Here is a 285,936-nt window from a genome sequence, read left to right on the forward strand (position 1 = left end):
ATGAACGTGCGAGGAATGGGGGACAAACAGGAGACAAACAGGGACGAACAGAGGACAAACAGGTGAGGAACAGGATGGATGTGGGACAAACGCGGGAGGAACCAGAGGGAGGAACAGAGGGAGCAGAGGGGAGGAACAGGGGATGAGTAGGGAGCAAATGTGATGAACGTGGGACAAGCGTGGGAGGAACAGGGGGAGAAACGGAGAGGAACAGGAGATGAACAGGAGAACAAGCGAGGAAAAGGTGAGGAACAGGGGACGAATTTGACACATTCGACACAGACCGGAAAGGGGAACCTGCACAATCTCCTCCCACCTTGTTGACCACGTTCATTCCACCGGAACCAGGACCACAACGAATAGTTCTGTCCCCTTATCTGAATACGTTAATGAAAAATATACTACAGTAAAACTGCCACCTGCTTTTGGAGCAGCAGAGTGCATTTAATCGGTAATTTGTGTTCACATTTATACTAGGGCAGAGCTAAATGTGGTAAAATAACTGAGTGTTTCACACGGGAAAACCCACTACGGCAAATTCTGGCTGTGCTGAAGCTGAAGCCTCACGCAAGCAGGTGCTCACAGGCGCTGAAGGTGCTGAGATGTCGAGCTCCGCAGCTGCTCTGCAGAACGTGCTCCTGCTGCAGCTGCGCCCGGCGGCTGTGTGGGCGGAGCTCGTGCAGGTGCTCCCGACAACGTTCGCTGCCCCGGGAGCGAGATCCACTCCAGGGTTCTGCGTGGGCCGTGTGATTCATGGGTTGAAATGTTCGCCTCTCCCTCACAGAATCACATCTTTGTGCAGCTGCTGTACAAACAGCACATTTCAGTCACTAGAGCTGCTTCCAGAGGACAGATTCACGCTGGGGCCTTTGTCCTGCTGCCCTGTGTGTGTGCGTGTGTGTGTGTGTGCGTGCGTGTGTGTTGCTGCAATGTGTCTTGAAAGGTTACAGCTGCTCCAGTAGCTCTGGTCGTCGGCGTCGCCGAGTCCCCGGGACATTGGCGTAACACCTGGCCACCTTGGAGGCGGAGCTCCGCCCTTCCACAGCTCCGCGTCCAACGGCAAACTGGTTTCGTTCCTGTCCTCTGTTCGCTTCTGCATGTATTCCTTCGCCGTCCGGCCTCGAGCAGCAGCCAAGAAGTTCAGGGAAGAGGTGAGGCCTTTGGCTCACTCAGCGTCCCAGACCGCAACCGGATGTTTTCCGAAATCCAACCCCCACCACCAGCACCACTGCACCGGTTGAACCGGGAACTGCATGTTTAAAACATAGCTTTAAAATACATACCAGGTGTACGTGATCATTCACACAAGGGCTCAGGCTCAACAGGTGCCTCTCCTGCGCCACACGTGTTACGGCCAGTTACTGTATGAGCGATACAGTGTGTTACAGCGCACGGAAACGGAAAAGCAAGGAGACATTGATGATTGAATGATTGATTGGAAAACATCCCCCCCCCCCCGCCGCCGCCTCCCTCTGTCGCGGCCACGTGGCGCCACGAGTGACTCCGAGAGTCTTTCTGCGGCGGGTCCCTTCGCTCCAGCTGCGCTACGGAGTTTCGCTCCCGTTCGTTCGGGCAGCGTGCGCGCGACGCGGGAGCGCGCGCCTCGGACTGAACGCCGCACCGCGAACCGGAGCCGAGACGCCCCGCCCTCGTCGCGCGCCGTCCTTTCTCGCTCACGCTGAAAATGCGGAGTAAAACATCGTCATCGTGACTGGACCGATACACTTGGTTATAAATATGACTTGTACGTATAAATATACACGTATACATATTCTATTAATTTATTTTTACAGAGAGCTCTTCTCACATATTATTATGCATGATTATACAGTATTTTATATGATGTTCTATTCCCACGAAGGTGACGGCAAGAATGAGAGGAAGATGACGATGATTAGTATAAAGATGACGATGATGGCTGTATAAGGATCATCATGACAGTGACCGCCAAACGGCCCCCAGCAGGAGGCAGCAGTGACGCCGCCCTCGTGCCGCGCGCCTTCATCGCGCCGTTCCTCCCGGAAGAAGAGGCCGAGGGGTTCGAAGCCCCGCGCGGTACGACGGCCGGACCCGGACTCGCACGGCGCCGCGCTGCCATAGCAACGACTCCGCGGAGGGCCGCGCTCACAGCGGCAGAACGCGCGTGACTCGCGGAAAGTGTGCGCGCGCGCGGCTGCCCGCGAGGAGAGAGCGCGCGTGCGCGCGGCGGCGGGTCCGAGATGCTCGTGCTGTTAGAAGGAGCGAAGGCGAAGAGGAGAGCGAAGTTCAGCTGGAGTGCCGGTGAGTGGAGCCGTGTAAATAACGGTGTGAAACCGCGTGTTAAATACTGCTGGTGGTGTAAATATCGCTGTGAAATACTGCACTGCTGCGTATGAATATTTAATCAGCGGGGGGTCTGTACAAGTTTCACAGCAGCCAAGAGTGGAAAACCGTCCTTGTGTCGAGCTGTGTTCGCAGCTCTCTACTCCTGTTACTTAGTTTCCCTGCGGGTTTCTGTCTTTGTCTTACTTACTGCTGTGTTATTACTGTGTTGTGAGTGTGTTAGTGTGTCATCGGTGTGTCAGACATCAGTGTGTCACAGTGTGTCATTAGTGTGTCAGTCAGTGTGCAATCCGCAGCTGCAGAGGATAAACATTTCATTTTGCTCGTAGGTTTTGTCAGATCATACCCTCAGTTAAACTGAGCTATATATATATTCAAATGTGTGTGTGTGTGTGTGTGTGTGTGTGTGTGTGTGTGCGCTACTGGCACTCTCCACCCATGATGCTTTGGGATGATAGACTTTACTGAGATACCGAAAGCGCACGACCGTGTTTGTACTGATTAAAATGTAAAATAAAAGTTGCCAAAAACGTGACAGTCTCAGGTTGTGAACACGTACGTATCTGGGGGAGTGTCACGTGTCAACGGCAAACTTGAGTCATTCAGTCAGTTTGGCATTCATTTGACCAAATTATTATTATTATTATTATTATTATTAGTATTAGTATTATCCCTGGTGTGTAGGAGCTGGTTGGACTCTTCATATTACGCCGCATACTATGAATCATACATGAATATCTAGGCCAGTCAGGAGAAATGATTGTGAGCGATTTCATTTATCCCATGTTCTGTGCAAATTTTCCATGGCTGGGTCTGGAGTGCAGAGCAGAAAAAAAATGAAGCCTTTGCACTTTTGTCATGTCGGGTCACAGTAACGATTATGATGTAAATATTCAAATTATTACATTGTAAATTCTGTAAATATGCAGTATCTCGATGTCTAATAACAGTCAGGTAGGTCTGTTAGTTTTGGTTGTGGAAAATGAAAAATGTCTCATACCTGTTATTTCTTCATTTCAACTCATAGCCTTAGTGAGAGCTTTTTGTCCATAGTCGTTTGGATAAATAGCAAAACTGGTGGCAGACAGATGATAACGTGTAATACGCATTTCTCAGAATTTTACTGCGGCACTCAAACATGACCAAGTGCCAAACCAGAGTTACTGCAGTGAATCCAAGTGTGCCGTCAGCAGACCTGCGGAAATTGGGTCTTACGTTTGGAGTTTAATCTCTGGAAGCAGTTATTTCACAGTGGCATTTTCAGCCTTTTAGTGGGGAAAAAAAAACAACAGAAAAGCAGCTCCTCAAAAAAAAGGTCTAAGAGGAAATGATCGACGTGCATTTCAGCACCACGGACAGGGACTGGATGCTCCTGGCGCAAATTCCGCACCTGGAACATCGGAACAATCGACCTTCCGGCGCGTATTCAGCTCTCTCCTGTTACGAGTCCAGCTGAGCCTCATCTGGAATATTCCGAATCACAGGGAATCCTTTGGCAAAAAATTCTACCTCACTTTACCGTGTCAGCGGTGTTTTATTTCAGGTAAACAAAGCAATCGTGTGGGGCCTCCCTGGGCCCCACTGCTAAGTTTCTCTGTGGCTCACAGTGTGGACCTCAAGTCCCCTCCCACAGCGGACAGCAACCCCCCCGCACACACACGTACTGACCCCACTCCTGCGTTTCAAGGACAGACATAAAAGTAGAGTATAACACTGTAAGAGTGTAGACTCAGCGCCTTCATTCTCTTTCGCTGTAGGGGGTGGGAGGAGGGGGATGTGCATCCGCAGTTATTTTTACGGTATAAGGAAAGCTGGCTGCAGTCCGCGCCACTCTCTCCGGGGGGGGTGTAACGCTTACCTTGCATCTCGAAGAGGAGATTCCGTATGGGCCGTGTTTATGATAATGAGAGACATTAATCAGCGTGCAGGACTCAGCTCAGTGCCCTTGGGGAGGAATGAGTGGTGCACCGACCGCTCTCTGCTCCATCCATAGCGCCCCTCGCCGGCCAGCGTTGCGTTGATGGAACGAGGCCAAAAAACGGGCAGATGACCGATTCGGTGCACAGGACGGGTCGTGTTGCACCGTCAAGTACCCGGCTGAGTAAAATATTTACGCCTTTATGAATTGTGGTAAAAACACAAGCTAAGTGATGTATGCACGGTTTATCAAGGCGTTAGAAATAAACGTCAAACTGCACACCAGGAAATGTATTTCTTATTAAAAAGCTGCATATACCATTATGCCCAAACCTGCGCCACTTCAGCAGAGTTATTAAAACCCGAGATGAGACATGGCTCTTCCCTCACATTAATTACGGAATGAACACAAATACATGGGTTTGAAAAAGTCTTCCGGAATATTATCTGCATGCACTTCCATACGGCGATGCATGTAGGCATCATACAGTGAGGCCATGTTGAAGTAATATAAATAAATCTGATTCGATGAGCAAATAATGGGATGCTGCCTTCTCCAGAGCTTCGCTGCCATCCGCCGCTCATCTCATCATGCTCACCGAGATGGATGACCAAGCGCGTGCGCGCGCGTTTGTGTGTGTGTGTGTGTGTGTGTGTGTCTGTGCTCATCGGAGCTCTCGTGTATCACATCCTGTTTGCACATCCATCACTGCCTGCCGTACTGACGCTCAGGTCACCCCACACGTGTCCCTCCTCTCCCCGCAGATCCTCCCCCAGTGTTACTGTACACTCTGAGCATGGTGCTGAATATTTGACGAGTTCATATTTCAGCGCAGCGATTTACCATACGTATTCGCGGTACTTATCGAGTACAGCGAGCGAAACCTAAAAGTGCAGGAAATACTTACGAGAGTTCCTGAGTCGCAGCTACGGCTGTCACAGCAGCAGGACGTCGGACTTGAAGGGGACACCGAGGCTGTGGGTCCAAGCACTCCTGACACACAACCGGAGTCCCATTTTCAGTGCTGCTCTCCAGCAGAATTACTTTACGTGTAATTTTATTAGATGTAATCTGTAACCTCATTATGTCATCTCACTAAATGTAACCTTGCAGAAAAGGTCATGTCAAAGACGATAACCCCCCCCCACCCCCGCCACCGGGTCAATCATTCCATTGACTGGCATTTTTATGACATGACATTTGTATTTTGGAGTGTCCGGCATGTTCACCAACTTTGTAACATCATTATGAAAGTGCGTGACGGACACACTCATCCCCAGCTTTCATTCCTCCTTCATTCCATCTCGCTGCGATGGTCCGGCGGGAGCAGCCGCCAAACCGTCTGAGCGGACACGCACCGCATTTGTGCGTCGCTGGACATTTTCCACGATGCCACAAATCTTGAAAAAGTAAAAAATAAGCAGAAAACATATTTTTGCTGATATAATTTTTTTCCGTGTAGTCAGTCACAGCTATTGACCGACTTACAGTGTAACTGCATTGCCTGCCCATCTTTAACATACACTAAAGAGCCCAAAGTGCTTCCAGCCATGAATTTCTGCATTAGTCTGGCTGATCTGCTGCACATTTTTCACACTCCACCATCTGCATGTTGCACCGGAGGTGGGACGCGCCGATGGCGCTGGGCGGAAACAGGAGCCGCTCATACTGGCATCGAACGATGCGCGGGAGCTTCGCTGGGCATCCGCTGCGTCGCTGTGTAACGCAGAGAACCTTCCTGAGGCTCCGAACAGCACGGCAGAGGCAGGGATGCTGGACGCGACGCATGAGACGGTATCAGTGGGAGAGAGCAGTGAGGGCCTTACTGTGCTTACAGATCCACTTTACCACAGTCCCCCTCCCTCAGCACCACCAGGGCAATCCTTCATGTCCCATTGGTGGGGATGTTTTAGATTGCGCAGCGCTACGAGTGTCATCACAAAGAAAAATGGGACCAATATCTCAGCAGCACCAGAGCATCGCTGTTTAAGGGCATACGGGGTGTCCCCCCCAGGACTCGTACCCACCCGGCTCCTCCGCTCTGATCAATGGCTGCAATATCCTGCGAACAAAGACAAGCACAATAAAGTGACAAGATGTTATTTAACGGTAGGGTTACTGAGGGAGCGCGTGTTGTCCTGGGGCTGCACCGCCATCTCCTTCAAAACAGACAGTGAACACCATCACAGGCAATCTACAGAATCTCAGGTCTATGCCCACGGGGCCTGACCGGGCGCAGCCCGAAGCCATGACGTGGAGCCGCTCTTCGGTGGGCTCATCACCTGCCGGAGAGACCGTAAGGGGCCGGTGCATTGCGATTTGGGCGGCGGTCGGGGCCGAGTGCCCGGCCGACCCAAACCTCGGGCGCCAACTCTGGTTTTTGGGACTTGGAATGTCACCTCGCTGGCGGGGAAGGAGCCTGAGCTGGTGCGGGAAGTTGAGAGATACCGTCTAGATATAGTCAGGCTCACTTCCACTCACAGCTTGGGTTCTGGGTTCTCCACTATTCTGGCGTTGCCCAGGGTGAGAGGCGGCGGGCAGGTGTGGGCTTATTAATAGCCCCCCAGTTTAGCCGCCATGTGTTGGAGTCTACCCCGGTGAATGAGAGGGTCATCTCCCTGCGCCTTCGGGTCAGGGAACGGTCTCTCACTGTCATTTGTGCTTATGCGCCTAGCAGCAGTGTAGCGTACCCGGCCTTTTTGGAGTCCCTGGAGGGCGTGCTGGAAAGCGCTCCCACCGGGGACTCTGTCGTTCTACTGGGGGACTTTAAAGCCCACGTGGGCAGCGACAGTGACACCTGGAGGGGCGTGATTGGGAGGAACGGCCTCCCTGATTTGAACCCGAGCGGTGAGTTGTTATTGGATTTCTGTGCTAGTCGCGGTTTATCCATAACAAACACCATGTTCATGCATAAGGGTGTCCATCAGTGCACTTGGCACCAGGACACCCTAGGTCGGAGGTCGATGATCGACTTTGTAGTTGTTTCTTCTGATCTTCGGCCATATGTCTTGGACACTCGGGTGAAGAGAGGGGCTGAGCTATCAACTGATCACCACCTGGTGGTGAGTTGGATTCGATGGCGGGGGAAAAAGCTGGACAGACCTGGCAGGCCCAAACGCATAGTGAGGGTCTGTTGGGAACGTTTGGCGGAGGCCCCTGTCAGAGAGGTCTTCAACTCCCACCTCCGACAGAGCTTCAACCAGGTCCCGAGGGAGGTGGGGGACATTGAGTCCGAATGGACTATGTTCCACGCCTCCATTGTCGGGGCGGCGGTTCGGAGCTGCGGCCATAAGGTCTCAGGTGCCTGTCGCGGCGGCAATCCCCGAACACGGTGGTGGACACCGGAGGTAAGGGATGCCGTCAAGCTGAAGGAGGAGTTCTATCGGGCCTGGCTGGCTCATGGGACTCCTGAAGCAGCTGACAGGTACCGACGGGCCAAACGAAACGCAGCTCTGGCAGTTGCCGCGGCAAAAACTCGGGCCTGGGAGGAGTTCGGTGAGGCCATGGAAGAAGACTTTCGGTCGGCCTCAAAGAGATTCTGGCAAACCGTCCGGCGACTCAGAGGGGGAAAGCGGTGTTCCACAAACACTGTTTACAGTGGAAGTGGTGCGCTGCTGACCTCAGCTGAAGATGTTCTCGGGCGGTGGAAGGAGTACTTTGAGGATCTCCTCAATCCCTCCGACACGCCTTCCATAGAGGAAGCTGAGGCTGGGGACTCGGAGGGGGACTCGTCCATTACCCTGGCTGAAGTTGCTGAGGTAGTCAAAAAACTCCTCGGTGGCAAGGCTCCGGGGGTGGATGAGATCCGCCCCGAGTTTCTCAAGTCTCTGGATGTTGTGGGGCTGTCTTTGCTGACACGCCCCTGCAGCATCGCATGGAGTTCGGGGATGGTGCCTCTGGACTGGCAGACCGGGGTGGTGGTCCCTCTTTTTAAGAAGGGGGACCGGAGATTGTGTTCCAACTACAGGGGGATCACACTCCTTAGCCTCCCTAGGAAAGTCTATGCCAGGGTACTGGAGAGGAGAATCCGACCGTTAGTCGAACCTCGGATACAGGAGGAGCAATGCGGTTTTCGCTCTGGCCGTGGAACACTGGACCAGCTCTATACCCTCACTAGGGTGTTGGAGGGTTCGTGGGAGTTTGCCCAACCAGTCCATATGTGTTTTGTGGACCTGAAGAAGGCATTCGACCGTGTCCCCCGTGGCATCCTGTGGGGGGTACTTCGGGATTATGGGGTTCGGGGCTCGTTGCTACGGGCTGTTTGTTCCCTGTATGACCGGAGCAGGAGCTTGGTTCGCATTGCCAGCAGTAAGTCAGACCTTTTCCCGGTGCATGTTGGACTCCGTCAGGGCTGCCCTTTGTCACCGATTCTGTTCATTATCTTTATGGACAGAATTTCTAGGCGCAGTCAGGGAACGGAGGGTGTCTGCTTTGGTGGCCGCGAGATCTCGTCTCTGCTTTTTGCGGACGATGTGGTCCTGTTGGCTTCATCGAATCAAGACTTGCAGCGTGCACTGGGGAGGTTTGCAGCCGAGTGGGAAGCAGCGGGGATGAGAATCAGCACCTCCAAATCCGAGGCCATGGTTCTCAGTCGGAAAAAGGTGGATTGCCCCCTCCGGGTTAGGGGGGAGTTGCTCCCTCAAGTGGAGGAGTTTAAGTATCTCGGGGTCTTGTTCACGAGTGAGGGAAAAATGGAGCGGCAGGTTGACGGACGGATCGGTGCGGCGTCCGCAGTAATGCGGTCATTGTACCGGTCTGTTGTGGTGAAGAGGGAGCTGAGCCGTAAGGCGAAGCTCTCAATTTACCGGTCAATCTACGTTCCTACCCTCACCTATGGTCATGAGCTCTGGATCATGACCGAAAGAATGAGATCGTGGATACAAGCGGCAGAAATGAGTTTCCTCCGCAGAGTGGCTGGGCGCACCCTTAGGGAAAGAGTGAGGAGCTCGGAGTAGAGCCGCTGCTCCTCCGCATCGAGAGGAGCCAGTTGAGGTGGCTTGGGCATCTGTTCCGGATGCCTCCTGGATGCCTCCCTGGGGAGGTGCTCCGGGCTTGTCCCACTGGGAGGAGGCCTCGGGGCAGACCCAGGACACGTTGGAGAGACTATGTCTCCCGGCTGGCCTGGGAACGCCTTGGGGTTCCCCCAGAGGAACTGGAGGAGGTGTGCGGGGAGAGGGAAGTCTGGAGGACTCTGCTCGGACTGCTGCCCCCGCGACCCGGCCCCGGATAGCGGAGGAAGATGGATGGATGGACGTCGAAGGTCATAAAAAAATCACTCTAGGCAAAACAAAGAAAAAGTGACTTTTACACACAAACATCACAAATACAGATTATTTCTTTTAATTGTGAAACGCAGGTGTCTGTTTGCCAGGAAAAGGCCCCACTAAGTGGGTACCATGTAAAATGTCACTTTGTTGTTGCTCTACAAAATGGAACTACGGTGTTCAGTAAATTCAATAAATCATATCTTTCAGCCATAATTAGCTACAAAATTAAATTCCTGATAGCTGAGTTATTTGGAAATGAATTGTGTCACAATCCTGTTCCAATTATTCTTATTAAAATCCAGCACACAGTGTAGTGAGGAAGTTCTGCACATACATATATATATATATATGTCTATATCATATGTAAATGCACACAGTTGCCTCACTGCATTTCAATGGTGTAAAATCCAATTACTATTTGAATCCACTATTGGTGGATCTTCCCAAAGCTTCAGAGCAGCACAGACAGTATGTCAGTGGTAACACCTTTATACGATTCACAGCCAACTGTCCGTTTCGCTGGCCGTGGGCAGGAAGCACGGTAAAGTTCCTTCCTGAACGATCCACCTCGAACGATCTGTGCCGGTTTAGTCACAATGTGCTGCGTTCGAAAGAAGAATGTTCCAATTTTCCCATAAATAATGAACGAACCAAGATGCTCGTTTGCACTTCAGAAAGATTTTCCCACCTGTCACCCCCCCGGAAGCAGCTGCTCTTCCGCTGGACGGTCTGTGCTCCGCAGCACTCATCGCAGTGTGTACATAGTGATTGTGACTATGGATTATGACTTGCATTGCTATTATGTGCACAAAGCGGTAAATAACAGATGCCAAAACAAATTAGCCTGAGGGACACATGGCAGAATCTCCTGGGAGGAGCCTGTGGGCAAAGATAGTAAGCGTTCGCGGTCGTGCAGAGATCACTGTCGATTAGTGAAACAACATTTACTAATTTAGCAGCCGCTTATCTCCAAAGCGACTTCCACTGAAATCTATGTAGCGTTATGAGCCTTATTTACCGCGGTGACTTACACTGCTAGATACACTACTTACACTGGGTCACTCATCCATACATCTGTGGAACACACACACTCTCTCTCTCACACACACTATGGGTGAACCTGAACAGCATGTCTTTGGAGTGTGGGAGGAAACCAGAGCACCAGGAGGAAACCCACACAGACACAGGGAGAGCATGCAAACTCCGCGTAGAATGAGCGGGCATCGAACCCATGTCCTCTCGCACCACCCAGGCACTGTGCCACCGTGCCACCCAACAAAAATTAATAAGTCAGTTTATGACCCATTAGAAAATGCGCCAGAATGAATACCTGAAAAACAAACACTGTGTCCTTTAAGCATTTAATGTTGCTGAACATCATTTTAATTCGCGAATCTCTGCTACGGTTCATCAGTGTGTTCCGGGAAACTCTAAACTGGAGCTCACTTTTCTACCGAGTGTTCGCTGTGGCGGGACGACGGTGGACTTGGTCCAAGAAACATGCACTTAAATTTCACTATAATAAATTGAATTAAATGCACTGACAGTAACAGAATGCAGATCTATTTCTCTTTTGGCTTTGGATCAATATCGTAGACAATATACACTGGTAGCTTACTTATTTCACTCTCTCACTTGCTATTAGAAACTGCTTGCCCAGGTCAGGGTCCCGGTGGTCCAGAGCCTATGCCAGAAGCACAGGGCTCTAGTCAGAGGGAGATGCCAGCCCTTCTTAGATTATTTATTTAATTAATTTTTTTATTCTGGACATTTAATGTTCAAGCAATATAGATCATTAGTTACTGGGTTTTAAATGCTAAATTATTTTTAATGTACAGCTAAGACAACAATTGCTATGTTGCAGTGGTATCAGTATAAAAAGGCTACCAGAGGAATATTTGCTGCTGTTTCTAAATTAGGATTTTTCAAAACATGGACAAAATCAGAATTTCTTGTCCAGCTGTTTGGCATCAGTGAATTTATTGTTTTAAAGTGAGTTTCTTAAAAAAAGAGATTGTTTTCTGTTCTCTGTTTCAGGCCAATAATGTCGAATGAGCCGACCTGCACCTTTCCTTCCCAGGATGAGTGAGCGCCCCGCGGTCCGGTCCCGGTCATGATAGCCACCGGGGGCCTGCTGCGCATCGCGGCCCGGCGCCAAGAGTCGCTGCGCTGCAAGAGCCGCACCGAGAGCCAGCAGCAGCGCAGGAAAGCCAAGAAGAAGAAGAGGAAGAAAAAGAAGAAGACTGACGTGGTGGTCGTGAGGGGGAAGCTCCAGCTGTGCTCCACCTCTGGACTGGTGGCGGTCGTGGGGCTACTGGTGCTCACGGCTGGAGTAGCCATGGCTGTGCTCGGCTACTGGCCCCAGGAGAGGCCGGCACGTCCGTTGATGCCGAGCCACAGCCTGCTGCCGAAGTCCACGGGGATCTATGACCAAGGGCTGTCGACGTGGAACCAAACGCAGGATAACGCGGCGCCGCAGCACGCGAATAAAGGTCTGCATGACCGCAACCAGTCCAGCAGCCCGGCCACAGGGACCCTGCCGGCTGCAGGTTTCTTTACCGCATTCATGGCCACGCACCTCAACTCGGAAAGGTTGAAGGTATTTGGGCCGCTGACCATAGGAATCGGCATCTTCATCTTCATTTGTGCCAACGCCGTGCTCCACGAGAACCGGGACCGGAAGACCAAAATCATCGACCTGCGGGACATCTACACCACGGTCATCGACCTGCATGGTGCCCGGACGAAGGAGCACACTCCTCTCAACGGCTTTTTGGGCCACGGGTCGAGCTCCCCGTACGGCACCGCCATGCCGACCCGAAGCTCTTGGCCGTCTACCCTGTGGGATCGGCAACCGGAAGCGTGGTATCGCAACCTGGCACACGGTCAGTCCTTTGGCATGCGGCACAGCCCCCCACCAGAGCGAGAGACACCCACCAGCACAGTTTACAGCATTTACCAGGAGCACAGCCAGATAGGCGGGAACACGCCAGAACGTGGGCTGCGGGAGGTCAGCACAGCCACGCCCCCTGTAGTCGGTCCGCTCACTCTGCCTGCCATCAAAGTGGACCGCTGCACTGGGGGACATGGTCCTCCAGGGAGGGCGCAAGGGGAGGACGACTGCGGGAACGATGGCACGACGCCCCAGATGGCAGGCGGCAAGGACTCTGCCCCCGCTGACCTCCCAAGGACCGTCTCCGTTCACCTGGCAGACAAAGTCCACAGCTACAAGAGCAGCAGCAGCCTGCAGGGGGCGCTGGAGGGCTCGCAGGTGCAGCTGCTACCGCCATCGCCGCACCAAAGACTGACCGGATCCCACGTGTCTCTGGGTGCCCTCTCGGACCGCTTTAGCTCCGGAGATCTGGCAGCGTGCCCATCGGCACCGAGCGGCCAGGGGTGCGAGAGGGTTCGGCGCTTCAGCTGCCCTCGCCTGGACTTGGGCAGCAGGGGCTACGTCAAACTGGAAGCATGTGAGAGAGACCCCCCCGTGTCCGGGGACGCGGACGACGCTCCGTAGCTTCGGACCTCTGACCCGCAGCGAGGCAGCGAACGACAGTCTGAGAGAGCCAGAGACTCGAACCCTTTCACACTCAGCATTTCTTACACCTTTAATAAAGGATTACACAGCATTTTGGTGGTTTTTGCAAAGCGCAGTATAAGAATAGCAGAACTGATCACAAGTGAAAAAATGACATCTTCACTGCAGGCACTTTGTCTTTATGATGAAGTCAAACGACACCTGTAGAGCAGAGCCTGTCCTGCTCGTCAATTTCAATTTCCAGATGCTTCTTTTAGAAACTGGTAGCTCTTCATTGTTGCGCTTGATTAATAATCTAACCCAAAGAATGTACAAATATACGTTTAGTAGTTTTATATCTACATAGAGCAGTGCTGTGCAGAAGGAAGGAAAACTATATCATCATGCATATTTATATATAAATATATTCTCATTATATAAAATTATAATTATACACTGATCAGCCAAAAAATTAAAACCACCTGCTTAATATTGTGTAGGTCCCCCTCGTGCCGCCAAAACAGCTCTGACCCGTTGAGACATGGACTCCACGCCATGCATCGGGGAGCCTTGGGCACCCATGACCCTGTCACTGGTTCACCGGTTGTCCTTCCTTGGACCACTTCTGCCAGGTACTAACCACTGCATACCAGGAATACGAGGGGGTGCGGTGGCGCAGTGGGTTGGACCACAGTCCTGCTGTCCGGTGGGTCTGGGGTTCAAGTCCCGCTTGGGGTGCCTTGCGACGGACTGGCGTCCCATCCTGGGTGTGTCCCCTTCCCCTCCGGCCTTACGCCCTGTGTTGCCGGGTAGGCTCCGGTTCCCCGCGACCCCGTATGGGACAAGCGGTTCTGAAAATGTGTGTGTGTGTGTGTGTGTGTGTGTGTGTGTGTGTACCAGGAACACCCCACAAGACTTGCCGTTTTGGAGATTCTGTGACCCAGTCATATAGCCATCACAATTTCGCCCTTGTCAAAGTTGCTCAGATCCTTGCGCTTGCCCATTTTTTTCTGCTTCCAACCCATAAACTTCAAGAACTAACTGTTCACTTGCTGCCTAATATATCCCACCCCTTGACAGGTGCCACTGTACCGAGATAATCAATGTTATTCACTTCACCTGTCAGTGCTTTTAATGTTGTGGCTGATCGGTGTATATAATAATAACTACTTCCCACTGCACTTATGACTTAATACATACAGTAACAAACCTAAACACGACTGTTCTCCAATTAAATAATTGAACTGATTAAAAAAAAATTAAATCGATAAATCGTAAACGGGGGCTGCTGTATTAATGATTTTTGCTTTGCTTTCTTTCAAATTTCAAAGGTATTTTGGCGATATTTTGTATTAACGGTTTTTAAGATGTTTGAGGTCCAGGTTTGCAATATTAGATATCAACGCAACTGTGTATGGCGTTACGTGTATTCCCCGTTTTGAACTTCTTATTTTATACGAGTATGCTTACCGTTACTTTGTCATGCCTGCAAAACTTGTCCTGGAATTTATATACTGGCATTTTGGCATGGTCTAAATACACCTTTGACATGTTCTGACCGTTCGGAATGTTTTCATTGTTCCAGCCCTTCATGATTTGAACTGTGTGCGACACTTTGCACCTCTTTAGTGCAATGCGCTCCAAAGTAGGGAAAAATCACAGTTCTGAACCAATCCGCTCCAAAGAAAAGAAAAAAAAAATGCATGCCTCGCAGTGTGGAAACAGTTCCTGGAAGAGCATCTCACATTGGCTGCACCGACTCTGTTAAATTAGTTCACAGTCAACATGGTGCGCAGAGTTTGTCACCGGATCCTGAAGCATCTTCTGCTCTTCATGGGAATGGCCCCTGATGTGCGCTCTCGTGCGTATTTTTTGGTTTCTCCGACGATAAGGGGGATTCACAAAGCGCCGATGCATTACAGTGTCCCCATCTTCTCTCGATGCCAAATGAAAATGGCGCATTTAATTAAACGGTCACGATAGCATGAGGCTGTGACCGGCGCTCTGGAAATATTTATTAGTGAGACAGCACTTGGGGTCGGCACCAGGCTGAATTGTTTAAGAAGAAACAGCTGAAACTTTGTGGCAAAAAAACTGAACCGAGTTTGAATGGAATCGGAGGATAAATGCACCATGGTACATAAAAAGAGACCTCCACAGTGGCATTTGTGTAAAATTCATCGTGTCCCAGGTGGGGACCAGTCCATTGTGAGGAGACTGAGGGAGACGCACTAGTCTGTGTTTCTGTCACTCGTGTACACAGTGGACCTCCAGCGAGGCTGTAAGCATCATATACTTAGGATTTGGGTCACCCTAACCCTAACCCCCCCATGGGTGACACAGAACCAAACCCCAACCCCAACTCCAACGTTCCTCCTAACCGTAAGCCTATTGCTACCCTTAATCCTAACTCCTAACCCCAACCCTAACCCTAATCCTGACCCAACACCAAACCCCAACTTTATTCAGCTCTATTTGTTTTCCAGGCTTTCAAAGTTAAGTAGTAAAATGTGTGCAATACTAGTCCATATGGACACCAGTCTATAGGGATACCAGTGCAGTCCTGCAGTCATGCACTGCACGTGTGCCTAGGGCATAACTGCAGGATTGTGGTCTTTGTGGGCTCTTTCCTCGGCACAGGCGTCTTCCAGCTAGTAGCCAAGTTAAGATGAATAAACAAGTATAGTGTGACAGTTGTGAGCACCAGAGGAATTTAAATACCCCGTTCTGCTGATGTCACATTTTCAAAAAGCTGTTCTTATGAAGAAAATTGTCAATGATATATTTCATGACTCCACTATTTCGGAGGTGTGACGAGATGCCACATGCATCAAAAGCGGACATAGCGGACGTGGTGTGGACAGAGCAGACGCACTTGCAGCCTCGAGGTGCGTGTAGCTGAGAAGAAATGAACGGGATTGCCGGACACCATCTGGCGCCGGCTCTCGAAAGCCGATGTGATGCTGTGGTGAACCTTCCTTTTCCCTTTGAACCCCATCATTAGGGCTGAGACACCTGGAGAGACAAGCCGTCCAGACTCCAGAAGCCTGTCTCACACACACACGCACACACACACACACACACTGGTCTGGAGATTATGGATGATGCACTGATTTCAGGACCATGCAGTATTTTATTTAAAGCGCACAGAATCAGCGCTGATTAACTCTCTCATCTAGATCAGCATATCCGACACAGAAATAGATTGAAACCTTCTGAAAGTTTCAGTTAGGTTTCAATGCACGTTTCCTGATCACACACATTTACAGTGAGATTCAGATTCAATCAACTTCTCAGTTGTGGTTTCATCTTGCAATGACCCCTCAGGGGTGACGAGATGAATTTTGGCATCGCTGTCAATCGCATCACGTCCTACTGCGTTGCAGCGGGGAGCAAAGGAGGCCGTGTGTGTTTGAAAAATCGCAGGGAAAAAGAGCATGACATCCATGCATCCTGAGGTCAAAGCTTATTAGACTGATATACTCAGTGACTTCAGAGTGGAACCAGGTTAAAACTGAATTTTTGTATCATGGTGCAGCAATTCCAAATTATGACGGCCAGAGATTCGACAAATTTGAAAAGCGCAAAACAAGGAGGTAATAAAATAATGCCCAAATAATGGGACAGCTTGAGTAAAGAAGGAATACAAACGATATTAAAAGCAGGTGCTTTATACAGATATGGCCCTTGAGATAATTAAACAATTACCATCCCATCAAGTGAATTATGGAATATGATTAACAGCCTCTAACACATCAGCATTATGGTTTCAGTGTTTGCGCATGGGGGAATAGGGGAAAAAAAATCTGTAAATTTCCTTGAACTGCCGTGATGACGAACAACTGACTAAAATGGCTGCAAATATTAGGCAACAGAAACTGGGAGTTCACAATTCATCAACATATATATTTCAAACAGAAAGAAGAAAAGAAAAGTGGCCTAACACTTTTATTGAAAGAAATGTAGATAAAAGAATGACTCAGCTATAAAAACTGCACTACTTTTTGAGCCACTCTCCCATTTGTTTCCTTCAGTAAGAATATGGGTCTGGGTTCGAGATGAGCCACTCCACTGAGCCCAAAGCTCTTCGGCGAGCTCTGCATTCTCCTTGACCTCTGCGTTGCATCTGACTCAGGACAGCAGGGGGCATAGTGGTTAGAGCTGCCAGGTTACACTCAAACGATCCAGGTTCACTTCCTGCTGTTATAATATTTTTATTTATTTGGACTGTATCTGAGATGGGGGCACGGTGGCACAGCAGGTTTGGCCTATGCCTGCTTTCTGGTGGGTCTGGGGTTCAAGTCCTGCTTGGGGTCCCTTGTAATGGACTGGTGTCCTATCCTGGGTGTGTCCCCTACACCCAGTGTTGCTGGGTTAGGCTCTGGCTTGCTGCAACCCTGCTCAAGACAAGTGGTTTCAGACAGTGTGTGTGTGCGTGTGTGTGTGTGTGTGTGTATCTGAGTTTTTCCTTGAATCTAACCCATGAGCCTACCCGGCAACACAGGGCGTAAGGCCGGAGGGGGAGGGGAGACACCCGGGACGGGACGCCAGTCCGTCGCAAGGCACCTCAAGCAGGACTCGAACCCCTGACCGACTGGAGAGCAGGACCTGGTCCAACCCACTGCGCCACCGCGCCCCCGCGCCCCCCCCCAACCAATGAGTAAGTTGGGGGAATTGGTAATATTGACCTTTTACTAATTAGGACTTAAATGTGACTTTGGATTTACAAAAGAATTGAGTTATTTTCCCATTTGCGTAAAAATTCTTTTGTTGTTTAACACGGACACTGTGAAACATCACACAGGAACTGTAAAACACCGTGGATGTGAGTTGAACGAAGCTCCTCCAACACCCAGGTTCTGTCTGGGGGCTCTTTACTGCCATCTAGCGGCTGCGCGCTTTGCTCTTGTAAAGGAGCTAAAAATACACACACACACACACACACACACACACACACACACACACACACACACACACTTTCAGAACCGCTTGTACCATACGGGGTCGCGGGGAACCGGAGCCTACCCAGTAACACAGGGCGTAAGGCCGGAGGGGGAGGGGACACACCCAGGACGGGACGCCAGTCCGTCGCAAGGCACCCCAAGCGGGACTCGAACCCCTGACCCACTAGAGAGCAGGACCTGGTCCAACCCACTGCGCCACCGCGCCCCTCCCGCTAAAAATACAATTAAAAGCAAGTACATTTTCTGGGAAAAAGAACCACTATTGCTATCGCTTTGCGTAACTTCTAACCCAAAACTGCATTCAGCACCTCTTAGTTAGACTTTTAATACGTTTGTATTCGTTTTGAAAAAGAGCGCAAAAACAGTTCCCCGCAGTCATGCGCAGTAGAGCGCATCGCGCGGCAAAAGTTAGAAAGCTGGGGTCGCGCGCTGCTCCCTCACTGTCTGAGCGCGAGGGCACGGAGTCGCGGGAACGTGTCCCGAGCGGCCTGAAGGTAGGCGGTGTTTCGCCGAGTGTGTGTGAGCAGTAACTGCCGCTTTTCCCGTCGCCAAGTTGTTTTTCTTCGTGCTAAGTGTCGCTAATGGCCCTGGCCTGGGCTGGCTGGAGGAGCGGATTGACGCCGCTTAGTTTAGTCACAGCGCTAATATCAAACGTTTAAACTGACATGCTTGTTTCCGTTGAAAAGTCTAGCACCTATGAGGAGCCGGTCACGGTGGTGAACAGTTCCTTTTTTATTATTTATTTATTTTATCGAACGCATTTAAGATTGGTTTTACATCTTACGGTGCTTTTGACATGAGAAATATGACCTAAATTTAGTTTTAAATACCAAAATAAACGTGTTTTATGCATGGCGTATAGCACACAACATGTAGGAAGTTTGAAAATTTGCCTCACTGAGGTGGAGAAGAAGCACAGATCGCTGCCGGTGTCTTTCACTCGGTGTAGTGCGTGTGCTCTGCCGCTAGAGGCGCTGTGCCGTTTCACTGATGATAACCTAAAGGCTTAATTTTCACACGCGATTGAGTTAGCAGATGCTTTTCTCCAAATTGATGTACATCATCTCATAGAAAATAGTGTGTTCATTATATTAGCAAGAAGATGCACTTGGATGCAGACGTGTGATTCTTAACTGCAGAGAGTCAGTTTCTTTCCACCATATCTGAACCAACGTTCATCACGTGAGTAGCTGCATAAAACTTTTAACCGAATAGTCACGATTTCTGATCGCCTTCCTAGTAATTTTTTTTTTTTTTTTTTTGGAGATAACATATAAACTTTGGATGAAAAGCATCTGCTTAATGAATTAATACTAACAAGAGTGTCATGTCCACTATTTCACTTGTGATTTAGGTTTACCTGCTTAATTATTGGTTGAGATTGTCACTGTATGCAACCCAGTTATTTGGGCTGAGTGCTTTATACACTAAGCTTCCTGTGTTTGTGTGACTGGACTTTGCTTGTGGTTGTTGCACAGCCATGGAAAATGTACGTGGGAAAGGAGCAGGCGAAGGACCTGATGGAAGATCCAGCAGAAAACGAACACCTGACACTGACGTCAGGAGTCCCTCGGACAGGTTAGGTGATGCTTGGAAATAGTGACTATTTGTATGTATACCTTCTCATTAGCGGCAACAAATTTATCTTGTTTAGAGTATGTAGAAAGATTGTGTTTTTTGTCCTTGTGCAATGAGATGAAACCCTGCTGCTGCTGCCATATTGCTGTTGGTATAATTTGTTTAATCACAGGAAGAGGACAAAGCATGGTACTGGAAAAATGCACAAGAAGTTGGAGAAAAGTGAGAAGCATAGTGGTTCAACCAAGGTAACAGTGCCAAACCAGTTTCACACCTGTTTGCTTTTACTTCATGCCCATTTATTACTTTTATTTGTGTATTAATCTATTATTCATTATTCCCCTTTCTCCAATTTTAATATTATAGATTAAGCACTTAAGCATAGGATCAAGAGGCAAGCCTCTGCAGGAACCTCAAATTACAAGGTAAACAAAACCCTAAGAACTAATTCTTATTTATTTTTTATTTTTATAGAGCACTCTTCTCGCACAGTGACACAGAGCACTTTAACACAGGCATACAGCAAGAAAAATTGATACAAACAAAGAAGACAGAGTTCTTATTTGTGTTTGGCATTTTTTTTATTCTGAATTTCTCAAACAGAAGTAGTTTCCAATGTGTATTCCCGAATGCTATAGATTTCATGACTGTGTCTTGGGTGTAATTTGTGCTGCTTTTTTTTTTTTTTTCCTTTTAGTGTTAAGTGCCATCAACTTGATGTCAACTCTTGTTGACCACATAAGTGTATCAGAAAGTTTTCGTCCATGCCATTGTCACTGTGATTGAGTCCATTCATCTGGGTGCTGCCCATCCTATTTTTTCTACAACTTTTCCACATATCACCATCTTTTCAAAAGAATCAAATTTTCTCATGATATGTCCAAAGTATGATGACCCCAGTCTCATCATTTGTGCTTCTAATCACAGTTCTGATTTGATTTGATCCAGCATCTATCCTGGCTAGCCATGGCTATCTGTGGCATCCCCACAGATCTCCTTCTGCACCACACCTAAAAGGGATCCATATATTTTTTTATTATTATTATTGTGAAAGTTCAAATTTTATATCCATGTAATGTTATGGAAAAAAATGGTGGTTTGTACAATTCTAATATTCCTTCTTCTAGACTCACCAGCACATTTGAGGACCTTCTCCAGATCTTTTATTCCCTCACTTCCAAGTTCTGGTATTCGGTGTCTCTCTTTGGTGTACTAGTGCAATTTAGTTATTTGATGGTTGAATGTCATGTACATATAATTCAACAAACACAATCTTGTAATGGGATATTGACCTATTGCAAAATTGCTGCAATACTTTTTAGGTGTGTATATATAATGTATTGAAGTTTTATGCTATTGAAGAAGAAAAGACATTCAACAGAGCTGCAATAACTAAATGTCAATGTCAACATATACTGTAGACATGATATAAGTTGACTCCGGGGTCAAAGATGTTAGATTGCTTTAGGAGTCAGCATCATATCACATTTCCCTATTTTTAATTACGTACATTGACAGCCCACAGGACCCTACCTGGACCACTTCACAAGTGATCCTGAGGTATCACAGGTCTGTAGTATGTCAGATCACTTGTTGTATTTGTCAGTTATCCGGTGGAATTGAGGTTCTGGAAAACTTCATTTGTTTTATACTTGTATAAGCTGAATACACAGGGTACGCTGCAAGGTGACAATCAGGTTAATTTTCATTTGGAGAATATTTTCATGTATGCCGTGAATAATAAACATAAAAGGCAATTGATGCCATTTTATTGACAGGAGCATGATGCACTCCTGTCTTCATTCCTGGTCTCTTTTCAGTTCAGAGGAGCTCACCTGCCGTATGGAGGCAGAGGCTGAAAACAGCGTTGGGGTTGCTGATCCTTATGCCAGTCACTTGGAAGAGGTAGGCCTCTACAGAACACTAATTATAAAACATTTGCTCCTTGATTGTTTAAAAAAAGATTGAAGAATGTAAGTTTTTCTTTTTTAACCCAGGGAATTTGGATGTTAGATGTGTAATATTTGTGCAATATGCATTTTTATATGTTAATATCTGCAATATTAAAATAATTGTTCTTACAGGATTCATATACATCTCACTCTAAGATGTAAGTAACATAATATCTTTAAATTCTCCTTAGTCTGGTTTGTTCAATATTTTAGACTTTTTAATAAAAAAAACTGAAACAAAGCAGTTAGTACTAAAAATTTTAAGCCTTTTTGTATTCATATTCACAGTTCTGTGGATTTGAACAGCAACTTATCAGCTTACGATGAATTGTACAAAAGCCGATTTATCAAGAAGGTAAATGGATCTGCTGCAGAGCAAGAACAAACATCTTCAGAGTCAGAAAGATGGTATGATACTCTCTGTGTAGCCTTTTCACTGTCATATCATCTGTCTGCATCATCTGCTTTGATAAATTTTAACTCTTTCGTTCTTCCTTTTTCTGATGTTATTTCTACTTGCATGGTCACAGTCTGTACATATTCTTAAATTTCATTGTCCTCAGTCACATCCACAGAAAAAAATTACCACATATGACAGCTGACAAAAGTTAATTTTATTGCAGACATTGTCTTTTCTATTTGATAAATGTTTCAAACCAAAACACATTTAATATGTCCTTTCCTGATTTCTCTTGTTTTTTACAGGTCTACAGATAAAACCATTAAAATTAAGCACAGAGGGTCCTCAGAAATGCTGGCGGGTGATAAGGTACATGTTTTGATATGCGGGAAGATCCCCTCCATTATAACATTATGTCAACAGGTTCACTCAAATAAATCCGTTTTGTCATCTTTTGTCATCATTGCAGGTAATCCAGCACTAAGAATTCTTTAATTTTTTTTAGAAGCAGCATAGGTTTACACAGAGAAGAAATACTGACCATGTTAAGAAAAAACATGGTTCAGACTCCACAGAGCATTCACTGGACACCCAGCTCACAACTGAGAGGTAAATCTAGATCACTGGTTTATATAAACTGCATCTGATTATTGGTTTTTCCAAAACTTTAAACTATTAACAGTATTGGTCTGGTTTTATAACATCAGTATTGTTGGTGTGGAAGATAATCCAATGAAATGTGCAGTCAAATGTGTAGGGGTGGGGTGGCGGGGGAAGTTATTTCCCCTTCACATTCAGTACCTGGTTATGTCACCTTTAGCTGCAATGACTGCAACTAAATGCTTCCTGTAGTTGTTGACCATGGTGTCTCATTCACTGTGGAGGCGTTTTGGCCCACACGTTCATGCAGAACTGCTTTATCTTAGCAACCTTTACAGATTTTCCAGCACAGTCAGCTCTTTTCAGATCCTGCCACAACATCTCGATAAGATTCAGGCTGAGACTTTGACGAGTCAATTTTATACTGCAGTTGTAGTTTTTAGGTCTTTATATTTGTCATCATTATCTTGCTGCATGACCCAGCTGTGCCTCATGGACTGGTGGCCTATATTAAGAGGAATTCATGGTTCCAGTGATGGTAAAATGCATGTGTGGTCTTTAAAAGTAGTATCTTTCTTTCACTTCTCATATTTGCAGTGCTGGGGTAGCTGATTAGTGTATTTCTCTCTATCTAATATCCTTTTTTTTAATAATAGATCCAAGACAAAAAGAAAATTGACTAAGAAATCTGAAAACACAAAAGGCAAAAGAAAAGAGGTAATGCCATTCTCGTTTCATGAGTTCCATCTCTGTTATATAGTTATGTCATAAAGTTTTCCATATGTACAGTCACCTAATTTGTTTTTGTGTTAAAATGAATTCACAAGCCCTACACTCACAACCATGTTATTTCAGACAAAAACCAAAAATGCCAAGCAAAGTTTTAAAAAGGAGGAGAAAGATGGCCCAGTGCAGGAGGATGATCAGGTCAAAGAAATACTTGAAGATAAAGCTATCAAAACTAAAGAGTTGAAAGGACATGGTAAGTCCTGCAAAGATGAAAATGATCAGGTGAATCCTAGAGGGAAGGATAAACACAGCAGAGATGGTGGGGACAAGTTAAAACCAAGAAAACGCAAAAAGGACCAAACTGAAGCCAATGACACAAAGAACAAAAGGAGAAAAAAGGAAGAGATCAAAACTGATACAGGACAGGAGAGAAAAGAAGAGGATGACAAGTGGAAGTGGTGAGTGGAGTTTCATTCTTTAGTATTTTGTGTTAATGCACACATTAACATCAAAATACTATTTTGAGTATCAAAATACTTGACAGCAGAGGAGCAAAATTAATGATTACTGTTAGTGAAGCCATAAACTATTAAGTTATATTATTCTTAGCCAGAAACTATTTCTGGAACTACTGCTTTAAACTTTTTTTAGTTTACAAACAAATAATAAAATGGGACCAAATGTATGCTTCTAACATGATTTTGTTTGTAAATCCAGAGTCACTTTTACCTGTATCATAATCATTATCATGATTTTGACCAGTTTCATGGTCAATAAAAGATTAGTAATACAGATGTTGGTGGCTAGATTCTGTAAAAACCTCAAATAAAGCTAGATTCAGTTTTTATTTTTTATTAACTTCCATCACCATTAAAATGTTAATGTAAAATGACTTCTACTTAATCCTGACATTTGAGCCATTCAGTCAATAAGCGTACACAGTATTTCTCAGTTTTTAGCTGTTTTTCTTTCTTTAGTATCTACACAATCACAAGGTCAGCTAGATTAGTTTACCTTGATTTATGTTGGTATTAGGAAAAGTCTAATTTATACGGGAGTGTGAGTATTGAACGTTTGAATTTTTAGTTTGTACAAAGAACATTGTTAAAACATTTAAAATGACTGAAGAAAGGAATGTTTTCTCCACAGACTCCTATTTAATGCCAGTTGTTGACTCATTCATCCTATAAACATACAGAGTCTATGTAATGATCACAGACAGATAAAGACCAAACACAAGCTGTAAACGCTTAACTCCTACACTGTTGGGTGTGTATTGCTGCTGGACCTGGGGACGTACATAGTTCACATAGCTCCACAGTAGATAAAATTTTCTAAAACTAGTAAAGTGAAGAAAACGCAAAAGTCTAGAAGATGTTTGTGCTGTATTGAACAATTTTTGTATTTGAAAAATGTGTAACTTTCCCGTGATCGAGGGTCGTGCTTAGTTGGGATTGTCCACGTGACCTGAAGTCGGCGGTGTATATACACAATCACAATGTATAATAGTTCGTTTGCAAGAAGCACGGTGTGTGTCAATCAGTGTGCCTTGCAAAATTAAGGGCATTGGAGGCAGTAAACAAACCAGCCAGTGTGTGTGTTGTGTGAAACGATAAGCCAGTTTTTCGGCAAAGGGTGTGTATAATTTTTGTGAGCCGTTGTACCAGTTTTGACTTGTGCGGGACCCTGTTATTTGAGGGCTCAGTGCATTGGTTCCTGTAGCGCTGAGAACTGGTTTCCACCCGGCCGCAAAAAAAGTGCGACACCCGGCGGGGCGGGCGGTACTTGCCCTACGTCGGCGAGTAAAACGTGCGGGAGATGATTGTGGAGCTGCTTTCGTGTGATGAGCGCGTGTTCCACGTGGCTCGTGCGCGGCAGCCTTTGGCTGAAAGTTCGCCGAGCCGGAGCCGCTTTGCTCTCGCTGCCGAAAGCCGGCGACGTGCGGGCACGCGCGCGGCGCGCACACGGCGCAGCTCTGGCGCAGGAGCCCAGGTATTTATTATAATATTACTATTAATAATAATAATAATAATAATAATAATAATAATAATAATAATAAGAACAGTTATAGAAATAACGTCCTGAATCGTGAATGAGCACAGAACAGCGCTATCACAGTCAGGTGGATGATAATGGTCCAGACAAGGGACAAAAAAGGCAATTTTTTACGGGCCGGCGATTGAATGGATAACAACAGAGCTTCAGAGGTCAAACCTGATTTAGGGAGAATTTCAAGCAATCTTTAGGGGTTTCACAGATGTGCTTTATCATACACAGTAAGTGTGTTAAGCATTGCTTGTGGGAGTACAACAGCAGGCATTTTGCTTCGGTATACACAACCTGGGCAGCAGGTGCACAAAATTTGTTTTGGCAGGTGGGAAGAAGGACGGTCTCAGGATGGCAAAAAATGGAAAACCCTGGAACACAAAGGTCCCCTTTTCCCACCAGAATACGAACCCCTACCCCAGGACGTGTCTTTCTATTACAATGGTGAGCAGCGCTGGAACGCTTTACTGTCCTCATGCTTCATTTTTATGATGACATGTCATAGAGATTCTCTGTCACAGGAAAGCCACTCAGGCTCAGCATAGTTGCAGAGGAGGTGGCCACCTTCTATGCCAAGATGCTGGACCATGAGTACACCAGTAAGGAGATATTTCAGAAGAACTTCTTTACAGATTGGCGTGAGGTGGGTAAATTCCTTATGAAGAAACTAAGTACAGGTCGATAATACATTTGATTATATTATGAGTAAAGAGAAGATATAATCTATGTAACTTTTATCCTGCATAAAATTATTATTTATTTATTTTTTTTTTCTTTTCTTTTCTTTTCTTTTCACAAAACGGGTCTTGAAGTTGAGAAGGTGTCCTAAAGTTACACCAGCTAAGACATGAAATATACATTTGTCTCAGTTTGGGTGGTGTAAAAATTCAGAACCTGTAACATTCTGTATCTCCAGGAAATGACAGCTGAGGAACGTGATCTTATCTGTGAGTTCTCCAAGTGTGACTTTGGCGAGATGCACAGATACTTTGTGGAGCAGTCTGAAAAGAAGAAAGACATGTCAAAGGAAGAAAAGGAGGTAATCAGAGAGCAGGATATTCTTCTGCTTTGTGCTTAAGTCCACGCTCAGCATAATACTGTACTTTCTCTTGTTTTAAGGTCTAAATCATGTCCAACAAACAGTTCTGTGTTAACTGTTGCACATTGTCAAGAAATGTACTTTACGTTAACTGTCACGGAAGCAGGGCATATTCTTTGGCTGTAGGAGTACTTCACAGTAAAGGCGTGGTGCAATTGTGGTAGGTGCTCAAAGAGGAGACAAAGAAGCTGACGGAGGAGTATGGTTACTGCCTTTTGGATGGCCACAAGGAGAAAATAGGAAACTTCCGGGTGGAACCACCAGGACTGTTTCGTGGACGAGGCGAACACCCTAAGATGGGCAAGCTGAAGAAAAGGATTCTTCCGGAGGATATCATCATCAACTGCAGCAAGTAAGGAGTCCAAGGATTTTAGCTGTAATACTGAACACGGTTACCTACGTTGATGATTAAACCAGAGAGCTTTCATGTTACATTTAAGTGATTAAGGACATGAACTTATAACACCCTGTGCTGAATAACCAGTTCAGTGTTACTCTTCTCAAAATTTTATTCTCTTCTGCCCAATAACATTTTTTTTTTTTTTATTTCAGTTAACTTCATAACATTTAAACCTATCTAACTTCAAATACAATGTAAGAAAATGGCAATATGAAGATTCTCTCAATTCAAAACTCTTTAGTTTTTTCTGACTACTAGAAACTCTTCTCATGTACTTATGGCTACCCAGTGACTGGTAATGCATCTAGAAAATTTTCTCCCTGCTGTGTAATTGATGGTTTTTGTGAAATTAATAGATCTTAACATTCTCTGCAGTGATTCAAAAACCCCAGAGCCCCCAAAGGGCCACAAGTGGAAGGAAGTCCGGCATGATGATACTGTAACCTGGTTGGCTTCCTGGGTGGAGAATGTGCAGGGAAGCATAAAGTACATAATGCTTAATCCCAGTTCCAAACTGAAGGTGAGGTTTTGTCCAGAAGAATGTTGTTATAGCATTGGAACTCACAGGGTGTAGTACTATTTATTGTGTACAGTGGCTTCAGTAGCAGATTCTTAAAGTGCTTTGCTGTTTTAAAAAAAAAAAAGTGCAATAGTAAGACAACAAAATAACCATAAAAGTAAGAACAATAAGATATTGGTAAAAGATACCTCTGTCCCAGGGAGAAAAAGACTGGCAAAAGTATGAAATCGCTCGTAAGCTCAAGCTTAAAGTGGAAACAATTAGAAAGGAGTATGAGAGAGACTGGAAGTCCAAGGAAATGAAGAAGAGACAAAAAGGGGTTGCTGTGTACTTCATAGACAAGGTAAGCTGTCTCTCTCAAGGAAGGATGTGCTACTACACTCATCCTGTTATCTGGTCTCCCGATAGGCGCTTTTTCATTCATTAATACAACTTGTCCTAATTGTCCAGATTTTCATTTTACTGGTCTGTGGCATGAAGTTCAGGATGGCAGCATTGAATCCAGTGCAGAAAACTGAGACTGCATTTTAAATATAAGAGAGGCTATGAGATGCACTGCATTGTGGGAACTGTATACCCACGCTGCATTGCGGTCGGCCATGCTATAAGTCTGACTTGTGCACTTGGGTGTGTGTTTGCATCCTCTGGTTTTCACCATTGTGCTTTAATTTTCTAATTGTTTAAATGTGACATGTAGTCATAGACTTTCTCAACAGTCCACACCACACTATCAGTAAGTTTACTATATTAAATCATTTTACATACTGTACATATTACATTAACTGATATTCATTCTACTTTGTTACAGAACTTTTAGTTATCATTTAGGGTGATTTATTTTTTATGGTGAACTCAGAACAAATTTCTTTGTAGTAAGGATAATTAAATGGTTTTTTGTTATCTGATATTAAGATATTTGGTCTATTTTCAGGAATAACTTAAAACCAGATAACAGGATACGTTTACTAGTTTTTTTTTTTTTTTTTTTTGTCTTCAGTTTTTTCTGTGAAAATGAAATGCATAAAAAATCCTTCTATTTTCCATCTTGTGGGGGCCCTTGTTCACTGCTACTTGGGGCTTAATGTCAGTATTTTTGTACTGCCAGCTGGCCCTGCGGGCGGGTAATGAGAAGGAGGAGGGCGAGACGGCCGACACAGTTGGCTGCTGCTCGCTGCGCGTGGAGCACATCACCTTGCACAAAGAACTGGATGGGCAGGAGTGTGTGGTGGAGTTTGACTTCCTGGGCAAGGACTCAATTCGTTACTACAACAAGGTCCCAGTGGATAAGAGGGTGAGCTCTTAGGAATCGAATGCCCCTGTTCCCCTCAAGGTCAAGCGGTGCAAATCTGTCCTTGATTATTCATCTATTTAAAGTTTACCTAAAATCTCCAAATGTTCTTCATACCAGACTTACTTCTGCTTTAAAGAAAAGTCATTTAATCCTTTTGTTTGTATTTAAACAACTTTATATGTGATTTTTGTGTGATAGGTTTTCAAAAATTTAAAGCTCTTCATGGAAAACAAGAACCCAGAAGATGACTTGTTTGACAGAATCAATGTAAGTATGTTTTTGCTTAATAATTACTGTTAGTGTTGGACATGCGTTGACCTCTTTTCAAAGAGGGAAACAAATTCTGTTTAAGGTTCTGCCTCTGTTGTATCAAAGGGATCGATTGTGTGCTGTAGATGTATTTGTTGTTCCGTAGACCACCTATTTAAACAAGACCTTGAATAACTCCATGACGGGCTTGACAGCCAAAGTGTTTCGGACCTACAACGCTTCCACAACGCTTCAGGAGCAGCTCAGCAAACTCACCTCACGTATGTGGCACGCAGTGTTCACAGCCTGGCGCTTGTGCTCAGTAAAAGCACTGAGAGTGAAAGTCATTTTTTGATCAGGAGGCACAGTGAGTAGGATGCTCGGTGCTCATCCGAGATGTTCATATCATCGCTTTTCAGCGCTTTTAACTTAATCATATGATGGAAGTAAATTGCTTGGAGTTTCATAAAGTTTAACTTTAAATGGCATCTCACGCCATATTTGCTTATGTTAATCCAATTATGAGTGTTGTTTTGTAATCAGCTTTTGCTCTTAAACATGTTTGCTTCACTCCTTTCAGCCAATATGACACTGGAGGAGAAACTGCTCTCTTACAATCGGGCAAACAGAGCTGTGGCCATTCTCTGTAACCATCAGAGGACAGCGCCAAAAACCTTTGAGAAGTCCATGCAGAACCTTCAGCAGAAGGTATCATGGCTGCTCTTGTGTTGACAGTAATAAGTGTTAGTCTTTCAAACCTTCCTGTGTACGTTCACTATGTGAATTCTCCACTCTGACAGTTATGCCTTGCATTAATGTTAAAGTTGTTTCATGTTCAACCTTGTAGGAAGTCTTCAGTAAATCCACAAAGCTTTCGTGTTATTGTCTTCTATTCTCTGGGACAACTTTTCAGATTGAACTGAAGCAGAAGCAGCTGGATGAAGCAAAGGCGGAGCTTAAGAAGGCAAAGAGTGATTACCGTGAATCTAAAACTGAAAAACTGAAAAGGTACAGGTGCTTTATGTGTTTACATCAAATTCGGTTTACCTTTATTATACAAGTAGCAATTTCTGCAACTCCTTTGGTATGATACAAAACATGTAGCATATCAAAAGACAAATCATAAAAATGCAGAATAAACACTGGAATGGCTGGAAAAAGTCTACAAAGGGGTTAAAAAGAGCATTGGACCATTAGTGAAAATGATGTAATAAAAGATGACTTATGGTTTTGCACATGTAGATAACATTTTTAGGGAAATATGAGGCAGTTGGGAAGCAGTCTACAGTGAATCAGTTAATGTGTGTAATTAATTTTTGTATTTTATTAAATGTTGATTATGTATTGTACTTTAACATTTAAACAAAGTAAAGGTGCCTTTGGGATATAGATAGCACTTGTGGAAAATTATTCACCCCAAGGGAGCACCCCCCATAACAGTTTATGTGTGAATAGAACTTTTACAGGCCAAAGAGAATTCAGAAAATGGCTAACACAATACAAAATAGACTGAAAGACCAATACAGTGTTTCCATAACTCGTAACAGCTAACTTCAGCCAAAATTAAGATTAATTCAAAATTTGTCCCATAAATGTGTGCAGTCTGTCAGCTTCTTGTCACTTTCAAATTTATGCACAGTGAAAAGGTTGTCATCCTTGATCTGTTTATGGGTTATGTTCTATAAAATTCTGTTGTTGAAATATAAAGCCAATCTTATTACATTAACTTCAGCTACATTAAAATTTTAAATGAATGCAAAAAGCAGTCTCCACACAATCATATTTAATGGCAGTTGTTGGCTGTCATCCCATAAACATGCAGCATTTACTATTTGGAAATGCAGATAAATGGGTACTGTGAAATTCAAATATAAATGAGTTTTATTGCTTGCCTTGTCTTTTTTTAGGTGAGTCTGAATGCATTGTTTTTTTTCACACAATAATGCAAAAGTTGTGGAACTACAACACATATCATGGGCCCTTCAATTTCACAAGTGTCGGAAATGGTTGTAGTGCCTTTATCTTGGGGGTGGGGGGCTGCAACTTATTGGTCCCAGGAGGTCACTGCACTCTTCCTTCTTCCAGACTTGTGGAGCAGAAGGAGAAGATGGTGAAGAGGTTGCAGGAGCAACTGAAGAAACTGCAGCTCCAGATGACAGACAGGGAGGAGAACAAGGTCATTGCTCTGGGCACCTCCAAACTCAACTACCTTGACCCCAGGATCTCTGTGGCCTGGTGAGTCTCATGCTCAACCTGTCCTAGCAAAGTTCTAGGGTTTTACTGAGTCATAAACGCTGCTGTTAAAGATCTGAACTGGTTTCTCTCGCTTCACTGGTGTTGGTTAAAACTAATGCACTAAGTAGCTCTTCACTTTTCTTCAATACAGGTGTAAAAAATTTGATGTTCCAATTGAGAAGATTTACAACAAAACCCAAAGGGACAAGTTTGCTTGGGCCATTGATATGACCAATGAGGATTTTGAGTTCTAGGTTCAAATTGTCAGTCTTGGATAAAGCAATTTCCTTGCTGCAAAGACTGTTCTAACACTGTGTTGCAGATGTGGCAATATGTTAATATAAAGTTTTGAATTAAACTTTATTAAACTCACTGTTCAGGGGTCTGTTTTGAAAAAACAATGTTTAGATTTAGGTTGAAAGTATAAAAATACAAGGTAGCAAAGATGGTTTTTTTCCCCCCCTCAGCATAGCTCTCAATTATAAATTGTTGGTCACATTTATATCTGAAATATTAAGTACCTACTAAACTAATGGATGTTTAAAGAAATCAATTTGCTGTGGAAATGGTTTCTTTGGGCTGGTAACTAATTACAGTATTAATTTAACAGCTGTTTCTGAAGTGATTTCCAATGAACATGATGTAGTTGAAGTATTTCTCCCATACCTTTTCAGCAAAGGTAACTTATGCTAGACTCCAATACCCTACCTCTAAGGAAGTATTCCTCTATACCTATGTAGAACACACTATAGATAATTTTAGTCACCAATTCACTTGAAACACTTCTTCGGACTGAGAGGAAGTGCTCGTGACGCTTGGCCTTTACAGGGCTCAAGTCCCACAGCTTCCTGCAGTGCTGCTGCACTTGCCCTGGTACAGTTTATCATTCTTTCCTTAAGGTATACTTTAAGCAACAAGGCTTTTTCTAGCCCTAGCAGCTTTAGATTTTAAGTACAAACATAGTGGTGTAACAAATAGCTTCATGCCAAAGTTGAGATTCTTAGTTTTGGGGGGTGCACTATATACAGACAGGGGCCACGTTTGTAGGTACAGCAGGTCAGTAGTATACAGTACATATAGATAAATGGTGTGAATAAATACACATCAAGGTGGTATTGTGGGGATGCAGCAGGTAGTGCTGGTGCCTCAACTTCTGGCCTGTACACTCAGCTATAGGTTTTAATCTATATCTATGGGTGGTGCTTTTTGGGGACAGCTGGTAGAATAGTAATCAGCACTCCAACCTTTAGATTCACTTAGTGGTGGTTCAAATCAAAACTCCCACTGTAGTATACTTAAGCAAGGTACTTACTCTAAACTGCTCCAATAAGTTAGCCAGCTGTATAAATGGGTAAAGTAGATTAACATTGTAAGTTGCTTTGGAGAAATGCATCAAATAAATGATTGCAGGTACTGTACAACACTGCATATCACCTGAGATGAGAAGTTCTCATCTAAATACTATAGAGGTACAATGAATACTGAGGTCAAAATCATTTAAAAAGTCACATCCCAAGGCTCCACTCTGTACAGAACCGTATGGGGAGATACTGCAGCAACAGCTACGTCCCATGGTCGACAGCAGCTCAGACCATTTAACATTACAGCACAAAGCTGTAATTCCTAAAATAAACTGACAGGAAACATGATCAACTGGATCAGTTCAGGTTGAGATGCAAAGAATCATGGGAGAACCCTATTTAGCCTTCTTTGGTAGATCTTGCCTGGGCTTGAAGCCCCATCATCCTTTAGTTCCATTTCCCCAGGCTTGGAGCCCCAGTCACCCTTCACTTTTATTTACTCAGAACCAACGGCTTTAAGGTCCAAGTTCCAAGCTAAACAGCTGGACTGGTGCAGGAAACATCTTGTGGAGCTTAAGGAGAGGAAAAGGAAAATCATGAATTTTAAGGTCTACCAGACATCACCCATGTACTGGAGAAAAGCAAAAAACAGAGGAGCCACTGCCCAGCTACACCACAGCAGCACTAGCGCATCACATTTGTCAAGAGCAAGTTCACCTGGTTCAAGTAGGATGTGGAGACCCAGAAGCCCAGTCCCTTGCAACCAAGTCTGTCCAACAGACTCAAAGGAGGATGAATGCAGGACAATAAATACCCTTGATTTACCCCCTCATGTCCAAGTGGGCACAGCTTATTCCCATCAGTGATTTGTTTAAATCAAGAGTCAGAAGTTATAACATCCAAAATAATGTGCTGTTAATTGTTTTAGGAGCATATTTGAATGAAAATAAACTCTGAAGGAGCCTGGAAGTAGCAAATAATGTGGTTCCATCTTAATATTGAACTAATTTCTTTCAAAATGGAATTTGCTGCTCCTTTAATAAATCCTAATTATGCAAAGTTACTCGCTCAGCCAGTCATATTTTTCCCATGACATTGCTGTTCAGTACGTGTAACAAACTTCATCTCAGCCAGGATCTCTTATTGTATTTTCAGTTTGTCTTTTTGTGTTCCGCTTCACAAATTTGTGAAAATTAAAAGAAAATTCTAGGTATTTATAACCTGCGCAAAGGCTGTGGTGATACTGGAAAGCAGTCTGGCACCTAGTGGGTGTTAAGTTTAAACACGTTTGGAGTGAATTGACTGTTGGGTTGGGGGTTCGAGTACAGTGTGGTCTAAGTGTAGTTTGCGTGTTCTCGTGTTCGTGGAGATTTTCTTTCCACAGTCCAAACGTGTTTCCAGCAAACTGGTGACCCTAAATGACACTTTCTTTGTGTGTGTGTGTGTTGCTCTGTTGTGATTTACTGGTCTTCCTTTTGGGTTGTACAAAAATAACAGCTTTACAGGCAGTCCCCGGGTTACGAACGTCCGACTTACTTACATCCTCTAGTTACGAATCACCTTCCCCCCATAAAGGCTACTATATTAAAAATTCAAGATACATACAATGATTTGAAATTAAAAACAGGCGCTGCTTTGTGATTCACATCAAAACATTGCGCATCTACAGCGGTTCGTACGACAAAGACTTTGTTCTTTTCAGTTGGACGACATTGCTGTTAAGTGTCCCGTGTGTTAATGTATTTGGCTTTAATTTTTTGGTTTCTACCCTCCTAGCCTTGGCACCAAAGCATAAATGTGATGCAAGTGATGGTGATGCATCAAAGAAAAGGAAAATGATCACGATTGAAATTAAAGTGGAAATAATACAGTCATCGGAAAAAGATGAAATGCCAATGAACACCGGAAAAGCAAACATTTAGTTTTAGTTTTTTTTTATACCTACACATATGCTCTCTTTCCTACATTTACATACATCCTCCTCTCTCTAGTATACTGTAGTAACATTCATTATCTCTTTGTCTCTTATAAATACTGTAGTTACATGTATTACTATCCTTATTACTGTATTATGTTAAAGATGTTTCAGTCTAGGGGGGCGCCGTGGGTTGAACCGGGTCCTGCTCTCCGGTGGGTCTGGGGTTCGAGTCCCGCTTGGGGTGCCTTGCGATGGACTGGCGTCCCGTCCTGGGTGTGTCCCCTCCCCCTCCAGCCTTGCGCCCTGAGTTGCTGGGTTAGGCTCCGGTTCCCCACGACCCCGTACAGGACAAGCGGTTCAGAAAATGTGTGTGTGTGTTTTAGTCTATCTGGAAGTGTGTTTTTTCTGCATAGAAAGGTACACAATATAAATGTATACAATAAACATTTGACTGACAGACACGAACCGTACTGAACTGTTCCGATTAACGTACAAATCCGACTTGGACTGAGGAACGAAACTCGTCCGTAATCCGGGGACTGCCTGTAATTATAACTTGTTTAAACTAACATGCAGATGCAAAGGTGTTATACAGGTGTTTGTACCCTGCTAGTGAAAGGGGTGCCACATGACAACAGGTGACAGCGAGTGCAGTAAAAGATTTCTGAATGTCACAGCTCAAAGAGCGGCTATGCGTCTCTAAATTATAGAACCTGGTGCACTAATGGCTTTTTACAATTTGCACAGTAAATTCCTCTGATAGCCAGGTATTTGGTGTAAAATCTTGAGCCAAATGATATTACTCTACGATGCTGAAATAATTCGAGGGCAAAAACTGACAGAAGACTGTGATAAAATGCTAAAGATTTTATTATTTTATCAACGTTAAATATCATGGAACAGTACTGTAAGAATGGAGACCTTATTTCAGTCAGCATTTGCCTTACAATGGACATAGAGAGAAACAAGTAATTTTATTAATACAAGTTGCAGTCAGCAAGGATAGGAAATCATTTCGAAAATATGCATAAAAGGAGGCACTGCATCCCTCGAGCTTCACACATTCTCACCCCCCCCCCCCCCAAAAGAAAACAATTAGGATTCCATTTAACACAATTCAGAGGTGATCCAGCAACATTATGAAGATTTGTTTGTAGTTTTTTCCTGCTTTAAAATGAATAAAATAACATTTACAATAACATGTATTCTTTCCAAACATTAGAACTATAAAGAGAAAGAACAAACAAATTTACTTGCTTTGGAATTTCAACCAAGGTGCCCATGTGGTGCCCTGACCTTCCCCACACCGATGCTCTGACAAATTGAGGATTTTGTTCTTCTTCTTCGTTCAGTCCGCAAACGCATCACATCGCCGAAGAAGTGAAAACAAAGCAAAAACAAATTACGGAGTATGTCCATGTTCTAGAGTGGATGGGAAATAACCGTGTGGGAGAGACCGTTAAAACGACTCGTGACAATGCCGTCTGAACGCGGACCTAGTCGGGGCTGCGCGGGCGCCTGCCAATACGCGGCAGGTACACGGAACACGTTTCCCTCCTCGGCCTTCCAGAAGACAAAGACACGGCTGCGGTGCTTCTCTTCTCCTACAAGACGAACTTCCCCAGGAAGAATCCGATGAAAATGGCAGCGATGACGACGAGCAGGGAGGGGAGAGAGCCGGAGCTGTGGTCTCTGCCTGCTGCGACACGTGTGTTCGATACAAAGCTTTCCATGGGTGGAGCGCTCCTCATGCTCAAGCCCCTGTCCTGCGGGGTTAACAGGAAAACATGGAACACAAGGGTCACACATTCAACCAGAACACAAAGCCTGAACTAAATCATCAAGATGCATACAAGTATACTGTAAGATACTTTAAATACAGACATGTGTCGCTTAACGATGGGGATACGTTCTGAGAAATGCGTCGTTGGGCGATTTCATCGTTGTACATCATAGTGTGTACTTGAACTTTTTCAGATCCATTATAATCTTACGGGACCACCATCGTATATGCGTTCAGTGATAAGCAGCACATGACTGTATCTGAACACGCTGGGCCCCTGTCTGATGACCATTCAAGTTACAAATCTTCACAGAGATGCAGATTTCTCTATTTTCTTTTACTGCCTACTTTTAAAAATCATTTGTAACATCTCAACTTCAATTTTTAGCACATTATAATTTACTATTAGAGCTCTGACAAAATAATTTAGTGAGTGTGCAAATACTGTGCCTAGAATGTGAAAAGAATGCTTTTCTTAAAGCGTTTGGATGTTTGAAGCACCTTCAGGGTTCGATTCTCATCGGCAAGTTTGGAAGCTTCGCACTGGAGCCTCTTGCACTCCTCCATGAGCTTCTTCACCTCTGTGTCATCCAGGGAGGAGCAGCTCGCCTTGGTGACTAAGGAACCATCTGCTTTTGCAGCATTAAGCACAGGGCTGGCAACATCATTCTGAAAGAATCAGGGAATCGGTAGGTTAAAAACGAAAAATAATGTCAGAATAATCTGCCAATTTTTTTTTTTTTTAAACAGAAAACACAGGAACTTCAACATCTTTGTGCAGGACTTCCTCCATCACACTGCAGAGATACGCTAATGACCTTGATCCCTCCGTACAGAAAACATGGGTCCTACTACCAACACACACCATGTCCACGCAAAGCTCTAGATGTGGTGTGATAATATCAAAATGTATATTTCAGGCCAACGAATGACTGCAAGACTAAGGATGGAAGAAGGACAAACCCATTATGTTTAAAGGAAGAACACAAGAGGAACTTCAAGCACGGGACACTGAGATGCCTCTCCGTCAACATCCACACAAAGTTGCTCCCATTTTGGTTGTGCCTGCAGTTGTTTCTATGTGTGTGGGTGCTGTTTCTGCGATCTTGGGTTCGGAGGGACAGGGTGCGAGTTTGAGCTCACCATCTTATCGTTATCAGATGGCAGCTCAAAGATGCACCTCAGCTTGGAATCCATCAGATCTTCAGGTTTTGCATCCTTCCACTGCACAGGCGACAGAGTGACAGTTACTGAATGTGTTCAGTTGCTATATTGGGCCAACAAGCATGTACATTGCAAAGGCACCGAGGACTTACACCAGCCGCTTAGCACAAACATGCATGTAGATAGTTACCTGTTACATAACCCAAGTTTAATTCATTAAATATTAGCCTTATTCTTACATGGGCCAGCCAATCATCAGGATGTACCATGATTTCCTTCAACTGATATCTGATGCCTCCCAACAGTTTCTTGACTATAGCACAACATCAAGGGTTCAGCACTCAATACATTTATATCTTTAAAGACACACACCATGCCATACCAATGGTCATATTCTCACTGCAAACAAGTTTATTTAAAGTTTATTTAAATAAACTTTTTATTTACAGTTTATTTAAATTCACATTTGTCCAAAATATTAAACATACCAATAAAAAAATAAAACTAAAAATAGGTGAAACTGCACAAAAGAACTTAATGGTCTGTGTAAAGTTTTTAATTTCTTACAGTAAGAAAACTCGTAACGGTCAGAAATTACAAAGTTTCTTGTAATGGAATTTCAACACTTGGACATATCTGAGGAGATCATTTCTGGAGTTAAGATAAAACACACACATTGTCTGAAACCGCTTGTCCTGAGCGGGGTCGCAGCAAACCAGAGCCTAACCCGGCAACACAGGATGCAAGGCTGGAGGGTTAGGGGTCACGCCCAGGACGGGACGGGAGTCTGTCGCAAGGCACCCCAAGCGGGACTTGAACCCCAGACCTGCCAGAGAGCAGGACCCGGCCAAACCCACTGCGCCCCCAATAGATAACAAACAGGAAATTGAAAATTAATTTGTTCAGCCAATGGAAAATGAAGAAAATGTTTTGCCGAAACAAGGTTTAAAAAGGTAATAATAAAAGGTACTTTACAAGGTCAGCAGAGGGATGAGGGTGGAAGAAGAGCACTTACCACGGCTTCCAAGTCCGAAACATTCGGCGGAGCAACGATGGTCTGTACCATAAACTTGTGTTTACTTTTCTCATTGGGATCGTAATCAAACGGCTGCAGCATCACTGAAGAGAAGGGATAGACACGTTCAGAAATAAGAGTTAATAAGGGTTCATGCAGTAATTTACCTGGTGGCTGAGTTCAAACATGTATGTTTCTTAAAGTCCATACAGCCACTGTAACTATAAATAACTGCCTATCAAATGCAGGGTCCTACAGGTGTGGAGCCGATCCTGGAAACAAAGAGTACGAGACAGGGCACACCCTGTATGGGGCACTAGGCCACACACATACGTGTACCAGAGCAGCCAGGGTACACACACACGGGGGGGGGGGGGATTCAAACTCAGCTGGACTTGTACCCACAGCAAAACAGGTTTGAGGCACCAGTGCTAGCTGCTGTGCCACTGCACCAGCCAACATCTTCATATTCACACATGAAAAACAGCACTGAATTGCACTCTGAATCACACTCAGCACAGAATCTGTCCCCTGCGAAGAGGTCAAAGGGCACAAAGTGTACAACTGTCACTAAGGCAGGCGACTTTTACCGGAGACTGTGACGCTGGTGCCGGGTTCGACGATGCCGCTGTTTGGCCGTACGCAGTACCTGCGAGGTGCTGTGGTCTTCACTTTGAAACATACTTTTTTATCTGAAGGGTTCCTCAACTTGAGATTTGTGGTCACTACGTCGGTAAAGGGTCCTGTGCAGGGAGAGCACAGCAAATCAAACATGGAACCACTGACTCTAACAGCACAGGGGTGCAGCCCTTATTTCTGCTTGGAAAAGAACAGAAATATTTACAACAAACAGTCCCAGTGACGTGCTGTTGCCTTCCCTCCGGGGAACTTTCTCACCGTTTCCTCAAGAATCAATCACATTTTATGGATCCATCTATGTAAACAGATGGCACAGTAATAAGGATCATAGACCCAGTTGTTGCCAATAGATGGAACGGACCCAGAGGTGACCTGTCATTAAAATACCCGGGGGTTGTAAACCAATGTGGAAGAAATACAGGAAATTCAGGCACATTCCATCAATGTGCCCCACAAATGGGATATTTAAATAAAATGAAAAATAAAAAATAAAAAAACCTCTGTGACAATATAGAGGAGTTTTGGAGAACAGTCTTAACTACAGTACTGCTTCAATTTATTTACAGCACCGGCCAAATCATCTTTAAGGGACAAAGGCCTTTGCGTGTTCTGGCCATGTACGCAAGGTCTTCCTTTTCAAAGTGATCAGGACGTAGTTCTCTAAAGCATGTGAGATACATGTGGTTTTTCGTATTCCAATTTCCAAGACAGAGCAGCGAGCAGCTCGCTGGAGCAGGAGGGGAATGGAGCACCAGCAGCCCTACCCACTTTCAGCTGTACCCCGGTAACTGAGCACAGGCTCCGTGTCACCATGCGTCCAAATGACACTGGCTTATGAGATCCTACTTTGCCGATTTATTCTGACACGAAGGCTGCTCAGAATGAACATCAACAAACCGGTAAACCTCTGAATGCTGACGATATATAGACAAATGAAAAAGATTTGTTCACACCAAAGGACTAATAAGGAATCTCACATCATGTTCCGTTCACCTGGTGATTCTGCAGCTTTTGGGTTCTGAACAGCATCAGTTTGTCAGTTACTCTACGAATGTGGCATGATGTGAGATTATAGCTTCCCGTTCCTTCCATGCAAATACAGTGGTACTTCTTAGTGGGGGGGTCTACAGGATAGAGCTGCCACATACCTATATGTTTATTCATTTATCTGATGCTTTTTCCAAAGCAATTTACAATGTTAAGCTACTTATAATTGTTTTACACATTTATACGGCTGATTAATTTTACTGAAGCAATTTAGAGTAAGTACCTTGCTCAAGGGTGCTAAACAGGAGGTGGGATTTGAACCAGCAACCTTTGAACCTCTAACCACTATGCTGCCAACTACCCCATACCTGTATTGGTGTGTGCACAATATACCTGGCAGAAATACCTTTTAATTAAACAAGTCACCTGTCAACTTTAAGTCCTTCATACTCGTGTATTCCTATGGGTCCAGCTCCATGTTTGCTGGGCAATATGCGACCACAAGGCTAAAAATACGCACCGTTTGAGTGGGAATGTTCCAGAAGCAAGCGGAGGAAAATTCGCACCCGTCTGAGACGATCACGGGAATGCCGAGGTGAGCCGACGTGCCCACAGAGATCTTCAGACACCCAGTCGAGGGGGTCGCTGCAGAAAAGGCAACGTGGGCAGCTGTTCTTGAACTCCTGCCATGGTCACTCTCACCAGGATAAGCACCATCAGAGCATGTGTGTTGTATTGATGATAACCATGTCAGTGGGCTGAGGTGTAACTGCCATCATCATCATCTTCATCATATCAGATAGTGAAAATGACAAAGAAGCCAGAGAGTGGAGTGGGGGGGTAGCACTGATGTGGAGTCTAAAACTTCCTGAATTCAATGTTCGGCCATGTTGGAGTTAGGGGAGCAGGTGGGTGGGTGGTCAGACCCCACTCCAACCAAACAAAAAAACAAAAAAACCCAAACAAACAGGATGGGGGGCGGACAAATTCACCTACAGTGTGACTCAGGTGCTCCATATGTTGGTACGTTTTATACAGCTTATATTTTATTATTATTATTCATTCCTAATTATCACCCTCACCTTCGAGATTGATTATTGTTGACTGTGTCCTTTATTGTACAATCGGCGTGGGGTTTCCATCATGATCTCCGTTCGATCACAGACGAGCGGACGAAGCGCTTCCGCGGAGCGCGCGCACCACCGGAAGCGCTCGGCTCGCGCCACTACACGGCGGACAGGTCGCAGCTCCCATAACGCGTTTTAAAGGTTCACCTCGTGCAGCGCCTGCTTCGCGTGGCCACGTGCGCCGAACTTCCCACGACAACACGACGCGTAAAAAAGGACGGACGAACGACGCGCACCGGCAGCCGGCAGCAGCACAGCCGCACCTGCTGCTGTACCGCGTACGCGGGCTGCGCAAGAGAGCCTGGAGAAACTCCGTGACACGGCTCCACCCAACACGGCCACGCAGAAACACGCGACAGCACGAAAGTCGCGGTGCTCCGGGTTCCCCCCGAGGGTCACTGGCACCGGAGAAACTCGCGGTGCGGCTTCGTCGCGGCTCGTCGTCAAAATGGCGACGGCCTTTGGCAGCGCGCGCGCCTCGGGGCTCAAGCCGCTGCCTGCGCCGGACGCCACGCTATGAAGCTGCGCTCGCGCTCCCGCAGGTGACCGTCGCCGTCTTACCTTTAAACTTGAGATCGCTCGGTGGATCGAGAATTAAAACTTGCTCCGACTTGGACATTTTCGCCAGTAACGTGCCACTGAAGGCAGTGCCAGAGCGGGGCCGCTGCAGCTCTGAGGCACCTAAACAGAGAGCGCAAGCACGCGGAAGTCGTCAGAGGAGCGCGTAGCCAATGAGCGCCGTTCGAACACAGACACCATGGTTCCGCGTGTGACGTCATTAACGCGCCCTGCGACGCGACTTCCGGTTGTTTGTCAGGTGGTCAAGTACGGTTCGGTGGCGTGCAGTTCAGCTTCTGTTCGCAAAGCTGGTACTCGCGTGTGTAAAGCATAAATACAGGCGCCTTTTCCATGTGCACCACATCTAGAGATTATCCTAAATCCGTATCCCTCCAGAAATGCAACGTCATTAATCAGTGTTATCTTACAAATGAGCACCAGCCACCACAGTCATACATACACAGTCACGTGTTCTTGTATTCTCATTGAGGAGTCATCTCCAGTGCAATTAAAAAGTGTGAAAATGTCATATTTTAAAGGAATGAAGCATGCCTCCAAGAATTTTGCTCTGTGCGATGGTTGGATTTGCGTTTATTACAAAACAGAACAAGAGGTACCGTATATATCGATCCGTTATCAATAATAATGGTTCACTGGGGGTCGTTGTGGTCCGGAATCTATCCTGGAGGGATAAGGTGTGAGATGGGGTACGTTCTGGACGGAGAAAGTTTGATAATTAAGGTCATGAGTGTTTAGGATGTAAATAAATTCAACTCAGGTCACAGCCCATGATTTTCATTCAGGATGTTTGAAGGACCCAGGTTTGAATCCACCCTCCTGCTGTATTGGTACACCCTCCTGAATTGGTACAGTAAAAATTACTTTGCTCTACAAACAGGTAAATCAGTAGCTTATCACTGTCAGTTGCTTTGGAGAAAAGCGTCAACTAAATGATGAAATGATAGCACCGAACGCGCCACTTCAGCTGTGACATGGGGCCTGTTACACTGGGGCTGCGTGTGCTGCACTGTTACCGTGCTCTGCTGTTGCATGGGGTCGCTTTGGGGACTTTTTACTGTGTTGAGCCTGGTGCCGTCACTGGGTTTTCACCTTTTGAAGTTTACAGCGTTCATTTGTTTTGAATCACTTCCAGTTCGCTTATGCAAATTACCAAGTCACTGAAATTCTTGAAGCCCTGCACATTTTAAATAGAGAAAACAATGTACCACTCTATGTGCCATACATCCAAAAGAGAGCCTCCTTGGTTGGGCTGCCAGCTCACAAAGACTTTAACAAACAAGGTTAAGGAAATCTGTTTTAAGATTATACACAAATTGTACCCTGTAAAGCATTTTCTGAAAAAAATTCAAGGATGGGATAGATGTAAATTGATTTTTTTTGTACAATGCACCTGGAGACTGTGCAATGGAGTGATGTCTCTCAGTTATAATTAATAATTATTGATAAACTATGCAAGGATTTTTCTTTTTTTTTCTGAATATATACTACTTGGATTCTTACATTTTGATAGAAGCATAGAGAAACAGGCATATAGTACTGTGCAAAAGTCTTGGGCACTTAGATGTTTCACAAAATACTTGTTTTAGATGATTAATGTCATCTGCATTAGTGTCAATAGGAAAGAGCATATTTTAGATTTCCAAGTTACAGTATTACAGTAAGGGTTTTGTATGTTGTTAAAGAAAGAAAGTACACACGCGCGCACAGACAGAGTCTGAAACCACTTATCCCAAGTAGGGTCACGGCAAACTGAAGCCTAACCTGGCAACGCAGGGCGCAAAGCTGGAGGGGGGAGGGGACACACCCAGGACGGGGCGCCAGTCCATCGCAAGACACTCCCAGGAAGACTCGAACCCCAGACCCACCAGAGAGGAGGACCCGGCCAAGCCCACCACAACCCCGCTCGGGACAAGCGGTTATTGACGATGGATGGTTACTAAGCTTTTTAGGAAGTTTATTAATTAAGAGCATTATTTTTGGAAGCATTCTCACTTTACTGCTTTTTCCCCAAGTGCCTAAAACTTTTGCACAGTACTGTATGTTATTGATTTAATAAATAGCTTAAGCAGATATATACACAGGGTCAAATTTGCTAGTAAAAAAATGTTTTCTTTTTCTTTTCAGAAGATCTTTTCTGTTTTTCTTAAAGAACTGAAACGGAATTTAAACAGTACATATTGAGGAGTGTAATAATAAGAATGTAGTTTAGGTGGTAAATTACTGTAATATTTAGGTTTCCATTCATGGTCATTGGGGACAATTGCTTGGGTTAAAGAAAAAATATTACCCAGCTATATAAATGGATAAATAGTTGTAAGTATCTTAACATTATAAGTTGCTTTGAAGAAAAGCATCAGCTAAATAAACAAGTTGCATGACAACTAACTTCAATCTGCATCACAGCTCCATTTATCAGTGACTCTACAGGTTTGATTCAAATATTTGCATGTGAACAGAGTCAGTGTTGGGGCAGAAGGAGTAGAAGTCATCTCATGCCCTCTGTCTGGCCTTCCAAATTCCCCATTTCCTACTCTGGGTCCTCATGTCACTCTATTTTAGAGGACAGTCTGTAGCACAGTGGTTAAAACAACTACCTTTGGACCCAAAGGTTGCAGGTTCAAGCCTCACCTCTGGCTGTAATACCCTTGAGCAAAGTAGTTACCCTCAATTTCTCCAGTGAAATTACCCAGCTGTATAAACTTAAGGGGTAAATAATTGTAACCTTAACATTGTAAGTAGCTTTAGAGAAAATTGTCTGCTAAATGGATGAATATTGGAGTGATTTCTGTAGGTGTCTATTTACTTACTTATTTCGCCCCGGCAAGGTGCGGTTGTTCTGTATTAGTGTTCTAGTATTAATCAAAATTGAGGGGTGAGCGCTTCCCCGCTGGGCCGCAGTATCATCGCCAGGCAGCAGATGGCGCTGTGCTTTGGGCCGAGAGCTCGGCCGCCGCCGCCGCCCCTCTCGCGCGCGCAGCCTCGCTCTCCTCGGTCCCACCCCGTCGTGGCACGAGCCCTCGGAGCGCTTTAAATGTAGCACCGGGACAACATGGCGGGTACGTACGGCGATCGGCGCTTTTAAGTCCCCCTCTCGCGGGTCCCCTTTTAACTGGTGTCTTTTTTTTATTTTATTTTAAAACACACACCCAGCGCGCGCTTGTAAAGTTCTGGGCGTCGCCGTAGGCATAGCAGCACCTCAAGACTGTTTTCGGTTTTTTTTTTTTTTTTTTTAATTTGCAGATTTGTCTTTGCTCCAAGAAGACTCGCAGGAGGACACAGACGGATGTAAGTTTGCTGCTGCTTGCTGTTGTTGTGCCTTTAATTTCCCCCCTTTTTTTCCTTTCTGCTCCGCTGTCCGGGTTCTTTCTTCTCGCCCTGTCCTCCTCCTCCTGCTCCTCTCCTCTCCTCTTCTTGCTTCCTTCTCTCAGTCTCTCTGTGTTTGTGTGTGAAAAGGGGAGATGCGCGCGGGGAGCTCGCGGCCGGTCCCGGCGCGGGCCTCAGGCGGCTGCCGCTGCGGCGGAAGTGCGCCTCGCGCCGCTCCGTGTCAGTGTCCCCCCCGGCGGCTCGTGCTGTGACTGGCGCTCGCTAGTCGTGTTAACTAGTTACCCGGTGGTGGTGGGAGGGGCTGTGGGGTGGTGGGGTGTGTGATTCGGAGTTCTGTCGAGGAGGGTCAGTCAATGTAAACACACACACACACAGAGCGTCTTTCTGTCCTCACTTCTTTTAAAGCTGTTCACTGTTTTCGTGTCTGTCTGTGCGCGCGCAGGCAGCCACGCGGTCCACACACACACGCAGTGTTCCTTCCTTGCGTCTGTTGTCCTCTGTGTCTGTGCATCACTGCAACACACACACACACCGAGTGTGTGACCGTGCTGTCGTCACTCACTCCCTGCAGCGCTGGACTTGGTGTCGCAGGACGAGCTGCTGTCGCCCCTCGCCAGGTTGGACAAATACGCTGCGAGTGAGAACGTCTTCAACAGGTGCGGTGGTTCCTCTTCTCCTGGAGCAGCACACACGGCTCCTGAATCATCATCATCATCATCATCATCATCATGTCTCTCTCTCTCTCACACACACACACACACGATAATGTATGATTGCAAGTTGAGTGTATTATAACTTGGGAGAGCTGGTGTGTGTGTGTGTGTGTGTGTGTGTGTACTGTTAACTTGTGTGTTTGACCTGCAGACAAATGGTGGCCCGAAGTTTGCTGGACACGTTGAAGGCCGTCAGCGAGGATGAGGGAGACTGCTTCGCCGTCCTCGAGAGAGTGAGCAGGCTGGCCGACGACTCCGGTAAGGGAGCTCGCCCTCGCCGCGGTAAAAACGGCCTCTTCGTTCGACTCGGTCGTTACGAGGGAAACGCGCACCTGCTGTTCGGAACCTGCTGCTGGTAATTACAGATGAGCGGAGATTGTCGTTGGTCACGCGAGTCTCCCTGTGGGGACAGCTGTGGTTAGAGCTGCTGCCTTTGGGCCCGAAGGTTGCGGGTTCGGATTCTTCCCCCCGCCGTAGTACCCGTGAGCAAGGTGCTTACCCCAAATTATTCTGGTAAAATTACCCAGCTCTATAAATGAGTAAATAAGTTGCTTATCATTGTAAGTCACTTTGGGGGAAGGTGCAGATAAATGAATAAATGTGATATGGTTACTGTTTATTATATAATACAAATAAAACTGCTCTTTCTGCTCCTTTATTAAATCCTGAGCTGTGTATGACTTGCCTCTGTGAAGTTTTGCTCAAGCAATGTATGTGTTACATTTTTACTCTCCTTTTCATGACGGTAGATCAGTGTTTCTCCTCTAGTACCAGCTGGTAGTGTAGTGGTTGGAGCTACTGCCTTTGGACCCAAAGGTCATAGGTTCAAATCCCACCTTCAGCTCTACATAGCTTTGAGCAAAGTACTTGCTGTAAATTGCTCCAGTAAAAATTACCCAGCTGTATCGATGGGTAAATAATTGTGATATAGTATAACTTTGGAGGAAAGCCTGAGTTAATAAATATAAATGTCATATAAACCCCCCCCAATGTTAATTGGATCTCACTGCTACCTCTAAATCTATGCGTACAACTTATTTGTCTACTTGTTTTTTTAATAGCTTTTATAACATTTATAGCTGTGTTTGATGGAAGGAGTGTGTTGTTGGAACCTTTTATTTGAAAAATGGAGGGGGAAAAAATTGTAACAATGTTTAGTTTTTGCCGCATTTCTCTCACTTCTTAAATGGCTATTTTTTTTTTGTCCAAAAAAAAAAGTAAGGACTGCAGATTAGGGTAGATGGTAAAAAGAGGCAGTTACGTGCGGCTGCAAAATATTACTGCTTCGTTATAATTCCAAGAAGAGTAAGCATTAGTCCCAGAAAAGCATAAAAGATGCCGCAGATGCCCCCCCCCACTGTTAATACTGCCTTCAGTAACTCCACAAACTGAACAATTAATTCGGTGAATTCACTTTCCCACTGAAAATTTCACTTAAAGTTAATATCACAATACTTAGGATTTTTATCATTTTTATTTCTCATCACATACAGGATACTGAATAGCACCGCATTCTGGATAACTGCAGTTTTTTCCTCCTGTATCACTGAACAGGATGTGTTGTATCTCAGTCAATGTGCCCATAAATGTCTAGATTGATCAAGTTCTTTGGGAACCCAGAGTTGTACATTATCTACAGAACCTATTTAGAGTTTATTGTTTACATTGCAGCCAAGGCAACTTCCACTTTCTACATTGGGACAAACTTCAGATCTTTGAAACGTTTTTCCACCGTCGTTCGAAGGGCTCGTCTTTGAGTTGGCGCTGAGAAATAATCTAATGGAGACAGTGGGGGAAAACGGTTCTGATTGTGGCGCGCAGACACTCGCGCTTCCTGTGTTTACTGCGGTTCAGGGCGAGAACCTGGCGTGCGCAAACATCTCGCCTTCGAGCAGCTGCTTCGGACTCTTTCTTTTGCCGAAACTTGCGAACGTGTGCTTGCTTGTCCAAGTCACCCACGTGGAGGGAAAGCCGCGCTCGTGGTCTGCGGGCGGTTCGAGAACGAGGCGCTGAGCGTGTGCCGATGTGCCAGCGCACACTCGCCGTTTCCTCGTCACTTCAGGGTCTTGTAGAGACCTCTGCTCTGGGGGAGCAGCAGTTCTCCTGTGAGATCCTCTGTATCCGTGGGGGGGGTGGGGGCAGCCTACGAATTTGTTTTCCCATCTGTCGTTTACCTCTCCGTTGATGCTGTTGCCTGTAAGAAGTGCTGCGATTCTCATCATAATAATACAGAGCAGTGCTTGAACACAGTGCTTTAAATCATATTTACGTACCTTAATCTGCTTACTGACTTACTCATTTGTACAGCTGATAAATTTTACTGGAGCAATTTAGGGTAAGTACCTTGCTCAAGGGTACTACAGCAGGAAGTGAGATTTGAACCTCCGACTTTTGGGTTCAAAGGCAGCAGCTGTAACCCTACTAAATTAAACTTAATGTAGCAGAGTAATTATATTCATGTAGACTTGTGAAAGGTTTAGCTGTGGCTGTATGTAAGGAGCTGTTTTTTTTTTTTTCTCATTTTGAAACTAGTGCTGAGCTGAATACTGTACATTCTTCTTCATGATGAGTGGGAGTAATTTGTCCACTGATTAAAATTGTTATTGTGTTTAACAAAATGATACAATTTTTGCCCCGTCACTAAAGATTTTTTTTTTTTTTAAATGAGACCAAACTATGGGAGGGAAAAAAAAAAATCTAGGATAAATTTGCAGAAAATTAATGGATTAACCTCAAACCCAATTGTGAGTAGGTTTAATAAAGGTTAATACTCTAACCCCTGGAGTGCTGAACATGAGCTCTAACGGGTATATAACAATGAACAGAATGCAATTGATACATGTGCAATAAATGATCAAACTCCTTTTAGAATCGCATTCCCTCTTCTCGGTTGTTGACATGTGAATCACTCGGGAAGAATGCTGACGATAGTGACGACCGTGAGTGAGTGAGTGAACCGCCCTGTTGATGTTCTACTTCCTGGCCCTGCACTGGTGACTTGGTCTTGCTCCTTGTGTGTTATGGAGCTTAAAATGTATCCCGGGACGCCAACTTGTAACGGAACACATTTTGTTCGTTTCAGCAGGTCGTGTTGCCGTGCAGCCGACGTCGACACAGCCGGGATCCCAGTGTTTATCTCGGCAGCGTAAAAAAACCCTTGAGATCACATCTGACCATTGGGCTGATGGTTGATCTTTATCACCGTTACCGCAAAAAGAAACTTGACAGCCCACCATTACTAATTGGTGTAAAAGTATTGTATTCTAATCTGGTCCATTTAGTTCCTTCCTGCTACTCGTGTGTGGTTAGTGCTCAATATCTGTTTTCTCGCTGAGTCGTTCAATTGTGGGCCGTTTGCTCCTCAGAAGCCGATTCGCTCACCGTTGATGTGATCTAAAGTCGCTGAACTACACGTGTCGTGTAGAGCGTCGTGTGAACACCTTCTTTCTCAAGGGCGTCCAAGTCAGCGGCTTGTTCCGGATGCAATGCTGAAGTGTTCCTGTGAAGAAATTGTGAAACTGGGTTTTATTTTGTTTGTGCTTTTATTTATTCACTCTGTTCTTTCCCTCTTCCAGAACCTACCGTTCGGGCTGAATTAATGGAACAAATTCCTCACATCGCCATTTTCTGTCAAGAGCACAGGCCTTCCGTTCCATCCGCTTTCTCAAAGTATCTTCTCCCAATAGTAGTGAGATACCTTGCTGACCAGAACAACCAGGTATGATGATTCCCTGTCCCCCCCGCAGAAAATACCAAAAACAAGTGTTTTTAAAAGAAAATATCTTTGACTGCAGCAGCGCAGAAAGACGTGCATTTCAGGTGAACCGGTGACCAAGTCGCTAGTGGTGAGTGCGCTCCTTTGCTGGGGTGCTCAGATGGGTGCATGACTCTGCTGCAAAGCTCCTAATGCTGTAACTCACCTTGGAACAATTAAAAAATAATAAATGCAAATGTAGGGGCAGCAAAGAAAATATATTTTTTTCCAAAAAAAAGTACAGAGGGGATGCTGTACTTGTGAGCGTTCAGCGCTGGGTCCACCTGAGATGTTCCTTTCGTTCTCGGAGAGCGAGCGTCACGCCCGGCCGATGTGTTGATGCGCGGCCCTGCGTGTGCCTCCACCATAGGTGCGCAAGACGAGTCAAGCCGCGCTACTCGTGCTGCTGGAGCAGGACCTCATCGAGAGGGCTGACGTAGAGAGCCAGATCTGCCCCGTCCTGGTGGACCTGACGGCACCCGATAGCAATGACGACGTAAAGACAGAGGCCATGGCTGTGAGTCGTACTCTCTGTGCACGGGTTTCGCAGTCTCTCTGTGTCTTGGGTGGTGTAACATGGACAACGGAGTGCTCTTACTGTGTTTGTCACACCTAAGAGGACAGCGCTGTTGTGGGGCTTTTCCCTCTCCCACTTCTATGAAATGACCCTCTTAGGTGGGCCATTGTTACACTCTGGTCATATTACTGTGATTATAGGGATTATTACACATTTCCTATGGGGGGGGGGGTGTCAAAGACCTATGATGTACATAAAAGTCACTAAAACTCTGCTGACATTCAAACAGTGATGTGATCGCAGGCACTGTTCTCCGAGTGCCGTAACGTGTCGAGTACTGTGGGGGGGGGGGGATGAGGCATAAAATGCCAGCAGTTCTGTGCCGAGCACTTTGTGGCATTCAGGAGCGGAGCAGCTGACCATAATGGAAGCAAACCACCAAACCTCTATAGAGCATGTCATTTGGGGGACCCTCAGCACTGCCCACTGATCTCGCTGAGTACAATAGAAACATTTATTTATTTGGTAGATGCTTTTGTCCAAAGCAACTTTCAATGGACTTTATGTAGTGTCACTAGCCCACACACCTTATTCACCCTGGTGACTTACACTGCTAGATACACTATTTACACTGGGTCACTCATCCATACATCAGTGGAACACACACACACTCTGTCACTCTGAAAGCAAACACTGTATCTTTGGACTGTGGGAGGAAACCAGAGTACATAGAAGAAACCCATGCAGACGCAGGGAGAACATGTAAACTCCACACAGGCTAAGCGGGGATCGAACCTACACCCTCTCTCACCACCCAGCTGCTGTGAAACAGCAGCGCTACTCGCTACTTGTGGGGGGCGTGGTGGCGCGGTGGCGCAGTGGGTTGGACCCGATCCTGCTCTGTGGTGGGTCTGGGGTTCGAGTCCCGCTTGGGGTGCCTTGCGGCAGACTGGCGTCCCGTCCTGGGTGTGTCCCCTCCCCCTCCGGCCTTACGCCCTGTGTTGCCGGGTAGGCTCCGGTTCCCCACGACCCCCTATGGGACAAGCGGTTCAGACTCGCTGTACCACCCATGTTTACATCTAATTTTCAACAACTCCTGCTACCTGAGTTACTGTTACACTGTCGATGTATGTTTTGCTATTGCCAGTGTTGGGAAGGATGTGGGTCAGGGAAGCATATGCAGAGGGACCCAAATTGGGAACTATGTTGCAGGCGTAGCTCAATTTGGAGGTGAAACGGTGTCCGAAAGCGGCTTCCGCACTGTCTCCTGTGAGCACTGTTCCGTTTTGCTTTTTAAACAATTTCAATGCCTTTTTTGGTTTGATCCCCGATCCCGTGCCCCCGATCCATCCTGTCTCGGTTTAGATAATCTGCAAGATGGCCCCGATGGTGGGGAAGGACATCACAGAGCGCCTCTTTCTCCCACGCTTCTGCGAGATGTGCTGCGACTGCAGGATGTTCCACGTGCGCAAGGTGGTTATAGCTCTTGCACCTTTTCGCCATGCGAAATGCAGAATGTCCTCGTTTCATGCCGTCGGTGCTTTTCTTTATCTTCCCCCGCCCCGGCAGGTCTGCGCAGCCAATTTTGGGGACATGTGCAGTGTGGTTGGTGGGGAGGCAACAGAGGAGCTCCTGGTATGTAGATGGTGTCCAAATCTATGGTACAAACCCCAACTCCCCACCCCCCCCCCCACCACTGTATTCCCAACAGGATGTTCAGGGTGTCAAGGTCAAAGGGTGATGCAGATAACAGACAATGAAATCCTCTCGCAGTGAAATTGTACACCCAAAATCGATAGAAACAATTCTGCAGTCTTTTTTGTTCGCTGCCAAAAAGGGTTTAAATATCACAAGATCTCCGCTATGTGGGAACGACTTAACCGGGGAAGTGGAGACCCCACCCGTCCTATTCCTGTGGTTGGGGGGGGTCAGGAAGGAAAGCGGAAACGAGTTTCCTGCCCTGATTGTGTGCTGTGCTCTTGTTGCCCAGCTGCCGCGCTTCTTTCAGCTTTGCTCCGACAATGTGTGGGGCGTGCGCAAGGCCTGTGCCGAGTGCTTCATGACCGTGTCCTCCGCCACCTCCCAGGAGGTGCGCCGGACCAAGCTGTCCTCCCTCTTCATCAGCCTCATCAGTGACCCCTCCCGCTGGGTAAGCGCTGCCCTGCAAGGTTTACCGTAGTAAAACCTACACTGTAACCGGTATAATGACAACAGTTGGTAGCGTAGTGGTTAGAGCTGCTGCTTTTGGACCCAAAGGTTGCAGGTTTGAATCCCACCTTTAGGTGTAGTACCCCTGAGCAAGTTACTTAACCTAAATTGCTCCAGTAAAAATTACCCAGCTGAATACATTGGTGAATAATTGTAATAGTATATATGTAAATGTGATCTAATGCACTGCATTCAAAAGAATTAATGTAAATGTAACCTGTGGTTTCCTACTTCCTGGCAGGTTTTAGTTACGCTATTTTCTTTATTTACAAACTTATGTCAGGGATTTGGTAAGATTTTTGTTCTAATCTTCTAGCTGGGAAAACATTTTGCTTTGTGTTTAGTTAACTAGGCCACTGAAGATATTGTCCAGCCTGGATGACAACTTCCGTTCTCCCCCTCCCTCCCGGCAGGTGCGCCAGGCAGCCTTCCAGTCCCTGGGCCAGTTCATCTCCACATTTGCAAGCCCCTCCAACGTGGGCCAGTGCTTCAGGGAGGAGCAGGTGGAAGACTACAGGTGCCCTTACCGCCCCAGCAGGTAATTGCTGTCCCAGGTCCCGTTGCACAACTCGCCTACGATAAGGGCTTCTCCCGTTGCTTATCGGCCACCCAAAGGCAAAATTGCTTGTTAAACCCAGGTGTTTTCTTGGATTCATTATTCATCCTTCTGTTGTGTCCCAAAGTGGGAACGTTTGACTTGTCACCATGATAAGATCCATCAAGATCGTTTCAGCGTTTAGGTTTCGGAAAGCCCTTGCACGTTCTCCCAGGGCGTACCTCTTCATTCAGCCTCTTCTGTGGAGCGTGCGGTCTCTTGAAGTCTTCAACAAATATTTAAATTGCAGGTTTTGAAGGTTCCACGTAACTGGAGGAAGGTGTGCAGTCTGGCCTCCTGTATTGTCATGGCACAGTGTCTTCTTTGTATTGTGTAGGACAGCTGGTAGCATAGTAATTAGAACTGCTCCCTTTGCACCTAAAGGTCGCAGGTTCAAATCTCACCTCCAGCTGTAGTACCCCTGAGTAAGGTACTTACCCTAAATTGTTCCAGTAAAATTACCCAGCTTCATAAATGGGTAAATAATTGTAAAGAAGCTTAAAGATCTAAGTTGCTTTGGAGAAGTTTCGACTAAACAAATAGGTGTCAATGTTTGTTGAGTGATTTTGTGCACCGACAGCAGGAAGGAGGCTCAACTGTGCACAGAGACGGCGGCGCCAGAGGCTGCGGTCAACGACGCTGCTAAGAGCGCCTCGTCAAGCTGCGAGGAGCTGCTTCTTCAGGATTCGTGTTCCAGGGCTCCGGAGCAGCGGCAGGAGGAGGAAGAGGGCAGCGTGGATTTGGGGGTGGAGGGTGGCGGGGAGCAGGTGGCTGAGGCCCTGACTTCAGATGTCTCCTGTGACTCAGAGGCTGCCTCTGAGTCTAGCAGGAACCCTGGGGACCACTGTTGCTCTACATCAGCAGCTGCTGTGGCAGAAGTGCCGGATGCAGGTCCTTTTGAAGAGCAGGTCTTACCCCCGCTACTACGCTGCGCCCCCCAGGAGGGCACTGTTCTTGAACAGGAGCTGTACAACTCCTTCCACTACTGGAGGACTCCCATACCTGCCATTGATCTGGATGTTGAGCTGCAGGGGGACAAGGCCCCCGCAGAGCACTGCAGCGGGTCTCCGGGTTCCAGTGCGGCCCCTGTGCTCGGCAGAAAGGAGCTCGAGGAGCTGATTGAGAACCTGGAGCCCCATATTGATGACCCCGACGTGAAAGGTAAACTGTTTTTGCTGACATTCCGCCTTTACTCGACTTTGCTGAAAAGCCATGTGGAAAGGAGTGTGTCAGTGTTATGGGACACCTGTCCTGCATGCTGCTCTCAGGATTATTGACTCATGTGGAAAGACACTTGGAGCCATGAGCTTCTAGCCTCCGCCTTCATATTACCAGCATTGCAGTGAAACAGAGACCCACTTGCTACGTGACACTGTTCTTTGTGTTAGTTCAGATGTTTTTAACCAAACGCTCAAAGTTAGATGGATGTTTCTAACTGGCACGATTAATGAGCTTTTACATTTATTCATTTATATAACGCTTTTTTCTAAAGTGACTTACAATGTTAAGCTATTTACAGTTGTTTACCCATTTATACAGATGGATAATTTTACTAGCGCAGTTTAGGGTAAGTAGCTTGCACAAGGGTACTACACCCGGAGAAGGGGACCAAACCTGCAACCTTTTGGGTCCAAAGCCAACAGCTCTAACCACTATGCTGTCAGCTGCCTTTTACCAATTTACCAGATTTCTTACTAATTTAATGTGATTCATTGACCAGTAGGTAATACCAAGGGAAACTTACTGTGTTGTGCATCTTATTCCCTGATCCTTTGAGCAAATTCATTAAGACTGTTGTAAAGTGGTGTCTGATCAGTTTACTCACATCTTCAATTGTGTGGCAGCTGCACTTTGTGTACGCCTGATAGGGAGGAACATGGGCCTTAGTGTGTTAGTGTGTCGGTATTTATTGCTGTTACTGGTTGCTCCGTAATCATAAAAGTTTAATATTGTGATTTTTCTCTTTGGAATATTGGTAAGTATTTTTTTCTCCCTGACAAGATACTGAGCTGAGTCCATATTCTTCAATGTGAATGAATGTCTTTTAAAACATTTGTTTGGATTTGGTCCTTATCTCCTGACTAGGACTGTTCTTCCTGATCCACTTTTTTTTTTTTTTTTAAATTTAAAGCAGATCTATAATTTACCCTGAAACAAGTAGGGTGCTGACAAATAGTCTGTGTAAATCCTGTCCTTGTATTAAACAAGGCAGAATGGCTCCTGTGGGAAGTCAGTAAAGTGACAGTAAATATGGGTGCCTGAATTTTTTTTTTTTTTTTTTAATGGAAACAATGGGGAAACATGGGACAGGAGCAGCACCAGTAATGCAACAAACCTTATGCTTCACATCCTGGTTCATCACCCAGTACATCCCAGTTGGGATGAATATTAAAATGGTAAATTGTATTGTACTAGGGGTGCGGTGGCGCAGTGGGTTGGACCGCAGTCCTACTCTCCGGTGGGTCTGGGGTTCGAGTCCCGCTTGGGGTGCCTTGTGACGGACTGGCGTCCCGTCCTGGGTGTGTCCCCTTCCCCCTCCGGCCTTACGCCCTGTGTTGCCGGGTAGGCTCCGGTTCCCCGTGACCCCGTAAGGGACAAGCGGTTCTGAAAATGTGTGTGTGTGTGTGTGTGTATTGTACTATACTGTACTGTACTGCACTGTATACTTCACAAACTACTCATAGTGCTCCATCCTGAAAACACTCAAAGTTGCAACTAAGACGACTGGAGCAGAGCCAGATGACTACATACTTCTGCGAATATATGTATTGTTGATGACATACTTCATGACAAGGAAGGGAGACGAATACCAGCTGGATGTGTGATTGGAAAAAATGACCCTCTGGAGATCCAACATGCAAGTTGGAGTGAGCTAGGCTGCCTGTTACCCCGCCACCCTGAACATCACCTGGCTGGTGATTGGGTTGTGACACCCAATCCTTCCTCTTCTAGGCTGAGATGTTTGGACACTCTTGGACTTTATCAATGTGAATGTGTGTAACATGTCACTGCCCCAACACTTTCTTGGTCCAGCCCAAGTGGATGTGTTGACCGCTGCCCTCCGGGCCACAGAACTGGATTGCCACGTGCCGGGTAGCGCTTTGGAGCTCCAGGATGCTGAGAGAGGACAGAGCAATTGCTTTGCAGTCCACAACCAACCCCTAATTGGCGACTCTTCTGACACTCAGGTGACCCCCTACTTCCTTAGTTTTTCTTTTCCAACTCCTGTACATCTGTAGACTTCATTTTTGTTCTTTCTCTGCTTGTGCCATCAGAACTGTGAATCGGTGCGGCACAGGCAGGACGAAGACTCTGATCTTGGCGATAACAACCTGAGCCCAGAGGAGAAGTCCAAACAACAGGTGAGTATGTATCCGGTGGCAGCAGTCAAGGTTTTGTCGTCTGTAATGAGATTCTGCGAAATGCATCGCTCCGCCTTATTGCTGAAATATTTTCTTCCTGTGGAAATTGTTTCCGGTTTTTTGAAATGCTTGCTAAACACTGTTACAGTTAAGACAAAAGTTACATGTTTGTGGAATGTTGGTTGCCATTTGTGATCGAACAGCAACTTACGGAGATGGTGTATTTTTAATTTCTAATGAATTTTAAATGTTAGAATTCTAATCCCAACTCTGTGTGTGGATAAGCCAGTGCGTACAGTATCTTTGTATATCAGGTCATAGTTACACATGTGGAACGTGCTCTGAGCGGGTAACTCACTTTCACCCTCCAGGACGTTGTACCCCAGGCTCTGCTTGACCAGTACCTCTCCATGACTGACCCGTCCCGTGCCCAGACTGTGGACATGGAGATCGCTAAACACTGTGCCTACAGCCTGCCTGGCGTAGCCCTGACGCTGGGCCGCCAGAACTGGCACTGCCTTCGCGACACCTACGAAACACTGGCCTCGGATATGCAGGTGCCGCTTTTCATGCAAGTTCTCCTTAGCTACCAGTCCCCTCGCAACACATCTACGTGGCGGAGCCGGAGCAGGCACGGCTGCTCCCCCCCGCATAGGGTTCAGATGCCAGGTGTGGACTACGCTGTCTCATTCTTTGTCCATTTCCTCGGCAGCTGGTTCTCAACTGTGCAGGTGATTATTCACAAAGAGCACATAGACTGGGTAATACAGCTGCTTTTTTATTAGTTTCTTGTCTGTAGAGCCCTTTGTGTTGGTTCCCTAGTGCTTGGGGTGGGAGGAGGCTACACTTCCAGTCCCCCAAGGCCGACATCATCTGGTTTCTCCTTTCCGATGCCCTTTCCCAAGAGTAACCTGCACTGCTTCTGGATTGCTTTCATGAAGTTGCACGTGTAACTTGACGCTGCTTCTTGGTTATTCCAAGCGTCCCGTGCATTCCACGGCCTTTACGAGCACATTTGCCGAGTTCTTGAATTCCCAACTTGCGTACAATCCTAGAATCCTTTAGTAGTATAAGGCTTTGTGGTCTGTGGACAGGTTCCAGCTTTTCTGCCTGCTAACTTGCAACTTTCCCTATTCTTTGCACCTGCAGTGGAAGGTGCGTCGGACCCTGGCCTTCTCTATCCATGAACTGGCTCTCATTCTTGGAGACCAGCTAACTGCTGCAGATCTTGTGCCCATCTTCAACAGTTTCCTCAAGGACCTGGATGAGGTGCGCATCGGGGTCCTCAAGCATCTCTACGACTTCCTAAAGGTAACTTGTCACCTTGTTCTTTCTCTTTATAGAATCACTATTTAAAATCTTTAATTTTTGTTTGAATCATAACAGGAAAGAAATGTTATCACAGGTTTTAAAGTTAATACAGCATAAATTCTAGGGATTGAACATGGACTAAACTGAGCAGCCTTTACACTTATATCTTGAAAATCTTGTATCTGGAAGATTTTTCCGTCTTATGGGAAAATGAAAATGGATTGCAGGCCAGCCTTTTACGCTTAGGTGATGGTATCGAGGGAGCAGCTAGTGGCTCTTCGTGAGAGCAAGAGGTTGTAGATGCACCTTCTCAAAGGGGTTGAAATGTAGAGTAAGAGGCTTTGCCTGGAGACTTGGCATGATTGGGGCAGGTGGGTGGCAAGAACCTGCTGGTGATGGAATTCACTTTGTCCTGGAAGAACAAGACAAAATTTTGAGCAGGCAGGGAAAAAGAGATTGTGCGCATTAGCAGCTGCGGGCTGTCATTTGGAAACTGCAGAGAGAAGGGACACGGGGAGTTTCTCCTATTCTCTTACACCTGCGGCTCTTGGATTCCTGCTACCAAGCGCATATGCTAACTGGGCTGGAGGCAGGACTCGCAGCACAAATGTTTGCTGTCATTTCGAATTCTATGTCGCTTACTCTGAGTTCACAAACACCATGACTGCACAACACTGTTGGGACGTGTGAGAACACGGGGCGGAAAATGGTCAGCGGCACTCCCACCTCTGGCCTCTGCACCTGAGGTCTGTGCTACACTTTCATGGCTGGAGAAGGAATCTCGCTGATGTCATGCAAGGCGTCGGCTGAGAACCAAACTGTTTGCTAATAACACCAGTGGGCGGTACACTTGTGCCACTACCCCGTCCGGGCAGAACTGTAGGAAGTTGGTAGGCTTTGCGCTAAAGCGGAAAAACTAGTTCTGAGCACAGCTGAACTGTAAAGTGACACCCCACTCCAGTGCAACTGCAACACCGACTTTCCTCCACAGTGTAACGTGCCCTTTGACCTGCGCCCTTTGACCTTCACCCTCCCTCGCAATCAATAGAAATGCTGGGGCTTACGTGCTCTGAAATTAGCTTTTCATCATCTGGGTTCAGTTTTGGATGAATAAGAAGGGACATAATTTAAAAAAAAAAAAAAAAAAAACTTGCTCACACTGAAATTTTTTTTTTTTTTTTTTCCCCCCCCCCTTCAGCTTGGTCTAATAGTTGGTTTTTGAGAGTGGGTTGGTTTGGTGCCTGTTTTTTTGTTGGGTTAGGATTGGTTTGGTTTTTGTTGCTAGCTTTGGCTTTGTTTGTTGGTTTGATTTTGTTAGTGAGTATGGTTTGATGGTTTTTTTTTCTGTTGGTGGGTTAGGTTTTGTTGGTTTGGTTTTCTGGTGGGATTAGTTTGGTTTGGTGGGTGGGTGGGTTGGAGAAGTAAGTTAAGCTTCTTGGTCTCAGGTCATGAAGGCGTTTGTTTGGCTATGCTGGGTCGCTTCATGTTGGTGGTCGGACTGCGTCCTTGTGTACAGCCATTGAAAAATACACATGGGGTATAACATCTTTTCCTGTATATCTTGAATGGCTGGTTTGGACTTGAACAGTGTTTTAATGATTGCACAAGATGTGGTAAAAGCAAAGTTCCTGTGCTGGGTGAAACTGGCCCCGTTCTTGACAAGGAGAGCCACCGCACCGAATCCTCATGCGAGTGGCCTCGCCGACCCTTTCCTTCTGCTCGTGTTCTCAGCTGCTGCACCAGGAGACCCGTCGCAAGTATCTGTACCAGCTCCAGGAGTTCCTGGTGACAGACAACAGCCGCAACTGGCGCTTCAGATCGGAGCTCGCAGAGTAGGCTTCCTCGATCCAGCCCGCGCTTGTCCATCTTTCTTTATTGATGCACCATTTACTCTTTGTGCCGCTACCTATGGAAATGAGTTCATGTGGGGCTGTTGCAGGCAGCTGGTCCTTCTGCTGGAGCTGTACAGCGCGCAGGATGTGTATGACTACTTGCGGCCCCTCGCCTTCAGCCTGTGCACCGACAGGGTCTCCTCCGTTAGATGGATTTCTTACAAACTGGTGCGTTGCCATGACAACAACCTGTCTGATTACTAGACCACTATATGGACAGCTGGTAGTGTAGCAGATAGAGCTGTTTTACCCTTGCGTAAGATACTTACCATATTTTACTCCAGTAAAATTATTCAGCTGTATAAATGGGTAAATGTATATGTACATAATCTTAATTTTGTTGCTTTGGAGAAAAGCATCAGCTAAATGAGTAAGTGTGTGTGTGTGTGTGTGTGTGTGTGTGTATATAATATACACATACACACTTACAAAATATATATATATTTTGTTATACATTAATTTTTCTGCTAGGTCGGGGGGCTTCAGGTTAAATCCTGCATTGCTGGATGTTCACATGTGAGCCTGGAGTGACGTTTACATCCTTAAAGCATTCCTTCGTTCTGCTAGTGCTTCAATACTGTCACTCTGCCTGTGTCCAAGGTGAGCGAGATGGTCAGGAAGCTGTCGTCCAACACTGCTCTGGTAACAGAGTTCCTGGTGGAGCTGGTGGATAAGTTCTGTCATTCCCCCAAGTGGTCTGGGCGCCAGGCCTTCGCCTTTGTTTGTCAGGTAAGGCAGCGTGTGCTCATCACTTCCTGGACTTGTGCTGGTGGGTTGCTTTGCTGTTCCCAACAAAACTCTGTCCTGCTGTCTCATTTTGACAACCCCTTCCTTCCTTCCTGTCTATGCTGCCAGCAACCTGATTTAATCAGAATTTCACCCATCATTGAAAGGTTCTTGTGATGTCTTCCATCGGTACATTTTTGGGCACTTTAAAAGATCCTCAAAGCCATGTGTTGGTGCTTTTCCCCCGGTGCATATGTGTTAAGCTTTCACTGTAACTCTCACCTTGCTGGATTTGGGCTTAGCCACCAAAGAAAGCCTCGGTCCTCATGGCTCGGCTTGCTGGCTGTCCCCTTCGTTTTCCCAGCAGTAGCAGCAAAATGCACGCGTTGCACATTTTAAGAAGGCGAGGGGAAACTCGTCAATGTGCCCCTGCTCTGACCCCAACCAAACCGTGTCGTGTTCAGCTGGTGGTTGAGGACGACTGCCTATCCCTGGAGCAGTTCTCCAAGCACCTGCTGGGCCCGCTGCTGCAGCTGGCATCTGACCCAGTGCCCAACGTCCGTGTGCTTTTGGCCAAGACCCTGCGACAGAGCCTGCTGGAGCGAGGTGAGGCCCCATGTGACCTGGTTTGTCTCAGCTCAGTTCTCTCATTTAAAAAAGTGTTTATCACTAGCAAAAGGATTAAAAGAATTAAAGATTTGGTCATGAAGTTGATCGCATCTTGTAACTTCCAGGGAGCAAACTGAATTGTGGGGGAAAGATTCCCCCCCGTCTTATATTGATGTTGTGAGCACCCGGTGACCATCCAGTTTTTACTAAAGGTTTATTCACAGATTCTCCTACATTCCAGTCACTTGGCCTTGATGTGTCCTTGGCCATACGGCCACTTTAAATTCAAGCGCGTTGCCCTTGTGTGTGTTTGGAGAAGAGTCGAATGGTGTCTCCTGCATCCTGCTGCATTTGTCCACATTTCTCCCAATTCAGAGTACTTCGTGCACTCCGGCAACTCGCACCAGGAAGCCCTGGAACAGACCCTGGTGGCCCTGCAGACTGACCTGGACAAGGACGTCAAGTACTTTGCTAGCGTGCACCCAGGCAGCACGCGCATCAGCGAGGACGCCCTGAGCACAGCGTCCTCCACATATTGAGCAGCTCTCGCTCAGCCCAGCTAGAGCAGCAGTTTACGGGTGGACCTCACCTTTCTTCACTCTTCCTTCCTCTCTTGCAAAAGATGTCTTTTGTGCTTTCATTCTGCCACAGAAGCCTTAAAAGCGTCTTCCTTTTTAAAAGAGGAAAATACTTGAATGTGCAGAGCCGGTTCGCGGGGGGGAGGCGGCGGTGGCCGGACGATGGCTGCTCGCACCTCGTCTTCAGTCTCTGAATGAACTCTTTACTCCGTGTAGCTGAAGCCAGTATCTGAGCTTTTCTGAAACACATAGCAGGACAACTCTAACGTTTATACTTTCCTTTTTTTTCTACTTTTTTAAAAATATTGAGTCATCGATTGACTATCATGCTGCATTAAAGGGTTCGGCGGTCGTTCGCGGGAGGCAGCGGGTGGCTGGAGAAGCTCTCAGTTGCCGTCTTTCCGTATTCAGCGCAGCACATTGTTGCACTGGAGACGACGCTGCTCTCGCTGTGGATGCGTCGTTGTCGAGGGGATCTCGCTACACTGTTAAATGGAGAGCTCCAGTGACATTGGTCAACACCCTTGAATATTTTATCTTCAAGATAAAACTCTGCACCTTCTCCCCCCTCCCCTCCCCATTCTCTCCCCACCTCACATCCTGTACATATTTTAGCTGCTTTTCATTTTGGTCTATAGTCTTATTGTGATAATGGTTTGTCTTCTACCTATCCAAAATAAAAGAAAATGCAAGCATTGTCAGTGCCCCCTGTGTGACGAGAGGCCGGTCGTCCAGCGGCGTGTTGTACTTGTGACATTGGGCGTCAGTGCCTTTCCACGATTCCTGTAGTCACTCCACTTAGCTCCTCGTTTTCGTCTTACCAATCTTTTAAATGACCCCTTGATGCTTCGGTGAAAGCACCGAATGTAAGCACTTGCTTATCTGTGTATGTTGTGACCATCAGTAGTCCAGCAGGAGTGTGTCCAAAGTTCTGTCCCCCTTTGCTTCTGCCATCAGCTCTGGATTTCAGACATTTAAACAGAAGCGGCCGAGGACGTTTGTCCCCGGAGCCCGTCCAGGTCGGGAACTCTTAAACGTCCAACACAAGTTGAATCTGTGGATGTGTAACTAACTTTTTTTTAGTCTGTTTTGGGCTTCTCTGAAAAAGCACTTCCACCCCATCTCAGACACTTCTCTAGCAAGAGTGTGAGGCTTCTTGTGTGAGATGGTGAACATTTGAGTGTAGTTTTGCTTTTACATTTAACCATTGCTCTTCCTGCAGTGAGTTGGTGTTAAAATACTTACACTGATTTACTCATGTATACACCACGGTCATTTTACTGTATTAGTGTAGGGAAGTACGTGGAGGAAAGGCTCGGCAGGTGGAGGTGGGATTTCAACCTGTGCCTCCGAAACAGAGGCAGCAGCTCACCACCACAGTACCTGCTGATTGTATCTCCTGTTGTACCTCACCCCTTGCCAAGAGCCCCATTTCAGTGAGGTTAAGGAAGCCCCAGCAACAGCAGCTGTGACGTTGCGGAAGAGGTGGGTCTGGGGTGTAGGTGTTGCTGTGAGGCAGAGTGGGGGCAGGGCTACAGGTGAGCACAAGGTACAGCTGCACCTTCAGGATCTTGCAAGAAAACTGAGCCACACGTACACAATTTACACACCCACATGTGTACAATTACAGTTCCTATAGTTCACTGTGAACAAAAAAGGAGACCAGAGAGATGTAACGGTAGCTTTCCAACCTTCGTAAAGCAGGACCAAAGAGATGTTCCAAGTACCAAGAGTAGCATTTATTGGGGAGAGAAGTATGCAAATGACCAGCTAGCAACCTTTTAAAAAAAAAAAAAAAAAAAAAAAAAAAAACAAATTTTAATTAAAACACCTCGATCCCATCACCTGTAATTTTATGTACCCAGCCATTGTTTTGTCCCATAGTTGTGGTAATCTGCAAATTTTCAGGGGAACCTGCAGCCCCTGGTGTCCGTGTCCAGAGGTGAGCTCCTCCCCCAGGAACAACAAAGTGCTCAACAGTGGGCAGGCATCTGGGAAGGGTTCAAGAGGTTGGAACCTGCATCAGAAACAAAGCACCACATTACCAGACAAAATGGAAACAGGGTGTGTCAACGTGGGGAAATTACCAGTCTGTTTAATTTCCTTGAGTGAATAGGAGGTCAGGAAAGTATTAAAGCGGAGGTATGATTATGTAACATTCTGTTAGGGTGGACTCTTGTGCTCCATAAAATGTCCCCAGTGTGACGAGTCCCCGCAGGTTGCCAAGCTCTGCTCATGGGGTACAGGACTTACAGCAGCGTTAGGGCCTCCAGGGAGCCAATCCTGCGACGACACGTGGCTGAACAGGCACCGGTGAAGGAAACAAGACACAGAAATTCAAGTGAATGTGAGGCAGAGGGAACAAGAGTGTTGCTGCAAGTGTGTGCCTATAGGAGGCGTCATCATGGAGCAGCCACTGACACACACACACACACACCGCCATAAATAAACACTCTTCTCCAAAAGGAATAAAGAGTCACAAGCAGTCAAATTGTACCTTTACACACATTTTCCCCCACATCCATGTTGCTCAGATGATGGGGTTCAATTGTTCCCCCATGTCAAAATTACCACTATTTCTTATGGGAAAATGAAGGAATTAAAATACTAAGAAGTCATGTTCATGCATGATAATGACAGCAGCAACATATTTCATAATTATTGCTTATGGAAACAGGTTATACCAGTATACTATATAAATTTGATGTATAAAATATAGTATATACTGTAGTATGCATGGATGGATGGATGTATTGATTTTAAAATAGTTCAGTTATTTGGCAAAAAATATATATAAAAAAGATAAACTTAATTCTATACAAAGTATTACATTTCATGAAAAACTCCAAGCATTACAGCCTATTCTTTTTTGTATTTTTTATAGTCTATGTGCAACAGGTGCAGAATGTAGCAGCTGTACTAATAAGCTTTTGTGGATTTAACTGGCTTTGGAACTTTGCTGTGTGTGTGTACGTGTGTGAGGTAAAGGGAAGGACCCCAGACCACTCATTCTGCAGGCAGGCTCTACCTCGCTGGTTCCTTGTTGACCCCTGGGCATCCGGTTCCTCCCACCCGTTCTACTCTTCTCCCTTCCATGTTTCTCCAGGACACCGGACGAGTCCTCACTGCGCTTTTGGTTCGGTTTCACACCCGTAACCTCCCTGCTCTCCTTCTCCCGCCTCTCGCTGAGGTGCTGGGCACTGGGGGGCCTTTCTGCAGCACTCCTGCCAGCTGTCCGTGTTCTACGGGACCCGGTGGCGGTGTGACGGGTGGTCGCCGGGCAGTCGACGACGCTGAAGAGGGAGGAGGGCCCGTCCCGGGGTGGGGCGTGAACCGGACTGTCCCTCGTGGTGGTGGAGCGCGCCCAGGCTGACCCGCCGGTGCCCCGCGAAGGCAGTACTGTGGTGGCGCGGCCATTGGTGGGCTCTCTGCACTGGAGGTGGGCGCCACAGTTCGGTTCCAAGTGATTCTGCGCAGCGGGGATGCACAGTCTCCCCTGCGTGTTGCGACAGGGAGAGGAGACAGGGGTGGCGCCCCCCCTGGGTGTGAGGCACTGCTTAGGGTTAGCGGCCGTGCGCCGCGACGGCTCCATCTGCAGGCCCAGGCGCACGGTTCGAGGGCTCAGTGTTTTCCTGTAGGCGTCGGTCTGACAGGCCTGGTCCTTACAGCTCCGCTTCCTCGGTCGCGTTCCGAGACCTTCATGGACCTCTGGACGCTCGGGAACCCCATCTGCGCTAGACTTCCAGACAGGATGTCTTCCGCACTCCTGCATGATGCTGTTACCATGGTTACTGCCAGCGGCGCAGCAACCAGATGCAGGCTGGGACGGTTCCGCAGGGTTCGACACGGTCTCCGGTGCCCCACGGGATTCTGAACCCCGAGCGCCGGCCAAGTCCCCGCCCCTTGTCTCAAACTCGTCCAGGTAGTCGAGGTCGTCTGGAGACAGCGGTGGCGTTTCACCCCCGTCTCGACCCACAGTCACACCCGCGTCCGCCAGGAAGGGAGAGCTGTCCATGAGGCGCTGGAAGTCACTCAGGGAGCAAACGGTCTTCACCCTGGAAAATGATATGCACCGCTCAATACAGTAAACTAAAGTACAGTGCAGTACAGGCACTGTGTGAAATGTAGACACGTGGACGAGTTGAAAAGAGAATTCCAGAAAACAGAGACAACAAATGCAAACGTGGTGAAGAATGTGGTGAAAAAAGTGAAACGCAGTACTTCTGCAGCACTTTGGATAAATCGTTATAACTATATATACGGACAGCTGGTAACGCAGTTAGAGTTACTGCCTTTGGACCCAAAGGTTGCAGGTTTGAATCCCACCTCCAGTTGTACTGCCCTTGAGCAAGGTACTTACCCTCAATTGCTCTGGTAAAATTTACCCAGCTGTATAAATGGGTAAATAATTGTAAGTAGCTTAACACTATGTTGCTTTGGAGAAAAATGAATAAATGTCAATAGTCTGTGCTGTACAGACATACAGTAACTATTATTTCTCATTCTAGCATAAAACAAAAAAAGATTTTAAAATAATCATAACAGGACCTTTATAGTAATTTAATGCTGATGAAATGTTGAGAAAAAGAGAACTAAATGTTTACTGATCAATATGTAAATTGACTTCCTAGACCCTCTGGTGACACCACCTGGTTACCGTGGTTACTGTTTGGACAGCTGTTGGACACACACCTGAGGAGGTTTCCAGCGCGCGTTTTCTCCCTCTGGAGTCCTGACTGACTCCTCCTACTCTCTGTGTCCCCAGAGCCCTGAAACAGAGCCACATTTCACACACACACACACACACACACAGGACCGATATCGCTTCTACCAAGTTAGTAGGGGTGGTACTAACTAGTACCCACTGTCCTTCACACTGCTGCCACACACTCACCTGTTTATGGGATCAGCACTAGGCAGTAACACACACCCCACCTCTGAGTATGAAAAGTACCCCAAAGCCGCCGCACCTCAACCCCCCGGGGGGGCCCATTTCTGCCCGCTGGCCGTGCCGGTGAAGACATCCTGTCCCGTCCAAGGGGGTCCAGGCAGAGGGCCTCCAGGAACAGATTCTCCGAGGTTCGAGGGTGCCGGCCGGTCCCGCGGCGCCATCCCGAGGGTCGATCTCCCGTGGCGGGAGCCCGGGTTCCGGAACCAGACCTGCCCGAGGGAGAGGAGCGGCTGGAGTCTCCATCCTTCTTCTGCGTGCTCAGCGCCCCCTGCAGCTGAGAAATCGTCAGTGTGTCCTTCTGTCAAAGGCAGCCCTGTCCCCGCGCCGCTTGCGAACATCGTCACGTGACTGGAGGCGGAAAACAGCCGTTCTCTTCAGATCATCGGCATCGATCTGCTCTCGTAACCCTCTACCGCCCCCTGCAGCTCACTTTACTGCCCCTCCCTGTTTCTTCGGCGCGTTTCCCTCAATGGGGCATGGAAAGGATGGTTATTATTAGGGGAGTAGAATCACTTTCCCTTATTTGTTCCAACATCATTTTGCACTTTTACATTAATCTGTCGCTTTTCTCTGAAACAACTTATAATGTTACACCTGCAGCTAGAGGTGGGATTTAAACCTATGACTTTTAGTTTCTGAAGGCAGCAGCTCGAACCTGTACGCTACCAGACAAGAGACTCGGAATAGGTGCCAGTCGAATTACCAACACTCTCTCATCTTTACAAAGAACTATAAATATAAGTGGAAGATTTCCTGTTGTTTTGGGTGTGACGTGAGGATTCACCGTGGCAAAAACACAGTATTCCACTCTTTGGTGTTAAACCCACAGAGCAACAGCAGCTCACGTGTTAGTGTGTTTCAGAAGGACCGCTGACCACATACAGACGTGACCGGGTTACCGACCGTGCTGGAGGCCGCAGCTCTGCCGGTGACCGCACTGCTACAGTTTCGGTCAAACGGTTGGGAAATGGAAAAATATCATTATTTCGGCGCAAATTGGTCGGAACAACATATTTTGGCTTAAAAAGTTGGGTGTTTAATGGCAGCGCTGTGATGAGCACGGTCCCTAAAGGAAGCGTTATTGAACAAGGCCCCACAACGGCACGGTCGTTGAAGCATGATGCCTTAACCGTGTGCCATCAACTGGCCAATGGGGGTGTGTTAAGGGACCGATGCACAAGCCCAATGAGCAAACCCCCCTCCAAAAGGCTGAGGGGGGAGGGGGCGAGGCAGCAGGGTGCCAATGGGCACTGACCTCTGCACTGGGACCACTCGCGCTGCTCCATTCCCCGCTTCCGTCACCTCTGCTGCTGTCCGCCAGGGGGCGCTCCTCTGCCTGAGGCCCGTGTGGCTCCGCCCTCAGACCACACTGTGGGTCGTGGCGCAAGGCCCCGCGAATCGTCGGACAGAAACAGAAACGAAGGGAACAAAAAAACGGGTGAAGCGAGGGATGTTTAAAACAACGGAGCAAAGCGAAGGGAGGAGCAAAATGAGGAGGGAATAAAATAAAGAAAAAGCATGATGGTGGGGAGCACGACAACGGGGGGGCATCTGCACATCTGGATGGAACAAGAACCAGAAGAGAAGAGAAGGAACGCAGAAACACTAGTTACGATGCCCATGGAGCCACGAGGAGGGGCGCACGGCAGGCGCAGCCAGCAGGGGGCGCCGTGACGAGGCGAGCCGCACCCGTTTCCCCTCGCATGACCCTACCTATTGTGGCGCAACATAAACCCTTTAATCTCCCCTGCTTGGGGTGTGTTGCGTAAGCCTGACCGCGGTGCGCCAAGGCGGAGCTGCTGGAGGAAGTCCAATGGACACGAGCGAGCGCTTGTGCCACAGGGTGGGGGAGACACTTACGTGGAAGTGGCTCGTATCGTCCCGCTCAAGGACAGGCAGGGACGGTCCGTCGGGCAGGGCGGCGCCGGATGGATGATGGACAGTCCCCACGCAGTTCGGTGGGACTATGGTGCCGAGGTCCTGGAGCTTCTTCACGAAGCTCAGCAGCTCTGACCCGAGATCTCTCAAACGGGCATTGACGGTGTTCAGGCCGCGAGACTCGGACTCGCCGTCGGCCGACAGCCGGTCCGTCGGCACGTCCCCCCCGGGCCCCCGTCCCGCCGTCGCCCCCCGCTGGCCGTTGCGAAGCAGGCGGTCGCTGTGCGCAATGAGCAAGTCCGCTACCGTCTCCAGGCACCGCACCTCCTGCTTCAAGCTGCTTAGTGTCTCCGCATCGTCGTCTCCGTCCACAGCAGACGCCCCCCAGGATGGCGTCCCCTTGAAATCGCTCTCCCCGCCGACGGGCCCCTCCCTCTGACCTCGGAGCACATCTTCTCCTGCTTCTTCCTGTCCGGAGTGCTCCATCTCTCCAGGGTGCGAGGAGAGGCTGCACCGCCCCACGCTGGAACCGAGGACCCTGTCCTCACTCAGCTGCTCCCGCGGCGCCCCCCCCAGGTCCGCACAGCACCAGCTGCCTCCGGATCCAGGGGTCCCGTCTTCCCAGGGAGGAGCCGCCGTGACGGAGCCCCCTTCTCTGTCCCCTGGCAGCGCCGCTTCTTCCTCCGCGAAGTACAGGTGGTGGCGCGATTCGGCCGTGCGCTCAAGGCCGTCTCCATAGGGGGCGCCGGAGGACACCGTCCTGGGGAAGCCACGCTCGTGGCGCCGGCAAAGGTCTTCGTTCTCGACCCGTGCGGCCCGGTTCTCCGCCTCGAGCTCCACCACCTTCCTGGCCAGCATGTCGGCCTCCTCCTCCACCAGCTGGAGTCGCAGCCGCAGCTCCGCTTCTCGGGTCGAGAGGGGAGCCCCGGCGGCCGTGACCCCCGGCGGCACGGCGCCGTCCGCGTCCCCAAAGACGCACCTGTACCTGCGCAGCTCCTGCTCCAGCTCGTCCTTCTGGCGGGCGAGGAGGGCGACCCTGCGCAGCAGCACCACGCTCTCCTCCCGGGTCGAGAGCAGCCGGGCCCTGAGCTCAGCGCTGTCCTCCTGGGGGGGACAAAGAGCCCATGAGTCCGTGGGCCTGGGCTGCCGGACGCGGCCACGCGCTTTTCGTAACACGGATGCACCGCATCGTGGGAAATGTGTACCGACATTTTTAACGTTTAATTTAAATTTTACCTACGCTGAACCCACAGCTCACTGTTACCCTAGAGAGCCAGTAAAAGTAGCAACTGCAAAATTACAAATCTTTAATTTATACATTTATTTGTAAAAAGTAGAAGAAAAGCGTAACGCAAAATACAGTGAAACAAGAAGAAAACTCATTGCTCGTTGTTAAGTTCGTTCCAAATGTAGAGGTTAATAAAAATGAAGCGGTACACCTGTAGGAAACAGGTGCATGTTGAATGAATGAATGAATGAATGATGTATGTTTGTATGGTGTGGCTCAAGAACACTTGGAGTGATGGGTGAAAAAAAGGGTTAAAAAAGAACACAATGTAACAACACTTTTACTAAATCTTTTTTTTTTTTTTTTTGCATTTTCCATTCAGTTTTGTTACATTAATCATCCTTTTGCCGTCAGTTTATACTATATGTCCGTTTTCAGGAAAATGTTCCGCGTTCTTGAAATGAGAAAATTTTGGCGAATTTTGGCGCTGAGTTCCAAGCACAGAATATTCCGGTACCTTCTAGGATCTGATGCTTTCTAGAATCTTCCACTGGCTGTAAAGTACCAAAGTAAAACTGACACTCTGGAAGAACTAGAGGTATTTTTGTAACCGGTAAATAATTAATCTGAATCAATGCAAAAATCGACATAACTTAGAAGTTTGAAAAATTTTGTTATATTGTGTTGTTTTCCGTGGTCAAAACATGAAAAAGTAAAACGATGTTCAGTTTCAGTGTATTTCACCAGTTTCTCCTTATGAAATTAGGCATCATTTAGGGTGAATTTGGAATGCGCTTACAACACATAGGAGTTTTTTCCCATGAAAAATACAGGAATAAGTGACTTAATGATCCAGCTTTCTGCTATTTGTTTGGTTCTCAGGAACAAACTGGGAGCAGTTAGTGTAAAAGTGTCACCGACAGTAAAGTGGCGCTGCAGGTGAGGATGTGGTATCATGGGGTATAACAGGGTTACCTGTTACCTGCTGAAGCCCAACTGCGGCTCCCCGACCCCCAAAAGGGAACAGAAAAACGACCTCTTTACACACCAGTTTTCTCACAGTCCCTTATTTATACCTGCCTTCAATGTCATCTTCATAAACATTATTATTATTGTTGTTGTTGTTGCTTTGATTGTCACGTCCCATTAGATTCATATGCTGAAATAATCACAGTCATAAGGACACCTGGTAGTGTAGTGGTTACAGCTGCTGTCTTTAGCTCTAAAGGTCACAGGTTCAAATCACACCTCCAGCCGTAGTACCCCTGAGCAAGGTACTTACCCTAAATTGCGCCAGTAAAATTACCCAGCAGTGTAAATGGTAAATAACAATGTAAGGTACTTTGGTAAAAGCATCATCTATAAACGAAAGTGGTTTTCGGGTTTATGCTCCATGTCTGGGTCTTGACGAGATGAGACTCCACTGGACTTTTACTCCGGTCAGAGCACATGGCTGTAAAAAGTGGTATAAACTGGTGTTATCAACCAGTCGGCTAAGCACATCCACATTAATGTGACTCTTTTCTCTCAAGCCACTTACAATTGTGGACTCATTTATACAGCTGGGCAATTTTACTGCAGTAATTTGGGAAAAGTACCTTTCGCTGGTGTCCAACATTTGGTGTGATGGACTTAGATAGGTGACAATATAAATAATATCACCATAGCACTTCCCAAAGTTGTGTTTTGGAGTGACGTGTTCAGTGGAAATTAATATTATTGCACTCCTTTCATAATGTTATACTACTTTCGGTCATTACAAAGAAGTCCATAGCAACAATTAAGTAACAATTAAGCTTCATTCCACCAAAAATGAAATCTATGAAGTTCAAGAAACAAACTACGTTTACTTAAAAATCACACGTCTGCATCTAAGTGTCTCTTCCTGCTAATGTAATGAACACATTGTATTTTCTACGAGATGTACGTTGCTTTGGAGAAACATGTCTGCTAAATGAATACATGTAAATGTAAGTGTAAAGTTCCTTCAACGCAGTAATGCTGAATGAACATTACCTGATCTACGCATTTCTGCTCTTTGTCGATTTCTACACTTCCTTCTCTCTTCACGTCACTCTGCGATACAGAAAACATAAACAGAAACAGAAAAACAAAGAAATAATGTGGTTAAAAAAAAAAATCAAGTCACTTGAAAAATGACACACAACAAATTTCGAGTTTTGTTTGCACGTATGTGTTGAGTAACACAAGTCACTCTTTTCTGGGTACAGTTCCAGACATACTCTTGGGATAATAATATAATATATATACACACACACACACACATACATTTCCAGAGCCGCTTGTCCCATATGGGGTCGTGGGGAACCGGAGCCTACCTGGTAACACAGGGCGTAAGGCCAGAGGGGGAGGGGACGGGACGCCAGTCCGTCACAAGGCACCCCAAGCGGGACTCGAACCCCAGACCCACCGGCGAGGAGGACCCGGTCCAACCCACTGCGCCACCACGCCCCCCAATAATAATAATAATAATAATAACAATAATAATAATAATAATAATGATAATAATGATGATGATGATGAAACCTTTCAATATTAACACCCACGGGACTCCATCTCAACAATGGATGTGTGTGGGGGAATGTGTTTGTCCAACCCAACAGTTCATCTATCTGTCTGTCTGTCAATAAATAAATAAAGAAGTAAATAAGTAACTAAGTAAACAAGTAAGTATGTAAATTAGTAAGTATGTAAATAAGTAAATAAAAGTAGGTACATAAGTAAAGAAGTATGTAAATAAACATGTTAGTAAATAAATACATAAATAAGTATGTAAATAATAAATAAACAAGTAAGTAAAGAAGTAAGTATGTAAATAAATAAATACATAAATAAATAAGTAAGTACGGTTCCTCAGCACCAGTCACAGCGCACTGTGTGCAGGTCATGCTGCTTTATCACGGCCGTTTAGCACAGTGACATTCAGAACATTATTTATGGGCACCTGGGAAAAGGCAGTTTTTTATTTTTATGTTTGGCATCTCTGCTTTTATCTCTATGATGTCGTTTACATCTCATGCCCAAAAGGACAGCACGTGGTAGACGTAAGGCGGTAAATATGGTATACTGCACTGCGGTAACAACTAGTCAGGTGTCGGGGAGCTACAGCTGATTGTTCATTATTACTAACGATGATTTTGAGCACGAAGAAGAGCTGCAAAGTGCAAAGAGCTGCAAAATGAATAAACCCAGTGATCCGATCCCATCATCACTCCTTCAGAACATTTCCCCGCAACTCTCCTCCTTCATTTCTTCTATCAACTCCTCACTCTCCTCTGGCTGTTTCCCAGCTGCTTCAAAACTGCTCTAATTTCACCTCTGTTAAAAAAAAAATCCTCCCTGGACCCCAATCTGGTTGAAAATTACAGACCGGTCTCTCTCCTCTCCTTCCTGTCCAAAACCCTTGAGCGGGCAGCCTGTGATCTCAACTGTCCAATTTCCTCACCCAGAACCATCTCCTTGATGGTTATCAGTCTGGTTTCAAAGTTGGTCACTCCACTGAGACCGCCCTTCTGGCACTATCTGACGCTCTCCAAGCTGCTAGAGCTGCCTCCCTCTCCTCGGTCCTCATCCTCCTCGATCTGTCTGCAGCATTCGACACTGTAAATCACCGGATTCTACTCTCCTCTCTTAACCAGTTTGGGATCAAAGGTGCGGCACTAAGATGGTTTAAGTCCTACCTCTCTGACAGATCCTATCAAGTGGTCTGGCGTAGCTCTCGTTCTTCTCCTCTGCTTCTCTCAACAGGTGTTCCGCAGGGCTCGGTATTGGGTCCTCTTCTTTTCTCCATCTATACCTCCTCCCTCGGTCTGGTCATAGCCTCCCATGGATTCAAATACCACTGCTATGCTGATGATACCCAGCTCTTTCTCTCCTTTCCACCTGGTGCGTCAGACATCTCCGCATGCACTGCTGCCTGCCTGTCGGACATCTCTTCATGGATGTCTGATCACCACCTCCAACTCAACCTCTCCAAAACGGAGATTCTTTACCTCCCAGCTGGCCTGTTTTCCTGTCACGACCTCTCGATCAAACTGGACAACTCACTCATCTCCCCTACCTCCTTTGCTAAGAGTCTGGGAGTTACAATTGACGCGAGTCTGCCATTCTCTCAACATATCGAAGCCACAACCCGGTCCTGCAGATACATCCTGCATAATATTCGTAGGATCCGTCCCTACCTCGCTACTGACTCCGCCCAACTACTTGTCCAGGCCATGGTGACTTCCCGTCTGGACTACTGCAACTCTCTCCTGTGTGGCCTTCCTGCTACTGCCATCTAACCTCTGCAGCGTCTACAGAATGCTGCTGCACGAGTTGTGTTTGATTTGCCAAAGAGTTCCCACGTATCCCTTCAACTCATCTCTCTGCACTGGCTTCCAACAGCTGCCTGAATCAAACTCAAAACCCTGGTTACTGTGTACAAATGCATCAATAGAACTGCTCCCAGCTATTTACAAGACTTGATCAACTGCTACACCCCAGTCAGGCCCCTACGCTCATCTACTTCTGCTCGCTTGGTGGTCCTGCGTGGAGGTTCTCGGTTTTGGGTCCGTTGTGCTGGAATGACCTTCCCGTCACTCAGGACTGCGGAAACTCTGTCTGTTTTCATGAAGGGTCTGAAAACTCACCTTTTCCAGATCCACTTTGCCCAAGATCTCTTCAGATCATCAATGGCATAACCGTTCATGCATTGTAACTCCAGAAGCATCCCCAGATACAACCTTTATTCAGCCATTACTCTGGTATTGTACTACTCATTTGCGTATCTTATAATATTTTTTAAAAAAATTAAAAATTTGGTGTGGGCATCGGGATTTGTCTATCCTGTGTCTTATGCACCTACTTGAACGATGAACCTCGGTGTAGCAAGTGGTCGGTAACAAACTAGGTTTACTTGAGTCACATGTCTGCAGCCATGTCTCCTTCTCTCAATGTAATGCATAAATCGTACTTTTGCTGAGATGTACGTCTCTTTGGACAAAAGCGTCTGCTAAATGAATAAATGTAAATGAAATGAACAAAACCACTGAGGAGACTCCCTCCCTCCTCAAGTAGGACAGTGTCCATGTCCAGTGTCTGTTACACAATGTATGGTAAAAATGGAGTGAAGCTCATGAATTCTTAGGTACCAAGTGCCTTATGGGCTCAGAGAGAAGCGGTTAACCAACACAACAAGAGCATTTATAGAAGCGCCGGGGGGAACTTTGCCCAGGCCAGAAAGGAGAGGGTCGCTAACGGCACAGCTCTGACACTCTGACGCCATGTTCCAAGTGCGCTCATGTACCATGGTAACAAGTCTATGCAAAACAATGTGGAATAACAGGGTCTACGACCCAGCTGAAATACTCCGAGCTCTTGCCGTTCCACAGGTCAAAATCTGCCAAAGCCCGTTTGAGACATTTTGGGGAACGATTCCTGCAAACATATGAAACTGTCAATACTGTAGATAAAGTCCCTTTTAATGGTCACCATGGTTACCGTTGTTTACACTGAGACCAGGAAACTCAGTTTTCCATTCAGGTCTAAATCATTGAGTCTGGGGACAAAAAAGACACAGATTTATAGAGCTGCCCGACTAAGTGAACGATAAAATATATGTGTGTGTGTGTGTGTGTGTGTGTGTGTGTCTGTGTGTGTCTGTGGGGGGGATCATTATTCAGATGCATTTCCACTTTCTGTATGGTAAGAACCAAGAGGCACCAAATCTATCAAACTATGAAGCATAAAATCATCCTTTGGCAAATGACCTCAGTCAGAAATGTTGTTGCTGTCTTTTTGGAACTGCCCCCACCCCCCACACACACACAAAAGGTGAAATACCTGTGTGTGATGACTCATAAGAACAAAGCTCTGTCATGTGAATCACTTGTCTTTTCTACACAGTTCAGCGAGTTAGACGGGAAGAGGTGGCATTTTTCACATGCCGTGGCAAAAGGAAAGAACAGTAAAACAAGATAATAACTTGAGATGATTGAAAAAGCCAAGGTGCTGAAAAAACAGATCTTCTACAGGCTCTTGTCCCCCACTAGGAGCACAGTGACAATGAAGATGTGCTGGATCGCCTCCGCTGCGCACTTCTCAGCACATTGGTCACACCTCCTAGCAGGCAATTTGGCCCATTCTGTGTATAACACAGACATCACTGTTTTCGTTGCCATGGTTACAGGGAAACATAAACTAGCGTTGACCGGAGATGTGCAGCTCAGGACGGTCGCGCAGCTATGGGTACAGGGAGAAGGTGGAGGAGCATTCTGAGCTGCACTTTGAGAGGTGAACTGAACGCCACAATAAAACACATCGAAAAACATGTTGTTAGAAAGAATAAATCAAACCCTAACCCAAACTCTAACTCTAACCATAGCCGTAAACCCAACCCGACCCTAACAAAATCCTAACTCTAACCTTAAGTCTAACCCTAACCCAAACCCTAACTCCAACCCCGGCCCTAACTCTGTTAACTCTAACCCTAACCCTAACTCTAACCCCAACCCTAAATCTAACCCCAACCTAAACCCCAACCCCGGCCCTAACTCTAATGCTAACCCTAACTCTAACCCTAACCGTAAGTCTAACCCTAACCCTAACTCTAATGCTAACCCTAACTCTAACCCTAATTCTAACCCTAACCCAAACCCTAACCCCAGCCCTAACTTTAACCCTAATCCTAACTCTAACCATAAGTCTAACCCTAACCCAAACCCTAACCCCAACCCTGGCCCTAACTCTAATGTTAACTCTAACCCTAACCCTAATCCTAACCTTAATTCTAACCCTAACTCTAACCGTAAGTCTAACCCTAACCCTAACACCAGCTCTAACAGAAACTGGCTACCATGAGATGTGGTCCACAGACATTTCACTGACATTTTACTTACTGTGTTTGTTCCACTAATGCGGGACCAGACACGGAGACAAGATTCATGAGACTCCCAAGTTCTGTCTTCGCATCATAACACACCCGAGTGTTATGTGTTCCTGATGCTCTACAAACGTTCTGACCTCCAACTAGGACCCAAAAGGTCACCCCAACTGAGCTCCTTCCCTGTCATTCCTCTACACGGAAAATCCTGCGCATAAAATTCTAAAATAAAAATTTTAAATACAAATTGAGAGTTTACACAGCAAAACTTAAAAGCTGAAAATGGATGTGGGGGAAAAAACTGCTGTGCTGGACAGCCATCACTGTCACTGTGCAGCAGATGAATGAGTGAAGCAGGACTGATCAGTTGCCCCACACACGCGCACACACACACACACACACACACACACACACACACGCTCTCCGGCCACCCTTTCGGCCCAGTGAGTGGTGCATTGTGGGAACTGCAGCCGGAGGGCAATGCGGTCACTGGAGCGAGACGAGAGCTCAGCCCTCACTGTGAGGAGCTGCGGCTCAGATCTCCAGTCCCACTAAGTAGTTACAGTGAACATGTGTCCCTGCTGTACCGCACTGTACCGCACTTGACCGCACTGCACCGCCATCTGCATCCTGTATATACTGCACACTGCAGTGTGACCGAGTTAAAGCACAGGTTGACAGCACCAACGGAAACGATGTCATTTAACCGTTCACTTCCTCTCCGTCTCTGCATGGTGCTTCTCCTCAGACACAATAAGGTTTTCGGGGTAAAACATTTTAATGAAGCAGCATAAATTCTAATCTCTGATTTATAGCAGGTCACTTTTTTCCCTGTGTCTGCAATGCCAGGCACTCCCCCACCCCCACTGTGTGTGCGTGTGTGTGAGAGAGCGAGAGAGAGACCCGCGGTGTGTGTGAGCCCTGCTATGGACTGCAGGTTGGTGTGTGAATCAGAGAGCGCCGCCCTGCAGGCCTATTGGTGCAAACATTTCCTCCACCTTGGACCAGGGGAGATGAGGACCCTTTTCGTGACACCTTTCTCGAAAACAGCACACACACCCAGGGTGCCTCAGGCTACACAGCGGGACTTTGGGACAGTGGTGAGTGAGCGCAGCCACGGACTATTAATTAGCAGATGATTAGCACAATTAATTACTGCTCTACCAATTACTGCAGTATCAATTACTACAATATCATGCACTGAATTATTAATTACTGCTTTAATAATTACTGCTCTGTTATGTGCTGAACTGTTAATTACTGCTTGATCAATTACTATCAATCACTGCTCTATCAAACACCAAACTATTAATTACTGCTCTAGTAATTACGATTCAATTACTGCTCTATCAATTACTGAACTGTTCATTACTGCTGTATCAATTACTGCTCTATTAATCATTGAACTGTTCATTACTGCTGCATCAATCAGACACACATACATTGGCTGAAGCCACCTGTCCCGAGTTGGGTCGCGGCGAACCAGAGCCTAACCCGGCAACACGGGGGAAGGGACACACTCAGGGCGGGACGCCAGTCCATCGCAAGGCACCCCAAGCAGGACTCGAACCCCAGACCCACCAGAGAGGAGGACCTGGCCAAACCGCTGCACCACCGCGCCCCCCCAATCTATCAATCACTGAACCATTAATTATTGCTCTATCACACACCAAACTGTTAATTACTGCTCTTAATTACTGATCTTACATACTGAACGACGAATTGCTGCTCTATTAATTACTGCTTTATTAATTACCATCATTAATACAAGAATTCAAAACCCCACTTGTCAAGAACCGCCAGCTTTCCCATTTTTCTCAGCTCTTGGACTGACATGTTGCAGCCTGAAGGACAATTTTCTCCACTGTACAGTGTGATGTGGACAATATGTGTATTTTCACTCTGTGATGATGATGATGATGATGATGATGCAATTCCTTATTGAACTGTGACTTAGAGATGCCCATTTCTGACAGGAAAGACTGTATATTTGCTCTTTTCCACTCTGCTGGGGGTCCCTAACCAGGCCAACAGGACTTGTCAATCCCCAAGGCGGCGAGAGGAGCAGTGAGTCCACAGCCTCTGGATGTGGATTCTGAAGAGCATTGTGTGTGTGAAGCGTGCAGAACGTAACCCATCACAGAGCGATGTGTGTAAAACCCAGTGATACAACCAGGGGTTCAACCCAAACACATTCAGGGATGGAACCCCACACACACACACACACCCACCCACCTGCTGGGCTCGGCACAGCGCCTCCTGCAGGGCGGCTCTGGCCACCTCCTCCTCGAGCACCCTGTGCCGCAGCGCTTCGTTCTCGTCTTCCGCCCGGCAGCACCGCTCCTCGGCGCGCTCCAGCTCCTTGTGCAAACGCACACTCGTGTCCTTGGCAATCTGCGTCCGCGCACACACACACACACACACGCACACACACATACACAGAAGTGAGGTGCGTTCTGCCACACCGCGCTCCGGATGTCCCCCTCACCGCCCGGCTCACGCAAAGCCCCACCTGTAGCTCCTGCTCCAGCCAGCCGAGCCCCTGGGGGTCCCTGCGCTCAGCTTTGCGCAGCCGGTACTGCAGGACGCGGCAGCTCTTGTTGGCGAAGCTCAGCTGGCGCCGCAGCTCCTGGAGCTCGTGGGCCTCCTGCTTGACAAAGCTGTCCTTCACCTCGAGCATCTCGGCGCGCAGCTCCTCCACCTCGTCCTGGGAAGGTGCGCACGGGTAAGCAGGACACCGCACCTCATCAGCGCAGTACCTTGTTTCTGAATGGCACCGCGCTTTACCACGTACCACTGGTTTTAATCTCAAACTGGACATTAGCGCAAGTATCGAAGGTTCACACACACACACACACACACACACACACACACACACACACACACACACACACACACACGCACAGCAAAGTGGATGACAGACAGCAGCCACACCTGCTTCAGCGTCCCTGGTATTTCCAGCTCCTGTGTTATCGAGGCACAGTGAAGAACAAGGTAAAGGCACCACGCTACCAAAAATACCACAGCGAAGCTGCTTTGAAGTGACCACCTTTAAGGCCTGTTCAGAGTGAAAATATGAATCCAACACAAATTCTGACGACACATTCCTCGGCGTGCCGTGAGATCACCGCGGCGAAGCTGCGCACGTGCTGCCAGCTGCAGGGTGTTCAGGAAAGTTCCAGGTCGTGCTGTTAAAGTAAATAAAATGTTTCTCGCTGAAGGATGAACAATCAGGTATTTGTGAAACTTTACTGTCACCGGTTCACCAGGATTCCACAGAATATTCCAAACTAGTGTACTGGCCAACATGGGTGCTCATTCATGTCAGCATGAATATATTTCTGTGGCCCGATCACACGATGCACACAGAACAGTATCTCTATTATCATATTATCATATAAAATCACATTTACCTAATGCCTTTATCCAAAGTAATTTATAATTATTTACCCATTCATACAGCTGGGTAATTTAACGGGAGCAATTTAGGACAAGTACTTTGTTCAAGGGTACTACAGCTGGATTTGGGATTGAAACCTGTGACCTTTGGGCCCAGAAAGAGCATCTGTAACCACTACGCTACTAAAAATATTGTTATTAATATAGTATACTGTATACACACACACACAGTCTGAACCTCTTGTCCCATTCGGGGTCACGGGGAGCCGGAGCCTAACCCGGCAACACAGGGCGTAAGGCTGGAAGGGGAGGGAACACACCCAGGATGGGACGCCAGTCCATCGCAAGGCATCCCAAGCGGGACTCGAACCCCAGACCCACTGGAGAGCAGGACCCAGACCAACCCACTGCGCCACCGCGCCACCACGCCCCCCCTTGTATACTGTATAGTATAATATTATTATTACATGGGCAAAGCAGGTCTCAGCAGCACAGAGGCGAGAACAGCGGAGGGAGGAAGAAGAAATACTCAAACAAGTTCCACGATACTGAGAAGACATTGCAGAACTCATATGAATTATCAGTTCTGGTGTCGACCATAACGGTAAAAGACGTTTCGTCACTAAATGTATCAGAGTTCCGGAACGTTACGGAAACAGGACTAGGGTTGTGGTTTAACGGGAATACGGACGTAGGTGCATGATTCAAAGTTTGAGTTAAAGTAACTCAGTGGAGTAAACACTGCTGGAACATGGTAACATCGCCTGAAGGGATGCAGCAAAGAGGCCGCACGGGGCCTCGCGGTTAAAACACAGCGGAGACGCGCTGAGGTCCTGCGGAGACGCACTGCAGGGAGGGACATTCTGGGATTGAGCTTGAGAGAGATGAGGCACAGATGGGAAATAAGTCAAGGTCCTGATCCCACATCCCCCTCAGCGTGTGATGAGAACAGGCACCAGCTCTTCTCAAAACACTTGTGCGATGGGGAGTTTTACTAGCTTCACCACTCTTCAGCCAAGACAGTTTACTATGTTTGTACACCAAGACACTTACAATTAGCTCACTCATTTATGCAGAAAGGTGTCAGCTCCCGTGGAAGTACCTTGATCAAGGGCACTACAGCACGGTGAACCTGGGACCGTGAACCACTGCGCCACCTGCTGGCGGCCTCACCTTCAGAAAGTCATTTTCAGAACGGAGCTCTTCGATCTCTCTCAGCAGGTCCTCTCGGACCGCCGCGTCCCCATCCGGTGCGGATCCCGCAGGTCCACCCGAGTGTCCAGGTGAGCGTCTCCCTTCCAGAGACCCCCCTCGGTCGCACTGCCCCAGGGCCAGGGTGCACGTGTCCGTCGGGGTACCAGGCGCCCATGAGGCACTGCCGTCGGAGGGACAGTCGGACAGGTCGGAACTGCTGTCCGAGCGGCTGCCGATGGCGAGACACACACCCGCGCGCCTGCGCGTGACCACCTGTCCGTCCTCCTCACCTGGCCGCCTGGTCACCGGGCCCGACGACGGTTCGCTCCAGAGCCTCGGTGGCGCGTCCAGCGACCGGCTGCGCTGTTTGACAGCAGCGCGACATTCAGCCCAGCCGTCCATCAGCGGCGGCGCGAGACGGCGGCGGCACGTGCCACACGGTCTTGCGGCCAGAGAGCCGGAGTCATCACACCTAGCCCGCGCGGGACTCCACCCGTCACCTGTCACGTCCCACGGGCACCGCCACCGTATCCGCCCACTGCCGTGAAAACGCCGCTTTGGCTTTGCGCGTGTTTTCCTCGCGCCCCAAACAAACAACAAGCGTGACCCGTGACAAGTGCAATATCGACCCTACACGTCATACTACAGTGGATTTGTTTGTCCCCCCCTCGAATATTCAGAGCTGTGCCCCCCCCTCGCAGAGGCACGCTGTCCCGTCCGATCGCCGCACATCTGTCACGCAGAAGCTGTACTCTGTGCGGGCTCCGCTCGACACCCGTGGCCGCGCACTGCGCATGCGCACGCCTCGCCGCCGCGCTCCGCTGCCACACGGAGCGACTTGGACTTTTCTAGTCGCTTAACGATATGAACCGGGTTTATCTTTCAAACTTTGTACTCTCTGCAGCTGGCCGTTTTCAGCCCTCTGTCTGCACTCCTCTTCTCATTCGCTATTCCGCCAACTTCTCTTGTGTTTCCGTCTCCCGACGCGTTTAAATACGCGTCTTTTGTCAGACCCCCCCTCCCCACCCCCTTGGACGATGGCAGCTGCTACTGTACAAGTCAAGTGCACTGTACAGAATTCAGCTCAGGTGTAATTTACCCTTGCTACATTCTCACCGATTTTCTTTTTCATTCGATCACGTGATTTTTCTGCCCAAGGTGGAAACAGTCGGTGGGAAAACTTTGGCCCTAAACAAGCGTATATATACAGACTAACTTCTTCAAAGTGTGTGAACTCCACAGGGATGGTCATTCTTCTTGTATAAAGTATTAAAATACACTTATAAAATCTACATCGTATATCTTAAGCTTATAAAATAAATAAAATATTATGATTTACACACCTAATTCTTCTCACCCACTTGGTTTAACCAGTTCGACTTGGGCTTCGTTTATTTTTACACCTGCCCTACTTGTGTGTTTCTACTACAAACATGATTTCCCCTAAAGCAACTCATGGTCACTATACACCTATTAAAAAATCTTAAATAAACTGCTTCTTATTAAATAACCACTTCATGGTAAAACTAATGGATACAAGGGCTTTACATGTAGCACTGTTTGTAGATATGTCTGTTGTTTTATATACTTAGTATAAAATAACCACGGGACCAACTCCCAGAATGAAACATTACATTTTTTATGCTTTTCTCCAAAGCAATATACAATGTTAAGGTTACAATTACTACAGTTGCAAGAATTTACCCATTTATACAGCTGGGTAATTTTACTGGAGCAACTTTTAGGGCAAGTATCTTACTCAAGGCTACTAAAGCTAGAGGTAGTGATCAAATCTGTGACCTTCGGACCAAAAATAATCAACACGAACCACTACGCTACCAGCTGTCCCCGCATGCTCTAGATGCATTAAAATTGTTTGTGTCTTGATTTCTGAATCTGTGAGCTTAAAGATAACTGACCATAATTGCTGAGTTCCACACAAATCATGCATAAATTGTTGACTAACCTGTCTTGACAAATGAACTGGCATAGACACATGTGCAGAAGTATTTACAGGAATTTCTAGTTCCTTTTTCCACATGATCCCACAGGTAACAAATATAAAACACAGGTAGAAGTGACCGGCAGTCACCTTTGCACCTGCTTGTTGATGGTTAGTGAAGATTTTCTATTTTCAGTCATTTTAAATTAGTTTTTACTTGAAAAGAGAATAAAGAAGAGACAGTCATTGAATACAACAAAGTAAACTTGGAATAAACACTCTGGTGAACATTTAATAATGGAAAACAGGTAGTTAATTTAAACACAAACAAAAACTTAATTACACTAGCGTGACCCAACAGGGGAGAACATATCATCATATTGCAATGACACCCAATCACAGAGATTACATTTAGATTACATTTTTCTCCAAAGCGACTTACATGGATACTATGTAGTGTTCAGCCCACACACCTTATTCACCAAGGTGACTCATACTACTAGATACACGACTTACAATTAAACTTACTTAAATTGACTGTCAGTCTATTTTCACAACTGACAATTATTTACCAATTTATATGGCTGGGTAATTTTTACTCTGTCTACTCTGTCTGAAAAGTGCCTTGATCAAGGGTAGAACAGCAGGAGGTGGGATTCTAACCCGAGCCCTTTTACTCCCAGAAATAAACATAATATGTAGCTATTTAAAAAATCATTGCACATAACTGTTGAAAAATTTACAACGGGAATTCGCCTAAGGGGGTGATTTCAGAGAAGAAATTAAGCCCATCAATCGAGGGATGTGAACGCAACTGGGACCGGAAGTGGGCTGCGAACGCGATGTGTTCGCAAATCCAAATCCCTCAAGTTATTTGCGAGAGATTGTGCTCTGTGAAAACCTCAGATAAAGCTGCAATAATAAAAATCATCTTAATATTTTCTTCGTTTCATCCTGTTCTCTGTCGGGTGAGTCAGTTAGAGGCGATTTTGTGGTTAAAAGATGTATTAATAATCCGTAAACCCGTCCCGCTGTGAATCACAGACGCGTTCTGACGATCTAGCTGTACGCAGTGACCCCGGAAGTGGAACAGTTACGGTTTTCCGGTTTTACGGCACCCACGTCCGCTTAACCGCAGATGCAGTAGTGAGGTGTTAGGCTGTCTGATGGAGCTCTTCTAAGTGCTTTTTACCTCAGCGGAACCGCGTTATTCATCTCCATAACTTAAAAACGCGTTGATATATATATTTATTGTCACGAGTGAAGCTGTGTTTGTTTTACGTCACTCTTGTCTTCGCGGGGATGCAGTAACGCGGCTGTGTCAGACAGTAACTGGGGGGGGCGAATCAATCGCCTGTGTCGAACCACCATCTCATCATTTTTCATACCGAGTATCTTTACATTTTAGAGAGAAATTAAACGCCTGTCATGGCGGCTCAGAAAATAAACGAAGCGCATGATCATATCGCAAAGGCTGAAAAACAGTAAGTAAACTCTAAGTTACATTCCTTCCCCCTGGCTTGTGTGTGTGCGCGCGCGCCCGCAGAGCTGGCTATGTGTCTGATGGTTACCTGTGTATTTGTAGCGCGCGACCAACGACAGGGAGGGAGCGCCCCCCCCCCCTCCTTCCTGCATCTTGTGACCATGGCATGGTTTTCCCGCGATCCTGCAGACACAGCACAATGCATCTCCACCGTTTCTCTTATGGAGCATTTTTTTGCTAAAAAAAGAAATTATACCTCAGTGCTGCTATTGACCTTTCGTATGATGATGATGATGAAACTTATGCATACCAGTATCATAATCAGGCACCTAATCTGAATGACCAGATGAGATGTTTTTGGATGTGGTGGTGTTTTTGTTTGATACGAGCAGGGGCTGTTCCATTGTGCTCCTCATGGTGACACAGTACAGGTGTGTATCCTCATGTGCTGCTGGGTGCCGGAGGTCACTCTTGCAGCTCTTTGCACTTTACATTTATTCATTTAGCAGACGCTTTTGTCCAAAGTGACGTACATCTCAGCAAAAGTACAATTTATGTATTACATTAGAGAAAGACACATGGCTGCAGACATGTGACTCAGGTAAACCTAGTTTGTTACCTACCACTTGCTGCACTGAGGTTCATCATTCAAGTAGGTGCATAAAACACAGGATAAACAAGTCCTGATACCCTCCTACCGTTTTTTTTTTTTTTTATATATATATAAATAATAATAAGATACACAAGCAAGCAAATACAATGCTGGAGTAGTAGCTGATAAAAGGCTTTATCTGGTGATGCTCATGAAGTTACGGTGCATGAACATTTACACCGTACATGAGCTGGAGAGATCTTGGGGGGAAATGGGTCTGGAAAAGGTGAGTTTCAGCAGTTCTGAGTGACGGTCATTCCACCACAACGGAGCCAGAACCGAGTACCTCCGAGTTTTACCTTTCGTGCACCGGACCACCAAGCAAGCAGAAGTAGACGAGTGAAGTTGTCTGGCTGGGGTGTAGCAGTTGATCAAGACCTGTAAATAGCTCGGGGCAGTTCTGTTGATGCATTCTTAGACAATAACCAGGGTCTTGAATCTTTGTCTCATATCCTGAAGCCTCGGCACTCCGGCCAAGGAGGTTGGTGTGATGTTCTACAACTGGGTATGGAATTATAATGGATCTGCAGGTAAGAGGTCATTCACAAGCTTGACCGCCTTCACTTGGACGTGACCGTGTATAAAGCACCATGGAGCAGCTTCAGGCCCGAGTCGCTCAGTGCCGAGACACACCTTTGTCGCTTGTCTTTCGGCGAAAATGGAACAAGAAGAAAAATGCCGTATAGTTTGGAACAAGTAAATTATACTATGTTCAGTACTCATTTAATGTTAAACCAAAGAAGAGTGTTAAAAATTATTTGATTAGCTGTTTTAAAATGAGATCTGGTCAATTCATTAAAACTTGTAGCCGTGATGGGTGGTAGCCTGTCTCCCACCTGAGTATTATTTGTCTTTAATAACTTTAATAAATAATGTTTCATATTTATGAGTGGGCATTACTGTGAAGCCTATTATGGTAGTAGATATACGTTGTAAGGTGGGGTTTCTGATTTCAGTTTACACTATTTAATCTTCAGCTATTTGGTACAGATACATTTGTTTATCATAAATGGAAACATTGAGAGAGCTGTTGACACTATGTTCTGCCACTTTTTCAAACACACTTAGCTTGTTGTCTTGGGTGGAACCCTAGTGAACCCAACATGTTCCTAAATTGCTTATTGTAATTCTGGGCACTGAAGGAGCTCAGTGTATTAATCTGATTTCCAGCTTTTGCTTCTATCTTGATTTGCTCCTCAATATTTACAGTTGATAAATTCCAGCAATTTCCTCACTATTTAAGCTTAGTAGTTCTTAGACTAATACATTTACATTTATTCATTTAGCAGACGCTTTTGTCCAAAGCGACGTACATCTCAGCAAAAGTACGATTTATGCATTAAATTGTAATAAACTCAGTAAATCCTTCAAATCTCTGGATTTAATGGCTTATCTGTTAGCATACAGTGCACTGTTACCTTGTTACAACGTTTACCACAAAAGTGTTAGCTAAATGAATAAATTTAATTATGAACATCCTGCTGTTCTGTACATGTTCATTGACCAGACAGTTGTGTTTTGTCTAACACTGTGGTTACTCTTATAGCTTAAAGACAAGTTTCATGAAGTGGAAACCCGACTATGACAGCGCTGCATCAGAATACGCCAAAGCAGGTGAGAAGTGCTGAGATTCACAGCTGGATACTGAACTTCGGAAACCAGAGAAGAGCAGTGTGAGCAAGGGATTAGAACAAATGTTCAGTTTAATTCAATTCAACTTACTTTTATAGAGCGCTCTTCTCACGCAGTGACACAGAGCGCTTTAGCACAGGCATAAAGCAAGAAAAACAGATAGAAACAAAGAAGACAGTCAACTAATGGCTACCATAATGAAGAACTTATTATAGAGCTATAAGTATACCTACTGGCCACCGGGGAAAGGAACAAAAACTCCCAACTGAAGGTTGAGGGAGAAAAAATCTCTGGGGGTTCACGGGCCAGTGGTTGCCCATCCCTCCTGGGCATTCTAGAAAGTAAGAATTTGTAAGCCAGTGTGTAACAAGTAATAATGATATTGTTGGTAAATGTTTTTTCTTCGGTGTTCATTGACTGGCCGTTTCTCCCTTACTCTTACACTCTTGCATCACAAGTACATGTTTGTTAATGAAATTTTTATAATAAACCCTTGAGGATCCTCTAAGGAAAGGTAGTTTAGCTAGTTTGAAGGTCAAGGAATAAGGCAGATATGTCTTGGGTAATGAGATGCGGTGTTTATTGACCTCTTTATTTTAGCATTTTATTCTTCAGACTTAGTCTTGTCCTAATATCTTCCTTAAAACTAACTTGGTGGACAAACCAGAGGACATGTCATTTTCAGGTTAAGGTAATGTATCATAATGCTTAAATGGAAAGGTAAATATCGTTGTTTTTCCTCTTAGCTGTTGCTTTCAAAAATGCCAAGCAGCTTGAACAGGCAAAGGATGCGTACCTGAAGGAGGCAGAGTGCCACACCAACAATCGAGCGTATCCTTGTGCTTTTTGGCCCTTCGCAAACGATCAATGAATGTGGAGCTTTTAGGTAGTTTTTCTGCATTACATCCTGTTGGGGTCATAATTTACCTTCCCACATGATCCTAAGATCTGCACAGTTTTTTTTTTTTTTTTTTTTTCTTCTTTCATGTGGGCTGAGTACTCCTTGTTATAATCATCTTATACTTAATTATATTAATTCTTTTCTAAGTTGTACTGAGAAATATATTCCTTTGTCACATTCAAATAAAAAGCAGCACAGAGGTATGTACATCATGTTGTGTGCTCAGGTATATGTTTGATCCCTGTTCAGTTTGTGTGGGGTTTGCATGGGTTTCCTCCAGCCACTCTGGTTTCTTCCCACACCTCAGATATTCAAGTTTCAGGCTAACCAGTGACTTCAAATTGCTCTGTGGATGGGGGGCTAACCTGTGTTGGATTGATGTCCCATTCAGGGTATGCCCTGCTTTGCTTAGCCCACTCTGCTTCCTGGATAGACTCCAGACCACCACCCCCCCACTACAGACAAGCAGTTATAGATGGGGAATGAGCATATGTGATTTTCAAATAAAATGTTATGTAACAAGAAATATTTTAAATTGTACAATAAACACTATTTAAAACTTGAAATGTATAAAACATGTCAAGATTTATTTCTCAGAAATGTTCATATTTGCCTTAACGATATTCACAGCCTCTTCCATGCTGCTAAGTAAGTATTAAAACACATATATATTCTTTTCAGTGATATCAGTATCCATGATAAATGCCTTCTGTATTGATTTTATGCTTAGAGATTTTATCAATGGCTCCTCCTTATCTGTAGTTTTATTTTTTAGGGCTCTTGAACAGGCCGGTATGATGCTGAAGGTGAGTTATTTCATTACCCTCGTAAGTGGTTTGTACATTTTACTGTGCCTATGGGTAATATTGTTCTCTTTTACACTTGTGTACATCCTGTCTGTTTTGTTGGTGTGTGTAATTACAAACACCCAGGTGTACTGTTGTCACAGTTTATGACTGCATGTGTGAGATTTTTGCTGAATGAACGCCTCACCCAACCAGTAACACCGAGCTACTAAGTGTTTTCCTTCCAAGCTCAAGATGCTTTCAGAAGAGTGTTCTGCAGCTTGAATCTGTGGCTGGACCCGCAAATCCAAGGTAGCTCAGTCTGTGTGGTTCCTCCCCAGGACATGCAGCGGATGCCTGAGGCGATCCAGTACATTGAGAAAGCTAGCACGATGTATGTGGAGAACGGCACCCCTGACACTGCTGCTATGGCGCTGGACAGGGCTGGAAAGTAAGCACTTACATTAGCGTTTGCTTTAACCTCACCGCTGTGTTTATTACAGCAAATTCACATGATAGAGCCACATATTTTCACTTCATGCACAGTATCTATCTGGCTTTCACTCAGAGGACTCAGGTTTCAATCCCTCAAAGGTACCTTCCCTGAATTAATTCAGTGAAAATGATCTTGCCATATAAATGGGAGAATAATTTAGCTTACACTATATGTAAATTTGGAGAAAAGTGTAAAAAAAAACTTTTTGCTAATCTCTTGCCTCTTTTTTACAGGCTAATTGAGCCTGTAGATCTAGACAAGGCAGTTCACCTTTACCAACAGGCAGCGTCAGTATTTGAGGTAAGGTAAAATAACATGAAGAGTGACTTCAAAAATGATTATTGCTGTACTGATTCTTTTAAAGGTTTTTAACATTTTACTTTTCGGTAATCTACATTTCATGCAAACTACTTAACCTGGCATAATACTGGTTTTCATATATCACCCCCATTGCGTGACATGATGATTTTGTACCTTACGTTGCATATTTTAGTTATGAATTTTCTGCTGGGGGTATGTTCTGTCTCACACCAAGTACATCTGGCATAAGCTGAAGATACAGCAACACTGTATTGCAAATGGTTTTTGAGAGTGGATTGATGGATAAAAAGAAAGTGTTAGAGTATCCGAAAAAAATACTATAGCTTCAAGCTCTTTACAGAACCTATTAAAAAGTGGACGAATGTGTGTATTTTAAAGCTTTTACTGATTGCCACACGCTAAACCTGACTTGTTACAGACTTCCACTTCCAATTGTGTTTGTAAGTTGAGGACCCAGTGTAATTTAACATTGTCATGGCTTTGTAGCTCTGTTTAGCAATATTTATCCTTTTTGAATATTAAATAATTTTCCCTTAGTGTTGCTGTAAACCTAAAAAGCAACCCGAAATGTTACTCTCTTCGCCAGTGCTAAACAGGTAATAGTTGGTTTATGCAGCATCTGAAAATAAAGTTGCCAAAATACACTTTTTACGGAACTCACGAGTACATAGAAATAAGAGGCTATTTTTGTTTTTATTTTCTAGAATGAAGATCGTCTAAGGCAGGCTGCTGAACTTCTAGGGAAAGCCTCAAGGCTTCTTGTCAGACTGCGCAGGTACAACGTCCACACTCCCCTGATTACCATGGTTCTATGGGTCTTTTTCCCTGTCCTTGTCTCATCTGGTTTTCCAATGACTATGTTTGTCAGGTTTGACGAAGCAGCCGTTTCCCTACAGAAAGAGAAGAACATGTACAAAGAAATAGAGAACTACCCTACCTGCTTCAAGGTATGTGTGACTGTGGAATAGAGAAAGTGAATATTTACCAGTTTAACTTGTAGATTTTGTTCTTTTCTTAGCGAATGAATATAGAATATGTGCTTATGATTATTGAAACTATTTATTTGCAGATTTTGTATGTGTTCAGTTACTAAGCTAAAACTGAACTGTGTAGAAATTTTCAAATTTTCACTGTAGAGATCATGAGCATTTAATCTTTTTTTTTTTCTCCCCTAGAAAACCATTGCCCAAGTGCTTGTTCAGCTTCACAGAAATGACTTTGTTGCTGCAGACAAATGCGTCCGTGAGAGTTACAGGTGAAAAGAATAATTTGATACATTCTGAATAAGGAAGGGTGGGCAATACTCGGATACCTGGAGGTTTATTTCTCTGCCTTTCTTTGGTTGGGAGTTTTTTCTTTTCCTCTCCTCGGTTGCTAGTTGGTTTATTTACATACTGAGTGCCAACCATACTGAGGGCACGGCCCATTTCCGCATCTCTCCCAGCATCCCAGGATTCAGTGGGAGCGAGGACTGTGTTGCCATGGAGCAGCTACTCCAGGCGTACGATGAACAAGATGAGGACCAAATGAGCCGTGTGTGCAACTCCCCCCTGCTCAAGTATATGGACAACGATGTAAGTACAGTGTGAATAAACAATTCTGCCAGAGAGTTTCTTTAACTCATTACACTTTTAACTTGTTTCCTTCTCTTGTTGCTGTGCAATTTGTTGTGTTCCTTATGTGAATCTTAACATTTCTTAGTACCTGTGGAAACTTAATAGTTCAATTTTAGAACAAGAATGAATTTGAATGTGTGTCAGTGCTGTTTGTTTTTTCCTTTCATCTGTAATGGAAATGCATCTTTGCCAAATATCTGAAGACATTTTCAGGTATGAAGTTCATATGTAAAGATTCCCAGCATTGGTACCTCTTTTTTTTTTTTTTTTTTTTTTGGTAGGTTGTTTAAGAAGAGATTTAACGTACTTTTTAAAGATTAGCCATAGCTAATTATACCAGTTTATATTGCAGCAATACACATGATAGTGATAAAAAAACAGTTCTGTGATAATCATTTCAATACTTCTATGGAAAATTTTTCCTCTCCTGGGTGTTTTTCATGTTTTTCCCCCAACTTTACATAGTTACACTTCAGTGTTGAGTCCCCTTCTCTCTCTTTCCTTTTAAGTGCAAAATCCTGTCTTTATGAGGTCCTCTTCTTCTGTGTGCCCTCAGATGGAACTGTCCTTGTCCAAAGAGCAAAACATGTATTTTTAATATGAGCAAATTCAATGGAACTCTAGATTGTTGTGAAACATACAAGTATTGAAACATTTAAATAGAAATATTTCAGTTTATTTTTAGGCTGACTTTTGTTGTTTCTTAGTTCCCGTCCCTCCTGTTGCTTTTGCTTATTGCTCAGTATCTTAGGTTGTTCTTTTTCAATAATTTAGTTTTCTTTTATTCAGAAGGCAATTAGATGTTTAAAAATGGGTCATTTCAATTATTAATTAAATAATTTGAAGAGAAAACTAATTACCATTCAGCTGTAAATTTTCACACAAATGTAACAAATGAATGAATTATTCATAGAACAGAGTGACTAGGTCCACTATGGAAGCAGCTTCTACTGTCTTAATGAACTGATTGGACCACATTTCAGTGGGGCAGCCTCAGTGTCCCTGCCTGGACAGCATCCATCACATTGTACACTTGCTCTTACAATGCGTCCTTTGCTCCTTGTGCATAGTATGCCAAGCTGGCAATCAGCCTGATGGTGCCAGGAGGTGGAAAAAAGAAGAAATCTCCCATCACCCCTGAAGGCGATGTTGGTGGGACACAGGCTGCCGAGGAGGAGGACGAGTATGCGGGGGGGCTGTGTTAGCCCCACATGTGTTACAGCGATCATCTGCCTTGCTGTGCTTCCCCATGGTGCGCTGTGGGGTTGCATCACATCTAGGCCTCTACCACCTTGCTTCCTTGGGCACATTCTGAATGTTTCTGAGGTGATTCTCCTCTGCTGCACAACTGTCCAGACACTATTATGCACTTGCACGGTTATGAAAGAAGCATGATAACAATAGAGTTACTTACGATATGGAATATTTTGTCCCTTTGGGTTTTTTTTATGTTTTGCATTATAGCAGAGTTTCCCCCAAAGAAGGTCCACAGCTGACATTTTTTTTGTATTGTTTCCCATTGTCTTCCTTTCTACATTGAATTTGTAGAGAAATTGTTGTCATCTTTGGAAACTTATCAGATTATATCTGTAAAAAAGCTTGTTTTTTTTTTTTTTTTTTTTCTCTTGGGTTCATTTGGTATGTTCACGTGAACAGGATTTTTTTTTTTCATGGTGTTCTGGGAGCTTTGTTGTTATCGATGTTCGCCCAGAAAACTGCTAATATTTTTTGTTTGTTTTTTTAAGAACCATTCAGATATATTTAAGATTAAACTGAAAGTAACAAACAGCTGTATAGCAGTGATACGTAACATCCAATGTAGAAAAAAAATGTAATCAAGACTTGCTGTTGCTTTTCATCCGTGTGTCGAGAGATTTCTAAGCAGTGTTTTTGGATGAAATATGCACAGGGAAAACAGTGATGTAGTAATTAATTAGTAATTAATTCATATAACACATTTGGGAGGACTGTGTCACTGAGTCATCTCGTTTCCAGATTCCTGAAGCAGCTGCCAAATTTTGCAAATATGAACCTTCCAGAGGCTGGATGCACGATAAACGCAGTTTGGTTTAGCAGTTTGCTGCAAAATCCATGAAACGTATAAAATGTGTAGACAATCTGCAGGTGTTCATTCTGAAATTCAAACGACTTTCCAAAAAGCATCCCACATTGTAAAGAGTGCAGATTTTATTTCCAATAAGTTTTATGTTGATATGCGTTTTATAGCTTTGTTTGTACATACTATGAATTAAATGGGGGGGGGGGGGGGGGGGAATCTATTTGCAAGGAGATTTAAATATTAATCTGTGTGAATACTAGGGTAAAACAGTGCAATACATCCATGTCTGCTTGTTATAATGTGACTAAAAGGGTTGATTTTGAAGCACGTGGTTATATTTTATTTGCCTTCTGATGTTTTTTTTTTTTTTTTTTTTTCCCCCAAGTAAAATTGTGCATATTTGCATCAAGTACAAATTCAACAATAAAGATTTGAAGCAAAAAAACGTGTGTGTGAAGTGCGCTTCTAATTATATCCAGTCAGTAGAGCTGAGCCGTTTACTGCGTTTTACTGCACTTGTAAGCACAAAGAAATGGTACAGTGAATACAAACACAATGTAAAGGTAAAGAATACTGAGGTGAGCAGTTTGGGATTAGTGAACCGTACAGGACTAGTTAAGTGACTAGTTAACTACCAGTTATTAACCCCCCCTCTAGTTAAGGGCGAGCCTGTGGTGTGGAAACAAAATGGTCCTCACACGACGGTTCGACTCGTCAGCATAGATATATCAGTCGTTTAAAATCATTGCAGAAATAATTTGTATTATACAAAGTGGGTTTTGGTATACCTAAATTTCATTTGTTTTTTTGTTGCTTTCGTGTTATTTCATTTCATTTCATTTGAATGTTGTTTTTCCCATTGGGAATAAAACTAATTTAATCGCCTCAAGACGGGAATTCGCCCAACGAGCGATTTCCCGGAACGAATTAACGCCGTTACGTTGGGGACGGGCGCACGGAACACGGACAGAGGCGGCCGGAAGTGGCGCTATGCGAGAGGCGGATTTCCGGCTCCCCGCCGGAAACCGCGCGAGCGCAGCGGTAAGGGCGGAGATAATGGCGGCCGCCGAGCTGCTCTTCTGTCGGCGCTCCAGCCCCGGAGAGACGGCGGAGCGCGCGCTGCTCATCGTGGGCCAGTCGGCGCACCTGCGCAGCTTGAGCTGGGAGGACGTGCGAGACGTGTTGCTGCCACGCGTGGACGAACAGGTGGGCGCGCCTGCTGCGGGTTCACCTCCCTCTGTCTGTGTGACTGACTCTGGTCCGGAGCCGTGACGGTACACGTACACGTACACGTACACGGATAGGTGCAGGTGCAGTCTGCGTGACGTCAGCAGGGTCTTAACCGGCTCACTGTCTGCACTCCGCCCTCTTTCCCTCTCTCTCAGTACCTTGTTCGTACCCTGTTTGCAACTTGTTCGCGGGCAACTTTTGTTTGCGACACTGACTGAACTCGCGGATCCGCTCGTCAAGCCCCGGGTGGGCGGGGCCGTAGGGGTCATGGGGTCACGGATCCACGCGGCGTGGAGCCCCTCCCACACTCAACAGCCGTGGCTGTACCCAACCCTTTCCTCCACAGTGACACACAGTGATTTGTTCAGCGGGGTAATTTTATCACTTTTTTTTTAATTTTTAATTTTTCAAACTGTAAGTACCTCGATCAGTGGTGCCACAGCAGGAGGGGATTCAAACCCAGGTGTGTAGAGTGTGAGGCAGCAGCTCTAACCAGTGCCTTACCTGTACAGTACAGGCCAGGGAGTGTTATTTATTGTACTGAGGTTTGTACACTAACTAAGCTAGTTACACTACCTTAACCCTTTAGCAAGGTAGTTTTTACTCTATCAGTCAGGACAAGTGAATGTCCCTATGGGGATTAATAAAGTTTTTTTCTTTGTTATTTATTTTAAAAGTACTGTGCTCAAGGGTACTACAGCAAGGTGTGGCTTTCAAACCCGTGGCTTTGAGTCCACGGCCAGTTTGCCAGGCGGCGGGGATACAAACGCCGCGGTAAGCGTGCGATGGGAGATGGCGTCGGTCGGTTTGGAGCAAATGCTGTGCTGTTCCGGCGCCGAAAGAGGCGGGGGTCCCACCTGCCGCACTTTTGTCTTGCAGACGTGGCGACGTGCGCTCCGGTGCCTGCAGGCCGACAGGACGGATGTCTGCCCGCTGTGGTTAAACATGGTAACGGTGGCCGCCCTGCCGCCCGCGGTGAGTCGCCACAACACGCCATCCAGCGCGCACGCGCTCGCGCGGCTCGTGGAGACACGGCTCGGTGCCCAGCACAGCGCCCACATCATGGTGAGTTTAGTGGGCCTCGCGCCTCCTGTAGCTCACCTGTTGTATGAACCTGTACAACTGGAGCTTCCACAGATTGAAAGTGCCAAGTTAATAATAAAAAAAATCATAATAATAATAATAATAGTAAAGGGTCTTCATTTATTTGCAGATTGGGTTCTCGAAAAAGAAATATAGCTACAATAAATAAAACTTAATCTCCAAGATTTTGTTTGAATTATTTTGATATTTTTACTCTTGTTAAAAATTAAAACTAGTTTAGACATAGTGAAAGTAACAATGTACCATGTCCACAAAATTACTTGGTCCACACCGTAGACCATGTGATCTTATGCTGGGTTCCATGGAGCTCTGGCTCATTTTGAAATTGGCATAAAATAAATAAAATAAAAATATTAGTACGCCCTTACTGTCTGTGGTGTAGTTCTAAAAAATGTAATCAAGTGTAACAAATTCACAGCGGTAGCACTGCTGACTCACACTATGTGAGTGGTGCAAGAGGATGTGGGTTCGATCCCCACTCAGCGTGTGTGTGGAGTGTGCATGTTTTCCCTTTGTCTTTGTAGGTTTCCTTTGGGTGCTCTGGTTTCCTCCCACACTCCAAAGACATGCTGTTCAGGTTCACCCATAGTGTGTGAGTGACAGAGAGAGTGTGTTCCAGTGGTGTATGGATGAGTGACCCAGTGTAAGTAGTGTATCTAGCTGTGTAGTTCAAGCAGTTTTTATTGTCATTCCTCTATATAGCTTGTATACAGTGGAACAAAATGTTGTTTCTCCGGAGACCATGGTGTAAGTCACCTTGGCGAATAAGGTGTGACACTAAACAGTGTTAATTGGAAGTCACTTTGGAGAAGAGCGTCTGCTAAATGAATAAATGTAAATGTGTCATTTCAGGAATGTTTGTATCTTTGACTGTTGGTAACTTGAACGTTGTAACTCGAGGATATGTATATATGTATTATAACTCCAGCGAGGGCAGAAACAACATATCAAACCCCAAGCAAGTTGTCTGTCCGTCGCAGGTAGTGTGTGAGAAGTCCTCTGTATTTGCGTCGGCCTGCGCCGTTGCCAGGGCCTTCCCTCTGTTCAGCCGCAAGTCCGAGCGCAGCTCGAGCAGAGAGGACCGCAGGGTCACGGTCGAGTTCTTCTGCGTGGAGCCGCGGGGGGAGCGGCTCAGTAACTCGGCTCTTGAGGCAAGTCCCCCTTCGGCCGCGTGACCCGGTGTCGCCCGCGCCGTTTACTGCTCTCTGCGCGGTACGCTTTACCGCACAGGCTCCGGGAGCTCTTGGTGAGTGTGTGTGATGTGTGCGCAGTGCTTGTCCCGCGCGGCGCAGAGCGTCCGGCTGGCGGCTCGAATCGTCGACTCTCCGTGCAGCGACATGGACACCGAACGCTTCCTCCAGGTAATCCTTCCGCAGTGTGGTATTACAGTACTAGTATGGTACTGCTCTCTTTTTAATTTGTATGCAAAAAAGTTACATTTTGTTATGTTTGTGCTGACGGATAAAATGAGACGTGTGGTTTACCGTAATAAAATACACCGTCTCGTGTCCATACACTGTATTTACCTGTTAAATACAAAAATAATTGGGACCAGATGTGTGTGTTCATAATTAATTTTGTTCGTAACTCCAAATTCATTGCACTGCTAAAACAGAAGTTTCCATGAAGGTTTTTTTTTTTTTTTTAATACAACATGCCTTCATTTATTTAACAGGTACCAAAGCAGAACATTCGACTCTAACTGTACACGTGGCAACCGGCAGCAGCAGATAATCTAAGCGCTATTTAGTGTTTGTTTAAAAAAAGTGTGGAGGCGCATAGGTAAAACTGTACCGCTGTGTCACAGGAGGTGCGGGCGGTGGCCGCGGAGCTCCGAATCTCTCCCGTGATCATCCGCGGCGAAGAGCTGCGCAAGAAGGGATTCGGAGGTAATCCTCTCATCTTGTTACATTTATATTTGTTATATCTACATGTATTCATTTATCTGACACTTTTCTCCAAAGCGACTTATTAGTGTGTAACAAAAGGAGGCCGAGATGGTCACGCGCGATGCTCGTGAGGAGGGGTTTATTAACGGGCAGGTGTGTCAGTGGACAGAGGGACAGGGGGGAAAAGGGGGCACAGGGAACTGGTGTCGAGGGGTGGCGCTCCGGGTGCGGGATCGGGGTCGGTGAGGTGCTCCGGCTTCGTCTCCGGCATCCAGGCTTCACGCTCTCTCTCTCTCTCTCTCTCTCTCTCTCTCTTACTCGTCCGCCCGAGGGAAGAAATAGAGGACCTGCTTAGATTCCGGTGTCGTTGCTCCGCCCCTCCCCGCTCTGCCTGGCCCTTAGCCTGCCCCGGCATGCTACATAGTGTTAATCTACTTACAATAATTTACCCATTCATACAGCTGGGTAATTTTACAGGAGCAATTTAGGGTTAGTACCTTGCTCAAGGTGGGATTCGAAACTGCGACCTTTGGCTCCAAAGGCAACAGCTTACATTTATTTAGCAGATGCTTTTCTCCAAAGCGACTTCAAATGAACTCTATGTGGTGTTATGAGCCCACACACCTTATTCACCGTGCTGACTTACACTGCTAGATACACTACTTACACTGGGTCACTCATCCATACATCAGTGGAACACACACACACTCAATGGGGGAACCTGAACAGCATGTCTTTGGAGTGTGGAGTGTGGGAGGAAACCAGAGCACCTGGTGGAAAATCATGCAGACTGAGTGGGGATCAAAGCCACATCCTCTCGCACCACCCAGGCGCTGTGCTTACTCGCTGTGCTACTGTGACACCCAACTCTGTTTCACCAGCTTTCAACTCTATTTCTGTTCATATCTGTGTTATGTCTGGTTAAAAACCACAGAAATGAATTTCCTCTTCAGTGAGGTCCCTTTGTCCACATAGCGCTGAGCCCTAGTGACAGGGACACGCTGAGGGACTTGCTGTCTTTCTCTGTCCCTCAGGCATCTACGGCGTTGGGAAGGGGGCAACGAGCCGCCCCGCGCTGGCTGTCCTCAGCCACACGCCCCCTGCGGCCACCCAGACCATCGCCTGGGTGGGCAAAGGCGTCGTGTATGACACGGGGGGGCTCATCCTCAAGGGCAAAGTAAGGTCCCTCTGAAAACGCAACACGCTTGCGCACATGGGCTTTGTTTATTAGAAAAATTTGTTTTACCAGGAACAGTTTTCTGTACCTTTTCTAATAATGTCATATGATGAGCAACATTGTCGAATTACACAATGTAGCAAATTTTAATTTTTTGCATTTTCCATTCAGCTTTGTTATATTACAGTTATCACACTTTTGATGTTAGTTTGTACTATATGTCAGTTTTTAGAAAAATATTCCACCTTCTTGAAATTTGCAAATTCTAGTACTGGGTTCTGAGCTGAAACTATTCCTGTACATTTTAGGATCTCATGCTTTCTAGAATGTTCTAGTGCTTCTAGAATCTTCCAATGGCTGTAAAGTACCAAAGTAAAACTGACACTCTAAAAGAACTAGAGGTATTTTTGTAATTTGTAAACTTTAATCATAATCAGCGCAAAAATCAACAGAAGAACTTTGAAAAATTTCGTTGCGTTATTGCACTTATTTCTAATCTATAATAAATCCTTACACATGGACAGAAAAATTAACGCACTTGAAACTGTGAATGTTTGCATCCATTTACAGTCCCTTCCGTATAATAAACCATCAGAAATGTAGATGTTTCAAGTATATTCACAAGCTAATACTCAATATGCGCAGCTTTTAACGTTTCACTTCTCTTACTGTGCAAATGTCGTATGTTTTATCTTTAATGTCAGAGTAAGTTGCACTTTCCCACAACGCTGACAGGTGTATGTAAAACTGAAATGAAATCATTCAGTCATTTGTTGATTGTCAAGAAAGCATCACATTCTAAGAAATGGTCTGGAAGCCAAATGACTGAATGATCTCATTTTGCTATTAGCGGAACTTGACCACGTTGAGACCTGCTTCACTGCGTTTTTTACCGACACCCACAAACACCGGCGGGAAATGGGGCCTTTAAGGAGACGGATCCGAATCATACTGGGGCCGAGTCCTTTTGTTGCCCTTTCCCCCCGAATCCATGTGCCGCTCCGTCCCCTGCTGTTTGCAGACTCAGCTTCCGGGTATGAAGAGGGACTGCGCAGGGGCTGCGGCTGTCCTTGGGGCCTTCAGCGCAGCGGTCAAACAGGTGGGTGTCGGGCGGGTGGGCGCGCCACCGGCATGGAGCGGGGCGTCAGGAGGCTTTTGGCTCAGCATCCACACCGCGCTCCCTCCTTGTTCTCTTGAGCAGGGTTTCAAAGAGAACCTTCATGCCATCCTCTGCTTAGCGGAGAACTGCACTGGGCCCAGAGCAACGAGGCCAGACGATATCCATCGGCTCTACTCAGGAAAGTAAGGAGGAGGTGTTTCCCTCCGGAAATATGAAAAAAAAAATGACTACTTCCTCTCGTTCTCGTGGCTGTGAAACGTTCTGGTGTTTCTCTCTACTGCAGAACGGTGGAAATCCGGAACACGGACGCGGAGGGGCGCCTACTACTGGCGGACGGCGCAGCGTACGCCCTCAGGGATCTGAAAGCAGACGTCATCTTGGACATGGCCACCCTCACGGGTGCTCAGGTAGACGTGGGGAGCGGGATGAGACGAGCCTCTCCTTTTGGACTGCGACACGCACGCAGTGGACCGACGCCTCGTTCGTCTGTCTCGGGAACTGCAGGGCGTGGCCACGGGCCGGTACCACGGCGCCCTGCTGACCAACGACGAGGACTGGGAGAAGGCGTGCGTGGCAGCGGGGCGCAGCAGCGGCGACCTCGTTCAGCCGCTCGTCTACACGCCCGAGCTACACTTCAGTGAGTTCTCCTCTGCTATGGCTGACGTGAAGAATTTCGTGAGTGTAACTTTTACCGCAGTCGCTCGCGGGCCAAGCCGTGCACCCTTGGCTTTTACAGATAGCACCCCACCCCACCCCTTCCCTTCCCCGCTGCTTGTCTGTATGCCGAATGGGCTGTTTTCAGAGGAGCTTCTGCTTACTCATTGCTCGAGCCCTGCGAAGCGCAGCGAGAGTCATGGCACTGTGTGTATGTGTGTGTGTTTACTGTGCCATGGTGCAGGACCGCAGTAATGCGCCGTGCTCCTGCGCCGGACTCTTCATCGGAGCGCAGCTGGGATTCAGCTGGTCGGGAGTGTGGATCCACGTGGACATGGCCTCCCCTGCATACAGTGTAAGTGCCCGGCGGTAGGTATGGAGCCAAGGAGCTGTAGCTGGAAGGTTGCTGGTTTGGTACTTGGCAGGGCCCTCCAGCTGTTAGCAGCGCTGTGCGTGGGGCACTGTCACACAGGTGTTCTCTCGCTCAGGGGGAGCGCGCCACAGGCTACGGGGTGGCTCTGCTCCTGGCGTTGTTCGGACGCTCCACGGACGACGCCCTCCTGCAGCTCATTTCCCCAGCCGGGCCGGAGAGACACGGTGGGGCGAGCGAGGTGGCGAAGGGTGCTCCCAAGAGGAGGAAGCTCATCTGACCGCACGGGTCATAACGCGGCGCTCGACAGGTTACAGGGGTGACACACCTTTCACGAGGAAATGCTGGAGCTGCACTTGCATCCAGTTGAAGAGCTTTAAAATGTTTTTTTTTTTTTTTTTTTTTTTAAAAGGTGATACTTGAATGTTAGTGTCTTTGTGGTTAATCTCCTGACCGCACACGGTTACTGAACAGGCTAGTGGTCGACCACGTTAAAATAAATACCATCCAGCCATCACATGTCCAATGTCTTTATTTGGAGACCATCGAACCACAATTACACCACGTAACCTTTAAACATAAAAGTACACAGTTAAATCTGTTTATATTTCCTTGCTTTAAAAAAAATTTAAATGGACACTTTCAATAGTGATTATTTTTTGCAGTACTTGTAATGCATAGTTTCACTTTCCCAGTTTCTTATGTATTACCTTATTTGTTCTGTTTCACTTTATATATTTTTTTTAGGAACATTAAAAACCGTCATATATAATCAAAATGCAGCTCTGTTCATTAATACAAGTTGACGTTATGCCTCTAGATGTTAGTCGGCACAGCCGGTGGAGGTGGGTTCAAATTCCGCTCTGTGTGGAGTGTGTGTGTATGTATAGATGTACGAAGGGGTGGAGCCAGTTTACAGGAATGTATCCAGCACTGTAAGTCACCTGGGTTTAGATAAATACCCATGTGTGTCGTTGTGTAACCGAGGCCTTTGTCACCGGTCACTAAGCGTGAAAGGTTTGCGCAATAAGTGCCTTTTATTGCCAAAATACTGTGATTGAGGGTAAGAACGTCAGGCTACCGCAGTGGGCTTTGAACAGGGTGCTTTCCGATTGCAGGGTAACGGTTCGACAGTCCCCAGCAGTGCTTTTTAGGAGTCACACTAGGATAAAAGGCAAAGCAGTAAAAACAGGGTGCACGAAACAGTAGAGGACAACTGGGACCTGCTGCTGAAGTCCTCCGGGGCTCAGATACAGTAGGGGGGGAGGGTGGGAAGGAAACAAAAAAAGGATCAAGTCTCTCCTTTGTGAGATGATTAACTTTTCCTGAGAAACATGTGTCCTCAATTTCAGCACCGTGGACAAAACACGGTGAAAGGGCGTCCTCGTCTGTCCACAGTGTTTACAACGCTTTGTGCACAGGAGGGACGCAACGTACGTACGTGTGTGTGTGTGTGTGTGTCGCTGTTCTCCCTCTCCAAGCGTCTCTGCCCCCGTGCAGTGCGACAGTTCAAGTTTACGGGCGAAGGTTTGCGGTTTCTTTCCCGAAAAGTTCCGCGCCGCGTGTCGCTGTGCTCAGCAACACACCCCCCGAAAGCCGCTGGAGGAAGGTGCTGTCGCGACAGCAGTTACCCGTCTCACCGCTTGACCGCTGGATTCTTGCGGGCCTTCACTTGGTCTTCTCGCGCGTCCACTTGATCATGGTCTCGGGCGAGCGGTACAGGAAGATGAGCTTGGCGTACAGGTCCTCCTCCAGCTCCAGCTCGCCCGTCTCGCGCACCAGGAAGATGTCGGTGCAGAGCTTGAGGATGCGGTCCACGCATGGAAGCTCCTCGAACATGATGGAGTGCGAGATGCCGCTGAAGAACTCGCGCACAAATTTCCCAATGACCAAGACGACCGAGGCGTAAAGACCCATAATCCTGGGGGTTAGAGGGAGAGAATGTGAGTGAGACATAGACTGACTTTTAGCCCAAAACAGACTTGAGTGTGTGGAGTTGACACTGTTCAGAGTTTGTCTCATTCTGCGTTAAGTTCTCACCCTCCATCAGCCCGTGTTTACTAGTTTCACCCTCATTTACCAGATGCTGTCCTCTAAAGTAACTTACACTGATTTACCCTAATGAAGGAAACTGGACTGTTATAACTATTGTTAATTGTTGATGTAACCGTCTGTTTTAATAGGATCCGGTGATATTTTAGGGTAAATAAGTGTCACTTTTGGGGGCTCAGGAGTGCAGTAAAACTTTTACCATTGACTGGTAACCATATGGTAAGGAGAATTCACCTGACGAAGGGTTTCTCAGGAACATGTTACCTTTTAAGTGCCAGTGACCAAGTATTTGCCTTTGCTCACATTTGCATTATTGCCCAAGAGTCATCCTGTAGATCACGTCTTCAATGAGCTACCAAAAAAACACCGAGCCCAACCAGACGGGACCACAGCAGCTCGTGCGCCTCCCCGCTTGGGTGCTCTGACCACCCGTCCAGGCAGGAAGAGAGCAGTTCTTACCCGTATCCGGCCAGGAAGCCCAGGCTCGGTGGGCTGACCTTGTCGCTGAAGACGTACAGCTCGAGACCAGCCTCCTTCTTCTTGTCCTGTTTCCTCACGCTCAGCTTCTCGCTCGAAGGCTGGTCGACGATCCACCACTCCTGGACCTCGCCCGTGCCGTTGCGGTTCCTCTCGAGAGCCAGCGTGATGTTCTTGTATCCGTTGTCTGAAGGAGACGGCGCCGGCAGCGTCACGTACCTCGGTAAAATCTTCCCGTTAAACCGCTCAAGCTTTCGTTACGATGAACGCAACGCCTTTCAGAAACGACTGGCCTAGGCCTGGGAGGGTCCCGGTCCTCTAGAACCAGAACCAAAACCAGAACCAGAACCAACCCCAGGTGGGGACCACCAATCGTGCAGCGGGGTGAAGCGCGCCACCCGCTACAGCTACGACCTTTTGGACTCATATTTAGCACGAGTACAAAGACTCCCTACCGTCATAGAGCTGGTCGACAGGCTTCGCGTTGGAGTCGCTGGGCGCTCTGATGAAGCAGGGGAACACGTTGGTGATGAGCCTGCGGAGACGAGAAGGAAAGGCGTCGGCGCGGCGCCGCGGTACCACAAGAGTCGTGCGCGATTCGTGGCCGACACTTACACCGCCTCCCTTCTCGTGCCGTTTAACAACTCGATCAGCTCCTGCCGGGTCTTCGTGTCCAGGTGGCTCACGTGTTTGTCGGAGGCGAGCTCGGCCTTGGCCCCGAGGCTCAGGTTCCTGGGAGAGAAACGCGCGTCACTTCCGGCTCCAGCTGCGCGGTAAAACTCTTCGTTTACCGCCGGCCGAGGAAAAGGGGTAACGTTCACTTTTACTGAGGAGTTACTCATGGTGTGCAATTACCACATGGCTTTTTAAATACTTCTGGATACTTGACATTTGATACAGCTCGGTGTTTCACGCGAGCGTACGGTTGAAAGGTTTGAGCCCACGGCAGGTGCGCGGCTTCGTCTTTACCACGGTGCTGTTCGCATCCCTGGGGCAAAACTGGAGACGCTTCAAAGTGCCCAGTTCTGCAAACTGGTGCAATCGAATATAAAAGATCCAAAAAAAGACTTAAGTTGTACTACGTGAGCCCGTGTGCTCCGGGGTCAGTAGGAGTCACCGGTGAGCAGCACCTCTGAATGGACCAGGTCATGGTGACCGGGAACTGGTCCTCCTTGCTGAGCACCTCCATGAGATTCCTCCTGCTGGGGGGGCTGATGGTCCACAGGGAGTTGGAGCTGCCCTCCAGCTCGGCCACGGTGACGTCGTCGGACGTGTACGCCTCCAGGAACTGCATGGCGCCCTAAGGAGCGCAAGGCATCGACGTTTTTACTGCGCGCCGACGACGAAGCGCGGAGTAAAATAAACAGTCAGAAAACGGAGAAGAAAAATCTGGAGCCGTTTCGAGCCAATATCCGTGCAGGAGCAATGCAGTGTTTTGTTCAGAAATATAGCTTTAAAAATGAATCATTTTGTTGCAGTGGAATAAACACTGCGGGGGAGACTGTACTGTCACTTGTACAGTGAATTTTACTGTGTTCTGTTGTTTGCAGTTTTTCTGGTCGGGACCAGGACATAAAATGCTTGTATAAATTTATCTACCAAACATTGTTTTACTTGTTGATCTGTCTTATCACTTTGTGTGTGTGTGTGTTACACACTGTATTCTGCTGCAGGATCAATATTCATTCATTCAGTAGGAGAGAAGGGTGAGAAAAGGGGCAGTGAAGCATCACCACGGCAAGAAGAACACAAGCTGAGAAGAGACAGATGCTCGTGACCCTGGGGGGTGGGGTGGAGGGGGGGCACTACAGCTGGACGTGTGTGTGTTTATCTTTCCTCCGGTACGTTTTAATTAGCGCTCCAGACAAAAATGAGCCAATTAATGAAGCTGTATTAACCCGAGTGGGAAATTCACTTTGACTGCAGCAGCGTCCAGCGTCTCTCTTTCTCACACACACACACACACACACACACACACACATTTACATATACAAGGAAAAGGGACACATCCATCACAGCTGGTGAGGTGCAGACCTTCCTCGCACCGCAGCCTTTCCCTTCACGCAGATGGACTCGAGTTCCAAGTTTTCGTGAAGCCGTACGCCGATTATATTTACCGGAGCGTACTTGTAAACGGCGGTTAACTCGGCAAACTCGGCATCGCTGATGTCCTTCAGCTGATTCTGCTGAGCGCTCATGGTGAAGATTGGCTGAGGAGATAATCATCATCATCCTCGTCATCATCATCATCCACAGAAAAATTCAGACATTACTTTTTTTGCCACCAGACGTACAGTAGGTTTAAGAAAAACAATCAAATTAGTCTATTTCATCGTAGCAGATAATATTTACATTAATTCGTTTATCAGCCACTTTTCTCCAAAGTGAGTTATTAGTGTTAATCTACTTACAATTATTTACACGTTCATACAGCTGGGTAATTTTACTGGAGCAATTTAGGGTAAGTACCTTGTTCAAGGGTACTACAGCTGGAGGTAAAACCTAAACCTGCAACCTCTGGGTCCGACGGCAGCAGCTCTAACCATTAAGCTACCAGCTGTCCCCATATATAGGTGTGTGCGTGTCTCACATACCTACATACATACATACGCACACAAACAGTCCGAAACCGCTTGTCCCAAGCGGGGTCACGGTGAACCGGAGCCTAACCCGGCAACACAGGGTGAAGGGCTGGGGGGGGAGGGGACGCACCCAGGACGGGACGCCAGTCCATCGCAAGGCATCCCAAGCGGGACTCGAACCCCTGACCCGCCGGAGACCGGGACCCGGTCAAACCCACCGCACTACCGCACCACCCTTATATATACAGAAATATATTTCTGTGGACTGTGCCTAAAAGTAATTTATTATCAATTTAAGAAATGTTGCGCTACAGTAATGATCATATCGATCACACGCTATACGTACATATGGTGCCAGGACCCGACTGACAGTTGGCACCACGGCTGAAGACGACCGACAACATGAATACTAAAAGGAGACGCGGTGTCTGCGACGTGGCGGACCCGGACCCCGCGAGGCGACGGACGCACCTGGAAGCCCCCCAGGGTGATCTTGACAGAGACGTCCAGCGGTTTGTTGACCACTCCGGCCACAGACTTAACGAGGGACATGAAGAGCAGCGGGAACCACACGATGCAGATGAGCAGCATCACGATCATGCCGCCCATGCCGTACTTCACCACCTTCTTCTTCTTCTGCCCTCGGGGCTGGGGGTACCTCTGAGGAGAAGCGGTAAACGGTCACGGAACGTTTTCCTGGGCTCGGTCAGCTCAACAAAATTTGCAGCAAATTACTTTGGAAAATACCTACTATTATACTGAAGAAATTAAAGAATGACGAGCAGTAAGACAAAGCACTGCATGTGGAATTTTCTAGAAACACCGTTGGCAAAGACAGGTAGCTGTTCTGTCGAATTCCTGCTATACGAATGAACCGCGAAAGCTCAGCTCCTGGCATCTCACACCACATACCTACGGTACCGCCCACACGGCCATGGTACAGCACAGGTACGATATTGTAAAGATGTGGTAAAGTACAGCTACGGTACCGGAGAGCTGCGGAACCACGGTTCTCCTCACCTTCTCCGACTCCCTCCAGCACTTGAGCACGAACACGTGCGCGTAGATGTCCTCCACACAGATCCAGCTGGACAAGCTGAGCGTGGTGTCCGTCCAGACCCAGTCCATCACGGCGCGCAGCTCCGTCAGGAAGGGGACCAGTCGAAACCTGGCACGCGAAACACACCCCCCCCCCCGCACGTCCCGGCTCACTGCTGCACTCCTGTGATCGTGACTCCCCACACAGTTTTACCACGGTGCTGAGAAGTACACTGTAGTTTGTGGCAGTGAAGAGCACAAACCAAGATACAGTCACCCCCCCCCCCAAGATATGTCCACTGGGGTTCGAGAACCCTGCTTTACCACACATTTCACTCAGCAGCCCTACTTTGACTCACCACAAATTTTTTTGTATTTCTAAAAGGGAAACCGAGCACTGCTATGATAATTAATATTAACTATTAAATTATCTGGGGGTGCGGTGGTGCAGTGGGTTGGACCGGGTCCTATTCTCCAGTGGGTCGGGGGTTCGAGTCCCACTTGGGGGTGCCTTGCGATGGACTGGCGTCCCGTCCTGGGTGTGTCCCCTCCCCTCCATCCCTACGCCCTGAGTTAGGCTCCGGTTCCCCGCGACCCCATATGGGACAAGCAGTTCAGAAAGTGTGTGTGTGTGTGTATTAAATTATCTGAGTTCATTTTTCTGGGATTCAGTGATAATTTAGTGTAAATGGGTATCAGTTTGGGGCGCGGTGGGGCAGTGGGTTGGACCAGGTCCTGCTCTCCAGTGGGTCTGGGGTTCGGGTCCCGCTTGGGGTGCCTTGCGACGGACTGGCGTCCCGTCCTGGGTGTGTCCCCTCCACCTCCATCCTTACGCCCTGAGTTAGGCTCCGGTTCCCCGCGACCCCGTATGGGACAAGCGGTTCCGAAAATGTGTGTGTGGGTATCAGTTTTGGGACTCAGAAACACACTGATATTTTTACCTTCATAACGAGTGGTACTTACATCTTCCATTCATGAGAATTCATCTCCATTCACACTAACGAGCTCAGCAGAGGACAGCACGAGGTATGACGCACGCGCACGCGCACATACCCCTGGAAGAGGAAGAGGTTCACATAGTTGTAGCTCTTGGTCAGGAAGTTTCCGAGCACGCGGGTCGGGTAGCCGCAGCGGATCTGGTACGCCGACAGACCGAAGTAAATGCACTTCACGAAGTACCACAGCTGGGCCACCGTGTTCAGGCTGAACCGCCTGCGTGCGGATGGAGACACGCAAACACGCGCAATGTGACACACCTCCCGCCGGGAATAACGGGGAAGGGTTGCTCTCGAACCCGTGCGCGCGCACAGCCCTTGCGCCCTGTTTCCGCACCTTTCCGTGACTCCAGGCAAGATGAAGAACATCCAGAAGTGGATTCCAAAGACCAGGATCACCTGGAAGATGACTTTGCCCATGACCGTCTTCCTGAGGTACAGCGCTCGGTCCACAACCATGGTGCCAAACTGAATAAGGACCATGACCAGGAAGGCCTCGGGCACCTGGTCCTCTGACAGGGAGGACGTGATATCGGCAGCTGCTGAATGTTTCTGAACGTAGGCAAGAAAAAATGCACAATCAGACATTGCAAATGGCTTCTTCAAATAATTAACAGCAGTAAATATTATTACATTTCTTTATTTATCAGACACTTTTCTCCAAAGCGACTTCCAACGAACTCTATGTAGTGTTATCAGCCCACACACCTTATTCACCGTGGTGACTTACACTGCTAGATACACAACTTACAATGGGTCACTCATCTATACATCAGTGGAACACACACACTCTCTCTGTCACTCACACACTATGGGTGAACCTGAACAGCATGTCTTTGGAGTGTGGGAGGAAACCAGAGCGCCCAGAGGAAACCCACAAAGACACAAAGAGAACATGCAAACTCCACACAGACTGAGCGGGGATTGAACCAATGTCCTCTCGCACCACCCAGGCATTGTGAGACAGCAGCATCACTCGCTGTTCCACCCCATTTGATATTATGATAGTAAATCCAGTATGTTGCCAAATTAATATAACACTAAAAACCTGGAACAAATTCAAAAAAAGCTGAGGAAACTGGTAATGTTGTGGTATGAGCCAGTGCTGTTGGACTCAATGGCTCTGGGTTTGAGTCCCACCTCCTCCTATAATGCCCTTGATTAAGGTACTTCCCTTGAATTGATGCAGAAAAAATACAGAGCTGTATAAACAGGTAAATCACTGTAAGCAGCCTGATGCTAAGTAGCTTTGGAGAAAAGCATCACTTGAATAAACTTAGAAAAGAAACTAAGCAACAAATCTTAGCATGAGACTGTAGTAAAGACAGAGGAGGAAAGTACCCCAAAGGCCCAGAACCCAAAGACGATGATGATGAAGTCGACCGTGTCGGCCAGGAACATGAGCACATAGACGTCGGTGACGGCGCTGTACTCTGGATGGATGAGGCTGTAGAAGAACTGGCGGATGGGTGTGTAGATCTCCAGGGTTCTGGCGCAGAGAGAAGGATCCGGAACAATCAGCTCCGCGAAAGGCTCAGCCGATCGAGGGAAACCGGCATCGATTTAGGACTGAATTTGAACACCGGGATTAAGAAACGGAGCGCGAACTGTATGTCTGCATGCGAAACGGCAATATTAAGGTGCCCGGCCGCAGGTACGAGCGGTGCTGCTCCTACTGCCTGACGGTGAAGGCCTTGGCCCTCGCCAGCTGCTCCATCAGCTTGTCCAGCAGCAGCTCCCTGCGGCTCCTCCGGGTGGCGCCGTGAACGCCGGCGGCGCGTCTGCTGCTGGTGCTACTGCTCCTGCTGGACACGCTGGCGACGCCTGCGGGGAACACGCAGCGAAACACCCGACGCTCATGTACCGCGGTGCACCATGCGGTAAACGCACCATTCTCCGTGCACACGCAGACACGCACGCTCCGAACTTTGTCGACACCGTCTGCGGCGTCTGTTCCTCGGACTCCCTCCGCAGACACCGCGGAGGAGCCGGGGGCCTCCTTTACTGTGCCTGCCCTGCGGAGCAGCGTAAATCCCGCTGTGTTCTTTAATTATCAGTGTTCGCAGATAAATCAGAAAGTCCTGCGAACAGTGGTGCTGCTGAACAAATAAGAGCTGGGGGAAGGACACGTTGGAACGGCGGCGTTACTAAAGATGGATTCGGGACGCAGGACTCTGGGAACACACTTCTCATTCTACCGCGGTATTTCTCAGCGGAACGCCATCCTTACCTCTTCTGGAGCGGGCCCAGCGCGAGGAGCGGTAAGATGCCCGGGAGCCCGAGTTCCCACCGCAGTCAGGGAGCGAACCGAAGGCCCCCTCTGGCCCAGCGGACGCCACGGAGCTACGGGAGCCCCCCTGCCCCCCAGTGTCCTTAAGGTCTTTCTTGCCCGGCGCCGACTCCTTCCTCGACCCCCTGGGATCGTCCTCATCCCACAAGCCGTGGCACTGGAGTGCGAAGAAGATTAAAGCAAATTTAAGCACATTTTCCATTTACACTCCTTGCGCCTCATTGAAACGCTTAAACGTGTCATCGGACATCTGACAAAAGTCAACGTGATCAATGGGGACAGCAATGGGACGCCGGTGACCACGGCCTCTACAGGGTAAATAGCACGGTCAAATAGGTGAAATAGCACAACAGTGCAGCGATCGGTGTGAGACGGGAGCGGCCGAGTGCTACAAAGTGCCCTCGGAGCTGAAGGGACGTGAGCGGATGTCCACCCGCGAGTGAGAAATGAGGACGTGAGCGCTAAAGCCAAACAGTCAAAAGGACGCTGCCAGAGGACACTGTCCGCACCATCATCGCTACGCCTTCGCTACTTGAAGAAATGTACACCGAAAGGTTGAAGCGGACGAGGGGCGACACTCGGGGGAATCGCACACCTTGAGGATGGACCTGTGGAAGAAGAGGGCCAGCAGCTGGACCAAGTCATAATGCACATATCCGTCCTTCTTCTCCACACCGATGATGTTGGGCGGGTGGAAGGGCTTCGTTTTGTCCAGCTCGATGTTCTGGTTGAAGGGGAAGAAGCCAAACTGGAAGAAGTACTTTATCACAATGGTCACCTGCAGGTAAACAAGAGAAGAAAGAACAGTCCAGAAGAAATATAACAATCTTAATAAATAAGACTGTCAGATTTAGCGAAATCTCAGAAGCTTTTCATCCCGTCTTGATGCGAAAAGCAAAATATAGGACAGTGTGTGTGAAGCGCTAGTGCCTGTGGGTGAACTCCTTCCAGCACGTGCGAAGCAGGTGGATGAAGGTGCCGCACCTCCGTGTACACGATGGCCGTCATCCAGAAGCGCTTGCTGGGCCGGGGGACGGACAGCATGGCCCATAGGAAGATGAGGATCGGCAGCACCAGCGTGGCCACAGAGGCGGATATCATGTGGTTGACAACGATGACCAGGTAGCAGACCATCTCAGAGTGGGCCACGAGCATGTTGTACAGGGCGTAGGCCAGCTGTAGCACCGGGGGCTGCTCCTGGTAGAAACGCTCCGAGGCCTCGAGCTCCTCATCGTGGAACATCCTGGACACATTGACACAAACACAGGTTGCACAGTCAAACCGAAGGGGCTCGAAATGTAGATGTCAAAAAGACCAAGTCCTTGTTTGCAACTTGGTAAGAGGACGGTGGCAACAGAGATGGAAATCAAACTTTGCAAGATTATGTGAAATGAGTCTGGAAGTGGAGATGTCAAACTGTCCAACTCTGTCACAACTTTGACAAACAGACAAAGGCAAACAAAAATACCGCAAAAGAATGGACGGGAAGGAGGAGATGCGATCGACCGCCTCCACGTCTCACCTGTTGCGCAGGAGCTCACTGGCCGTCAGCTCATGAGTCAGGGAGGACAGCGGGCCGTCCACTCGGTCATCTGAACAGATGGACACGCGATCAAAACTGACTGCCTTGCTGTAGGAGGGCGGTGGTTCAGCACCAGAGCAGGAGCCCATATCTGGGGTACTGAGGCGGAGCTCCAAGGGGTGCAGGGAGTCTTGGCCAACGTCCACCCCGCTGCAGACACAGCACTCGTCCTGTGCCAGCTCCAGTACTGTGGAATCCCTGCGTCCACTGTCCGCCTCCACCCGAGAGGTGTGCACGTGTTCCCGCTCATCCTCCATCTTGTGAATGGTGCCAGCTGTGCCCTGTCGCTGGGTGGGCTCGCTGAGAGCAGAAAGGAAAGGCGACATGACGCAAGGTCCTCCCCAAAGGTCCAGAGCAGTTTCCAAACATTTCTCTACTGGAAATTTGGACTTTGCCATTATGTATTGCAAACAAACAAAGTGAAATAAGTAGGCTGCAAAGCTTGAAATGATATTTGGTGAAAACCAAGCACTGTCCTTGAACATAAGCATCTTCTACCAAGTATAAAAATGGTGGTGGGAGCATCATGCTCGGGGAAACTTGTTGTTATTGAGTCAGACATCAATTCCACAGTAAACAGAGAACTGACAGTGTTAAGATGAGCAGCTCTAAGTGCATCTTTTCCTCATGCAATGGAGGTCTATACAATGAAAAACTAAAACGACTTATGAAAACTTTTTTTTCCCCATACACATCTATGAAAAAAATACAAATACTAATGTTCATATTCAGCACTACAGCATTTGTGCCCCGATACAGTTATTTTACTACCACAAGTTATTTAATTGACTGCCTGCTATATTTTTCACTCTGTAAAATGTGTATGTATGTGCACCCCCCCACCCCCCCCACCCCCCCGACACACACACACACACACAGGGTTTGCTTCTTCCATAACAAAACCAACTACAGCATGAACTTCCTTCCTCAGCAATACTGACAGTCTCAATCAATCACAACAGAGTGAAGCATCTCTACCTCGCAACTTAATTAAACATTCAGTCGCAACTTTTAAAAATAAACTGCGTGAACACGGAAATGTTAACAGAATTATTTAAATCAGATAAGCAGCTTAACATGCAAAGTGTTATTGGAAACGAAGCCTCAGTGGCACGATCCTCCGGTGAAGATCACTACGCGCCGCCAAACATCACGCAGCGAACACAATCGGTTACCTTATCACAAACATCCATGAGCAAAATTAGAAAAATATCTCCTGAAATTTTAGAGAATTACATTTACCAGCGTTATCAATGTAGTTTTAAGTGACAGTTGTTTGTGTATGTTGACCGTCCGATACAATTTCATCGTCCATCAGTGACTGTTCCCAAACGTTTCCACATTTCTGAAGACGACGAGGTCGTCGAACCCTGGCGCTAGGGGGCAGCTTCCCTCAGGAAACGCAACAATCCCAGCGGGAACATCTGAAATAACCCGCGCTAAGTGCGCTCAGCTCAGGTGCTCGCGGTACGAAAGCAACCGTCGCAAGGATGCCGAGTGTCAAAAAAGACAAATTATAAACCAGGGACGTTGTTTTTACACTACAGTAAGGTTACATATCGGGTTTCATGATTGCATGCTGCATCCACCTCGATTTTATCTCACTTTTTTCCAGTATGTGTGTGTTGCACCCTTGTTTTCCTTCTGCTTTGCTTCAGTGACCGGAGTCCAAGAGGTGCTGAGGCGGCACCACCGTGGAAACTGCTGTCCGTCAACACCTGCACTGCAGGTACAATGGGGAGCAGCAGCCACCTTTTTCCACACCGGCTCTGCGCACTGCAGCCTCCACTGGGAACTTTCTCTTCCTCTCATAAACACTCTGCTCTTAAATATTATTATACTTATAATTCCTTACAGTTATCTGTTTGTCCAGCTCATACTTTTCTCCCAAGCAGCTTGTGATGTTAGGTTTTTACCCAAGGCTACTTACAACGATCCGACCCACTGAACCTGGGATCTTCCGAGTGCAAGGTGACCACTCAAACCAACGTTCTACCTTCTCTTTACAATAATATATTAAAAAAAGAAGTAATAATTTTGGACAAATCCTCATTCTGGATTCTCCCATTCAAGAAAACCATATTGCTGACTTCCAGGGCTCCGAAAGGTTTAACACCTGCTCTTTTTAATCATAACTCAGTTTGTACAAGACTAAATAAATACACCCTTTCACTACCTAGAATAAATAAATCTGCGGACCGCTCCAGAAACCACTAAAACACTCGCATCCATCCACGTTCGGTAAGCGCTTATTCAGTACAGGGTCCCAGTGGTCCGGAACCTGTCCTGGGAGGAATAGGACTAAAGCAAGGCTACACCTGGCCATCTCAGAGTACTCGAGCACACGCAGTAAGGGCAATTCAGAGTTCCAGTTCACCTGAAACACGTGTGTACGACTTCTGGGAGGAAACCAGAGCACCCAGGGAAACCCACGCAAACATGGGGACGACACGGCCAGCAGGTGGCACAGCGGTTTGAGCTTTCACCTTGTACTAGAAGGATCCAGGTTAGGATCTCCACCCCTGCTGTAGGGCCATTGAGTAAGATCATCTTTTAGCAAAAAAAAAAAAAATGTCCCAGCTGTATAAACGAGTAAGGAACCACGAGAAGCTTAACACTGAAAGCCACTTTGGAGAAAAGAATAAAGAACACCAAAATAATATCACAGAGACAGAAGCAGATTCAGTCCCAGATTCAAACCCAGACACCAGATGTGCTGCCATCACACATCACTGCTTTTAGCCCCATAGTGTCCATTCCCCCCCCCCTGCAGATATACCCACTGACGCCCTCTGTCTTCTGACTTATTTGTTTTTAACCATGTATCAGCTATCGTTACTTCTCATGTCATCTGTTACATATCTTTGGTTATTTATTGGGATTATCTGCATTATTCCTTGTTAAGTGCTCCGAGGCAACCTGTTCTGAAAGGCAACATTCAACAATAAACACAGATTGAATTACTCCACATCCACCGATACACTGCAGACAATCGATACCAATTTGCCTGAACAGCGATCGGGGCCTCGGAGCAGCTGAAAATTACGGCTATAAATTTATTTATCCACTAAGAGCAACGCGAATAAACAAAAGTACCTTTGTACGGAGATGCAAAAATGTGGAGGTGGGTGTGGCAATAAGGGGGAGGGACAGGTTGAGATGGGTGTGGGAATAAGGGGGAGGGACATGTGCAGACGGGTATGGCAATGAGTGGGAGGGACACAAGGAGATGGGTGTAACGATACGTGGGAGGGGCACACAGAGACAGGGCTGCGAACGCGCTGCCGTTCACCTGGACGCGATGCTGCTGCCGCCGCTGCTCCCGGATGGGGAGGAAAGGTCCACATTGTACATTCTGCGCAACTTAGGCCGGGCGCGTTCGCTGGTCTTGGGGACGCTCTCAGCAGCCCCTTCGCTCTCGTCCAGGGTGGACTGGCGAGAGAAGAGCGTGGTGGCCTCAGTGAAGGCACTGCCAGCACGCGCCGTGACAGATGGAGTGGGATTAGTGACAAAATGAAGGTGCAAATGGTGCTTCTTCACACACGCTGACACTGGACACACATGGTTGCGAGACGGATATCAAAGACACACTCAGGTCTGAAAAACATTGAGAAATCCTCAAATGTCACACGTTCATGCATTGCTCTTAAGATACATTGTGCCCGTCTTTAACCATGGTATTTGCACTTTTTTGTAGTGAATGCAAGGGGGGCGCAGCGGTGCGGCGGGTTTGATCGGGTCCCGCTCTCTGGCGGGTCTGGGGTTCGAGTCCCGCTTGGGGTGCCTCGCGACAGACCGGCATCCCGTCCTGGGTGCGTCCCCTCCCCCTCCGGCCCTACGCCCTGTGCTGCCGGGTTAGGCTCCGGTTCACCACGGCCCCACTTGGGACAAGCGGTTTCTGTAAATGTGTGTGTGTACTGAATACTTAAAAAAATATATATTTATTTTAAGCAAAGTTGGAGTGTTAACAGTGTATGTGAGAGTAAAACGGCAGATGTGAATTTCTCACATACAAACAGTTAATTTTTTCTGGCGCATAAGATTAGAAATGCTAGAAAACGGAGGGAAAATGACTTCGGGGAGTAAAAGAGGGGCGCGGGACAGGGAGCTGCCGTCTGCACACGGCTCAGTCTTCACACGTCCTTTACAAACGCTCCTCAGGGTTTTACGAGAGGAACCGACACAGACGGCCTCGTTAAAAACGGACAGGACCGGAGCATCAAAGCCGATCGCCCGACTGGCCGCGCGCAAAAGCGGCCGCTCGCGGGATTTAACGAGCGCTCGTGTTGCCGCTCACGTCTGACGCCGGGAACCTGAGGGTGGGTTAAAAAAAGGAAAGGTGGGAAAGGCTCGCGACGGCATTTCACCGCACCTGATGGTCAAGGAAACAGAGCACCTAGTTGCTCCTAACCCTAACTGCGCAGACAGGTGAGGGGGCGGAGTCGAGCGTAGCGATAGATGTAGATGCCGCTCATAGGTAATATGACATCACTAGTCCAGGGTGGGTGTATTTCCAACGGACTGTTGGGACGCAGCAAGAGGAGGGACAAATGACTGGAAGAGAACGGTTTCGGGATCAAGACGCTTTACGGAAACGTCGGGCTAAACGGAATTGTAACGTAACTCAATCATACTGAGGACGTCCAGTTCAGGGCAATGAAATTACTATAATGAGCTCGTTGTCGTGGATTTGGGACTCTTGGAACAGTAGGGTCCAGAGGAGGAGGAGGAGGAGGATGGACTGTGCTGTTGTTTCACACTGACACCCCCTCCCCCCCCACCCCCACCTTACCTAGATAGGCTTTCCCGGGACGCCGCAGAGTCCAGGCTCTGGACGCCCAGTTCAGTCTGCCCGTACTCCACCGGCTGGACGCTGGACATGGAGTAGTCCTCAGTCGTGCCGTCCAGTCCCGACTCTCGGGAGAGGTTCATGCGCATCTGCTGCTGGTAGTAAATATGAATGCTCTCCCGGGAAGGAACGTGGCCCTGTCGAAGAACCGGGAGCACAAAAGCTCTATTTGTATGTTCCCTGTGAATCGATGACCGTGCTCATTACGCACTGAGCGCATTCTCACCCAGTAGCTTAAAAATTAAGAGGATGATTCCATTTGTTAGCCTTTTCAATTCATATTTCACCATTTTTAGTTCACCTTCTAGTGATCCATCGTGATCACGGTGGGACTGCTACTTTCTTCACCGTCGTCATCGTGTAAAGGTTCCACACAAATAGTGACCATTGCGAGTGAACGCCAGGATTAAAGGAATGCAGTTTGTGTGTTCTTGCCATGTTTATGTGGGATTCTACAGGTGCTCTGGTTTCCTCCCACAGTGCAAACATGTTCGGTGAATATAAATAGGTCTTTTTGTGTGTGTGTGTGTGTGTGTGTGTGTGTGTGTGTGTGTGTGTGTGTGTGTGTGTGTGTGAGAGAGAGAGACAGTCAGGTATACCACACGCTGCACTCTGTGTTCCTGGAACCATCATGACTACGATGATGATGAAGATGAATCGGCACTTCGATATTATTCATGTTAAGGTTAGACCATTTATATTAATTTATTAACGGATGCATGCAAATACACTCATCCCCTATTATTCAGCCTTCTAATATCTGGGTTTTCGTGTATCCAGACAGATTATTAATACCAGTTATTGGCGATCAGTGCAGACACGGACACAGCCTGTCGCATGGAGTCCAGGCCACGAGTTAAAACTGTGCCAGGCAGCTGTGTGAGAGAGAGATGCAGTTTGCCTTCATTTTTTAATTGCTAATTTATTTAAATGTGACGCATATGCTTCGTCTTCCTTAAGTCAGTCCGCTCACAAGATCATGGTCAATTAAAATTAAAAAAATTACTAAAAAGAAGTATGAGTTAATTATATAGTTCACTATATAGAGCAATAGTGAAGAAAGCAACTAATACATTTTTCATTTCTGCATTTATTTATTTATAGAGCAGAAGAAAAACGCTAAATGTGAAATATAACGGACTGAAAAGGATTGTTAAATGAATGCAGAGCGGAAAAAAAACACTAAGCATAAAGGGTCTCGGTTCTGTCTCCGTTGTGGTGGAATGACCTCCCCCTGTCACTCAGAACTGCTGAATCTCTGTCCACATTTAAAAAGGTTCTTAAAACTCATCTCTTCCAGACTCACTTCACCCATCATCTCTGAAGTTCATGTAAGGTGTAAATATTCATGCTCTGTAACTTCGAGATGATGCCCAGATAAATCTTTACACAGGTACTCCTGTAATGTAATGTAAATGTTTATATATATGTATATCTCCAAAAAAAAATCATTACTAGGAAGGTGATCAGGAATCGTGGATATTCGGATAAAGTTTTATGTAAAAAAGCACTGAATTCAGGCACAAGATTAAAAAAAACCTTTGAATATGATACATTAATGTTACTGTCACCACTATTCATTCTGTTTTAATGTGTTACACAACTTATTCCTTCCAACACAGGACATCATTCAGGGCGATTTGGGGTTGAACTTCGACTCGGAACGAACTGGAATTTTTCCCAGTAAGAAATAATGGAATCAAAAATTTCATTATCCGGGTTTTCGATATTGAGTCTGTTTCCAGAAAGAAATTGGGACTGGTTAATGGGGGATGAGCGTAATGGCACATCATCTGATCATTCTAATTTGCGAGTGGCTGGAAGACAAGTTGACTGCGGGCGGCTCGAGGGCAGCAGCGAGGAAGAGGCGCCGTCACCTTTTTGATCTGGCGAGTGAGCATGCAGCGCTCGGTACGCAGCACGGTTGAAATGTCAATGTACTCGCGGCACATGGAGTTGAGCCAGTTGGTGAAGCTCTCCAGCACAGCCAGGAAGAGGATCCAGGAGAACTTCATGATGTTGAAAACTCGCCTGATGATGTTGTCTATTGGAGACAAATGTGGGACAAACTTGACCATGTGCATTATGTTTGCAGACCGACACTGAGCCAAACTCGTGTGTAAGGGCCAGTGATGGAGCTCAGCTTCACCAGTATAGGCCCAGCTGGTACTGTAGTAGGTAGAGCTGCTGCCTTTGGACTCAAAGGTCACAGGTCTGAATCCCACCTCCAGCTGTAGTACCTGTGAGCAAGGTACTTACCCTAAACTTCTCCAATAAAATAACCAGGCTGTATAAATGGGTACATAATTGTAAGTAGCTTAACATTTTAAATCTTTTTGGAGAAAAAAACTTCAGATACATGTAGATGTAGTAATGAACATGAGCAAACTGTAGCGTGCATGTCAACGACTGTACAGGACATGTCAACGACTGTAGAGGACATGTCAATGACTGTAAAGAAGTGGACATGTCAACAACTGAAGAGTACATTGCATGTCAATGACTGCAGAGTAGAGGACATGTCAAAGACTGTAGAGGACATGTCAACGACTGTAAAGAAGTGGACATGTCAACAACTGCAGAGTAGAGTACAGGTCAATGACTTTGGAGTAGAGGACACGTCAATAACTCCACATAGACAACAGTATTGGTGGACCAACCTGGCTCATCAGACTTGTCTTCTCCAGTGTCTTGATCATCCTCCCCCACCTCAATAGTCACCTGGGCTCCTGAACAAGACAAACACCCAAAAGGGACCTGTGCCATTATATGGCAGTGGTCCACAGACAGCGATCCTTTATGCTCACATGAACCATGTTCCCTGTTGGTGTTTCTGCAGCAAACACACACTCTGTTCTACAGGTTCCATCTTGGAGAAACACCACATTCTCACAGCAGCGGCATATTCTCCTGGATGTCAGAACTGTCACTGCTGCGTGAGACTGTGGCCTTCAGGCACATCGCTGTAAGGCCTTACGGTGGCGCGGTGCTAAAAGGGCTCCTGCCGCTGCGCTCCGACACACTCGCCCTTGTGGGGTGTGACGGAGGCCTGCCGTCCTCCCGGCCGGATGCTGCCCTGCTACAAGGGGATGCTGGGTCGGGGGCCGCCGGGCTCCGCTAAGTGGCGCGCACAGAAAAGCCCTTTGACGGCCAAGGTCCGCAGGGAACAGCCCTGACACGCGACACTTGGCGAAGGCTGAGCAGAGGACAGGAAACGTTTGCGGCGCCCGACACCGCATGGGAAGCGGTGGCCGAACCGCGTCCCTTCGGGGCAGAACAGACGGGCTCCGGAGGCCCTGCTGCTCCCTACCTTCCTTCTTGTCCTCGCTCGCTTTGCCCTTTGTTCCAGCGTACTTCTTCCAGAAGCTCCGCCCCTCCCCGCTCCTCTCTTTCAGGGCTGCGCCGGAGTCCGAGAGCCAAGCCTGGTAAACGAACTGAGGGTGCGGATCACCGGTGAGACCCCCGCCGGAGGGCAGCGGACTCGACACTTGACTGAACAACAGGGCATTTAAACACAACGAGGACTGCCTGCGGTCGACAGTCACCCACGGAGCACCGGTCACTCTGGGACTGGACACCAGGGAGTCACTTCTGTCCTGAAGCATCGCTGGGGGTCGCAAAACAGCCCACCACTGTGTGGGCACCGAACCCACCTCTCATGGTTCAGAAGCAGCATCTTGATAAATGTTACAGGCTAAGAAGTGACTACCTGTGTGTGTGTGTGTGTGTGTGTGTGTGTGTGTGTGTGTGTGTGTCTACATGACCGTCCAGGTTGCTCTGTAAAGGAGCATCTAGAGGGTAAATTAATGGAACTGAATAATGGGTTTGTTAAATGTATTAAAAATGTGGCTGTCAAAGGTAGGCAGTCCCACTGTGACACGATGGACAGTAACGATTTAAAGCAGCCTACACTAGAACGAACACACACACACACACGCACGCACGCACAGAAGGGACAGTAGATCCAAAGAAAACACATTAAAACGATTTTTATACTGAAGCGCAGAACAAGTGATGTGGTTGGACACTCTGGCGGAAGGAGGACAAGGGGACAGGGGCTCGGCACAGGCAGGACACCATGCGCAATATGAGGAGGCAACGATGAGCACGTGTGCGCGCGCACGCACACGGAGAGCACATGCCGCCGCATGCCTCAGCACTATTTGTTGCAACACTGAGAAAAACACGGTGCACAACGGGGGCCGTGCGTGCGAGTGTGTGTGTGTGTGTGTGTGTGTGTGTGTGTGGGAAAATACCTTGAGAGCCCTGAAAACACACTGCAGTACAGTTTTGGGCAGGGTAATTAGAGACTTGGGCAAAGCCAGTAAAGCAGAGGCAAACCGTCCCACGGCGTTCTACAGAAGGAGCGCAGAGCGAGCGTGTCGAGCGGCGTCCCGTGAGCGCGGGGAGAGCGGAGAGAGACACGGCGAGGAAACGGTCAGAAACCCGAGAGACGGGGAACGACGCCCGGTCGCCTCGAACATCTAGCAAACAAACGCCGAGGAAACCGAAGGACACGCACATCGTATGCATAAAGCACAAATATAAAGTTGCGACCCAGGAGTGCGAGCGGCACGCTCGAGTTCAGCGCCGTTTTGTCCCACAGGGACGAGGAGCCTCTGCGTTTGTACCTCACCTGAAAAGCGGACTTTTTTGGTGGCTCTTCCTCTTTCCTCTCCTCCTCCTCCTCCTCCTCCTCGCTGTCCGTTTCAAACAGGTAATAGTCTCCGCTGCGGACCACTGGGGGGGCCGAACGGTCACACCACGTTAGCTCGCACCTCAGCGGTCACCTTCACGTCCATCAGTCACAGTAACACCATTGGGTGTGGACAGTTACACACACACACACACACACACACACACACACACACACACACACACACCACCATCGACACTCTGCAGCTTTCTGACCGGGGCCGAACAGGAACGTACTAGAAGCATGGTCCACCCATGGGCGCCACCACTGCTTTCTCCTGCTCTGGATCCTTCCCTTGTCTGCTGCTGCTTCTAAAACAACAAACGTTTATGAATATCATATGTATCAGATCATATCCATTATAACACATACACACAATATTTGACACACAGTGCCGCTTGGAAGTATGCGAAGCCCTTGCGTCCCTTAGTTTTACCGCAAAATGGGTATTTAATGAGATCCTGTGTTTCTCATGGGACAATAGACGTGTAATGACAGCTGGTAGTGCAGTGGTTAGAGCTGCTGCCTTTGGACCCACAGGTTCAAATCCCACCTCCAGCTATAGTACTGTTGAGCAAGGTACTTACCCTAAAATTACCCAGCTGTATAAATGGGTAAATAATAGTAAGTCACTTTGGAGAAAAGTGTCATGTAAATGTAACGACCAATGCCATATGTTGCTTTAGAGGAAATGGTGTGTGTAGTACAAATACACAAGTAGCGCAGGTGTAAAAATAAGTGAACCCCAAGTTATACTGGTTAAACCAAGCAAGTAAGTAGTCAGATGCGTAAATCAGTCATTCATTTATGGGCAGATGCTTTTCTCCAAAGCGCTTTCCAATCAACTCTATGTAGTGTTACCAGCCCACATACACTCTCTGCCACTCACACACTACGGGTGACTTACAGTCCCCAGTTCTCCAGAACAGCATGTCTTTGGACTGTGGGAGGAAACCAGAGCACCCGGAGGAAACCCACACAGCCACGTGGAGAACATGCAAACTCCACACAGACCGAGCGGGGATCAAACCCACGTCTTCTCGCACCACCCAGGCGCTGTGAGACCGCAGCGCTACTCGCTGTAGCGCCCATGCTCATATTTTAACATTTTCTGCAAGAACAATGACCCTCCCTATAGAGTTCACACACTTCCAGCAGCACCGTATAACTCAACACGGTACTACTGGACTAAATCACACCACGACAATGTTGCACCACGGCAGTGAGGAACCCACTTCCAAATATACAATGCTTTTTATTTAGACGCGTTTATTTTTAGACACGTTTCATTAGTTCAGACTCTAAGTGTTCCTCAAACCCACATCAATTTCGTTGCCCAATGGCGTCTTTCAGTCTCTAACCATAATGCCACATCATACACGTCATCTATTCCAGGAGTCTGTTGCTGGCTTGGAAATACGCTCGGGACGTTTTTGCGAGAGCCTCACGCCCAGCAGTCGCTGTCCTCGTACAGCAGTCAACGGGGACACGTCAGGACAAGAACCAGGGGCCGAAGTGAAGCAGGCTGAAGCAGGTCCAACAATAAAAAGTCTCGACGTGTCAAAATTTAATGGAAAGTAAGACAAAGGCCGTGAAGTCCATCATAAACCGTGCTCAATTCTTGCATCAAACACAGAGATTTATGGTTTCTGTTAATCCCCATTGACACTGGTCATCTAGACACACACCTTCTATAATAAATAAATGATAAAATAATCATAAATGAATACATAGATAAAATAAATAATGAATGAAATGAATGGTGTTTTACCATCGCCATCTTCCTCTCTCTTCGCAGCCAGTCCCTCCACTGACTCCTGGGCCAAGCTCATCATCCTCTCCTTACCCTTCTTAAACTTCTGCTGGCGGGTCTTAATGCGGTCCATTCTAAGCAGACACGAGAAAAGACAAACGTCATCTTCTTTGACGCGGATGCTGTTAAAACCCTAAAATAAGGCCTGGATGGCGGATCTCACGGTTGCAAACTCGCAGCATCGCGAGACTGTCATCGTGAAGCAGCGGGCACCAGCTTGGCCACGCCCACTCCCAGGGAAATCGAGTACCGGGTGCAGGCGATCAATCGACGGGGGGAATTTAAACGTTTCGAAAGAGCCTGAAGGTGAGGAAGGGATGTTTGGTGGCTCTGATGGCGACACCATGTGCGCATCGGTGAAGTTTAGATGCTGCGTTAGAGCTACGGCGCTCTGCTGGCTGGGTGGGTGGAGACTCCGGGACTACGGGTGGGGAAGTAAAGTACCTGTCATGTCCAGGGAACCACCAGGAGACGACGTGCACTTTGTGACTCGGTTACTGATTGAATACAAGAAGAAGTGGAGCCTCACTGTCTCTTGAGCTGGTCCATGGACTTTTTCTCTTGTTCGATACGCGCCTTGACAGCTTTCACGATGGTGGCCTGGAAGAGCTCAGCCCCTCTGAAAGAGAGCCAGCAGTTCCCATGATGTACCATGATTTACACTGTTTCTTCATGCATGCATGAATGTGATAATTCAAAGAGTACAAGAGCAAGGGTAATTAAAGCTTTATCATGATTTTACATTTATTTATTTAGCAGATGCTGTTCTCCAAAACGACTTACAATGGATACTATGTAGTGTTACCAGCCCACACACCTTCTTCACCGCGGTGACTTACACTGCTAGATACACTACTTACACTGGGTCACTCATCCATACACCACTGGAACACACTCTCTCTGTCACTCACACACTATGGGTGGACCTGAACAGGATGTCTTTGGAGTGTGGGAGGAAACCAGAGCACCCATGCAGACACAGGGAGAACATGCAAACTCCACACAGACTGAGCGGGGATTGAACCCATCCCCTCTTGCACCACCCAGGTGCTGCGAGACAGTACTGCCCCACGATTTTGTGTACTTTTGCTTGATACCTCAATACATTGTTAAAATTACACTACGGTTACAGTAGCATAATTTTAGCAAGTAATATTTTGGCCCTTTTTAAAGTCCAGTCAAGACCACAAAAAGTATCAGGCACAAAGGACCAAAAGTCGTGTTCGGTTCACCACAATGCAACGTTTTGGTAAAATGGGAGTTGGTTTCTCAGTAAAAATGGGAAAACGCTGAGCAATTTGCATGGCCGTGCTGCACAAGATATGACGATCAAACAGGCTTTTCTCAGGAAGGGTCCGAAGTTGCTCCTCGACGCTCCTCACCTGGATGCTAAGACCTGGGAGGAGCGGATGTCAGCCACCACGTGCAGGAAGTAGTAACTCATGAAGACGCGACGCTGCAGCAGCAGGAAGGCGAAGCAGATGCTGTCCCAGATGATTCCGGCCTCGTCGCTGGGCAGCTCGCACTGCTTGTTGGGCTCCGCTGGGGTGCGACACACACACATTTACATTGATTCATTTAGCTGACACTTTCCTCCAGAGAGACTTACAATTTACTCATTTACACAGCTGGGTAATTTTACTGGAGCAATTTAGGGTAAATACCTTGGTCAAGGGTACTACGGCTGAAGGTAAAATTCAAACCTGCAACCTTTGGGGCCAAAGGCAGCAGCGTTAGCCAAGAAAAGATATACAGTAGTCCCCCGCCATCCGCAGTTTGCTTTCCACGGTTTCAGTTACCCGCAGTCAACCGAGGTGTGAAAATATTAAATGGAAAATTCCAGAAATAAACAATTCTTACGTTTTTTTTCTCTTCTCTATAGGAAAAAACATAGTACGTATAGGGTTCGGTCCTATCCGTGGTTTCAGGCATCCGCTGCGGGTCTTGGAACGTATCCCCCACGGACAAGGGGGGGCAACTGTGCTATGTATGTAATATATCTCAAGGGCAAAGACCTCACCTGCCAACCTTCATTAACAATTTTACCCTGGATGAGTTTTTGTGAAGCATCAATGGCCACATACATTAAGCACAGTTTGCCCGGGGGGGTGTATAACGCACAGCATTTGATCGGGCAAAGGACCCATGAAATGATTCAGTGGTATGTAGTGTGGGCTGGTAACACTACACAGAGTTCATTGGAAGTCGCTTTGGAGAAAAGATAAATAAACAAATAAATAGATGTAAGTGTAAATGTTATCGAAATCATCGCAGGTCACGTCGGATACGACAAGCAGGTGTCGGCTGAGCTCGGAGGGAAGGGTCACTCACGACGCGAGTAGCCCTTGATGGTGCAGGCCAGACTGAAGAGCTGAATGAGCCAACAGCTGTTGGCAACCAGGGCCTTGATGTAGCCGCAGGCCACGATCTGCGGAGCAGGACGGGAGAGACGGCGTCACCTGTCAGAGACGTCAATTTCCCGGGAAGTTCCACGCTGGTCAAAAATACGTCACGCTTTCCGAAGTCCAGCAGGTGGACATCGACACTTACGGTAAAGCCGGCGCATGCAGACAACGTTAAAACGATACGCGTGATTCGTTCATTCGAGCCCTTATTGTAATCTTAGCGTTTGTTGAGGCAAAGACTGAATTTGACAAATCGTGTCTTTTCCACCTTTAATAAGATCCCACAGCCAAAAAGATCAGCTGTTGGTTTTCCCAAAATGCAGAAATATTCCTGGTCCAAAAGGACCCATCAAAACATCTCGGTCATCATCATCATCATCATCAGCAGCGTTGATTTGTCAGGTATGTCACTTACAGAAAGTATGTTCTTCATGGTAATGACAAACACGTTGTAGGCAATGAGGAAGTCCCAGAAGTGCAAGATGCTCTTGATGGGCTTGAGCAGCAGGTTCCCGCCAAAGAGCAGGAAGTAGAAGCAGGCCACCAGGTAACCCATGCAGAAGATGCTGATGCGGGTGGTGCCCGTGATGAAGATGATGGTGAGAACAAACCAGAAGAGGTAGCTGAATATGATTACCTTCAGCATGTCCAGGTACGACCTGCGGGTTGAGGCCAGAGCAGGACAGAAGCATGAGCGTCCGTGTTTATTCAGCGACGCGTCTTCGGCGTCGAAGAGGTGCTGTTAACTACACGTTAAGAACGCGTTTCCAGGCCTGAGCGCCGACCGATGAGACGACCCAAGAGAACACGAGGCTGCAAGCGGCCACGGATAACAAAACGGTCAGAATAAACCTTTTTCTGGACGCCGGAGCAAACCCGATGGAAGAGCGAGAACATAAACGGTTCACAAGGTCTCAAACTGTACTGCGGACAAAACATTGAATATTTCATACGCGGCAAGACGAGACCTTCTTCACGAACATTAGCGTCGGGCTCTTCTCCACAAATTTAGTTAATATTGCATTTAAATTTTCATTTGGAATATTCCATTCATGTATGAGGGAGAATTCAAGGCTTGAATCATAAAACCTCGTCTCATCACCACTATCTATTGTCTCTTATTTAAAAAGAAAAAAAAGGAAGGGAGAACTGGAGCGGATCTTACCGCTGGAATGTCGGACGACAAGAGAGAGTATTATAAGACGAAGCGCAGACTTCACCGGCTGAAACTCAATTTTTCCCTGCTTGGCCAAGCCCAATTATGTCAAATCAATCCTTTTTCCATATTTAAGAGCTACGTATTAAATTACACAGAACAGTTCCTAAGTCCAAGGATGATGTTACGGTAAGCAAGGAGCGGCAGCACATAATAGATTTTCCCTTTCATATGTCATCCGATATGACAGCGGAGAACATTGAAAAGGAAAGGCACGATCTTTCCTTGCTTGGTGACGGACGTTCCGACGACGTCGTTTCGCCGTCCGTACGCGCGGATGCGTTTCTGCCGCTCGTTCGATGGGTGCCTACGCGTTCAAAAACGAGAATACTCGACGATAAACTGACGCACGACTCACGCGTGCAGGAATCCTGCAAATATCGTGTCATTTTCATCGATGCACGATTTACCTACAGTGGCCACAGTCTGACATGATGCAAATGCTCCGAAGTTGATTACAGCTGCGATGGTCCGACTTACGATTTTTCGACTTTACGATGGTGCGATACACATTCCACGGAAACTGTACTTCGAATTTTGAAATCTAGATTTTTTCCTGGGTAAACGATGTACGATACGATACTTTCTCGTGATGCTGGGCAGCGGCAGCGATCCGCATCTCCCAGTCTGCCATGCGGTCCCTAGTGTATACAACCGATGCTCTACAGTGTTCTGTGTTTCCAGAGTTTTTTGGATACCCCCCCCCCCCGATATCTACGTTGTGTTTTGTGCATCCATCATGTCTACGAAACCCCCATCTGCGTCTCCTGTTACTGGTGAGAAGAAGAAGAGGAAGGCGATGGCTCTTGAGGAGAAACTCAAGATAATTGCCCAGCATGAAGACAGCAAGCCCGTAATGGCCATCGCACGCGAACTTGGACTTTCGCAATCAACAATCTCGACCATCTTAAAGGATAAGAAGCGATGATGTTCGGCAGGTGAGGTGTATTAAATGCATTTTCGACTTGCCATATTTTCGACTTACGATGGGTTCATCGGAACATAACCCCATCGTAAATCGGGGACGTCAATATTTTTGCCACGTCAGAGAACCCCCAGAGAAACGGGAAGGATTTATATGCACGTTGTGAGCGGCGGCGCCGGAGATTCAGCACCTGCAGTAGATGAAGTCCGGCACGGGGTTGTGCTGGCTGAACGAGGCAGCGTCCAGGTCCCGGCAAATTTCCACGTTGTCTCCGGCCACCGCGGCCACCGCCTCCTGGTTCTCGTCCTCGAAGACTCGCCTCTGCAAGGAGGCGCTTAGGAGCAGCATGAAGTCGTCTGGTGCGAGAAGGCGAGGAAGGAGAGCACAAACACCTCTGTTCACACCACCTACAGGGAAGCGCTTGAAAAGCACCGTGTTCGGAGGGGGACCTCCATCCGCGTCCTCCACGAGATCATCATCTTAAAAGCTACCGCTGTGAAGAACAGGCAGTCGTAACCAGTCACTTGTTCAAATCCCAGAAGGGACCCTTCGGATGACCCTCCCAAACTGCTCAGAATGTCGAAAAGTAGAATTAAATCAGGCACCTCCTCGCCAACAGTAACACCACTGTTAACACTAATAAGGGCAGCAGCTTGTGGTTACTCACAGAGGAGGAAGAGGGGGTTGGGCTTCGTGTGGAAATCAGGGAAGTAGAGCCACTTGATGACATTCGAGTCCACGGTGGAAGAAGGAAACCTCCACGGATAGTCTGAAACACGGCCCAGAAGGTCAGCAGAGCGTCCCGGGCGGCGGCGGTCCTTCGGAAGGGGCGATGAGGGAACTCACCTGTGCAGGCCACAGGTGGGATGCCGATGCACACAAAGTACTGGAAGGTCAGCATGCAGGCCAGGAAGCAGCAGTACTTGGGCCAGACGTCGGCGATGGCCTTCCTCCGGCGCCGCTGCATGACGGCGATCAAGCAGAAGGCGTGGAGCATGGCGTAGAAGTCCATCCGTTGGCCGATGACGTTCACCGCCAGGAGGAAGCAGGTCTGCGTCGTGTGCGGTGAGAGAGAGAGAGAGAGAGAGAGAGAGAGAGAGAGAGAGAGAGAGAGAGAACATGAGCATTTCCTCAAGAACTATTTTTACAGTAAAATGATTCTTAAATTATACTCAAGATATCCATACATTTTTAACACATTCATAAAATATTTTCAACACATTTATGAATAAATGAGGTGTTACATTTATTTAGCAGATACTTTTCTCCAAAGTGACTTCCAATGAACTCTACGTAGTGTTATCACCCCACACACCTTATTCACCGTGGTGACTTACACTGCTAGATACACTACTTACACTGGGTCACTCTTCCATACATCAGTGGAACACACACACTCTCTTTGTCACTCACACACTACGGGTGAAACTGAACAGCATGTCTTTGGAATGTGGGAGGAAACCAGAGCACCCGGAGGAAACCACACAGACACAGGGAGAACATGCAAACTCCACACAGACTGAACAGGGATCGAACCCACATCCTCTCACACAACCCAGACACTGTGAGACAGCAGTGCTACTCGCTGTGTCATCATGCCACCTGTTAACTTAAATTCTTAATTCCATTTATTTTTTTAATTTTCAGCAACAGGCATAAAATCAGAATTAGAATCAGAATGACACTAATCAGAGACTTTTTTTCTGATCTCCAGCACAAACAGAACTACAATATTGGCTCTGAAATGAAACGCTTCCATTTACATGTCTGAGTCTGCCAGAATGAAGGGGCAATGTTAAAAAAATGGGAGGAAAAATGAGGCGTTATTATGTATATAAGCATGTTTACACACACACACACACACACACACACACACACACACACACACACACTTTCTGAACCGCGTGTCCCATACGGGGTCGCAGGGAACCGGAGCCTACCTGGCAACACAGGGCGTAGGGGGAGGGGACACACCCAGGACGGGACGCCAGTCCATCGCAAGGCACCCCAAGCGGGACTCGAACCCCAGACCCACCGGAGAGCAGGACCCGGTCCAACCCGCTGCGCTACCGCACCCCCGTTAAGCATGTTTATAAATTACATATTTATTTATTTAATGGAAACTACGTAGAGACGCTGCTGGGACAGATAACACACCTCCAGCCCGAACTTGTAAAAGAAGTAGTTGATGAAGTACTTGGCGCAGTTCACGATGCCGTCGTCAAGGTGATGCCTCGTGATGTCGTGGAAGATGGTCTTGGTGACGGGAACCGTGAGGTTGCTCTTCAGCCGGTAGAACTGCTGGTGACGATAAACGGTCACTTCGAAGGCCAGCAGGGCCAACATGAGCAGGTTGTTCTGCACACGGACAGAAGCGAAGAAAGTGACCTTGTTTGTTCGTAGCAAAGGCGAAAAAAGAGAAATGCACCTTTGAGGAAACGCCGGCGTTAGAATAAAATCAGGCGAGATATAGGAACCATGTAATGAAAGTATAATTAGTGATTATACTGTAACTATTAAATAATTAAATAGTTAATTAATATAACAACAAATCCTCCCGTGTCGGTTGCTCCGTTCTCCACCTACCCGCAGGTTCTCCAGCACAGGAGAGAACTTCCTAAGGCCCACCCAGTGGGCAGGATCCACAGGGCTGCTGTAGAGGACGGAGGTCTGCATCTCGCTCCTCTGCGCGTCCGTGTAGTTGAGCGGCTGCGAGCAGGAAGCGGGACGTCGCTAATGAGCCGGAGAGCGTCACGCAGGCACAGGACGCCCGACAGCAGCGCCTCTCGGCCCACACTGTCATGAAATTGACCTCTTTCTGACACACACACATTTCAGAACCCCTCGTCCCATAGGGGGTCACGGGGAACCGGAGCCTACCCGGCAACACAGGGCGTAAGGCCGGAGGGGGAGGGGACACACCCAGGACGGGACGCCAGTCCGTCGCAAGGCACCCCAAGCGGGACTCAAACCACAGACCCACTGAAGAGCAGGACCCGGTCCAACCCACTGCGCCACCGCGCCCCCCTTACCCTGGACCCTCAAATGACATTTTCACTTATTAATTTAGCAGACGCTTTTCTCCAAAGCGACGTACATCTCCGAGAATATCTTCCACTAGTTGTGCTACTGGTAGCGGTGAGAAAAAGGAAGGATACCTTCTTTAAGTTCGGGGCAACTATGGACCCAAATGTCGCAGGTTCAAATCCCACCTCCAGCTATAGAGCATGTTACTTACCCTAAAATTGCTCCAGTAAAATTACCCAGCTGTATAAATGGGTTAATAATTATAAGTAGTGTAACATTGCAAGTCGCTTTGGAGAAAAGCATCAGCTAAATGAATAAACATGAGTTCTTTGGTTTTGCACATTAACAACGTTGCCACGTCCCAACAGCAGATAAATGAAGGATTTAATCACCATTTGCTCACCTAGAAGTAAATGAACATGCAGAAGCCGTGTGTGAAAAGCAAGCACCTCTTGATTCGGCACTTTCTAGATCCCCCTTAGAGGTAATAACTTGGTAATAATTTCCCTTATGAATTCATCAATCTCTCAGATTGAGGGAATTCACTCAAACTGATCCTTGCAGAAGCACTTCAGCTCACTGATGATTGGGGGAATGTTGTTTGGCACTGTTCTCTAAAAGTCCTGCCCCAACATCAGAGCCAGTGGGCTTAAGGTCTCCACTTTGCTATTCCAAACCCCAATTCCTTTCTTTCCTAGAAATTGTATCATAGATTTAACACCTCGAAGTAGGACCTTGAATCGCAGAAACCCCATGCCATCGCTCCACCACCACCAGTTTATCTTGTGAAATGCACCACATTGGTCTTGTGTGCCCTTCTGTGTTCATGACAAAGCTCCAGACAACAGCATTCCAGAGGTCTGAAGCTTCAAGAAACCAAGATTTCCAGTCCTTTTCATAGAGAAGGGTTGTCTCTTGCCCATCCCATCACGAAAACCACAACTATTCGATCTTCCCCGATGCTGGAATTATGAATTCCAATCTTTAGCATGTTGAGAGATCTGTGGAGGCCGAGAAGTGGCTTTTGGTTTCTTTAAAATGTCTCTGGACATTTCACGGTCCAGTCGTGGTCCATGGGATCCTTCTCACTGAGGAAAGACTTTCACCGATATAGAAGCAGCGAGGTGGACTTTCTCACACACGGCTCCTACGGGTTTATCTACTGTTAGAACTTGTCTAGGTCCATGAGGGCTGGTTAGTCAATAACATGCAGAACCACAGAACTGAGGAAAGGACTGAACTCATTGTCACAGAGCGAACACTGAAATCAGACAAAAACGACAGCAGTAAGCAGAAGCTGGCAGCTTTACAAACCATGGAGCAGTTTTTGGAGTACAAGGCGGGCTGGATGGACGTCAGCTGGTACAGCATTTTGCACACAATGATGACGCACGTCCAGACGGTGCACACGCTGGAAGCCAAAGGCCGGAACTGGCTGAACGGAAGAGCGAAGGCCCAGCTCACCAAGAAAACGTAATTGAACAGTGACACCTGGATTGGAGACAACAAGTAGCACAAGACTAAATCTCCGAACGCTCAAATGCTGTCATCCAGCGCTACTAATAATTCAGAATCGTGCCAGCTACATACACACACGATGCTCTTCAGCTTCTCTACTGACTTTTGCAGCTCACGTGGACCCCACACCTGGCGCCCTATCTCTAAGCAGCGAAGGTGACTGCTGTCCCTGTACCTCCTTCACGGAGACCCAGATGATGTACGAGGACACGATCTTGATGATGTGCAGCTCAAGAAGCCACCAGATGAAGAGCTGCATCTTGTGGAAGCACTCCAGGAACTTGAGGAAGAGCACAGTTATCCGATCCATGACCAAGTGCCACTTGTTTTTCAGATCTGAAATCCACATATGGGAGAAACGTTTTCATACCATGCAAACCCTATTGTAAGTTGTGCTTAAAGGAACTGGCTTATCTGAGTTAAAAGTATCCACAAAATGCAAACTGTATTATAGTTAAAACGGAAAATGGCACAAGACAACAGGTAGTAGAGCGGTTGAGGGCACAGAACTGTAACCTCAAGGCTGCTGGAGCTCCCAGGAGGGGCTCTGTTGGAAACCTGAACTACGTACTCAGAACTTCCCCGGGAAAAATACCCCGCTGCAGAAAGAGGTTAACGCTTAAGTTCGACTGTTAATTTCACCAATATTACTTACATTTATTCATTTAGCTGATGCTTTTCTCAAGAGAGACTTAAAATGTTAATGTGACTACAGTTCTTTACCCATTTGCACAGCTGAGTAAATTTACTGGAGCAATTTTTGGGAGAGTGCCTTGCTCGAGAGTACTACGGGCAGAAGTGCAATTCGAACCAACAACCTTTGGGGCCGAGGGCAGCGCCTCTAACGATTACGCTACCAGCTGCCCCCCTATGTCTATGGAGAGGACGTAATCAAAAAAGTTGCCAGAAAAAGAACGTGCACCGCTGCACTCGGGGGGGTCAGACGACGAACGGGAACCCGAAGGGAAGACACTTCCCCGAAGGACATCACCAACGTGTCGCTCTTCGAGAATTACGAGAAATGTGGATCGTGCTCTCGTGCCCGAGACCGCGTGCGCTCAGCCGACAAGTCGAGACGTGCTCATTTGGAGAGGAGACTTGGCTTGGATATCGTCAGAAACGGACAGTTATCAGTGATATAAATTGACACCGTGCTGCCAAGTGAGGTTAATGCACCTCAGAAACGTTTCCTTCAGCACATACTGAAAAAACAGAAACGACAGATATCTTTTCCACATTTCCTTACTTACAGATTCATTAGTACCTCCTTTATTCCCTGAAGCTATGGCACAGGAGCTATCAACTATCTAATGTTTGCAATCTATTCTTCATTTCCCAGATGCATGTGTTTGTTCCGCCGTTTCCAAGAACAGCTTCAATCTACACCGCAATTGTTCCGTCTTCCACTTAGTTAAAACGGAGCGAAGATGTCGAGTCTGTGTTCTCTCCGTTCTCCTACTTCTTCCCGATACCGATGCTCCTCTACTTACGATGGTTCCGCTTACGATTTTTCCAAGTTACGATGGAACGATAGCGATGCGCATTCGGTAGAATCCGTACTTCGAATTTTGAATTTCGCTCCGTTCCCGCGCTTGCGATATGCGGTACGACACTCTCTCCCGATCCTGGGCGATGGCAGCGAGCCGCAACATCCACTCAACCAATACTCGCAGTCTCCGTAGCGATCGCCCCAATGAGTGTAAACAACCGATCCTGTGTCGAAAGCATTTTTTTATGTTGTGTGTTCACATCCCATCGTGTCTACTAAACGCCCATGTATGTCTCCTGCTGAAATTTGCCCAGCTGTAGGTTACGATAAGTGTTCTGAGCGCGGTTAAGGTAGGCCGGGCCAGGCTACGATGTTCGGTAGGCGCGGTTCTGCACGTATTCTTTTTCCACTTATACGACGGGTTTATCGGAACGCGACCCCATCGTTAGTCGAGGAGCATCTGTATTTTCCTTCCTGCTCAGAAGGCAGGACGGTACCGACCGGTCCGAAGTGCAGCGGCGCGCGGCGATATTGTGACGCAGAAAGCCCCGATCACTCGGGAGGCCTGGGTGGCGTTTGCAGTACCTGATGTGTGGTCGGCGGGCGACTCGGGGTCCTCGGCGCGGAGCTGCCCTTGGGCTTTGCCGTCCGGCTCCGTGGGCTCCTCCGCTCCCCTTCCTCCCTCCACACTCACGCTTTCGCCAGAGGACGACTTCATCATGCTGATGTCGGGTAAGCTGCCGTCGAGATGAGCAAGTCTGAGGGCAGACGAGCCACTTTTTACTTTCGGGGTCCTTCTACTGTGCACCATTTGCCTCTTTTCTTTGCCTCAGCACCATGAGACTCTCACAGGCACACTTATGAAGGTGACCTACAGTGACACCTGCCTCCTTAAGTCACTTTTGAAAAGCGTTCGGTCACGGCGACCAGCGACGCCGTCCTCTCGCTCGGCATCTCTTCACACCGAAGGAAGGGGTCTGAACGGAACAGCCTACAATGTCTACGCTCGCAGCAGCAGACACAAAGCGGTGCGGAGTCGCAGGTGCCCAGTGGCCTGGATAATGGTAAATGTGCTACAGAGGAATATCCGGATATGGTTTACGTGCTTGGAATGAAAACGGGAGGTTCAAAAATCAAGGAACGGACAGGATGTTGAAGTTCTAGGCAGGACAGGTCACCGCCCGCCCAGAAACGTGTTCCAGGTCAATGAACTTGGTTTTCCAACTGCACCGAACACAATACTGCAGCTCCTCTGTGGGAAAGGGCTTCACAGTCGGAGCTACTGGACTGCGGTTAAGGAATGAGGTAGAGAAACAGAGCAGCGCAGGTCAGAAAGCAAGCAAGTACCCACCTATTCATGATTAGATCGACACGGCCATTGACTTTGGCACGGCTGTGCGAGAAGCGAAATGGAGAAATATGACAAAGAAGAACAAGTGAGAGACGAGGAAAGTTAAAGACAACAGGAGCCCAGACTGACACAGCAGCCAGCAATCTGGCAAACATCAACATTTACTAATAATTTCCTTCATTGTTACCTACAGAGATACATCAGACCAGTTTTAACAAAGCATCGTTTTGAGAACATGGGGCTACAGGGGTGGAAGCGCACGGTCTCGAAACACCAACTAACCTTCGTGTTCGTTGTGTCAAATTCATTACATTAACATTTATTTATTTATTTATTTAGCAGACACTTTTGTCCAAAGCAACTTCCAGTGAACTCTATGTAGTGTTATGAGCCCACACACCTTATTCACCGCGGTGACTTACACTGCTAGATAACACTACTTACACTGGGTCACTCATCCATACATCATTACAAGTTATAAAAAAAAAAATTGAAAAACAACAATCTAAACCTGTATATTTTGCACAAGCTATACTTTGGACATCTAGCTCTACATAATGATAACAGACCTGAATAAACACCCTATTAAGCCCTACATTTACCCAACGCTTTTCTCCAAAGCAACTTGCAATTCTTTACCCATTTATACAGCTAGGTAGTGTTACCGGACCTACTTCAGGGTAAGCGCCTTGATCAGGGGTACTATAGCCAGAGGTGAGGATTGAACCTGCGACCGGTGGGTCTAAAGGCAGCAGCTCTGTCCACTACGCTACCAACTGTCCCCTTCCCATAGGACAACACCATACATACAGATATTCAGTGGAGCTCCACTGTGCTCCGAGCTGTACTAAAGATGCCACCAAAAAACTAAATTGTTGCTTATGATAAAGAGTGACCAGCAGTAATCGGTGGATAGAGGTGTGTATCACTCTGGTGATACTTTACCTAAGCGTGCAGTTAAAATGTACCCAGAGCGAGAGAATTACATTTACATTCACTGTCCGGCTTGTATCTTTTGTCCGGCCCTCTTCGTCACTCTGCTCTATACAATAAATTACATTTACCTGATACTTTTCTCTAAAGCGACTCACAATGTTAAGCTAATTACACCGATTTACACATTTATGCAGCAGGGTAATTCTACTGTATCAGATCAGGGAAAGTGCCTTGATGGAAGGTACCGGAGAAGGAGGTGGGATTGCAATCTGAGAGCCACAAGTCTAACACCTGGCAGTGTGGTTGGTTAGAGCTGCTGCTTTTGGATCCAAAGCTCACGGGTTCAATCCCCACCTTTAGCTAGAGAACCCTTAAGCAAGGTACTTACTATAAAGTGCTCCAGTAAAATTACCCAGCTGTATAAATGGGTAAAATAATTGTAAGTAGCTTAACATTATAAGTCATGTTGAAGCAAAGTGTCACATAAACGTAAAGGCGATGGCTTTCACCGCTACGCCACCTTCTCCCACATTAAAATCAGCACATCACATATCGAAACTGTACTGTACAGTTCGGTAAACAACTTGGATGTTAAAGAGAAGACATCCAGAACTCATCGGAACTCAACCAATCCAACAAAGTCATGATTCTGAGACACTGACCCACAGGATTATGAAAGGTCAGAAAAGCCACTACTTTCACGCTAGAAAACCAGTCATACAGTCACATGCACTAAGTACAGAGCCTCATAACCTACTGCTGTGATTTATTCATCCTTTACTGGTCCTCATCAGTTACTTTTACTCCCTGGACAATAAGTAGTTTATTCCATTATGGATTGTGATGGTTCTACAGAAATAATGCCGAAGTGTACTGATCTTACCGAGCGTGGTGTGCGTGAACACAGTGTACCGCGGTAGCTGCTGGGGCTGGGATTGATGCTCACCTGTAAACAGCGCTTTCCTGCTTGGCTGCCATGGCGCTCAGGTCCGTGAGCTGCAGGAAGCGCTCGTGGAAATAGTGCAGGTGCAGAATGCAGACGAGCAGGAAGGAGGTAGGGATGAAAATTCTGGTGAAAAGCACCGGAACGGAGAACTTCTCCAGCCCCAGGTCTTCCAGCCTGGAACGAGGAGCAACATCCGCCGTGACGCCCCGGGAGCCTGAGCTCTGCTGGCACTCAAGTTTGCGTGAACTAAACTGGATGTATGTAAACGACACTGAGCGAGAGACATATTTCCAAATTATTTGACATATTTACAGAAGCCTTGGGATTTTTAAAGGTTCTTGTCCAGGTTTTCCTGCCGTGCTGCTGGGCACTTTATTGTCCATGGCGGGTGTCATGGAGGTGAGGATCTGCTCCTCAAGCTCACCAGCAAGGGGAGCGTTGGAGGCAGCGGGAGGGAAGCCCAGTTCGCGCCACCTCCGCTTGGAAGTAACTCAACAGCGAGAGAATGAACTTCACTGGTCTGGAGCCCGAGCAGGTGCGGGACTCACTTTTGCTTACTCAGCCCGGTCATGTTCGACCACACGTGGAGCGAGGAGTCGAACTGGAACGTGTAGACAAGGATGAGCACGAGCATCGTGTACACGACGACAGACATCCAGAAATACTTGAGGATCCTCCTCCACCACTCGTAGTGCACCTGTAACCCAGAAGGGAACACTTGAGAAGTGTGGGCAAGATCATTAATTCATGGACCAAGCCACTAATCATGGAAATTTTTTACATTTTTATTTTATTTAATGATTTGTTTTTTTAAGTAGGGTAGAAAGGTGGCACAGCGAGTAGAGCTGCAGTCTCAGAGGATCTGGGTGGTGCGAGAAGACAGTGGTTCGATCCCTACTCGGTCTGTGTGGCGTTTGTATGTTCTCCCTGTGTCTGCATGGGTTTCCTGTGGGTGCTCTGGTTTCCTCCCACACTCCAAAGACATGCTGTTCAGGTTCCCCCATAGCGTGTGAGTGACAGAGGGAGTGTGTGTTCCACTGATGTATGGATGAGTGACCCAGTGTAAGTAGTGTATCTAGCAGTGTAAGTCACCGTGGTAAATAAGGTGTGTGGGCTCATAACACTACATGGAGTTCATTGGAAGTTGCTTTGGAGAAAAGCATCTGCTAGATAAATAAATGTAAAGGTTAGTTTGGTTCATCCAATAGTTTGGATAATGAAACATACACATCAACAGCCAGTTTACATGAAACAATGAGTAATGACTCGTACAATTAAATTATCGCACACACAGTTATTGCAACTGTATTTAGAAAAATGAAGTATTATTTAAAATTACCGATTTAAGAAATTGTTTTTAAATAATAACCAAAACATTTTGAAGAGACAACGTATATTTATTTTGAACTTACCTAACCGTTTTACATGGTTTCAACTTTACAGGTATATCACACTTTTTATAAAATAAACAGAAATAACTAAGTTATTGTGCACATATTAGAATAAGGTACTGGAATTTTTTCGGGGGGGGGCGTGGTTCAGGTAATTGATGATTTGGATGGGTGACTTTTGGATGATTGACATCCTATTGTAATTTAATTTTTTTTTTACAGCGTTCCACCTCTGTCCAACATGTCACCCTTTCCCTACAGGAGCAGAGGATGATGGGAATTACCTGGTAGAGGGCCACGCAGAAAAGGAAGAGCATCATGTAGATGATTTTATATATGACGATGCGGCCCTCGAAGCTGACGAAGAAGAACATGCCTCCGCAGACGTAGATCCAGTACTTGGCGAACATGGACATCACGATGTTGCCGAGGACGTGAACGACCTCCTTGTCGCCGGCAGCGCCGTCACTCTTGTCCTCTGGAAGAGAGGGAACGGCCGTGAGGCGTGCGCCACTGCGCCTCACGGAGAGTGCGGCCTCCCCAGGCGACTCCGGTCCAGCGGGGACTCCTCACCCTTGGTGGCTCCGCCCACCCGGACATGGGACAGCCCCACGTCCTCCTGCAGCTTCTCCCTCCGCTCCATCAGCGCCTGTCGCAGCAGCAGCCAGAAGGTCAGCAGACAGAGGACCTGCACCGGGATGAGAACGTCCACGCAGCTGCTTAGTCTGGACGGCGTGGACAAGCACTTATATACTGTATATGTAACCATTTGCATTACATTACAGGTGATGCTGTGTAAAGGTTTATCCGGACATGATCTTAAAGTTATGGCGCATGAACATTTACACCTTACATGAACTTAAGAGATGATGGGAGAAGTGAGTCTGGAAGAGGTGACTTTTAAGACCCTTTTTAAATGTGGACAGAGATTCAGCAGTTCTGAGTGACAGGGGAAGGTTGTTCCTCCGCAACAGAGCCAGAACCAAAACATAGTTTCTGTGAGTCTATGGACTGAGTATTCACATTCCTGTAATACATTTTCGCAACAATAATATAGATTAAACACTGTAAAACAAACTCTGACTACTCTGATTTTCAATTTTGAGGAAATTTAAAAAAAAAAAAAAAAGACTTCAACTCCACCCCAGGACTTGTGCGCATATGAGGAAATCACAGAATTCTAAGTATAACATATGAGATATTGTTTTAATTTTGTATTTTATTTCTTCTCTATGGAGTACGGTAGGGGAAAACGCGTCGCTAGCGCGTACCTTGGAGCCCAGCTCGCGGAAGGGCACCTCCTTCTTGAGGAAGAGGCCCGGGACGCCCTGGAGCACCTCGAAGCTCCACACGTACTGCAGCACGATGAGCAAGTTCCCGTAGAGCACCATGAAGGGCGACGTGAGCATGGCGTACTTGCGTCTGTCCCGCACCATCCACAGGGTGCACGACCAGATGAGGAAAACAAAGGTCAGCCAACTCACGTAGGTGATGCTCCAGGCCTGTGGGAACACGGAGCAGGAGGACAGGTAAACACGGTTAAAACAAAAATTAAAAAACCCCGCGGCAGTATAAACTGCTATTAAAATTTAAAGCCGCTCCTGAAATCACAGCTTTACCTTCGGTCGAAGGAAGGTTTTGCTTAAATCGCTATGAAGCGGTCCTTTCGAATAAAAGGATTTTTAAATTAAATGTTATTTCGTCTGTTGCGTACTCACGGTCACAGTCATAATCCATAATGACAAATCCACATGTTTTTTCAGAAATTACCCTGAGAAGAAGTACAAGGTGTTATGCAGTTCAACTGCAGATGCGGTGGTTCCGATGCCCCCAGGCCACCCTGGAGAAGCATCTCCACCGAACTGGTGACACTTCCTACATTGACTCATTTAGCTGACAAACATGCAATGTTACAAGGTAGTTACTGTAATTTACCCACTTATACAGCTGGCTACTTTGACTGGAACAATTCAGGGTAAGTACCTTGCTTAAGGGTACTACAGCAGGAGGTGAGAATTGAACCTGTGACCTTTGCATCCAAAGGCAGCAGCTCTAACCGCTACGCTTCCAGCTGTCTGGGACGCGGAGCCCAAAGCTGGAAACCCTTTGCTGAAGACACTCACCATCATGGCAATGAGAGCGCAGATGTAGCTCTGCTTCATGATGAACCGGAAGGCTGCGACCGCGGAGCTCACCGTGGCGCCCCGCTCCTCCTCGGACTCCCGTCCCCCTGCGGACGGAACGACGGCGGCGGCCGTGACCCTCAAGCTCCACACATTCCTATTTCCCAAAGAGTCCCTCTCACAATGTCCCTCCCCAGCAGGGCTGCGCTGAGCACCGGAAGCTGACGGCGGTTCGAAGTTCGGTCGGACCGACCCGTCTTAGACCCTGCCGGGCTCCGTGTGTCCCGCGCGTCCTCCGCAGCGGTCCAGGGGCCCGGTCTCGCCGGCTCGCTCTCGCAGGGGACGCCGCTGGACAGGTAGTCGAGGCGGGTACCGTTGGGGGCCACCAGCATCACCTGGTCAGAGAGCGACACTCAGCCTGTGGAGACACCACCCCCACGGAGCTCGTGGCCCTTCTCGCCCGGCTGTTTACGTTAAAGATCATAGGGCTGAAATGTGAAAACGCACACGGACTGCTCAGATTTCTCCATTTTTTTTCAGGTCAGCTGTCAGCATCTGGGGCAGCTTGCAAAATCCCCCCCCATTAAGCGGTCCTCAGTGGTTCCTAGACACCCACCAAAACATTGTAAAATATATTACAACGTAAATTTGGATAATGAAGTGACTTATTCCATTTTTTTTATGGAGGAAGAGTTCTGGTTCATTCCAGGCCCAACCCAAGTTCATCTCAGAATAACCCTAAATAATGCTGAGTACCTTAAGGGAAAAGTTGGGTAACGTTTTAAGCAGTTTTACTTTTGAAAAACAATTCATATTTATTTAAAAAACTTAATTTAATTTAATTACCTCTGATTCTTTGTAATTTGAAATCATGGATGGGTGGGATAAGTGCAATTAGAAAAGGGCCAGTCATGTAGCAGCAAATACGAGCCTTTTTCTAAAGAACGTTCTCACCACTGTGTCTGAGACTTTTCCCCCCCAAAAGTCTACATCTGGAACAGAGGCCAGAACGACGACGACTTTTTTTTTTTTTTTTTTTTATTTCAACCGAGAGCGTCGGGGGACATAGGGGTGTACACGGTTCCCACAGCGGAGCGAATCTCTCGATCTCTCCTACGCAGCACACTGGCGCAGGTTCCGAATGCGGCCGTGCCGAATGTCACGGCGCAGACCAGATGCAGCAGAGCGGACACAGAAAAGTCCAGACTGATTAACGATAAAGCGGTATTAATAACCTCCAACCGGATACACGAGAAACCAGATACCGGGAGACCAAATAACGAGGGATGAGTGTATTAAAGGAAAGAAGAGGTGTTTTCATGACCTGCAGTGCAATGACGGTCAAGAGGAGACACTCACTGACGTGCTGTAGCCATCCGGCGGGGGGAAAATCTGAAAAACAGCAGGAAAAGGAAGAGGGGTGCGTGGTGAAAAAGGGCTGACGGAACCTCGGTCAAGCGCTCCGACCCTCCCGTGGGGCTCCATCCCTGCAGATCGCCGGATCGACGCCCTGCGACTGACAGTATGGGTGCGACAGGTGCACACCGATCATATCCGCGCCTTTCACTCACACTGCTGTAAAACTGAGTGTAAAACGTTAACTACGGCGTGACGACAGACGAGCACAGATCAGAACGGGTTTGGACTCCTCTCCGCTCACCTGTCCATTCTTCTCGGCACCGGAGCCGCGACGCGCCGGCTTTTCGTCCCCCCGCCCCTCCTCCTCCTCCTCCTCCTCCTCCTCCGCGCACTGCGCCTACAGAAACGTCACTGTCATCTCAGGGAGTTCGCAAAACAGCACGTTCACGTACCCAGTAATTGCACAAAAACGAGCAAACCGACTGTCGAGTTACCCTACTTTTTATCACAGCTGCACATATTTCATTCTGCATGAATTCATTTTCACTGTGATTCACAGAAAAAGATTAAACATACTTAAGTCCTCAGTATGACCAATGAGTGCCAACTCACAATGTGATCTATATACATAAGATAAGAAAAGAGAAGACGATAAGATGGGATAACTAAGACAAGATAAAGAAGAAAATGTAAGATAAGATTAAAAAAAAGATAAGAAAAGGTGATAAGATAAAGAAGAAAAGATAAGAGAAGAAAAGATAAAATAAAAAAGATAAGATACTTTGTCATTGTATGCAATAGAATGAAATTTTGTGTGGCAACCCTCAGAAGAACAACAGCAGAGAGAGCACTTCTATAAATAAATAAATAAATAAATAAATAATTTTATTTGAACTTTGGAGTCCTCAGTCCTTAGCAGCCTCGGAGGGGTGGTGGATGTGGGGGAGTAATACATACATACAGTATTATTAGTATACCGGAGCCCAGCTTACAGGGTCCACGGGCTCCTGGAGCCAGAGGCGTATCAAGGTGGCCAGGGTGTAGTAGAGCACCAGGAGCATGATGGGATTGGCAAAGTAGAACCACTCCAGGTTGGGGTTCACAATGAACTTCCACGTCTGCGAACAATCGTGCTGAATGATGGAGGATATGCCAAACAAACTGTGGAGGGAAGAGGGGAAAAAAAAAAAAAAGCACACATTGACTGCAAGTGAAAAATCACTGAAACACATTGAAATCAATGCCGCGTTCATTGGTGCGTTGAAGGATTTAGGACCGTCTACATAAGATACAGTAAATACATTTTGATACCTTGTCAAATATTAACGCACAGGCTTTATCGGTTCATTTTTAAATTGCAGCATCTTACCTTATCCATTTCAAATTTAAAAAGCACTGTGTGCAGCGAGGGGAACATGACCTGCGCTGACCCACCAAGCAGAGAGATGGTGATAAAGAGAACCCAAACGGATCAGGGATGAGGGACCGCATTCTGTGCGCTCGCTTCCACAGTGTTCACAGCTGGCGTCCGTGAGCATTAACTGCGTAAACATGGTGTACTGTTACCATGCAGACCAAAGCGGAGGTAATAAAGCAACGTCCCCTTAGGATGAAATTGATCAAGAATAGGAGAAAATGCATTTTTTTCCCCCCGTAATCTAAAATCAGTTTTAATTTTATTTTAGAGGTTAATAAAAGGTTCTGAAAAATTCTAAGAATAAATTTCCACACGTGTACCTGCAGTACGTGTTTACTTTCAGAGCGACGCGGTAAACTTCAGCAGTGCCAGCGCACGGCAAACACGTACTTCGGCCCCTCGCGGCCCCGCTCCAGGAGCCTCGAACCTCAGACCAGCCTTTCTAATCGCACTGGAATGTTTTCAATTAACTTAACATTTAGATTCAAAAGCTGTTTTTTTTTTTTTTTTTAATTCAAGTGACTCAGGGCTCATTAGACATTTTTAAACGAAAGAGCAAAACAAAAGCAGATGTCTCACTCGCCAAACAAAACCTCTAACCAAACGCAGCGATGCGGAATGACCTGCACAGGGCAAGAAGCGAAATTCGTGAGCAGAAAGACTCCTTTCACTCAGAAGCCCTTTAAGGACCAACGACCACGGTAAACGCGAGAGAGGAGTAAAAGTGAAACTCGTTCTCCGTTTAGTAAAGCAGCTGACAGCAACAGCAGAGCACCAAAAATCTCTCTCTCTCTCTCTCACACACACACACACACACACACACACACACACACACACACAGTCTTTAGGGGCTCTTCCAAACCTGGCTCATTGTGTCAAGCCTGCTTCCTTCATTAGAGTAATAAAAGGTGCTTTAGGATGTACGCTAACAAACTTTACCATGTTTTCTGTATGTGGAACAGATTGACATAGAGTGCAATGGTGTGAAATGTTCACATGTTATCAGGCCTCAGTGTATTCAAACAACTGACTATTTACCCCCTTAATACCTTTTCCACACCGCAGTGCACATTTCATTACATTGCACACCTGGGAAATGAGACAGAAACCAGAGAGGAATCACTGTTTCTCGCTCAGACTCCATTCAGTCACTAGCGGAACTGAGAGAAAGATCTGAGCAGAAAAAATTGAGAATATTTTATCATGATAATAAAATAATAAAAATAATTTTAAAAATATTAAAAAAACCTATATAACACATACATGTATACATGTAAAACTATATAACACATACATATATAACACATATAATATATACACACACACACACACACACACACACACACACACACACACACACACTGTCTGAACCACTCGTCCCGTAAAGCTGGAGGGGGAGGGGACACACCCAGGATGGGACGCCAGTCCGTCGCAAGACACCCCAGGCGGGACTCAAACCCCAGACCCACTGGAGAGCAGGACTGTGGTCCAACCCACTGCACCACCACGCCCCCCACATATAATATACTATAATAATGAAACAAAATTCTCAATAATTAAAAAAAAAAACATTTTTTCACAGCACTGTACAGGTACATCACTTAGGGTCCACTGGTCATGACAGTTTACTGTCACTTCTCTCATATCCCTTCTTGCACAATCCTTTTGTTCCACACACACACACACACACACACGAAAATGCTCTTTTACAGAGACCGTGCAGAAGGGAAGTGTGCCAATGCTGTGTGCTTCCATGTATGCTGTTGCCAATCTCGAGAACACACAGTATATTCCGTAAACACATCGTTAAATGAAACACGTATGAACTCGGAAGCGATGATCTTGAGCACGGAGACCGTCCTCAGGGAGGGACGCTAAGGTGACCGTATCTTCTGAGCTCAGCAGCGGTTCCGAGGAGCGTTTATTCACAGCGGGGTTGTCGTACACACCGGAGAAGGAGCCATGCGTGAGTCTCGGTGTGTGTGTCAGTGTGTGTTCCTGTGTCACGGTGCGTCCCACAGATCTACAACACACACACACACACACACACACACACACACACACACGTTGTCTGAACCGCTTGTCCCATACGGGGTTGTGGGGAACCGGAGCCTAACCCGGCAACACAGGGCACCAGGGCCGGAGGGGACACACCCAGGACGGGACGCCAGTCCGTCGCAAGGCATCCCAAGTGGGACTCGAACCCCAGACCCACCGGAGAGCAGGACCCGGTCCAACCCACTGCACCACAGCACCCCCCACGCCATCTACAATACTAACAATAAAAATAATAATAATAAAAAAGCCACACATTTATAAATTCCTCGAAGTGCCGCCGTCGGTATTGGTCTCAGGTGAGGCGTTCGGAGGAGTCTGACGCAGCTGAAGCAGCCGCGCAGGCAGGACTTCGGAAGCACCGGTGTCGCCTCCCCGGAGACACGCCATGAGGCAGGAGCAGCGCCGCCACCAGTCGCGCCCTAATCCACACAAAGTACGTCCTGTTTTCTGGGAAAGTGCCCTGCGACCCCCCCCCCCCAACCCTTGCCTGAATTCCCCAGAACCGTGTGTGCCCTTCTGAAAGCAGCAGCCGCCCTCCTCGCCAGTAATGAGGACCATGTGGCGCCCCCCCCACCGCACGTCCGCATGCTTATGGGCACAGCACAGGAGGCCTGCTTCTCTGTGTTTCTGTGTGTGTGTGAGATCTGAGATGCCGCTCAGACAATGTCCCCGTGACACGGAGCTGACCTGCTGAAATAAAGACACCGCACACAGTGTTCACGCCACATACAGCACCGGACGGAGCGGTGATCCTCGTGCTTTCGGCTACAAATCAGCGAGCAGTCCAACCTGTACCGTACATTTTAACCCGTATCTCTAACTGGTTTGCGGTGTGGGTCACCTGTCAAGTGCTGCCAAAGAAAAAGAAACCGAGCTGCGAGTTATATCCCATAGAACTGTGTGTGCCCTGTAACAGCTTAAACTATTTAATAGAATCCACAGCCTAACCCGGCAGCGCAGGGTGTAGGGCTGGAGGTCCAGCGCAAAGCACCCCAAGCGGGACTCGAACCCCAGACCCACCGGAGAGCAGGACCCGGTTCAACCCACAGCGGCATCGCGCCCCCTATGGGAGAACGTGTCGGGGATATGCAAGAAAAAAGGACGACTCGTTTGAAGACGACGCACGGTCCAGAGTGTGTATCTGTGTGCAAGTTTGCAATGCGAGCAGAAGAGCAGAGCGCAGGACCTGAAATCTCACCCTACCCTGTTACTGCGGTACACAGTTCCACCAGAATCCTGACAGACCTGAAGATGAACGAGAATCTGCAGAAGCTCCAGGCGCCACATCACTGTCGCGCTGTTTTGCAGATGATTTATGATGCTCGTAACCTTTGACCCCACGAGCCCCGAAGAGCACAGAGCTCAGAAAGGCTCCGCCTCCCAGCTTCACGATGGCCGTTCATCAATCTACAGCTACAGGAGCCTAAAGGCGCCCGAAAACTTCCCAGCGGCCCCTTCAACTTCTCGGATTTTGGAACCGGAGGTGCCAGGGGATGAAAGGTTTTGAACAAGTTCTGTAATAACGCAGTACAGCAGTAAAACAGAAGTTCATTTACCTGGTTTAATGTGGTATCTCGAGTTTTTCTCATTTTAAAAACAAGGCAAAAAGCGATGATAAAGAACAGCCTTTGATTTAGTGTAAGTAGTCTTCATCTGCCCTGCTGTCTCACAGCGCCTGGATGGCGCAAGAGGACATGGGTTCGATCCCCACTCAGTCTGTGTGGAGTTTGCATGTTCTCCCCGTGTCTGCGTGGGTTTCCTCCGGGTGCTCTGGTTTCCTCCCACACTCCAAAGACATGCTGTTCAGGTTCACCCGTAGTGTGTGAGTGACAGAGGGAGTGTGTATGCGTTTCACTGATGTATGGATGAATGACCCAGTATAAGTAATGTATCTAGCAGCATAATTCAACACTGTGAATAAGGTGTGTGGGCTGGTAACACTACATAGGATCCATTGGAAGTCACACACACACACACACACACATTTTCAGAACCGCTTGTCCCATACGGGGTCACGGGGAACCGGAAGTCGCTTTGGAAAAAAGCATCTGCTAAAGAAACTCACATTTCATCATCAAACAGGAGAAGGATGAAGTAAATGTAATGTTGGCCAAGCTAACATTCAGACAACCGACACCTTCAAAGGGAGCTCAGTTGTGGGAACTGTACCTCCAGTGAAACATGCTTTTCCAATAAAAACTTCCCCCGAAGCCCCTGGACTACGGAAGTCGACGAGCACGTGGCCGAGCCTTGTGAAAGCCATCTTCATCTAGAAAGTCCACCACCGTGCTGATAGCAAGACCTAGAAGCCTGAAATCAATCAACCTCCAAGCTGGGAGAGGTCACAGCCTCATGTCACGGGGTTCAACGAGCAGGGGTCACAGGGGTCGCGAGCCTGTCTCTCTCACCTGATATACTTGTCCGTGGGCGAGATAAGCTCCTGGAAGGTCTGCAGCTGGTAGAGATAGAGCACGGCCAGGTGGCCCGCGCTGAAGATGGCCATCAGCACACAGAGGCAGCTGAAGACGAGCGGTTCGAAGGTGCGGCACAACGACCACCAGGTGCAGAGGCCCAGGAAAAGCAGGAAGTACACAGCCGAGGTGAGCGAGGGCAGCGTAATCCCTGCAAGAGCCCCACACGGCACGGGCACGACGTTAGGCTTTGCAGCTATATTTCAATGCATATGTCTAATAATCAAGGAGAAAAACACGCACACACATTGTCTGAAACTGCTTGTCCCATACGGGGTAGTGGGGAGCTGGAGCCTAACCCGGCAACAGAGGGCGCGAGGCTGGAGGGGGAGGGGACACACCCGGGATGTGATGCCAGTCCAGCGCAGGGCACCCCAAGCAGGACTTGAATCCCAGACCCACCGGAGAGCAGGACCCAGTCAAACCCACTGCACCACAGCACCCCCCAGGGGAAAAATGGAACGAGTTTATTTTTAACCGCTTTTTTTCTGCTTTGAATAAACTGGGCTGCTTCTGATACCATGCGGAGGGAACACACACAGACACAAACACACACGCTGGCTGAAAGCGCTTGTCCCAAGTGGGGTTGCAGCAAGCCAGAGCCTAACCCGGCAACGCAGGGCACGAGGCTGGAGGGGGAGGGGACGCACCAAGGACGGGACGCCAATCCGTCACAAGGCACGCCAAGCGGGACTCGAACCCCAGACCCACCGGAGAGCAGGACCCGGCTCGACCCGCTGCACCCCCCACGCGGAGGGAAACGTATGCGAATTTTTCCCCTTGACGCTGTCCATTCCTGCAGCTCTCATAAAAAGCCAATGCAGTTCAGCGGCTGCAAACTACAGATTAATTTCCGAAAAAGGCCCACCTGTTAAGCCGAGTAATATGGTTACGACTACTTTCCCTGCCGTGGTAATGAGATTGCCAACGATTTCCTTGAGTTCGGACGCCACGCCCGCCACCCGTCGGAGGATCCTCATCTTGGTTCCCTCCTGCGGCTGGACGTCCCGCAGCTCCTCGTCGGGACACTCGGACCCCTCCTCATCCTCGAGGTCTTCTTCACGCAGCACGTCATCGTCGAGCTTGTCTCCCTCCTGCTCCTCGCACTCCTTGTCCTTCTGAGGAGAGGTGTCAGTGATGAGCGAGTGAGCTTAAAGCAGCACGACCTCTTTCTCTGGAGAGCTCCAGGTTACATACGGTGTGTTTTCATTGAACACACTGACGCACACAGTTAACACACAAACGGCTGACAGTGAAAGAAGACCACAGGAAAAAATATGCATGCAAAGTAGGTGGTGGGATAACAAAGGTGTGAGAAAGTCACCACTTGACAGTTGAGGAGAAGAAAACAAAAAAAGCTGTCTTGTGAAGGAAGTGAGAGATGAGAGGAAAGTAGTCCTCTTGCTCATAAAGCGAATTGTCCTAAAAACAATTTTTCACATCTATTAATTTAAAAGGCGGCACAGTGGTTAGAGCTGATGCCTCTAGACCCAAAGGTCACAGGTTCGAATCCCACCTCCCGCAACCTTAAGCAGGGTACTTACCCTAAATTGGTCCAGTAAAATTAGCCAGCTGCATAAGTGGGTAAATAACTGTCGGTAGCTTGACATTGTAAGTTGCTTCGGAGAAAAGCAACAGTTAAGTGGATGAACGAAATAGGGAAAATGTGTGTTAATCAGCCACAGGATTCACCTCATTGAAAACTGAAGTTGTTGCTCTGCTGCAGCCATGTCCCACAAGGGAGAGGGGAGCACGTAGTTTACGACACAGCAACAAAGGGTAACCGAACACCAGTAACAGTTGTCCGCCAAACATGCAAAATCCTGTAGCGTCTTTCAGAAACGCACAAAATCCTAATCCGAGCCGCTCCGCCACCGGGTAGAGGCCGGCGTGTCGAGATGAGATCCAGGTTAAGATCATTAGCAAACCATAATGTTGAAACAGCTGAGATCCTCAGACATCTAAGCCCTCCACAGTCTAGAAGAGTGTTGAAAACCACAAAACGCTCACGTACGGATGGAATCTCCAGGACGGGGCTCGCGACGAACTTCCACGTCTGCGAACGATCACCCTCTCCTACCGCAAGAAGTCCCAGATACCGAAACCCAGACTCTGGCATTTAAAAGCAACGGCGCCGTTCGGAACCGGGAGGAGAATTCTGCTGCGTTGCCAGGGATTCGTTTTCATTTAAGTTTGCGACGCGCCCGTACTGTAACCCGAGACGAGAGGAATAATGTAAAACCGGTCGCTGAAATATCACGCGAGCAGAACGTTTAAGAAAAAAGACCCTAATAGGCTGTCGGACGCATCGAGGCCCTGCAGACACCGGCACCGTTCCCCTCGAGTCGCAATGAATAACACCTCTATGGTTCTTTTAAAAAGAAAGGCCCCTTACACAAACAATCTCAGCAGCAGAGTTAAAAAAAAGAGCCTTGATGCGTTTCAAGTCAGGTAGCGGGATCCCTAATGGTCCGAAACGGCTCGGCCGACGGCGCGGCCTTCGTTTACGCGGCCCAAGCGCTCCCGCGTGTGGCGCGACACGGAGCCGAGGATCGGGTGACGCCGGGCGCCGATTCTCACGGCGGCCGCATGGCTTTCGTTCGTTTGAGGTGATCTCTAGCAGCGCGGTCGTGATGCCAAAGTATGTTTTTCTCAAACACTTGAGACCATGGAATAAAACGCGCGGTTAACGTAGGATACGTATGCGACGAGACCCCGCCCCGTAACCGCATTCGCGGCAGAGCCAAACGGCTCGAGTCTTTGGTCGAACCAGACGCTGTTTAATGTGGGATATTCAATATAATATAAAGGACTCTTTTCACCAAAGTTGAAGAGTGAAAAGTAGAGAAGAAAATGAAATATTTTGTTTGGAGACATGATCAGTTTGAGAAATAAAACACTGACTTCACTTCACTAACATGTACTCATGAGCTACAAGACCTGCCTATTTCATACATACATGACACGTACAGCGCATGCAGACTATGCAGCAACTTATTTGCCTGACGAAAACTTATCTGCAGGTTCAATTAAACATATTTACGTAAGTGAACCTTGTATTAGAGCATACTGTGGAATCTAATATAGTCAGAAATTAATGTTTTCCATGACATCTGGCTCTGTCCTGAAGAAAAGGCAACGATCTCACTCATTATCATTAAAGCCACCAGTTCATTTGAAAAAGATCTTTGGGAGGAAACCAGAGCACCTGGAGGAAAACCACGTAGACGAAGGGGGGTGGGGCACATGCCAACGCCACAAAAATTCGAACCCACAGCCTGTGAGGAAATACAGCTACCCGCTGCACCTCTGTACTGCCCTAAGGGGATCATCTGCTATTATGTATTTATGGCTGATGTGACAGATGAGCTCTCCAAGGTGCTGAAAGTAACTGCACAGAGATGGTGGTGGTGGCACGGCGGCACAGCGAGTAACACTGCTGTCTCACAGCGCTTGGGTGGTGTGAGAGAACATGGGTACAACCCCTGCTCAGACTGTGTGAAGTCTGCATGTTCTCCCTGTGTCTGTGTGGGTTTCCTTGGGGTGCTCTGGTTTCCTCTCACACTCCAAAGACATGCTGCTTAGGTTCATCCATAGTGTGTGAGTGACAGAGAGAGAGTGTGTGTTCAACTGATGTATGGATGAGTGACCCAGTGTAAGTAGTGTATCTAGCAGTGTAAGTCACCACGGTGAATAAGGTGTGGGCTCATAACACTACATAGAGTTCATTGGAAGTCGCTTTGGATAAAAGTGTCTGATAAATAAATACATGTAAATGTGGTGAGGATGCTAATGTACAGTGAGGCCAGTCTGAGCATATATTACACAGAACTCACCTATTGTGAGTGACATTTAGCAAATCAAATGCACAAAATTTAAGCATTAAGATGTGAACCGCGGTGCAGTTCATCAGTTACTGTACAAATCAACACGCGGCGCAAACGCAAAAAGACACGTATGTTTTCTCATCAATACACAGGAAGCCAGCGGCGGCTACTCGGTGTTCGGCGATACGGAGCGTCGAGGAACTTCACCAATGATATTGACAACAACGTGCCAAAGTGCGCGGAACTGCACAGGAAAACCCGACTATCTACTCTACAAATTTTGGTGCAAAGTGTACCTGTCCTTCAAAAATAAGGCAACTGATGATAAGAGGATATGGACGGAAAAATATGTAGAAATCCATGTGCAGGACAAGGACTGCCGCTCCACCCTGGTAGACGGTATAAACAAAAGTTATAAACATCCCGCCTATAAACACCAACCTGCATTAACACGGTAAAATAACAAATTGCTGTCATGACAGTAACATTAATTGGAACAGAAACTAGGGGATACTGCTGGAAGATATTGTAGAGTTTGTTTTTTTTTTTTTTAAATCCATTAATAACAGAAAAGCTGTGCTAGAATATTTATGGAGCTACACATGTGTCTTTGTAAATAAAATATGAAGCAACTAAGGAAAGACTGGGTTAAGGGACTCATAATGACTGCGATCATAACCCTTCTGCCCTGCTGCTGCAAGTTGGGGAGAACGGCTTCAGCTAGCGCTAGGTCATGGGTTCGAGGGTAGCGGCACGGCGAGCACGGCGTCCCCCGGCAGCCTGCAGAGCCCAGAGCTGGACGGCAGAGCTTCCGGGATCGAAAGGATCCCCAACGATGGCAGCGGCAATAAGATTAATTCATTAAACATCCGAAACAGAGACACTTGAGCCGCAATCTTTTCTCTTGAGAACGATCAAACAATGTTTGTCGATAAATGGAAGCGGGCGGCCAGAAACCGAGGCAAAACACACTAGTTCAGCTGGTGCCAAATTAAATGGCAGAGGGTCAAGGAAGATGCCGTGTGAATTCCAAGCCCCATTTTTTTTTTTTTTTTACAAGCAGCTATTAAGAGTAAAATTTACTGCAGGTTGAGGAAAAGAGTGGAAAATGAGTCCTTTTCAGTTTCAAACTGGTGTGAACATCAGATGTGATGACTAAGGACGTGGGTTCGATCCCCGCTCGGTCTGTGCGGAGTTTGCATGTTGTCCCTCTGTGGGTTTCCTCCGGGTGCTCTGGTTTCCTCCCACAGTCCAAAGACATGCTGCTTAGGTTCCCCCATAGTGTGTGAGTGACAGAGAGAGAGTGTGTGTGTGTTCCACTGATGTATGGATGAGTGACCCAATGTAAGTAGTGTATCTAGCAGTGTAAGTCACCATGGAGAATTAGGTGTGTGGGCTGATAACACTTCATAGAGTTCGTTGGAAGTTGCTTTGGAGAAAAGCGTCTGCTAAATAAATAAATGTAAATTAAAGGGCTCTTTGGGACAGGCTGGATACCTGGGAAAGGGAGCGAAAACCAAAAGTGCTGGGAATTCAGAGCTCGGCTGAAAGGGACGTTGTGGGAATGTTGGACGCAAAATGAAGGTGGACAAAAGGCCCTGCTGAAGTGACACCTGTAGTGGTACCCGCATGTGAGGCTGAGGGCGGCACCACACCGTAACCTCACGCAGCCTCCTCTATAGGGCAGGAAAGCAGAAGAGAGAAGAATCAATCATAACTGAAAACGTATAAAAATTACACTAAAATTGTGCCACGGTTGATTTTCAGCTCGAAAACTTCCTTCACCTAATAAAAACATTTTCTTTCCGGAAACTTTTTGCTTTGAAAATACAAGTGTGATGGAACAAAGTTTTGGGAAATAATGATGAAATTATTTTTATTACACATCAGTCTGTGTTCAAACACAATGTGACAAACTGTGAACTGATTTCCGGAATGACAACGCAGCAGTAAGTAACCATAGCAACGCTGCTGGAATCAGCGTTTCCTACGTCGTCAGCAGCCAGTGAAGATTCCGCTGAATTATGCACGTGACGTGGACACCAGACCGATTTACATCTACAGTTTGTGTAGATTTACTACACTATTACTATCTACAAAAAAGTAAAGCACGAAGGTTCTTGGTTCTGGCTCCGTTGCGGTGGAACGACCTCCGCCGTCACTCAGAACTGCTGAATCTCTGTCCACATTTAAAAAGGGTCTTAAAAGTCACCTCTTCCAGACTCACTTCGCCCATCATCTCTTAAGTTCATGTAAGGTGTAAATGTTCATGCTCCATAACTTTAAGATGATGCCGGATAAACCTTTACACAGCATCACCTGTAATGTAATGCAAATGGTTATATATACAGTATATATCAAAAAAAATATATATTACTAGGAATGTGATCAGGTATTGTCGATATTCGGATAAAGTTTTATGCGGCTACTCGTGTGATGAACGTTGGTTCATATGGTGGAAAGAAACAAAGTAACTGCATTTAAGAATCACACGTCTGCATCCAAGTGTCTCTTTCCGCTCATGTAATGAACACATTGTATTTTCTATGAGATGTATGTCGCTTTCAAGTTAAAGTTCAAGTTGTTTTGTCATTCCTCAAAATATCGTTTGAAGAAAAGCATCTGCTAAACGAATACATGTAAATGTACGGTTCTAAGTTTCACCAAAGAGTACCCTGCTTCACACCACTTGCACTGCAAACCCCGATATTTCATCTTCATACACGCCGCTATTACGAGACTGATGTTTGTCGGCGTACTGGTTACTGACAAAGAGCTGCAAGGAGGACAAGAGGAGCACATGCATCTTCCTGAACAGCGTGGTAATACCGCGCTGTGGAGGGACAGGGACAGAACTTCAGAAGACAGCTTTGGAAGACACTCGGTCACCTGTTGCACCGTGCGCTCGGAAGCGGAGCAGCAGCTCCTCGCACTTCCTGCTACTCACCTGCTCCTCCGTCTCGAGGTCCGGACGCCGTGGCGGCGGCAGCGACTCGTCCACCTTCTCCAGCAGCAGAGTGCGGCAGAGCAGCCACGCCACCAGGCTGGCCACGCACACGCCCGCGTCCGGGACGAACACCCGGATGCCGTTGCCCACGTCGGCCCCCCTCACGCTGGACCGATGGGAGAAGGAGAAGAAGCAGGTGCCGGGCAGCTGGTTGTTGAGGGTTCTGTCTGTGGTTGGAGAAGTGCCCCCCCCCCCCCCACCCGACGCACACGCTTCGCACACATTAATTCGAGGGACGCCTATTACACACCGCAGCTGAGCAAGAGGCTTCTCCTCGCATTCATCAAAACGCGGTAAAGAACCATTTCTGACTGATGCGAAAACGACAAATAAATCCGACACTTCATTCACTTTAATCCACGTTCTATGAAAAAGAATCGAGTTTCCCTGGTTTTTACTGCCTGTGAATTAGATCCCAACGTGAATAAAAATGTCCCTGCGAACGCTGCGAAGTGTCAAACAATGACTTTTAGAGGTTAATGTGTGTAAAATGAGAACACGTATATAAATATCCAGCGTAATTTAATATATAATGATGTATTACACGGACAGATACAATGTCCATTTCACTATTTTACAACGTACAATTTTAAATGCCAACGCTACTCACCAAAGAAAAGAAAATAAAAAACCCCTGCCAGTCCTAACCCCTTTTACTTTTGCAACGAAATATGTTTTTTTTTTCACAAGTTCAGAAAAAAATCAGAACATCTCACTGATTTTTTTCCTGTGTGTGTGATGTAAATGAAAACAAGAGTTAGGCCTATAATTTTGGTTTATAATTGATTTACAAACACTGCTTTCAGTTAATAAATATTTAAAACGTTGCTCTCTTCACTCCATTTTGGAATCGCATGTAAATGTTAGCAGTTCAGAAAGAGTGCTGGGTTTACCGCGTTTACAGCGTTCGCCCCGGTGCTCAGGGCCACGCAGCCGCCCACTGTCCGCAGGAAGCACCGCACACGCCGCTCCAGTAACACAAACCAAGGCAACGGCACGACTGCCGTTCTACACACACGGATGACGCTGCAGACGTGAAGACGATAAAGTCTGCAGGTAAACCTGAGCCTGGACGCCGCAGACGTTTCATTACGTTTATTGCAGTTTGTTACTTATTTTTATACGACAGCCGGTACTGTGCCGGTTGGCGCCGCTGCCTTTGGATCTAAAGGTCTCGGGTTCAAATCCCACGTCGAGCTGTAGTAGCCTTGAGCAAGGTACTTACCCTGAATTGCTCCAGTAAAAATTACTCAGCTGTATAAATGGGTAAATAAGTGTAATAATTGTAACGCTAACATTGTAAGTCACTTTGGAGACAAGTGTTAGATAGATGTATTGTGTTGATTCTCTTGCTGTTTTCATTACGTTAACAGAGAGAGAGAGCATTTTTCAGACAGTTTCGTGGCTGCGTGAGCTGCTCCTTGGAACACGCTCCCGTTGGAGTTCCGTCCCGCATAAATCAATCACAGCTTACAGTCTGAGCGAGGCCGACTCCCCCCCACCCCCACCTCCCTACCCCTCACATCGGGACACAAACAGGCAGAGACGCCCACGAGGTCTGGAAAAGTCTGCGGGTCACACAGGATTTCGAAATAAAGCCGATGGGAGACGTCGGAGGAAACTTCCTTCCGGCTCGTTGCCAAACCCTTACTCGTGACCCCTTTGTGCGGACAGTGACTATGAAACGGTACGACTGGTGCTACAGGAGGGGTCGGAAGAGGTCGGCGCAGCAGCGAACAGACACCCGTATGGAGAGAAAACCCACTGGGACGCTTGTGAGCAGAGCAGAGGCTTCGATGTCCTGCTTCCGTCTGCTTCTCATTTCCTTCTTCCTTCCTTCCCTCCTGTGGCTCATGACCAGTTACCGGTGGACAAAATCCTTCTCAAATCACCATTTTCACCGCGCTTCAATCCATGGACTTGTTTTATACCACGTTTATCTGACACTCCTCTCCAAAGTGACACAATGTTGAGCTACTTACACTGATTTAGTAGAGCAGGGTAATTTTTACTGTGTCAGTTTAGGTTAAGTACCTTAATCAAGGGTACTAGAGCAGGAGGTGGGATCTGAGCCTAGACTTTCAAGTCCCGAGGCAGCAGTTCGAACCCTTACACCACCTGCCAGGGTTTGCAGAAATAAGAATCCCAGTATCCATCATTAAAGTCACAGGATTTTGTCGTATTAATGACTTTAAACGCATAATGAGTGTGGACTACATTTATGTTTATCAGACACTTTGCTCCAAAGCGATTTCCAATGAACTCTACGTAGTGTTAGCAGACCAGACACCTTATTCACCATGGTGACTTATGCTGCTATATACACTACTTACACTGGGTCACTCATCCATACATCAGTGGAACACACACACAATCTCTCTCTGTCACTCACACACTACAGGTGAACCTGAACAGCATGTCTTTGGACTGTGGGAGGAAACCAGAGCACCCAGAGGAAACCCACACAGACACAGGAAGAACATGCAAACTTCACACAGACTGAGTGGGGATAGGACCCACATCCTCTAGCACCACAGCGCTACTCTCTGTGCCACCTTGCCGCCGGCTATAAGACAATGACAATTTTCTTCCAAACCGATGGCTGAAGTGCCGTGAATCGCGATGTTGCTCCTTGGAAAGGACACCAGTGAGGTGTCAAAGGTCACGTGTAGCAGACCCGTTTTCACTGGTCCTGCGATGCAGCCTTCACCTCCACATCCTCTCTTTATTGGAACCAGCCGCGTCACGGCTTTAAAACGCTCCTCCGACACGCCGTCTCCCACCCGTGAACTAAACCGCGGGACCCTCGGGACGGTAGCGATACGCGCGCCAGCGGATGAGCCGCTCGGGCAAGCGAACGCACCTACTTCGCGATTTCTTCGCGGAGAAGCGCTTGCTGCTTTTATACCGCTCGTCCCGATACTTTCTGCCGACTCCCGAGCCCGCGGAACAAAGAGGCCCCTGTTAGGCGCGGAAGGGCGCGTGCCGCGGACGGCCGGAGGACACCGGCACCCACAGGGGACCAGAAGGTACACAGCACTTCAGGGAACCCATCAATAGGGTCTAAGAGAAGGAGCAGCAGCCTCTCCGGCGCTCGGCGCTGAGCTCGGCTCACGAATACCAGGAGGCGGCCAAAACGACATCGATCAAACAAATTCCAAAAAATATTAAGATGGGGGGGGGGCTTGAAAAATAAGATACAGATTTCAGCGCCAGGTCTAAGATTTTTTCTCAGCGTTCACCCCGGGTGCTGCAACCCAGTCCGCTGCTTCTCAGTCGTTACAGAGATGTACGTGACCAACGATGAGCGTTTCATTCATACTAATCATTTAATAGCTTGAGATAATATTTCTGCATCCACCCATCCCTCGCGTAACTGTTTTCTCGCACTAAGAATTTGGTAAAAGGGCATCTTTTATATTATTGCTAAGCAGTCATTTTACTATGTACATATGTACTCTGTACTTACGTGCAGGGTAAGATATCTCAACAATCAGAGTGTAATATCAGTGTAATAATCTGTGTAATATCAAGTTCAACAACAGGTTGAATACTTTTACTGTTATTACACAATTTAAAAATTTTTATCACATCGATTTTTTAAAAAAAATTTCCATTCACTTCTGTTTAGTCAGTCACACTTTTGGTGTTAGTTTGTACTATTCGTCAGTTTATAGAAAAATATTCCACATTCTTGAAATTTGCAAGTTTTGGCAAATTTTGGCACTGGGTTCCGAGCCCCGAATATTCCAATACCTTTAGGATCTGATTCTTTCTAGAATGTTCTCGTGGTTTTGTCTTCTAGGATTTTCCAGCATCTGCTATGTTTAAGTGCTCTTCTAGAATGTTCTAGAACTGTCTTATGCTACTTTTTAATCATAATAGGTGGTATGCAAAATTTCTCTATATCATGTTCCTCATATGCGAGTGAAAATTTTCAACTTTTTGAAAAATTTCAGAAAAATCACAAAAGCAAGATTTCGCGGTTAAAACTGACACTGTAGAAGAACCGGTGGTATTTTTCTAATCAGCAAACTTTAATCGTGACCAACGCAAAAATCGACATTACTGAGAACTTTGAAAAATTCTGTTGCATTGTGTTAATTCATTTTGTTGACATTTTTTCCCCAGAAGTCCCTGACACCATTAAACGGTGTACAATGTTCTACCCACGAATACTGCTGGTAATTTTTACTTTATCAGCTCAGAAATGGTGACTAGAGAGGGGCACCAGTGAGGGACTCGACACGGGGAAGGTGCTTTCTGGTCGTCTCGGTCGCGACTCCTCCTGCTCCCGGAAAAGGGTCAAACAAAAGCTGATGAGGGTCTAATATGAAGAACACCCTAACAGTGGAGTAAAATAAAGCTTTATTCTGTTGGATCAAATGGAGATCATTCTGTCACAAACACCTGCAACGCCACACACAGCTTCATTGTCAAGCTTAAAAATACCTTTTATTTTGGTGTTTTAATTAATTTGAGGTCACATGCAAATACTGATCATTTTTCCCCAAAAGAAATCATGTTAAATTGATCCCCTCGCAACAGGAACGCATCTAACTGGGTGATTTTTGCACAACAAATGATTGTCCACGGATAATGAGCAAATGGGTGCACTGCGATGCCACACTTTTGAATGGTGTGAAGGATTCATCTACTCCAGAAAAATCCGGTACGTTGACAGAGAAGAAGAATGTCGGACAAAGCACTTCATTATGTAAAACCGCTCCTGTAAAATCACTAAGTTTGTAATACATTTCCTGTAAAAACTATTTGAATGTAACAGAGCAACAAAAAAAAAAAAAAAAAAAAAAAAAAAAATGCATTTTACATTTATCTGATGCTTTTCTTCAAAGCAACTTGCAGGGTTAATCTACTTACAACTATTTACTCATTTATACAGCTGGGTAATTTTGCAGGAGCAGTTTAGGGTAAGTACTTTGCTCAAGTGTACTACAGCAGGAGGTGGGATTCAAACCTGCAACCTCTGGGTCTGAAGGCAGCAGCACTAATCACTACACTACCAGCTGTCCCTGTAATGCGAGTGTGTATAAGTTCTCTGGACCCATTACATTTATTTATTTAGCACATGCTTTTCTCCAAAGCGACTTCCACTGAACTCTATGTAGTGTTATCAGTCCACACACCTTATTCACCGCGGTGACTTACACTGCTAGATACACTGGGTCACTCATTCATACATCAGTGGAACACACACACACACTCAATGGGGGAACCTGAACAGCATGTCTTTGGACTGTGGGAGGAAACCAGAGCACCCGGAGGAAACCCATGCAGACACGGAGAGAACATGCAAACTCCACACAGACCGAAGAGGGATTGAACCCATATCCTCTTGCACCGACCAAGTGCTTTGAGACACCAGTGCTACTCACTGTACCACCGTATGGTCAACTGTTTCAAGGAGCAGATAGACAAGCCCATGAAGGCGAGAGGTCAGTGCTCTGTGCAAACAGGCTCCTCACACACCCCCACTGGCCCTTTGGCCCCTTTGGACCAGGGAATAAACAGCCATACGCAATAATGTGGGCAAGGAGGCGTTGCAGTGAAGGGTCCTTTCTGACGGGGTGGAAACCGCAGCGGAGCAGGAGAAACCACATCAGGCTGAGGACGGGACGAGGCGGTTAGTGGAGAAGATCCACATGGCAAAGGGGCAACCGGACCATGCACTAGCGCCCGGCGCTTGAGGCACACGTGAACGGCACAAACATTTAAAGTAAATAAAACTTACACAAATGCGGCCGTTACAATCAGCGCTAATTCTGCTCCATTTATTATCGGCCGTTTCATTTCTCAAAGACAGGATACCGTGAAAACTTTACTTTTTAATAGAGGGCAGCACAGTGTTACAGCAAGTAGCGCTGCTGTCTCACAGTGTCTGGGTGGGGTGAGAGGATGTGGGTTCGATCCCTGCTCAGCCTGTGTGGAGCCTACATGTTGTCCGAGTGGGTTTCCTCTGGGTGCTCTGGTTTCCTCCCACACTCTAAAGAAATGCTGTTGAGGTTCATCCTTAGTGTGTGAGTGACAGAGAGAGTGTGTTCCACTGATGTTTGGATGAGTGACCCAGTGCAAGTACTGTATCTAGCAGTGTAAATCACCACGGTGAATAAGGTGTGTGGGCTCATAACACTACACAGAGTTCACTGGAAGTCGCTTTGGACAAAAGTGTCTGATAAATAAATACATGTAATATAGGGTTGCAATGGAACCATTTTTGAAAAATATGTCAGTCCTCGTACCTGCAGCATGTGGAACAATAGAAGTCCACACACAACTGTGCATACTATGGTAAAACAAGAGACATCTCCTCAGTAATACTCTACTGCACTGAGAAATTGCACACACACAAGCACAGATGCAAGCGGACAGAATAACACACACAATGTGGGTCATTCTGGCTTTTCATGCATAAATAGATATTTTTCTTGTGTCTTTTTGGGACATGCTGTGTTTATAAAGTCTCTTGAAGAGAAGGCATTTTTGGTTTTAGTTTTTTTATTTTTTTTTGCCTCTCAGCAATTCAGCGATGGCCTTTCCCGGACGTAGCGTCCCAGCCTGCCTTCGGCTGCACATCACCGCTTGTTATTTTGCGCAAATCTGCGACAAAGTAAAGGGGATTTTTATTGAATAATTCAAAGAAAAGCTCATCTATTGAAAGCGGAAGGACCTGAAAGGAGTTTTGGATGTGTTTATTCTAACTGCTTCCTAACATGGTCATAAACAACGTGCTCAAATGATTCATGTTTTCCTTTAAGCGACAGAGGAAGAAGCAGTGAGACATGGTACATGTACATAAAAAAAAAGTTAAATTAAATACAAGAAACACAAGTCTGTTAGTTTCCCAGCAAATACTAACCTACTGTTTACTTAGTTTTCACATCTAAAAAGCTAGTGAACAGTTACAAAAAAAAAAAAAAAAAAAAAAAAAAAAAAAAAAAAAAAAAAAAAAAAAAAAACTTTCATGCTTTCTAAAATATAGTGGAAAAAAAATCAAAAACAAAATAAAAAACTATTATGCTAAATATTGTAGTATATATTAAGAAACAACAAGGAATTCTAGGAATCAGCCGTAGATTAAACATAAGAACAAAAAGATGGGAAAACTGGGAGAAAAGCAAAACAACACAAATAAAAGATACTTTTTGGTAAATTATTATAATATTAATTTTATTCATTACAGCACATGTTAACTACTAAAGAAAATTTGATCGCAAGACTCCTTTTGAAACACACTTCTCAACACGCTTCCAGTCTAATGATATTATAATAGTTTAACCATCAACTATTGTTTCTGCAAAACTACACTGTACTCCATCACTGTCACAGGGGGGGGAGGGAATCACAGATCATCACAGCAGACAGACCAGCTTCATACGGACATGTAGGGGAAATTACCTGCAATATACTTACAGTGCATGATTATTGCTGACCAGTCTCTACTGATACCTAAACCATAGATCAGAACATAATACTTTATGATAAAACATTTTTCATAACCTGAAAAATGAATTGGTTTTAATGGGTTTTATTTATCTAATACGGAGCAAATTGTTACCAGATTGTTATCGGCAACTGAAAAATTTATTTTAATGTTCAAAGAATTAATTTTAATACCTCCTGCAGCGATGCCGCCGGCCTCCACCAGCACAGATGAACTCCTCGCAGGCGGCGTCCGGCCGCTCAGCCGCTCAAAATGAAATAACTTACAAGGTAATTTGTGGCTAGTAGTGACGGACCATTGCACACAAATAAGTTGTTCTGCGGCATGCAAGCAGCAATTACATCCTAATTGTTTGCAAGTCACTGGCGCTAAATGAATGTGTGGGGCGGCCAGGGCCGGTGGGATGGGGTGGGGTCGGCAGACCGATGCGGTAAGTTACCGCCAAGGGCAACACGCAGCACAGTGGCGCGATTGAGGCCGCGCTTATTTCTGCACGTAACACCGGGACCTATCAGATTCTCCTCCTGCATTTTAATGGCCAGCAGATAATCAGGAGTTTCAGAGAAAAACTGTGGGCGGCACATGGTGCCGCAGCAAGTAGTGCTGCTGTGTCACGGCGCCTGGGTGCTGCGAGAGGACATGAGTTCAATCCCTGCTTAGTCTGTGTGGAGCCTACATGTTCTCCCCATGTCTGTGTGGGTTTCTTCTGGGTGCTCTGGTTTCCTCCCACACTCCCAAGATATGCTGTTCAGGTTCATCCATAGTGTGTGAGTGACAGAGAGAGAGAGTGTGTGTGTGTGTGTGTGTATGTGTGTGTGTGTGTGTGTGTTCCACTGATGTATGGATGAGCGAACCAGTGTAAGTAGTGTATCTAGCAGTGTAAGTCACCGCGGTGAATAAGGTGTGTGGGCTGGTAACACTACATAGAGTTCAGTGGAAGTCGCGTTGGAGAAAAGATTCTCTTAAAAGTTAAACATTAATTTAGCATATCCCCAAGTGAACAGAAAACATGCGTACAATTAGTGCACAGAGAAGCACTTAAAGGTTCTGGGGTCTCGTGTCATAAGTTTCAAGACGGAGGGTCACTGGATGTGGACCCTGCGGTAACTGTGCTGAGCAGGAAAGCTCTGCCTGCTGTCTGAAAGGCCGGCGTGTGTCCGTGCGTGTAAGTCTTGTTTGATTTTCTCAAGCGTTGGCCAGGTGAAGCGGGACACAAATAGAATTTTTCAGAATGAGATTTCCTAATACAACAAAATACCTCGAGACAATAACTCCAGAAAAAAGCCGCAGGATCCCAGGATCACGCGAGGAGATTTGATATAAACGACTTTAAATTTAAAACAAATGTACCGCGGCGGGTCACGTCTCGCGTGTCTAATTTTAGACGCACCGGGCGACAATTTGGGGCAATTGTCTGTCAAAAACATATACAGGACGTTCGAACAGCCCCGCAAAACAATAAGGGAGTTGCCGATACCTTAAATTAATTCCACGCGAAGGAAATCTGCCCGACCCTGTGAATGACAATGCCATCACGTAAGACAGAGCTACACAAAAGGCCCGTTGAACATCTGCACACACAAACTGAGCCTCTCTTCCTGAGAGGAAACGGTGCCCCGTGTTGTTGCTGCGGGACTTTCGAATGTATTCAAGGCCAAACTCTCAGACACAGAAATAAGGCGCAGTCCTCCCTCGCTGCATTGCGGCAAAGCGGGGGTCACATATTTGCGCCAACAGGTCAATCCTCAGTCATACTTTCCACTCGACGCCAGTAAAAAAAAAAAAAAAAAGGCACCTTTCATAAGTACCACAGCTGCATTATTTCCCAAAATTTATTCTGCTGTTCACCGGCACAGCTCCCATTATCATTCCTTGTCCAAAATGTTACGTTTTGAAAAAGAAAAAGTGAAACGAACTGCACACGTGACCCATAAGAACCAAATCTCTGTACGCCCATCGCCCATCATTTGGTTCCCAAATAGAAAATATCCGATTTTTCACGTATCCGCTCATCGATTTTTAACACCACCATTAATCGGGAATGTCATTTATTTGTTCTGAAACATCCAGTCTGGGATGACAAAAATCTGGTCCAGCACTTCGAACTGTGATCGAATGTAAAAAAAAAAAAAAAAAAAAAAAGCACCAATCGGCCGTGTGCGACAGACGGCGAGACGCATTGCATTGTGGGAACTGTGTACCCACGCTCTCAGTTGTGTTCTAGCACTCCTGGATGTGTGTTTACGTCCTCTCTGTTCCACCAGTCTGCCTTAATTCTCTCATTATTCTTTTATTTAAATGTGACACACTGATTTTCCTTTTTGAAGTGTTGCTCAGCTTTTTCTACCGCTGTGATTTTGAGGTGAACTTGGGATGGAATTTTTCCCCGAAAGAAAAATGACGATAAAAAGGGAAATAATTAATTTCACTATCCAGTCTGTTCGATATTCGGTTCGTTTTCGGAAGTAGTTACGAACGGAAAAACCGAAAACGACCGTATTCATACGCACTTCAGGAGGCCGCGCAGCTTTTTGGGCAACGGACACAAGGCAGCGGCCGATTTTCCGAACGGTTTAACGTCGCGCTTCCCGAAAACGCCTCCGCAGCCGTAGCAGGTAAGACGCACGAATCCACGAAGGAAGCAAAGCCTCTTACTCGCCGAGCGCCCAGCCACCTCGGCGCAAGGCAAGCGTACGGTACCGACTAACGCGAGGCCCTTAACCGTCTCGGCTATTATGCCCGAGACGGACAACCCCGTGAAATACGAAGACAAACGGCAATCATCGTGCCGCTGCACTTCCCCCAGAGGAACGCACGACAGCGGGCGGTCGTGTCCAGGCATATGCGAACACTTTGTCTCGCCCCCCCACCCCGGGGATGGATCACCTTTCCATCTTTCACTGACTGCTCCTTTGTGTCTCTGTATTCAACAAGCTGCTTCTTCTCCTTCCTGAGTGAGTCACCGGCGGCCGGGCGATGACTGAGCCCCATTAAAGAGCGAGTCCCGCAGGCGCCCGCCCTGCTCCCGCTCACTCGCGTCACTCACCTACCTCGCGCACTCAAAGGCTTGAACGGAAGACGCAGAAGCAGCAGCCATCAATAAGGACCGCTTCTCGAGACACCGTCCAAAAATACCATCCGATTTTACTGAATCTAATCTAAGAACCGAGGTCAAACGTTACAACCCAACAAGGCAGGCACTTGTTACGTATCAGCGTTGCAGGAAAACTTAGTACAGATGCTCCTCGACTAACGATGGGGTCGCGTTCCGATAAACGGAAAGAAAGTGGAAAAAAGAATACGTGCAGAACCGCGCCTACCGAACATCGTAGCCTGGCCCGGCCTACCTTAACCGCGCTCAGAACACTTATCGTAACCTACAGCTGGGCAAATTTCAGCAGGAGACACACATGGGCGTTTAGTAGACATGATGGGATGTGAGAAAACAACATAAAAAAATGCTTGACACAGGATCGGTTGTTTACACTCATTGGGGCGATCGCTACGGAGACTGCGAGTATTGGTTGAGTGGACGTTGGGGCTCGCTGCCGTCGCCCAGCATCGGGAGAGAGTGTCGTACCGCATATCGCAAGCGCGGGAACGGAGCGAAATTCAAAATTCGAAGTACGGATTCTATCGAATGCGCATCGCTATCGTTCCGTCGTAACTTGGAAAAATCGTAAATCGAACCATCGTAAGTAGAGGAGCATCTATATATTGTTGTGTCCTGCAAAACAGATTATTATAAAACAGATCCATCAATCTGCATCTTTTTATACTGTGGATTATAAAGTGTAAAGATGCAGCAAGGGCAAAATAATTGTGCCCCGATATTTTATTTATTGCAGAATCACCGCAAGCGGAGTCGAGGCCAAGCGAACACTAACGAAAGACACCGTAAGGCAGGCATATGGTGTTCATTTGAACGATCTCTCAAAACCATTTCACTTCGTATCGTCCTCAGTTCAACAAAAAAAAAAAAAAAAAAAAAAAAAAAAAAACTGGAAGCAGTTCAGTCAGATGTTGAGCTACTGTAAGAGAGATGAAACAAACAAGCAATAAATATGTACGGACTGGAAGAGCTTCTGTACCTGAGAGCGACTCGGCGCCAGGTGATTCCAGTCGTTTTATTGCCTGTTCACATCATCAGACACATATGCGATTTTAATAATGCCCCGTTTGAACACCAGCACTCATTGCGGCAGCAGGGCCGCGGAGTCGGTACACGGAACCTTTCGCTCCGACTCCAGCAACCCAATAATTGCTTCCGTCTCCGACTCCACAGCACCGGCCAAAAGTTGCACATTATTTCGGGGGTCGCCTTACCAGGCGAATAAAGGCCTAAACCTATATTACACCTCTAATTTTTGGGGGTCGACTCATACGCCGGATCGACTCGTATGCCGGCGTATACGATACATTTAGTCGGAATCAGGAGTCGGAAAATTGTACCGACTCCAACTCCGGTAACCCAATAATTGCTTCCGGCTCCACGGCGCCGCTTCGCGGCAGGTGTCTTCCGTACGAAATGACACGATGTCAATCAAACATATTTTGCGAGAGAGCGCCATCGGAGCGCCGGTTCACGTGCGCGGGGAGATGCAGAAGCGAGAGCGGTTTGCAGGACACGTCCTCTTACCTCTCCAACCCCAGCTGACGAAATGTTTTTTCCCATGTTGAGCCTGAGAGGGGGAAAAAGGAAAAAAAAAAAAAAAAAAAAAAATGAACAACAAAATGTGAAAACAATTATAATTCTACTTTCACTAAGACGGAAAATTTCATTAACTTAATACTAAACTTTATTTCGTTCCTAGTTGAGTTTTTGCAAAAGCTGCAGGGTGAACGCAGGGTCAAAACTTTAACGAGGTGTTTATTATGTTTCGCTTTCCTCTTTTAGTCGTTTTCTTCGCTTATCGAGTCACGTCAGTCATGAGTGTCTGCAAGACGTCATGAAGGAGCCCATGAAAATACTCTCGGTCAAAATATTCACGTAAATTTGAAAACCTGTACATTTCTCTAGTGCACCGGCCACCGACGGAATCCCCTTAACCGCTTTTATGCCGAGGCCCATCATAAGTACATTCCAACAGCTTGGCTTCACAACTCGAATTTGTAATGTTAAATTAGTTTTTATCTTTTTCTATATTCCTTCAGGTTGCGAACATTGGTGCTCCTCCATTCCTTACTGCTCCAGGTTTACCACTGACTTCTTACCAAGAGAAATATGTTTCCACATGTTTGAAAAATCCTTCCAAATTAATGACAAATGTTATACAGCGTATATTATATTATGTTTTCCGGGGGTTTATACAGCCACTTTAATTGTGGAAATGCGCTACATATGTTTCGGCCGCATTTCCACATTTTAAATATGAAATTTGATATATATATTTGAACTCCAATAAACACAAAGAGGGCTATCTTTAATTGAGGACAACCTCTACTATGAATGTTCCGTAGAATATGGTCACCATGAGTTAGGATGAAGGTTAAAATATACACTAAGCAATTACAGATCACAAGTTCAGCCAAAAAAAAAAAGGGGGGGGGGGGAGAAAAAGAAAAAAAAAAAAAAAAAAAAAAAAAAAACAAACTTTGCAGAACACTTTTCTGGGCGTTTACAGGGACACTTCCTGACACCGAATTCCCCTTTGGGGAAACTTTGCATGAATGAAATCAGACATGACTGGATGCCAACCTAACAAAGGATTTTTGTGTCACCCTTCAACAGTCAATTATTTTATTAGGTTTTTTTTTTTTTTTTTTTTAAAAAGTAATACAGCAATGACTCACTGAAATCTTTCTACTGGATCCTTTTTGATATCTTGAGAACTCATCTCACAGTCAAAAATTTGACCTTACTAACTTTTTTAGACTTTAAATCTGATCTCATCTGATCAATGAGTGTGAGCTCTACAGAATCTCACTGAGACATTTTAAATGCTGAACAAATTCATTAGAGTAAAACAACAATTCTTATCAATTTACATTAATTACTAATCATTTAACAATTCATGCATGAGCTGTGTAGCCAGCAGCTTGACACAGTGCTGACTACGCATGGTGGCACTACTGTCTCACAGTGTCTGCATGGACGTGAGAGGACGTGGGTTTGACCCCCGCTCAGTCTACGTGGAGTCTGTATGTTCTCCCTGTGTCTGTGTGGGTTTCCTCTGGGTGCTCTGGTTTCCTCCCACACTCCAAAGCCATGCTGTTCAGGTTCACCCATAGTGTTTGAGTGATAAGAGTGTGTGCTCTGTTGTGTGTGCTCACTGATGTATGGATGAGTGACCCAGTGTAAGTAGTGTATCTAGCAGTGTAAGTCAACGCGGTGGATAAGGTGTGTGGACTGATAACACTACATAGAGTTCACTGGAGAAAAGTGTCTGCTAAATAAATAAATGTAATGCAAGATCAGAAATCTTGATTTTGCAACTTTAGATTTAAAAAAAATAATCTGAAAAGTCTCGCAAGGTGTGTAAACTAGGAAGTCCGTATATTTTCTTTCTATCTCTGGTATGAAATAGTTCTCTTTACAGGCCGGACAGAGTTCGCCGAGTGTTTCTGCCTGATGAAAGGTCCTCTGTTTGCACTCTCTGTCTTCTTAGAAGCCCAGGCCACACACAACCCCACTGCAAAGAGCTCACGAAAGCTAAGAGAATAGCGACGTCATCTCTACAGTCCGATCGTGAACGCATTCCTCTCGTATTCTTCACATCCACATCCAGGCTACATGACGTCTCCTTCTCCTCTCTCTATCTTTTCCTGCCTTTGTCCGCTTGTCTCCCTCCAGCATTTCGCCTTATTGAGCATAAACAGACAAAATAAGGAGCGAATGAACTTCGAAAAAAGGAAACGTTACAAAACGTACTGAATAATATCTAAATGTGTGTCTATGACCTAGAAATATTGTTGCCTTCATTTAAAAAAAAAAAAAGGGAACAAAAAGCGATGCAAAAATTAACACCCCAAACGTGCGTGTTTTCTTTTCTGTAGGAACCGTTTCACGCCAAGAACAATTATCAGATGCAAACGTGTTCCTGCCCATTAAAACGGTTAAAAACACCACAACCCTGAAGGCATGAGGGGTCATACAAAATTCAAACTTAAAAGCCTTCAAGTGGACTTTATTCTTTATTAAAAAAAAAAAATACATTTGCGACAAATGCAAGAGTCTGAAAAGTCCTCAGTTACAGTTCATTTACATGAATAAATAATCTAGATAAACAACACCGGGGGACACAAATTGTACATAAAGGTGCTAGTAAACAATAGGAGGTGACAAAAACGGTGAACCCTTCCTTTGTATCTAGTTAAGTCCCTCTGGGAGAAGAAAAATTGATAAAGAGGAGGAAAACCCTCCGCTCCGACTCTTTCCCGTGGTTTACCGCGTTCTCCCCCACTTCTTACCCTCTGGTTTCAGGGCTGCGTTTATGGACCCTTTTCTGCAGGTCGCGTATTCCTAATTGGCGAATGTACGGAAACATTAAAGAGAGCAGAATGTAGGGAGGGCAGTGGTGAGCCCTGCTGCCTTTGGACCCAAAGGTTGCAAGTTTGAATCCCACCTCGAGCTGTAGTACCCTTGAACAAGGTACTTTCCCTAAAATAGCTCCAGTAAAATTACCCAGCTGTATAAATAGGTAAATAACTGTAGGTAGACTAACATCGCAAGTTGCTTTGCGGAAAAGCATCAGATAAATGTAAGAGGCATAGTTGGGGAACACGTCAAGCGGGCAACACGTGTGCAGTCCCGCTCTTACAGGAACTGAGGACGAGCAGCTGGACGGACATCGGCGAGCGAAGTGCCGGCAACCTCCCCACGCGGATGTTCGTAAGTCACGGATCTTCCAAATCCACGAGTGCGATCGCGAGTCTCCCGCAAGCAACAGGAGGTTAGTCTGTCAACGGCGATACTCGTGCTTCCTGTTGGACGGCCCTCCAAAAAACCGCACGTTATTCAGGCTGCGAGAGCTGCAATGCTGAGATTAGCGGCATCTGTGGAAACTGAACGCGAGACTTTCTCGCCCAGCTCATCCGGGGTTCGTCCTCCTCTTTGTCTTTTAAATCCACTCCACCGATGACTAAAAGTTGCTTAGTAGCAGAATAATAAAGACCGTACACAAACAGTCTGTGTGGGTGTTCCGTGTGAGTCAGTCACTGGGTTTATATTAGGGGTTTAGGGTTGGAGTTTATGGTTAAGGGGACAGGGTTAGGGTTAGAGGCTCTGGATTAGAATTTATGGTTAGAGGTTTACCAGTTTGGGGATTACGAGTGGAGTTTAGCTTTAGGGATTTACCAGTTAGGAGATCAGGATTAGACTATAGGTTTAGGGATTAGGATTAGATTTTAGGGTGAGGAATTTATCAGTTAGGTGACTAGGAGTACAGTTTATGGTTAGGGGATTAGGGTTAGAGATGAGGGTCCCAGGTGAACAAAACCCGCTGGGATTGTAGCGAGGCTCATGGGACATGCGTACGATCACGTCTGTAAATAGTCTCCAAAAAGAACAGGGTCGTCCGCTTGAAGCCCGTTAATTCTGAGCGGCGAAACCCGGTTTTGGTGAAGAAATCCGCCCGGCGGCCTTCGCGCCACCGGTGGTCCTGCTGCTCACGACTCGTGGACTTTTAGCGATGCGAGTTTGGCGGAAGCCGCGAGAGTCGCGAGTCGCAGCGTGTGCGTGACGGACGAGCCCACGTGATGGTACAGGGGTGTCCAGATGGAGGCGCCGCCACTCGAGTGAAGAGCTCTTGAGTGTCGGAGGGGGAAAAAAAAAAAAAAAAAAAAAAACACGCAGAGAAGAGAAGCTCACGGAAATAATGGCGAAGGAGAGCGAGCGGAACCGTGACTCCACCGCACTCGCATCACAGCAGCAAGACGAATGACACGGATGTGGCTCTTGCGTTACGTTCGGTTTCTCTTTGTTTCTAACATCTGGACACATCTGGATTCACCGCACCTGGGGTTTTAAATGGAAAACAGGTAAATTTCTAAATGGCACTTACCAATAAAGGGAGAAAAAGGCAAAACAACCTTTTTTTGCTTGTTTATGTCTTATCAAAAAATGTATCATTTTTACAGACTGATTTTGTTTTACGGACACAAGAAACCAGTTGTGGGGTAAAACATTACATTTCTCGGCAAAGCAGCAGGGTATGCCGTCACTCTTCACCGCAACGCAGAATTCGGTGTTTTATAAAAACAAATGTGACCCCCTCCAAATGTATCCCAAAATGTGAAGAGGACCAAAATCTATATTAACCGCAACTGTAGTTCAAAAGACAAGTAAAAAGTACAATTTCCATTTCATATCGAGTAACGTGATCTGGTTTCATGCACTGCGGTAACTGGTGTACCGGTTCAGCCTCTCACTTCGTATTTATACTGTTTTATTTCCATTTTACATTACTCTGTGATACACTTAAGAATAATCCAATGGCAACAAATTATGATTTTTCCCAGCAGTTATCATTGATTAATATGTATATTGAAGTGAACACAGTTTATACAGAACTTGGATATTCAATTTTAAACACTAGTGCTGTAAAGAAAATCTTTTAGCAGATCATACATCGCTTTGCAGTTTTACAACACTTTTTTAGACGGATGAGTGTTTGTACTGTACTACATTAACATTTATTAATTTAGCTGATGCTTTCCTACAATGTGACTAGAAATTATTTACTCATTTACACAGCTGGGTAATTTTACTGGAGCAATTTGGCATAAGACAGCAAACAGCTGGTAGTGTAGTGGTTAGAGCTGCTGCCTTTGAACCGAAAGGTTGCAGGTTTGAATCCCGCCTTCAGCAAGATACTTCACCTAAAAATGGCCCAACTGTACAAATGGGCAAATCACTGTAGGTAAACTAGCACTGCAAGTCACTCTGGAGAAAAGCATGAGCCAAACGAATAAATGCAGACTAAATATGTTGCCGAAGGGTACTACAACTGGAGGTGGGATTCAAACCTGCAACCTTTGGACCTAAAGACAGCAGCTCTAACCTCCACAGTGCCGTGAGGAAAGCAATTCTGATCTAATAATACTTCAGATGATAACGCAGCTGTTATTTCTGGCAGGTCCTCAATCGTGAAAGAGACCAAAAAAAAAAAAAAAAAAAAAAAAAAAAAGCTTCTGACATCCTGTGTTTGACTTTGTCATGTTTAAGGAAGGATTAACAGAAGAAAAACATATTTCCAGGATGTGACTTGAGAATTATTACAACCACATGATGCTGCAATAGTACACTTAGAGGCTGTTTAGAAATTCATCCTGTCGTCTAAATAATGCAGAGCCAAGCCTCAGATGCGGTAAAAATAAGAAGCTCAACTTCCGCAATACCCTGTTGTATAAATGAGCGAAACTAAAATACATGGACATCATCATATAAAAATACATGGAAACTATTAAAGATCTCAAACAATATCCACGTGGGGATGTAAACAAACCCCGGTATTCTTTAAGACTCTCCGGAGTTGCTCGCTCACACCATTGTTCGATGCCGGACTAATTTGGTATGTTGAATATGCAAAAGGGAACAAAAAGGATCATTTATCTCACGGCTACAGTTTATGAAAATATGACATCAGAGCTCATATTTTGCATTTCTGTGGGTTCCTGCTTCATCGCTTAAGAGCTTTTGAGAGTAACAATGTGCTCACGTCTGTCCTCCAGACACACTGAAGCCATAACCTTGTCCTGCAGATACACCCAGCATAACATCCTTATCTCAGAACAGACTCTCCGCGACTCCTGGTCCAGACCATGGCGATATCCTGCCCGAGCTGAGCTGCTGCAACCCTCTCCTGTGTGGAGTTCCGGCCTCTGCCACGAGACCTCTCTACCTGATATTGAGCACCATGGTACAAGTTGCGTTTGATCTGCCGAAGCGTTACCATGTATCCCCCCCGCCTCTCTACATTGGCTTCCTATCGCTGCCCGGATCAAATTCGACACTCCGGTTACGGCCAACAAAACCATCAACGGATCTTCTCCCCAATGCCTATGAGACCTGATCACTCTCAACACCCCAACCAGACTGCAACGCTTCTCCACCCCTGATCGCAGCATAAAAGCTCCAAAATCAAAAGCACTGATTTTTTCGGTTCTGGCTCCACTGTGGTGCAATGACCTCCCCCTCTCCCTCAGAACTACTGAATCCCTCTCAGCATTCAAGGGTCTCAAAACACAGAAGGTTCTTATGTGCTCTGTGCCGTTTTAAACTGCGACTTCAGACTAAGCGGTTGTTCTTGGAGAATCTATACCTCTCCATCTGCCGGCGAAACGTACCAGTCTTCGCCGAGTTGTATGATGCTTTGGCGAAAACTGTCGGCTAAACTAATAATTGAAACGAATACGTAAAATAAAGCAAAATTGCAGTGGGTACATTTTCAAACTGTTTTTCCGCACTCTTATAAAACTGCACAAGCATCAATGACATCAACACGGTGTCTCGGGGCTTAAAACACTTCCCTTTAGCTGCAAGAATCGCTTTACGACTTCTTTCTGCTCTGCTCTTTTCCTGCCTCCTCGCTTCCTGAGACAGGTTTGCCTTTTCCTTTCGGGGGTCGCAGGTTTGCAAACACATTTTAACGACATCATGTTTATTTCCTAGCAGCAGCCGAGGAGAGAGAGAAAGCTGCATCCTCCCTGCTGTGGCTCCGCACTGATGTTGTGTAGAAGTGTGAGCAGAAGGGTACTGCTGCACCAAAGGAGGACCAGGACATCACCTGGCCGGTCCTTGCTCGGCTCAGGGCCCTGCGATCGATGTAGCAACGTGCTGAGCTAATGGATGAGGCTGCGAAGTTCAGGGTGCAATTCGACATAAATGCTTTTCCCTCCTTCAGGACATCAAAGAGTGAAAAGATGTCAATCTTCTGGAGTTTCATCTCACCCAAAGACTGTTCGTCAAGAGCGTCAAGCACCAAATCCCTCCTCCACCTCTGGGTGCTTGACGGTTCCACCCACAAAGGCTGAAAAAACTGAAAGCCTGAAGATTCTTGGTTCTGGCTCCAAAGAGGGGGAATGATCGCCCTCTCCCTCAGAGCTGCTGAATCCCTTTCAGTGTTCAAGAAGCTCTCAAATCCATCTATTTCAAAGCCACTTCCTCCTAACCGCTCATCTGCTCCATCAACTGACCTTCATCTCCATTCAAATATCATACCTTCATTCAAAAAGCCTTCTTCTTCTTTGCAGCATAATAAAAATGACCTCAGCAGGTTAAAAAATGCAAGCCGGGATTAGTCAGCAGTTACTTTTGAAATATTTTCATTTGTGGGTCAAGTCAACGTTCTTCTAGAATTAAGAGATAACATTTTCTGCTAAATGATCTTAAAATTTGTTTCTTCTATTTTTCATGTTTCAATTTTTTCCACAATTTGTTGTTACTTTGATTTATATGTTAAAGAAACAATTCACATTAAAAAATGTAAGGACAAAGTGTCTATTAGATTACTACATAAGATTTCAGAAGCAACTGCTCTTCTTCGAAAAGCTTTATGACCGAGCACCACGGATGAAAAAGTAGAAATATTTCAGGATACGGTACCCGAAGCATTAAAGAAAGTTTTCTGGAAACGTCTATACAAATTCTGTATGTGAACTCGGGACCCAAAGGGAATCTTGTATAATCCAGTTACTGGCGTCAAAATGTCCAATAAACCGAGTTTAAAAATACAACACAAAAAATAGTGCTTTAACCTTATTTTGAAACTATGCTGGGGCATGCAGGTCAATATTTTATCATTATTTTTATGATGCTTGATAAACCATGTAAGAGCACCATGGTAAAACCAGGACAAACGGAGGGAACCGCAGCCCTCTTGAGCTTCTGTAGTAACATAAGAAATATAGGCTAAAGGTCCATAAATACCAGAAATACCAGTGTTTTATGTTACACTACTGGCCAGTTGCAGTAATCTGAATGTGAAAATAAAACAATAAATGTCTGGAGAAGAAGAGAATTTACCGTTTTAGTGCATCTGAAATAACGATATGCTGTTTAAATATCCTGATGAAAAATTACACCCCGAAACTCACATCTTGGCAAAGTGACCAACAACCCAGTCTTACAAATATGAACCCTTTGCACTTAAAAAAAGAAAGAAAAAACCATGGTATTTATGCAGCTCCCACATGATTAGTATCATTTGATGGGGAGGTTGCAATGTGCGGTAGCCCAGCCCGTCCACTGAAAACACACATTAACCAGGCAGTTTGCTCAACTTAAAAACGCGCTTGAGAAAAGAATTGTTTGTGTTTGGTTTTCTTTGTAACTCCACACACTTTTACCCCAAATGTAAATGTAAGTCACAAAAAGCTTAACAACAGAGGTGTGGCACTATTTGTGGGCTAGGTTTTGCAACCAAAAAAAAAAACTTGGAGATAGCAACAATAAACTTAAAAACAATATTACAGTTGTTTAAGGTAAGTACAACGGTAATTTCTAAATAAAAAGACAAAAGTGTCCACAAGCCCCTATTCAGTGCAGGTTGCTGACCGATTCATCGCCTTCAGTGCTCCTCACCTGGCTCTACATAACCAACTCTCAGAGATACCAAACACTGTGGATTCAAGTTCAATTATTATTCAGTGTGTGTGGACACACACAGCAAGTGAAAATAAATGGTAAACTGCTTATTCGCCAATTGAGTGCTGCTAACACGAGGGGGTAGGATGAAGGTATAACATAATAAATGATAATTATTGATAACGGACGGATGGAGTAGACAAGTATTTTGTTTTTATTTTATTAGAGATCTCACATTTTTAAGAAAATTATTTCCCTAAGGGGGAGGGGACAGCGGGTTCGGCCTGTGCTCACCGTCCGGCGGGTCTGGGGTTCGAGTCCCGCTCGGGGTGCCTTGTGATGGACTGGCGTCCCGTCCTGGGTGTGTCCCCTCCCCCTCCGGCCTTACGCTCTGTGCTGCTGGTTCAGGTTCCAGTTCGCAGTGACCCCGCTCGGGAAAAACGGTTTCAGACTCTGTGTGTGTGTGTGTGTGTGTGTGTGTGTGTGTGTGTGTGTGTGTGTGTCTGTGTGTCTGTGTGTTTCCTTAAGTGGAAGGGCATGTTGTACTTTTCCAAACACCAGTCCTTATTATTTCACATGAAAACAATGAATGAGAAAGAACCGTCACCTAATGATAGGGACATTATAATTTAGCATTACTTACCTGTATGTATAAAAACTAGGCAGAGCAGAGAGAAGACAGGTAAGTCGCGATACTTACAGTTAAAGTTGGGGTCCAAACTATTTCCTGCCAGCAGGCTGTTTAAGCAGGTCTGGTAGATGATGTGCAGCAGCAGGAATGTCACACTTATGAAACAGAGGGACTTCAGTAGGTGCCCCGTATGGCCTGGAGGAGGAATAAGCAACAAACTTCAGCGGTGTGGCTGCAGCCAAGGAACACGATAAATTAATTGGCACAGATTTTTTTTTTTTTTTTAAAAGAAGAAAAAAATTCAAAGCAGTGTTTTAAATATTTGTACAGAAAAAAAAAAAAGTTCAAATACAGCCCTCTAAACACACTCACTAACGCAAATTTAGAGTCAGAGACGAAGTGCTTGCAGGTTCACTCATCTTTCTTTTCTTTCCTTCTACTCTGGCCAAAAATTTTAGAAGAAAGTGTGAGGATCATCATACACTTATCAGCTGACACCCCTTTAAGATCCCGTGCGTGCATCACGCTGCATTGTTACACAAACATTTGCATTAGGAATTTTCAGAGATTCGTATTCCATCTTATTTTAAATTGCATTTTCTTCGCCGTTCTAGTTTGTAAAATCTCGGTATGTTGCCGATTGAAAATTACCTGCTTTTACACATCTCCCCATTAGCTGACAGCAAAATGCACTCAGATCGAGCAGAAATTAAATGGATGTAAAGCATCAGCTTTCGCTGTTCCTCGTTTCCACTATTTTATTACTTGAAAGTAATAAAAATATTAAAACAAAAAAGGTATTAAAGTGAACAAAGTATTCTTATTTACTGTAGTTATATCCAACATTTTATACAGAACCTCACTCGTAAATAAAATGAGCATCATCTGCTTTATTAAGTTTCTGCAGGGCACGTACATCATAAAGCCGTACGAAGCTGATGGACATTTGATAGGTTTTTTCAGATTGTGGAGATGATCCTTTTATAATTTTCCTTCATTTCAAATGAGTTTGGATTTTATTGTTATTTGAAGGCATAATAAAATAAATGAGTTAGACAACAGACAGATGAAAGTATATTCATTTTTTAGAGATTTCTCAGATTTTTATCAAATCTATCCTTAAGCAGAGGGACATGTATATTATTCAGCTTTTCGTTATTGTGACTTAGTGGTATAAATGAGTGCAGTTGCGAATAAATTTGCTGTCCGTTGTGTGTTGAGCACCCAGGGCAAAACAGAGCCTTTCACCCTTTCAAATTTTTTTTGGGGGGGGACTTCTCTGGAGATGTTTTTTCAAACTTCTGTTGATTTTTCCCTACTAACACAATAAATTCAACATTATTTGAAAAAAAGGAACAATATTTTTAACTCGGCTTTTCTTTCCAAAAGCTAAACTTCGCAGCTTCAATATTATTCACTCCCTGAGTGAATACTTGCGAAATAGGCCTTTGGCAGCGATTACAGCTCTGAGGCCTGGTGCATATGTCTCTATGAGCTTTGCACAATTTGATTTTGGAATTGCAAATTTACTCGAACTCTGCCAAGTTAGACTAAGAGTTGGCGGATGGCGATTTTCATACCACCCGTTTTCGGCGGGACTCGCGTCCGCGCTTGGACTAATCAGTTCCAGAATACTGCCTTTCTGCCGTTTCGCACGGGGAAGCTGCAGTCAAGTCAAAGTGGACTTGGTGAGCACTCGTGTGTTTTTCAAGGTGGGGGCGGGAGATGCAAGCGGTAAAGAATGCATCGAGACCCTTTTACGAGAAAGGAGAGGACACGGCCTCTTATGAATTAACACGTGTTGGACAAACTGATGGATAAGAACTAAAAATGTCAGACACGGGAAAGAACTTTCTTTGCGTTCCAAAAACACGGTTACGTCAGAATTCGGAGCACTTTTACTCCAGATCAAACTAAAGCCGCTGAAGAGATTATGTGAAATAATATTTGGAGTTCAGCCACTGGTAAAATTTGTCACTTTGTGCACCTCGAAATATTAACACACACAGCAACTTCTAAGAACTCGTAAGAAACGTTTCCACGCAGAGTCCTTCGGAAACCGACTCCGTAACCTGGTAAGACGGACTGTAAATGACCACAAGTCATTTGGGATGCGATCCAGAGCACCGAGCCAAAGTGCTAAGGGCAGCACAAGTCAAACACACACACATGCGGCTCAACAAGCGCTTCACGTCGTCGGCTGGGAGGTGCCGTCGAGCGTGAATAACTGAATAACGCACACGCGCAGCTCTCGCTCCCCGGGGGCAGCGGAAGAATGGTTACGGCTACACAACCATACATACCCCGAAGAGCACAAATAATTCAAATATTACGACCGCATGGGACAGTAGGCATCACTGGACAGCTGGTCCTGTACTGGGTAGAGCTGCTGGCTTTGGATCTAAAGGTCACAGGTTCGATCCCCACCTCTGGCTGTAGTACCCTTGAGGAAGGTACTTACCCTGAATTGCTCTAGTAAAATTACCCAGCTGTGTAAATGGGTAAATAAATTATAAGCTTGTAAGCGTAATAATTGTAACCTTAAAATTGGAGGTCACTTTGGAGAAAAGTGTCCATGGAATGAATGTAAATATATAACTGTTCATATTCGGTCCTTACATGCAACATCCAGTACATCTTTGGTGGAGCATGTGTACGGGTCATCATTATGCACATATGAAACTATTCCTCATTTATTCACACGAAAAGTCTGGATGAGCACCGTACACGGTCTTACTGGACCGAGAATCCAGCACTTCTCTGCACAGCTACGACTCTTTGGTCACCACGTGTTCTGTGAGCGACGTGTCCATCATTCCACACCCATCACCCTTAACCGCTCGCATGTCTCACTGTGCTTTTAAAGGTCCTAAAAAGTGCTTTCCGCACTCACTGTTTTTACTCTCTTTCTCATCGCTCCCCGCCTTTCATCGATACGCAACTTTTCTCGCTCGTCCAAGAGCGGCACAGTGTCACAGCAAGTAGCGATGCTGTCTCACACCGCCTGGGTGGTGCGAGACGATGCGAGTTCGATTCCCACTCAGTCTGTGTGGAGTTGGCATGTTTTCCCCGTGTCTGCGTGGGTTTCCTCCGGGTGCTCTGGTTTCCTCCCACAGTCCAAAGACATGCTCTTCAGGTTCCCCCATAGTGTGTGAGTGACAGAGAGAGAGTGTGTTCCACTGATGAGTGACTTAGTGTAAGTAGTGTATCTAGCAGTGTAAGTTACCGCGGTAAATAAGGTGTGTGGGCTGATAACACTAAATAGAGTTCACTGGAAGTTGCATTGGAAAAAAGTGTCTGCTAAATAAATGTAATAACAACTGAGCAGCATACAGTGGAAATGAAGGAGCCCTTAAAGGTGGCTACAGGTGGGCTAACGCTGTCTTATCTCATTACCCTTTACTCTCTTGTAGGCTTAGAAGTCCACATACGTACATCTCTCAGGTCTTTGGATTATTTGTACTTGTCATTACATTGCTTTCCTAGCTGACAGTGATAGAGCACCGAAAGAGAGCTGCTGACGTCTGAAGACACAGATCACATCTGGAATGTTGTGGACACACCCTGTACACTCATGGGCCTCCATGTAACCAGTGGGAATCTACTCGCATTCAGTAACTGCCTACCATCATTTGCCTGTCAATACAGCAGAGACACGCAACGCATACACACACGTGCACGGACACACACGCACCGTGGGCAATTCGGAGTCATCGGTACACCTGAAGCACATGTCTTTGGAGTGTGGGTAGAAACAGGAGCACCCGGAGGGAAACGGGCAGAACATGCAAACGCGTCCGAGTCACTGTTTGCGGGTTGCTGGAGTGTGCGGGGGACACGGCGGCATGGCGGGTTTGGCCGGGTCCTGCTCTTTGGCGGGTATGGGGTTCAAGTCCTGCTTGGGGCGCCTTGCAACGGACTGGCATCCCGTCCTGGGTGTGTCCCCTCCCCCTCCAGCCTTGCGCCTTGTGTTGCCGGGTTAGGCTCTGGTTCGCCACGACCCCACTCGGGACGAGCGACTTTGGCAAATGTGTGTGCGGAATACGTGAATGAGCGAGAAAGAGTGCGCGTGTGTGTGTGTGTGTGTATGTATGGATGGCACAGTGAGTGTGTCCAAATTTAAAGGCAGCATCTTACAGACCTATGGCTCTATTTGGTATTTTGATTAATTTAATTTGAGATATTATTTATCCAGAAGCCTATTTTTCCCCTATAACAAATGACAATTTGATCCCTTCACAACGAGGGATGTGTGTGCAGCCTTTCTTCCTTTACTCATTGCTTACTTCATATTTACATAAAAAAAAAAAACACACACATACTTAATGAATTGAAATATGAATTATTAAAAATGAAAACTCAAAGCAAAATATTTTAAACTGACATTACTTTTTGCACAGTGTGCCTTGAGCGGAACTCCGAGACCAATCCGCTGCCTTTACCGCATTATATATGAAGTAAAGCATTAAAACGAATTCCTCTCATACTTCTACATCATTTATGTACTAATACTTGTAACGTAGTACAAAAGCAGTAAATACAGTATTTGTGCACAGGGGCTCGTGATGATGAGTAATGGAATCTCAAAGGAATCATGAGGAAAGGTCATTTTGCAAAATAAGAGAAGAAAACATTTTGCCGAGCAGAGGGACCGCAGAAGTTCTGAAAACGATGTGGTCCAGTGACCGTTTTCGAAGTCGCAAAAATTATTTTAAAAAGAGCGAAATAAAATACATAATCCTGCTGCGTGTTAATATACACCAAACGCACTCGTCCCCCGATTGCCCTTTCTGCCTGAAGCTGACTCAGAAATGACATCTGTGGGAAGAGTAACAAACACGGTATTTAGCATGTGCACAGTTTACATACTGGGAGTTTAACCTGTCAGACAGACAAATATTCTTCCAGCGTTCAATTACATTTTATGATGTGACTCATAGCCCAGACATTTCCCAGAATGCAACGCTCGAGGCTCTCCCCCACAGGCCGTGCTGGAACCATATGTGTGAAGGGAGGCAGGGCCTCGACCCCAGCCCCTGCCAGGGGAATTCATCAATGAACACAGCGAACAAAGGGCCGTTTGTACGGGCAGCACAAGAGAGCAGCGCTATTGGAATGAAATCACAAAAAACACTTTTTTTTGGACAGAACAATAAACAAGAGGACAAGAGCTGACATTTTGCGACTTGAACTCGCTCACTTTTACATCTTTGTTCTTTGAACTGTCAAATAGTTGGGAAGTGTGTCACTGCGGCGTCTCCTTCGGCTACATCTGGAAGGTGAGCAAGGTCGCTGCGGAATCGGACTTTAGCGTGCCCAGTCCCGCACGGAAGGACATTCGGCGTAAGAGGGACGCGGATCTGACCGCCGATGACCCCCCACCCCCCACCTCCAGGTGACAACCTTTCCCCTGACGTTCAGTTCCTGGGGAAGTTGACGTTTCCCATTTGGAACCCTGTCCTTCCTGCCCTCTCCCGCATAGAGTAAGAATGCGGTCTGGATCCTCTCCCGCCCGCCCGTGCCGAGCTCTCGTCGCCGACCCCACCGGGACTTTTTCAGCCATTTACCATGTTTACATGCACAGGGCCCACCACGTGCGTGATGAAGTGCTTGTGAAGAGCCGAAGCCCGGCAGCACCGCACCAACCGCATTTCGCTCGAGTCTGGACGTCCCACAAGAACTCTCTGAACGCGCGCAGATCACCGGACACATGTCCCGTGGCTTCGTTCCATACAGTGGTCTGTTTCTTGACAGATTTTTAAAAAAAAAAAAAAATATTTATGTGCACAAAACGTGACCATCTCAAGGGAATAAGTTAAGGGTTTTAAAATAACCCCATGATGCCAAATCTCTGGCTCCATTCTTTCTGTCCAAAAGTTAAAAAATGATGCTGAGAAGCAACGGGTTTAGTTTTTTCCTGACCTCTGGGTCGGGAGCAGAAAAAAGGTCTCAAACCAAGTTTACAGTAGAGAGGGGTGGGATCTTATTACCTAATGGTCTTATTATAACATTTTTGTCTTCATGTAACGTGACACAGTGGCCTACAGTGAAACGTTCCTTCATTATCCCCAAAAGTCTTCTCCTATGTGACTGACAATTACATAAACAATGGCTTGGAACCACAACAGCACCACACGGTGGCCAGTCTTGGAACTTACTGACTCTAATGTTCGATATATGGGACCGCTACTGAAGTCAGTCCATTTAAATAAATCTGGTTAAGTATAAACTAAGAGAGATGCAGGTGAACCTCAACTGGCACAAACAGGTCTGCTCTGCAAACGGGTATAATGAAGATTTCTGCTCACAAGGCTAGAATTTCTCTGCAGATCCTTATTTCAACAACAATAAATGATAAACAACAACAACAAGAAGAATACAAAGAACAAGGGCAGTAGAAACAATCATTGTGCCAGGGCTCAGAGTAAAAGGGTCTTTTTTTACCCACCAAAAAAAAAAAGAACCTCAGTTTTTGTGCCTAAAGACAGATTTCTTACCAGTCCAACTTACAGCCAATTTGAAAGCGAACACAGTAAATTCTGTCATTTACATCACAAGCATTCATTTATCTGACATTTCAAACATGGTAACATCATCAATAAAGAGAGAAGGGAATGGCTACATGGGGAGAAGACCACGTGATGCAGGTCAGCAGCGAGAAGTGAGCCGTGACCGTGGATGTGGTTGCGACTGAGGATGACCGCGGGTCATGAGAACAACACACACTTCACTAATATTGACTTAACACAGAGGTACAGTGAGCACCGCAAAGCCAGCGGGGTCACAGCTCCTCTCTGGGACCGTTTCACCGTTTCTATGTGTGAGAGAGAGAGAGAGAGCGCGCGCCATAAAGCTCTTGTGATGGACTACTGACACTCGCAACGAGGGACTCTGAACCCGTGACCCACTGCAACACTGGGGGGAGCGTAGCTGCTGTGTGAAAGTGCGCAGACGGGGAGCGTCCGTACCGAGCGAGAGGACCGAGCGAGGACTCAGTGGGCCCGTGGGCCGGTTCCCCCCCTGCACAGTTCCACTCAATACCTCATTGTGCTCCGACTCGGCGTCGGGCGGAAAGGGAGGCGAACTCATGCACTTTGCGATCGGGTCCCGAGAGCCTCCTCGCTGTCACAGTTCAACCGTTTTAAGACATTACTTACATACGGTCGGGCACACACTCCATGGGATTAGTGTGTGTGTGTGTGTGTGTGTGTGTGTGTGTGAGTGAGAGAGCATTTCATCACCACAGCTTCCTCTGGACAAATCACGGTACACACACGGCTATTCCGAAATGATAAGCAGACACATGTAAGTGCGATTACTGAATTCTGCCCAATATCTCACCTTACTCACTTTACATGACAAAAAACAAAGATGAGGAGTCAGTGGAGTAAATTTACTGCAGTGTCATCACACATGTCCAGCCTTGAGATGACATGTTTTACACCACAGGCTCAGGATTTTGCCAAAGAACCTTAACTACTTGACTAAAAAAAAAAAAATCCAGGTAAAACAAGGTGTATCTCACCTTTTGCCCCTTTACATGCAGTAAGTAGCTGACATTAATAATGTCTATTACCATGCTGCGATTCCATTGACAGCAAGTTCAACACAATTCAATACAGCACATTTCAATTTCTATCCCATTTTTAATTCGCTAGTATTTTAAAATGAATCGGTGCAAATCCAGTTGCCCGAAAAAATATTACAATAGGAAAAAAAGTTAAATATGATCTTTTAAAGTGTATTTTGCAAATGTTTGTCGCCACTCCCAAAATAAACCGCAACTATAATGCTGTTTTTGACGGTTAAGGTGGAAGGAAGATGTTCATGCATTTTGCCGAGGGGCCCCATCGCAAATAGCGGCCGACTGTAACAAAGGAGGCACAGAAAACTCCTACCCCGCATCGTCGTTCTGGATGGTTCCGCGAAAAGGGGAATGAGCAGGAGGTAGACGAGGTAGACGAAAGACAGCCCATTGTAGCGGAACAAACACGCTGCAGAAGCAAAAAGAGAGGGGGGAAAATTAATAAGACAAAAATCACAGCTACTTACACTCATGAAATACTGTTTAAAAAAAAAAAAAAAAAAATCACGTGAAACAAATCCCCCAACTTTGGCCACCGGGACACAACTCACCTTCCAAGTGCTAATAAACCAGCCTGTGTAAACCATGCAAACGCATCTCTCTTCTTTGGACAAAATGTTTTGCCATTAAGTATTACAGCGAACCCCGTGACCCCGTATGGGACAAGCGGTTCTGAAAATGTGTGTGTGTGTGTGTGTGTGTGTGTGTGTGTGTGTATTACAGCAAAAGGCGGTGGTACAGCGAGTAGTGCTGCTGTCTCACAACGCCTGGGTGGGGTGAGAGGACATGGGTTTGATCCCCACTCAGCCTGTGTAGAGTTTGCATGTTCTCCCCGTGTCTGCGTGGGTTTCTTCCGGGTGCTCTGGTTTCCTCCCACAGTCCAAAGACACGCTGTTCAGGTTCCCCCATAGTGCGTGAGTGACAGAGTGTGTGTGTGTTCCACTGATGTATTGAGTGACCCAGTGTAAGTAGGGTATCTAGCAGTGTATGTCACCACAGTAAATAAGGTGTGTGGGCTGATAACACTACGTAGAGTTCAGTGGAAGTCGCTTTGGAGAAAAGAGTCTGATAAATAAATAAATGTAAGCTGCACAGATTACCCATAAAAACAGAAAACTATCAATTTGTACTGCTGATTAATAATGATATTACCATACGTTCCATTCACTGGCACATGAAACATACTTCCTGGGAATGAATTCCATTAATTAACCATGTTTAATGACTTTAATGTACATGTGCCAGAGATTCTTTAGCAACAGGCCCACTGGGAATTAACACACTGAGATTTCATAACAACCTGGAAAACCACACTGTCATAAATAGCAATTTAGTTCATGTTCCAACAACATTTTTCAGGGCGACTCATTCTGGATCATCTTGCAGCGTGACAGGCTGTGATGCCTCCTTGGAGGGGACAGACACACACACACACACACACACACACACACACACACACGTCTGATTTTCCTCTCTTGTGTTTTTCCTTACAACACTAACATGGTACATAGTAACTGCAATCCAACCGCTACCTTCCAGCTGCCAAAATGTAACACATAGAACAAAAAAAAGCAAATTGTGTTAGTTTTCCCTGCCTTACAAACGTAATTAATCCCTGAAAAGCCTTTTTTAATATAAATTCTCGTAAATGGATGTAAAAACGTAAATACCATGTATGGATTCCTGAACCCCAGAACCGACACACGTTTATACTAAAATACCATCAAATCCAGATACAGCAACAATTCCTTCAACAGTTAATTATGATAAATACATTGTTATTAAAACCGTTTCCCTTCATTAATTAGCCTGTAATACCATATGACTTTCTACCTGCACTCTTTCAGCTCTTTCGTAGCCATTATGTACCGTACATACATACGTATGTATGATACTCAATATTTTAGTGTTAATTCATCTTTAATTAAAACACAGTAAAGACCAAAGAAATCAATGAAAACAAGTAGCTACTACAGACTGTACACTGCAAACAATTACATACTTTCATGTGACCATCGTGTCACATAAACGCTCATGAGTTCATCCATTTGATCTATTAAAAAAATGAAATCAAAACAGTAAAGGGAAAAGAAATCAACGAAAACAATGTGGACGAAGTGACACTCGGTGGACAAGTGGACATGGTTTGGACAGTCCAAACGGGGACGTGATCACTGATCATTATAAGAGGTGAAACTAGGGAACAAGGGCTGATGGATGGTGAGAACAACGCAGAACGAGAAAAATCATAACTGAGAAGAGCAGCTCACGGTGACTTGGGTCTAGAAGCTGCCGGGAGGAGCAAAATCCAAACTCGTTCCTCGTGAAAGCGAAGAAATGCCTCTCAAGCCAGAGGAGCAGTATCATATAAGCGGAAGGCCTTATCCAGTGAAATTCCCGTAGCCCGTGGGCGTATCTCAGGGGCGTCGACTCCATTTTACGTAAATTTTTCATGACTCGGTAACTAATTTCCGTCGAAAAATGCAGACGGCGCGGTATTCTGAGGGCGGAGCGGAGGGAATAAGGATGAGTTATCAACGATACGTGCTCATCGACCGAATTCCAGCCTACGTTTTTGCCCCCCGCCCCACGTTACGGACGGTTCCGCCAAGTGCCAGTTTCCGGGACTACTCCGCAGGGACCCTCGGCCGCCCACCCCATATATGAGCTCTATTCCACCGGAGCCGCACCGAGCTCCCTGGGGGGGGGGACGATTACCGTCAGCGAACACTAGCGTCATCAACACACGCTCTCTACTGGAACCTGTGGGTTAAAAACGAGGGAAATGCGTCTCTTAAAGTGATGCTTTATTTTGTGTGTGTGTGCGCGTGCGCACGCTCAAAGAAAAGGGAGCAAGAAGAACATTTATTGAGGCCCGTGAACAAAACTCCTTCCGGAACCTGATGACAGCGCCTCCACCCCGCATTCCAGCAGCTTGTGCCTCTAGTGCCCATTTCCACCGAGAACACTGGAGGTTTGAGTGACCTCCAGGTGGACCCTGAGACCCGGGAGTCGAACCCGTATACCAATGAGCCTCATCTGTGACTCAGAGGGTGTGGAGGGCTGCTTGGGCCGCGTGCATGCGTGCGTTCCGGTGAATCGTCCTGATGCTCCGCACTTTCGCCCACCAGGCGGCTCTACATTGGCTCCTGCTCCCTCACCTTCCGCAGGAGAACACACACTGGAGCTTCTGTGTCCATATGGTTCATCTCCTCAGACCAGCTGCGGAAAGTGGTGTCGGAGACACGTTTTCCCCGCAACTGTTGAATTGAAACCCACAGTTTTGGCTTCGGGAATTAAAAAAAAAAAAAAAAAGATTAAATAAAAATATTATTCAAGACTCTGGCTGAGGAGCTCAACTGCCAGCTGTCCCACTCCGGTCTTCTCCTGACCACAGCAAACTGTTTATCCTGCACGAAAAGACCTTCAGTAGTTGTTTAAGGAGAGGAGTTAATCAGTGCAGAGTTTCACCACGTTCTGTGTAGCGGTACCACACCAGGAAATAGTAAATGTAGTAAATATCCGTTTAACTTCCTAATTGGGAGGCACGGTGGCGCAGCGGGTAGCGCTGATGTATTGCGGCTCAGTTATTTACCCGACTTACAACTCAAAGCAAACAAAAGTGTATCAGTCACACAGGGAGAGACAGACTGCAGACCTGGGTTCAGGTGCGACTCAGAATCTATGGAGTTTGCATGAACCTTGGATTAAAGTGTCAGACAAAAGTAATCACTGTACATCACTGAAAGATGCACCACATAAATGAATAAACATTGAATTTTGGACGTTAGTCATTACTCTTTATTACACACACACACACACACACACACACACACACACACACACACACACACACACACACACACACACACACAGCTACTTGAAAGTATGTGAACTCTACAGGGAAGGTCATGCTTCCTGCATAAAATATTCAAATAAATTTATAAAATGAATAATGACTATGATTTACACCCCGATTCTACCTACTTGGTTTAACCAAAGCAACTTGGGGTTCACTTATTTTTACACCTGCACTACTACTGTGTTTCTGCTACACACATGATTTCCTCTCAACACATGGAATTGATCTTTACACACCTACTGTGTCAAATAACAAAAGACTGATTTTCATTAAATTACCATAAACTTCAATCTAAAGGGACACGAGGGGTTCACATACTTTCACACAGCACTGAACACACACACACACACACACACACACGGTATCGCGCGCTTATATCACGAACTTAACACAAACCGCCAAGAGTTCGTCAGACTTCCTCTTCTGACAGCACTGTGTGGCAAAAGTTTATATTAAAGGTAACTGTCGTGGTTAGAGCTGCTGCCTTTGGACCCAAAGGTCGTAGGTTCAAATCCCACCTCCAGCTGGAGTATCCTGAAGCAAGGTATTTACTCTAAAATTGCTCCAATTAAAAAAAAAAAAAAAATATTCAGCTGTAGAAATGGGCAAAAAAATCTACCATTGTAAGTGATTTTGAAGAAAAGCATCAGCTAAGTGAATGAACGTAAATGTGTATTTTCACTTCCTACAGCGAGTCCTGCAATCAGTAGAGGATGTCTGTCGGACGGGTCAACCCAAATAATGCTGAACTCATGTCCACACGCAGATGTTGAGCGTAAACTGCTCTTATTGCCCGCACCCTAGAACCCTCACGGTGGGGTCAGCATGTCCGCTCCAACCGTCCATCGGGCTGCAGTCAGGTTTGCTGATCCAAACCGCTGCACAAAAATGCTTTCAAAGCCTTGGCTGCACATCTGTTTTCTATTCCACTCAATGACTTTAATACTGTTTTTACTCCTTACGGCACATACATCACTGCTCCGACTGAAGGGCTTTTTTGTGGGACATCTGCTCGGGATGAGGGAGGGACGCAGCGTGCGTGGCACTGCTGGAACCCTGACGCCTCCATGAGCCCTTTCCACTCGTGGACAAGGTGATGCGCCAACATCTCCCAGCGGAACAGATGCGGGACACCAGTCGCAAGAGGTCGGTCTGATGGAGACACGGGTCTTGACCACCTGCTGACATTACAGGTGGCTCCAGATATGGCAATGAATTCTGAAACGAAGTCCCCTTTCCCGGTATGACGTGCGCAGCTCGACGGTTCTAGTCGTCAATATCTACGACACCTTGAAATCTCAGAGGAGGGAAGAACTGCAGAGTTCACCCCCCGCCCCACTGCTTCGCCTGCCCTACAGCTGAACCTGCCTCCCCGCTTCAACCGTCACATCCCGCCAAGCTGTCAAATGGGGCCCAGGAATACATTTATTTATTTTGCAGAAACTTTTCTCCAAAGTGACTTCCAGTGAACTCTATGTAGTGTTATCAGCCCACACACCTTATTTACTGTGGTGACTTACACTGGGTCACTCATCCATACATCAGTGGAGCACACACACATGCTCTCTCTCTCTCTCTCTCTCTCTCTCTCTCTGTCACTCACACACTATGGGGGAACCCGAACAGCATGCCTTTGGAGTGTGGGAGGAAACCAGAGCACACAGAGGAAACCCACACAGACACAGGGAGAACACAAACTCCACACAGACTGAGTGGGGATTGAACCCCTGTCCTCTTGCACCACCCAGGTTCTGCGAGACAGCAGCACTACTCGGTGTGCCACCGTGACGCCTCGAATAAAGACGTGGCGTGACACATCGTGGAAAAGGGAGCAACGCCGCAGATGGAATACCCTGTTTACTTCACAAAGTAAACAATTGTGGGAGCAAGTAAACAGAGTGGCCATAGGCACGGGCACCAGGGTTAGGTTTGGTGATGGAAGTGACGCAGCCAGGAGAGACGGGAACCCAATAAATACCCTACTGGAATCATAAAGTGCACAGAAGACGACTTGTAATTTACACCGAAATACCAGGGTATTTGAGAGAAACCTCTACTGCAGGCAGCATTAAATGCCAATGGAGATGAGCATCTCTCCCAAAGGCATCTCCCAGCATCCTCTGCAGCTGTCACTAACGGAAAGGAGCAGCCAGGACGTCTAGGGCCCCTTCTTCACTTCTCTGAACATTTCTGTTGAACCGATGAAATGCCGTTTTCAATACGAAGTTTTTTTCTCTCCGAAACATTTTAAAACGCTTAAAGTGTCTAAATAAAGTGACGTATCTATAAAACTTCACTCTTTAACATCTGACCGGTGAAAGCATGTAGGAGCACCAGAAGAGAGTCTGTCTGTCTGTGTGTGTGTGTGTGTGTGATTGCTGTAAAGTGGTGCATCTGCAGTTAGTCCTGCACGCACAGGTGTGTTCGAGACGCATCGCACACGTTCCTGCCAACCTGCTAATAACACACCATTATTACCATCTTTACTACAGGTGTCGATGGATCGACACGCTGCCAATCTTGGCTCCGCGCCGGGGTCTCGGAGCCTCTCCCGTTTTCTCAAGGCATGACGGTAAAGGCTTCCCGGGACGTGAACCAACAACCCGCTGACTGGCGTCGCTCGCCCTGTAATCAGCTGAGGAAAAACCCCGAGCGCCAGAGCCGCGTTCCTCCGTGTTCACAGCGCACTTTTACAGCAGCCTTCATTTCATAAGCGCTTCAGCACAGGGGAAGTCCCTTGAAAGCTAATATTATGTAAATAAAGTAACAATTTTTCAAGGCAACGGATAATTAAAAAAAAAAAAAAAAAAGCGTTCACATTTCCAGTAATAAAAGTGATCTCAGGACATAATAAACATATTAACCATAAACAAAATATGTCCTACATATTTTAGTTACCATGGAATCAGCAAAGATTTTTACAAATTTTTTTTGTGACACATGGTTACCGCTGCTCTGCGTCTCACGGCCCAAGATGCTGCCGTGGACGTGCCGTCAGTCATCAGGCGGCCGCGGCTCTCGATTCTCCTGCGTTGAGTTACTAATTTTAAATGATTCTTTAGTGCTGTTTGTTGTTAGAAAAAGCAAGTCGTGGAGCTGAAGCTTTTCTACGACACAGCGGGGAATCTATTAACCAAAAGGCATTAAATGTTCATTTTTACCATTGGGATTCACAAAAATTACAAAATACTGAGACAAAATAATTTGACTACACTAAAAAAAGTTCATGGCAATTGTAATAATTACAGCTCACAGCAAAGAGTTCAAAAATACGTTTCTCCTGCTTACTGTGGCATGTACAGAAAATTAATATATATAATTAAGCCGAATATAAATGAACACCAGAATGATCAATGTATGACATTACCGTTGCCAGTTAGTCAGTAATACATTTTATTTCTCCTTCTGAGAAGGGATGACAGAAAAAAGGATAGACTGATTTTTTTAAATTAATTAAAATATACAGTATATATATTTTTTGAAAGGAATAGTGTGCTAACCACTTGCTCGTTGTGAGACGCACAGGCCCAGAGACGCCCTTCTGCACTGGTGAATCGATCTTTTGTTTCAGCAGCAAAACCCACATTCTGCAAATCTCTGGCTTCTGTCCGGCCAACAGAACACACACACACACACACACACACACACACACACACTTTAGCGTCTGTGTACACAACTGTTCTCCAGGCCTCCCCAACCACACATCTCTCAACTTGTTCAAAGCTCAGTCAACTTGGAACTCACAACTCCATGTGTCATAAAACAAAGCAATAATAATAATTATAATAATAATAATCCCTGTTCCCCTTCTCCTGCACTCATATGTTCAGGTAAACACTGTTGCGCAGTGTTGATTTTACTGTGGTGCAGCAGTCAGTACCGGTGCCTCAAGCCTCCTGGGCTGTGGGCTCAGACGTAGGTTCAATATCTAACTATGTGAAGTTTGCATGTTCTCCCTTGTTCATGTGGGTTTCCTTTAATTGCTCTGGTTTCCTCCCACAGTACAAAGACCTGTATTTCAGGTAGATTGCTGACTCGACATTGCCTATTTGTGTGCGTTTCTGTATATATGAGCGTATTAGAGATTTCGCTGCGATGGAGTGACATCCCATCCGGGGTAGATCTTGCCTCATACCGATGGTTTCTGGGATCGTTCCTGACCACCAGGACCCTACAGCAGCAGCCAAGCAGATACTGATCGTGAAAAATCAATGAATGATATATTAGGTAAAGAAATGTGTAAAATCCTTAAAGAAATGACTGAGTAATAAATGCTACAAAATTAAAATTAAATGTTAATAACCTGGTTAAAATAAACGTTTCAACATTTTTGAAGAGCTACTTAAGGATCTCACTGGAACTGGAACTACAATTAAAGGTTAAAGGAAAAAATGCTGCTTGTAACTGCCTAATATCTATTTGCTAAATGTTACTGAAGAGTAGTTTATTTTCAAATTCAACGGGCATTATTTTATAAAAGAAGTGAAAAACATCAAGAGGACTATTTTCAGGATGTAGGTCATTAAAAGTTTGGGTAACAAAGTAGCTGTAGAAAAGCTCTATAAACGTGAACTGAAATCTTGTACTTTGATTTAATAAATTACTCTAATGATACTTTAGTCAAAGTAAATATAGATATAAATATTTTCACTGTTTGTTTTTGTGACCTTTATCAGCACTATGATTTGTGGAAAAGCAGGAAGGAGCCCAAACGTGACCAGATTGCTTTCCAGTGGTTTAACACCATGGTATTTTGAACCGTCACCAGTTTGCAAGCTGTGGATATTCATTCGTCTGGCCCTGGACCCGCAGGATGGACAAGTGTGTATGAACTGAAAACCGCTGACACAGCTTGCCCGCCCACCCTCCCCATGGAACGGCCAGAGTACAATTATATTTATTCGTTCATATTTGTTTTTGCTGGAGCACATCAAACGAGCAGCTGCCTTCAGAACTGTTAGGAAACACAGAGCTGATCCTGACAGATGGTGTAATGAGATTTTATGAAGCTGTCGGGAGATCTGGATAGAAACGGTTCTGTAAGAGATGAATGGCGACAAGGATTCAGCAGCTCTGAGGGCAAAGGCAGCCATTTCCACCAAAACTATAAACCTGCAGACATTTGGCTTTAGATCCTTATGAGTAGGACCATCAAGCACCAGAGGTAGACAAGCACAGCCCTCCTGCTGGGCGGATGGGAAGTGATCAGATCCTGAAGGTGTTGCGGAGCAGATTCACCGAGTGTCTTGTGTACTTAAACACACCGCCCTAGGAGGAGCAGCCAAAGCTCTGAGCGAATCACCAAATGTTTCTCCTCGCTACTCTGAAGGCGCTGAGCTTCACGTGACCTTTCGGAACATCTGGGGACAGCTGGCAGCGTAGTGGCTAGAGCTGCTGCATTTCAAACTGAAGGTCGCAGGTTCAAATCCCACCGACCAGCTGTAGTACCCTTGAACAAGGTTCGTACCCCAAAAATTGCTCCAGTAAAATTAGCCAGCTATATAAATGAGTAAATAATCGGAGGTACTTTAACATCGCAAGTTGCTTTGCGGCAAAACGTCAGATAAATGTAATCTTCTCATGATTTGCACTTTCTCAGAACTTTGGCTGTGAAACAACGTGCATTTCTCTTTCCTCTAGTTAAACGGCGCCGTTTAAGACGCGTCACATTCGCCTGCTTGCAGTCGGACGTCTCCGTCTGACTCCTCACGGGAAAAAGAAATGTTTATCAAGTGCGGGCCAAGAGGCCTCGATGCACCGAGTCCGACGCTGGCAGATCACTCGCAGGAAACGGCAAAGATAAGTTGGGCATGAAAGGTCTCACTGTGCTGCTCGACACGCCGCAGGAGGAGAGACGAGAAATAAGAAAAAAGTAGAGAGTCTCAAAGCGAAGCCCTGCAGAGGCAACGTCGTGCGAAAATCTGCGAGCGAAACACGACAAAATGTTGCTCCGTGGGCTTTTAGTGTCGCAGTGATTTCTGGTTCAACTTTTTCACAGTGGATCTGCCACACTTTGACTAACAAACATTATCAACTTACAGTTGCAATACAGAGCAATTAACTAAACTTCATTAAAACCTTGTTCTTAAACATTTATTGTTAGAGTAGAAAATGAGAGAAACATGATTAAAAAATAAACAGTGGATTAAAAAAATGAAAAAAGGTTACTTCACACCCCTAAAAGTTGATTTAACTGATTTAATAAGCTATTTGAACTTTGAAAAAAAAAATTAAAAACAAAAAGGGAAATGTAATAATCAGACAAATGTTGCAAGAAGGGAAACGTACACTGAACATAACAGTTGTACAGAATATTTATGCAAAAGATGAGCATTTGCATCATTGGACTATAATTTTTTAATTGCAAAAATGCATGTAATTTAAATTAAAAAAAAAAAAAAAAAAAAATTAAGAAAATATCTACCTGATCTCATGAAGTGTGACGGGGAGGGGGGGGGGGGGGGGAGTTCCAAATATTTGCCTTTGATTCCAGCAATACGAACACGTGTGGCCTCCGCAGGACAGCAACGCGACCCGGTACAAACATGACTCAGTGCTCGACACTCACTTACACCTTAATTTATGACCTACTTCTACAGAAAGTTTACAGTGTGCGTACACATCCTGAGGCTGGACAAACAAAACCTTTCTCAGCTCAGGATGTGGCAATAAGAGCAAAGCGAATGAGCTGCTCATTGAGCAAATTGCAAAGGGCGATATGTCTGAAATAATAAAGACACACTGAGCAGCGGCACTGCGATGAGATACGTGGTCCCCGCTCACCAACGGGAGCAGAGGAGTCCACAACTGGATTGTGTTTGATAAGTCCTCTTCTGTCATAAATTTTCTTCCTTAAAAAAAAAAAAAAAAAAAAAAAAAAAAAAGTGCTTTTCCCTTCCACATCAGCCCGCTTGGTGGTCCCACGCAAGAAACGTAAAGCACGAAGGTTCACGGACAACCTCCCCCTCTCACTCAGAACTGCTGAATCTCTGCCCATATCTAAAAAGGGTCCGAAAACTCCTCTCTTCCAGACTCACTTCTCCCATCACCTAAGTTAATCCACCACAACTTTAAGATGATGCCCAGGTCTTTACACAGCTACTCCTGTAATGTACTGTAAATGTTTAGATGCATCTTTTAAAAAAAAAAAAAAAAAAAAAAAAAAAAAAAGTCTAGGAAGGCGATCAGGAGTCATGGATGTTCAGATAAAGTTTTATGCAGCTACTCGTGTGATGAACGTTGGTTCATATGGTGGAAAGAAACAAACTAACCGCACTTAAGAATCACACGTCTGCATCTAAGTGTCTCTTCCTGCTCATGTAATGAACACATTGTGTTTTCTATAAGATGTACATCTCTTTGGAGAAAAGCATCTGTTAAATCAATAAATTTAAATGTAAACACAAAGGAGAAATGTGTCCCAGCACAGCATGAAACCACCTTAGTCTCCTTTTAATAATGAAGAATTTTAAATTAAAAAAAAAAAAGTTCCAAGACCTTCAATTATCAACCTTTATATTGCAAGTCATTTAACTGTACCATAGTACACAATACCACTTTGGCACTGAGCCGCTGTACTACTAGGGTTAGCAACCCTAATTGACCTGACTGCACCATGACAGAAAAAGCATTAAATAAAAATGTGCTGCGAATTCAGAGACCGTAACTCTTGTCCTTCGCAACTATTAATTAATGAGATTAAAATGAGTTTATCAATTAATAGACAAAGACCAGTGACAATTAGAACTGAAGGAGCAAATCAGAATGTCTGCTGCCCCCATTCAGAGAGACCCTCACCTGGGCACGCCGTAGCAACTGGGGTTTATCGAATAGTGGTGAAAACTATTAAAATACTTCATACGTAATAATGTGAAGGTTTTTTAAAGGTAACATTTAAAAAGTAAAATAAATTCAGCATTTCTCCATTTTCTCTCTTAAAATACACTGATTCGTCACATAATGGAATCATGGTTCATTCTGTGTAAGGAGGTTTGTTCACCTAAAATTAGCTAAACGGCGAAATGAAAAATATGTACATAACCGACAATGATTAAACCAAGAAACATAATACTTTTTGTCTAAGTGTAGTATTGCTATTATAAATGTTATGTTTGGTTAGTCTCCTCATATAAATAGGAATCACGGTAAATAAGACACTAAGACAATGACTGAATATTATCCGCTTTTGGAAGGGGGGGGGGGGGGGGGGGGGGGGCTCTAAAAGGATGTTTAAAAGACCACTCACTGAATGGGTAAGTTAAGGTAAGGTACGAGGAGGTAATTAAAAGGTTTAGAAAAAAAGCCAGCTGCTAAAGAAGAGCAGAGGAGAAGCGAGTACTACGGTACTTTGAGCATTTCACTCTATCGACTCTGTTTTGTCCCTGGTCCTGGAACGAGGAAGGTGAGCAGGATACGTGGACATCATCTCACAGGGGACAGAGTGCAGGATCAAGAGAAATTCCTTCAGCGTATAAGAGATTAAAGGTCAGGAGAGAAAAAAAGAGCCTTTATGGGAAGATCCTCCTGATGGATGGATGGAGAAAGGGGATATAGGTTCATTTGCTGCTGTGGTGGGTCTTCATTGTACGAGACCCCACTGTATGAGAGCAATGTGTACACACAAAATATCTGAAATATAAATGAGTGAATAATGAAGGGATGAACAAAGGAAAACTATATTAACTCCCCCAAGAGAAGCTACAGAAATTGCTGTGTGGATGTTGAATGCTGCTGCACTGCAGAGATTAAATTACAGAAATAAATAGACAAACAGATTTGTAAGCAAAAAACGGGATGAATTTAGGAGGGGACAGAAGAAATAACTGGTAATGTAATAGAAAAATATATGTTATTTATCAGTGGTGAGAAAAATCCAGTCATTTCCCAGCCAGCATTATGCGGCTAGTTTATATTTTAGGAGAAGAAAAAAAAAAAAAAAACCACAAGAATTGAAAGAACCACCCTACAAACTAACAAGTACTCCTCCAACCTAGAGATGACTGCATTTTCAGAAACACTGATTTACAGAACCTTAAGCGCTACTGGCATTCCGCTAGTAAGGCCTTTCCTGGAGCTGTAGGACCCACATTGCGATCAACGGCATAAATCAAAAACAGCAGACGTGAGCCTTCAGATTTCTTGCGGAAACACATTTTCAAGCCGGCTTTGTGATAAATAGCTGTGATCTACTACCCTGTTTGGCTGTGTCTCACAGAACAAGCATTTTACCTTCACATTTGGCCATTTTTAAAGAACGGGAATGCCCTTGATAATTTAATTTGCATATAACTGCAGTAGCTTTTTTTTTTTTTTTTTTAAAAAAAAAAAAATGCCTACATTGATTGTTCTTTGAAACTTCAAGCTAATAATATCAATTCTCCATTTTTTTTCCTTAAGTATGAATCTCTGTACTGCTGAGTGAATGGGGCCCACTGTACCACAAAACACAGGGGATTCACACAAAACATGGTAATTTTTGTCAATGAATCAAACAGCTCACTGGCCCACCTTCAACCACAATACCTGTAAAACACAACTAATTTTCATAGTTGCAGGTATTGTACTTTACCATCCCATCCATGTATGAATACAGTCCATTCTGGCAAACAGAAATTCTGCCTTTGAACCTCCAGCTCACGTTGGGATGCGGTGTCATGTCCTCATGTTGCTCTCTGGCACCCAAACAGATGACCTGCGGTGATGTGTATTTTGTAGGCATCCATGTAGCTCTCTCTGCAATTATTATAAGAAAACTACAGGGAGCCCCCGGATTACGAACGTGTTCCGTTCCTAAGTCTGTTTTTAAGTCAAATTTGTACGTAAGTCAGAACAGTTCGGTACGGTTCATATCTAACATCCGTTAGTCAAATGTTTGTCTTAGTATATCGTGTACCTTTCTATACATAAAAACATTAAAACACTTCCAGATAGAATAAAACATCTTTATCGTAATACACACACACACACACACACACACACACACACACATTTTCAGAACCGCTTGTCCCCTACAGGGTCACGGGGAACCGGAGCCTACCCGGCAACACAGGGCGTAAGGCCAGAGGGGGAAGGGGACACACCCAGGACGGGACGCCAGTCCGCCGCAAGGCACCCCAAGCGGGACTTGAACCCCAGACCCACCGGAGAGCAGGACTGCAGTCCAACCCACTGCGCCACCGCACCCCTTCTTATCGTAATACAATATTACAAATTAATAATAGTGTAACTAAAAGAATAAAAATATTAGTACAGTATTGAGAGAGAGACACACACACACACACACACACACACACACCGGGACAGAGCCTTTTACATGCTCCATTATTAGGAGGGTAAAAACAAAAAGATTAAAGCTAAATACAGTAACAGACGAGACACCGTTAACAGCAACGTGGTCCAACTAAAAAGAAGGAAATCTTTGTCCTACATCGAGATCACGAGCCGACGAACCGCTGTAGACCCGCAATGTTTTGATGGACATTGAAAAGTAGCGCCGTTTGTTATTACGAATCATTGTATGTAACTCAAATTTTTAATATAATAGGCTTTACAAGTGGTGGTTCATAACTACAGGTTGTATGTAACTCAGATGTTCGTAACCCGGGCACTGCCTGTATTACAGTGACAGTGTCAAAACCAAAATACTTTTTCTCCTTCAGTGTCAGTTTTCTTAGGCCGTGTACGAAAAAGTGAAATTTACTCGCTTGCTTTTGAACAGTACCTAAAGTTACAGTGAAAGTAGTAAAATTCAGTGTGAAAGACTGGACACACAGTTACAGTAGTGCCACTTTGCTGCATTTCAGGGTTCTCGGTTCACACTCTGATCACACAAAACCGTAAACCAAAACCATATGGACCCGGTGCCGCTTGCCCAAACAGTGTCCCGCGCTTTACTTTGCTCTGATTCAACGTGCGTTTTTTCCAAAAGTGTGTTTGCCCTTATGATTTGGGAGGTCACAAAAGAAATACACAGAGAACACTTGATTGTCACTATATTTTCTCCTATTAATTTTCGGTGAGTTTGAAGCGCCCCGTTAAACTCATTCAAAACACTTTCAATTGTTTGTACACACGCTCGTGTGAATAATTTGTCTGTAAAATGTCGTAAACCGAGCTTGGATCAGCCTACTTCCAGATCCACGGGCAGAACAGACCTTTCGGGCGAAGGAACATCAGAAAAGCAAACATTAAACCAAGGTCCCGGTAATGTGGTCCATCTGCGTTCTGTTAGAACTGCGAGCGTCGTGGGCAGCGCTCCTCATTGTTCTCCGCCGCTTCTTCTTTCCTGTTTTCCTGGACAGGCGCTGCAGCGGAAATCTGGCTGCCTTCTTCACAACAAACTAGAGGGCACGTCTACGCAGCCTATTCACGCAGAAGATGATCAATAACTCCCTCGTTAAAACCGTACTTTGAAATAACTGTATTTTGTACACCGCAATGCTTTCCGCAGGAGTGCAAACACTACAGCATCCTCCCATTGTTCTGGAGGCATAGTTCGTGCCAAAACACGGTAAATGATCCTGCAGCGAGCTGGTTTTTGTGGCAAGGTGGAAAGTGAATAAAAACAGTGTCCCCGCAGCGAGTCACGCTATACACCGTTTCACACACACATTGCTCAATATTTACAACCATTTCTTGCTACAAGAGTTACCCTACAGATGTGTTGCTGGGGCTGTACATGGAAATATTACACAATACAAAGCCCGATGTTAGATTTTCAACTGAAAATGACCTTTTTATGACCATGAAAAGGTGAAGAAAACACTGTGCCTTTATATCTATGTTGCAGTGCGGGACTCTGTGCATGTTCTACAGCAGCACAGATGCATTTGTTGCTTCCTGATACGACTGCATTCAACGCATATCGGTACCATAATGTATGTACAGCATCGTAAATATTTTTCCCCTAGAAAAATGTCCAAAATGTTTAAAAATAACTAACTGGTTTATGAGTACTCTGTGATGACTACATTTATCAGTGGAGGGGGTTAACGGAGGAAAATGAGTGCGATACGGGGAGAAACAACCCTGCTGTGCATTATTTTGCTATACGATGCACCTTTATGGTCCACATCAGCACGGCACAGCGAGGACCCTGTGTACCAGGGTGTCTGCGGAGGTGAGCGCTCCGTGTGCCCCATCCCTGTGTACGGCATCGCAGCAGGAAGAGCCGAGAAAGAGGGCGGGAACAACGCACGGGTCGTGGCTGGCGGCGGGGGACCGGCCTGTGATTCACAGCAGCCAGCTGTGTTTGCAGCTGGAGTTTCACGCCATGGCTTTACTACCCCTGGGCACAGCAAGCACTGTGCCAACCTACCTACAGTCTATTGTTATTAATCTTTGATGAGCTGACTTACAGTGCCAGACTGGTACAACAACAGGCAATACACCGATTTACCCATTTGTACACCTGGGTCCTTTTTAACTGTATCATTCAGATTAAGCACTCTTCCACTTTAGAAATCGAAAACTTCCAGAAATATGAGAAGGTCTGACATGAGACCAGATGTGGTTTATTTCTGAAAGGATGCACAGATTTTGCTTTCATTTTGATATTCAGTTTCCAAAATGTTGCGCAAGGGGGCGTACTGGTTACAGCTGCCGCTTTGGACTAGAAGGATGCAGGTTCAAATCCCATTTCCTGCTGTAGTACACTTGATCAAAGTTCCTACCATGAAGTGATACAGTAAAAATTACCCAGCAGCTGTAGAACTGGGGACATCAGTAAGAAACTTGGCAGTAAGGCGTCGGCTAAATGAGTAAATAATAATTTTAAGCCTCTTGCCGTTTTCCCAAGCCTGATGTTGGTAAAGCAGCACCAGCGGCCAACATCTGGAAAAGCAAGGCCTGCAAAGATGAAGGTGAACGAGCTCCAGCTGTGGCGGCCAGGCTGCGGCTCGCGCTCCGTGCGCAGCTGCCTCTTACCGCAACAATGTGACGGCCTCACTTTTACTGCACTTCAAAAGCGACACAAAGTAACAAACAAAGGGTTCGAATGACACAAAGTAACAAAGGGCGAGCCGTCCATCATGAGTGGCCCGTTAAAACCTGTACTTTTAAAAATTAAAGCACCAAAAAAAGCTCCTCCCGAAAACTGAAAAACGTAACATTTTTTTGTAATCAGACAGAAAAATGTAGTAAATGTGTCAAAACAAAGTGCATCTACATTTGAATATGTTAATATAAAGTGCGTCATTTCAAAATATACTCGACTGTTATTCCGAACATGAAGAGGAATTATAACGGAGCTTCGGAAGAAGACCGTAAATTAAGAGAAACCTAAATATTCTGGAACACCTTTACAAACAGTTTCTGTTATACACTTTTTAAATCCAGAATTTTACAGAGCTATACAAACATTCATATATTTATTCAAGACCAATATTTTTTTATTCATTTCACTCAATAACTTTTCTGGGGAAGCGTGTGCGAAAATTACACTGATAAATAACCTGTTTGAATATCGCATTAAGAGACACGTGTCATTTTGAGACTTCAAGAGTACTGGGTTATTTAATATTTAGTTGCAGGTCTTTTCTCACCGATAAAAATAGTAGATTCCGAATGGATCATTTTTATCTATATAAATAAATACCTCATCGATACATGTGATGTGATTGGTTTAGAGCTGATGTAAAAAATAAGGGTCATTCACTCTGTCCAGCCCAAAAAGACAGGGTTACTTTCTTTCTCGCTCTCGGTGGTCCCGCACTGATTAGATCCGTTTCACAGAGAGTCACGATGACTAAAAGGGCTAATTTCAAAGTAACCCGTTTACCTGCAGCAAGACAGACGGGGAGCAGCAGCCTGAAGAGGAGCCCGCAGAGAACCTCCGAGGCCATGGCTTCTGCTTCTGCTTCTGGGCGCCGGGGACGAGAACAGCCAAAGCGCGCTCCCGGTTCAGGCGCCCGCGTTCCCGGTGTTCCCGGCGCTCCCGATGCTCCCGGCGCTCCCCAGGTCCGGAGAGAAGAGCATCGTCCTTGCCTGGCTGGCGAACCACCTCACATGGCCTGGCGCCGCTCCAGTGACCGCTCGGCGTGCGAAGGCGAACGGAAGCCGCCGGCAGCCGCGGGTCCGAGTCAAGATGCGGGTCTCGCCGAATCCGCAACTTCAAGTCAAGATCTCCTCAACATGATCGTTTCTTGAATTCAGAAGAGCCCCTTTTCTTCTTTTTGCAAAATTGCCCGCGCTCGCATGTGTATAATAATATAACTTACAAAAAGGAAAAAAAAAAATTCAACCCGCGATGCAATTCGGAAGAAGAAACATTGGCGTTTTTCTTGTCTTTTCGCGCGTCCCTGTTTCTGCACAGCTGCAATCTCTGTTCCCAAAATTAATCTCCCTTCGCTGCGCTCGTCTTCAATGAAAACGATACAGCCACTTTCGCTAATTGACGTGTGACACGCCCAATCAGAAGTTAGTCGCAAACTCTATCAGCCAATGAAGGCGCAGAGATGAAGAGGAGCAGGGCGGTCCATTGGGGTGGCTCCGTCTCCGCGTGCCGCAGGCGTGACCCCCTCGACAGTGGGCTGAGCGCTTCTAGCCCTCAACAAAGACTATGACAGCATGAAGAACACACACACACACAAAATGTGTCTACAGCCGCTTTTCCCGAGCGGGGTCGCGGCGAACCGGAGCCTAACCCGGCAACGCAGGGCTGGAGGGGGAGGAGACACACCCCGGACGGGACGCCAGTCTCTCCCAAAAGGTCCCCAAGCAGGACTCGAACCCCAGACACGCTGCATGACATGGCATGAAGAACACACATTAAAAATTTTTTGTGAATATCTGATCTCTTAGAAAACAAGACAAAACTTTAAAAAGTCTGACTAGTTGCTTAGGCAAAATTATCTCCAGTCAACATCCCGATGGACGACTGGACATTAACAATTAAAAATGCAACTATAAGTACAAAAAGATGAACATGACGGCAAATATCACGAACACCTTTGCGCTTTTGTCCGGTAACAGCTCCCTTCAGGAAACGTGGAGGAGCCCGAGTGGAAGGTTATATTAGAGCGCCGCCAGGTGATACCAGTAGGACACTTCATCATAGGTGGAGCCGCTCAGGTGTAAATCATGCGCTCGCTACCTGTCACTACCTGCCTTGCTTGTACCACGAATACAGAAAAGCCGAAACAAGGTAACAAACTGCTGCCCGCGCCCGTTCTACGATAGTTCATGAAGATAAGTGTTTCTTTAATATTTATTTTTTTAAAAACGACTTCGTGAGCGGAGGTGGAGGACGCGGGCTCCTGCCACCGTTCCGCGGCTCTCTCTCCGTCTCTCTCAGCCGCAGGAAGAAGTTTCGAGGCGCTCTGCGCGACAGAGCGAAACGCCGCCGAAGACCTCAAATATAACTTGAGTCACACTTTATGGCAGTTCGTGGTGGAAACTAAAACGGTGCCTTAAAATCACGGAGACACTCCCTGCGGACAGGACTGCTGCTGCGCCGCTGCCGGCTCAGGATAAAAAGGGCATTTACAACTTCTAAATATAAGTATTTCATAGAATATCCTGTTTTTCCTCCTCTTAGATTTATATACACGTGCTCTCAATATAAAGTCGCTCAAACGTTATTTTAAGAATCCAATTTCAGCTTTAAAAAATTAAGTCCTATCTATTTCCATCCATCCAGCCATCCATTTTCAATAACCGCTTGTCCTGAGCAGGGTCACAGTGGTCCAGAGCCTATCCCGGAAGCGCCGGACGCATGGCTGAAGGAAGGAGGTGGGGGTACACCCTGGATGGGACGCCAGTCCATCGCACGGTGTCCATCTACGTAACGGTGTTGTGAATGATTTCTTTCCGATAACGGCCTTCAGTTTAACACCTTATACAATTTTAAGCTATACTTCATTAATAAGTCACGATATTCTGGGAAACTGAAAAGGTGCAATTTACAGTTCAATTATCTTTACATCTTTGTAATTAGTCTCAAAAGTTTTCTGTGCAAATGAATCGAACAGTACTAAACAGATCTGGTATTACGCAAACGTGATCGTACGAAACAAGAAGATAAATGATATGTTTCCACAAGAAGAAAAACTTTAGGTAGGATTCAAACCGTCTCAGTGTCGCTCCTTTGATCCCAAGATGACTAAGAGAGGAGAGTAGAAACCGGCGATTGACAGTGTCGAACGCTGCGGGCAGGTCGAGGAGGGTGAGGACCGAGTAGAGGGAGGCGGCTCTAGCCAACTGGAGAGCATCAGACACCACTAGAAGCACCGTCTCTGTGGAGTGACCAACTCTGAAACCAGACTGATATCCATCGAGGAGATGGTTCCGGGTGAGAAATTCAGATAATTGATCACAGGCCGCCCGCTCTGGAGTTTTAGACAGGAAGGAGAGGAGAGAGACCAGTCTGTAACTTTGGACCGAAGCGGGATCCAAGGAGGGTTTCTTTAAAAGAGGTAAAATGAGAGCAGTTTTGAAGGCAGCTGGGAAGCAGCCAGAGGAGAGCAAGGAGTTGATGATCTTAGAGATGAAGGTGGAGAGTTGCAGGGAGATGATGATGATATGCACCAATAATCTGCTAATTCCTAACAAGACTGTTGAGCAAAAAAAATTTTCCTCAGTTTTAGCAAAGTGCAGGAAATCACACGCACATTTTCAGAACCACTCATCCCATATGGGGTCGCGGGGAACCGGAGCCTAACCCGGCAACTCAGGAGGGGGAGGGGACACACCCAGGACGGGACGCCAGTCCGTCACAAGGCACCCCAAGCGGGACTCGAACCCCAGACCTACCAGAGAGCAGGACTGTGGTCCAACCCACTGCGCCACCGCACCCCCCCTGCAGGAAATCAACAGATGTAAAAAAGGTAAAAAAAAATTACTTCCAATGGGAAACGAGCAGGTTTGACATCCAATGAATCTCAAATAACGAAAGCTGAAAGTGGCGAGAAAATGACAAACGCCACACGTTTAGGGACGAGTAAAGACGGGATTTAATATGAATTTGTGGACAGAGTACATTTTTACTTTCAGTCAATTTAACATCACTTGTAACGTTGCTGTAAATAAAAAGACGATAAAACCTACAGTTGTAGTTACATTTTTAAGCCAAAACCTAACTTGTGAATAAAAGACGGGACACGTTCGTGATTAAGACCGTACTGATTTTGACTAAAGACTAAAAGTGACTTTCGAGTAAACGGACAAAAACAAGTCACAAACAACGTTCCGTTCCCGATCGCGGTCGTAGGGGGGAGAGCCAGTAAACACCGGTAAAACATGTTCTGCCCTGGAACTGAAGGTCAGAAATTTTGTCCCGTTTCGTGTCTCGCGTACAGTGTTCAAAAGGTGCGGACGGTGAACCTATAACACTATCGTCTGCCTGCGTCGCCCCGTCGCTGCGGTGAGTCATCGCACGGCGTGACGCTCGCCACAGTCATCCCGCTCGTAGCCGATGGGCTTCAGCTGCTGCACTATGAAACCGGCGACCTCCTGGGACGCTGCAGCGACAATCCTGCGGGACATGAGGTCCAGGGGCCCACCTAAAAAGGGACAAAACGCCTTAACGGGCAGCAGGGGGCGCAACTGCCAAGGCACTGAATTTGTGGTTTACGTTCCAGGAATATAAGTGCTATCTACTCTTAATGAGTTTAGTCATTGCTCAGTTTTTAATTCCAAACTGGGAAAGTGAGGAAAACAGAGTAATTACTAGTTACACTAAGAGCACATGGTAGTTATGCTCCTGGAACGTAAACCGCCACTTTCTCCGCTCAGCGATTAACGTACTGAGCTGTTGCTAGATGTGACATTTGTAAGGCTTCATCAGACTCCTCCCAAAGTGTCTCTTCCATTTAATTGCTCCTAGGTGTGGTGGTGGGAGAGGGGGTGCGGTGGCACAGCGGGTTTGACCGGGTCCTGCTCTCTGATGGGTGTGGGGTTCGAGTCCCGCTTGGGGTGCCTTGCGATGGACTGGCATCCCGTCCTGGGTGCGTACCCTCTCCCTCCAGCCTTACACGTGGTGTTGCTGGGTTGGGCTCCGGTTTGCCGCGACCCTGCTTGGGACAAGCGGTTTCGGCCAATGTGTGGGAGGGGATGAATTTACTTGACACTGTGGGTTACAGCAGTGTACAGCATCGCTACTGGCACAGTTAACATACGGCCTTCAAAACGTGGTACGGCAACCGGCAGGGAAACTCTCGGGACAATTTTCAGAATTATTCACAATTAATTTTCAACCGGTGCTTTTCTGAACTGCGGCCGACTTTACTCCTCACGGAGGGTCCATTTCATCGGTTCCGGTGACTGAATAACTGGGTCAGAGACCGCACGTCCGTGAACATTGTCACCGTGCCTCTTTGCGCAAGCTGGCACTGCTCTACTGCAGGAGAACACCTCCTCCACAGCAGCAGCTTTAGTTACTTACTTTATTTATTTGTTTTTATACTTTTGTTTAGTACAAGTATTTCACTCATCGTCTCCTCTCTTGCATTTTAATATGTTTGCCTGTTTGTCACTCATTAACTTATTTCTCTACTTGTTTGTTTGTGTGTGTGTGTGTGTGTGTGTGTGTGTGTGTGTGTTGTACAGTGTATGCTGCTGTATCTTACGTGAATTTTCATTCATTCATTATCCAGTTTCAGCCCATTAGCTACATCTATATTCTGTGCTACACCATCTGACCACACATGTGTATAATTATCATCACCATAATATTATGGGGTTGTGTTGTTTTCCTTACCACCTTTTCACATTTATCTGACATTTTTCTCTAAAGGAGCTTAACAATGTTAAGATGCTGACAGTTATTTACGCAGCATGGTAATTTTACTGGGGCAATTTAGAGTAAGTACCTTTCTCAGGAGTACTACAGCTGGAAGCGGGATTCGAACCTGTAACCTTTGGGTGCAAAAGCATCAGCTGTAACCACTACACTACACTACCAGGAGAGCCTATACTGTAGCTCTCCCTGACAGATGGCTGGCTCCATTTGCACTGTGATTTCACTCTGTTTTGTCTGTGTTGTATGGACAATAATGGGATGAATGTGCCATGACACTCTCTCTGTGTGTGTGTGTGTGTTTGTTTGTTTGTTTGTTTGTTTGTTATAGTGCTTTTGAACTCTGTTCCCTATGAAACTGAACCTTTAGATTCAATTTTTAGATCCAAACAGTTTTAATGCTTTTTTTTTTTTAAATGTTTTTTAATGTTATCAGCTTTTTAAAGAAAATTTGAGTTTGTACTCACTTAGACCACTGGGTATTGTTTTTCTGCTGCAGTATGAAATACTTTGCTCAAGGTACCGCAGCGGTGACTTCTCCGCGACCTAAGCTGACCCGAAGACCCTAATCTGCGAAACATCGCATCATCCGTACATGGGGACGGTGTTATAACACAAAGGCTTGACCCGACCCACCTGACGTGTCCATGACAACTCCTCCAGCCTCCCGAATAATGATCGCCGCTGCTGCCATGTCCCAGCAGTGCAGGCCGAACTGGTAGTAGGCGTCAGCCGCGCCGGCGGCCACCTGGCACAGCGCAAGCGTGGAGCTGCCTATGATGCGGACCCTGCAGGAAGGGAGAGTCCTCAGGCTGGCTGCATGTGAGAACCCATTTCCCGTCCTCAGCTGAACAATGCAATGTGTTTTACACTTGTTTTACACCATCCTTATAGAACACCCAGCTCTGGCGCCTTTGTTCCCTTCACTTAGCGTACAAATACAGTACAGCAAGCTACACCCGTCAGGCTTTGGGAACGAATGAGACTATATGAACACGCAAATACGGTAACCATGACCACGTGTAGGAAGCCAACATCCTGGAGCTGAGCCCAGCATCACACTGTCCCCCCACCCCGACGTGGCACTTCGATTTTTCTGTGTCCAGGTGAGTCAGGACTGCCTTACCCATGAGCAGGTGCCCTCAGGAGCTTCTCCATGTTCCCCAAAAACAGCGCCAGTGTTTCAGGATCCCTCTTTGCGCCGATTTCTGTTAGAATTAGGGCCTTGGACACATCTGATGAAATACAGAAGTCTTTCTTGAAGGATTTTACTGAGAGAAACCTTGAACAAGTGCATCTGGTTTTATATTCCGTTCACCTATTCTTCTGTTCAAACAACAAATTCACTAAGTTAAATGGAACACTTTTAATTCCTTTCTGAGACACTTCAGAAAAAAAATTGGAAAAAAAAAAACAATCCTTGAATACTCATATAGCCACAATTTATTGAACTGGTGGTAAAGATCCAAAAATGCCCCAAACTGGTCACAGGTGGAGCTTCCAGCATGAAGTAAGACAGGTGACGTGAGATACGGACAGGTGTACAGGGATGGGCTTCAGCTCTTTTCTCCAAAGCAACTTGCACTTTTAAGCTACCAACAATTATTTATCCATTTAGACAGCTGGGTAACTTTACTGGAACAATCTAGGGTAAGTACCTTGCTCAAGGGTACTACAGCTGGAGGTGGGATTTGAACCTGCAACCTTTGCATCTATAGGCAGCAACTCTAACTGCTACACTGAATATTTATCATGCACCAGCATTACCTCTCTATTGACATGGATAAGGTTACTCAGGGTTGTTAAAGTATCTTATTGTGCCAATTATACCCGTGCAATACCTTGCTTTTACTCGTCTACCGTACTTTGTATTCTTTATTAATATCCAAATTAATACAAGACTGAATGCTGATGTTACACCTGCAAGATACAATCAATGACTGTAACGTGCTGGTGGTCATAGGGTCCTGAACCAGCAACTGATGTTCTGCTGCAGAGTTACACTTATTAAAGTGCAGATGAGATTATCATTATTATTATTATTATTATTATTATTATTATCTACACTAACCTTTCTCCTTGGACACCTGAAGTCTGAGACCATTGCAAAAGGCACCGTGACCCTTCCTAGCCGTGTACAAGGTCTCCTCGAAGCAATGGTAAATGACACCAAACTCAAGCTGTAAGTGAGAGAAATGAAATGCATGAGAAGGACACGCTGCTGCTGCAACCGTTAATGCCGACATGAAACGCCCAAGAGTGTCGAGGAGCGAGGAGATGGGAGACGACGGTGCCCAGAAGCTCTGAATAATAAAACAAGGGGCACATCACGTGTAATTGACATTGTCAGGGAAATAAAGACACGAAACCAGATTATATGCACGTGCAAGACATACGTCATACAACGAACGGTCCAGTTACGCACTCTCAAAGATACAAATATTTCACTCTGTATTTTATTCAGACGCAATACACACAATTACAAGTTACTCAATGAAATGAGATGTTGAAAAAAATTCTATAATTCAAAAAACGTTATTTACCTCTTTCTTGACAGCAAAACCTATGCTTACAGCCACCATAGGGAAACTGCAAGACAAAACAAGTTCACTTCAGCCTTTTAACATCTTATAAGCCACTTTGTTCAATTTTAAAGCAATCAGCGCTCCACAGTAACCAATGTTTACCATCTTCATCGTCAACTATCTACCGGTCAAGATTTACTATGTTTTATTAACCGCATCCTTATCACACAGAGAGCACGTCCACAGTACCTGTGAACAAAATTACACGTTCCGTCGATGGGGTCTATGATCCAGGTGGGGCTGTCGGTGAGGACGCACGGCTCTCCCGCGGCACACGACTCCTCGCCAATGAACCTACGGGAAGAACGTGTTGGAGGATGACATGGAACGACACGTGGGATGAGGGGTGGATGCAGTGGAGCACGGCCTTCAGATGAGCTTTCAGAAAATGTCATCTGTCCCCATGTTCTCCACACTCCTGAGACAGACGCCCCTGTGTCTGGAGTACCGCGGTTTCGCACCAGGTGTTGCTCTCAGTGACCGAATGCAAGGAGCCCAGAGCACCTGTGCGAGGGAAAGCTCTCCCTGAGCGTGGAGATGATGAGCTCCTCCACCAGGCGATCGGCCTCCGTCACCAGGTCCGTCGGAGTGCTTTTGGTGCTCACGTGCTTCTCCTGCTTCACGGCCTCCAGAACGACCTGTACACGTGAAACGGGAAGGAAAAACACCACAGAAAGGAGAAGCCGTGTTGCTACGAAATTAGAATGAGCGACAACCAGCCACTTCTGGTTCACTGCTCCCTTGAAGCACCCGGTGAAAGCAGACGAAAACAAAGTAATTGCTGAAAATTACGTCTTATAACCCTGATCTGCCAAGACAGTTGAAACAAATAATATCGTAAAGCAGGTGTTTTCGCATCCAGATGTTCGTTGGCAGTGAAGGACACCCAAAGAGTGCGGGACCAGATTAATTCAACTCACTTCCACAGTGTTTACAGCTCGTGTCTGGTGTTGCCCAGTGTCAGCGATCAATATCAAGATGAAGTATCTTGTGCATGTTTATTTACATTTATTTATTTATCTAGCAGACACTTTTCTCCAAAGCAACTTCCAGTGAGCTCTATGTAGTGTTATCAGCCCACACACCTTATTCACCAGGGTAACTTACACTGCTGGATACGCTACTTACACTGGGTCACTCATCCATACATCAGTGGAACACACACACTCTCTCTCTGTCACTCATACACTAAAGGGGAACCTGAGCAGTATGTCTTTGGACTGTGGGAGGAAACCAGAGCACCTGGAGGAAACCAATTTATTCAACTGCAAACACAGGAAGAACATGCAAACTGAAAACAGGATAAATTTATAGGATAAATCAATCATCATCAAACTTGTAGAGAGAATGTATTTTTATTTTCAGTCATTTTAGTTTTCACTTGAATGTAGTTTAATGAAAAATTCTCAAGTATTATAGCATATATTTCATTAAACCACTTCCTTAATTTTCAGGCAACTGGGACTGTAAGTCTGTTTGTAATTTGATTTCTTTGTAAGGCCAACTACTATCAACAGAACCTTAACAATAGGGGGTAGATTGTGTAAAAAATCAGAGAAAGAAAAACTAAATAAGAAGTACCCTGTAACACTTTAGTTCAAAAAAAAAAAAAAAAACATCAAGAGTAGAGTCAAGGTGTTACCATAAATCCTCTCCCAGGAGAAGGGTGTCAGACTGGATACACCCCCTGCTTGAGGACACTGCATTTTTTATTTTTTTTTACTTCAAAACTACATTAAAGTTAGAGTTATTGTAACCCGTTCAGTAACTTGCTACCGGCTACTTTGAAAAGTATCATCTACCACAATATGCATAACAGCGGAATAAAACAGACATGATTTACATTTATTGGTTATTTATTGGTTTATCAAACGCTTTCCTGTAAAAGTCTTGGATACAGCGGCGGTGAAAGAAATACTTTGTAAGACCTTTTAACATTTTTAACACGTTTTAACTTGGAGCTGCTATGAAGCTAATTAAAAATGACTGAAAATAAGATTGTTCTCTCCCGCATATTCTCTTTGCTCTCTTTTGACTTTGGGCGAGCACGAGCAGCGCAGACCCGGTTCCGTTAACCTGAAACGGACCGTAGCCGTACGGAGCGCAGCAGGTGCGGCCCCGGTCGGGACCCCCCAGTGACACGTGCGCGTGCATCGGTGCCCACGGCCGCGTGGTTCTCATCATTTTTGCTTTTTTATTTTCGTTACATGTCATGAATGTCAGCTTGGACCGTTATTCACTCACTTCCAGGCTGTGACTGACAGAGCCGTGCGACCCAGTTGCCCGAACTTTCTTAGACCGTAAAACCGGCGGCTGCGCTGAACTGTACCGCGGCACTGCCGGGGCACATCACCTGGCCGCGTGGAATAACGGAACAGGTGACAGGGCTCCCTACGCGGCCCAGGGACCGCAGGCCACTCAGACCACACACAGTCAGTGCAGTATTTACACTGCATTTACTACCGCACGCGCCTGAAAGCGAGCGGGCAGCGACCGCGAGCGCAACCGCAGTACGAACGGACTTTTTTTTACATTACAGCGATTCGGAACGAAGAGGGGGTCAGAGATGCAGCGACACGACGCGCGCCACTCCCGGGCGACCGAGGGCGATTCACGCGCACATGTCCGCCGCCGCATTTCCGCTCCGCGCGATCCTCAGCCGACGCGCGCTCGTCAGCCGCTGGGCGCGAGAGGGGCCCGACGCCGTACACACGTCCACCGCGTGTCCGCAATGAGCGCGCGCACCGTACCTGTCCCGCGGCGCGCGCCACTCGCACGGCCGCGTCCATGCACTCCTCCACCGAGCCCATGCTGCACGGCGCGCGCTCTCGCCGCCCGGCACATCGCGCGGAAGCGCTGCGCGTGCCCGGCGCCCTCCACCTTCCGCTGGGCCAGCGCGTGCCCGGGCCTCCTGTTCGTGCCGCCCGGTTAACACTGGAGCGCGCGGCCCGCACACATATCCGCGTGACCTTCAGCGCAACCTTGATGATGTTCACTGCGCGCAGTGAGAACCATTTAGAAACTTTTGTCTTCGATTATAGAAAAAATAGACATGGAAATGCATGTGTACTAAAACTGTATATATTTTATATATCGTTTTATTATACTTTAGTTATTTATTTTAAATATATTTACATTTTTATCGTTCAACATGAAGAACCTGCATCTGAAGGATCAATAAATGTACGCCCTGAAGGGGGCGCCAAAATCAAAAGCGGTTCTTTTCTGAACTGGCAGCGCATCGGGCTCGTGGGCGCCCAGCCAGTACAGACTGTCATTGGCTGACACATTTCGACCAATCAAACAGTTGTTTGTAGAAAGACGTGCATTATGATTGGTTCCCGGATTTAAATAATTTTCAAGCGTCTGTTCTCATTTAGAAAACGGATGCCGAGACAAAAATATAAATGCACTTCACATCTTAACATGTTATAACGTCAATAACAACAGGAATGTCAGATGTGTTTCCCTTTGCTTATGGATTTTTGTTATGTTCTATTATTTTAAATGTTATTTTGTGATGTAATTGCTTTTCACGATGTAAATAATTTAGGTATGTGTATTTTACATTATGTACAGTTGTTGAATGGTACATATTACTGTGGAAAAAATATCATTGATTGTAGTTATTGAATAAACTGTAAATGCATACAACTAATCAAACTGAATGAAAATAAAGGACATCTATATAAAGTCAATTATTGGGTTATAGTCACAGAGGGATTGACGTAAAACACAGTAGTATATTTCCACATATGGGTAATGAACCAATCAACCAAGTTTTAATTTGCATTCCACTCCTGTAATTGTCACAAACAATTGTCTTGCTGATTTTCAAGAGAGACCTTTGAAATGAAAGTACATTTTAAGTACTTCAAATCACTGTTGCTGAAATGAGAGAATAAATACATTGATCCCAGATGCTGGCAGGTGATCGCAGAGCCTGGTCTCAAGCAGGGATTTGAACATCTGCACAGCTCAGTGGCCCTTTTTTGATCTTAGCCTCGGCTGCGCGTTCCGACGTGGGTTCGAATCCGACTCCGTCTGTATGGAATTTGCATGCGCTCCCTGTGTTTGCGTGGGTGTGTCGTCCCCCCCCCCAAGTGACACGTGTTTCAGCAGAGTTTAGGTCTAAACGGTGGGAAATCTGGGCTTTTCTCTCGTCACCGAATTGACCCACAGCCTCACATGGATGATTCAATGTTTAAAACGGTGTAACGAGTCGCCTTTGTGAAGTAGAATAACAATGTTACAAATACCTCCGTTTTTAATAAATAAATAAATAAATAAATAAATAAATAAGTAAACAACGCGTCAGAACACAGTGTGAAATGAACCACCGTCCCAGATAATCTGAAAGCGGATTAGGAGAAACATTTCGGCAGATTTCGGTGTTACTGTAATTTTCCGCATAACGTGGGTAAAAACGGTGTACATGTGACGATCTGCAGGCAAAGAAGTAAATGTGTCTACAGATCGCTTTTAATGACAGTGATTTTTTTCTAAATCAGTAAAGCATATTTTTACCAAGTTAAAACATATTGGCCGTTTAATCTTAAAATATGTCACATCTGTGTTAATATATATTCGCTTTGTAAGACAAAGTGGCGGGTTCGGAATGGTAGTTAAACAGTTTTTAGGCGAGAAATAAAAACGTAAAGTATTGCTTAAAAACATAAACGGGAAATGAACATGAGTGCATAGTAAGAGTACAACAAAAGTTCTATTATTATTATTATTATTATCGCCGCTGTTGTTCTTCATCAATCTCATCTAAACTTTTTTTCTCAATGTCACTTACAGTGTTTATAATAATAATAATAAATTCCACTTTTTACTGAATTTCCAGCTGCTGTAGCCTGTAGGTACGCTGCACAAACACAACTTTAACTTATTGCCTCACTTTGGAGAAAAGCGTTCGGTAAACGAATAAATGTAATTTATCATTAATTTTATATGAACATAAGTCACGCATTTTTTTTGTACTGAAATGAAAACTAACGCGAGGGACATCCGCGCCACCGCGCCACTGCACCACCGCACTGGTTGTTCCAGCAGCTCGTCTCGTTTCGCCGAAATGTGCCCGCGGTGTCCCGTGACCTCAATCCAATCTCAGCCGCGCTGTCGGGAGCGCGACCAGGAGACGCCTCCACGCGCAGGGATTTGATTCCTCACCCGCGTCCTCGTGCGGCGCGCGCGCGCCCAGGGCTCGAGATGCCCCGAGTTGCGGGACGAGGCTGCGAAGAGCGAGGAGATCCGCACTAGTAGGGCAACGGAGGGCAACGCAGGGCAGCGATGGAAAAGAACCCGTAATAATTTACCGCGATGTCGCCTAGGTGAAGACACATGGCCGGGCTGCGCCGTGCGCGAGGGACCTTTGCCCTTTGGGCTCTTCTCACCTTGGCCTCCGTGTTCTTCTTCTGCGAGTATTTCATATATTACTGCGTGATGCTCCAGTGCTCCTGGCCTCAGATCGGGAGGCTGGATGGGACCCTGGAAGCCCCGACCCTGCGCGCCTTCTTCCTGGCGGACACGCACTTGCTGGGAGCGCTCAGAGGACACTGGTTCGACAGGCTGAGAAGGTGAGCAGTAAGACACCACCGCGGGCGGTAAAAAGTGCAGTGAACGTGGTTACATATTACTGCGGTGACTGAGCCAGAGTGGCTGTGCAGACACACACAGTCTAGGTGATATTTTACATTTAAGTGACCCTTTCCTCCCAAGTGACTTACAGTATATGGTATTTACATTTATTTACACGGTTGTACAGATGAGTAACTTTTACTGCAGCAGTTTTGGGTAAGTACCGTGTTCAAGGGTACTACAGAAGGAAACGGGATTAAAACCAGTAACCTTTAGGTGCAAAGACAGCAGCTGTAACCACCACACTACCAGCAGAGCAAGTCTCCCTAACAGGTATAGGGCTGGCTGGATTTGCACTGTTTTGTCTGTGTCCTCTGGAAAATCATGGGATGAATGTGACGCGGTGTGTGTGTGTGTGTGTGTGTGTGTGTGTGTGTGTGTGTGTGTGTGTGTGTGTGTGTGTGTGTGTGTGTGTGTGTGTGTGTGTGTGTGTGTGTGTGTGTGTGTGTGTGGCTTTTGAACTCTGTTACCGCTATGCAGGGTGCGCTCACATTTCACAGCTGCTGCCTTTATAGCCATCTGTGTCCAAAAATCATGGTACTCAATGCAGATTTATCAATAAATAGGATTTTTTTTTTTTTAAAGCTTCTGTCTGAAATGACCAAATATTGCCAAAATTTCCAATGTGTTATTTCTTATTAATAACTAAAAAAAAAACTGTGAAAACTAAAGTTTTCGTTGATTTAATTAACTGATATTTTTTCCAGCCTATGGTTTATTTTGTCACAAAATGTGCATTGACTTACAGAAAATTTTTCCGGTTAGTCTTGATTTTGTGAAACTAGTGTAAGTCCATAAATGATGATCAGCAGAATGTATGAAATGGAGCCAATTATGGAAAAAGACCAATAACTTGTGATTTGAACCCCAAGTGACTTCTCATAAACCAGGATAAAATACAGAACATAACATTTAAAAATAGAGAATAAACTTTTACTAATACGATAAAAAAATCAGTGTTAAAAATATTTAATGTGTTTAAAGAATAAATGGGTTGGTTCCTGGTCCTAATTAATTCACAAATCTGTAGAAATTCAGGGAAACACATTTAAAGGTATCACTCAATAATATATAAGAATAAAATGTAGACATGCAGTTCACGTTACCCAAAATGCAGCAGTAGACAGTGTGCAGTGAAGGCAGAATAAATTAATAGTGGGTATATAATAATTACAGTATGAAAATGTTCTGTTTCAATTTACTGCAAGACCATGAATTTTTGGGGAGAGACAGACAGACAGGCTAACCTGAATCAACCAGAATTTAATCAGATAAAAACACATCATATCCCTAAAAAATCATGCTTGATGTGATGATTTACCCAATAATCCTCGATGTCGAAAGTGGACCATGGGAAATGCCAGAAGCGTTCTCAACAAGATATGATTAAATAAGAATGTATTTAAGCAACAAATCTGTGAAAAGATACACAAGGAAAATATGACAGGAGTGTATGCGACGAATTACACTCATGAGTCGGTGTATGAGGTGCACCTTGTTGGCTTTGGCCAGGAACCCCTTTTGCCTCCTGAACCGCATGAATTCGTCTTTGTTGACACCATCATGCGTCTGTGTCCACAGCTCTTCAGCTCCCTTTTCACTCTGAGTTGTAGGTCATTTTGGAGAGAAGCGTCTGACAAATGAATACATATAAACTGGTGTAAAGTGACCTGGGCAGGCGACACACACACGCACGCACGCACACACAGTCAGTGTCTGTAGTTTCGCAGGGAATGGCAGATGGAGAGGGCCTTCCAGACAGCCCTGTGGCTTCTGAAGCCGCACATTGTCTTCATTCTGGGGGACATTTTTGACGAGGGCACGTGGAGCTCCGAAAAGGTACGTGTCCGTCCCGGCGATCGTCACGGTAATACCGCCGTACCGTACTTTTCCCTGTTCGTCGGTGCCTCGTCATTCCCTTTACCCACAATCCTTCCTCTTACAGGACTGGGAGGATGACGTGCGGCGCTTCAGTAAAATGTTCAGACGCACAACTGACACGGAGCTGATTGTTCTTCCCGGAAACCATGACGTCGGCTTCCAGAACGAGTACGGTCACGGCTGACGGCTTATGCATGATGTGCTAAGAAGCGATGGCACATATTTCCAGTTATGGCGTCAGGGTTCAGCATCGTTGTCCCTTGAGATCCACAATTTGACAGTATGATGTTGATGTTTCTTACAGTAAACTCTACTCACTGAGTTCACATTCTGAAACACACACACTGTCGCTCTCAGTGGACCCCGTTTTACTGGAGTCTCTACCAAGGGTTTTGGTGTCTCTGTCCTGCCCATGACCGTGACGTGACCGGTGCGGTCCACATGTGTTTAGTATATGAACAAAAGAGACAGCGGAAAACAGTGAAGAGAGACAAATGTCCTCCTGATCTCCTGCTGCAGGGCGGACTGGGCCAAGCTGTGGCGCTTCGAAAAGGTCTTCAACGTCACCTCTGCTACCGTCGTGACCAAAGGGGGAGTGAAGTGAGTGGCTCTGCAGGCTCGCAGTGTGTAAGGATGTGCTTTGCGATGTGCGTTAAGGCACGGTGATGAAAACCTTGCTAAAAGGTGGGGATAAGTCCAGCATGAGTGCGTGCGAGAGAGAGAGAGACCGACCATACCGAGCAGAAGGTAAATCGACACATTCACAACCAGGCAGCCTGACTCCTCCAGGAGGGTCTCGCTGTTTAAGTGACTAAAGTGTCAAGTGGAAAGACTTTCACCTGGGCGCTTCTAGGGCCTTTGTGTGTACCGTAATAAAACCGCGTTGTTTTATGGTAAAGGAGAAAGTCCAAGGGCAGTGAACACTCTGTTGGGGGGGGGGGGGGGGGGGGGTGTCACTGGATCATCGGGATTAGAAATCTGTAAAATATGAAAGAATTTCTTAATCCATAATGATTTTGGTGCATACTAAAAAACTAAAGTGAAAGTAAAACCAGAAAGAAGCTATAAAATGCAGCACTTGACCTAAACTGGAAAGTTGACATAAATTAAAAATCTCAAGAAACTACATCCAAAATTGTTCACAATGTCCCTGCGTTCAAACTTATTTTAATTTCCACAGTCCATACAGAATGCCTCTCTCCTGTGTGGCTCTTAAACAATCCGAGGGCTCAACTCCAAAGTGTTTTTTAAACCTCTAAATCACTATCAGTAAAGGCTTAATAATATCAATGTCAATTTATTGGCAGGTTCATTCTGTAGACAATCCATTGTGATACTTAACTTCAAGCTACATTACGCCTAAATTAAAACACTGAAAAATATGTTCCATCTACAAACTTGCTTCATTTCATTGGAAGACTTATCTTGTTATTGAGCACAAACATTTACATCTATTTATTTAATAGACACTTTTCTCTAAAGCAACTTCCAATTAATTCTATGTAGTGTTATGAGCCCATACACTTCATTCACCGCGGTGACTTACACTGCTAGATACACTACTTACACTGGGTTACTCATCCATACATCAGTGGAACACACACACACTCTCTCTGTCACTCACACACTATGGGTGAGCCTGAACAGCATGCCTTTGGAGTGTGGGAGGAAACCAGAGCACCCAGCAGAAACCCACGTAGACACGGAGAGAACATGCAAACTCCACACAGACTGAGCGGGGATCGAACCCATGTCCTCTCGCTCCACCTAGGCTCTGTGAGACAGCACCGCTACTTGCTGTGCCACTGTGCCACCCATCCTCACCCACTCAGGAACACCAGAGCTGAGCAATAAACACTGTGGAAGTGAATTGCACTAGGGTGGTTCTAGAGTGCTGCCCTGTGTGAGTGCATTTTACTGACACCTATTGGTTAGGAGGGTAAAAAACAGGCTGAAACGCTGCTGTCCTGAATAACAAGCCTTCACTTACATTACTGTAGATCGAGGTGATGTCTTTGCAGGCCTCGTTTTCGAGGAAGGAAAGTTCTGGAGGGTGCGAATGCTTCCCTCTGCAGCTGAGTCCGTTTGCAGGAGGTGGTTAAGGCACTCTCCCGCCCCACAGCTTCCTGCTCCTGAACAGCATGGCAGTGCTCGGGGGAAGCTGCTCCGTGTGCCGCTCCGTCGAGGACGAGCTCTTCTTGCTGTCGCGTGACCTCAACTGCTCCCTGCAGGTAGGCGCCTCGCAGGACCGTGCTCGGGGCTCAGGGCCACCGGTGACAGAGACTGGTGAAGAAATGCGGTTAAGGCTCCACTTTATGGCGAAAGGCTTTCTGGAAGGCTGCGTTCGGGAACCGCCGGAGAGTTTCGGGCGGTGAATGAAGTGCAGTCCTCACATTTATAGCAACGTTCTACGATCAAACAAGCTGCAAATGTATTTAAGGAATATAGAGCAAAATCTGACCCCCCGCCCACCCCCGGAACATTTCCTATACCTTTTCTTCCCTGTATTATTTAGAGCATCGCTGTGTCAAAAAAATCACCTGGAAAATATTCCATAGGACAATATGGACTTAATAAACCACACTGGCTACTCAGTATTGTACAGATATGCATTTTCCGCATCATTCTAATTTCCTAACGATCGTTTACAGGAAATCTCATCAATTTGCTAAAAAAGCAACTTCCAGTAGGTTTGAATTGTTGGAGTGTTACTGGAGTGTTTTACTGTAGAGAAGAAGGTCACGGCAACCTGAGACAAAATTCCTGGCCGCAGGACTGGTCCAGATGACCGTAGGATGGTGTCACAGGAGAGATGCTCTGACAAGGGACACTGGGTACAGAGGGTACAGTAAACGGAAATGGAAGCTGTTTTACCCCGTTTATGAACTTGCTCAAGTTGCCTTTCAAGCTCATCGCTCCTCTTCAGGCCACACAGTCCAAGAAGGTGGGAAAGCTGTGCCGCGATGCCCGGAAGTTTCCCTCGTCTCCTCCCATCATCCTGCAGGTAGAGCCACAGCTGACTCACACACTTGCCATTAACCTTTGTGGAAAATACCAGAAAAGAATTAGCAGCAATGTGATTTAAACACATTGTAAAAAAAACTTCAGATCTTTCTGGAATTATTTCCAGAACTTGTGTTATGTGTGTGTCGTGTAGATGAGCCCTAAAGCGGAATAACAGATGTCATGTTGAGCTCATCTGAGCGCCGTCATTTTCCGGAGTCCCTAGTAACCCTTCTGCCCCCAGCATTACCCTCTTTACCGCGCCAGCAACGCCATCTGCTCCGGCCTGGATGTGGCCCCTGAGGAGGTCCGTCACCAGCGCTTCGAGGAGCAGTACGATACGCTGTCGCAGGAGGCCTCCGAGAAGGTGAGCACCTCATCGGGTCCTACCTGGGTCCACAGTAGGAAACTTAGATCACTGCAGCCCTGAGCACAGTGGTGCCCCCTACTGACCAGTAGAGGCCACACATCTGCTGGACTCCTGGTCCAAACTGACCGCTGGGAAACTTCTCTGTGGTTGGTGCCCAGCAAACCACTGCAAACTTTCCCTACTCCGTGTGCAGAATCACACGCAGAGAGAGTTCCGGAAAGGCGGCATGTGGACACAGAACATGTAGGAAGACACATTTATGTGACACTTTTTTCTAAAGCAACTGAGTTATTTACCCATTTATGCAGCTGGTTAATTTTACCGGAGCAACTTAGGGTAAGTACCTTGCTCAAAGGTATTACAGGGGCAAATGGGATTCGATCCTACAACCTGTGGGTCGAAAGGCAGCAGCACTAACTGCTACACTACCCGCGGTCTCCCAGACATTTACACTTCATACGCTTGGAAGTGTCGGTCACTGTCCCGGGAATCCAGTCAGGAACCTGGGTCCAGGTATTGAGCGCCGCCCACGAGGACCGGCTGCAGCCCGACAACCATCTACACCGTGCTTCTCCTGCGCAGCTTCTCTGGTGGTTTCGGCCGCGCCTCGTCCTCAGCGGCCACATTCACCGGTCCTGCGCGGTTCTCCACGAGAACAAGTACCCCGAGGTGAGCGTATCGTCCTTCAACTGGCGCAACGGCAACAGACCCAGCTTCCTCCTGGTAATCGCCGCTCCGCACCATTTGCACACGTTTCCAAACGGCGCGGTCACTCTGGGTCTCCTCATGCGTTCCATTCGCGGTCACCGTATTCCTCTCAAACAGACTTTCAGAAATGTCTCATTTTTGAGTTCCTTAAACCCTGCATGGTCGAGGACTGAAGGATTTAGTTGGTTTGGTTTTTTTTATGTACCTGGGCGTTCGTAACAGACACTGGTCCTAAGAGTCACCACCGCATGTATTTAAAAACACTGTGGAAGACCATGAGGATCAGATCTTCAGAACCCTGTACTGTGACTCAGTGGTTTGCCGTACCATCCATCCATCCATCTTCTGTCCCGCTTGTCCTAAAAGGGTCGCGGTGGCAGCAGGGAGAGCAGAGGCCCAGCCGCCCCTGTCCCCCGCAACTTCCTCCAGCTCAACCTGGGGGATCTCCAACCGTTCCCAGGTCAACTATGAGATATAATCCCTCCAGCAAGTCCTGGGCCGACCTCGGGGCCTCGTCCCAGTTGGCCGTTCCTGGTATACCTCCAGAGGGAGGCGTCCAGGGGGCATCCTTATCAGATGCCCGAACCACCTCAACTGGCTCCTCTCAATGTGAAGGAGTAGCGGCTCTACTCTGAGCTCCTCCCGGATGTCCGAACTCCTCACCCTGTCACGGAGAGCGAGTCCCAACACCCTGCGGAGAAAACTAATTTCGGTCGCTTGTATCCGCTATCTTTTTCTTCGGTCATTACCCAAAGTTCATGACCATAGGTGAGGGTAGAGACGTAGATTGACCGGTAAATGGATAGCTTCACCTTATGGCTCAGCTTCCCCTTCACCACTACAGTCCGGTACAGCGACCGCATGACTGCTGCCGCTGCTCCCAGTCTGTGGCTGATCTCAAGCCCCCTTCTTCCCTCACTCGTGAGCAAGACCCCAAGATACTTCAACTCCTCCACCTGGGGCAAAAACTCTCCCCTTTCCAGGATTCGTTCTTACCTGGGTTCGTTCTTACCTGATTTGCCGTGCCGTTCACCTTATTTGACCCTAGCTCAGGCCGACGAACCTGGACTCTCCGGATTGTCGGTCGGCCCGTCACGCACCATGCAGCACAACCATACTCTCTTCTTTCCAGGGTTCATTCTCACCTGACCGCCTCGCTCTGTCCACTTGCTTCCTCCCGGAGGAGACCACCGTCGTAGTGCTCTACTGTGGCAGCGGGGCGGCCGTGGCCCTGCTGGCCCTGCTCCGGTCCTACCTGCTCAAGGGAACCTCGCTCGTTCACCGACCACCCGTGTAGAAAACCCAGACCCCGGCCCTTTAAAACCACGCGACACACACACAACGTAGGACAAAATGTGCGTGTTAATAAGGTAGCCTTTCACACACTGTTAACTAAATTGTAAATACAGCGGTTCTTTGTGTTAAGAACACTGTTATGAAATTTAGAAGATTCTCCAATTCACATATATTTCATAGCATTTTCTTTAACGTTCTTTATACTGTGTGCTGTGGAGTAAAAATGGTATCAATTTCCAGGCGCCACCACTAGTTGGCAGCAAAATGCACGCGGAGTAGAAACGAGACAGATGTGCGCAGCCGCCGTCCTTTACCGTGTTCACCGCTCACGTCTGCTGTTCCCGATTTTCAGTGGCTCGGAACAAGATGAGAAACGAGGCACATTTATGAGACGAACTGGTCAGCGGTCTTCATTAAATCGGGGTTTGTGGAGAACGTATTTTAATTTCCAGCCGTTTTAAACTACAGATGCTCTTCGACTAATGACGGGGTTATGTTCCAATAAACCATTCATAAGTGGAAAAAGAATACAGTACTGCAACTACCGAACATCACAGCCTGCCCTACCTTATCCGTGCTCAGAACACTTAACATAGCCTACAGCTGGACAAATTTAAGAAGGAGGGGCGTTCAGTAGACATGATGGGATGCAAAAACACAAAATAAAAAACTTTCAACACAGGATCGGTTGTTTGCACTCACTGGGGCAATCGCTATGGAGACTGTGAGAGTGGGGGAGCGGATGATGCGGCTCGCTGCCATCGCCCAGCATCGGGTGAGAGTATCGTACCGCATATTGCAAGCACGGGAACACATCGAAATTCAAAATTTGAAGCACGGGTTCTACCGAACGTGCATCGCTATCGTACCATTGTAACTTCGAAAAATCGAAAATTGACCCGTCATAAGTAGAGAAGCATCTGTAGTTTTGCGATGTAGTTAGTACGCTGAAATTAAAAGACTTACCGATTTTTTTTTTTTTTTTTTTTTGTGTTTTATGGCTATATCTAAAATTTTTACATAACTTTATGTATACATAGATCGATGGACACCAGTCTTTATTGAGTGGGTAAATGAAGCTGAAAGACACCGGAAGCTGACAAACACTGGTCATGTCTGTGTGGGAATAGTGGGGCTGAATGGGGGGGATGTTTAGATTTTTTTTCCCCCCCCCATCGATTTTAAACTAGCTTTAATTTAATGTAGGTTGAAATGAATAAAAAATAAACATTGCACTGAGATGTACAGGCACCCTGTGTACCACGCAATATGCTTTTCGGAAAACAGCAGACCACCACGATCCAGCACTGGACAACCAGTTAATTACGGATGATTTGTTATTGCTTTATCTGAGGTTTCTCTATTAAAAAATGGAGGGACGTCGGTGACTTAGTGGTAAATGCAACTATGGAATTACAAACAAATCGGGTTACGAACACAACCAGCACCGGAAGTCTGTTCGTATGGCGAGGACCCAGGATACCCCCATGAAGACCAAATGGGAATCTGCAGAAGATGTTTTGCTCTAATTTAAGGCAGTGCAGCGAATGGGTGGTTTTATAGCGGTTCAGGCTCTTCGTCACACTGTATCACTGTTCTACGACGTTAACCGAATATTTTAAGATGTTCTCCCACATTCAACGTTTTAAACTTGCACAAAATCTTCTAACGCACTTCTCCGTTGACACAAAAATAAATCCTCCACATTCACGTACGTGTGTACGTTTTATAAATACAAATACGCTCTGGACATTCATAGATACGTACACATATAGGGACACACAAAATGTAGACATATATATATATTTATGTAGAGAAATTTAAATGTACATAATTATATATAAAGGCAGACGCACTCAGGCGCGTACACAACGCAACTGAACGCTTATGTTTTCATGAACACACTCGAACGACCTCCCTCACACATATACCCAAACATTTTGGGGCACACTTCACATAACAAAAAAAAAAAAATTGTCCTGGTATTAAAACCACACCAGACTGGGAATCTTTCCAATCTAATGGATTTTCAGTGTTTAAAGCTCAAAAACATGAAATTAATTTGGGGAAAATGCAGGTGTGTTGCTGCAGGTAAGTGGTTCATTTGCATAATATATGCAGTTTTGTATTTTTTTTTTCTCCCCCCTCCCATTTTTCTTTAACTAAAAAGCAATTCCTTTTTATAAACCAGAAAGTGACTAAGAATCCCAACCCACAGCAGCGTTTGCCGCAGATGGAGCTGCTCTCAAGCCGTACGGCGCAATCGGAACATACTTACATGTGAGCTCACTGTACAAATACAGCCATAATAAAAGGCACAGAGATCTTCAACGAGGAGTTTCTTCAATAGTCGTACAAAATATTACATTTGTCAGTCTATACAATATAATAAACCTTGCAGCCTGTACAAGATAAAAGAAAAATATATTACATAGGCGCAAATGTGTATGTATATACCTATTTTATATATACATACATACATACTTTCATAAATACATACATTGGTTTGTGTATCATCTGAGCAGAAAGGACCGCCTGTGGACACGGCAGAGTGACCGTGGTCGTCGTTTTTCCTGGGTATACTGTCAGAAAGCAGCAGTTGATCGGCGCACGGTCAGCGGCCTCGGTCCCCTTTGGGGGGGGGGGGGGTGTGGGAGTGGGGAAGGAGGTCAGCGGAGGATGTGTGACTGGGACCTCCGACAAGCGCGATGGCGTTCCTAGAGGTGCTACATGGCGCACGTGCTTTCTCAGCACTTATCGAGGAGGGTGGCGCACGGTCCTTCTCCACCCCCCCCCACCCGACACTGGCCACAGGAGGCTGTCCAGCCCCACGGGCCAAAACGAAGAAAGCTAAACGAAGGGGGCGATAAGCTCATGGAACGACACAGAGGAAGGTGTTCCGAGGAGGAACGAACGTCACCGTCCCGCACGTCGGTTCCCGACCCCAGCGGCGTTCGGACACCCTGCGGCAGCCCGTCGCCCAGCGCGGACGACGTCGTCGGTGGGGTGGGGGGGGGGGGGCCGCCCGCCGTCACAAGAGCTCGTATTGGCGCAGGTGCATCCTCTGGATGATGTCCCGGCAGTCGTTGAAGACGCGCCGGATGTTCTCTGTGTCCACAGCGCAGGTGAAATGCGGGTAGCAGTAGTGTCTGCGGTCGCCGCTCGCTGTGCTGATCCTCTGTGCAGTGACACACACACACACACACACACACACACACACACACACACACACACACACACACACACATCAGGAGTGGGATGGCGAGAAAAGACACGCAAACTTACAGGTGCAAGATGAGAAAAAGGATGAAAAAAATAGAGAGATACCATAATACAAACCGTTCTGGCGGCGACCCTGAGCGGTCGTGTCCCGGTGACACCGAACGCACGTTACTGACCTTTCGCTCCGATATGGCAGGTTTTTCGTATGGTTTTACTGAATTTATTCCCAAACGCTGATCTTTAAACAATTTTTAAATGAAAAACTAGTTTACGTAAAAAGGACACTTTACTACAGAGTGAAAGGTTTCCTCGTCCGCTACCGCGGTACAGCTTCACTGCGTTTGCAAAAATTACACCTCTACCTGTAACACAGTATATTCTTCAGAGTTTAACCGCAGGATGTCAGTGTGGTCAAGTGTCATTATATTACACATATATGGATGCTGGATTAAACACAGCTAGTTCACTCTAATTACTCTAAACAACAATGTAACAAAAATTTTAATAGTTTCAAACAAATAAACTGTAGCTCGATTTTGCATCTTCCATTCAGTTTTATTATATTAATCACACTTTTGGCATTAGTTTGAACGATATGTCAATTTTTTGAAAAATATTCCACTTTCTCGGAATTAGCAAATTTTGGCACCAGGATCCAATGCTTTCTAGAATGTTCGCTACTTTCTAGAATGTTCTGGTCCCTTCTAGAATCTTCCAATGGCTGCAACGTTTCAATGCTTTTCGATAATGTTCTGACACCAACTTTTTTTTTTTTTTAATTAATCAATGGCGTTTAAAATCTCTCAGTATCGAGTCCCTTATATGCGCGAGCGAAAATTCTCACAAATTCTTGAAAAAAAACTTCATAAAAATAGTGAAAGCAAGATTCTGTGGCTAAAAGTGACACTCGAGAAGGACTAGTGGTATTTTCGTCATCCAATACACTAAGCGTAATCAACGTAGAAATTTGACATAACCAAGAAGTTTGGAAAATGTTGTTACATTGTGTATGTATCGTGCCAGTAAATCTATTCCAGTATAACAGTGTATAATTAACATTACCAGCCACTGCCGCCCAACTGAGGGCCCCTTGGCTTGGGTTTGGGAAGTACTGCAATAATACATGCGTGGGACAGAGGGGTCAGGACATACAGCTGATGATTATTGGGAAATTTCACCATTAATCTGCAGTAAATCGCATCTCTACGAAGCGCAACGTCAAGCAAACGGAAAAACGTTGGACTTACAAGAAATTCATCTCGGATGAAGAATTTGGCTCTCGTGACTCTTGGGTCTTCGCCGGGCTCAGGACTTGCTGTTCGGAGGACAAACGGAACAACGGAAATGAATTAAGAGGAAGGTCAAATAAAGTCGTGACAATAAACATTACAGCAATGTCTCCTGCTTCGGCGGACATGAAATATGCGCAAATTGATCCTCATTCGCTCTCGACTGATGGGACAAAGCAGAAATAAAAGACAGATCAGCGTTATTTGTCCACCGATCCCCAAGAACCATGTGCATAAATGAAGAGCACACCGCCGACCTAAGGGCCCTAACTCAAAGTCAAAGGTCGCAGGTTCGATCCACACTTCCAGCTTAGCACTCTTGAGCAAGGTACTTACCCTAAATTGCTCCAGTAAAATTACCCAGCTGTATAAACAGGTAAATAACTGTAAGTAGCTTAACATTAAGTCGCTTAATAAATGTAATATATTAATATAAATTTAATAATAAATGAACAAATGTAAAGTCGGCCAAATTGCCCACGCTGATCAAAGCGACCGTAACGAGCCAATCGGAAGATGCCACGGAGCGCTGAGCGTCGACCACCCACCTTCACTGGGCACGGCGTATCGGGCGTATTCGGGAAAGTACTCCTCGATTTTGGACTTCCCGGCTAACACTTTCTCCGCCAGCATGTCCTGCTTGTTGAGGAACAAGATGACCGAGATGGTCCGCAACCACCTGGAGGAGAACGACTCGGGGTCACATCAAACGGGTCGGATCCACAGCGAGTCCCGGAGACGCCGCCGCCAGCCCAGTGCGGAAATGTGTGATGCGCGGCTGCTCCTCCGCCGAGTCCGGGTGCCTGAACGCGACTCTCATTGACCCGATTCGGATTGTTACAAATCAGATTGGGAGAAGAGGCGCCACGCACACTTATGGCTTTTGATCCCCAAGGTTTCCTTACAAAGTGCGAACGATCCCACGCGCAGGCTGCCGTCCTTCCTGAAAATCTGCTCGTGAATCGAAATTACGGAAACAAACAACTTCTTTACTGCTAAATTACGGGGGAGATAAATAATAAATTAATAATGAGTTCCCACAAAAGGTTCACACATTTCTTTGAGCAAACATGCAATATTCCTGCCTTTTCTATTAAGAAGCTCCTGGAACGTGGGTTTGACTCGGGTTCAAGGAGTGTGGACTTTTTGTGGGTTTGCGCCGGGTGCTCTGGTTTCCTCCCTCAGTCCACGGACCTGTGTTTTTCATGAATTTCTGTGTGTGGTGGATTGACTCCAGCCCACCGTGACCCTGACGTGGACAAGCAGTTAATGATGATGTAATGTTAATATCGTTTCATTTCTATTTTTCTTTTTATTTCTGCAATTTTTTTCTTAAATGCTGCTTTTTTATTTTGTTGTTTTTTTTTGCTGCAGTGTTTTAAATGCTGAAAATTACTCTAAGATCCTTTGCCTTAGAATTGCAACCAATGTATCTTCTCAGTTGTAAAGCATTACGAAGCTGCTTTTAAGTGCTTTATAGAAAAAAATTCTTATAATTATTATTATTATAAACCTGCATATCGAGGCATTTCTTATCATGTAATCAGTCACAACTGCTACAAGTCTTTTCTGCTGCGCTGTTTGTAAATGATCATTTGCAATAATTGAAAAGTAAATCAAATAAATGTATTTATTTATGACATGCTTTTCTCCAAAGCGACTTCCAGTGAACTCTATGTAGTGTTATCAGCCCACACACCTTATTCACTGCTGTGATTTACACTGCTAGATACACTACTTACACTGGGTCACTCATCCATACCTCAGTGGAACACACACACACACACACACACACACACTCTGGGGGAACCTGAACAGCATGTCTTTGGAGTGTGGGAGGAAACCAGAGCACCCAGAGAACACGTAAACTCCATAGAGACTGAGCGGGAATCAAATCCACATCCTCTCGCACCACCCAGGTGCTGTGAGACAGCAGCGCTACTTGCTGTGCCACCCTGTAAATAACACAAAGGCACTGGAGAAGAGGCATGGCATGAAGTTTGACCCTGGTAGTTAAGGTACTCCTTGCTGCCTTAGTGAATACAGCGTATGTGTAAATGTGCTGTGATACGAGTTATGGACAGACTGCCGCTCGTCCAGCGGACCTGTTGTTCCAGATGCTCCGGAAGAGGTCCAGCGCCTCCCGCAGCCGGTTTGTGCTGTTGTCTTCCCTTATTACCATGTTGTAGCTGCTGCTCGCAACGACAAAGATAATAGCCGTCACGTCTGGAAGGAGACAAATGCAAAACAAAGATCAGCTCTTGGACTCGAGCTTCGAGGGAGGAGGGAAGAACACAAGTCGAGAAAAATAAAAACGCCACCCTTTACTGGTGCCCTACTAATTTGTTTCTGAACATGGGTTCGGATACCGCAAAACACGCTACATTATCCATTGATAACATCTTACAACTGTACAGTTATCCTCATATTATCCTCATACGGAGAATGCTGCTATTTTGAAACGACTGGCCCACGGTGGGTTCCCCAAGGCCACGCCGCACACTTTCAACAGTTTTTCACCACATTTACACGCTCGTGTTTAACGGTTTACCGGTGTAAGGAGCGCGTGTGTGCTGCAGATAACCAACAGGGAAAGGCAGCACAGCGAACCGTGGCAACACTGATAAATGAGGTAGCACTTCGACTCCGATATCCTGAGACATGATGAGAAACAAAGTAGGAAAGCAGCTCCCGGAGGTAAACTACGGTGAACTACGGTAAATTCATCAATCGCTCACTCTCAGCACCCTTCGGTAAGGAAAATTAAATATGAAGATGGGGCCAGGAGAACACGAGTGTGTCCCTTCCCAGCTCCCTCATCCTCAGCATGAGCATCCGCTGGGAGCAGGTAAGAACGTGAGCTTGGAGAGATTTTACCGCAGATTTGGAGTAACGGACCAAAAAGTGCTTAGAAACAAACAAAAGTGTCCGTTTAAGTGCTGCGGCACCCAGCGAGTGCAGCTGGTGCCTTCGGACCCAAAGGTTGCTGGTTCAAGTCCCGCTCCTATTGTAGTACCCTTGAGCAAGGTACTTGCTCTCAATCACACCAGTAAAATTACCCAGCTGTATAAATGGGTAAATCAGTGCAAGCAGTTTAACGTTGTAAATCATACTGAAGAAAAGCCTCGGACAAATGAATGAAGGTGAATATATTTGCGCACGGGACTTCGATTTGCGTCCGAAAGCCGACTCACCGTTAAAGCACTGAATCCATTTCCTTCGTTCGTCTCTCTGACCGCCCACATCGAACATGCTGGCGAAGAGAAGGAGACAACGGTCAGATTGTTCTGCAATAACACAAACAGCTGGGCGAAAAGGACATTGAAACGAGTAGAAATATGGCCATTTGGAATATATGTATATAAACACTGAAGACAGAATGATATGAAGAAATCAAGTACATTTACTCACTGTCACAATGTTAGTTTACCTGCAATTTTTTACCCATTTATACAACTGGATGATTTTACTGGAGCAATTCAGGGCTCTACAGGCAAAGGTGGGGATCGAACCCATAACCTTTGGGTCCAAAGGCAACAGCTCTACCCACTATGCTACCAGCTGTCCTCAGGCTATCCCCCTGAGTCTGCAAGTAGCAGTGTAAAAAAGGCCACGTAGTGAAACAGGTTGGACCGTGTTTTACCACGGTCTGCACTGTGCTCCGGCCAAGGAGCGCACAGAAATTGTGCCGACATGCGCGCGAGCTGTGATTTTTACGCTGAAACAAACAAAATGCACTGAAGGACTTCGCATTCGGTGAAACAGAACCGCGAACGCGACATGCAGGGGTGCGGTCGATGTGGTCGAGAAGCGGCGCACGCACTGGAAGTTCACTTTGTCCACTTGGAATTTGGTTTCAAAGATCCCTGAAGTCAAGACTCTGCAGCGCAACAGGTCCTGCGAGGAGTACGAGGAGGGAGAGGAAACATGAGCAACATGTTGGACACATTTACTGGAAAAAAATTGGGGAGGGGGACTGTACGGTTGGTCAGAAATTTGTCACCGTACACACACGGTCCGAAACTGCTTGCCCTGAGCGGGGTCACGGGGAGCCGGAGCCTAACCCGGCAACACAGGGCGCAAGGCTGGAGAGGGAGGGGACACACCCAGGAGGGGATGTCAGTCCATCGCAAGGCACCCCACGCAGGATTTGAACCCCAGACCCACCGGAGAGCGGGACCCGGCCAAACCTGCTGCACCGATGCGCCACGACATCCTTTTCATCACCATGTAGTGAAGACAAAATAGAACCTAATTTTCTTGTCTACAGAAAAAAGAAATTAATGTTCAGGGTCACTGGGATCATACAGTAAACTGGACACCTTACCTGGTCTGTTGGTGTGTAGTCCGTCTGTCTCACTGAGTCGATCCTGTCCAGAAAGCTTGGAAAAACACACACACACACACACACAACGTCAGCTGCCATATCTGTATCGTACTGTTCTCTATAACTGACACAGCAGCTCATCACAATTTGGACCAGATGTTTATAACTCAATTTGTTCGTAACACACACACACACACAGTCTGGAACCGCTTGTCCCGAGTGGGGTCGCGGCGAACCGGAGCCTAATCCGGCAACACAGGACATAAGGCTGAAGGGGGAGGGGACACACCCAGGGCAGGACGCCAGTCCATTGCAAGATACCCCAGGGAGAACTCGAACCCCAGACCCACCGGAGAGCAGGACCCGGTCAAACCCGCTGCACCACTGCGTCCCCCGTACCACACAATCAGTAAAAGGTTAATTTGTCAATTGTTCCGTTCATGAGACAGAATCAGTAAGAACACAGCAAAAGCTATAATACATAGAAAATGCGACTCTAAAACATTTTATTTTGCCTGAAGCAACATTAAAACTAATTTAAACTGGCTGAAATAACCTCTTATTGAATGTTTATTGTTCACCGATTCATCTCATTATCGTGTAAAATGTTTGTCAGCCTCCGGTCACCATCAATAAAATCTTAGTGCAGCTTCTTGGACTTGATCTTTTTCCACTCGAGGTTCTTTTCAGTTCCAACAGTTAAAAAAAAAAAAAAAAAAAAAAGTGTCAGAAGTTAGCTTATAATGGATCTCTGCAGATGTGAGCCACATAAGAACCAAAAGTGGTTTTCGCACCGGAGAAATGGTGAGGAGCTTTCGTTCAATCCACAGTCCTGCGCCTGCTCTTCCCAGCGCTTCCAGCAGGGGGCACAATCCGCTCCACTCCACCCCAGCACAGCCTGGCCTCACACCGCCACCTGCTTTCAGCTGCAGGTTGGTTTCCATGGAAACCGGTACAATCAATCAGCGCTGCGGTTCATCCCGAGCCTGGCCTGTGCTCACTGCACTCGAACCCGGACGCAGAGCGGCTCTCCGCCCTCAGCGCATGTGTATTCGTGTGCATACAGACGCAGTGGAAAGAGGGGATGGGGGGGGGCTGCGGGGGGGGCCTTTCTCCATCACTAAACTTCATCACGGGGGGGTGCGGGGTCCTGCCCTTTAGTGGGTCTGGGGTTCGAGTCCTGCTTGGGGTGTCTCGCGACAGGCTGGCGTCCTGTCCCGGGTGTGTCCCCTCCCCCTCCAGCCCTGTGCCGCCGGTTTAGGCTCCGGTTCACCGCGACCCCAGCCAGTGTGTGTGTGTGTCAGAGAGAGAGAGAGAGAGAGAGAGAGAGAGAGAGAGAGAGAGAGAGAGAGAAAAAACTTTGTCATTTTACGCAGCCGAGTGCCGGGAGTCTCCCTTCCGTCTGGAGCGGCGCACGTCCTGCAGCACCGCAGCTAAAAATAGCGCCGCTCCCCAGCTCACCCCAGCTCCTTTACATAAGCTCTGCAGGGAGGGGGTCTCGGGGGAGGGGCGACAGCGGGGGCCGCGCGACGGACGGCAGCGACCGCCATCGAGGTTCTGCGCTCAGTAATACAGTGGCGCTGCTCTCGTCCGCGTGTCTCCATCCAGCACCTGTTTGTGGAGCGCGTCCAGTGTCTGTTGGTACTGGACACTGAAGAGTTGTCCGCACCGGACACTACAGACACAGGGGTCAATGGAGGGGAGGGTGGCGGGAGAGGAGAACCACCGCACCGCACGTGTTCCACTCCAGCGCTGTACGGACGTACCGCCCGAGTTTCTCAACCGCATATTTTTCCAAGTGATGGACACCGTCCGCAGCTCGATTCGTTCAAACACATTTTGCGCAAAACCCACGCGGACGCAAACTTCCCTCCCGAAGGCCGATGACAAACGACTTGTTTTGACGGTGACGGAACGGACAGCTCTGGGAGCTGGAAACAAAACGAGTTGCTGGTTACGTTGGAAACTCACTGTTTATACGCGCGCGCGCGCACGTGTGTGTGTGTGTGTGTGTGTGTGTGTGTGTGCGCGCGCACACAGCGGTGCTGCTCATGCTCCCCAGGCCCCACGACACACGAGCAGCTCGATCATGACTGACGCTGTGTGAAAAAGACAAGTTTACAGCAACCGCCCCCCCCATGAGAGCACCTATAAAGTGACAAAATGTCACAATATTTGCACTTTAAATAATCAAGGATTTGATTGACCAAAACAAAACAAAGCAACACAAAAAACTCAGCGGAAAACACCGGCGTGCCGAATTATAGCCGCATCCAGAGCTGCTTCGGAGCGCGTGAACCCTACAGGGAGGCTCATTATTCCCGTGTAAAAGATTACAATAAACGTATAAAATGTAAATATTAACCCGATCTATGACACTAAAACACCTCTCACTGTAATTGTAATTGTGGCTGCAATTGTTGCCTGACAGCATTTGAGGGAAAAACCAAAGTGTGCTTTGGTTTATCACCATAATTTGGATCTTATTGTGAGGTTCAAATAAAAAAAATCAAGAAAATGTTGAGTGCAGGGTGAGCGAACACATTATTTTACACCATGGTGGTAAAATGTGGCTAAAGCACTTTTTAACCCGGTATTTCACATTAAACCCGAGCCATACTTGAGATGAACAGCGCTACACTGTCAGACTATTTCACTGCTTCTATTATGTGCTCTACGGTTTTTAACTACATTAAAAACAAAAATAATTTAAAACGACTGAAAATAAAAGCACTTTGTCTTCCTTCCCCCCATAAACCCAAGCGACATTCGTCATCTTCCGGACACTTTGGATTCTACTGTTTCCTTCTCGCTCCCCCGCAAAAACCAGAGGCAGGATATAAACAAAGTGGAAACCAGTTGAATGAAGGCGGTTTGGGAGCTTTACTGCCATCTAGTGGCCCACTTATTGTCATCATCATCATCATCATCATGTTTCTTAAGCAACACTTTTCTCTGGAGGATCAGGAGCATCGCGCCAATCGATCCCCAAAGGTCCATAAACCCGCACTGCTGACCCAGAGGCTCCGTGGCACCCATCGCCACGCTCCAGAGTAAACACGGTACACGTGAATTGTGAGTGCGGTATGAGGACTGCAAACAGCTCCCTGCACCAGAGCCATTTTTATGGACACCTAGAATAAGGCAGCCATGGGTACGAGGACATTAAGCGTGTTGTATCCCCATGAGCCACAGCTGGGCCTCGAACCCGGTGCCAAAGCGACACTGGTGCCCCACGGAGACACTGGTCTGGTGCACTGGGACCAGAACGGATTAACCCCCCTCCATACTGGTATTACCGCGCTCGGCACTGACACCCAGTCCCTTAACTACTTAAGTTTCACCAGGTGTTTGACACTCTTGTGATGTGGGGTCACCTGCACTAACCTGGAATCCATCTGAGTGACCATCATTTCAGGGGAAACGGTTTATCTGCTCAACCCTGCTGAGCTACATGTACAATTCAGGAGAGTGAGTGTCAACCACAGCGCCCCCTACAGGCCAAAATTAATCAGATTTCATCAAGAAAAAAAAGTTGAGGGAACAAACAGATGGCTGAGCAAGGAGAAAACACCTTTCTTGTGTGTGTGTGTGTGTGTGTGTGTGTGTGTGTGTGTGCGTGCACGAGCACTCACTACTGCGCGCAGTCGATGAGCTGGTACTCGTTGGAGCGCTCGAAACACGCCTTGACCCCGTCGTCATCCCATAGGGCCTTGGCATGGTCGAAAAACTCCTGTGGGTGGAGGAAAGAGGCGGCGCACAAGTTAGAGACGCGTTGGAGGAAAGTGACACCGAAACCTGGGCGACAAACAAAGTGAAAAACCAAGTCGCTACTAGGAAGAAAACCCATTTGCTGTGTCTCCAAACACATAAGGCAAAAATGATGTAAGCGGTAAATTCTAGAACATGACTGCCCTGGAGGTGCTCCCAGCCGCAGGGGGCAGAGCCCCCCCAACCCCCCCACACACACACACACACACACACACACACACACACACACACACACACACACACACCTGAATACCAGCTAAATTACTTCTTGAGCCCCTTTGACAAAATGACTTCTCATTAAGGGAAAAACCCCAGTTTTACGGTGTGTATGTGATTCAAACAGGAAGTGGAATCTGATGGAAGAGGACAAATATGGGCGGCAGGGTGGCACAGCGAGTAGCGCTGCTGTCTCACAACGCCTGCGTGGTGCGAGAGGACTTGGGTTCGATCCCCGCTCGGTCTGTGTGGAGTTTGCATGTTCTTCCTGTGTCTGTGTGGGTTACCTCTAGGTGCTCTGGTTTCCTCCCACACTCCAAAGACATGCTGTTCAGGTTCACCCATAGTGTGCGAGTGACAGAGAGAAAGTGTGTGTGTTCCACAGATGTACGGATGAGTGACGCAGTGAAAGTCACCGTGGTGAATAAGGTGTGTGGGCTGGTAACACTACACAGAGTTCACTGGAAGTTGCTTTGGAGAAAAGTATCTGCTGAACAAATAAATGTAAATAAATTACACCTGTTATTTGCACTCATTTGCATATAGTGCAAATGAGAGAAAATGCACAAAAATAAAGGTCACGTAAGTTCACCCGGCGCCTGTATGACGTCACCACTTCTGTTTATCAGTAAAAACAGCTGACAAGACTCAAGACAAGTTGCAGTGCGACTCCACTGTGAAAAGCGCCACCGCGAGGAGGATGAGGACACACACCTCTAACCCAGCATGAGGACACACACACTCCTGACACGGGACACCGGGGAGCCTGGGGTCCACACGCTGTGGTACAAACACTCGGCACAAAGAGACGCAGTGATTTACTGACACACGTCACACTGTGTAGGAACACGCATAAGGCCCCGATTGCGGTAAAACACCATGATTTAGTGCTTTAGTGTTGCCACTGACCTCTGTAAGTGACTTTGGAGAAAAGTGTCAGACAAATAAAGACAAGCGTGATGCATGTTTTCCCCACAGATGTAAACGAGAACAGCTCCGTCCTCCCGTTTTGAAGGGGGGGGGTCTATTTTGACGGGACAGGGAATTCAACGGCCCCTCTGACGTCACCCGAGACTCCCACAATCCTCCAGTGACATCAGAAATGATGTGGCATGAAGTGTCGTGAGCGCGAGGTGTGCAGGTGCCCCCCCCCCCCCCCCCAAACGACTGAGCGACATGGATGCGCCGTCCTGCGCTTTTCACCGCGTTCACTCCACATCCGTGGTATTCCGCAGAGTACAGGTGACTAGTGAGGGATGGACAGACATTTTAATCCTTCTGCAAAGGAATCGAAGAAGCATTTCATTGCCTTGTTCAAAAAAAAAAAAAAAAAAAAAAACAATTAAGTGTGAAACAGGATTATATGGAACAAGCTACGAAAAGGTACAGTAATAGTGTGGTAAATTAGGGTAAGGCCATTTGGGTTTAAATGCAGTATCATGGAATATTGTTCAATATCTTTTCCTCCTCAATTCACTTTTATAGCTCGTGATAAAGTTCAGATTTAGTTAAATTTACTCATTTATCTGATGCTTTTCTCCAAAGCGACTTCCAATGATCTCTATGTAGTGTTATCAGCCTCACACCTTATTCACCGCGGTGACTTACACTGCTAGATACACTACTTACACTGGGTCACTCATCCCTACATTAGTGGAACACACACTTTCTCTGTCACACACACACACACACACACACACACACACTACGGGGGAACCTGAAAAGCATGTCTTTGGAGTGTGGGAGGAAACCAGAGCACCCGGAGGAAACCCACACAGACACCGGGAGGACATGCAAACTCCACACAGACCGAGTGGGGATCGAACCCACATCCTCTCGCACCACCCAGGCACTGTGAGACAGCAGTGCTACTCACTGTGCCACCCTGCCGCCCCCGCTCTAAGACACTACAGCTGGAGGTGGGAATCGAACCTGTGAGCAGCTCAAGCCACTACCAACTGTCCCCAGGCACTCCTTCCACACAGACTTTACTTGTACCGTGGTGGGGCTGTAAAAGTTGCGTGGCGCATCTATACCAAGTCCGTTCCAAAGAGCCCCCGCCGAGTTGCGCAAGAGCACTGATGTCACGAGCGCCACGAGCAGGGAGCCTCCGCGAATCAGCGCTCCGATGGCAGAAGAGCCGCGCGCGAGAAACATGCCCTGAACCTTCTGTTTTGGAGAACCTTCCGGAACCAAGTGCGGAGTCTCCCTTTCAGCGTCGCTCTAAACATTGGAACTATTACAACTTTTTAAAGGGTTACTGATGTTTATATACAGTATATCTAAATAGGAAGGTGACCAGGAATCATGGATATTCTGATAAAGTTTAATGCAGCTACTCGTGTGATGAACGTTGGTTCATATGGCGGAAAGAAATAAAGTAACTGCACTTAAGAATCACACATCTGCATCTAAGTGTCTCTTTCTGCTAATGCAAGGAACACATTGTATTTTCTATGAGATGTACATCTCTTTGGAGAAAAGCATCTGCTAAATAAATACATGTGGTCCAACAAGCTCCTCTCATGCTGATCAATAAAATGCTCATTAACAGAGTCTAAAAAGTTGAGTAGGTCCTCCTCTCTTATATCTGTGTTCGCTCCCCCCCGCCTATGATACAGCACATGGCTGCCAGGGAAAACGTACTCGTGTATTCTCAAAACAAGTCAACAAAACTGTCGGCAAAAAGTTTTACCTTCAAATGAAACTTCAGTTTACATGACATTATGTAACATTTATAATCACTGGAAGAGGTGTTGGAGCGCATGGAACCCGAGTCTCCGCGCTGCGCGGTGGGCCCCTGACCCATGGCACCGTTTCCCCGTGCGTCCTGGTACGTCTCACACGTAGACAATAGGGCAAATTCCTCGCAGAAGGCAGGACTTTCCGAGCTACAGTTGCCGATAAAGATCAGACGCGGAATGCAGAACGGGCGAAACGACAGGGCAGGTTGAACACGGCGAGGGCAGAGCAGCACAGGACCAACATGCAGTGCGTGAAGGTGAGCGGCAAGCGAACCTGCTGAACCTTAGACTGACAGTTACTGTATGAACCGTATACACACACACACACACACACACACACACCTTATAAACTGTTACTTGATCACACAACTTTCATTTCCATTGATTTATTAGGTGCTTTTCTCCAAAGTGACTTCCAGCAAACTCTATGTAGTGTTATCAGCCCACACACTTTATTCACCATGGTGACTTACGCTGCTAGATACACTACTTACACTGGGTCACTCATCCATACATCAGTGGAACACACTCTCTCTGTCACTCACACACTATGGGTGAACCTGAACAGCATGTCTTTGGAGTGTGGGAGGAAACCAGAGCACCCAAAGACTTACACTGCTAGATACACTACTTACACTGGGTCACTCATCCATACATCAGTGGAACACACTCTCTCTGTCACTCACACCATGGGTGAACCTGAACAGCAGGTGTTTGGACTGTGGGGGGAAACCAGAGCACCTGGAGGAAACCCACACAGACACGGGGAGAACATGCAAACTCCACACAGACTGACTGGAGATCGCACCCACATCCTCTCGCACCACCCAGGTCCTGTAAGACAGCAGCGCTACACGCTGTGACACCGTGCTAACCTATCCGTATGTATTGGAAAAGCAAAAAAAGAAAAAAGAAACTAAAAGCAACAGCGGAAATAAAAGGTAAGTCACGGCGGGGAAACAAAATACGAAGCTGTTTAAAAATGTACTAATGAGTGAACTATGTTAAAGAGCAACAGGAAATAAACTGTATTAAATACAGAGCTACCTGAAAGTGTGTGACCCCTATAGGGATGGCCATTATTGTTGTATAAAATACTTAAACATACAAAATCTAAATGTTAAATCTTGAAATAAACAGCTGCCTGCAGGCTGCTAGTTCTAATAAGAGGTGGGGAACTGAACAATGACACTAAAATACCCCAGGATAGGATTCGAAAGATCTGAGTCCTAAGCAAAAAAAAAAAAAAAAAAAAAAAAAAAAAACCCATACGGAGGTGCTCCTATTATTATGGTCTTACATTTTTTCATTTAGCTGGTGTTTTTCTCCAAAGCGACTTCCAGTGTTGAGGTATTTACAATTATTTACCCATTTATACAGCTGGGCAATTTTACTGGCACAATTTAGGGTAAGTACCTTGCTCTAGGTGGGATTCGAACCTGCGACCTTTGGCTCCAAAGGCAGCACCTCTAACCACTACGTGACCAGCTGCCCCGTCAATAATTATAATTCTTCTAATTAAGTGTTAATTAATGATGTCTACAGTGATACCGAGAACAACAAGGAACTTCTTCCCAGTAACTGACAATCCCAAGGAACAGGTTCCCTTGTCAGGTTCTCAGGAGCTGCACAGTGACACACCAACACGACATGAACGGCGCAACGACAGAACGACACGAGCAACGCAGCGGTCGCACGCGTCACAAGACGCGCACACACACACGCAACCGAAGCCCTCAGGCTCCTCGCGCACGCCGGAAACCCGGGTGAGCTCTGCACGCATGAATTCGAACCCGCGTCCACACCCACAGCACGGGTGCTGCGACTCCCCGGCGCCACCCCAAATAACTGAGAAGAGAGCGGTTCTGTTTCACCCAGGAGAAACGGGCAGAAATGAAGTGTCCAGAACTGCTTGACCGCTCACGCACAGTTTGCCGGCGGTGAAAAACGCCGGGCCGGCAGAGCTGGAGGCGCGTCGCTCTCACCTGCGTGTAGTCGAAGTCGGAGAGGGGCGCTACGCTCCGCACGTACTCCACTCTCCACTGGTTCTCGGGGTTGGCCAGCGCCACCGGGGGAATCAAAGCGCTCATGGCCGACACTATAGTCTGGAAGGCAGGACAACGGGACACGGTCCCTCAGAGGACAGGATCCGCTGCTTCTGCCCCTAAATGACGAAACCACTAAAACGCACTCACAACTATGGCATCCTTCACGTTTCTCCGGATGTCCTGGATTTTCTGCTTCTTCTCTCTGCGAAAAAGGGAACAGAGGATGAGAGCTCAGCAGGGACCGGCGGCTCCTGGAATTCCAGAGCGACAGATCAACGTCGGAGCTGCGGGGGGGCAAAGGGGCACGCGTGCAGGTCGGCGCGAGGGTGTCGAACGACTGCTTCTGTTCAAGGTGCAGTCCTGGCCTTAGAGTGTTGGGTGCGCAACACACATCCTGAGTGTTTCTGTAGTCCTGTGTGTGTGTGTGTGTGCGGCGAGACCACCCACAGCCGGGTTCTTTTCTATTAATAATGACAACATCTATCTCCTATCTATCCATCTATGAATCCTGCCGTTTCCCATCATTGTTCATTTAAGCTGAAATGTACAGTGTGCTGTTCAGTCCAGTGAAGTAAAGTCCTGCTTTTTTACTCTAAATGTATTTTTGGCTCCACAATGTGAAAAAAAGCACAAAAAATAGACAGACGCCTTCATGACCCGAATGGCACGGTGTAGAGAAAAGAGAGAAGAAGCTGACCTGATGTAGACCAAGCACTTCTGCTGGACCAGTAAATGAAGTCTGAGTAAGGGATTCAAGAAAGCCAATTATTATTAAATATTCAAAAAGCCTTCAGGATGATTATAGTATTTAAACTGAACCAAGGGACCTAATAATAATAATAATAATAATAATAATAATAATATGCATCTAGAAGCCCACAAAAGTTATAGTCATTTATTACTTTATGAAAAACTATGTTAAGTACAATACTGACATTACTACTGAATTGCGTTAAGGGCCGACATGCACGTACTTCAAAAAATACATTTAACGTTAAATTTCCAGTATATGGCCACAGTTATAACATGTAGTAAAGTAAGAGACAGTAAGACATTTTGTGGGTAAAACTACTGCAAGTAAGCAGTAACTACAGATTGTTTAAGGGACCAAAGGGTCCTGCTATTGTACCTGAGAGACAGGTAAGTGACCTGAATTTGTTTATTTACCCAGCTGGGTAGTTTTCACTAGAGCAACTGTGAGGTATGTCCCTTTCTCAAAGGGACTACAGCTGGAGGCGGGATTCGAACCTGCGACCTTTGAGTCCAAATGCAGCAGCTCTAACCACTACACCTGGTCCCATCACAGGGAAACGTGGACCCAAAAAAAAAAAAAAAATGTTCCGACGGTTCAAGCAGGGTTCAAACAAAACAATGACCGATAACCTGCTTAATCTCTCCATGAATGTTGTGCTTATTTGTTTATGCGAGAAAATCCGAAATATCCAGGACAGTTGCAAAGCTACTACTGGGTAATTTACTAACAATAAATGTGTGTGTGTGACATCAGAGACAGCAGCAGGACAGGTGACACCAAGTTTGTGAGACTCGCCGGTTTGTCACACATGGTCCGACACAAAATTATTCAGTATTTTCCTCTCACATTGCAGGCGCTGACCATTCATGGCAATGAAGCGTCCGCTGTTAATGTGGTTGAAAAGGAGTCTAAGTTTAAATAACATTTTTTATTCAATATTTAATTAAAAAATAATACAAATTGTTTTATATAACCTAATAAGAAGTAAAGTCACACACTCCAGTTATTGTCCCTTATGACTTTTACCTGGAACAGATTTATAGAGCACAGCTGGGGGAAACAGTTGAAGTAACACCCCCCCCATTCAGCCACAATCAACTTGGACATAATTTTTTAATGCCATGATTTAGCACACGTGCGTATTAATACAGAGAAATAAATGGGACTAATAGTGCTAATAAGACAGAACATAGCTGTGCATCACCATGGCATGTTTGTTCGTTTTGAAATGAAAACAGAGGGGCGATGCTTATTACACATTATTTTACTGCAGTTCTCGAGTTCACCTCGCTCACACACTTTTACCACCATGTGAGCAACGTGACCGGCGTAAGAGTAAGAAGCGCATCCGCGCAAATACACTGACTGCTACAAAATAGCCGCCGGTCACGCAGCAATGAATGAATGAATGCGAGTGTGCGCCGTGTGCGTAACGCTCTGAAGCTGGGCTGTTTTTTTACACACACACACACACACCGTGGCAGGACTCACTCACTCTGCGTTGAAGCCGTTCACGTGCAGGATCCTCATCTGCTTCACGATCGTGCTCTTCCCGGACTCTCCGGCCCCTTCGGACACACACGGAGAAGAGAGGCAGAGAGGCTCAGCGCGCGCACACACACACACACACACACACATTTTTGCAGTGAGCGCGCGCGTGGACTGGACTCCGCGGCGATGATGGCAGCGCGCGCTCGCGCCTCTCCCCCCGCCCCCCCCCGCCCCGCATACCGAGCAGGAGCAGCCGGTGCGTCGCCTTCAGCGCCAGTCTCTCTCTCTGCAGCTGCTTCTCGATTTTCTTATGCGCCTCCCGATGCGCTTTTTCCGCGCGCTCATCTTCGCTCTTAGCGCCACCCAGACAGCCCATCACCCCCCCCGCCCGCCCGCCCCCAATATTCCAGCACAAATACTATAATATCGATACGCGATTGTAAATAATCGCACAGTGAGCCACCGCTCCTCGACCCCCCCCCACGATCCTACATCCCGGTGGACGGAGGAACCGCGTAGCAGGACGCGCGCTCCCGTTCGCCGAGCTCTCGGCTCCGCGGACGCAGCGCGAGAGAGAGAGTGAGTGTGAACGGCGCTCGGTGTTTCCGTGTTTCTGCCCAACTCGGTACTGCTTCTCTCCGCGGCCCCAGGAAGGACCCATGCGCCCCCCCCTCCCCCACGGCCCACCTGTCTGAGCGCTGTCATCACGCAGGTATTGAGGTGAAGTGACGATGTGAAACGAACAGAGCATCACACCCGCTGTCGGCGCTGACACTCACTAAAACACACACACAGACAGACACACTCCTTCCCCACACGAGCCTCGAGACGTTTATATTATTATTACCGTGATATTCACATTAAATTACCATTATCTCTTATGGGATAACAAATGTGTCACAGAAATTAAAGTAAAAATAAGGGTATTTTTTCCCATATCTCAGGATAAGAAGTAGTAAAAAAAAAAAAAGTCAGTAACCACTTGTGCAGCGCAGGGTCACATTGGTTGGTCCATATTTTTATGAGACACTTTCAACAGCAGTTCAAAAAGAAAAAAAAAAAAACACACAGGACTGATGACGAGTGGAAATCTGTGGCTTTCTCAAGTTCCCTTCATTATTTTACCTTATGTCTTATATATATATATATAAAAAAAATCTTGCTGGACAGCTTGTTTGACACGGTGCAGTTCTCACTCTGAAGAAGTGCTTCACCGCTAAGTGCCGTTTCCTCTTTTTCAACTAAAAACACACACACACACACACACACACACACACATTGTCTAAACCGCTTGTCCCATACAGGGTCGCGGGGAGCCAGAGCCTAACCTGGCAACACAGGGCGTAAGGCTGAAGGGGGAGGGGACACACCCAGGACGGGACGCCAGTCCATCGCAAGGCACCCCAAGCGGGACTCGAACCCTAGACCCACTGGAGAGCAGGACCCGGTCCAACCCACTGCGTCACCATTGACAGTAAAATGCTCCTTTTCTTCAGCAGCTGTGAAACATTGTGCTTTTTTTCTGGATATTAAACACTCACTTTCACTCACTCAGAGTGACCAGGATTCCACCCAAAGGCTCCTTATTCAGGCTCCTAATGTCAATTATTACTCTTTCTCCTCAAACAAGCTCAACAGACTATATTTTTAACTAGGCGGTTTCCCCCCCATCTACTGTATTTACTGCGGTATGTTTACTGGTGTCGCAGGGGTCCGAAGGGCTGGAGGGGGACACTTCAAATCGGCGTGAAACATTCCGGATATTTACCCAAAATTGTACTTCATTCTCATACCCGCAGAAATACCAGTATCTGGTGTCTTACAAATTTCACCGATACATTTAATCCAATAATAAGTTAATATCCAGCTATAAACTGGTTTCTCATTTGTACAACAAGGTGCTCCTACTGGCACAGTTCATTTCTTAGGACCCGGACAACTAAAAATCATGTTACAAGTACAATATCATGTATTATATTCTACTTTGTCTCCAATAATAAACCTCAAGAATGAAGAACTTCAAATTAAACATCTTTTCCAGCGGTACCCGTGTTGAGACACACAAATGCAATTCTCTCCGCCCCCCCCACAAAAGCACTTAATTCATTACTACCATCATCATCATCTTGACATGAAGTCCTCCTGGATTAACTACAACATGAATAATAATATACCTCACTTGTCTTGCCCTTTTTGTTTCCTAAAAAACAGCACAATGTGCTCAAACACACTAGTTTACACTGTCAACGAAAATAAAATTTTAAAAATGTTGATAAATATTTAACAAAGGTCTGCTGGAAGAGCTGAACCTCCTTCAAACTTTGATGAATTCAAAGTATTATGATTACATCCAAGCGGACGCATGCGGAGCATCCGCGAGAGCAAAGTAGGGTAGGAACGCAAAGAAAACACACCACCGAAATTATTGGCCTAATATCCTTCGCTCATCCAAGAATTTTATTTATTCATTTTAATGCTGCTTAAGGAAACAGCTTTGTGAAATTAATTACACTTATTGATCCGTTTCCCACGGCCTGTGTTTGAGTGTCTGGGACTCCACTTATTCCCGAACTCACGAGCTGCCAAAAAAATTTGGCCGAACGTGGTTTTCAAAAGTTCTCGACAAATCCGGAGGCACTACGATACCGGGAACTCCTTCGGCCTTTGCCGCGTTTGTACGAACCCCAAAAACGTGCACGGCGGCACCTTTCTGGATGGTGCCACAGGTGTCCTAGAGGACCGGGGGTTCGGTGACGACGCCGCGGAACACGGATCGTCGCCAACAGCCCCCAGGTTTTCGTCTCGCAAACCTGGGCCGCAGCTGCTTTGTAAAGAATGCAAACGAAATAAACGACGGGGTATTTTCACACAGCGGCTATTTCACGAAATGTTGGAAGGATTTTCGATTGCGCTCCATCAAAGCAAAAATATCACAAAATACATCAACACCGTATGAGTGCAGTTCACTGCAAAACCGCCACTGTGATCCTAATAATATTCATTAGAAAGATAAAGTCACAACACAAAATTATTATGTCTTAGTAAAGGTGTAAATCAGGTAAAAATCTGGATGTTTGGCTTGTTCTCTGCGAGCAGTGAGACATCTGGCAAAGTTGCCCTTTTTTCTTGGCCAAAGGACTGAGACAAGTGAAATATTTCTATATTCTACACATTATACTGTATATTAATAGACTGTATATAAGCAGAAGTCGCTGTAGCGCATTACGTTTTCACGGCTGCCAAGGAAATAACGCTCGGCGCTCCAAACAAACGTGAACCACGTCCGTCGCAGCGCCGCTGCCAAACCGCAGAAGGTCACACGCTGTCTGCGCCTCCATGCGTCCAGATGCGTCTCATTGTGTTTGGGACGTCTGAACTTCTCACCCCATGATTTGCTCTGGCCAAGTTTCTGCAGGAAGGAGCACCGATTTAGAAAGCGAGAGTGAAATTTTTGGAAAGAAAAACAGGACACACATTTTTTCCCAAGAGCGGCAGATGGCGGGGGCACCTATCTTTACATTTACATTTATTAATTTAGCCGATGCTTTTCTCCAAAGCGACTTACAATGATAATCTACCTGCAACTACTACCCATTTACACAGCTGGGTAATTTTTACCGGAGAAATTTAGGGTAAGTACCTTGCTCAAGGGTACTACAGCCGGAGGTGGGAATCGAACCCATGACCTTTGGGCCCTTTGGCCGCATCTTTACACTCTTCACCTGATAAAGTAAAGCATTAAACAGCACAAGTAACCCTGCACACCCCAGTCGGTAAGCGTAGAAAATACTAAGACCAATAACTGAACAATTTACAAAAAAAAAAAAGGCCGTGACGTTTCACATGGCAGAACAGCAAACGCTCGGAACCGAGCGGTCAAACGAACGTTTCAAACACCGATCCCTTTCGAGAGATTTGCTCCTTTCCAGCCACACACCAGCGCGCTCTGGTCTCTGCAACAGTTTTCTCCGTTTCCATGACCACAGCTGCATATTGTCTTTCTAAAGGAAGTTCGTTCCGCGTTAAATTAGGCACAGAACTACTTTTGTTCCGGAGAATTTAAAAAAAAAAAAAAAAAAAAAAAAAAAAAAAAAAAAAAAAAAAAAGCATTTTGGACCACGGCTCCGGCTCCTGAACGGCCTGTCCGACGTTTGACGCCCACCGATAGTCTATTTCACTAAATTGGATAGACGACTGCGAGTCCCTTGACAAACATGCGACACTAGACAGTAAGTGGTGTGCACGTCACACACCCATTTTTTTTTTTTCCCCTTTTAGTCAAGTAGCTTTCACAAGTACTGAAAAACAATTTACGAAAAGGTCAAGGGTCTAAATGGGGTGCTTTCAGTTCTTCACGGGCCCCTGGTGTGTGTCATCGCACTTGCGGAGTTTTCCCTTGTCCCGGACAGCGCGGGTCGCACCGCCCCCCCTCGGTGCTCAGCCTGCACACGTCCACGTTTGGTACACGCATCACCAGTGATGTAATCGGGTTGGGGGGGATGGGCTGGTGGGTGATTTACCATCGGACACCCAACTTGGCCAGGTGACCCCTGTCCGACCTCTTAAACTTTATCAAATTCACAAACTGCATGTACAATAAGCAAAAACGCACACGTCGCATGTTTGTGTATATTAATTAGCACATACGAAAAGTCTAAGCAAACGTCAGCAGCCTTTGAAGCACACAGCTGGGTCCTAATTCCTTTACAACAAAACGTCTTTCGGCCAACGTACATCCAGTAAAAAAAAAAATACCATGTTTTAAGTCCATGTCCATGATGTTGCTGAATATCCCTTTCTTACACTCAAATCACCGCTTTTCAGTCCACAGAAAATCAAACCGTTTGTTTTTATTAAACTCGACTTAACGGGAAGTCAATAATTTGTAACAATATGTAATAAATTCCCACGTGGCTGAATATTCATGTCGTGAAGCGCTAGATAAGGTGTGTGATTATATACATTGTGCGTCGGGCTCCGTGAGCTACACACGCTCTCATCCGGCAGAGTAGAATCTACTGCGCTGTTAACAGTCCTGCCATTCTGTGACACACAGACCCCCAAGAGACTAAGCGGGTTCTGGGAACGGGTGTATAACCAGCGATGGGTACGTCACAGCCGGTTCACATCAGATGGTGGTTTCTTTCGATCATCTAAGACACGACTTTGGTCCAGCTGTCTAATGCCGATCGCTGTGCATCCTTCTCACTGCAGTGTTTCACTGTGGGCCTAGAGAAATAGATCAGACCATGAAGATCACGGTTGAATAGAGTGGAAAAGCAGCTCATGTCACCGCTGCAGTCCCAGGGGTTCCATCACCGGATCATACAGGGTTTTTAACAAGCCCTGGTACCTGTTCTTACGACGCACTGAGGGGCACGTGAGACCTTGATTTGTCTCTCAGTGACTGTGACCTGTTTGCCATCTGTGCCGAAGTGTCCCCACCGGCATTTTTTTTTTTAGGGAGAAAACGCGTAAAAACCACTATTCGGCTCCCCGATTCCCTTCTCTGACTACGTTAATAAGGCACGACTCCACGTACCAATTTAAGAAACAAAGCAAGGTGGGTGTGCATTGAGCCCAATGCCTCCTTTTTGAAGGGGAGGAACACAAATTACATTTTTTTTAATTTTTTTTAAAATTTTTTTTAAACACTTGATGCACAACTTCTAAAAACTTTTGGATGAAAAATGCAAACTGAAAAATATGCTGCTGATACTTATTGGAGGAAATTAAATGAGTAACATACTCATTTCTGGCTCCGAGATCCACCCGTACACCTCATGGTACACACACCGCGTTCATTCGCTATACTTTATTTATTGCCTTCGGCGGCGCGGAAGTTCCAGGGAACTGGACGCGAGACAACTGAAGGGCTCCTTCCTCAAAACTCTCATTTCCTTAAACTTTCTCGCGTGACACAAGGCGGAATCGCAAAATAACGCGCAGCTGAAGGTATGATTTCATTAACAACACGCCACACTGAAGTATTTTGACAGCGACAGGTTACTTATGGATTGACACCCTTTCCAGAACATACCTGCCTAACAACCTGTGATTTCCAGGATCAGCTACAGACCACTGTGACCCTGGACTGGACAAGCAGTAACTGATTGGGGGGGGGGTCACCCTTTATTTAATACTATTTAACATTTTACAGTAGCAATTTTACACTGTTGTGTAAATGAGTGAATTTATACTGTATTTACTGAAACAATTGTGGGGAAGTACCTTAGTGAAGTGTATGAGAAAAGAACTGGGATTTGAACCTGGGGCCTTCACATTGCTGGGCAGGAGGTGGATTTGCTGGCCCACGCACGCTACATTTATTCATTTACCTGACACTTTTCTGCAAAGCGACTTACAATGTTAATCTCCTTACGATTATCTACACATTTACACAGCTGGGTAACTTTTACTGGAGCAATTTCAGGTAAGTACCTTGCTCAAGAGTACTACAGCTGGAGGTGAGAGCTGAACCTGTGACCTTCGTGTCCGAAGGCAGCAGCTTTAACCGCTTCGCTACCCAAAACGAAACGGAAAGGACTTGCTACAGGGAGACCCCTGTCCAACTTCTGTGGACTTTAAACTACTTGTAGCCTCACCTCCTCAGCGGATCAGGAGACACGACTCAGATCTGCGCGTCTTCACTCGTCCGTGGCCTTGCAGTTGTGTAAATGGGTTTCTCATTACTCAGCTGCACAAGGGTCAACAAACGTGAGGCGTGTAACTAGGGTAAATGTACAAATATGTCCCCATAACCAGTCTGATATAGATCAGAGACTGTCACGCGACTCTGCTGTCAAATCCCATGCCGCGGAGATGAGTTCAGTTCGAGTCCCTGCTGGACACACTTCCGGGGTTAGAGGACTCGATCTAGCGACCAGATCAGATCATGTACCGACCAGCAGTAGGAACCAAGAAGAAGCGGCGAGGAGCCGGGTAGGGGGGCGCGCGCGCGCGCGGGCGGGCGGCTCCACCGCTGTAAAAGAAATGTATCGGACGTGTCACATGTGATGTGTACGCACTGGCACTGACACCGACACAGACACAGTCGCAGCGTGTCTTTCGCGGCCGGTGGGCGTCCCTGCTGCGACACCCGAGCCTCGGGACGCGATCGCCGCCGGGGAAGGACTCAAGGAGAGGCGCACGTACCCAGCAGCAGCAGCCGGTGCGTCTGCTCGTACTCGCGCCGGTGCTCCTTCAGCGCGCGCTCGATGCTTCTACTGACTCGCTTCGCTTCCTTCTGCGCCTCCTTGTCCTCCGCGCGCTTCTGCTTCCGCGCGCTTCCGCCCCGCGCGCGCTCCGCCGCCCCGCCGCCCCCGTTCCGCACGAGCGCTCCGTCGGCGGCGCGCCCGCGGCACAGGGCCCCGGCGGCGGCGGCGCGCTGCTCGCAGTCGGACGCGGGAGCGCTGGGCTCGCCGAAGAAGAGGCGCGGGCGCAGGCTGTAGCACAGACCCATGACATGAACGTCGCCCGCGAACGTCAACGGTGTCGCGCCCTGCTGCTGCTGCTGCTGCTGCTGGTGGTGGTGGTGGAGGAGGAGGAGGAGGAGAAGGAAAGCGTCGGAGAGGAAGGCGCCGTTTGCCCCGCCGCCGGGATCAGCGCGGCATCTTCGCGCGGCGATTTCGCAGCAGTTCGCGAGCCCGTTAAATCGCCAAAGTGCCGCGAGCGCGTGCCATCTCGCATTTTCCCCTGTCCGTCGGCGTGTCCGCGTTCACTCGTCGCTGGATCACCTGACCGCCGCGGACACCGCCGGTCCACCTTACCGTAAATACTAGAAAAGACGCGCTGCGGAAAAAAAAAGTCGCCAGTTCACTCCGTTCGGCTTGTAATACGGCTCTTGAGACAGGCGAGTGTTCCTTTCTCTCTTTAATTTACAGACGGTCCCCGACTTACGATGTTTTTTTCCTTTACTTTGCAATGGTAGGCATTCAGTAGAAACCGTACTTTGAATTCTGAATTTTTATTTTTCTTCCCGGGACAAGCGATATGCGGTGCGATACTCTCGCGATGCTGGACAGCGACAGCATCTCCCAGTCTGTCACGCAGAGATGTGTATTAGGTGTATTAAAGGCATTTTCGATTTACGATATTTTCGAATTACAATGGATTTTGCCCAACATACGCCCGTCGTAAGTGGGGGACCACCTGTATTTCTCTTATTAAACGGCTGATCAGAGTTTGTCTCGAACGTATGTTGTATTGTTCATGATGATGTTGTACTTGGAGTAGGCTGCGGAGTATGGTGTATGGATTGCAGCCGATAGGTAAACTGCTGAAAAGATATAAATATTAGGGTTAGTTTTCTCGAACATACTCTGTATACTACTCTGTTTGAGGTCAGTGTTTTGCAGTTATGAACAGGTGAGATTTGGAGCCACGGTGCTGTACAAGTAGGGAAATGAAGACTAATTAACTGATCAATTAAGAACAGAGACAAGGAATTAAAGTACTTTTCGAATCTGGAAATGTTTAATAAGCTGTAAGTGTTTTATTGTTCTTGTGGGTTTACTTGTAGCCTTCAAGCATTAAACATTATCTCATCCAACTGTCCCATTCCAAATAAATTGTTTCAGATGCTTATCCCAAGCCAGGCATGTCATTGTACATGTATGTACATAGGTAAAATTTTAATAAACATGCCTCACCGCCTGGAGCTGAGTAAGATCAAGTGAAAGTATAGTATACATGCTTTCTAAGTTTCTTCCCTCCCTCCCTCACGGTCTTCTGTTGTATACAAAAATCCTAGTAAAAACCATTATTTAAGTAATTTAGCTGGTGCAATGCTGTCACACACTGGCCAAACATGGCAAAAAAGCAAATGATGACAAATGAACCAGCCAAGGCTAAAATCTATATGAGAATCAAGACCAAAGGTAAGACCAACATTTTATGCCTTTAAAAAGCTGGAGTAATGTCAAAATTATAGCTCGTCTGAATAATATTTATGAAAACAATTTAATTGTTCTAATTAAAACTGTTATTTTCAATTATCACAATACAATTAGTAGTTTTAGTAGTTTTAGTTTTGCTTTAATTATTAAATGCTGTCCACCATTTAACTCCTATGCTGGTGAATGTAAATGTAACAGCTCAGAATAAGTGACTTCTATAAATTTTTTTCTCACACCATAAGGGAGATAAGTAGTCCACTTAAATAATTCTCATTTGTTTGTAGCACATTTCAGCTGCAGTATGAATGTCTCGTAGGCCAGCAGATGTCTCCCAAGGCTTCGAAGACAACAGCGGTTTGTCCACATACAAAATGAGTATTCAAAGCAAATGACTTCAGTGTAGTTTGTTACAGTAGATGATTTGCATCCCTTATAAGCTGGACAATTTGCTTTAAAGAGCAATAAGTCTCAGTAGAGATTTCAAATATTCCAATCATGAATGCAGTGAGTTTTGTATAAACCTTGCCTGGATGTTGAAATTAATGTCTTTTAATTTTTTACCAGAAATTTTTTTAGCTGTATTTTATTCATATTACTTTCCATTCATTCTTTTTGCAGATACAAAATTTTTAAAAATACATAGGAAAAGAACTTCACAATGACAAAGGCACAGCATGAGAATGTTTTCATTATAGAAGAGAACAGCTTTTTGGTTGGAAATAAAGTCTTATCAGCCATCTGAGTCATTAAGTCCAAGACGAAATGGCATAAGTGGGGTATTTTTCGTGAGAGGAAGACAACGTTGTGAAATTTGTAGTAAGGTGTTGATGGCATGTAAATCACATGAGCTGTTATGTTGTGTCCAAAAAACCAGTTTGTATTCTGCTGCACCCAAGACCCACCTGACATATCCGATGACTTAAAAAGATGTTTCTGTTTCAGTAAGAAAGCTTTTCAATATTAACCTTGAGTTTTTATATGGTCGTGTAACAGTATCTGATACCTGTCTCAGGAACACCTGACAGCAGGCTGCTGGGTCGCTTCTCTTTCAGAGGAGTTTGCAAAAAGCTCGCGTTTGTGATGTTTTTCTTCAGGTTTCCATGTGAAAGATTCTTAGATCTTCGGATGGGAAAATTCGTAATAAGCGCAATGTTGAGACAAGTGTCGTTGTCATAATTTGACCAAAGCGCAGTGCTCTCTGTCAGAGGAACATCCCCAGACATGGAGATGTAACCATGCTTCAGTGCAAGGTGGACCCAAGGCTTTCAAGCACGGCCTTGATGAATATTCATGGTAGACATCGTTGTATGTGATTAGATGTGTGCAAAAACCGCCCACTTAATCCTTGGTGCTTAGTGGGCGTTTGGTAGTGTAGCAGTGAAGGTCAGCGACTTACAAACTGAAGGTTGCAGCTTCAAGTGTCATAAGAGGGTTTGGGGCATAGAGCTCCTCCACCTCTGGCTGCTGGAAGTCCTGCTCACAATAGATGCAAACTCAAAAGCCTGAAGGTTCTCAGTTTTGGCTCCAGCATTGTGCAGTGAGCTCCCTCTGCCCCTCAGAGCTGCTGAATCCCTTTCAACATATGCAAAGGTCTGAAGCACATCTCTACGAGAGCCACTCAACTCCTGAGTCATAACAGTTCTGTTACCTTGCATCACATCACCTGTCACAGCCACCATCGTATTCCCATTAATTCTATATGCAGCTACTCGTGTGCTGGCAAACATGGTGGTTTTTTTTTTTTTTACTGTGTTTTGGCAACTGTGCATCTCTATTGCTAACTGTCTGTTGATGATGCACTCTCGTTCATGGTAGATTGTACCTCGTTTTGGAGAAAAGCATCTAAAAGAAAAAACATAAATGTAGTTCGTGCGTAACTGTGTGTGTTATGATGTTGTCTAGATGTTCTTGTGGCTCTAAGTTTTTTTTTTAAAAAAACTGCCATGTGTGAGACTGTAAATTTGGACTTTATGTGTGAATGTGGTTTTGTGCTACAGAGACGTGCCTGTAATAGGAGATGTCAATGTCCTAATGCCACTTCCTCCTTTTGCATGGTATTTAGGACACAACCTAAGTGCAGCAACGGTTCACTGTACGAGGTGTACGCAGCTATCGCAGGGCAGGAGAGCACCCTTTCTGTGACGCCAAAGACCTTTGAGCTGGCTGCATTAGCCACCCCGGCGTCCACGTGCACTGTACTTTACAGCCACTGAACAATCTGTGTGAGCAATTTTTCCCCTGTATTGTACAATGAATTTACCGGTGCTCCTCTGAAGAGGGCTTCAGCCGACAGCTTTTATTTTTTTCAGCAGTTTCAACTTCTCATTTTTTCACACAGTCTATGTATTTTAATGGCATTTCTGTTGACAAAGAAGTTCCTAATTAAAACAGTATACTTGCATCTCCATCTCTCAACTTTTCAAAATGACTGTTCTTATTTCCCAAATCAAATATAATATTTTTTCCAGTTATACTATAACATGCAAGAGCACATTGGTAAATATAAGAAAAATAAAAATTATAACACAGCCATTTTTGCAAGGGTTGTACAAATACAGATGAGTAGAAAGGCACAGATATGGAAAGCATACCTGAGTATTGCGACAAGAAATTACACTTTTCGATTCAAAAAGAACAAAAAGTGCCTCCAATCAGACTAAATCAGATATTCTTTTCTTGTCTATTGTATTATATTATTATAGGTTACTTATTTTTCTCCTGGTAGCTTAATCTTAGCAAGTGTTTGAATTTTATTATGTAATATTTTGTTCCAAGTCATCTGGGAGTGACTGATGACTCTTTACACTCCACACAGACTCTACTTGGTTCACTTAAGTACATCCTGTGGCTGTTTGTTCACATTCTTGGAGGGCTGAATCCTGGGAGCTTTTGTTCCTGCTGGGCATTGAACCACCAGGTTCAGCTTGCCGAATGAACCCATTTAATTCTCCATCTGTGCTTTTTAGAGCACACACAAAGCTGAAGAATGTGCTGGACCTGGTTCCCTGGGAGTTGCATAGCTTTGCCATATCATATATTGCTTTACACTGATGTTGTTTAAAAGGAGACCTGATAAAAAGTTCACTAGTCTGAGAATTGGGAAGATTCTATATCTTCATAGATGTACTTTGATTTTTTTTTTTTTTTAAATAAAGACTGCACTTTAAAACTGTTCACACTTTTTTAAAATGCCCTGCAGGAATGATGAAGTGAGCAGCGTCCAGTTTTACCTTTTAAAGGTAAAATTGGCTGACAGTAAAACTGGTGTGCATGAACAGACCGCCTTTAAAGTTACTGTACTTTGCAGGGGATGTTGATAACCTTCCGCCTGCAGTTTGTTTTGCTAGTGGTTGTGTAACAGAGTTCTCTTGGTGCAGCTGACCCGCAGACTGAAGAACAGATATCATCCGATGCTTCCAAAGTTCATGATGTAGCTGGCAAAAGATTGGCACCTGTAGCTATTAAAAATATATGACACATTGGGTATTAACTGATACAGGCTACAACTGTTTTGGGAATTCAGGTCGCACTAGGGTATGATGTGCTGTTTTTTGTACAGTTTCACCAACCGATGAGCATTTTTTGGGCTTCCCATCAAACCTATTACGAAGAATTGTTATTTACTAACAAGTGCGAAAAGAAGTGTGGCGAAGGCCGGGGCAAGTTTAGTTTTTAGTTTACTTCTGTAAAGTGCATCTGCAAGCAAAGCAAAAGAATTTCTCACGAAGGAATGGGAAATATATCTGGTTTTTTGTGAGAAATATATCTGAAATCATGATAATGGATAATCTTCAAATCCATACTGTAAAGTTATATATATATTAATTCCGTTTATTTTATCGTTTGGGTTAGTGGGTAAGAGACCGAGTCTTCAGAACCTGTTAATACTTTACAAAAGTAAATATGAATGTGATACACAGACGCTTGGTTATCTGGTCGCTCGGGAGCGCGCTGCGCGTCCCGGTGATGCTGCAGCTTCAGGCTGCTGTGCTGACGGGTCGCATCGATGTCGGGTTCGGCGGCACCTGCGGAGAAAATCACTCCTAAATCAGAGAAGGACACGCAAGGTAATCTGAAAGATAAATCTGCAGTCCTTTCGACGAGAAGAAAGTTGAAGGAAAATCCTGGAGGGAAAAATTCAGCGGAAGCCCCGGCACTGAGACCCAAGAGAGACCTACGGATTTTCGGTTCCGCTTTTTCTCCAGTAACGCTGATAAAGTCCATTCTCGGATCTGCATTTTCAATTTTGGACCAGAACATTAAGAATAGAACAAGAAGAAACCGGAGACGGAGCTGGGAGGCGCACTTCTTGTGGCTAATAAATAAGAAATCCGTTACGATGCAGGTGCGGTGAAGATGCCCAGGTAACCTCAGAAATGCAACTGTTCGTTCCATTCGAACCCGGAGAACATTTAGAAGCCCACCCGTGGACCCCCGGCCAGTCATGGCCCGGTCTCGCGCCCCCAAATGATGGTTCGATGCCCTCTCCGCTCATGCTGGAATCGTGCCCACCACAGCTCGCCCTGTGATTGGTTACTGCAGCTGTCCATCATTCTCCTTCAGCCTGCTGATTTGCGGAGCGACCAATGGCGCGCAGGAGGGCGTGGCCCAACAGCCGAGAGCTTCTCTCAACTCTACTGTGGAAGAGGACGGAGAACGTGCGCGCCGCCGCTGCTGTGCGGACTCGCTCTTTTCATCGCTCCCTCTTCATTCCCGGGGAAACACGACGGGCACGGCATCGGACGCCTTCCAGCGGCCTCATCGTCGACAAACATGGTAAGATGGACACACATTTTCGCCAGGTTGTTAATGCTGCCGGAGGCCGAAGTCGAAGAGGGAGTGAGTGATGCTGCTGTCGATGCCACACACACAGCCTGGGTTTCCTTCATTATTATTCCCTAAATGTTCCACACTGTGCGGAGCTTTTTGTCTCACTCAATCCTGGGCTGCACTTCAACTCGCTTACAAATTAAATTTAAATTGTGGAGAAGATTGATGGTGTTCAATCTCTTCTCTCTCGCTTGATACATTGGTGTTATGATCTTCAAATTTTCAGTTATTCTGCATTTACTTTGTTTCTGCGCGCCATTTGTCACATATCAAATTAAGTTCCAAAATACTAGTTCTTGGAGTATGACTTATTGGGACAAGCGGCTTCAGCAATGAATGTGTGTGTGTGTGTGTGTGTGTGTGTGTGTGTGTGTGTGTGTGTAAGATGCTGATGTAAAAGTGTCATTCTGTCACTATTTTGGTCTCCTGTGCTGCGTTTTCAGTCAAACAGCGCTTTTTCTTTCGTTCCCGCAGCGCTGTGGTACAAATGGAGTACTTTCCCTCAACTCCTTTTTCTGCTCGCTGGAAGCGCTTCTTGTCACACAGCGCGGTGTGTCCGCGAGCGCGGCGCGCGCGCCACCCCCTGAGCGCGCCGCTCGGCCCCTTGGGGTCGGCGCGCCTTTGAGGCACGGAGAGGCGTCTTTCGGCGCACGTGCGTGTGATGATGCAGCCGTGACACCATGATCAGGGAATCGACGTGGGGGTGGGAGCGGGTGGAGAGGTGCGCGAGCGCCGCGCGCCCGGCGATTTACCTGCGCGCTGTAATAATAATAGCCGGGATTTGTCGCACTGGTTATGGACACATTTCCCCAAGACTCACTTTGTTGGACAAAGCAAACAGCTGCTTTCTGTCAGAGAGAGTCACGTGGTCGGGGGTCCGCTGTCCCACATGGGTGTCCGGGTGTCCCACCCTGCCGCTGTCCCCCTCGCACCCCAGCCTGGACTGTCCTCCTGGTTGCACATGGCAGAGGCTCCTATTTTAAGTTCCTTTGGCGAAAAGCTTCTGCTCGCCAAGTGAGTAAACTGTGTTACTTGGGCTCCTGTCACACACTGCAGTCACATACCACTTTACCCAGCATGTCCCCGGTGTGTGTTTTCTCTCACTACATTTACATTTATTCATTTAGCAGATGCTTTTCTCCAAAGCGACGTACGTCTGAGCGAAACTACAAGTTTGTGCATTACATTAAGAGAAAGTGACATGGCTGCAGACATGCGATTCTTAAGTAAACCCAGTTTGTTACTTTCCACTTGATGGAGCGATGTTCATCGCTCGAGTAGGTGCATAAAACGCAGCATCGATGAATCCTGATAACACACACACACACACACACATATTTTCGGAACCACTTGTCCCATACGGGGTCGCGGGGAACCGGAGCCTAACCCGGCAACTCAGGGCGTAAGGCCGGAGGGGGCACACCCAGGACGGGACGCCAGTCCGTCGCAAGGCACCCCAAGCAGGACTCGAACCCCAGACCCACTGAAGAGCAGGACCCAGTCCAACCCACTGCGCCACCGCACCCCCTGGTACACAAACATTTACATACAATACAGGACTAGCAGCTGTGTAAAGGCTTATCTGAGGATGATCATAAAGTTATGGTGCATGAACATTTACACCGTACATGAGCTGGAGAGATCTTGGGCAAAGTGAGTCTGAAAAAGGTGAGTTTTCAGACCCTTCTTGAATGTAGACAGAGTTTCAGCAGTTCTGAGTGACATCATTCCATCACAACAGCACCAGAACCAAGAACCTCCAAGCTTTACATTTATTCACTTTGCAGACACTTTTCTCCAAAGCAACTTCCACTGAACTCTATGTAGTGTCATCAGCCCACACACCTTTTTCTCCATGGTGACTTGCACTGCTCAATACACTACTTACACTGGGTCACTCATCCATACATCAGTGGAACACACACTCTCTCTGTCACTCACACACTATGGGTGAACCTGAACAGCATGTCTTTGGACTGTGGGAGGAAACCAGAGCACCCAGAGGAAACCCACACAGACTGAGTAGGGATCGAACCCATGTTCTTTCACACCACCCAGGCAGCAGTGCTACTCACTGTGCCGCTTTACCTTTTGTGCACGGAACCGCCAAGTGAGCAGAAGTAGATGAGCGAAGGGGTCTGGTTGGGGTGTAGCACTTGATCAAGTCCTGTAAATAGCTGGGAGCAGTTCTATTGATGCATTTGCAGACAATAATCAGGATCTTGAATTTGATCCGAGCAGCTATAGGAAACCAGTGCAGAGAAATGAGTAGAGGAGATACACGCAAACACAACTCATGCAGCAACGTTCTGTATCAGCTGCAGAGGTCTGACGGCAGTAGCAGGAAGGCCACACAGGAGAGAGCTGCAGTGTCCAGACGGGATGTCACCATGGCCTGGACAAGTAGTTGGGCGGAGTCAGTAGCGAGGTAGGGACGGATCCTACGAATATTATGCGGGCTGTATCTGCAGGACCGGATTGTGGCTTCGATGTGCTGAGAGAAAGACAGACTTGAGTCAGTCATCGCTCCCAGGCTCTTAGCCGAGGTGGTAGGAAAAATGAGTGAGTTGTCCAGTAGTTCAGCCTTAGCAGTTGAAACGGCACCTTCCCCAGAAGGAGTATTGTGTGCTGATGCCACATAACAGCATAGTGCGTCATTATTATTATTATTATTATTATTACAAGTGATGATGTAAAATATATATGATGTGAAGAATTTACAGTGAACAGTCTTGATAAGGTTTTTTTTTTCTCTTTTTTGTTTCAGACTTGTTTCTCTTAACAAAGAGTAAATTATGATGTAAATTACACAAAAGCGAACCTTTCAAACTTTGGAATAGAAGATTAACACGTTGTGTTCTTTGGCAGCTCGTCTTAATCGTCGATGAAACTGACCACCTGCCGTGGAAATGTAAAGGTGCTGCGGATAAAAAAATTTTAGATAGATATGATGCAAATTTGGTCTGGGACTAAAAAGACCCCATTGGTGCTGCACAGCGCTATTAAACTGCAGAGCGAAACAGGGTAAAAGCGATGTACGGTACTCAGTGACTCTGGATGACTGAGACTTTACTGCTCAGAACCACTTGAGCTCGTACACCGTCGCTTCACCGACAGGCTATAGTGTGTATCCATCACGCGTGTTCCTTACTCTTGGGTGTCTGTGTGGAGGAATTCCCAGGAGAGGAGCACACTGACGCCGTGCGCTGTGTTCGGAGCGGGCCCACGCGGGCTGAAGGTGACATGGCCCGGTGTAGAAGGTGGTGTCGTTTACCTCTCTTAGTGGGAAGCGGAAGGCCGGGGGTCGAGCGGCTCCGCTCTGCTCTGCTCTACCCTGCTGTACCCTGTTCTACCCTGCTCTGCTCTCTCTCTTCACTGTAATTTGAGAACTCAGCTCCCCGTAAGTCGCCCTTGGGGCTTTTGTTACCGTGCTCAGCGGCTCCATAAATACCACCAGATCCGAGGAAGCAGCAGCAGCGAGTGACCTTCCGGGAGGACAGCCCCCCCCCCCCGCCACTCGTCACATGTGGACAAGCGGACGTCCTCTAAAATGACACAAACCTTTCAGTGCTCACTGTTTTAGTCATTTAGGAGGGTGTTTTGAGGTTCAGATGCCGTGGTTTCGGGAAACTGACCCCAGAGCAGTTTTCGGTTTCTCAGAAAATGCGGTGAGGCACAGTACATTTCACTGCGTTTGAAGGATCCATTGAAACAAAGTGCCGAAAGGAGACTGTGGTACAGTGTACAGTGGTGTGTAGCGTACACTGTATAATGTATTGTGTGTAGTGTGTGTGTACTGCGTCGTGTACAGTGCAGTACGCGTGTTTGCGGAGTGCGACTTGGCACTCGTCTACCTCGACGTTCCCAGTGTGTTGACGATTCCCGCCGTCGTTTGCTCGTTTTTTTAAGATTAGAGAGCAGAATAAAGATGTTTGAAAGAGAAAAAAGTTGCCGAGTGCAGAGTTCATGAGTTAGGAAAGGCAGGATTTCAGTTCGGCGTTCAGGTGATCTCACACACACACACACACACACACAGTGTTTGTTTTTGCTCTTTTCATCTTGTTGGAATTGAGCTTTTAGGCCTAGCTTTGTGTCCTGTGTATCCAGGATAGGCTCCGGAGCACTGCGACCCTAACAATAGTGAGCGAGGGTTGTTATTACTGATGATGTGATGGGACAATTAAAGTTAATGGTATTCACATCTTTGTGCTCGGGCGGGGGGGCGTCACTGGTTACTTGTGAGGCCACTGTGTTTATCCCGGTTTTATAGGGTTGCTACTATGGGGGGGTTGTGGTGGGGGGGGGGGGGTAGCAGGGATACAAGGTGACCTGAACCTGCAGCAATACTGGTAACCAGAAGGGTAACACACTACATTTTAGTTGTGTGCGTGTATGTGTGTGTGAGAACTGTTGGATGACTGTGCGACTGGATGCGGGTTCGATCGCTGCTCAGTCTGTGCACAGATTGTATCTTCTCCCCGTCTTTGCTCTGGTTTCCTCCCGCAGTCCAAAGACACCGGTGACTCTGAATTGCCAGTAGTGTGTGAATGTGTGTGCGAGTGAGAGGTTGTCCCGTAATTGAGTGTTGTCCTGTCCAGGGTGCACCCTGTCTAGTTTGGAGCCCTAATGAAGCAGGAATATAGGAATATGTCAATATGCATATTAATGTGTTCTATTGTCTTGCAGGATCAATTAGAGGCCTTTGATCGACACCTAAACTCATTTGTGGACGGTCTGTTTGGAGAAAGAGGTAAGAGTTGAAGAGTTGACTGTAATCTGAAATTTCTCGCAGCTAATTTCTCACGACGTACCCTGTGCTTCCAGGATAGGCTCTGGAGCACCGTGACCCTGCGTGATGGACACATGGTTACCGATAAAGAATGAATGAATGAATAACAGCTCACCTTGTTTTTTTACAGATGTGTAGTTTATTAATCTGTATGGTCACAAAATAACCCTTTCTGGTGAAGCCGACACTTTGCAAATGACCAGGTTAATTTAAGCATAACTTATTTAATTCTATTTAATTACTGAAATTAATAACAGAAATTGATCAGAAGATATTGCAACCTGTTTTGTAATTGGTTAATTAATGTCTGGCCAAAATTGTTTTCACAGTGGAGTGAAAGTTATAAGCTGCTTGAATACCTTGGCGAACAGGTGTAGCTCCCTCTGTGTGTGTGTGTGTGTGTGTGTGTGTGTGTGTGTGTGTGTGTGTGTGTGTCAACATGACATTTTTGTACAGCAGTTAAACACAGCCCAGCTCATTTGGCTATAGGGAAACACATGGAGCCTGGAGGCCAGGCCAGTGCCACACTGCTCATCTCTACGGGGCTTTCGCTGGTAAAATAGGGTAAAAGCACGAACGGTTCTGGCCGATCGCAAACCTTGGTTCTGTACAGTGTGGCGAACAAGGGAACGTCAGCGTCGACACGCACGCTGCGGTCCGTAGGTCACGACCCTGACCCCAACCCTGTCGTGACTAATAACAAACGAGCAGTGAGGAGAATGAGCCGCGACGCGGCCGTGGCGGTTCTCGTAACGAGGTCCAGCCGGAGTTGCGGAACGCGTCGAGCCGTGTGGTCGAGGGACGGTACAAACGAAAGGCTGTTCCGTTCGATCGACCGTGCGCGTTCGAGTCCCCGAGCAGCGGGAAACGACACCGACCACGCAGCGAATCACGACACGGCTCCAGACGGGATTGACGCAACCATCCGCATTTCCCTTTGGGAGCGCGAAGGACCATCCTCGAACGGGTCGAGCCGTCACCGGAGCGAACGTTCACCTTAGAAATGAGCAGCAGGTCGGGAAGAGCACGTACCACGGTAAACGGCGGTGCCGCCCCATTCGTGGCGTATCAGGATGGGTTCGTGAGCGCTGCGACCACTGGTAGACGGGCCTTTACACCGTTTACTGCGGTCCATGCGGAAACGAGCCGAACGCACGTTAATAACGACTGTGTGTTTGTTTGCCATCCCTCAGACCCCAGAGTGCGGGGATGGCTGCTGCTGGACTCCTGCCTGCCCACGCTGTCCTTGACCGCTGTCTACCTCCTCGTGGTCTACCTGGGACCGCTGTACATGAAGAACAGACCCGCCTATTCCCTGAAGAACGTCCTGCTGCTGTACAACTTCTCGGTGACCATGCTCTCCCTCTACATGCTGGTCGAGGTAAACGCGGCGACTCTTTATTCCGGCTCGAATAGCGGTCGAAAAGCGTTTGCTGACTCGGCAGCATCGTTACCCCACTGACGGTCCACGCTCCCCTCCAGCTTCAGGCTCAGGGCGGCTCTGTGAGGGACTGACGGTCCAGCGTGATGCGGGGTGTGCTTTCGCGGTCCCGTCCAGATTTCACGGCTGGAATGTTGATCGGCTTTAATATTAATATGCCGATCAGGTCAGCAATCTCCTTAAGCGCGAGCGCAGTAGCGGCGGTCTTTGGCGTTCGCGTCGGTCCACTTTCCCGCTCACATGATGAGTGCTGGAATGCGCCGAGCAAACACCTTCTTCGCGCCGTCTTGTTGGCATCCAGTGTGTGTTTCTGCATCTTCGGTGTAAAAGAACGGTCCAGGTCACCTCGCCCACCCCCCCCCCGACCTCCATCACCACCACATCAATCCAGAGTGCTCCCAAATGGGGCAGCGTATCGTAATGGTTAGAACTGCTGCCTTTGGACCCAAAGGTCGCAGGTTGAAATCCCCCCCTCCAGCTGTGGTACCCTTGGGCAAAGTACTTACCCTAAATTGCTCTAGTAAAAATTACCCAGCTGTATAAATGGGTGAATAAATAAACAAATTGAGGTCAGTTACCTGTCTCTCAGGTACAATAGGAGGACCCCTTGTGAAACTTAACCTCTTGTTCCTGCTTACTTGCAGTAATTTTACCCACAAAATGTCTTACTGTTTTTTACTCAACAGATACTAAATGAAATGGGTAAATCAGTGCAAGTAGCTTAACATTGTAAGTTGCTTTGGAGAAAGGTGTGAGATAAATATAACAGAACTGAAGAGTTAAAGAAGCACCCCCCGACCCCCTTTGGCGCCGCCGCAGGCGTGAATCATGCATGGGGTCTTAGACGCACCTTGAACCCTCAACTCCAGGGTGAGGAGGAACGACTCTGACATCATTTTTCTTCTAGCTCATCCTGTCCAGCTGGACCGCAGGCTACCGACTCCAGTGCCAGAATCTGGACAGCGCCGGCGACGGGGACATCAGGGTGAGGACCATCTCTCCGCGGCCCTATTTACACGCACGGCACACGACGCGAGGTCTTTGCCGCTGACGCTCCCAGAGCACCGGCTGCCGTTCTTTAAACGGATCTTCAATCCAAGGCTTTTCACAGCGTCGCCCTCTACGGTGTGAAACGGGGTAAATGGACGGCACTTCCTGTTCCGGGAGACTGCCGCAGGCCCAGTCTTTTTTCTGGAGCCGAAAAGTCCAGTAGGTACGTCCGCTCGCCCGGAGCCTCCGTTCCTCGGGCGGCGAGGGACAGTCATACCGCACTGGCTGTTTCATTCATTTTCGTTATGCTTTTCAAAGCCTGGCTGCTGGCATGGAGCATCATCACGGTCAGCTTGTCCTCTCACCGGCATCTCTCTCCACCCCCGATGGTAGCACGACTTTCACTTTAACCTGAACGCCCCTACGAACGTGTCCAGGGCTCGACATTAACGGTTGTCAGACTGTCTCGTAATTTGCTTAGATTTCGGCAGTTGGACACGTAGCATTATTATAATACCCATCTGACGGACGATAAATTCGGGTAAAATACGAAGAAATTTCATTTAAAACCACGAACGGCAGCGATTCAGTCGTGTTCGTTTCGAAGGGATTTCTTGGTAGAAAGTCGATAAATTCGGTAAAAAGAGGAGATAGCTGGTAACGTAGTGGTCAGAGCTGCTGAGTCGGGACCCAAAGTTCGCGGGTTTGAATTTCACCTCTGGCTGTAGTACCCTTGAGCAAGGTACTTACCCTAAATTGCTTCAGTAAAATTACCAAGTTGTATAAATGGGTAAATAATTGTAAGGTAGCTTAATGTTGTAAGTTGCTTCGGAGAAAAACATCAGTTAAACGAATAAATGTAACTTCTATCAAAGATAAAGAAAAACACCCTTAATATCTTGTTATTTTGGGCAATTTCTTAAGGTCGAACCCTTCTTGAAGGACGCCCCCTTTCACATGATGTCCTGATCCTCTCGCTTTCATTATACTTTATATACGTGAATATTTTTAAACGAGAAATTTTTCACAAATTTTTCCCGATTTTGGACATGTGCGAACTTTGATGGTCCAGGCCCGGTGTAAAATGTACCTGTCCCACGGGCAACAGGCACAAAAAATTAATGTCGAGCCCCGATACCCCAACACTGGCTTCGGTTGTCCATCCCACGTGAGCGGTGTCAGTGTACAACGTTGTACGACGTTGTACCGTGCTGTACCATGCTGACGGCCCCTCTTTTTCTCCTGCACAGGTTGCTAAGGTACTGTGGTGGTATTACTTCTCCAAATTAATAGAGTTCCTGGACACCGTGTTCTTTGTTCTGCGGAAGAAGAACAACCAAATCACCTTCTTGCACGTGTATCACCACGCATCCATGTTCAACATCTGGTGGTGTGTGCTCAACTGGATCCCGTGCGGCCAGAGTGAGTGGCGTCTTCTGCCAGGACAATTCCCCCCCCGCCCCATGTGAATCCTGCCTCAAGTTACTTGGTTTCACGAGGCGCGGTGACGCAGCGGGTTTGGCCGGGTCCTGCTCTCTGGCGGGTCTGGGGTTCGAGTCCCGCTTGGTCTACCTTGTGATGGACTGGCGTCCCGTCCTGGGTGTGTCCCCCGCACCCTGTGTTGCCGGATTGGGCTCCAGCTCGCCGCAACCCCGCTTGGGACAAGCGGTTTCGGTCAACGTGTGCGTGTTATGTGGTTTCTTTCCGAATGCGGTAAGCAGATCGAACCCCCGGGGCGCGTCACTCTTCACGCGTTCGTTTCCGTAGGCTTCTTCGGGCCGATGCTGAACAGCTTCATCCACGTGCTCATGTACTCCTACTACGGCCTGTCCACCATTCCATCCATGCACAAGTACCTCTGGTGGAAGAAATACCTCACTCAGGCTCAGCTGGTGAGTCGACCGTTCGCGGGCCGAACCCGAGACCGTTGCAAGAACTCGGCTGACGGCAGCGCACCTCCCCCTTCTCCAGGTCCAGTTCGTAATGACCATTACGCACACGCTGAGCGCGGCCGTCTACCCGTGCGGCTTCCCCCTGGGCTGCCTCCTCTTCCAGTCTTCCTACATGATGACTCTGGTCATCCTCTTCATCAACTTCTACATTAAGGTGAGGAGGGTTGCTGGGGCAGCGACGGCGATCCGCATCTCCCGGTCTGTATTAGGCGCATTAAGTGTATTTTCGAATTACGATGCGTTTTGCGGAACGTAAGCCCATCGTAAATCCGGGACCACCCGTATGCATTTAATAGCTCTTGCAAGAGTCTGGTAGCGTAGTGGTTAGATGTGCTGCCTTTGGACCCAAAGGTTGTAGGTTTGAATCTCACCTTCAGCTATAGTACCCTTAAGTAAGGTACTTACCCTAAATTGCTCCGGTAAATAATAAAAAAAAAATCAACTTTATACAGGGGTAAATAACTGTAACCTTGACATGGGAAGTTGCTTTAGAGAAAAGTGTGAGCTAAATGAATAAATGTCAGAGTTCTTTCATATGGTTTGAACAGTTATTCTTGGTGTTTTCACTATATCTATTCAGAGCGCTTACAGAAGTAAACTATAAACATATAAGAATTGTTTGAATCATACAAACAGCTTTCATAACATGACTGCGCATCCGCTGTGTAGCCCCTCTGCTTCATTTTCACGAGGTTGACGGATGAGAACGAGACCAGAATTATACGAAGTTATATGGAAACAAGTTTGGGAAATTACTGATATCTTTGTTTGCATGTAAAGTTATTCCACTTGTTTTACTGTAATTTTTTTTTTTACCACCTTCATATTTCATGACCCTGTTGCTGCTCAGCTATTCTGTATCAGTCAGCTTGATATTATTAATCATTTAGGATGTCCTAAGAAGAACCCTGTGCTTCGTTTTCTGATACCTCCCTGTTGGAGTGTTAGCAGGTGATATGTAATGGGCTCGACGCTGACATTTATTCTTTAGTATGGGGTGACACAGTGAATAGCGCTGCTGAATTATAATGTCTGGATGGTGTGAGAGGACAGAGGTTCGAGCTCCACTCAGTCTGCATGGGATTCCTCCGGGTGCTCTGGTTTCTTCCCACAGTCCAAAGACAGGCTCATGTTCAGGTTCACCTATAGTGTGTGTATGTGTGTTCCACTGATGCAGGGATGAGTGACCCCGTGTAAGTAGTGTGTGGGCTCATAACACTACATAAGGTTTGGAGAAGCATCAGCTAAACAAATAACTATATTCATTTAGGTGCTACTTTTCTCCAAAGGGACTTACAGTGTTAATCCACCTACAACTACATCCCCCTTTGAACAGCTGGGTAATTTTACTAGAGCAATTTAGGGGAAGTACCTTGCTCAAGGGTACTACAGCCAGAGGTGAGATTTGAACCTGTGACCTTTGGGTCCAAAGGCACCCTCTCTTCCCACTACACTTGCAGCTGTTTGGTCCAGCTGTTGAACAGCTCCCTCCCTGGTAGCGGGAGGAGGACATTCAGGGTTCCCGGAGCCTCCGGGAAACGGAGACCCTCCTTTTCTCATCGTTTCTGTCCCATTCCAGACGTACAAGAAGAAGCAGCCGCAAGCAGATGGGAAAGAGCGGAGGAACGCGGTGAACAACCACGCTAACGGGTATTCTCCCAGCAATGGAGCGAGCGCCAAACGGAAGAAGCACTAGCTCTGGCTGAGAGAGGAACGGGAGAGCACAGTAAAGCAAGGTAACAGGATTTAAGGGTGATCTGAGACATCACCGAACACGGTAGACAGGAACTAAAACATTTCACGTCGGACACTCGATACATCTTGTATCCAGCAATTGACAATGTGGGTACAGTTCAGCGGTGTGAGAGCTACTGTATCCACCCTGACATGAGATTCATTGTTTTCTTTTTATCAGTGCTGTGAAAATTATTTTGTAAATGACAAGTTCTCCATTTCTTCTGCTGGTAAGCAGCGTGTTTTATTCAGCTGAGATTCTTAATGGCATTTTATTGGATTACTTTGTTTTTAAGCTTGTACTTTTTATACCATCCTGAAAAGCCATTATGAACACGGCAGTGAATATTATGTGCATGTATACAGTAGGACGACAGATGTTCAGCACATCCAGTCAAAAGAGAAGATGCCTTAGACTCAGCGAAGCCTTCACTTTGACCAGCTGCGCTCAGGTCCCTGTCAACTCTTGGTGTACAGGTGGAAACCAATAGCAGGTTCAAGTTATTTAACTCATGTTTTCAAAAAGCTAAACTTTTCTTTGACATTCCTAGAATTTATACTTGGCTGTTAAGGCAACTGATGATGATTATTTGGGATGGCTAACAATGCAGGTTAAAAAAAATAAAGCACTTAAATAAAACTGCCTGATATTTAACAATGACAAAGACCACAGTGATTTTCTTATTTCTAATGAGTTGCTCTGCATCATAACAACCAATATCTGAACGAGTCATTTGTGTCGCCTCTGGAACCATTTTTCCCCTCTCAAATCAGGTTCTCCTGTGTCTTCTAGACAGGGTAATGCATTGGCTTGCGGTACAGAAAACCCAACTATGCTGGGATACCGTGTAACTGCTGTAACTAACTGTACTGTTCTAAGTAACCCTACTGGTGTTTTCAGTAGAAGGCACGTCATCTTTTGCACCCGTCATAGAAGTTTCCTGTGGGAAGGGGGAGGAAAAAAAAAAAGTTAACCTTTGTACCATGTTCCCACAACAAATTAAAACACTGATCAGTTTGGCTGTTTTCAGGGATTTTTCACTTGGGACAGAGTTTTTATTTAATTTTCTGCTGACATTACTATATACAGGCAGTCCCTGGGTTACGAATGTCTGGCTCATATACAGCCTGTAGTTACAAGCCACCCCCCCATAAAGCCTATTATATTAATTCAAGTTATGTACAATGGTTCGTAATAAAACTGCGCTACAGCGGTTCGGCGGCTCGTGATCCTGATGTAGGACAAACATTTCCTTCTTTTCAATCGGACCACGTTGCTGATGTGTCTCGTGTGTTACTGTATTTCGCTTTAATATTTTTGTTCATACCCTCCTAACCATGGCACCACAGCCTAAATGTGATGCAAGTGATGGCGACACAAAGAAAAACGATCACAACTAAAGTGAAAGTGGAGATAATAAAGTGATTGGAAATAAAGGTGAAATGTGAAATTTTTTTTTTATACCTACACTCTCCCCCCTTTCTCTATTATAAATACTGTAGTTATGATTATATCATTACATTGTATTACTGTATTGTTACATTAAAGATGTTTTAGTGTATCCGGAAGCGTTTCTTTTTTATGCAAAGAAAGTTACACAATATACTAAGAAATATTTGACTGACGTTAGACACAAACTGTACCTAACTGTTCCAATTTATGTACAAATCCGACTTAAAGACAGGCTGAGGAACGGAACTCGTCGGTAATCCGGGGGACTGCCTGTACAGAGTTTACATGGCATTGCCAGTAAATTCTAAGACTGGCCACTATGTGGCAGTTTAATGGTATCACAGCTGAAATGCTCCAACAACTATCGTGACAACAGTGCCACACGCTGGCCAGTCTCAGAACTTACTCGCCGTACCGCATACAAGTAGTTTGCTGCTCCTCATATAGCCGGCTGGTTTTACCAGCTCTGCTCTAAAAAAGTTCCCTTTCCCCTTTCTGTTCTTACGTGTCATTGTTTTACTCCATAAACTAACCCATCTCACTAGTAGCTTCCCGATGCAGGAGACAGAGCAGCTGGTAATGAAGCTGCTGCAAAATGTGGCTCTTTTCAACTCCTCTCACATATAAAAGCAACTTCCACAGTACCTGCGCTGCCGATGCCGCTTCCTGCTCCTCCGTTGTGCTCTTTCTGCCTGTATCCACTAGTCCTAACGACTGCAGCCTGGAAAAGATCAATGTCAAAAGACAGGCGTACAGTATAGCTCTACCGTAAGGACTTCAAAACTGCCAGCACGTCAGAAATACTTCCACGCAACATTCTCATATCGGGTTACAGATTCGATATGCGCGCTCCGGAGGTCACTGCGTCTGCAATAAAAGCAGGTCTGTATCATATGATAGTATTTATAAAGGCAAATGTGGCACCTCTGCTGCTGATGGCCACAGAAAGCTTCCACAGTTTCTGATTCTTTCCTCCAAAAGACCTGTTAAAACAAATGTCCATTTTGAAACAGCAGCACACACAATGCGCTCGTATCGGTTATCGTTGGGTGACCACATTTCCTTCTTAGCTCAAAAGTACCCATCTCCCCTCCCGCGTTATTCAGTATCCTGACATTTTCCTGGATCATTTTCTCTCATCTGCAATATTCAGTGTGGCATGATAAACTCAGATCACATTTGAAAAATGCATCAAACAGCTGTGTGACAGAGGCAGATGCAATGCATTGTGGGAAGCAAGTACCCACGCTGTCGGTTACTGTCTGGATCTCTACCATCTCACGTACTTGTGTTTTGCACCACTGGGCTTTTAATTTTATAATCACATTTTTAAATGCGACATATGTTCTTCCTCAAGCTAGTCCATGCACACTATGGCACTACATTTATTTTATAAAATCTCAGCTTAAAATTTAAACTAAACAAAAGCTTAAATATAACGTTAATTGCTATTCTGTTTTAGCGTGTTACACAACATTTTCCTCGTGATATTCGGCGTTATTTAGGGGTGAGCTTGGGAAGGGCTTGGAACAAACTGGAATTTTTCCCAGTAAGAATTAACGGGAAAAGAAATGTCATCCAGTTTTCCAGTATTTAGTCTGTTTTCAGTTATGAATTAGGACTGGACAATGAAATTAGTAATTGGTGGCCTTTCTATGCACTAGCCGTTACCTGCTGAAAGATTCTACACCAGAGTTACTGTCCTCAAATGGGTCTGGTCATCCAAAATTTAAAAAAAAAAAAAAAAAGTGAAAATGAATGGTAAATATGCATCTTCACAGACTTAGCAAAGTTTGGACACAGACCACAGTTTCTTTCTCAATCTCCTTCAGGGACTGACAGTCCTGCTCCAGGTTGTACAGCTCATTGACCACCGTGTCCTGGAACTTCTCGAGGTGCATCAGCCTGAGAGTGGACACAAGTACACGGTCACTTGGCCATTTCTGTGACGCGAGGCTGATCTTAGAGGGTCAAGTTCAACCCCCGTGATCGGCATCTTTCGTGCTCCTTAAGGACTGTCGAAACGAGCGGGGTGGCGCGTTTTACCTGTTCTTGTGCACAGAGCCCAGCAGAGACGTCACGTGTTTCTGACAGTCCGAGAGCGTCTCCAGGGATCGGGTTTCTATTTTCTTATGCCTGGACTAAGAGATCAGGGTGCTATTCAACGAAGAAACGTGCAGTGACATTACCTGACATTCTCCTACTTTACTGGAAAATCGTGCAATAGTCCAGAGAAAGACGAGTCAGTTTTTTGTGGCACAGTCCATATGGTTGTAAATAATGTTCTAATACCATGTTACAGCAACAGTGCATAAATTCTCCCTCTATCACACCCCCCTGTGATGCACCCAGCCCTTGTACCAGGGTCCCGTACAAAGAAGAACCACATCGCCTTATGAAAATATCCTTTTCGTACAGCTGGTTACCCTTCATGTGGTCATTTTATTTCAAAAACAGCTATTCTGGGCTACAGCTTTTATCAGAGCTTTTGGGACGGAGGTACACGGGGTCTCGAGCCCAGAAGGTACCTGACATTACTAGAAATAGACCAGTTCACTGTGGATTTGTATAGTCTCAAATTAAATATTTGATCTAATCTGTCAAAATTTCACCCCTTTTAAGTGCTTGTGCGATACTTTGGGGCTTCTGCGGGGTAGCGGCATTGACCTCTCCGCTCATGTTGGCTTTGGTGCAGGTCAGGCGGGAGCCGTTACCGCAAAGTACTCGTTCAGCTGTTTTCTGAAGGACTGAAAGGCAGCGATGACCCCGGCGTCCGTCTCCGTTTCGGACTCTGACTCCTCCATCAGCAGCTTGGCCATCCTCTCTGGACGGGAAAAGGGGGACAAACTACTCCGAACACGTTTTTAAACGGCAGCAATAAGATTGTCGGACTGCGACGGGCACCATTTACGCAGCTTATTCCGTTACGCCTGCGAGGCTTTCGGCTTAGCGGTCGTCTACGTTGCTCGAAATTCGAGCTTTTACGTGCGCTTGAATGTAAATGAACAAAAACCAAATTCAGATTTACGCCTGAGCTTCCTGGCAGCACGAGAGGCTCTCGTGACCCACCGAGGCCTTTCCCAAAACCGCGAAAGGGCCGGAAGGGGGCCAAGTGGGCCGGTAATCCAGCCACAGTGGGGCAATTGTGGTGTTCGGTGGCTGGAGAGGCCAGCCTGGCATGCAGCCACATTGCAGGAGAACGGAACTCAAGAAAGGAAAAGTTCGATACGAATTAAACCCCCCCCAGACAGAAAAGATTGATCAATCCGAAAAATGCTCACGAAATCCGTCGGCGATTACGCTGGAAGGTGCAAATGATAATCAAACACAAGCTGTTCACGCACACTGTAGTGGTGTACTCTTACTGCATTTAACCTGATCGTTACGGGGAATCCAATCCGAACTCCAAATTAGCGGCAGACGGAGCTAGAAAAAGACGGCCGTTGAGCGAGCCGTGACGGCCTACCCCCGGGGGAGCGCCATCGTTTCGCTTCCGCTCCTGGAGGTGGAAGATCTTCCTCCTGCGCGTCCTGCCATTTCTCCGAGCCGAGGCCTGAATCGGGGCCTGAGCAGGACGAGGAGGGATGGGATGGTGACAGCTCCACACAACGTTTCCAATGCTTCTCAGGCTGTATACATTTTGCATTATAGATTGCACTCATCTATAATTCGTAGGCTGCTTTTGCAAGAAGTCATACCTGTTGCAGGATACGGTAACTCACCTGTCGTTTCTTGTTTCCTTTTCTTTGCTAAAGGAAGCAGCGGCAACTTGACACTGGAATGTCCCTGGGGGGGCGCATTTCAACCAATATTATAATGAACATCAGAGCTTACACTATGGACCTAGGGGGTCAAGTCCAGTGGGATTTTATACGAGGCAGGCAGACAGTGACCCCCACCCCCATTCAACTCACTGTCCTCAATGAACCCATTTAGCTCACATTCTGACTCGTTGTGCTATAAGAACTGGGTTCTCCAGGACACCCTTCATGTAGTAACCTTGACGAGCAGAATTTTTAATTGCATTTCATTTTTGCCCCCATTTTGATTTGCTGTAAATGTAAATTACCCTGAAGACGAGCCAAAAACCAGAAGGAGTCATGTAAACCAACACAGAGCATCTTTTGTATAATATTGTATGGTCTATACCATTCACTTGCAAAGAAAAGATGGAAAGGTTAGAGGTGTCCTCCAAAGGATCTGAGGAATCGAAAAATTTCCAATCAACCACAACGATGCAAAGGGAACGATAAAAAAAAATAATACCGAGAAGATGCAGCAGCGGTGGAAAGATGTGCAGAGATAGCAACATTCAAAGTACATTAGAGGACAGCTATTCAAAGCAGCCTTTGGTATCGCAAGTGGAGCACAGAACACTTTGTAGGAGCTCTACGTGGCCGTCAAGAACTGACCTTGACTGGAGGGCACTTGGCACAAATGGTAAGTAATGTAAACCACAGGCTGGCAAAGGAAGTGTTTTACAGGCATTATGTTGAGAGCTGAAGGTACCTCAGCACGACGGAGATCATCATCATCATCATCATCATCTCTGATGAATACAGAATCGTCCAGCTCCATCTCCACAGCAGGCTCTGAAAGAAAGCGGCGGACAACATGACGGTGACCTAAGACTGGAGGCCCAACACCGGAGACCCGACAGGCCAGTGGAAGCCCTGCGGATTTTGAGGGGATCCAAAGACCAGAGCGGATTGTAAGCAGCCCTCGCCAGGCCCTTCCTGACGAGTCCCGTTCTGGATTTCCCCTGGTGCCGCGACACCTTCGGACCGAAGGCGGAAGATGACAGTTACCCATGTCAGTACGGTGCTTCCTGTGTCATACGGCTCTGCTGACTGTTGCCAGTGCAGCTTTTTTCTTCCTCTGTATTTGTTAGAACCTGAGCCCATAGGTCACTTTTTTTTTTTTTTTTTTAAATTGTTTTATTCTTAAGGAGCTACAGATCTAATGAAAACCATCATTCCATCCATTTTACATCTCTACAGATAAACTTACAGCACCTGCATCTTTTCCTTCATCCGTTCGAGGTGTAATAAGCGAGTATTCCAAGCTGGGCTGTCTGAGATGAGGGAAAGGCTTTTCTTTGCTTCTGCTTTGCTCCCCTTCCACCGGCTTGGGAGTTGAGTGCTGATGACAAATACATTGGCTTTTAAAGTGCTGACACTGTGATTAGTTCTTCGATAGCTGATCTCAGTGAAGTTTACGAAGGAACAATTGACCAAAACCGAAGCATTTCTTTCAACAACTAGACCTACGTAGCATATCTGACAGATACACGTATTTTCTGGCATCGAGGATTTTACAGGAAGAATCGTTACCATGACGACGTGAGACTCTTCGGCGCTGCTGCTCGAGGACAGGGGAAGAACTTAAAGGGGAGGAGCAAAAACAAAAATACATCATTCCATTTCGTCACTCAGCAACATATTCGATGGATGATCGATCGGTGACTTTTATGGCTATTTCACACCGAACGTCATCTTACTTTTCAGCTTGGCTTTGACTTTGGGCTTCTTCCTGGTGTAGTCGGCCCTCATGAGGCTCCTCTGATGGAGGCTCTCGCTCTCCCCACGTTGTGTTGGGCTGCTCTCAGTCTCAGACTGCCAAATCTGAAATGAACGTCATCGTTTTTTCCCCATTTTCTGTTCTCTCGTCAGATACCGAATCTGGAGTAGCTTCCAGTAGGTTCACCTTATGGGATTCTTTCGGTTTGGGTGCAGCTTGACTGGAACTTGCAGACCTGAGTCAAGAGATGAACTAACATCACAACCGTGCGGTGCTATAAAGCAATGTGATAAAAATGAAAGCGATATCATTCGAGGTCCTCGTCACATGAGGGTCCAGAAGTCGGAGCGCATGTACACACACACACACACACACACACACACACACACACACACACACACTAAACGCACAACAGCAGCATGATCGCACCCCATCGAAGAAGACGACTGACTGAAAATTCTTGCTTTTGCCCTTGCCACCTAAGAGAAAAGAGGAGAGAAGAATGAGTAGACACCTTATGAGCGTCGAGAAAGGGATCCAACACCCAGACGACCCATCGCTGACGGCCGTCAATCATTTTCACACATTCGGCACTGACCTGGTACCTCCTCAAAGCTGCCATGAATGGCATACAGTTTTCCTTCCTGATATGTGACAAGCCTTTACAAACGGCATGCAGTGTCTCAGATACCGCAACTTTAACCTGGAGTAGTTGAGGGATTTGCTGGTTCACACAGTTTAGGAAAACTGCCGTTATCGTTAAAGTAGTGGATGTTCTGCACTTGCCAAAGCTCTTACCCAAACCCGTATTATGTGGCGTGAATAAACAGGTATAAATTAATCTGGTCACCAAAGCCAATTTTGCCCTGCATATGCTGTGTGCGCTACATAGGAAACGTGTTTGGAACGCGTTCCCCAACTTCCCACACGGTCGACAACATGAGAAACCGCTGTGCGTCACTGGGTGCGTTACGCAGTCCCATAATCCTCGGGAAAGCAAGGAGCCAACCTCAGTGTCGGAATGGTCGTTCAGATGAAATACATCAGGCTCTTCCCTGGAGGAAACACACGCACAAAGGAAAACCAATAAATAATAGAAACAATTCGAAAGTGCGGTGTGAAGCGGGAGAACAAATTTACTCACTGTGGAGACCTTTCTCCTTTAGTCTCCTGCAAATTAAATGTACCGTAAATCTTTTCAGCCAAAACAGACAACACAATGACATTTCAAATATGAACTGTCGTGATAACCAAAATATTACAGCGTCAAATTGCCCTTTGCCAATCAATCAGTTCATAGCAGCTGAAAAGTAAAATTCATACATCGTCTCAAGTTAAAGTTCAGTACTTACATCCACGGCTTCCTCAGACACTGAACTGGAGGCTCTGAAAAAGTGTACAGGAGCACTTATGACGAAAGTTAAAAGTTTAAGTACACGTCATCCTCTGGCTAAATTATCTCCAGACAACACACACATTTTGCAAAGGCAAACCTGGCTGGTTTAGCTTTATGACCATTTCCAGGATCTGAAATAGAGGGAGGAGGGAGAAAAGGAGGGGAAAAAAAAAAAAAAAAAAAAATAAATATATATATCTATCACATATGCACAAATCCTCTGGGTATGCCCACAAACAGTGACCATTTGAAACAACATGTGAATAAAATGATCACCACCTAAAGTGGCCCTGGTCAACTCTGCCTGTCTCTCAGTCTGTGCAGGTTCCTGAAGGGGGGGGCAAAAAATGATTAATATTCCAATTTACCAGAAAATCAGCCAGGAATTAAAACCGCTATGGAATTAAAAACCGGAAAATGGCACCACAAAGCATCACAACATGGAGTCTTGGATGTTTCTACTCTTCACACAGCTGAATTTATTTTTAAGAAAAAAAAAAAAAAAAAAATTAAATCTATGGAAAAAGGTACGTTACGAGGTGCAGCACTTCTCCAAACACTTTCTTGGCAGCGTTCTCTATATCACAGTGCTTTTCGAAAAATATTCGGACTGTTCTTCCTTTTATTTTGCAGTGAGTGACGGGAAGATTCATTTGAACAGCCAGAACTTTCTTTTCATCTCTTTCTGCAAAAAGAAAGAGGAGACAACCCCCCCCCCCCGCCACACACACACACACAGCTTAACATTCAGAAAAGTAGCAAACTGAATTTTCTATATTATTTTTTTTTTTTTTAAAAATAAAATAAATTTCAACACATTTCAGCAAAAAGTTAAAAGGATATTTAAGTTTAAAAATATTTTTAAAACTTAATAGCATTTTGCTTCGGAAGAAATTGGCAAGTGAACAAAAGACAGATGTTCCACTTACCCAAGACAGCGTATCCGTCGACAGAAACCTTTGGCAAGTTGATGGATTCCCAAAGTGCTCCCTGCACCCCGACAGAAAGCCAAGAGCACCTTCACCTGTCAGAAACGCTCCCCAACTGGACAACTCCTTGGGAGTGACCATCAACTCAAGCCTGTCCTCCCCTCTCAACATATTGAGGCCATAACCAAGTCACCCGCAGGATCCGCCCTCGTCTCCCAACACACTCTGCACAGCTCCCGGTCCAGACCATGGTCGCATCCCACCTGGATTACTGTAACTCTCCTGCCTGGTCTTCTGGCCTCTGCCATCAAACCTCTCCAGGTGATACAGGGTACCGCAGTACAAGTTGTATTTGACCTGCCGAAGCGTTTTCCCATGTGTCCCCCCTGAACGTTACAGCGAAAGGACTAAATTTTCTATCCGAACATTATTGTGTGTTTTCAGGGTGACCTGATAACACCTCTCAGGGTAAATAATGTCACCATGGAGGAGTCATCATTCGATGCTACTAAAGGCAAGTGTTACCCTGCACATACACAGTACGGGGAAATTTACTGTATCAGCGCACGTGAACCGCAGCCATCATCATCATCATCAAGAAACATCCACATGAAAGCAGAATTATGATACTCATCATCCTACCTCTGGGTCATTCACAAAAAAACTGATACAGGACGTGCCGAGGTTGAAATCTATCCAGAACTTGTCCAGGTTGTCGTCCTTCGGCTTGAATAACTACAACGCAAAACCGCACGATTGAACAAAAGCAGAGAAAAATATTTTATATGGGGCTTCAGCTATGAGTACAGATTCCACTTCATACGTTTTGTCATAATGAACGCCAAACATACTTATGTCGGAATGGCAAAGAGCACAGGAGCGCTTACCTCCGTAGTGTCCAGAAACACTTGGATGCAGGGAAATGTGAACACCCTGTGGAAAGAAACTGCTTTAAAAATCACCGCAATTAATGTAATTAATGGACAAATACATATGGCGGTAGCTCAACCATCGCTGTTTTTTTTTTTTTTTTTAAACCATGTTACAGGATGCTCCTATTACGTGATGCCTTACAGCTCATCGCTCTCAAATTTGGATTTTAGTTTGCAAATTGTCAGAGAAATTTTTGAAGCTACATCAGTTAATATAAATGATACTGGGACATGTGAATGTTATATTATACTTAAGAATTTAATAATACGGTGGCACAGCCACTAGTGCTGCTGTCTCACAGCGCCTGGGTGGTGCGAGAGGACATGGGTTCGAGCCTCACTCAGTCTGTGTGGAGTTTACATGTTCTCCCCGACTGTGTGGGTTTCCTCTGGGTGCTCTGGTTTCCTCCCACACTCCAAAGACATACTGTTCAGGTTCCCCCATAGTGTGTGAGTGACAGAGAGAGAGTGTGTGTGTTCCACTGATGTATGGATGAGTGACCCAGTGTAAGTAGTGTATCTAGCAGTCTAAGTCACCGCGATAAATAAGGTGTGTGGGCTGATAACACGACACAGAGTTCAGTGGAAGTCGCTTTGGACAAAAGCGTCTAATAAATGAAGTATGGTAAACATACGAAAAATTCATGTTACAGTTTTTCTAAACAAATTCTCTAGAAAAACACACACAAAAAACCACTAACCCCCTCCCAGGAAAAAAAAAAAAAAAATCCCACATACCTTCTCTCATCTCCAAAGTAGCTGTTAACTTCATTAAGAAATTGTCTGCAGTCCTTTTCAAAAAGGTAACCAGATGTTTCAGCGCATCAGAAACTGAAGGCATCCTATATGATTCTTAATTTTAAACATGGCACAAAAGGAATTAAAGGACCGTCACAAACTGCGGCAAAGTGGGTGCGGGACACTCACCGTCTCAAACTCCGGATCGTTTATGGCTTTGAAGGAGTCTGCAAAGCACCTGATGGGGAACCACTTGTAGACGAGCTCCTCGCGACACTTCCGGGTGGTCATGCGGCACAGGGCCTCGGAGACGGCCACCTGCATTTCGTAGTCTCGCGGTGCGGACCCCAGAGCAGATGCCAGTTATTCCCGGTGTCGCCCTTCTCGCCCTTCCACCCACTGACACCCATCGACATCTAACCGTGCTGGGTCTGGATCAGCCCTTTACTCAAACGCTATTACAACTTGGAGAAGTTATCGGGGTTCCCAAAGTGCTCCCAGCATTCCTCCCAGCATCCCAAGACTGGAGGTGAACCCTTGAGCAAACCCAGCTCTCATTCCCCTTCTAATTCTCCTAAACAGCAGCACAGCAGTAACTACACTGACCATCAATACCTAAAACATGGTAATTAGCAGGCAACATGGATACATGACTCCAAAACAAAGACCACAACTTACCACCAACCTCTAGAATCACTTTAGCAAATTCTTCTCTGAAAAAGACAACAGAACCAACAGAGCGGAAGCGACGTTATCAGTATACGCAGTAAAGTACTGTAAAAAGGCAGGTTTTACACTGTGGAACTTCCCACACTCGGCCACTTGGGGGTGGTCGTATTCCAGAGGTTCCTCTGCCTTTGTCCCATGTCACTGCACGACTGCAGCGAATTCTCCTCGTGGAGAACAACATTGGATAAAGTGAACATTCGCTCCGCTGATACAATGACTGACGAGAGCAGAAACTTACAGGAGCAAACAGTGATCGACAGAAAGACTGAGCTTCTTTCTCTCCTCTTTTGTTGATCGGTCAAGGATTGAATTGATGGTTCTGATAGCCTAGACAGAAGGGGAGGGGGGGAGGAAAAAAAAAAAAAAACCAACATACCACCATACATCCTGTGAAACAAAGAGCTTTAAACTGATCCCGATTTTTTAAAAATTATTCCTTGTTAAGTGTGTGCATATAAGCACATAGACATATACATACACACACTGTACATAATCCTGTTCATTTACATTTATTTAGCAGACTTCCAATGAACTCTATGTAGTGCTATCAGCCCACACACCTTATCCACTGCGGTGACTTACACTGCTAGATACACTACTTACACTGGGTCACTCACCCATACATCAGTGGAACACACACACACACACACACACACACACTCACACACTATGGGTGAACCCAAACAGCATGTGTTTGGACTGTGGGAGGAAACCAGAGCACCCAAAGGAAACCTACACAGGGAGAACATACAAATTCCACACAGACTGAGCAGGGATCGAACACACGTCCTTTCATACCACCCAGGCGCTGTGAGACAGAAGCGCTACTCGCTGTGCCACCGTGCCACCTATACGAAACAAAATCTATTCCACTGATGCGCGGAACTGTCTCACCTCCAGCCGAAGGCCAAAGGAGATGTCAGTGTCTGTAACAAGAATCCCAAATCGCAGCAGGAATATATCCTGGATCTGACGCTTCCCTGTCGTACCACAATCCAGAATACGGTAGGGGAAAAAAAGTTACACACACAAATGGTACTAATGCAAAAATAAGAAAACACGACAAAAACTCACTGTGAAATTTTAATAAACGTTACATATATTCATTTAGCAAATGCTTCTCCAAAGTGATGTGCGTCTCAGAACACCACAAAGAGCGCATCACAGTAAGAAGAGAGGTTTTGATGCAAATGTGATTCTAGAGAACAGTGAATTTGTCACAACCCACCATATGAACCAGTGTACATGTCAGGCGTAGCTGCATAAAGGTTTTTCTATTATTCTATGACTTCTAATCACAAAGCTATTAAAGAAACATTTCCACGCTTATCATATGCTGAAGAAATCAGCAGAGAAGCGAGTGGGGGAAATTCACCTTCAGAACTGGTCCGGCATATACTCTAAAGGGACAGAGAGAGAACATTTTGACCCGAAATTACATGAAAAAACATCAGAACCAACCGTCCAGCAATGTGCTCAGAAACTCACCATAGAAATATCATAGAACTCCTCGATCAGGTTTGGTAGACCTTTAGAGTACCTCAAAGCCTCCATCTTTAGAAACTCCGTGGCTCTTTCGAACCACACCAGCATGTGCATTCCGCAAAAGCAAAGGTACAGTAAAAGTATTAAGTGCATGACATAACGCACAAGCATCTTTGTGATGAGCGCATGTGAGATGCGGTAGAAAAGAAAGGACACCTATCTTCATCACGAGGCCTTGCTGAACAAAGGAGCGGATGAGGTCTTCGTCACTTTCGCACAGAGTGTCGAGGGCTCTCAAAAGCAGGAAGATGTTGTGGAATTCATTTTTGTCAAGTTCCTGCGACAGATATTTACATAAATGGCTCAGCGACTAAATACAAGGAAACTACACACACACACACACACACACACACACACAGTCTGAAACCGCTTGTCACAAGCAGGATCTCTGCAAACCGGAGCCTAACTCAGCAACGCAGGGCGTGGGGCTAGAGGGGGTGGGAACACACCCAGGATGGGATGCCAGTCCATTGCAAGGCACCCCAAGCAGAGCTCAAACCCCAGACCTGCCGGAGAGCGGGTCCCGGCCCAACCCACTGCACCCCCGTGCCCCCGCTCTACAGAAATATTATTTCCCTCAATATTAAAAGTATATTACAGTTACCTGCTAATACACAGAATATCACAAACAATCCATCCCAAAGTTGCTTAAATGTGTTGAGTAAATCATAGATCACATAAATGATACATTTATTTAAATAAGACTGGGGCAAACTTTTTCATACAATTTTTTTTTTTTTTTTTTTTACCTTACTAGTTATTTTGTCCAGCCTGTTCATCAAAGACTTTGAATTTTTTTCTCCAAGAAGAGCAGCACCAATTTTTGCTGTACTTTTAGCAGCAAACGCTTCCTCTATAAGCGCTTCCAGCTGTAATAAATCATGCAGTAAGTAATAAAAGTCAGCATCATGGATCATGTAAAAGTGTTACCTTATGTAAAACAATTAACAGTGTAAACAGCAATTATACACTAAGATTAATCGGGGAGTCCATTTTATTCGGGGGTGTAACACGACACAGGTCCGAAGAAACGCGTTTTAAAAATCAGTGAATTAACACGCAGGGACCAGGGTTCGACAGGTGCGCGCGCGCGGAAAACCGAAACTAAGCAACAGTCTCAGTCCTTCTCGCAAGACCAAGAGAAGAGAGCAAAAGAGGAAAAAGCGAGGAATAAACGTGTGAACTTGGACTTACGGCCATAACTTTTTATGCGGTCGCCTCGTGCCAAGCGCGTCTCATCGCCGGTCGCGCGCGCGCTCACAGGTGACTCTAATGAGCACACCTGGCTGGGGCCCCAGGCTTGGGGGCCGCGCGCTCTCGCTCATATGTAAATTAGGACGCGTCCTCACGGTGAAGAACGAAGGGTTTGCGGTTCCCTGCGCTCATCGTCGTCTCTCTCTCGGCGCCGCGTTTCCACTTTAATATCGCAAGATCACTAATTCATAACATAATCATAGTCACTCAAAGTGTGAGAACGCGTTCACCTGCGCTTCGTCCCCTTTACCTCGGCCAAGGGGCAGCGTTGACACGAACGGGAGTCCGGTACGAGTGACCGCTCCTGCTCAAACCGAAGCAGGTGACGCTGACGTCACAGCTGCTGCCGCTCGGGGCTCTTCAGTTTCAGCCCAGGTGTATGTACAGTATGTATGTATGCTATTAAAATCAATAGTAGGCGAGAACCGGAACAATGAATACGTGCAGAGTGTGTTTGCAGAGGAAGACCCCCGGCAACAGGTGTGTAGAAGGATCCTGAGATTGACAGACACGGATGCTGCTGCTACCTGGGAGGCGTGTGCTGTTGGTAGCAGGAGACCGGACACACACATGCACACGTTGTGCGTCTTCCCTGGTGCATCTCTTGTCCCGTAGCATGGCATCCTCTAGCAAGCATGCCTCATATAATAATGAACCAGGGGGGTGAGACACCCGTAATGCTGGTACCAGGTTACGGTGACACCTGGAGAAAAGACTTGTGGGCCTTGACAGATTACCTGGACCTTTGAATAATCAGCTGGCTGCACCTCCAGGGCATGACACAGCAATGTCTGGGAGACTGATACTATATAGTTTATTCGGTGTATATCTTTTCGACCAGAATTGCAGGCTTTATCCACTTTATCCACAATATTACTTTGAAACAATGATGCCATACATTTTAATACGTGTCCCATTGATACTGACATAGTGTGCTCTTAACCGCTTCAGGACAGCGATGAAATATGTCATCTGAGCCGAAATGGGTCGAGGGTGTGAGAGAATGCAGTCGGTAACAAAACTGTCAATTTTGAAGCACCTGTTACGGGATGAGTAAAAAACAGAAACCCTGAGTGGAACGGATAACAGCCTTATGTGGAACTTTCATACACATTTACCATGTATTCATTTATCTGACTTACACTCTTAAGATGCTTGTAATCATTCACCCATTTATACAGTTGGTAATTTTAGTGAAGCAATTCACATTTATTCATTTAGCTGATTGTTTTCTCCAAAGCAATTTATAATGTGAAGCTTCTTACACTTATTCACCTATTTATGCAAGTGGTCATTTTTTCTGGACAGGGGACTCAAACCTGCAACTTTTGGCTCCAAAGGCAGCTACTCTAACTACTACAGTATAGCTGTTCCTATAATTTTAAGGGAAGTACTTTGATTAAGGATACTTGATTGATGAGAGATTTGAACCTCTGACCTTTAGGAGTCAAAGGCAGCAACTCCAACCACTACCCTACAAGCTTCCATTTGTATGTGTTGGAAAGTATTCTGCTGTTTGTGTGGTAAGTCCATCCGATCTCAGACCAGCCACCGAGGGGCGCTGCTGTGGTGGCCAACCATGGATGCACGAGGAGCAGCAACGCAACACCTGAGTCTTAGAACTTATTGACTGGGCCAAGCGATTGCTTCGCTATCGTCCTACGTTGAAAACGTTAGCAGTAGGACTCAGGAGAGTTATACTGAACTAGGCTGAAGATATGCAATCGGAAGCGCGTGCATTCTGTGCGTGTGTGACGTAGTAATACATGAACGCTTAAGGTGATGATTTTCCCTCCAAATTTCTACGAACACATTTTCGCATAGGGACTGCGCCAAACCTTCTTTGTCTAAAATATAAGATCGGTTGGATGAGTGACTGCATGAATGAGAAATGTGTTTAGCCCGAAGGACAATACACAAATAATACAATCTGCTAGATGCATAAATGAAACCGTAAAATATTGTGAAATTGAAACAGTTGTTCAGAAACTGGGAAAATGAGATGACGCCAAAACACCTAATCAGAAAAATCAACACAATATGATGTTAGTTTACAGTTAATTGTTTTATATAAGAGTAAAAAAGTTGTTTAATACTGACTGCACCAGTCATAAAAATAACTAGTATTGATAAAGCTAGAACTACTACTTCTATAATAATAATAATAATAATAATAATAATAATAATAGTAATATGCACTTATTATGTTTCAGTTGCCCTTCTTTATGGAACTGCTACTTCGAAACTTCGAATAATAATAGTAATAAACTACTGCAGTTCCACCAGGTCTCTCAAAAACTGTAATCATAGTAAAGATTTACAGTTACATAACATTAACAGTTATGACGCGTAAAACAGAAACTGTAAAACAGATTTTAAAAAAATCCTCAGATTCTTCGGATTTTTTTTTCAGAACATTTTGTCAGTTAGCCAAATTTAAAAAAAAAAAGATTGTTGAGCTCCGTATTTGAACGGTAATTTTGTGCTTTTGTTTTGGCAACTTTGTTCCCCTGATGAACTCGGTACTGAGCAACGGCACGTGCACTTCTTTCTTTGTTCAAATACTGCGCTGTTCAGTTTTATAAATAAATACCAAGAACCTGTCGATGCTAAAACAGATTCATCTCAATTAATATATCTCAACTGAACGTGTCAGTAGGCCAACAGAGACTAAAATGCAATAATTCCAAAACTATTGCGTGTTCTCTGTTTTACAGTAATTTGCCCTTTCGCTCCATAGAAACGGCACACTTTGCTATTTTTGTTCTCGTTTATTCTATTGTCTTCTGAATGCCGGCTGGGGATCAAATATCAATTTTCCACTAAAATATGTTGGATTATGAGGCGACCTGTCAATTTCCCCTCAGTATAAAACTGTCATTGGGGGGTAATGATTGTATAACGTTGCCTCTTTTATAATAACAAGCTTCGCACAAGTAATGTTGCGAATGAACATCACAGGGCCACCTTTCTGTATTGTAATTATGTTATTGTGCACGTGACACATATTTCGGCTCGCCGTGTACGGAGGTGTGTGTGTGTGTGTGTGTGTGTGTGTGTGTGTGTGTGGGGGGGGGGAGCCACACAGGTGAGAGTCCGGCCCTCCTCCTCGACACGAATACCTGCGGGTGGCCGGGCTGAGACCGCCCCCCGCGTGCGGACCGACGCTCTCATTGGTCACCATATCTGCGCGCGTTCCCGCCACAGCAGCGCTGCCGCCGAGCTGTTAAACGCAGTACCTGTACAGGTGAGCAGCCGCATCATGCCCAAGTCCTGCGAGCAGCTCGACGACCCGGACTGTTTGTGCTCCTTTGGCATGAAGTTGACCTGGGACATCAACGACCCCCGACTCCCTCAGGTAGGTCCTGTCCTGCCCCCCCTCCCCCTGCCAGTTTCCACCACGGTACCTCCGCTTCCTCCGCGGTGAAATATGGGCCGTTTGTTGGCGGCGTGATTCACGCTTGATTTGGACAGTGAGACACTGTACCGAACAAACTAAGTGATTTTTACTGTTTCATATTAACAGTCCATGTCCACTTATGCGCTTAATTGGGCTCTGGACAAGTCCGTTAATTTCGCAATGCGAACTGAAACCTTAATACACATTTGTTTTTGATCTTGTCACCTTTGGGTGCAGGACAGTCGTGTTACACTAAGATACGGCTGTATATATATTACACTGTATCATGTATATATGTATAGAGAGAGAGAGAAAGAGACAGAGAGAGAATTTAAGATATACCTGTATTTATATATATATATTGAAATGAAGAGAGATTTCTTCGGATTTATAGATTTTTACTTTATGATTTGCCCTGGTGTGTTTATACGTGCTGTTTGGATACATACGAATCTGTAAATGATCACAAAACAGGTTGTGATTACGCAAAGGTGCTTTTACTGTACCTGTACGTAACATATACCTTGCAATACAGTGTCTTTACAGCAATGAGAAGACTCGTTTGAATTTTTGCATTATGTTCGTGTCATCTTAATATATGTATAGTATTGTGAGGGGACAGCTGGTACTGTAGTGGTTAGAGCAGTTGTCCTTGGACCCAAAGGTCGCAGGTTTGAGTCCCAGCTGCAGTACCCCTGCGCACGCTACCGAACCTAAATTGCTCCAGTAAAATTACCCACCTGTATAAATGGACAAATAATTGTAAGTACCTCGACAGTCACAATATAAGTCTTTTTTGGAGAAAAGCGTTAAGTAATTGTAAAATGTCATTAAAAAATACCCAAGTTATCAAACACAGACCTGATATATGAAATTCACAGTTAACTAAAACTCTCTGTATATATTTATATATTTTAAAAATACAGAATGATCGAAATAAACTAAAAGGACTGATGTTTTATTTGGAATAAATTAGTTTTTGGGTGCCGACTCGTAGTGACGCAGGAAAAGCAGACGGACGGAGTAAGTTACCAACGCGCTTTAGGGCGGTTTGGATGAATCCACAGGGAAAATTGGCCGTGTCTGTAAGACACACCTCGCGCTGCATGTTATAGCTCCAGTAATAATAATAATAATAATGAGGATGATGATGATGATGATGATGATAAGAATAATGACTTTAACAGGAGGTCAAGCAGTTCGACGCCTTCCAGGAGTGGACGGATGGCTACGTGCGCTACATCTACGGCGCCGAGGACAAGAACGCGCAGCGCCACCTGAGCGGATGGGCGATGCGCAACACCAACAACCACAACTGCCACATCCTCAAGAAGTCCTGCCTGGGGGTGGTGGTGTGCGCGCGCGCGTGCTCGCTGCCCGACGGCTCCAAGCTGCGACTCCGGCCGGCCATCTGCGACAAGGCGCGCCACAAACAGCAGAGTGAGTCCGCGCGCTCGCGCTCGCGGGGGGCGGAGGTGGGGGTCTTGCGAGTTTATCCCTTAATTTTTAGGAATATTTTGAATGGATACTTTCTCTTTAAATCCTGTCCTATGTGAAAGGAGACTCAGGATATGAATTTAGTCACTGAACAATAATATTATAATGAAAATCATTTTTTCTCAGCTAATAATATTAGTAATTAGTCTCTAGTATGTGGTAACCAGTGTATGTAGTATTTATTAGTAATATGTCTGGTGTAAAGTTTACCTGGAGTTTAGATCAATACAGTCTGCGGTATTTCTGCATGATTTGGCACAGTTGGTGATCCCTAAATCCAGATTAAATCCAGTCTACTTTGTTTAACGTTGTACTAAACAGGCCTTATCAAATTAAAGATGCTCCGGCCTGAATTTAATAGTCTACAAAATGACTATTTTGTGGGCCGGAGACACTGAGGTCTTTGTCAGAAATAACAGTTACACTTTCAAAGGATCCACGGCGACCACAAAATACATTTCCGGAGACATATTGAAAATATGAGGAAAACAGGACCGTAAGATGGTCTGTAAAACTTATTTCTACTACTGTAGAAGTTATAGTTCTGTTTAAGGTTGATTTGCCACTTTAACTTGCAATGTTTTCAACTCATTCCCCCCCACTAACTGTTGTTAGTTTATTAGTACTAAAGAAGTTATGGCACATTTGGCAAGAAAAACTGCATTATATATTAAATCATAACAGTTTTAAAAATATAGAAGAAATACTGCGGTGATTCATTGCTGTTATTTATTGACTCAAGGATAAAATGTGTCTTACAAATACAACGGA

General features: G+C 46.3%; 14 protein-coding genes across 21 annotated transcripts in view; 8 read left to right on the forward strand and 6 right to left on the reverse strand.

Moving 5' to 3' along the window:
• The first annotated feature begins 11,617 nt into the window (after window positions 1–11,617).
• LOC108927695 (transmembrane protein 200C-like) lies at window positions 11,618–13,129 on the forward strand. Its single transcript, XM_018741126.2, has one exon. The coding sequence runs from the start codon at window positions 11,621–11,623 to the stop codon at window positions 13,022–13,024; it is 1,404 nt and encodes a 467-aa protein (XP_018596642.2). The 5' UTR covers window positions 11,618–11,620; the 3' UTR covers window positions 13,025–13,129.
• Window positions 13,130–25,056: 11,927 nt separating this feature from the next.
• Window positions 25,057–31,467, forward strand: top1mt (DNA topoisomerase I mitochondrial). The gene is made up of 14 exons (XM_029246119.1): window positions 25,057–25,239; window positions 25,622–25,737; window positions 25,815–25,936; window positions 26,210–26,332; window positions 26,557–26,744; window positions 27,168–27,312; window positions 27,512–27,655; window positions 28,418–28,603; window positions 28,802–28,870; window positions 29,019–29,133; window positions 29,433–29,560; window positions 29,766–29,860; window positions 30,938–31,087; window positions 31,239–31,467. The coding sequence occupies exons 1-14, from the start codon at window positions 25,091–25,093 to the stop codon at window positions 31,339–31,341; spliced, it is 1,833 nt and encodes a 610-aa protein (XP_029101952.1). The 5' UTR covers window positions 25,057–25,090; the 3' UTR covers window positions 31,342–31,467.
• A 3,691-nt stretch (window positions 31,468–35,158) lies between these two features.
• LOC108927551 (vesicle-associated membrane protein-associated protein A-like) lies at window positions 35,159–41,956 on the reverse strand. The gene is made up of 6 exons (XM_018740945.2): window positions 41,583–41,956; window positions 38,859–39,011; window positions 38,269–38,372; window positions 37,233–37,313; window positions 36,591–36,758; window positions 35,159–36,072 (listed from the first exon to the last, which is right to left on the reverse strand). Exons 1-6 carry the CDS (start codon window positions 41,638–41,640, stop codon window positions 35,911–35,913), a joined length of 726 nt encoding a protein of 241 aa, XP_018596461.1. The 5' UTR covers window positions 41,641–41,956; the 3' UTR covers window positions 35,159–35,910.
• A 2,421-nt stretch (window positions 41,957–44,377) lies between these two features.
• On the forward strand, window positions 44,378–61,886 carry ppp4r1 (protein phosphatase 4, regulatory subunit 1). Of its 2 annotated transcripts, none has more exons than XM_029246167.1 (20): window positions 44,378–44,656; window positions 44,841–44,885; window positions 45,496–45,580; window positions 45,789–45,895; window positions 49,213–49,355; window positions 49,762–49,908; window positions 51,274–51,381; window positions 51,478–51,543; window positions 51,899–52,057; window positions 52,530–52,654; window positions 53,295–53,872; window positions 55,745–55,899; window positions 55,987–56,073; window positions 56,445–56,630; window positions 57,223–57,384; window positions 59,116–59,216; window positions 59,324–59,444; window positions 59,877–60,005; window positions 60,467–60,608; window positions 60,987–61,886. In XM_029246167.1, exons 1-20 carry the CDS (start codon window positions 44,650–44,652, stop codon window positions 61,148–61,150), a joined length of 2,817 nt encoding a protein of 938 aa, XP_029102000.1. In that variant the 5' UTR covers window positions 44,378–44,649; the 3' UTR covers window positions 61,151–61,886. The 2 variants fall into 2 exon arrangements, with proteins under 2 accessions (XP_029102000.1, XP_029101999.1); XM_029246166.1 differs by having other exon boundaries at window positions 44,379–44,656; window positions 53,292–53,872.
• A 66-nt stretch (window positions 61,887–61,952) lies between these two features.
• On the reverse strand, window positions 61,953–81,494 carry LOC108927612 (microtubule cross-linking factor 1-like). Of its 5 annotated transcripts, none has more exons than XM_029246162.1 (11): window positions 80,702–81,494; window positions 78,642–78,836; window positions 78,365–78,523; window positions 71,263–71,322; window positions 68,001–69,122; window positions 67,396–67,509; window positions 66,160–66,408; window positions 65,882–65,958; window positions 64,218–65,244; window positions 63,443–63,488; window positions 61,953–63,206 (listed from the first exon to the last, which is right to left on the reverse strand). In XM_029246162.1, the coding sequence occupies exons 1-10, from the start codon at window positions 81,122–81,124 to the stop codon at window positions 63,450–63,452; spliced, it is 3,465 nt and encodes a 1,154-aa protein (XP_029101995.1). In that variant the 5' UTR covers window positions 81,125–81,494; the 3' UTR covers window positions 61,953–63,206; window positions 63,443–63,449. The 5 variants fall into 5 exon arrangements, with proteins under 5 accessions (XP_029101995.1, XP_029101994.1, XP_029101998.1 ...); XM_029246161.1 differs by having other exon boundaries at window positions 66,160–66,414; XM_029246165.1 differs by having other exon boundaries at window positions 66,160–66,414; window positions 81,013–81,050.
• Window positions 81,495–83,776: 2,282 nt separating this feature from the next.
• On the forward strand, window positions 83,777–92,117 carry LOC108927558 (gamma-soluble NSF attachment protein-like). Its single transcript, XM_029246500.1, has 12 exons — window positions 83,777–84,148; window positions 86,346–86,413; window positions 87,178–87,262; window positions 87,963–87,980; window positions 88,108–88,138; window positions 88,459–88,568; window positions 88,847–88,913; window positions 89,639–89,709; window positions 89,803–89,881; window positions 90,110–90,189; window positions 90,379–90,508; window positions 91,621–92,117. The coding sequence occupies exons 1-12, from the start codon at window positions 84,093–84,095 to the stop codon at window positions 91,753–91,755; spliced, it is 930 nt and encodes a 309-aa protein (XP_029102333.1). The 5' UTR covers window positions 83,777–84,092; the 3' UTR covers window positions 91,756–92,117.
• A 1,514-nt stretch (window positions 92,118–93,631) lies between these two features.
• On the forward strand, window positions 93,632–101,805 carry LOC108927613 (probable aminopeptidase NPEPL1). Of its 2 annotated transcripts, none has more exons than XR_003797145.1 (12): window positions 93,632–93,815; window positions 94,719–94,904; window positions 95,924–96,094; window positions 96,215–96,304; window positions 96,751–96,832; window positions 97,867–98,009; window positions 99,031–99,108; window positions 99,211–99,311; window positions 99,413–99,536; window positions 99,634–99,766; window positions 100,028–100,138; window positions 100,272–101,805. XR_003797145.1 is itself a non-coding variant. In XM_018741022.2 (12 exons), the coding sequence occupies exons 1-12, from the start codon at window positions 93,666–93,668 to the stop codon at window positions 100,431–100,433; spliced, it is 1,569 nt and encodes a 522-aa protein (XP_018596538.2). In that variant the 5' UTR covers window positions 93,632–93,665; the 3' UTR covers window positions 100,434–100,737. The 2 variants fall into 2 exon arrangements, 1 of the variants encoding a protein (XP_018596538.2); XM_018741022.2 differs by having other exon boundaries at window positions 99,634–99,804; window positions 100,272–100,737.
• Window positions 101,806–201,424, reverse strand: LOC108927614 (piezo-type mechanosensitive ion channel component 2-like). The gene is made up of 54 exons (XM_029246222.1): window positions 200,836–201,424; window positions 183,510–183,605; window positions 175,681–175,806; window positions 166,095–166,137; window positions 153,934–154,099; window positions 148,028–148,277; window positions 147,097–147,310; window positions 142,206–142,374; window positions 141,515–141,610; window positions 141,214–141,246; window positions 140,108–140,249; window positions 139,855–139,961; window positions 139,003–139,233; window positions 138,305–138,419; window positions 138,016–138,209; window positions 136,889–137,037; window positions 136,341–136,514; window positions 133,716–133,865; window positions 133,003–133,070; window positions 131,794–131,954; window positions 131,415–131,591; window positions 129,660–129,782; window positions 129,231–129,431; window positions 127,920–128,124; window positions 127,741–127,842; window positions 127,264–127,429; window positions 125,348–125,591; window positions 124,859–124,955; window positions 123,910–124,069; window positions 123,057–123,146; window positions 122,486–122,601; window positions 120,951–121,025; window positions 120,655–120,758; window positions 119,329–119,452; window positions 118,679–118,747; window positions 117,896–118,062; window positions 115,962–116,155; window positions 114,462–114,638; window positions 111,110–111,469; window positions 110,572–110,830; window positions 110,183–110,365; window positions 109,528–109,744; window positions 108,974–109,121; window positions 108,639–108,786; window positions 107,635–107,849; window positions 107,356–107,514; window positions 106,285–106,432; window positions 105,736–105,924; window positions 104,800–104,892; window positions 103,813–103,982; window positions 103,298–103,414; window positions 103,138–103,217; window positions 102,665–102,869; window positions 101,806–102,074 (listed from the first exon to the last, which is right to left on the reverse strand). The coding sequence occupies exons 1-54, from the start codon at window positions 200,897–200,899 to the stop codon at window positions 101,822–101,824; spliced, it is 8,283 nt and encodes a 2,760-aa protein (XP_029102055.1). The 5' UTR covers window positions 200,900–201,424; the 3' UTR covers window positions 101,806–101,821.
• A 2,570-nt stretch (window positions 201,425–203,994) lies between these two features.
• impa2 (inositol monophosphatase 2) lies at window positions 203,995–211,560 on the reverse strand. 2 transcript variants are annotated; one of them, XM_018740992.2, is made up of 8 exons: window positions 211,512–211,560; window positions 208,881–209,014; window positions 208,566–208,670; window positions 208,335–208,380; window positions 207,863–207,971; window positions 206,918–207,026; window positions 206,428–206,579; window positions 203,995–204,556 (listed from the first exon to the last, which is right to left on the reverse strand). In XM_018740992.2, exons 1-8 carry the CDS (start codon window positions 211,527–211,529, stop codon window positions 204,423–204,425), a joined length of 807 nt encoding a protein of 268 aa, XP_018596508.1. In that variant the 5' UTR covers window positions 211,530–211,560; the 3' UTR covers window positions 203,995–204,422. The 2 variants fall into 2 exon arrangements, with proteins under 2 accessions (XP_018596508.1, XP_029101989.1); XM_029246156.1 differs by lacking the exon at window positions 211,512–211,560 and adding an exon at window positions 211,127–211,466.
• A 2,162-nt stretch (window positions 211,561–213,722) lies between these two features.
• On the forward strand, window positions 213,723–221,408 carry mppe1 (metallophosphoesterase 1). Its single transcript, XM_029246464.1, has 9 exons — window positions 213,723–213,958; window positions 215,750–215,858; window positions 215,965–216,068; window positions 216,420–216,500; window positions 218,023–218,131; window positions 218,827–218,904; window positions 219,148–219,270; window positions 219,856–219,996; window positions 221,114–221,408. Exons 1-9 carry the CDS (start codon window positions 213,723–213,725, stop codon window positions 221,276–221,278), a joined length of 1,146 nt encoding a protein of 381 aa, XP_029102297.1. The 3' UTR covers window positions 221,279–221,408.
• Window positions 221,409–223,194: 1,786 nt separating this feature from the next.
• gnal (guanine nucleotide binding protein (G protein), alpha activating activity polypeptide, olfactory type) lies at window positions 223,195–249,048 on the reverse strand. The gene is made up of 12 exons (XM_029246415.1): window positions 248,295–249,048; window positions 241,144–241,216; window positions 239,042–239,096; window positions 238,832–238,951; window positions 233,751–233,848; window positions 230,116–230,170; window positions 229,612–229,685; window positions 228,983–229,041; window positions 227,894–228,014; window positions 226,337–226,467; window positions 225,747–225,814; window positions 223,195–224,455 (listed from the first exon to the last, which is right to left on the reverse strand). Exons 1-12 carry the CDS (start codon window positions 248,599–248,601, stop codon window positions 224,309–224,311), a joined length of 1,308 nt encoding a protein of 435 aa, XP_029102248.1. The 5' UTR covers window positions 248,602–249,048; the 3' UTR covers window positions 223,195–224,308.
• A 5,603-nt stretch (window positions 249,049–254,651) lies between these two features.
• Window positions 254,652–265,847, forward strand: elovl2 (ELOVL fatty acid elongase 2). The gene is made up of 8 exons (XM_018740928.2): window positions 254,652–254,812; window positions 259,553–259,616; window positions 260,849–261,036; window positions 262,004–262,081; window positions 263,337–263,508; window positions 263,854–263,978; window positions 264,058–264,192; window positions 265,618–265,847. The coding sequence occupies exons 1-8, from the start codon at window positions 254,810–254,812 to the stop codon at window positions 265,732–265,734; spliced, it is 882 nt and encodes a 293-aa protein (XP_018596444.1). The 5' UTR covers window positions 254,652–254,809; the 3' UTR covers window positions 265,735–265,847.
• Window positions 265,848–266,527: 680 nt separating this feature from the next.
• On the reverse strand, window positions 266,528–280,271 carry sycp2l (synaptonemal complex protein 2-like). Its single transcript, XM_029246465.1, has 33 exons — window positions 280,209–280,271; window positions 279,764–279,883; window positions 279,175–279,291; window positions 278,958–279,062; window positions 278,845–278,869; window positions 278,364–278,449; window positions 277,708–277,796; window positions 277,419–277,453; window positions 276,930–277,072; window positions 276,741–276,793; window positions 275,958–276,003; window positions 275,713–275,805; window positions 275,071–275,131; window positions 274,678–274,826; window positions 274,421–274,469; window positions 274,239–274,272; window positions 274,098–274,131; window positions 273,890–273,915; window positions 273,344–273,800; window positions 273,175–273,224; window positions 272,932–272,980; window positions 272,726–272,849; window positions 272,559–272,608; window positions 272,236–272,367; window positions 271,743–271,817; window positions 270,948–271,011; window positions 270,692–270,790; window positions 269,940–270,049; window positions 269,272–269,366; window positions 269,031–269,130; window positions 268,150–268,208; window positions 267,871–267,946; window positions 266,528–266,713 (listed from the first exon to the last, which is right to left on the reverse strand). Exons 1-33 carry the CDS (start codon window positions 280,212–280,214, stop codon window positions 266,648–266,650), a joined length of 2,877 nt encoding a protein of 958 aa, XP_029102298.1. The 5' UTR covers window positions 280,215–280,271; the 3' UTR covers window positions 266,528–266,647.
• Window positions 280,272–283,502: 3,231 nt separating this feature from the next.
• Window positions 283,503–285,936, forward strand: part of gcm2 (glial cells missing transcription factor 2) — a 6,587-nt gene continuing 4,153 nt past the window's right edge. Inside the window, exons 1-2 of the mRNA XM_018741098.2 lie at window positions 283,503–283,626; window positions 284,856–285,108. Of these exons, the coding sequence (XP_018596614.2) occupies window positions 283,531–283,626; window positions 284,856–285,108 (349 nt within the window). The 5' untranslated portion in view covers window positions 283,503–283,530. The remainder of the gene's footprint in view (window positions 283,627–284,855; window positions 285,109–285,936) is intronic.

This window comes from Scleropages formosus, chromosome 19, assembly GCF_900964775.1.
Source record: "Scleropages formosus chromosome 19, fSclFor1.1, whole genome shotgun sequence".
NCBI classification, from domain to species: domain Eukaryota; kingdom Metazoa; phylum Chordata; class Actinopteri; order Osteoglossiformes; family Osteoglossidae; genus Scleropages; species Scleropages formosus.

Bases quoted from the DNA above. Each gene is read 5' to 3' on its own strand.
- LOC108927613 (XM_018741022.2), top strand. From the start codon at position 93,666: ATGGCGGCCGCCGAGCTGCTCTTCTGTCGGCGCTCCAGCCCCGGAGAG. The intron at 96,095-96,214 runs GCAAGTCCCCCT...ATGTGTGCGCAG, and splicing joins TCAGTAACTCGGCTCTTGAG to TGCTTGTCCCGCGCGGCGCA. The intron at 99,312-99,412 runs GTAAGGAGGAGG...TCTCTACTGCAG, and splicing joins CATCGGCTCTACTCAGGAAA to AACGGTGGAAATCCGGAACA.
- LOC108927695 (XM_018741126.2), top strand. From the start codon at position 11,621: ATGATAGCCACCGGGGGCCTGCTGCGCATCGCGGCCCGGCGCCAAGAG.
- top1mt (XM_029246119.1), top strand. From the start codon at position 25,091: ATGAGCGCGTGTTCCACGTGGCTCGTGCGCGGCAGCCTTTGGCTGAAA. The intron at 25,937-26,209 runs GTGGGTAAATTC...CTGTATCTCCAG, and splicing joins TCTTTACAGATTGGCGTGAG to GAAATGACAGCTGAGGAACG. The intron at 27,313-27,511 runs GTGAGGTTTTGT...CCTCTGTCCCAG, and splicing joins ATCCCAGTTCCAAACTGAAG to GGAGAAAAAGACTGGCAAAA.
- LOC108927558 (XM_029246500.1), top strand. From the start codon at position 84,093: ATGGCGGCTCAGAAAATAAACGAAGCGCATGATCATATCGCAAAGGCT. The intron at 84,149-86,345 runs GTAAGTAAACTC...TTACTCTTATAG, and splicing joins ATCGCAAAGGCTGAAAAACA to CTTAAAGACAAGTTTCATGA. The intron at 90,190-90,378 runs GTGAAAAGAATA...CATCTCTCCCAG, and splicing joins TGCGTCCGTGAGAGTTACAG to CATCCCAGGATTCAGTGGGA.
- LOC108927551 (XM_018740945.2), bottom strand. From the start codon at position 41,640: ATGTCCAAGTCGGAGCAAGTTTTAATTCTCGATCCACCGAGCGATCTC. The intron at 38,373-38,858 runs GTAAAAGTCGCC...CCTTCTCTTCAG, and splicing joins CACCAGCGTCACAGTCTCCG to TGATGCTGCAGCCGTTTGAT. The intron at 37,314-38,268 runs GTAAGTGCTCTT...TCGCCTGTGCAG, and splicing joins TTTCGGACTTGGAAGCCGTG to TGGAAGGATGCAAAACCTGA.
- sycp2l (XM_029246465.1), bottom strand. The intron at 276,794-276,929 runs GTGAGTGTCCCG...CTTTTTGAAAAG, and splicing joins ACGATCCGGAGTTTGAGACG to GACTGCAGACAATTTCTTAA. The intron at 275,806-275,957 runs GTAAGCGCTCCT...TTTGCGTTGTAG, and splicing joins TGTTTCTGGACACTACGGAG to TTATTCAAGCCGAAGGACGA.
- mppe1 (XM_029246464.1), top strand. From the start codon at position 213,723: ATGGCCGGGCTGCGCCGTGCGCGAGGGACCTTTGCCCTTTGGGCTCTT. The intron at 213,959-215,749 runs GTGAGCAGTAAG...GTAGTTTCGCAG, and splicing joins TGGTTCGACAGGCTGAGAAG to GGAATGGCAGATGGAGAGGG. The intron at 218,132-218,826 runs GTAGGCGCCTCG...GCTCCTCTTCAG, and splicing joins ACCTCAACTGCTCCCTGCAG to GCCACACAGTCCAAGAAGGT.
- impa2 (XM_029246156.1), bottom strand. From the start codon at position 211,186: ATGGGCTCGGTGGAGGAGTGCATGGACGCGGCCGTGCGAGTGGCGCGC. The intron at 207,027-207,862 runs GTTAGTGTAGAT...GTATTTCATCAG, and splicing joins TCAGGTGTCCAAGGAGAAAG to ATGTGTCCAAGGCCCTAATT. The intron at 204,557-206,427 runs GTGGGTCGGGTC...GTCCCTTTTTAG, and splicing joins AGTTGTCATGGACACGTCAG to GTGGGCCCCTGGACCTCATG.
- gnal (XM_029246415.1), bottom strand. From the start codon at position 248,601: ATGGGTCTGTGCTACAGCCTGCGCCCGCGCCTCTTCTTCGGCGAGCCC. The intron at 239,097-241,143 runs GTGAGTGAGTCC...CCTTTTTCGCAG, and splicing joins GTGAACGGCTTCAACGCAGA to AGAGAAGAAGCAGAAAATCC. The intron at 226,468-227,893 runs GTCCGCTGGACG...GTTCTCCTCCAG, and splicing joins CGGAGCATCTGGAACAACAG to GTGGTTGCGGACCATCTCGG.
- elovl2 (XM_018740928.2), top strand. The intron at 261,037-262,003 runs GTAAACGCGGCG...TTTTTCTTCTAG, and splicing joins CCCTCTACATGCTGGTCGAG to CTCATCCTGTCCAGCTGGAC. The intron at 263,979-264,057 runs GTGAGTCGACCG...CCCCTTCTCCAG, and splicing joins ACCTCACTCAGGCTCAGCTG to GTCCAGTTCGTAATGACCAT.
- ppp4r1 (XM_029246166.1), top strand. The intron at 51,544-51,898 runs GTATGTAGATGG...CTTGTTGCCCAG, and splicing joins AGGCAACAGAGGAGCTCCTG to CTGCCGCGCTTCTTTCAGCT. The intron at 56,631-57,222 runs GTGCCGCTTTTC...TTGCACCTGCAG, and splicing joins CACTGGCCTCGGATATGCAG to TGGAAGGTGCGTCGGACCCT.
- LOC108927614 (XM_029246222.1), bottom strand. From the start codon at position 200,899: ATGGCCTCGGAGGTTCTCTGCGGGCTCCTCTTCAGGCTGCTGCTCCCC. The intron at 139,962-140,107 runs GTCGGTCCGACC...TTCCGTCCGCAG, and splicing joins CCCGGCAGGGTCTAAGACGG to GGGGACGGGAGTCCGAGGAG. The intron at 118,063-118,678 runs GTTGGTCCACCA...TGTCTCCAATAG, and splicing joins AGACAAGTCTGATGAGCCAG to ACAACATCATCAGGCGAGTT.
- LOC108927612 (XM_029246161.1), bottom strand. From the start codon at position 81,124: ATGGACGGCTGGGCTGAATGTCGCGCTGCTGTCAAACAGCGCAGCCGG. The intron at 78,837-80,701 runs GTGAGGCCGCCA...GCACCTTCCCAG, and splicing joins CTGAAAATGACTTTCTGAAG to GACGAGGTGGAGGAGCTGCG. The intron at 66,415-67,395 runs GTCAGTGCCCAT...ACGATTTCTCAG, and splicing joins CGAGTGGTCCCAGTGCAGAG to CTGCAGGGGGCGCTGAGCAC.